Source organism: Leuresthes tenuis, unplaced genomic scaffold (genome assembly GCF_036924035.1).
Source record: "Leuresthes tenuis unplaced genomic scaffold, fLeuTen1.0.hap1 SCAF_19, whole genome shotgun sequence".
Taxonomy (NCBI): domain Eukaryota; kingdom Metazoa; phylum Chordata; class Actinopteri; order Atheriniformes; family Atherinopsidae; genus Leuresthes; species Leuresthes tenuis.
This window is the reverse complement of record NW_027325373.1, coordinates 27,925,055-28,209,267: the sequence shown is the minus strand read 5'-3', so window position 1 is coordinate 28,209,267 and position 284,213 is coordinate 27,925,055. Positions and strand designations below refer to the sequence as shown.

At 40.8% G+C, this 284,213-nt stretch overlaps 4 protein-coding genes and 1 long non-coding RNA gene across 7 annotated transcripts; 2 read left to right on the top strand and 3 right to left on the bottom strand.

Moving 5' to 3' along the window:
- Nucleotides 1–9,281: 9,281 nt before the first annotated feature.
- On the top strand, nucleotides 9,282–65,683 carry fbxw2 (F-box and WD repeat domain containing 2). Of its 3 annotated transcripts, none has more exons than XM_072371916.1 (8): nucleotides 9,282–9,357; nucleotides 27,591–27,883; nucleotides 36,972–37,194; nucleotides 37,893–38,087; nucleotides 54,831–54,964; nucleotides 55,051–55,137; nucleotides 55,295–55,464; nucleotides 63,263–65,683. In XM_072371916.1, the coding sequence occupies exons 2-8, from the start codon at nucleotides 27,617–27,619 to the stop codon at nucleotides 63,549–63,551; spliced, it is 1,365 nt and encodes a 454-aa protein (XP_072228017.1). In that variant the 5' UTR covers nucleotides 9,282–9,357; nucleotides 27,591–27,616; the 3' UTR covers nucleotides 63,552–65,683. The 3 variants fall into 3 exon arrangements, with proteins under 3 accessions (XP_072228017.1, XP_072228015.1, XP_072228016.1); XM_072371914.1 differs by lacking the exon at nucleotides 9,282–9,357 and adding an exon at nucleotides 9,595–9,682; XM_072371915.1 differs by lacking the exon at nucleotides 9,282–9,357 and adding an exon at nucleotides 9,598–9,665 and having other exon boundaries at nucleotides 27,573–27,883.
- Nucleotides 9,495–27,680, bottom strand: LOC140277040 (uncharacterized). Its single transcript, XR_011909065.1, has 2 exons — nucleotides 27,573–27,680; nucleotides 9,495–9,665 (listed from the first exon to the last, which is right to left on the bottom strand). It is a non-coding gene; the product is annotated as an uncharacterized lncRNA (long non-coding RNA).
- A 23,875-nt stretch (nucleotides 65,684–89,558) lies between the features above and the next one.
- On the top strand, nucleotides 89,559–175,516 carry crb2a (crumbs cell polarity complex component 2a). Its single transcript, XM_072371543.1, has 13 exons — nucleotides 89,559–89,625; nucleotides 117,768–118,460; nucleotides 119,332–119,527; nucleotides 123,729–123,868; nucleotides 133,938–134,108; nucleotides 134,195–134,308; nucleotides 138,019–138,972; nucleotides 146,431–147,002; nucleotides 151,890–152,055; nucleotides 153,645–154,515; nucleotides 159,852–159,968; nucleotides 174,142–174,268; nucleotides 174,905–175,516. Exons 1-13 carry the CDS (start codon nucleotides 89,559–89,561, stop codon nucleotides 175,124–175,126), a joined length of 4,410 nt encoding a protein of 1,469 aa, XP_072227644.1. The 3' UTR covers nucleotides 175,127–175,516.
- Nucleotides 175,517–182,768: 7,252 nt separating this feature from the next.
- LOC140276745 (endophilin-B2-like) lies at nucleotides 182,769–228,767 on the bottom strand. The gene is made up of 11 exons (XM_072371546.1): nucleotides 228,594–228,767; nucleotides 218,404–218,545; nucleotides 214,055–214,183; nucleotides 210,660–210,793; nucleotides 210,348–210,440; nucleotides 208,540–208,602; nucleotides 197,701–197,724; nucleotides 197,457–197,546; nucleotides 195,200–195,300; nucleotides 192,869–193,109; nucleotides 182,769–186,242 (listed from the first exon to the last, which is right to left on the bottom strand). The coding sequence occupies exons 1-11, from the start codon at nucleotides 228,654–228,656 to the stop codon at nucleotides 186,135–186,137; spliced, it is 1,188 nt and encodes a 395-aa protein (XP_072227647.1). The 5' UTR covers nucleotides 228,657–228,767; the 3' UTR covers nucleotides 182,769–186,134.
- A 15,151-nt stretch (nucleotides 228,768–243,918) lies between these two features.
- Nucleotides 243,919–271,032, bottom strand: zer1 (zyg-11 related, cell cycle regulator). Its single transcript, XM_072371551.1, has 16 exons — nucleotides 270,888–271,032; nucleotides 269,204–269,420; nucleotides 268,950–269,100; nucleotides 265,509–265,963; nucleotides 264,918–265,091; nucleotides 264,705–264,819; nucleotides 263,628–263,774; nucleotides 263,308–263,481; nucleotides 262,099–262,314; nucleotides 260,401–260,442; nucleotides 260,097–260,216; nucleotides 259,598–259,713; nucleotides 258,329–258,517; nucleotides 255,521–255,618; nucleotides 255,211–255,313; nucleotides 243,919–248,764 (listed from the first exon to the last, which is right to left on the bottom strand). The coding sequence occupies exons 2-16, from the start codon at nucleotides 269,368–269,370 to the stop codon at nucleotides 248,677–248,679; spliced, it is 2,355 nt and encodes a 784-aa protein (XP_072227652.1). The 5' UTR covers nucleotides 269,371–269,420; nucleotides 270,888–271,032; the 3' UTR covers nucleotides 243,919–248,676.
- Nucleotides 271,033–284,213: the final 13,181 nt, after the last annotated feature.

The window sequence follows — 284,213 nt, the reverse complement described above, 5'->3', positions numbered from 1 at the left end:
AGAATTTCTATTATTATTGTGAACTTGTTTTCTAAGTAACTACATGTAACTCTTAAGGTATAGGCCAATGATCAACCAGTACTCAGCATCTGTAGATAAATGTATTGTTTGCAGGGTTGACATAGCTTAATGCTAAGTCACTGTGACCCAAGCAGAGGAGCCTCAGCTTACCCATTCCTTGTGACTTGGGCGGCCACAGTTGCCTTCAATGGGATCAATGCACAACAGCCTTTCACTAATGTGATCAAAGCAACAACAATTACAGCTAGATGTTATTCAACTTTAATCGCCATCAGTGTGAACTGTGTTTCTATTATTTCATCAAATGTTATGGATTCATAGAAAAAGAGCTTCTGATGTTTATTTTCCTGTTCATTGAATCAAAGAATCTATTTAATTGAACATGACATACTAAGATCATCTTAGTAGAGGATTTATGACAAAGCTAAGAGAACAAATAAAAACTTAAAGTGGGAAAATGATGGAGTAGCATGATGGTTTGGAGGCTGTCTGTCATCAGAGGGTAAAAGTGTTTGGAGCTTTTAAGCTTTGTGATTCATTATTTACCTGCTGATCTTGAGATGGAGACTTTGCTCTCAGATGAAGTTTTTGACCCCCATCTCTCTGACTACTCATTAATCTGACTTTTCTAGGCCCATTGGCCCGACTGCCAAAGTAATCCCTGTATTCCAACTGGGGCTAAATCCGACCATCCAGAATTCCGACTTTGGGTCAGTTTGGAAAGGTTCGAGGAGAAGGAGACTCACAGTCACAGTTTATGTGTTTGCATCTTTCTTTTCTTTCTGTCACTGTTTGTGGAGCAGTGGTAAATGTCTGTGTTGCTCTGCTCTGCTCCTGCCACTCTCACAGCTCTCTCTCCCTCTGCCAGACAGATAGATCACTTTCAATAAAGGGACAATCCTAAAAGTTCAGCAGGAAAATATCATTATTTTACAGATTTTTCCTGAATAATTATGATCAATCACCATCAATAAAGGTACAATGCTAAATGTTGTGGGAAATGAATTACAAATACAGTACATACCAGTATTGATTCTAAAACCATTTTATTCAATGTATTCAGATGTAAATTTACAATATCAATTAATTATTCACAAACAGTTCTTTAGAGCCCCCAAGGAGGAACTGAAAAACTAAAAATGGTATTTCTCCATGTGTGTAACGTGTTTCTGTTATCTTTTCTATCAAAATATAGTCAAGATTTCACCTTTGAAATGGATAGAGAAAGCAACAAATAGTGCTGGGGGGGTGTGGTCTTGTGTTTTTTTAGCTTTTGTTTTTCACTTGAAGGTAAAGTTCCGTGTTTTTAAACCTGGACCTTATTTCGTATTACGTACATGCATTTGCTCACGATAACATTTTGGCGCATCTTGGAATCATTCGGACGCTTTTTAGATCATTCGAGATCTGCGTATATCCGTATAACAACGACACGGCAACTATGAACTCACAGGGCAACAGTACTCGTTCATTGGTCTTAAAATATTGGTGAAATGAAGGAGTTTCATGGCAAATAATGCCTTATTTAGAGGCTGCAGTCCTTGCCAGGTTCACTCCCGTTATATGGATATACGCAGATCTATGGATACAAACAATCTAAAGTCCAAAGGACTCTAAGTTACACCAAAATGTTATCGTGAGTAAATGCACACATGTTTTGCTAGAAATAAGGTCCAGGTTTTAAAAAACAGAACTTTCCCTTTAAGTTTTATATTGTTTCTACAATATTCTCCTAACCCTTGGGGGCTCTGTATAAGGTAGTTCTGATAACATTTGTGGACAATCATTACAGTGTTTTATTTAAGAATCCTAACTATGTCAAATCAAAACATACCACAAAAGGTCAATGAATCCGTAACAGACGTGCAACACAGCAGAAAAATCAGAATCCTCCACCAAATTGCCAGTAATCGTCTGGATCTTTGGTGATCCTGGAGGGGACACACACACAGAGAAACTATTACTGAAAGGTCTTTACTGTAAAAAGTAGGATTTCATTTATTGTTAATTTTAAATCTAGTTACTGTGTCGATGAAAGGTCAGGTGTGTCACAGCCACAGCTGCTACTCCAGGGCCACCAGCAGGAGGAGGGGATGCCACGCAGCCCTGACACACCAGTTTTCCATTGTCTCTTAATTATCTTCCATGTATAAATACTTGGGTGTTCTCCCCATTCTTTGCCAGATAGTCCGCATGGCGTTGTGTGTTTTGGGGAGTACGTCTTGAATTTATTCTTGCGTGTTTATTTGGATTACTTGTGCCTGAGCTCACCTGTGAGTTTGTTGCCGACTTGCTTCTGTCCACTCCACAGGTGATGTGTTTGTGTGCAAGTCCTCAATAAAGTTAACATTTTGGAATACAAGCTACTTCAGCAGTTTCTGTGTCTCCGCGCTGGGGTCCACACTTCAGCAGAACGTGACAGAACTATCTGGAAGACGGTGGACAACATGCTCAGGACCTCAGGGGCATAATGGGTACGCTGGAGACTCTGAGTTCCAACGTCGCTGCCCTTTCTCTGAGGCTGGAACAAGGTTTCGCTCCTCAACCTACTCCACCTCCAGTAGCTGGTCCGCCGGCGCCGCCACCTCCTGTCAGTGAGCCTCATCTACCGACGCCAGAGCGTTACGCCGGGGACGTCGGAGCCTGTGGACGTTTTCTTATCCAGTGCTTTCTGGTTTTTGAGCTGCAACCTCTGTACCAGGCCGACAGCGCCAAGGTGGAATATATCACCGGTCTCCTGACTGGTCGGGCCGCGCAGTAGGCGTTGGTAACGTGGGAGGACAACCCCCTCGTTTTGCGCTTCCGATAATCTGTTTGTGACGGAGATGCGAGGAATTTTGATCATCCCGTTCGGGGAAAGGAGGCGGACAACTGACTACTCTCACTGCGCCAAGGCTCCAGGTCAGTCGCCAAACACGCAATAGAATTCTCCACCCTTGCAACGGAGAGTGACTGGGATGAATCGGCGGTTATGGGAATTTTTCACCACTCCTTGAATGAGAGCATAAAGGATGAACTGGGGGCTCGGGATGAGTCTGAGTCCCTGGCCAAATTGATAGACTTTGCACGGCGGTGAGACAACCGAATGCGGGAGAGACGCCGGGAACGTGACCGGAGCCGTGTGTCACTTCCTCTTTTATCCCATTTTCAGTTGCAGGATCTGGTCAGCGGATGGCCATCCCCACCCTAGAGAGATCCATGCTCCTGAGGTCCAGGCAGCTCCAGAGCCTATGCAGTTGGGAGGGGGCAGGTTAACTCCTGAGCACCAACGTAGGTTTCAGGGGAGACTGTGGTTTTATTGTGGCCAGCCGGGGCACATGCGCAATAACTGCCCGAGCCTCCCAAAAGCCTAGGCTCACCTGAGGAAGGGGGCACCCAGATGGGCTGAAGCCAAATCGGTAATCTTTCCATTACCCCTCAAGCTCAATTGTCTGCAGTGTTGCTTTGTAACAATATAGAGGTGCCAATAAAACCTTTTGACTCTGGGGCAGATGAAAACTTCATGGCTGCAGATTTTGTTGAATTACATAAGATTCCTGTGTTTTCACTCACTGTCCCTTGTAATGTAAATGCTTTGGATGGTAGATTCGTCTGTAACCACTCATCAGCCTGTTCCTTGAAGTCTGCTTATTTCTGGAAACCACCATGAGCTTATTAGTTTTTTCATCACGCCAGCTGCTCATACTCCTGTTGTTTCAGGTCTTCCCTGGCTTAGACTGCATAATCCTTACACTGATTGGGCACGAAGCCCCATAATTAGCCGGAGTGTGGCATGCCACAGCAATTGTCTAAAATCGGCAGTTCCTCTTCTGTAGCTCCTCCTGACTCGCCTGATCTTTCTGAGGTCCCCACATGCTATCATCAGGTATTTAATAAGCAGCGAGCTCTGTCTCCCTGGATCTACATAATGCTTATCATTTTGTCCGTATTCGGGAGGGGGATGAGTGGAAGACAGCATTCAATACCCCGCTTGGCCGTTTTGAATACTTGGGTATAACTAACGCCCCTGCGATTTTTCAATCTTTATTTAAAGGATGTGCTCCATGATATGCCTAACCGTTTTGTTTTTGTTTATTTGGATGACTTTTTTTTATTTCCCCCAAATCAAGAGGAGCACTATATGTCAGGTTAGTCCTCCAAAGACTGCTGGAAAACAGACTCTTTGTAATGTCCTCGGTCATTTCGTCAATAGAAATGTTATTTTCAACACTGCCATCCACCTTTTAAAATGATTTCATAATTAGATTAAAGCACTAATATAGACATTGTTCATTGTTTCTTTAACATACAAAATGCAACTCGCCCTGTATTCTTCAGGGATCTACTACTTCAGGGAAATGCTGTTTATTTTATAACAAACAATATTTCAAAGCAATACTTATCACATGTTATAAAATGCATATCTCTGGATGGTCCCTTTCATCTTCTCCACCAGTCCATTCGTCTGGGGACGGTAGGGAGAGCAAAGGCTTCTGTGGATTCCTAGTGTCTTGCATACATTTTTGTTGATCTGTATTAGGAATGAATAAAGACAGCAAATTAAATGAGTTTCAAAAGATTTAAATAAATTATTACCAAAATTCTATTCATGATAAATGTTTGTTATATATTTATTTTATGTCAGTAGCACACATACTTCATTCACAAACTCCTGGCCTTGGTTAGTCAGGATCCTCTTGGGAGCGTTGAAATGATGAAAAAATTTGAGGATTCACTGACTGACTTTCTCAGTCTTTGACTTTATGGCGTATGCCTGGTGCCACTTTGTCAGGTAATCTATCGTCACACAAATACACTGATTTCCTGCTTTGGCTGTTTTTAATTTGCCAATCAGGTCCATCCCAATAAACTCAAATAGTTTGGCAACCTGTAACACATAAAATATCACTGCTAAAATGTATATTAGTATGTTTGGTTTTTTTTTAACTTTTATTGGTGTGTATTCCACCTGCTGCTTTATAATGACACTGCTGGCATGCAGTACACTGGTTCACCTGACAAAAAACAACAACCACAAAACAAAGTATGATAATTTCCCACATCTGTGTGACTTAGAGTCTCATAAAAACAAGTTTTCATTTAGTGAGTATATATATATGGTAGGATAGCATAGGGCTCATACTGACCCACTGTTTAATGTCCTCTGACATGCCAGGCCAGTAAAATATTTTAGAGTTTTAGTTCTATTTTTTTTCTGGCATCAGTGTGCACCAGCACTACTGTCATGGAAGTCCACAAACATTGAATCTGCGTTCTCTTTTCCACAGAGCACCTTTGCCTTGAGACAATGAGGCTGTCCTCTAGACCTCAGATAGTACAAATCTGTGAAAAGTAAAAAAAAAAAGCAACTAGAAATAAGATATGTATGTGTATTTACTATGAAAGCTATTTGATATTTCAATCATTTCTCACATAAGAAGTAGCCTATGTCAAGCTGACCATGTTCTGAAAAAGTCTTCGACCAACACGCACAGTTGTGCTCAGAGACACACAAGTTCACTGTGGCTCAGAGCGAGAATTACAACTGCGTCGTGCCAAATTGAGATTTTAGCTGTCAATTATAGACTGTCAAAACAGAGCCCAAAGAGCTGCAGCATTCAAAATGTTTTACCTTAAACTAAATAAAAGAAATAAAGTACATTAAACTGACAGCCTAATGAGATGGAAATGGCTAATTCCACTTAATTATGTTAGCTTGCCATATGAGGTAATAATGCCAGTGCCGTGGTTAGTTTCATGTAATAATATTATACATATACACATTTATATGTATTATTATACTTAATCTAATTTACTTACTTATACTTATAGGAGGGTCTAAGATGAAGAGAATGGAAATTCAGTTTGTTCAACAGGGGGAGAAAGTTAATAAGATAATAAGGAGGCAAGGCAGCTTAGAGGATGCTTGTGATTGGGAGATGCAGGTAGATATAGGAGGAAAGCTTGTTGTTCCCCAGGAAATAGCCTCTACAAATCTAAGGCCTGATATAGTCTTGTGGACTAGGAGTAGGACGAGAGTCTAATTTCATCGAACTGACTGTTCCTTGGGAGGAATTAGTGACAGAAGCATATGAAAGAAAAAAGCTTAGGTATGTGGAGTTGTGGGGCAGAAGCAGAGCAGCGAGGATGGAAAGTTAGGATCTGTCCAGTGGAAGTAGGATGTAGAGGATTTGTTATGTTTATGTTTATGTTTCTGTATTTATCAGACGCTTTTATCCAAAGCGACTTACAAATCAAGATATAACAGCTATATAAAAAGCTAACAATAAAACTAGATAGAAGAAACCCACTAGTCCGACTCTGTCAGAGGGGACAGAGTAGAGATAGGGTGCAGGCATAGAAGGAAGTGCAGAAAGATAAAGTGCAGAGATAGAGGGGGTAGGGAAGTACAAGGTAAGTGCTGGGATAGGAGATGCTCTCTGAAGAGCTGGGTTTTCAGGAGCTTCTTGAAGATAGACAGGGACGCCCCTGTTCTGGTAGCGCTCGGTAGCTCATTCCACCATCGTGGGACGACACATGAACAGAGTTTGGATTGTCTTAGGCGTGGTGTAGGAGCTGCTAGACGACAATCCTGGGACCAACGGAGGGACCCAGTTGGGACAGAAGCCTTTGCAAGAGCATTCAAGTAGATGGAGCCGTTCCATTAAGCTCTTTGTAGCTAACATCAGTGACTTGAATTTGTTGCAAAGTCTGTTGTCTCATTGTTGAGGGAGTTGGGTGTAAGTAAATAGTGAAGGAAGTTTCAGATGAGGCAGTAAAGTCCAGTCAGTGGATTTGGATTAGAAGAAGCAATAGTAGCTGGGGGCCCAGCAGGTGGAGCATTTAGGGTAAACAGACTCTTGGAAGAAGCAAGGAAGAAATCCAGGATATATTTTAGTGGAGGGTGTGGCCCATGTGAGCCTTGTGAAACCAGGCGGCCATTTTAGGGGAGTTGGCCCGTATGACCTTGTCTTTGCTGGCATTTTTGGTGATTGTAGGACTGTTTAAGTGAGTTTGTCTGCTGAATCTGCTAGTGTAACTTGTCCTGCCTCCACCTCTGGCACCCTCTTTACTTTCATTATTCCCTACCTGAATCAGGGTTAGAATTCCATTCCTACTTATCTTTACCTCTTCTATTTCTACCCCCTACCCGAACCAGGGTTTGTATCCCCACCCCGCTACGACTGGTGTGCACTTAGTGAGAGGCTGGTTTAGCTTGTGATTGTGGGAAAAAAAGATGGTTGTTGTGGTGTGAGGAGCAGTGATAGCTGGCATTACGGGAGTGACTCTGGATGATCACTGTCTAGCCTCCTGGAGGTGTTGTGGGCCCAACTTGATGAAACACTGTTGAAAGGAGGTTCCCACCTGATGACCCCGATGACATGTTGGTCAGCACTGCTCAGTGGTCTCTATAGGGATCATAGGGAATTATTCACTAAATCGGGCCCCTTTTTTTTTTCTTTAGCACAAGTTTCTTTTGTTTACCTTGAATATACATGATATATTTAATGTATACCACCTTTGTCTGTACGGAAAACTAATTTATACAAAAAAGTTTATACATCTGTATAACAAATGGCACAAATTCAGGCATTTCTTATAAAAAGAAAAATGAAAGATTAATATAATCTTATCTATCGATTATAATCTATCGATTCAGCTCGAGGACCCATCTCACCTTGCACTTCACAAGCCTTTGTCTTTCCACGACAATTACATAGCTGGACTGTAGAGAATCCTGGGGGGATAGTTCCATTTATTAAGAAAGACTTTATTTGGTCAAAGAGACAGGGATCCATGATGAACAATGTCTCACTCAAGTGCACCTAGCATCCAATACATGCACTGTCAATTAAGAGGGTCTGTTAACTGATGAAATGTGCTGTGTGCACAGTAGATGCATGTGCAGCCTTCATGCCTTAAAGAGGCCAATGCAATGCATAAATAGCATTTTTACACTGGCCAAATATTGTTTCAAGCTCCTGATGTTGAACTGAAAGGGATATTCTGCCTCAAAATCACTTCATATCGCTCATCAGTAATGTTTTGAACAATATATCTTATCTCTTTACTTTTCACTACTTGTAAACTGTGTAAAGGGCTTGTGTGAGGTGTAATGTGAGGTACTATCATATGATGTCACATATGATGCTTCAAGGTAAAGACCAGTCATTTGGAGGCAGAAAACATCTTTATGTTACAAGCTGCAATCAATTTTTGGCAGGTGAAAAAGCCAATTTTGTGTTGTTACCCTAATGGTCCTTTAAAAGAATTCCAAGCTGTCCTGTGAGCTTAGCTCTTTATAGTATGAAGCTCTAGAATGAAATCAAGTCATATTTAGGCAGAAATCACCTTTGAGTAACTGTATTTGGCCTTCAAACAATTTTTGGCAGGTCAAAAAGCACATTTTGTGTTGTAATGGTCCTTTAAAAGAATCCTAAGCTGTCCTGTGCTCAGATCTCTATTATGAAGTTTATGAATGAGATCAAGTCATAATTAAGCAGAAAACACCTTTCATTAACTGTATTTGGCTTTCAATCAATTTTTGGCAGGTGAAAACTGATTGAAAACTGCAAAACACATGCAAACATGGAAAGAAAATGCTATGTAGGGCCCAGATTAAATAAAAAATATGCAGAGTCACGAAGATCGTTGCAAAAGTTCTTTATTGAAAACCCACCAATAAATCAAATCAAATTTAATTTCCAAAGACTGCTACACAAAATTAACAGACATACCAAGCACATGGAAACATGTCTATCACGTAATTGTCGTTACGTGATAAACGTTAAACTTTCGAAGACACATACATTTGCTATAATTAGGCCTACATTATAATACAATTGTGTGTATCTGCATATTATGACCGTTTAATCCAAAGAAAAGGTTTTGCGCTGCCGCTCAACGTGCTCAAATTCTGGCAGACAATCACTTTTTGGCACGACACCTGTCCACAGGGATAACACAGATTTGACAACAACCCCCTCACAAGCATCGATTTCCGCCGCTGTAAAATACAGCTGAATCAGCGGGAAGGCCAAACATAAGCGAACCAGCCCGGGTAATCTATTTTACAGATATTTCACCCGTTCCACATTTTGTGCAACACCGGAAGTCTGTGAGAAACATTTTGCATTGTCCGCAGTATTGTCTTACAGGCAACGGGCAAGCAGAAGACAAGAAAGAGACGATAAACCAAACATAGTCTGTATTATTTTTTTTTTAAAAAGAAGCATGAATTAACTTGACATTCATATTAAGTCGAATGTAAGAAATGCAGCTATGATACTTTACTTAGTCATCTTTAGTTTCTTAGAAAAAAATCCCTATGATGGCTCCTGTAAGAAACCGCTGAAGGTAAGAAACTCCACTAACCTAAGATATGGGTTTCCATTATCGACGGGTCTTCATGCTGTTATAAGCTGATATCCTTCTCCTTCTTCTACCTGGCACATCCTTGCTTTCAAAATATAATAAGACTTTTTCATAAGAAACATTTTATTAAAATTCAAGTGAATTTAGGGCGTTCAACTTGGTGGATAGCTAACATAAGCTACGAGGCTACGTTACATGGACAATCCATTTCAATTTAGTTCATGGCAGATTAGTTTACCCCAGCTAATTTCACTATGTGAATTAACTAAACCAGGAAAGTACTAAAAAAACTCCCTGCACGTTACAGGTTTGTGGACCCTTTTCTTTCTTTTTACTGTAATGCCATTGACTAGTGGATACCAGTTAGCTACTACTCGTAGCTAACTTGCTATTACTATGTGTAGTTATACGTTTAAATGATCGTTATTTTTATTATATTTTTTTAACCCTAAATGTAAGGATGTTTAAACAAAGATACACATGCGACAACAAGCCGATTAAATATTTTCCAATAGGCAATAGTAGCGTGTTTCCCTCAGTGTGCCGAAGGCTACCATGTAAACAGAACTGGGGTCCCTGAGGATAAGCCTGTAGGCTACGACTACAAGATAGGAAAGCATGACACTGTATCCTGCAATGTATGCTGTTCCAAGTGATGGATCACGGTTTTTGAAAACGACTTTCTATGACAATAACATGAGATAGTCTCGAAGAACGAGCTTGCAGTTGTCTTGCAGACAGATAAAACAGATTCGTCTCTTTTTGTCCCCGAGCTGCTACAGTGATTTAAAAAAAATCTCCTTGCACTTGCGTGCACCCTGGTGCTGTGTTCCATCAATATGATCCCGGCGACAAAGAAACCACAGCTACTGCAGTCATTTCATGCGGGAGTGAGCGCCGATTAAACACTTTCCCACTGCATCAAGATGGGGCTGTTAATGTGTTTTTGAGAAGTGTGACACACACTTTTTTTTTTTTTTACAAAAGGAAAAAAAACCAACATGTTTTTTGAGTGCATTACAGGCAAGTGTTGATTCCCGCATCAAATAACTGCTATTGTGGTCGGTTTTTATCAGTTCTCACTCTGCAAATTGTTTGGACCTCAACACACGGTTGAGGCGTTGACAAGAGTACTGCTTCAAGGTGCGTTCAGGTCGGACCTGAAATGAAAATTTGCTTGTCATAAGTCAATCCATGGTGAATACAACCGCAGCTGAAATCCAGTAACCTCCACATTTTTCTAACTTACCTGGGTTTTACAGCCCCGTCCACTTTTCTCCATTTATGCTCATTTTCAGTTCTGTGATGGTAAATGTGGATCCGACATGTTAAGTTTGTCTTCTTTTTTTATTAGATTGCTGTCTTTCATTTATATATACATTTAGCGTTTTCTTGTGCTTTTCTTGTGCTTATCAGATACTGGTTCATCACAGGGTGCAGCATGAAGTGTAATACCATCTGTTCATTTTGTCCATGTACAGAGGTAAGGGTATATTGGGCAGAGATGGGGACTTGAGTCGCATGACTCAACTCGAGTTGCACTTAAGTTGCACAAACAAAGACTTGAGACTTGACTTGGACTCAAGGTTTGGGACTTGTAAACAATCTTTATTTCATGAAATTATTGTTTCTGATCTTTATTTAATTCATTCCGATGTATGACAAGGCTGATGGCAGACTGAGCACAACATAGCCACATGAATGCGTGCTACCACTGATATCAAAACTACTGTAACCATGGCAGCGTCAAGCTCCTTTGAAACTGTGCCATATGTTGTCAAATCTGGTCATAAAACATTCACGCAGACAGCAAACAAGCGAATGGCCACTTGCAAGGTGTGTTATCAGGATAAATGATGCCGGCTCAACTATATCCAACTTCATCAGGCACCCAAAAACACACAAGGATAGGTCAGTCTATTTGTAACATGAAAGGGAAACTTATTATTAAAATTATTATTAAACATGTACCGCTAGCAAACTAATCAAAGTAAACAGTGTTGTAAACTATTTGCAGATTATAGCTTCATTGTTCACGATCAGAAATACTTTATTAATCCCTGAGGGGAAATTATTTTGCAACAGGCAGCGGCTTCACACATATGCCCCCTTTTTAATTTATAGTCTTCCGTAGCGTCGACGTGACGTCGTCATTAAGCATTCGAAGTTCTGTGTCGAGGGAACACGTTGCTCTCAATTCACCATGCCGGTAGGGAGGTGTGGCTGTATGTTTGTGTAGTTTCAGGGGTTATAGCCGAATCCTTACTTTTTCTTCCGGTCACATTTAACAACAGTAAACAATGGCAACCGAAGTGGAGCAGCTGTATTTGCAGTTGGAGCTCATCAATATTGAAGAACAAATGCTTAAATTGCAAATTGTGAAGTGCAGGCGACAGAGAAGACGTTTGCGGGGGTGGTCTGTACAACCGGCCGAGGCTGGGAACGGATGAATTGACACCACTGGTTGTGAATTCACTGGTTTGAATTTACCACCTGGATGAACAAATGCACTTTCGATAATTTCGAATGTCAACGAGCTTCTTCGGCATATACAGCCATTAAGACCGGAAAAGGCAACTGCCGGAAATGACGTTCTGAGCGGACCAATCACAGCCCTTATGGCCCGCGTCTACGCAATGTGTAGTTATAATCTTTTGGAGGTTCACGTCAGGCTACGGTGGAGGGGGTCCACGTCGACGTAGCTACGTCGTCGAAATGATGGAGAAGCATAAACTACGACTAAAAGAGTTCTGGGGGGGACTATGCTTTGCTCCTTGGGGAATACAATGTGGGCCCGGGAAAAAACCTCTACAACATTAGCTCACCATCCAACATAGAACTGAAAACATAAGCAAACATTTGCTCGCTTCACACATAGAGACGTAAAAACAACTTGTAGGCGTGGGATGGGAGTAGGGGTGTGTGCTGCATTTCTGCATGTCAGTAGATGCGTGTGTTTCCATAAGCCCAGAGAGTCACTTCGTCTAGCACACAATCAGTGTCTCAGTTCACAGGATGTCATCGCGATAACACAGCAGGTTGCCACGGAGAAGTCCTTAATCAGGTCGGGGGGAGTTCAGAGTGTCTCACTACAGCAATCTCAGGGGGGGTTGTTTCAGCAGCGACCTTGGCCGCTGTCTCCGACTTCCGAATTTTCCGATACACCAGGGCAATGCCTAATCCAATCAGCAGGTAGCCCGTTCAGAATATGTAAGATCCTTGATGTGCTCAATGGAACGAATCGCCAGGCACACGAGTCCTTCATGTAACCAGCGGCGAGCGTTCCGTCAGGGCAGAGAGGTTTCCCCGAACCCAATCTTCTCGTCGAGAAAATTTTGTCAATTGAGTTTAACTTTGAGAGAAATGCTGAGAGAGGCACCAAAAGTTTGAGACAAGACAAGACAAGATGTGAAGAAAAAGCAGGGAAGATAAGGGAGAGGGAAGATAGGGGAGAGAAGAGAAATGTGACCGCCTTCGTTGAGAACAGGAAGAGAAACGACAAGGAGTTGCTGATTTATCTGCAGCAACAAAGTCATACAAACAAAAAAACCCCAAAAACATCTTGAGACTGGGTCTCATCTTTCACACAGATAGCACTGTAGAGGGTATAGCACATATCTTATCTAGTTCTGTACTCCAAAAGAAGGGGATATTTTAGATTAGGAAACAAGAAATAAAATAATAAAGTAATAATAATAAATGAATACATTATAAGTGTATAAGCATCCTAAGCGAGATGGACAGTAACTGGGGTCCACCTTCTCATAAAAGCAGGTACTTTTAGATGTAATGGGGCAGTCATATATTCCTTCACGGAGACATGTTTTACTTTCTGTAGCCACTGAGTGATCATGGGAGGGGCAGTCGCCATCCAACTGATAATAATTTTTCTTGCAATCATCAACAGAATATGTAATATATAACATTGTTCTGTGGTGAACAGGTGATCAGGTGAACAGAGAGTCCATAGGAAGGTCCACTGCCAAAAAGTTTTCCAGTTCTTCTTTGACATTTTTCCAAAATGGGCAGTCCCAGAATATACGAGTATGGTCACCGACCATACCACAGTTCCTCCAACATTTGTTGCTGGGATTGTTCTTGGAAACAAAAGTTGTTAGTGGTGTCCTGAAGAACCTTCCGGTCAAATTCTTTGTATAGTTGGCTTCCACCCCATATACATATACATATGGGACATTCCACATACATATGGGATATTAGTTTTTTTGTTCAAATGTATGAAATAGCTTTCTATATTTGTAGGTTCCTTTCGTATATATTTTCCCAATCTGAATTTTTTGTGACATAAAGTCTGATTTGTAAGTATCTACATAGATCACTTGAAGGTAAGTCAAATTTGTCTCTAAGTTGTGAAAAAAGATTTAAATACCTGTCCATCCAGGAGTTGATTTATTATTATCAGACCAGACTCTGCCCATCTTTTATAAGCCCTGTCATACACAGATGGTAAAAACTCTATTCCCTGCCATAGGCGTAGCCCGTGACAGGGTTACAGCTCCCTTAACTTTCTTTTTAACTAAAGTCCAGATCTTCAATGTGTGTACAATCCATAAATGATTGATTTACATTTTTTTCTGAGATTGCTGGTTTAGAAATGGAAGACTAGACAACGGTACCCCTGGCATAGAGTTTTGTTCAATAGAGACCCATCCACTCTTGGTAATGTATTTTTGTACTAAGTCCCCGACCACCCATGGCACGACTGCTCGCAGCTGAGCTGTCCAGTAGTAAAATTTTAGATTGGGTAGGTTCAAGCCTCTTTTGCTGACATCAGTACTTTCAGAAGTATTCTTGGTCTTTGGTTTTGCCAAATTAATTTTGATAGTAATTTTTCCAGTAACTTAAATACAGATTGTGTTACTAAGATAGGGAGGGAGTAGAAATAGTAGTCTTGGCAGGATATTCATTCTCACAGACTCTATTCTGCTAAAGAATGACAGGGGGAGTAAAAGTCTGAATCCCTGCTTGGATCTTCTGAAAGAGACCAGGTCATCTAACTGGGATGGCCAGTCCCCAACGATCATCATGGCTTCAGATTTGTTCGTATTAACTTCATAGCCCGACACTTCACTGTATCCATTAAGGTCATGTAGGAGAGCAGGGACAGAGGTAATAGGATTTTCCAAGAATAATAATATATCATCTGCGAAAAGTGCCAGTTTAAGCTTGTTATTTCCTTCATTAAGTATTCCCTGTATTAGAGGACCAGACCTTATCAGTTCAGCTAACGGTTCAATGGTTATAGCAAACAAAGAGGGTGACAAAGCATCTCCTTGACTTGTGCCACATCCCAGCGGGACCTCCGAGCAGTGCTCTAATTCTGGACTTTGGGTTTTTATAAAGTTTTGATCCACCTCACAAAGATATCATTGAAGCCCATTTTGCTGAGAGTCTGTTCTAAGAAGGTCCAGTCGACCCTGTTGAATGCCTTCTCAGCCCCTCTTGGCTGCAAGTGATTGCAAGTTTAAGGCTCTCCTTACATTGACTGCATTTCCCAGATTCGATTGTTCTTAAGGACTTAAGAAGGCTCTTAAGAAGGGTTCGGCTAAGAAGGAGCGCTAAGATAGGAGTGTTTCCCAGACGCGTTCTTAACTGCCTTCTTAAGATCCCGCCAAAGAAGCTTCTTAAGAAGCTCCTAGTGGGAGCTGTCCACCGCCGTGGTGCTGAAACTAAATCAATCGATGCCAGGCAAATCGATCACCCACTACTTTATCAGCGCATAAATCACACACAACGCCCTATGCTCCCCACACACAGGTGCAATTAGGCTATGCTCGTGAGAATGAAAAAAGCAGCCAGCAAACAGAACAAGAGGTCACCCTCGTATACCGCAGAGAAAATAGCTGTATTAGTGGACGAGGTCTGGCAGCACCATGATGTGTAATTTGGGGGAACAAAGGGCAAAAAAGATGTCGCATTAAAGAACCGAATTTGGCAGGCCATAGCCCAAAATATGTCCCCCTCGAGTCCCTGTGGCCTGCGACACTGGGGTGGTGTAAGAAAGAAGTGGCAGGAGTTCCAAAGCCAAACCAAAAAAACAAGCGCAAAGGTGAGGCGAGAGAGCATGGGCATGGGTGGTGGCGCACCTGGTGCTACAACCCTCACTCCCAACGAGGAAAAAGTCCTTTCCATAATTGGAAAGACGGCCTCTGAAGGCATTAGTAAGTGCATTGATATGCTGGGGGACGAGGGGCTCTCAAAAAACACAGAGGGGAGGAGGAGCCATCTGGGAGGAGAGTGGCAACGCTGTTGGTTAGCAGCAAGAATATGCTGTATTGCAGCCATGGTGTCTCACACGCGTGGACTTCAGCAATACCTTTATTTAGACTAGCAGGTGGAGCCTCTCTTGATGAGGTTCCAGCCGAGTTCAATTACACCTGTCAGTTTCCCTGATATCTGTGAAGTACCACAGGGTTGTTTATGTTTTTATAGCTACTGTAAACTCCTATGCAGATGCCGAATGTGTGTGAAAACGTAATGAGTGATAGTAATGATGATTAATTTTATTTATGTAGCCACAGGAACATATGGGCAATTCTTTATTTCTATATTGTTATTTTTCTTGTGCTATTTTTCTTGCGTCAGTGTTCTGCAGCTATGAACGCACATTCATCATTATGTATGGTTTTAGTATTCCTTTGAGTGTCAGATATAACTTTACCTGACGCGGCTGCAGTGAGCGTTTTGTCACTAAGAAGGCTATAAAGAGTGGGTCAGGGCGATCTTACATTTCCTTCTTGGTGGAAGATCTTCTTAAGCTAAGAACGACTCTGGGAAACACGTCCTTCTTTCACAGTGCTCTTAAGACCGCTCCTAAGAAGCTCTTAGCGCTTAAGAGTTTCTTAACGAATCTGGGAAAGGCGGCCATTATCAGTTCCCTGTCTAGGGTTAATAAAACCCATCTGGTCTTTGTAAGTTTCCTAATGTATTTTTGTATTCTATTTGCTATAATGGAGGTCAAGATTTTAAGATCTACACATAGGAGACTGATAGGGCGGTAAGATGTGCATAGAGTCGGGTCTTTATTGTCTTTTTGAATAACACTTATCTCTGCTTCTGACCATGACCCAGGGGAGTTTCCTTCATTTAGAGCGTAATTATACTCTACACAAAACTGGAGTTGACTCAATAATCAGGGTTTTATAATACTCTTCAGGACCCCTGGTGATTTGTTATTTTTAAGTTTGAGAATATTTTCCTTAATTTCTTCTTCTGTAATTGGACGTGTCTTTGTATCTGCCTCCTCTTCTGTTAATCTGGTTAAATTAATTGAATTAAGGGAGGATTCAATCTTTTATTTTTTTAGGTTGATCATCAGCTGTATACAGCTTTTGGTAATAAGTAGCAAATGCCTTTAGCTTGAGATTTACGTAGCTGGAAGGCCAGTAGGCGGCTTGCTCAGTTACCAAAATACCTATTTTTTTTATTGTTGATTCTGTGCCTCTTGCTTTTTAACTTCCGTCTTTAATTCAACCTGAGCTAGCTGAGCTAGTCTTTGTTTTTTGATCTGGATGAAATGGCAATTATGTTGCCCCTCATCACCACTTCAGCTGCCTCCCAGGGAGTAGAGGGGGAGACTGTGTCGTTATCATTAGATTTCAAATATTCTATTAAGTTTTCACGGATTTCTTGTTGAATTGCTTCATCCTTTGATAATGATTGAGTCTCCAGTATTTAAACTGTCTATTCGGTCGTATCCATATCTTTACAGTCACAGGAGCATGGTCTGATATCGTTATTGGTTCTATGTTACATCCACTAGTTCTGTGTATATCTGATATCAACAACATGTCTTGTCTAGAGTGGCTGCCATGTAAGTGTGACATGAAAGTATAGTCCTTTTCTCTAGGATGTAGGTGGCGCCAGACATCCACCAGGCCTAGTTCATCCATCATTGCATGAAGAGTTATTGATTTCTTGGACATGGGGCCTACTCTTGCTGGAAGCCCATCTACATTCTATCTCAAAATGCAGTTCAAATCTCCACCTATTAAAATAATTCCCTCTGCTTTGTCTGCTAATAGAGATGCTATCATCTTTTTAAAGTAACCTTTTTACTACCTGTGCCACAGACCAGTCAACTTTTTTTGGATAGTTAACGTGATACTAACGTTATCAAGTCTCGGCTGCCTACCAACCTGTTGCTTGGAGACACCCTAAATCTGTATGTTCGCCACTGTGGCCAGAGAACTTTTTGAGTCTCGTCGTGGACAGCCTGGAATCCTGCTCCTCCCTGCCATTGTGAAGTGCCCTTGGGAAAGCCCGATGCCATCCATTGCTATCACCACCGCATAGCTGGAAGTCCACGTAGCATCCTTGCTATCAGCTACGTGGCTAAAAACAATTCTTGCTATTGCCGTTACATGGAATGTTGAGTTACTCCACCAACCAGTTGATAAATCTCAACCATTTCTTCATTCCACCATGCACAATGGTGATGAAAGAACTTGGACTTTTCCGCCCTCCACGTTATATCCACAGAAGTTCCCGAAGAAAGTTCTTCTACTCCGGGACAAGTCCCACCATACTGACTCTCTGGTCAGCCACACGAGTTGTCACCTCTCACACGTCATCAGAGCAATGTCTCCTACGGTACAAATAGTTTGGGCGTCTCCATGGCAACATCTCTCCGAGGGCTTGATGGAAAACGTAGAGTGGATTTCAGTCTGCTATGGCCATTGAAAAGATCTATCCCTCCACTCAATAGCAAAATTGAGCTGTTTAATGCCCAGTCATTTGCAAACAAATCCTGCCTCATTCACGACCACATACTGGATAAACGTCTGGATTTTATGTGCATCACAGAGACCTGGCACCCGGCAGATACCTTTTCCTCCTTAAATGAGAGCTGTCCCCCAGGATATAGGTACCTCCAGAAAGCCCGCGGTACAGGTCGTGGTGGCGGTCTGGCAGTCATCCATCGCTGTGATCTGGAGTTATCTTTGCAGCCATTACCCAAACTCTCTTCGTTTGAATACCTTGCATTCAAGTCTAAGCCCCCGTCCAACGTGCTGTTCCTCCTACCACCAAAACCAAACTCATCCTTCATCCCTGAGATGTCAAACCTCCTCGAAACTCTCTGCACATTGTCTGCAGATGTTATCATACTAGGTGATATGAACATTCACGTTGACTCTAGCTCCTGCCGTTTTGCCGCTGACTTTCTTCAATTACTGGACTGTTTCAATTTCAAGCAACTTGTTGATGCCCCTACACACACCAGAGGGCACACCATGGACCTAGTAATCACAAACTCTGCCCCTCTCACCAACCTGCAGGTTTATGACCTAGGTGTTTCTGACCACAAGGCTGTTTCTGTGGAGTTGCTATCCTCACTCAACCTCTCCAAGCCCAAACGCAATATCTGTTTTAGAAACCTCAAAAGGATAAACCCAGAACACTTGACAGCAGACTTTCAGCACCTTTCCACACACTTCTCATCACCCGACGAAGCAGTGGAATATTACAACAGCCACCTCAGTAGCCTCCTGGACCACCATGCCCCTGCTAAATCCAGAGCAGTCACTTTCTGCCACTCAGCGGCCTGGTTTACAGATAAGCTTCGGAGGATGAAGACAGAAGGGGTTCCTTGAGCGGCGCTACAAAACCTCTGGCCTCATTGTTCATAAACAAATCTACCGGGAGCATCAACAACAATATTCAAAGTCCCTAAAAGAGGCAAGGTCACAGTTTTACTCCAATGCAATCAGAAACAGCCCAGGAAATTCCAAACAGCTTTTCTCCACCATCAACCATCTTCTCAAACCACAACCCCCTCCACTTACTGGCACTACAGCAGAACAGTGCAATCTTTTTATGGACTTTTTCACCTCCAAGATTGCACTCATTCACTCTTCTTTTTCTGGTCCCCTCACCCAAACCGTTTCCCCCAACGTCTGCATTCCCCCAACCCCTGAGGTCCTTTCCCCTGGTCTCTTCAGAAGAGGTACAAAATATCATCAAGAAGATGAAGACAGCCATTATCAGACCACTTCTCAAAAAACACATCCTTGACCCAGAGATCCTCTCAAACTACAGGCCCATCTCCAATCTCCCCTTCATATCTAAAATACTTGAGAAAGCAGTGTCTAGCAATCTTCAGAACCATCTAAAACTCAATCTCTCATCAACATCAAACTCAACATCTATGAAAAATTCAAATCTGGTTTCCGCCCCGCCCATAGCACAGAGACTGCTCTTGTAAAAGTCACAAATGACCTCCTGATGTCATCAGACTCCGGCTCCCCCTCCCTCCTCATTCTCCTGGACCTATATGCTGCATTTGACACTGTCGACCATGCCATATTATTAAACAGGCTCCACGCCACCACTGGACTCACTGACACTGCCCTCAGCTGGTTCCATTCATATCTCACAAACAGGACAGAATACATCTCCATGGGCAACTCCACTTCAAACCCCCACACAATCACCTGCGGTGTTCCCCAGGGCTCAGTTCTTGGTCACATCCTCTACCTCACTCCCCTTGGTCAGGTCATCAGGCATCATGGTCTTTCATTTCACTGCTACGCCGATGACACACAGCTCTATGTCAATGCCACTGCTGCAGCTCCCCCCTCATCATCGCCATCCTCCCTGTCTCAACTCACCATCTGTTTGGAAGAAATAAAGGCGTGGATGGGGTACAACTTCTTCCAACTAAACAGCTCTAAAACCGAAGCCATCCTGGCTGGCGCTCCTCACCAAACCAAATCATCACCAATAACCAGCATCACCTTTTCTGGCTCCAATATCCCTCTCTCATCATCAGTCACAAATCTTGGCGTAAAAATGGACCCCCAACTAACCTTTAATTCCCATAACAACCATCTCTGCAAGACCTCCTTTTATCACCTCCGAAACATCTCCAAACTCCGTCCCATTCTCTCCCTCTCAGATGCTGAAAAGCTCGTCCATGCCTTTATCTCCTCCAGACTGGACTATTGTAATGCACTTCTCATCGGGATCCCTAGTAAGAGCCTTCAGAGGCTCCAACACATCCAAAACTCTGCAGTTAGGATCCTGATGAGAGTTCACATGAGCACATCACCCCCATCTTCCACTTACTCCTCTGGCTTCCTGTCTCCACCAGGATTGATTACAAAGTTTCCCTCCTCACACACCAATGCCTCTATGGACATGCCCCCCCTACCTCAAAGAACTCCTCCATCTACAAAAATCAACCCGTTTCTCTCGCTCCACTCTCTTAAATTTCCTCCACCCACCCAGAACCAAGTTCAGGACCATGGGAGATAGAGCTTTCTGTGCTGCTGCCCCACACTTGTGGAATGCCCTCCCTGACACCCTGAGGACACCACAACCCACTGACTCTTTTAAAAGGGTCCTAAAGACACATCTTTTTAGAAAAACATATGGTCCCCCCCTCTTAGATGTCTGCCAAATTCTTTTAACTTTTATACTGAACTGCTTACTTGTTTTTATTTTCTTTTTTTAAACTGTATCCATTTGAGATCTTGCGATGTAAAGGGCACTACAAATAAAATGTATTATTATTATTATTATTATTATTATAACCAGTGTAACTTTAGAACCTCCAATAGTACCTATTACTATCACATATCTACCCTCTTTATCATCAATTGTTTTTTCATGGCTAAACTAAACTGATTTATTTAGCAAGATAGCAACTCCTCTTTTCCTCCCGGAGCTATATATCTGATCCACCCATTCTCTCTTTAATTTTAAGTGCTCTTTTTCTGTCAAATAAGTCTCTTGTATCATTGCTATAGAGCAGTGTAGTTTTTTAAGTTTGTTGAATATTTTATTTCTCTTAATTGGACTATTTATCCCCTTTACATCATAACTGATACAATTTAAACTATCCATGAATTATTAATTTGTGCTTTTTAGTCTACTCTCCTTTCAGTATTTTACGAATACACCTTAAATCAGGAAAAACTGAAATTATACATAATGGCAGTGACCCATGTTCATTCTCAAGGCAAAATAGAAAAAATAACATTAAAGAAACAACATATAGTGAACTTCCAAATACCCAGCTGGGTTTCTCAGTGTTATTTTGTTTATGTTTATGTTTATGTTTATGTATTTAGCAGACGCTTTTATCCAAAGCGACTTACAAATGAAGATTTAACAAGCTATATAAAGCTAACAATAAACTACATAGAAGGAACCCACTAGTCCGACTCTGTCAGAGGTGACAGAGTAGAGATAGGGTGCAGGCATAGAAGGAAGTGCAGAAAGATAAAGTGCAGAGATAGAGGGGGTAGGGAAGTACAAGGTAAGTGCTGGGATAGGAGATGCTCTCTGAAGAGCTGGGTTTTCAAGAGCTTCTTGAAGATAGACAGGGACGCCCCTGTTCTGGTAGCGCTCGGTAGGTCATTCCACCATCGTGGGACGACACATGAACAGAGTTTGGATTGTCTTAGGCATGGTGTAGGAGCTGCTAGACGACAATCCTGGGACCAACGGAGGGACCGAGTTGTGACATAAGCCTTTGCAAGAGCATTCAAGTAGATGGAGCCGTTCCATTAAGCCCTTTGTAGCTAACATCGGTGACTTGAATTTGATGCGGGCGGCTAAGGGTAGCCAGTGGAGTTCAATGAACAGAGGGGTGACGTGTGCTCTTTTAGGCTGGATCAGCGTTCTGGATCATCTGGCTGGGAGACCAGTTAGGAGAGCATTGCAGTAGTCAAGGCGGGAGATGACCATGGCCTGCACCAGGAGTTGGGTGGCATGTTGGGTCAGGTATGGTCTGATCTTTCTTATGTTTAGTAATGCAAAGCGGCACGAACGAGCAACCGAGGTAATGTGATCTTTGAAGGTTAGTTGGTCATCAATCATGACACCCAAGTTTCTAGCAACCTTTGATGGAGCAAGAGATAGGGATTCGGTTTGGATGCAGATGCTGTGTTGTATGGTTGGTTTGGCTGGGAAGACAAGCAGTTCAGTTTTTGGGAGGTTAAGTTGGAGATGATGGGCTTTCATCCATGCTGATATGTCAGAGAGACAGTCTGAGATTCGTGCTGAGACCGTGTGGTCATCAGGTGGGAATGACAGATAGAGCTGGGTATCATCAGCATAACATTGGTATGAGAAGCCATGTGATCGGATGATCTGTCCCAGTGAGTTGGTGTATATGGCAAAGAGAAGAGGTCCCAGTACTGAGCCTTGGGGGACCCCTGTGGCAAGGTGGTGCGCTGCAGAAGTGTGACCAAGCCAGGATACTTTGAAGGACCGACCAGTGAGGTACGATTCAAACCAGGAGTGTGCTCTCCCTGTGATGCCCATGCTAGAGAGTATGGACAAAAGGGTACTGTGGTTGACAGTGTCAAATGCAGCCGATAAGTCGAGCAGGATAAGTACAGAGGACTTAGCTGTCGCTCTGGCTTCTTTTAAGGCTTCTGTCACAGCTAACAGAGCCGTCTCGGTGGAGTGTCCACTTTTAAACCCAGATTGGTTTGGGTCAAGGAGGTTGTTATGAGAGAGGTAATCGTTGACCTGCTTAAAGACGCCCTTTCAATGATTTTAGACAGAAACGGGAGGAGAGAGACTGGCCGATAATTCTCCACATGAGTCGGAGGGAGGGAAGGTTTCTTGAGCAGCGGTGTAACCTGAGCTTGTTTGAAGGTGGTAGGAAATGTGCCCGATGTCAGTGAAGCATTAATCACATGTGTGACTGCTGCAGTTACAGTAGGAGCAATGGATTGGAGAAGATTAGTGGGAATGGAATTTTGTAGGAAAAGGAATTTTGTTGTTCAGCTACTTCAAACCTGAACATGAACCAGCCCCTGATGAAACCTGGGCTGAGGAAGGTGACTGCTCCTCTGTGGGGAACACACACACAGTGTCGGAGCTGCTGTCGTCCGGCTGGTGAAGCGGTCATTGCTGCTTGGTATGCGGGTAATGCTCATGGTTTACTGAGTTCCGTCCATTGTAGCAAAACTTAACTTCTTCCTAACGATGATTGTTTTAAACTCCATAGTGAAGCTTGACATCATTCATCTCCACTGAAGAAAGCTCTGACATCCGTAGCTGGCAGCACCGCTGGGTTTTTCCCTCGCCTCTCTCCCATGACGCTCCACCTGTAGTGGGACAGTTCGCTCTCCATCCATTCCATCTCATCCACCCGGGCCTGGATCCTGAGCTCCCGTAGCACCGGGAGAGCATGTGTCAGCATCGACTATCATCCTTGATGATTCTTAGCTGTGCTGGACAGATACATTTGGCCCTGATGTTTTTCTACTTTAACGGTTTGATTACATCACGCATCCAGGCTCTCTTTTTTTGCAGCTCCGGGGAGTAATCATGGTCGAAGAATATTGGCTCTGTTTTGTATAGGACCTGCCTTGTATATTCACATCGGGCATTGGCTGAAGGACTGATTGAATTAGCTCCTTCACAAAAGTCTTTGCATCGTTTCCTTCACTCCTTTTGGGCACTCTGTACATTTTCAAGCGGCCTCGTCTTGGCCTGTTCTGTAGGTCTTCACATCTGGCCGTCAGTTCCATCTCTCTGTGCAGCAAATGGCGTATTGCTCTCTGGTGTCTCATCCCGGTATCCTCTGAAGCGCCAATACATCTTTCCTGTTTCCTGTTTCCTGTCTCAAGCCTTTGCCTCTCACAGAGCTTGCAATGTTGAGTTTGTATAAGTTTGCTGAGTTTTAAGTAGATTTGTTAACCGACGGAGCTCTGTTTTAAGCTGCTGTCTTCAACATGGCGTCACCGGAAGTTTACCGTTACCAAATGATTTGCTAAGCCAAGTCCACGTCGACGTAGCTTAACGTTAATCTTGTTGTTGTTTTGAAATGGTCTACTTTTACAATTTCAGGAACACCTGATAAAATTCCAGGTTGACTAGTTCTCATCCTCATTTAGCTGTCAAAAAAATGAAAAATGCACTGAAATTACACTGAAAAATGTTATGCAAGAGAAGTTCAGGCTACACAGCCAGTTATTGATATGTCTGTTAATGTATCCTGTGGTGCAGAAATAGCGCTCTTAAGATATATATATATATACTTTTCAATAAAAAGGATTATTAATTGACATGCTTTGATATAATTATTTTATAACCTGCATATCAATTATCATTTTAAGCTCAATAAATTCAGATAATATTTGACCGCAATTTCAAACATTTGCTCTGTAAATTTAAAACCTGCTGGTCATGTGACCGGTGCCAATTTTTTTCTAGTGGAAAATGCTGCAGCATATCTGGACCAAATGGCAACGTTCATTTCGATCATTTGAGACTTGAGACTTGACTTGGGTCAAAAGACTTGAGACTTGACTTGTTATTGCCAATACATACGGCGCTGCACAAGCCTATTTTCAACCTGAAATTTGCTGCTGGGGCAATATTTTCAGCAGCCCAAGACCATAAAATTCTGCAACATTAATTGGCCATTACATTTCCCCTCCTCTTATCAGCGGGGGCGACACCCCTATGGGTCGACCGCCACTGGTGTCTACACTCCTTCACCTGTCTCGTCTTTCCTCTTCTCGCACTCGTTTTGTAAAAAATTCACTGATCTTAAGTTTCGCCATTCCTGCAAAACTGATATCGTTAACTAATACTGGTAATATGAATTTATTTAGCATGTAACATTAACTTTTTCAAAGGAACTGGACGTGTTTGGGTGCAAAAGAAACAACACTTACCCTTTTTTGTCGGTCTGTCATCATCCGTGTTTGTTGCAGTGAAAACTTCCTCTTCTTCGTCTCTTGGGATGTGGCGGTAAAAGATGCTTTGACATGTCGGCTGGTGCTAATTTCGACACACTGCCACCGCAGCTACTGGTGGTTGCGTTCAACTACAGTTATGTATGAATGAAATGAGAGATCCCGACAGGGAAACGCTTGGTGAATTTACCGATTGAAAACCAGCCGTGAGCTGGTGGCGGTAAGGAATTTGGTGGTGGCGGCCGCTACCAAATTCTCTATGCAGAAAAAACCCTGTACACTATATTGCCAAAAGTATTCACTCATCTGCCTTTCTACGCATATGAATTTAAGTGGCATCCCATTCTTAATCCATAAGGGTTAACATGACGTCGACCCACCCTTTGCAGCTATAACAGCTTCAACTCTTCTGGTCAAGCTTTCCACAAGGTTTAGGAGTGTGTTTATGGGAATTTTTGACCATTCTTCCAGAAGCGCATTTGTGAGGTCAGATACTGATTTTGAATGAGAAGGCCTGGCTCACAATCTCTGCTCTAATTCATCCCAAAGGCGTTCCATCGGGTTGAGGTCAGGACTCTCTTGGTAGAGAGAGTTCCTTTCACTGGAACTAAGGGACCAAGCCCAGCTCCTGAAAAACAACCCCACCCCCAATGCAGTCAGACAAGTACCGTTCTCCTGGCAACCGCCAAACCCAGACTCGTCCATCAGATTGCCAGATGGAGAAGCGTGATTCTGCTCTAGAGTCCAGTGGCGGTGTGCTTTACACCACTGCATCCGACGCTTTGCATTGCACTTGGTGATATACTTTTTGGATGCAGCTGCTCGGCCATGGAAACCCATTTCATGAAGCTCTATATGTACTGTGCTTGAGCTAATCTGAAGGCCATATGAAGTTTGGAAGTCTGTAGCGATTGACAGATTTTACGTGGCCAACCACTTTGCCTAGTTGCTGTCGTTCCAAATTTTTTCCACTTTGTTATAATACCACTGATAGTTGACTGTGGAATATTTAGTAGTGAGGAAATTTCATGACTGGACTTGTTGCACAGGTAGCATCCTGTCACGGTACCATCCTGGAATTCACTGAGCTCCTGAGAACGACCCATTCTTTCACAAATGTTTGTAGAAGCAGTCTGCATGCCAAGGTGCTTGAATTTATACATCTGTGGCCATGGAAGTGATTGGAACAGCTGGGTTTAATTATCTGGATGAGTGAGTGAACATATGTGTATATATGTTCAGTGTGTATATATAGTGTATATATATATTTACATCTCCACCTGTTCCAAAGGTTCAATGGAGGAACAAAACAGAGCATTTACAATCATTGGAAGATTCCACGAAGGAGCCAGTGGCCTGGAGGTGGGCAACTTACGACATGCATGAAACAACATACTAATGGAGGTTGGCCCCCTGCTTTCCCCTCAAAAGTAATATGGCTGGCTGAGATAGATTCTTTGGCTCTTTATCTGATGGTATCGCCCCTCTTTTGCTTGAGAACACACTATCTAGTTTAGTCACGCTGTCAGTGATACTGTCAGCTGCCCTGCTGTGGAGATGATGTGTTTGCTGACAAAGATTCATCCCACTTCATTTCCCTGTTACCGCTCCCTTTATATCCAAATAATGTTTTATCGTTTTTCCCTAAATTTTCCTTGTTCACTCAGGGTTTATCAGGGCTTTTGGCTGTTGTGACTTTTCTCCCTCTTTGTCTTGCTTTGTTTAATCGATTCAGTATCCTTAGGAAAAGATAAACAAAACCATTATTCTGAAGGTTCTTAAACAAAAAAAGTCAGTAGTAAGCCTTGAACTTATATGTGTGTGTGTGTGTGTGTCGTGTCTGTCTTTCTGGAGGCCACACACTGTACGTCAGTATACCCTGCGCATCCGGGACCCCAGGCTGGTTGGGTGATGGTAAGGAACAGGTGGCCTGGCCCTTAATTCAAGCCTATGGTTTATCACCAACCTGTCCATGTTTCTGATAGATTTTCTCCGGTTAGCGACACACCTGCTGAGGACACCCACTGAGGAAAACGTGCTAGTAGTAAGCAGCTGCATAGTCAGATACCTGGCATTAGAGACACCAGCGACCAAAGTCTACTTCATTCCAAGAACCAGAGTAGAATCCTATTTGAAACTGCTGGCTATGGATAAACGTAGATACATTAAAACTGTTATTAACATAGGCAGTAATTACACCTGGACACGCCAGTTGCAGACAGAGAAACGTGTAAGATTGCAATTCTGTGTCTATGCGTTGCTTTGATCCACATTCTTATGCTAATAGGCTCAGTTAAACAACACATCAATTACAGTCCAAAAGCTATTTACTGAACATTTCAATTTTAAACTCTCTATTTTATCAGTTACAATGTGATGGAAGTAAAGTCATCATCCATTTGTTATAGCCTCTGTAATATTTCCTTTTTTGGAATTCTTGCAATGTAAATGACTTTGCAATTTTCACGTTGTCAGACAAATTATTGGAAGATGTCCCCTTGAGATCCCAATGACCTTGTATTGCCTTTGCAGGTGTTGCAAGACGCTCTCATGTGCCCATGGACAAGATGGCCTTTGAGAAGTGGCTGGAGTCAGCCTCCGCCACTTTCCTTTCTCTTAATGACCAACAGCGCAACCAGTCTCTGGACCATCTTATATCTTTAAGTGGTGCTGTCCAGCTTCGTCACCTGTCTAATGGCCTGGAGACACTGCTAAAACGTGATTTTCTACGCCTCCTTCCTCTGGAGTTGGCCTTCTACCTGCTGCGGTGGCTGGATCCACAGACCCTACTCACCTGCTGTTTAGTCTGCAAACAATGGAACAAGGTAAATATTTTACCCCTTGTCATCACAAAGGGAAACTGTTGGGTGTTTGTCTATAGTTTCGTATGGGTCCTTGTTTCACCTCACCTAAAGGCTCCTTTGCTTTAGATACAAATAAACTTGTCTTTAGATTGTACTGATGAGTTCAAACATAGTTACTTTGGGAAATTAAGTGTACAAATACAGCATTCACATGACCTGCTTATCCTAACAGTAATGTGTCCTGATGAATCATTTGCATCTGTTCATGCAAATATTCATATGAAGTTTATTATGTAAAACTCTAGATCAGAGGCTCCCAGACGTTTTCTCTTGAAGCCTCTTACTTGTATCTACAAAAATAGCTGTATTGCATCCACAAGGTATGCTATTTCAATTGCAAAAGCATTAGTCAGCCATTCTCGCAACTGTAGATTGCAGTCTCTCAAGAACTATTTTATTACTTGCAATTCCAAAAATTGCATAAACACTTTTCCACACGTCACCCAAAGATCCTGTCTGTGTAACAGCAGTGTTTTATGTTAATCTATTTCATGCAGACTTCTGATAATCCAGTGAATGTGTTGATTTTGATTTTGTCTATGTGCAAGTCTTATTTTAATATCTTAAAATCTTTTTGGACCAAGGTTGGGAACCACTGGTCTAAAAGCAGATGTTTTTAGATATATATACATTGTAGTATACAATCACTGAAAATCTGAATAGTTGGAATCTGTTTTTTTTTTACTGAGGGGCTGCTGCCCAAAATGACAACGTTTAATGTATTATCATAATGAAAAATATAATATACATTTATAAAGAATGGTAGATCTGTGTTTAATTTGTTTATCTTTGCCTGTGTTTAAGACATTATAATTTTGAATTACTGAATTATAAAAAAAAGATTAACATTAGACATTGAGACTAATGTTACAGTTTGGTTGCTTTTGTCATTTATCCGCAATGTTATACAACATCATGTTGTGATTATTATTTCAAAGCAGTTGTGGCATTCACGCTGATCCAGTAAGAATTAGATAAAAAGTGAGCCCATTTGTCACTTCTGCAAGTAAGCCACCCTGTTTCTTGATCTTTCTCTTGCATGCAGAAATAAAGGTGGACGTATTCAGTTAAAGAAGACCAAATTCATTTTCAGTTAACAACAATAATAATAATAATAATAATACATTTTATCTATAGGCGCCTTTCTGGACACTCAAGGTCACTGTACATTGGTTAAAAACAAGGCAACACAAAGAATAATAACAATGGGGAGTAAACAAAGTTATCAGAAAAAAAAATTAGGTTAAAATTACACAACGAAAATGAAATCGTAAGGAAAGGGCAGTTTTGAACAGGTAGGTTTTGAGTTTGAATTTGAAGTGTGTGAGTGAAGTAGTGTTCCTGAGTTCCGGTGGTAGACTGTTCCAAAGACGAGGAGCAGAGCAGCTGAATGCTCTGCTCCCCATGGTGGTGAGATGGGCAGGTGGGTAGAGGAGGAGGATCGGAGAGTGCGGGAGAGCGTGGAACGTGGAGGAGGTCAGATAGATGGGGAGGGGCGAGGCTGTGAATGGACTTAAATGTTAAGAGGTTTTTAAATTGAATTTGAAATTTTATTGGGAGCCAGTGGAACTGTTGTAGGACGGGGGTGATGTGGTGGATGGAGGGGGTCCTTGTGATGATACGAGCAGCTGAATTCTGGACTAGCTGGAGTTTATGAAGGGATTTGTGAGTGACACCGGAGAGGAGAGAATTGCAGTAGTCCAGGCGAGAAGTGATGAGGCTATGAACAAGAATAGAAGTAGTATGGGGGGTGAAGGAGGGGTGGAGGTGGTTGATGTTGTGTAGGTGAAAATAGGCAGACCGGGTAATATTATAGAATAGAATAGAATAGAATAGAAAGATACTTTGTTCATCCCCCAGTGGAGGAAATTCAAATTTGTCAAGTAGCTCAAAAAATTAGATAAAAAAAATTGTAAATAATTACAATGATTGCATATTAGACAACAACAATAATAATAATGATAATAACAACAACAACAACAACAATAATAATAATAATAATCAATTACTAAATAAATGAAGAAATAACTTTGAGAAGAACATGTCAGAAGTCACTGTTAAAAAGCCTTATGGCTATGGGGACAAAGGACCTCCGAAACCTCTCAGTCCTGCAGCTGCCCCTCTGTCCTGCCAGGATGCTGTGGAGAGGATAATAATAATAATAATAATACATTTGATTTATAGGCGCCTTTCTGGACACTCAAGGCCATCGTACATAGGTTAAAAACATGGAAAAGAAAAGGAGCCAAAACGGTACCCTGCGAAGCCCCAATACTGCATTCCAGTGTTCCAGAAACACATCTCCCCATCCTGACATACTGTGGTCTGGCAGTCAGAAAGTCTGTAATCCATGATGTCAGGGAGGGGGCCACACCCATACCTTGAAGCTTGTCTTTCAGTATGGGCGGCCTTATGGTGTTGAAGGCACTGGAGAAGTGAAAGAACATGACTCTCACATATAAACCAGGCACATCCCGATAAGTATATGCCCAATGCACCATGTACAGAATCGCGTCTTCCACTCCTATGTGTTTCTGGTAGGTAAACTGGAGGGGCTCAAGATCCTCAGCAACCTGTAATCTCATGCGACGAACAAGGAGTCTCTCCAAGGTCTTCATGATATGAGATGTCAAAGCCACTGGTCTGTAGTCATTCAGCTCCACCGGTTGCCCTAATTTGGGCACCGATATGAGACAAGCAGTTTTCCACAGCACCAGGACTTTTTCCATCTGTCCTGCAGCCCTCCCTGACTGAGGTGTCCTGAGCTCAGCTCCAACCTCCTCTATGGTTAGACACAGATGTTGTAGCACAGGGATGGCAACAGGAGTGATGTTGCTATCAATTATAGAGATAGGGGTGGGGATGCAGCTGGACAGAGGAGGGCTAGTGTTGGGAGCTGCCACAGAGGTGGAGGTGCAGCTGGGCTCAGGATGCCTGGTGGTGGAAGCTGCCAAAGTCTGTGACATCAAAGCAGTCTCTCAATGCATCACTCGCTTCTGGTGACCACTTCCTGAAAGATCTGGTAGTAACAGGAAGTCTTTGTACATAAGGTCTGTATGTGGATTGTAGATAGACCATGCTGTGATCAGATCTACCCAGTGGTGGAAGAGACACTGCCCTGTAAGCCTCCTTCACGTTAGCATAGAACCTCCGTGTTGGACAGTCAACATACTGTACAAAGCCAGTCAGGCAGGAGGATAGAGAGACGTGATTGAAATCCCCTGTGATTGCCTCAGAATGCTGGGTGTGTAGCCTAGCAACGGTGTGATGGATGGCGTCACATGCCGTTGTAGGTGCTGCCCTCGGTGTAATGTAAACAACGATGACAATGTGTATATGGGAACTCTCTGAGCACATAGAACGCACGGAAACTGACAGTAGTTCAATGTCAAGACAGCATACCCTCTCCTTAACGGTCACATTGTGGTGGTTAACCCATCTCTGAATATATAACAGGATAATACCCCCGCCTTTCCACTTACCGCTCGTACTCCGGTCACGATCTGCTCGTATGGCTGTGAAGCCGGGTGTGTCCACACATGAGTCTGGTGTGTTGTCGTTCAGCCAGGACAGAGGGATCAAATTGCTGTCTTTATACAGCTGTTGGTTCTGCACAAGCGCCTCTAGCTCATCACACTTGTTTGGTAGCGAGTTAGTGTTTCCCATAATTGCAATAGTTGTAGGAGTAGGTTCAGGCAGTTGACATACAGTGGATTCGAAGGAGCTGTAGTCAGGGACAGACAGCGGCAAGTATCGTGGTAAATTATTGCGAGACCTCCTCCCCGGCCGGAACCACGGGGTTGACAGATGTAAACAAACTCCCGGAGGATGTCGGGTACCAGCAGGACACACGTGCAGGATCTTTTCAGAATAAGGTTTATTTTTCAACTTCTTAACAAGTGCTTCCAACAGAGAAACAAGAGCTATGAAAATTCTATGACACAGATCTCAATAACTAAGGCAGAGACAAGTGCCGATATAAAACGTTATCAAAATAAACATCCACTCCACTCCAGGAGGAAAACGAAAAAATATAAAAGATTATTATTTAAATTTCGCTGCTCGCTTCTAAAGAGGCGTAACAAGAAGATGGCGCCCGTGACTGGCAGTGTCAAGGCTCGTCTCTTGCTATACAGCTTTTTAAAGGTCATCTTTACAACATATGTGATCATATCAGCCCGTATTTTAAATGGGTGTGTCTCAGCTTTACGGACCTATGATCGGGACTCTCTGTTGCGTATCAGAGATTGGGTGGAGGGCCTGTCTGATACACGGAGCAGGTATAAACAGGCTTTCCCTCCACCCTTTATCATCAACCCCGACACACCTGAGTATTTGCTGCTTTGTCGGGTGCCAGGCAAAGGCTGCAGAAAATTGAGGAAAAAAAAGTCCAGGTCAAACGAAGACGCACTGCAGCACGCTGGGGCTCTGCCATCCTCGGCCATGGAGAACACACAAGATGTCTGCGCCGGATCCCTCTCCTCAATGTGTGTGACAGCACATTTACGCTGCTGTCTGCTTGGACCACAGTGACAGTCTTGGAACCTACACAGCGCTGGGGTAGTGGTCAGTGGCCTTCGTCACCTCCACCCTCTTCCGTATTTACAATGGTCTCTGTATGGTCCAGCTGGAGCTCATGTGACCGAGGGACATGCCTTCGACCAATCACGCTGCGCTCTGCGGTCACTGCCTCCGTGGCGTCATCAACTTTGCATATCGACCTGTTGAATGCCAGGTCTATTGCAAATAAATCCTTCTCTCCCCACCCCTGTCGTCGTGGGGTGGGGTGGGGTCTGGCCGTTGTATACAGGGTCAGCTGTGCATGCAAAGTGACTCAGACCCTGGAATTCCCTTCATTTGAGTCTCAGATGGTCAAGGTGGGTTCTTCAAATCCTTTCCATTGTGTGTCAATCTACAGTCTTCCTGGACCTGCTGCTGTGTTTTTGAAGGATTTTAGTGACTTTTTATCCTCCATAATAAATTTGGAACCTGTTTTAATACTTGGAGATTTTAACCTTCATGTTGATGACAGCTCATCTTGCTTCACAACGGAACTCTTAACACTGACTGAAGCTTTTTGAGCAACATGTTTCTGAGCCCACACACCAAAAAGGCCACATTTTAGACTTAGTTTTTACCCTTAGACTAGACATTTCAAATGTGTCTGTAAAGGACGTCCACCTGAGCGATCATTGTCTTGTTTGTTTGATCTGCATTTTAGCCCTGAGCCTAAACCCTTAGAAGTTAGGTCTCAGAGGCGTGTTATCTCTGCTAATACTGCATAAAGTTTTTCTGTTATGTTTGACCCTCTTTTGTTCATGGATTGCCTCGATGTGGACAATTTTATGCACTGTTTTTCCAGTCACTGTGTAAAAATTCTGGATCAGGTGGCGCCTGTTAAATCAAACTTATCAATACAGAAGAAATTGTGCCCTTGGGCAAATGAAGAAGAGTTTGAAGAGACTATGTCGAAAGACTGAATGTCTGTGGAAATCCACTAATCTTGAGGTGCACAGACTTTATCTCAAGGATTTTGTGTCCTCATACAATGAGATGATGGAAAATGCCAGATCTGATTATATTCGTCAACTGGTAACAGTAAATAAGAAAAACCCCAAAGTGTTGTTTGACATGATTAATTCTCTTGTATGTCCTGCTGCGCCAGTTACTCCTGTTTCTTGTAAAGCTGACAGCAATGCATTGTTGAGATTTTCTATTGACAAGATGATAAAGGAGAAAATCCCTCCCCCTTTGTGTGGAACCCCTGCTGTCATTGAGCCTGTCTCCAGCTTGTGGTCCTCATTTAAGTCTGTGACTCTTGCTGATATCTCGGCACTGGTGACCAAGATGAAACCCTCCATCTGCTCATCTGATGTCCTTCCCTGTGGGCTCTTTGTGAAAGTGTTTGATGTAATTGGCCCCTGGGTTACTGAAATGGTTAACCTCTCTCTTTCTTCAGGTGTGTTTCCCAATACATTTAAGCATGCCATAGTGGAGCCTTTACTTAAAAATACAGGCTTAGATCCGACTGTCCTCAGTAATTTCAGGCCTATTTCAAAGCTACCACACTTGTCCAAGATCCGAGAGAAGGTGGTCTTTGAACAGCTGTCATTATTCCTGGATCAAAATAACATCCATGAGACATGTCAGTCTGGTTTCCGCAAACATCACTCTACGGAGACAGCCTTGCTGAAAATGTCCAGTGACTTTATGATGTCTGCTGATTCAGGAAAATGCACTGTTCTAGTTCTCTTAGATCTGTCCTCAGCCTTTGACACCGCCGACCACCAAATCCTGCTGAAAAGACTGAGGGATGAAGTAGGACTGTCAGGTTCAGTTCTGCACTGGTTCTCCTTATACCTTTTTGGGCGGAGCTTTAGTGTTTCAGCTAACCAAATAAGGTCTGAGTCAACAGAATTGTTGTGTGGAGTTCCTCAAGGTTCTGTTTTGGGTCCGGTATTATTCCTGTTGTATTTGATTCCTTTGGGAAAAATCATCCAGAGATTTTCTCCAAACTCAGAAAAATGGTGTCACAAAATGATTTAGAGCTAATAATCCATGCCTTTGTGTCTTCACGTTTAGACTATTGTAATAGTTTGTTTTTATGTCTAAACAAGAAGGAGTTTTCTCGCCTGCAGTTAGAGCAACACTCTGCAGCGAGAATTCTGACCCTCTCTAATAGGAGGACTCACATAACCTCTATTCTTAAAGCCCTTCATTGGCTGCCAGTTTCCTGCAGGATAAATTTTAAAATTGTGGTTTTAACCTTCAGAGCATTACATGGTCAGGCTCCATCCTACATCGGTGATCTGATCCAGCGTTACACCCCAGCTCGGGATCTGAGATCTGCGGATCAAAATTTACTTATGGTGCCACGCACTCGCTTACGGACCAGAGGAGACTGATCCTTCCAAGCTGTTGCACCCAGGCTTTGGAACGACCTTCCGCTCTCTCTGCGTTCGATGGAGTCTGTTGACTCCTTTAAAAGACAACTTAAGACCTATTTATTTGTTTAGGGTTTGTTTAGTTGTTTTTGGGCTGATATGATTGTTACTAAGTTGTTCAATTCAATTTTATTTATATAGTGCCAAATTACAACAATTGTCATCTCAAGGCACTTAAGTAATAAAGTCCAATTCAAGCCAATTGGAATTCAATTCATTGTAATCATAATCCAATTAATTCATATAGAGCCAATTCAAAAAAATAATATCCTAGCTAAGGAAACCAACAGATTGCACCGAAACTTGTCTTCAGTCCAATCTCCCGTCCTGAGCGTGCCTGAGGGACTGTGGAAAGGAACGACTCCCTTTTAACAGGAAGAAACCTCTGGCAGAACCAGAACCAGGAAGAAACCTCTGGCAGCACCAGACTCAGGAAGGGTGGCCATCCGCCTCGACCAGCTGGGGTTTGAGAAGACAGAAAAGAGGGAAAAGAGGAGGGAAAAACACCATAACACCATTCAAAGGATATCTGTTGGGACAGGGAAACACAACTTAATAACCACAGTAATGGCACATGTACATAATATCATTTGAGAAATTAAACAGGGGGAAAAAGAGAGCAAAGTGAGGAAAGGTGTGACAGATGAGGTCCCCCAGCAGTCTAAGCCTATAGCAGCTTAACTATGGGAAGTTTCAGGATCACCTGAGCGATCCCTAACTATAAGCTTTATCAAAAAGGAAAGTTTTAAGGCTTTTTAAAATTGTATGTATTTCCTGTTTTATTGTTCTGCTGTAAAGCGCTCTGCGACCCTGGTCTGTGAAGGGTGCTGTACAAATAAAGCTTACTTACTTACTTACTTACTTACAAAGAAAAACTCTCCGTCTAATGGAGGATCTAGAGAATTTGAAAAAAGGAACGAGGTCACGCAACCACTCCTATAACGGAGGTGCTATTAAACTTACAAATCAAAAGTCTCTCCTAAATGGAGGAAACCAAATCGGGCTACACAAAGTAACAAAAAGCTAAACTGGAATACTAATCAAACGTTAACCAAAACAAAACTCTGAAGGAGATACGCTCGACTTCAGTGATGACGTCAGTGAAGACACAGTACAACAGGATTTGAATGTTAGAGGTTCGGAGGCTAGGGTGAAGACTGAGAGTATGACACACTGGCACAGGACAAGGGAAGACAAAGACTATTTAAACACATGAGGAACCAAGGGGAACAGGTGGAAACACTTAGGGAATCAGGGAAGATTATCAGACACTAGACACGGGAGGCAGGGCAAGTTATCTGAAACGAGAGGAGAAGTTAACCTTTCAAATAACAGATTTCAAAACTTGTGTTCGGGGATCATGACAGAGGAGTTGAGTCGTTGAGTTGGGAAAAGTTGTTGGGCTGTTGCCATGTCTCAGTTAAACAGATAAAATCAAACGTACGGTCACTGAGGAGATCCTGGATGAGATGCCCCTTGCTCGTGAGTGAGCGGATGTTTAGCAGACCGAACATAACTTGGCAGCTATGTTAGCCGACAGGGCTTGGCTGTTTAGCATGCTGTGGTTGGCAACACGGCCGGTGTTGGGTGAGGAGCGACTGGAGTTGGACTGCAGATGGACTTAATTGTGTTTGAAGAGTCCACTCAGAAGCTCCAGCGGGACCCCCCCATGGATGTATATCCTGCTTGAGCAGGTGGAAGCGCAGTCTCATGAGTTCCACAGCTGAGTACTGAAGCAGTCCTGTCACGGGCTGGCGAGCATGTTGCTGTATGGTGTTCTGGGACAAATATTTTCAGCTCTCAAGTTGGCATTAGAGACACCTAGTTAGAGTTTAGGCTGTGCAAGCCTAAAATCTAATTATTTCTTCTTTCCTATTACAGATGAATTTTTATAGCAATAATTAATGATTACTGTTTAAATTAAACAGGTTATAGAGTCACCTAGACTGTTTACATAAGAGTGTTAAATAAAATAAATAAAGATCACTACTTACTACTACTCTTACTACTCAGCTCACCTTTTCTAGTATTAACTACTTGTCATTTACTCACAAAATAAGTATTTAATGTGTTGAACATGCTGACACTCATCTGTATCCTTGTAGGTGATAAACTCGTGTACAGAAGTCTGGCAAGGTGTGTGTCGGGAGCTTGGTTGGAAGATTGATGAGTCCATTCAGGATGCATCACATTGGAAGGGGGTCTACTTGAAAGCTAAACTGCGCATGATGCAGCTGAAGGATCAGGAGGCCTTTGAGACATCATCACTCATTGGCCACAGTGCACGAGTATATGCCCTCTACTATAAGGATGGCCTTCTCTGTACAGGTACTGTGATAGAAGGCTGGATCAGGATCCCATTGATCTTACATAGATCTTGCATGAAGGGGCGTGTTTAACTTAGACACAGGTGGGAGCGGGTGGTCAAAAAATAAACTGTCTCTCACAAGAACACTAGCTCCTGTACTTAGTTAGCTTATTGAAGTGTTGGAAACATCTATAAAGTTAAGAGGAAAATAAAAGACAAAAGACTACAGTACAAATGCAAGTCCAGTTGAGTGTGTCAGGAAGACTAAGGGCGGAACAAAAGTTAAGGAGTTATTTCCACCTATGCAGTTTTGGGTTATGTGTTTTGAGACTTGACTACTTTTTTTCCTTGTGTTGATGTGTGTTTATGAAAGTAAGTAAGGTTGCTGGAATGGATGAAAATGAATGGATTTAAGATCTTTTCTCTGATTCTCTTTTGCATTGCATTTTTTTATCACATTAAATGACTGACAGAAGTAGACACATAATATAGAGAATTATTGGTACACAGAAAAAGTACCCACAAGCTGTGGGAGCTGGCAGTAATTGTCAGAAGTCCAGTGGGAGTGCGTGGAATTGGGAGTAAAAAAAAAAAAGGAAAGGACGGCCTGTGAAATTGTGGCACAGATTTATTCTTAGTATGGAAAACAGTGTGGTGTATGGTACAGTATATCTCCGTTTACAGCAGTAATGTAATGTAATGTTTTCTTGTTTTTCAGGATCTGATGACCTTTCAGCCAAATTATGGGATGTGCGCACTGGTCAGTGCATTTATGGAATTCAGACACACACCTGTGCAACAGTGAAATTTGATGAACAGAAGCTAGTGACTGGGTCTTTTGACAACACTATTGCATGCTGGGAGTGGAGCACAGGGACTAAAATTCAACAGTTCCGTGGCCACACAGGAGCAGGTCAGTTTATATACCAATTAAATATCCTGTTTTAGGACCATCTCATAGTTTCTGCATTTACACACTTTGGGTTTGAGAAATGTCTGAATCTTTACTGTTGGCGTATTACGTGCATTGGAATTTAAAAGGAAAATAGTAACTTAACATCGAGTAAGAGTAGCATAGAGTACTGTGATGAGCTTCGGCGCTGGCAGTAAAACAGTTAAAGACAAAGAAAAACAATGTACAAATATGAATGATAAAAAGTGACTGACACTTTTTGTGACTTTTTGGTCTAGAGGGGAAGCATACTGTCAAAGTGAATGCTTTCATTATTTCAGATCAATAAACATCTTCTGCAGGCACCTACAGGCAGAATTAGGAGAGATAGAATTAAACTAATGCTGCTCCTACTATATCAATTATCTCATAACTGGACATTATTTCTTAGTTAAAAGGAGGACAAGGAATAACAAGGTCTTCCCTTGGTGAAAACAGTGTCTTCCTTTTGGCTTTGTCAAGAGTTTACACGACACTAGAAAGAAATTGATATATGTGTCAATCCAACCAAAAACAAAATTGCTCAAAATCTGTTTTTTGAAAGCTTGACTAACGCAAACTAGACCAAAATGAGCCTTGGTGTTCAGCCCATGCTATGAAGTTCCATCTTTTAAATCTTTTAGTTACAATGATTAAGCAAAAGTGAATATTTATAGAGCTGAATTCCCAATAAAGCTGCTCTCAGTCACATTATTTTTCTGTTTCTTCTGACAAAATGCCAAATGCATCAGAAATTGTGTCTGAAAGCTCTTTAAGAATGTGAGTCAGCTCATGCTCACTTACAGGCTGTCATTCTGCTTCATTCAAATACTGACTTTTTAACCACAGCATTTTCTGACAAAATCACGATTTAAGCAACTTAAAACGTAACTTAAACTTACATACATGTAAGGTGATTTCCCACATAGAAAGTTACAGTGGACATGTTTTCTCAAATAGTCCACATGTTCCACAGGTTCTCCCAGCACATATACAGAGACGAGGACATTGGTCATTAAATGTAACTGTGCTGAATGATTTAATAAGTCACTGATGTCATTTACTTTATCGGCGTGCACTTTTTATCCTAATGTCTATGTTAAGAGTCGCTACAGCATTTTACTGCAATTTACCAGCAAAAGTCTCCTTTCTGTCCCCTACTCAGTAGGGAAAAATAAATTGATATTAGTTCATTTGCAAGTGGGAATTTTTTTAATAAACGTCTTTTAATCAATCAAGGCTCAGGGACTGTGAATAACTGCAATGAGAGAGCACCCAACATTGACATGTATTGACTTCAAAATCACACACAGATGCAACATAAAACACAAACTTTATCCAAAAAACTGTGCATGTACCACAAGTGCTGTTTGTACTTTTTTTTTTTTTTTTGAAAGAAAACATTTTGACAACAAGACCTCAAAAGGCTGCAGCTTAAAAGTGGTTAGCGATACTAGGATACTGAATAAAAAAAAAATGAATGTGACCCAGACTTTAAGAAGGTAGTACATTTAATCACCTAACTGGCATGTGATAACTCATGACTGTGGCACGACGTCTTGCAACTTCAACTGAACACTAGAATTTGAACACATTTACATAACTCTGAACAAAGCTATTCCAAGCTATGATCTTTTTGTGTATTTTATGTTGTTTATCCACATAAAAACAACGACATGTCTGTAAGAATCAGTAAAATGTCTCTCAATCAGACCTTGATTTTGGCTTTAGTGTTTGAGTGCCAAAAACTGATCCTCATATCTGTTAGTATCATTTAGGAAGAGGGACAATAACTCAGTTGTCTAAGTGTTTGTCTATAGCCAATAGGCTCATCAAATTGCCTAATCGAGGTAATCTCATCATCATCTGAGTGTGGCTTGAACTCTGTAACTCCTGGATCTCATTGAGGCAAATACATGCTGGCTTGAGGGGGTCCTCTCCTAGAGGGAGATTTATTTGCAAATGTTTGCTCAAATAAAGGAAATTAGGTTTTGCATATTTTGTGATATAGAAAAAGAAACTTTCCACCTTAATTATCAATTACTAAGCTACAACTCGACAAGATAATAAACAAATGGAAAACGGTGATGGGGAAACGCAATGTTATGAGCTATTTTTTTTCTGAGAGAGTGAGCATCAAAATGAATGACCGGACACTAAGAAACATGCTTCTGGTTGTTGGAATGGCCTCACTTCCAATAGTCTTGCTGATGCGGGATGTTGAGCTGATGTCACCTCCTGGATGTTAAGTCATTTGGCTGTATTCGTTGGATTTTGTCATCACTAGACCTGATGATCCTCACTCTGTTGGTGTAGGTCAAAGGTGTGTCTGGTACCACTTTTGGATAGCTGGTCGTGCCTTGCTGGGTGCATGAAGTGAATGTCTTCTAAGACGATGCACCTATTATCACCGAACGAATGGTGGAGTGAAGAGCCCATTTCCCCATCTCACAGCCATACTTGTTTTTTCTCACTCTGAGGTATCTTCTTCCCTGTATGCTGTTGCTGTAGCATGGGGATAGCATCAGCTGACCACACAGTGATGCTTTTCTGTGTGACACCTCTGCTTTTAAACACAGGGCAGTATGCAGGAATCGGCATAATGAAGATGTGACCTGGTGAGCTGAGGTGGATGCAATGCTTTCTATGTCCCAAGACTGTTTCTGTACATTTGTCATTGTCACCCCGAGTGGCGATAGTGATGTGCTAATGAAACACAGGTATTGTGTCTTGCAGACGAACATGATTAAAGTCCTCTGTGACCACATATAAAGCATCCGGATGTTATGTAGTGAGCTGATGCTGTTATATAGCTCCCTCAGAGCAGCGTTAGTGTTAGTTTGCAGGGGGACATGAACAGCAACAATAATCACAGCTGTAAACTACCATAGCAGATAGTGCTGGTGGCATTTAATAGTCAAGTAATCGATAGTTTCAGAGCAGTGCCCGTCAACCACAGTACAGTTGGTATACAATTCTATGCTGATGTAGATGTGGAGTCCCCCAACTCTTGTTTTACCCGAAAGCTGATTGCATGTTGCTGTTCAGTCATTCAGAATCCGAATCAGAATAGCCTTTATTGTTATTGCACTGGAGATACAACAAAATTGAAAGTGCAATGTACAACTAAACATAAAAAAGGTATGTGAAAGGTAGGTAAGTCAGTGTTATGTGTCAGAAGTTTGATGAGTGTCAAATTATATCAGCAGAATGCTGGAAAGTGTAAAACTCAAACTGATTGGGCCTATGCCAACCAAACAAAACATGATGCTTGTGGATGAGAGCAGAGGAAGGAAAAAACATAATTGAGGTCAAAATACCTTAGGTTACATGTCTTGTCTGATCTCAAAGACGCTGTAAATCCTCAGCCTTTAACTGAGTCAAAGCACCATATCCTCATCAATGTTTATATTCTATTCTATTCTATATTTTGCAGTATTTACAAGCCTGCTGATTTTTACACTGTGTACTTTGGCCAATGTTGCAACCTCTGAGCAATATGCACTCTTCAATACATCTCCTTCTAAACGGGCTTTCCTCCCTCTTGGAGAGGAATGTTCTCTGGTGCTTACCCGAGACCCCTCTCTCCTAGACAGTGGTATCACACAGGAACCCTAGCTGTTCACAGCATATGCCTGTACAAAACTTTTTTTCTTTTTTTTATCTTTTATTAGAGGCTCCCAACTCTCAGCTTAAGTGCTACAGCAACCAAGAGTGGTAACCACAAAGCTGTGTCAGATTGAACAACTTCTCATTAATGTCAGCATGGTCATATTAATAATAAAGTAATCTTTCTTAATAACTTCACAATATGCATCACAACCCTAAGCCACTCTCAATTAGCTCTCTCAAGTATAAAAATACACTCAGTACCTAATTTATACTTTAACCACTTCACTGCATTTGTTTCATTACACTTTAGTGTTCAGTTGTTATAGAGGCTTGTAGTGCTAACCATATCATTCCCTTGACAAACACTAGACAAAAGACGTGCCAACATATTTCGGCCACATACGATCGGTACCATGGCTCTCATTTTGCAATTTTCCACTAACTCAACCACGGTCACCAATTTTTCAATTGTTTGTGACCGTTATGGTCTAAGAAACTGGCTGTTCCCCTCAGCTATAATCCACTGCTGCATTTTTCTTACTATCGTCGGGTTGCCAATTATCTTGTTTAAAAAAATATCTTGGTCAGGGCCACTTTTGACACTACTTCTACACCAACATTTATGAAAACTGCCTCATTAAAGCAATACTGCCAGCAAAAATAAAGCTTCTTCTGCATGCTTGCTGGATTCTGAAAAATAGCCAAAAAAAAAGGCTCTGGTGAGAGTCAAAAATCCAATGCAATAGAGTTTACTCATGAAAAAAGAAATAAACCGAATCATCTCTAGGGCCCTATGAAATCTGTTTTATTTTTTCCCAAATTCCGTTTTATTTTTTTCAAAATTCAGTTTTAATTTGTGGGAATCCTGTTTTTTTTTACCTTTTACTCTTATTTTACGGCCAAAAACAGTGTGTTTTTAATGTAAATGACTGAAATGTACATACATTAAATAGAAATTAACCTAAATTTATTGAAGAAAAAATTTCCTCAATACATCTTGGTGTCAGCTTGGTGTCACTCTGAGTCATTCGGACACTATTTAGATAATTCGAGAGCCGCATATATATACACGTATATTATAACGGAAGTGAATGGGGCAAGGCCAAAGATAAAATACTTAATTTCACCAATACTTTCAAATGCTTAAAAGTACTTAATTTAACCAATACTTTAAAGCAGTGGTTCCCAACTGCTCTGGCTTCAGGACCCACCATCATTTGTTATAGACAAGCTGCGACCCAGGAAAATTTTCAACATCTCAAATATCTTGAATGAAAACATGTTGTAGTTTGAACCTGACATAAAATAAAATATCACAGTGTGTCAATAGACACGAAATTCAAGTTTAACGATAAACAAAAGCAAAAAAAAGTGTGACGGGAGAGAGGAAAAATTCCCTTTGACTCTCAAGTGTCTGCATTTTAATTCAAAATCAAAAAGTGCACTGAGGTCGTTTCCCCCCTTTTGTCCTCAATATAAGAAAATTCATATTTTATGTAGTCAATGTCGTACCTGCGTTTAGCCATGGTCACTCTCATATGAAAACAAACCGTAGCTTTTCTTCTATCTGTAAAATGGCGGGAGTCGATTAGCATTACAGGGTATCGTCACCACCTACTGTTTAGGAGTGTGAATAGAATGCATTCTGAGCCCTTCAAAATTAAAGCATGGTCATTTTTCTGAACTTTTTTCTTTTTCCACTCAGAGTCTGGCGACCCATTGAAAACGGGTCCGTGACCCAAATGTGGGTCACCAGTTGGGAACCACTGCTTTAAAGTACTTAATTTCATTATTTCATCAATACTTTAAAATAATTAATTTCACCAGTGAAATTAAGTATTTTTTTTCCCCTTGTCCTGTTCAGCATTATGGCAGCAGAATTGTAGTCTGAATACCTTTGATGCCAAACAGATTTGCTTTGCCAAGGGAAGTTTTATAAATGTAAAGCTCCCCTTGATGCCCATTTATTTATTTCTGTTGACAATATATGACATGTAATAGAACTGAACCGGATCGGGGGACAAGGAAAGAAGAAGAGGAAAGAAGAGGAAACAGAACAAAAATAGAAACAAAAACCAGACAACCAGCTGCTACACCTGTAAAAAACAAAACAGACAACAATCCATGGCCGCTGAGGGGAATCCAGCCTTAGCGCCACCAGGAGCACCTGAAAGCAGACAAGCAGAGAAAAAACAAACAAACAAAAACAAGCACAAGAAGCGGCAATCGCATACAACACAGCTGTGGATATAGATGACCTGAGCCACACAGTGGGTCAGCGCCTGCCCCAGCGCCCCTGGCCAAGTGCCCTGGGAGTCAAGACGTGCCTACAGGTGGGTGAAGTCGCGAGCAGCGGGGAGAGGCAACGCCGCCCCCCCATCGGGAGAAGCACAGGCAGGCCAGGCGACAGCAAGTCCCAGATACAGGCCCAATCATCACCACACACACTTTCACGTCCCATACATCCACACATCCACACGTCCTCCCTCCCTCAACTCCGCTGGGGTGTAGCGCAGCGGGCACACCAGGGGGCCAGCAGCCCCCCAGCCACCACAGACCCCGAACCAGCAGAACAATTAATTAATCCTCTTGGCCCCTCCCGCCCCGAGCAGCAACCAGGAAGCAGGGGTGTGGGAAGAAGAACCCTCCCCTCTCCCTTCTGGTTCTTCAATATTTTCTAATAGTGAGCGATTAAAATTGAGGGGCAGCCAAACTTGTAGAACTGGGAGCGCAGCCCTCTGGGCAGCCTCCATACCCAAAGAGCCCCGCCCACCAGATGCCACTCAGTGCAACCACCCCCCAAGACCTAATGTGTGTGTGTGAGTGTGTTTGATAAGTAGTAATGTCTAAGGTGTAATTAAAACAGGGGCGGGGAACTGCAGAGTGCAACCAAAGGGGACCACCTACACCCGCTGAGGACAAAGCCCTGGTAATTGGCAGCTCTATAGTCAGAAACGTGGCTTTAGCGACACCAGCGACCGCAGTCAAATGCATTCCAGGGGCCAGAGCGGGCGACATAGAATCCTATTTAAAACTGCTGGCTAAGGATAAGCGTAAATACGGTAAAATAGTTATTCAAGTTGGCGGTAATGACACCCGGTTACGCCAATCAGAGGTCACTAAAATTAATGTTACATCGGTGTGTAATTTTGCCAAAAAAATGTCGGACACCGTAGTTTTCTCTGGACCCCTGCCAAATCTGACCAGTGATGACATGTTCAGCCGCATGTCCTCCTTCAATCGCTGGTTGTCTAGATGGTGTCCAGCAAACAACGTGGGCTACATAGATAATTGGCAATCTTTCTGGAGAAAACCTGGTCTGATGAGGAGAGACGGCATCCATCCCACTTTGGAAAGAGCGGCTCTCACCCAAAAACATGACAACCCAGGGTTGAGTCTTACACACTTTTCTGCGGCGTCCTACCTGCTGCCAAATCAATAAATCAATAAACTTTAAACATCAATAAACACAAAAGGAGCAAATCCTCTTGTGCAAAAAAATTTAAAACAAAAACTTTAACTGAAAAAAAAATATCAAACTATTAAATGTGGTTTGCTGAATATTAGATCTCTCCTTTCGAAGTCTCTGTTAGTGCATGATTTGATTTGTGATCATCATATTGATATATTTTGTTTTACAGAAACCTGGTTGCAGCAGGAGGATCATGTTAGCATTAATGAATCAACTCCCTCTGACTATTTAAATGTTCACGTTCCTCCAACCACAGGCAGAGGAGGAGGAGTGGCAGCTATCTTCAGATCAGGGTTACTAATCAGTCCTAGACCCAAGATTAGTTTTAGCTCTTTTGAATCTCTGATTCTCAGTTTTTCCCACCCAAAGTGGAAATCACAAAAACCTCTTGTGTTTGTTGTTGTGTATCGTCCACCTGGCCCTTATTCTGAGTTTCTGTCTGAATTCTCAGAGTTTTTATCCCAGTTAGTGCTGAGTACAGATAAAGTCATTGTAGTGGGTGACTTTAATATTCATGTAGATGTTGAAAATGACAGCCTAAATATTAACTCTAATTCTATATTAGACTCTATTGGATTTTCTCAAAGTGTTCACAGACCTACTCACTGCCTTAATCATACCCTTGACCTTGTGCTGACTTATGGCATTGAGAGTGAACAGTTAACAGTGTTCCCTCATAACTCTGTCTTGTCTGACCATTTTTTAATAACTTTTGAATTTACATTACTTGACTACACGGTTTCTGAGAAGAATTCTACATATTAGAAGGTGTCTGTCAGAGAATGCTGTAACCAGATTTAAAGAGTTGATTTCATCATCCTTTTCTTCACTGCCATGTGCAGATATGACAGAGGACGGCTACCTAAATTTTACTCCAGTAGAACTTGACTCTTTTGTTGACAGCACTATAGTTTCAATGCGTACAACACTGGACAACGTTGCCCCTCTGAAAAGGAAGGTAATCAGTCAGAAGAGGTTGGCTCCTTGGTATAATTCACAGCTGCGTGCGTTAAAGCAGACTGCAGGAAAGCTGGAGAGACAGTGGCGTTCCTCTAATTTAGAAGAGTCTCAATTAGTCTGGAAAGATAGTTTAATAACGTATAAGAAAGCCCTTCGTAAAGCTAGAACTGCTTATTATTCATCATTGATAGAAGAGAATAAGAATAATCCCAGGTTTCTTTTCAGCACTGTTGCCAGGCTGACAAAGAGTCTGAGCTCTGTTGAGCCATGTATTCCTTTAACTCTCAGCAGTGATGATTTCATGAGATTCTTCATCAATAAAATTGTTTCTATCAGAGAGGAGATTAATGGAATCCTTCCCATTATTATCACTGATGTATCATCAAGTGCAGCAGCTTTAGAAGTATCTTTCGAACCTGAATTGTATTTAGACAGCTTCTGCCCAGTTGATCTCTCTGAGCTAACAGCAGCAGTTATCTCTTCTAAACCATCAACTTGTATTTTAGACCCAATCCCAACCAGACTGTTCAAGGAGGTTTTCCCCTTAATTGACACTTCCATATTGGATTTGATCAATCGGTCTTTGTTGATAGGATATGTACCTCAGACTTTTAAGGTTGCTGTAATTAAACCTTTACTTAAAAAACCTACTCTTGATTCAGAAGTGTTGGCTAATTATCGACCTATATCCAATCTCCCTTTTTTGTCTTTTGCAGTTCAACTTTGTGATCATTTACATAGAAATAATCTGTTTGAAGAGTTTCAGTCAGGATTCAGTGTTATTGGGATTAAAGGAACTGCATTAGGCTGGTTTAAGTCATATTTATCTGATAGATTCCAGTTTGTTCTTGTAAATGAAGAATCTTCCTCACACATTGGAGTAAGTCATGGAGTTCCTCAGGGTTCTGTGCTTGGACCGATTCTTTTTACTTTATACATGCTTCCATTAGGTAACATTATCAGACAGCATGGCATAAATGTCCATTGTTATGCTGATGATACTCAGCTGTACTTATCTATGAAACCAACAGGTTGGTCAGACTACAAGCCTGTCTTAAAGACATAAAGACCTGGATGACTCAGAACTGTCTGCTTTTAAATTCAGACAAAACTGAAGTTGTTCTCTTTGGACCTGAGCGCTTCAGGGAGAAATTGTCTAGTTATATAGTTACTCTAGATGGTATTTCCTTGGCTTCTAGTTCTACAGTGAGGAACCTTGGAGTTATTTTTTACCAGAATTTATCATTTGACGCACATATAAAACTGGTTTCTAGGACTGCCTTCTTTCACCTTCGTAATATTGCTAAAATCAGGAACATCCTGTCTCAGGGTGATGCAGAGAAACTAGTTCATGCATTTGTTACTTCAAGATTGGACTACTGTAATTCCTTATTATTGGGCTGTCCCACATATTCTCTGAAAGCCTCCAGCTGATCCAAAATGCTGCAGCCAGAGTTCTGATGAGAACTAACAGGAGAGATCATGTTTCTCCAGTTTTAGCTTCTCTTCATTGGCTCCCTGTTAAATTCAGAATAGAATTTAAGATTCTTCTTCTCACATATAAAGCTCTTAATGACCGAGCTCCATCATATCTTAAAGATCTCATTGTAAGATATTTTCCTAACAGAGCATTTCGCTCCCAAACTGCAGGTTTACTTGTTGTTCCCAGAGTTTCTAAAAGTAGAATGGGAGGCAGAGCCTTCAGTTATCAGGCCCCTCTCTTGTGGAATAAGCTGCCAGTAAATGTCCGGGGAGCAGACACCCTTTCCACTTTTAAGATTAGGCTTAAAACTTTCCTTTTTGATAAAGCTTATAGTTAGGGATGGCTCAGGTAATCCTGAAACATCCCATAGTTAAGCTGCTATAGGCTTAGACTGCTGGGGGACCTCATCTGTCACACCTTTCCTCACTTTGCTCTCTTTTTCCCCCTGTTTAATTTCTCAAATGATTTTATGTACATGTGACATTATTGTGGTTATTAACTTGTGTTTCCCTGTTCCAACAGATATCCTTTGAATGGTTTTATGGTGTTTATCCCCCTCTTTTCTGTCTTCTCAAACCCCAGCTGGTCGAGACGGATGGCCACCCTTCCTGAGTCTGGTTCTGCCAGAGGTTTCTTCCTGTTAAAGGGAGTCGTTCCTTTCCACAGTCCCTCAGGCTCAGGACGGGAGATTGGACTGAAGACAAGTTTCGGTGCAATCTGTTAGTTTCCTCAGCTTGGATATTATTTTTTTAATTGGATTATTTTGAAATTAATTAATTGGACTTCATTGGATTATGATTACAATGAACTGAATTTCAATTTGCTTGAATTGGACTATATTATTTAAGTGCCTTGAGATGAAAATTGTTGTAATTTGGCGCTATATGAGTAAAACTGAATTGGAATTGAATTGAATTGAATAGTTAGGTTGAAAAAAGGAGAAAGACTTGAAATTTGCATAAAATGTTAAATATTTTAAAAAGTATAAAAGTAATAGCCGGAATCTCCTGAAGGAGCTGAACATTTTGATATCAAAATAGTGGAAATCGGCTAGACAACATTCTCTCAAGTAGAAACAGCAGTGAGAATGCTAAAAAGTTGAATGGGGATAGCTGAATATGCTAGAAAAAGCTGAACAACTTTTAATTTTAGCAGAAAAACAGTTGCTGTTGTCTTGCTTGATGGAATTTCAAGTTGATATGTCAATAATGTAATTATTTAAACCTATTGGAATATCCTGCAGAAGTCTTAGTTGAAGAATTTGAAAGGTTAAAAACAACAGAAGGATTTAAAGGAGAATTAAAATAAGTGAAAAGTCTTAAAATTTTGCTGAGTTAATCTAAAAGAGTTAAATGGAATGTATATGCCAGCTTAATTGGAACCTTAAATTGAATTTGAAAAATGTATAAGTGACAGCTGAAGATGATTTTAACACAGAGATGAACAGTTCTTATGAAAAAGGTCAAAGGTTAAATGGATCACCAGAACACTGATGTTAAATGGGAAACAGAGAAAGACAGAGAAGAAAGAAAGAAATGGTTTAATTGAAAGCACATGAACAATGGGCTGGAATGAAATGGGCTCACATTTTACTTCAAGGTTGAAGTAATGAAGACACCTGAAGATGCCAAAGTAGCAAAAGAAAAGTTAAATTTTACTAGAAAAGCATTTGCTGAATAAATAAAATCAAAGGTCAAGCAAGTAATTGTAAAATGGCTGCTAAGTTAAACTGTATGAAAGTTAGACGAATTTATTTGAAAAAATGTAGTTGAATATCAGAAAACACTGAAGGTTTTCAGTGGCTCTGCTGGCTCCCCATTCATAAAAACCAAGAATGAGCAAAAATAAAAGTTAAATATTTTAAAAGTATAAAAGTTAGAAACACCAAAAGATATTACATAAATCTTAATGCTTAACAGCATTCTCACAATAATAATTTACCAAAATCAACATTCTATGTTGTATGCAGACAGGATTGTGTTAACATCTTTTTTTTTTTCCAACTTTTTTTCCAACTTTTAGCATGTCTACAATTCTAGTACAGAATCAATCCACTGGGAAGCCCATATTATATTTGAACACAGTTGTGACAGTAAAAATGTTTTGGGGCACACCTTTTGCTCGTTTTTCCCCTTTTAATTTTCTAACACTGACAAAACATTTTTACAAGGATTAAAAAGGCAGCTTACAAGTCAGACTTAATTCATTTCAATTTGATTTATTTAAAATATTCAAAAGCGCCAAATCACAACAAATCTCATCTCAAGGCACTTCAAAGATTCATTCCAATCCAAGCCAATTAGAATCCAATTCATTGTAATCCAATTTTAATCCAATCAATTCCAAATAATCAAATTCCAAATCAGTCAAATTCAAATAAAGCCAATTTAAAAAAAAAAAAAAAAAAAGTTGCCTTGGTAAGGAAACCAACAAATTTCACCGAAACTTTTCTTCGATTCAATTTCTTGTCCTGAGCATACATGAGGTGACTGTGGAAAGAAAAAAAATCCTCCTTTTTAACAGGAAGAAACTTCTGGCAGAATCATACTAGGAAAGGGCAGCCATTTGTCCTGACTGCTGGGGGTTACAACTACCATAACACTAAGCCAGGGGCACCTGCTGAGAAAGAGAAATACAAGTTTATAAGTTATTAAGCTTTCTAAGCTAAATAAGTATTCTGTTTTAAGAAACTCTGGGAACCACAAGTAAACCTGTAGTCTGAGAGCAAAGTGCACTGTTTGTAAAATATCGCATTATGAGATCTTTGAGGTATGACGGAGATCGTTTGGGTCATTAAAAGCTTTATATGTGATAAGAAGAATTTTATATTCTATTCAGATTTTAAAGCTAAACTGTTTTTACATGCAAGCCAAAGGATAGATTCTGATTTAAAAATAAATAAAAAATACTAACTCTGTTTAACTAGAAGCCAAGGAAATGCTATCCAGTTTAAGTCAGTAAGACAGTTTCATCCTGTAGCACTCAGGTAAAGCGACAACAACTTCAGTTTGAATTTAGAAGCAGAAAATGTAGTCGTCCAGGTCTTTATGTCTTTGAGATATGCTTGTAGTCTGACCAACTGATTGGTTTAATCTGGTTTCATAGATAAGTATAACTAAATATCAACAGCATGGCAATGGAAAGAAGATTCCTTGTTTATATGAACAAATATATAAAATACTTTTAAAGCTGCTGTACATGATGATACATCAGTGATAATAGTGGGAAGGATTCCATGAATTTTCTCTCTGATAGAATTCTTTTTTTTTAGTGAAGAAGCTCATGAAGTCATCACTGCTGAGAGTTAAATGAATACATGGTTCAACAGAGCTCGGACTCTTTGTCAGCCTGGCAACAGTGCTGAAAAGAAACCTGGGGTTGTTCTTATTGTCTTCTATCAGTGATGAATAGTAAGCTGTTCTAACTTTGGGAAGAGCTTTCTTACATGTTATTAAACTACTATTAAACGACTTTCTTAGTCTGCTTTGAAGCACATAGCTGTCAATTATACCAAGGAGCGTCTTCTGACTGATTACCTTCCTTTTCAGAGGGGCAACATTGTCCAGTGTTATACGCACTGAAATTGTAGTGCTGTTAACAAGACAGTAGAGTTGTGCTGGAGTAAAGTTTAGATAGTTGCCCTTTGTTGTTTTTGCACATGGCATTGAAGAAAATTATAATGGAATTTATTCTTTAAATTTGGTTACAGAATTCTCTGATAGATCCATTAATCCATTTCCTATAGCCGCTTAATCCAATTTAGGTTGCAGCAGGGCTGGAGCCTATCCCAGCTGTCACTGGGCGAGAGGCAGGGTACTCCAGTCCATCACAGGGCCACACCTAGACAAACGAGACACAACCATGCACGCTCACACTCACTAAGTACTAGGGACAATTTAGTCAATTTAGTGAGTATTTTTGGATGGTGGAAGGAAGCCGGAGTACCTAGAGAGAACCTAAGCATACACAGGATCTATTCACCAGCCGGGATTCGAACTTGGAACCCTCTTGCTATGATGCGACGGTGTTAACCACCACTGTGCAGCCCTCTATTAGATGTCTCCTGTATATAAATTACTTCCCAGATGTTGTGTGTCAAGTGATGTAAATTTCAAAGTTATCAAAAAATGGTCAGATGAGACAGGTTTATGAGGAAATACAGTTCATTCAAGACCAAGGGTTATAAAGGTCTGTGAACACTTTGAGAAAATCCAATTGAATCTGATATAGATCTAAAGTCAATATAGTTAAGCTGTTGTTTTGAACATCTGCATAAATGTTAGCGTCACCCACTACAATGACTTTATCTATATTCAGCACTAACGGAGCTTAAGAATTTGAGAATCGGACAGAAACTTAGAATAAAGGCCAGGTGGACGATACACAACAAGAAATAAGAGGTCTTTATGATTTCCGCTTTGAGTGAGAAAAACTGAGTCAGATTTAAAAGAGCTAAAACTAATCTTGGGTCTAGGACTGATTAGTAACCCTGATCTGAAGATAGCTGCCACTCCTCCTCCTCTGCCTGTGGTTCGAGGAACGTGAACATTTAAATAGTCAGAGGGAGTTGATTCACTAATGCTAACATGATCCTCCTGCTGCAGCCAGGTTTCTGTAAGACAAAATATATCAATATGATGATCACAAATCAAATCATTCACTAACAGAGACTTCGAAGGGAGAGATCTAATATTCAGCAAACCACATTTAATAGTTTGATGATTTTCTTCGTTTACATTTTTTGTCTTAATTTTTTTTTAGGTTTTCAAGATTTGCTCCTCTTGTGTTGGTTGATTTATTGAATTTGAGTGGTTTGAGAGCAGACTGTCATTATGAGGTTGTTGGAGGCTAGCAGCAATAAAATTCAATTCAGTTTTATTTATATAGCGCGAAATTAAAACAAATTTCATCTCAAGGCACTTCAAAGATACAATCCAATTCAAACCATCCATCCATCCATCCATTTCCTATACCGTCAATCCGTCAGTCGGTTAGTGGGGGGGCTGGAGCCTATCTCAGCAGTCATTGGGCGAAAGGCGGGGTACACCCTGGACAGGTCGCCAGTCCATCACAGCAATTCAAACCAGTGAAATCCAATTAATTAAATTCCAGATTAGTCTAATTCATACACACAAAGCATCCATCCATCCATCCATCCATCCATCATCTGCAGCTTATCCGGGGGTCGGGTCGCGGGGGCAGCAGCTTGAGCAGAGAAACCCAGACGTCTCTGTCCCCGGCCACTTCCTCCAGCTCCTCCGGGGGGACCCAGAGGCATTCCCAGGCCAGCCAAGAGACATAGTCTCTCCAACGTGTCCTGGGTCTTCCCCGGGTCTCCTCCCAGTGGGACGGGCCCGGAACACCTCCCCAGGGAGGCGTCCAGGGGGCATCCTAACCAGATGCCACCTCATCTGACTCCTCTCAATGCGGAGGAGCAGCGGTTCTACTCCGAGCCCCTCCCGGATGACTGAGCTTCTCACCCTATCTCTAAGGGAGGCCCAGACACCCTGCGGAGGAAACCCATTTCGGCCGCTTGTATTCGCGATCTCGTTCTTTCGGTCTCTACCCACAACTCGTGACCATAGGTGAGGATGGGAACGTAGACTGACCAGTAAATAGAGAGCTTCACCTTCTGGCTCAGCTCCTTCTTCACAACGACGGGTCGGTGCAGCAACACTGCAGACGCTGCACCGATCCGCCGTCAATCTCACGCTCCATTCGTCCCTCACTCGTGAACAAGACCCCGAGATACTTGAACTCCTCCACTTGGGGAAGGATCTCATTCCCGACCCGGAGAGAGCATTCCACCCTTTTCCGGCTGAGAACCATAGTCTCGGATTTGGAGGTGCTGATTCTCATACAAACATACAAAGCAAATTTTTAAAAAAAGTAACCGAGCAAAGGAAACCAACGGAAACTAAAACTTCTATTTGAGCTAATCTCACATCCTGGGCATGCATGAGGTGACTGTGCAAAGAAAAAGCTTCCTTTTAACAGGAAGAAACCTCTGGTAGCACCAGACTCAGGAAGGGTGGCCATCCACCTCAACCAGCTGGGGTTTGAGAAGACAGAAAAGAGGGGACAACAAACACCATAACACCAGGCTAGGGATACCTGCTGAGAAAGAGAAACACAAGTTAATGTCCATAGAGAGAACAGAGAACAGAGTGAAGAAAGGTGTATCATGTCCCCCAGCAATTCAGGCCTATAGCAGCATAACTATCAGTCACCCCTAAATAAAAGCTTTGTCAAAAAGGAATTTTTTAAGCCTAATCTTAAAGTTAGAGAGGGTGTCTGCTTAGGTTATTACAGTTTTTAAGATGTAAGGCAGAACAATTATGTTTTTTTAAAGATGATCCTTTTTCATTGTTGTTTAATGCAAGCAAAATTGAAATTCAGTTAATCACTGATGACTAATCTACATATGCAAAAACAAATTGCCTCCAACTTTAAGATGTGATTGAAATTGGTAGCTTTGCCATACTAGCTATTTGCAACATCTAAAACCTGCCGGACAGCGGCCCTCAAGGACCGGAATTTGACATCTCTGTTTTAATGTGTTACTGAACAATATTTAGTGACCTAAATAATAGCACCACCTGCAGGCAGACTTATGTCGTTTTTTTGTGCCAAATTAGACCTATTTCCACTAAGATCTGGCTCTTGAGTGTAATGGGATAGAGGGAATGTTTCAAATCGGGACTCAGACTTCGGCAGTAGATGTTTTTATTCGGCTCCAGCTCAGCTTCAATTTCACTAAGGATGCTATGGTCTTGTCGGGGCAACAAAAATGGGCATAGTTCACCTTTACTTCTCAGAAATGAATGGTCGTCTCACGTGGAGGCTCTGAACCCGACTGCAACAACCTGCAGACAAAAATAAATTAGAACTTATTTTCTTTTACCCGTAGGCAAGACAACTTGTAGCTTATTCTCTGCCCTTCTGTGTGATGTTGATGTCGGCGTTCCAGTCAAAAGTTGTAAACCAGCCAGATTATCTCAAAGTCATGATTACCAGAAATACAGCCTTCAGCATACAGAGTAATGCAATCCCCTCATTTTGTTTTGGGACAACTCTAGAATTGCAAGATGTGTGACATCTGAACATGTTATTACTTTTCCTTTTTTCAGGCTAAATTTGATGATATAGATACTGGGTACACTAATATAGTTGTGTGTGGGTGTGTGTATTTGTTCAGTCTTCAGTGTGGACTACAATGATGGACTGGATGTGCTGGTCAGTGGCTCCGCAGACTTCTCAGTAAAGATCTGGTCTTTGTCTGCTGGTGCCTGTCTCAACACTCTGACCGGACACACTGAGTGGGTCACAAAGGTCAGCTCAATTCAACAGAATGAATCTTTTTGACTGTCTCTCTGGCACTCTCCGAATTTGCTACCCCTTGTGTTGTTTCTCATTAGGTGATACTACAGAAGAGTGAAGTAGAATCGATGGTACACAGTCCTGGTGATCATATTCTCCTAAGTGCTGATAAGTATGAAATAAAGGTAACCTTTCTCTCCCCACTGTATGTTAAGTGTTGGATTGGAAGATAAGAAGATCTGTTCAATCACCGTTAAAGTTTAACTTGTTGGTGTTTTCATGTGTGACCTGCTATGTCTGAATGGTCTGAAAGATGGAACAAATATTGTGCTCTCTTTGCAGATATGGCCTTTAGGCAGAGAAATCAACTGTAGGTGTTTGAAGACACTGTCAGTATCAGAGAACCGCAGCATCAGCCTTCAGCCTCGCCTGCAGTTTGATGGACGGTACATTGTGTGCAGCTCTGACCTTGGGGTGTATCAGTGGGACTTTGCCAGTTTTGAGATTCTCAGGTAAAGCAGTATACTTATCTGTTTTTTTTTTTGTTTTTTTACATGGAAAGCAGTAAAAAATTACTAATCATAATTCCCAGTACAAAAACATTTATTAAACACCTGCTGTTTTAAGGTGTCCTTAAATGATGATGATGATAATGATGAATAACAACACTATATTTTGTTTATATTTAGCTTTCTGAGTACTTAAGATAGCTTACATATGCTGATAAGCCATAACATTATGATCACCTACCTAATATAGAGTGAGCTCTCCTCATCCTACCAGAAGAGCCCTGACCAGTCAAGGCGTGGTTAAAGAACATTTGAAGGTGTCCTAGAGTGTCTTGAACCTTAGCAAAGAATCCTTTGGGACCTGTGGGTTGTGGGGAGGGTCTTTGTGTATTGGGCTTGCTTTCCACAGATGCTATTGGATGATATTGGGCGGCCGTGGTTAGAGTGGGTCGTCCAGAAAATTGGTGTCAAAGTGAAATCAATGTCAGAGGATCCAGGCTTTCCCAGCAGAACACTGCATTGGATCAAGATGAGAAATGTTGCTCACTTTACACAAAGTGTTTTACACAAACAGTTTCAGTAACATGTTATTACACACAAGGGGTCAATTGTTAGGAAAGTTTTAAATCGTAATATATGAATAGCATAAGTAATTTATTCAATTTCTACTTATGGAAGTAATTCGTATTTAATGTGAATGTTAACCCCTTAAGCACCACTGTTGCAGAACTGGAACAAGCCACCACACTGAATAAAACGGGTTGAAAGTTGCACATAACACATAAGACTTTGTTTCCCCTCACTACCACTAGATGGCAGACATGTATTAGTTGAATCATACCCCCAAATTTGTTAATGAATGTAGTAAATGAATGAGGTTGTGAAAGTAATAAAACACAGTCTCAATGATGCCAGCGTGGATGTAGATTGGGTGGTCTGAATTGTGCCGCAAGAGTATCAATAGTCATGACAACTGGGTTTTTGTAAACACTGATTAAGTGTACATTGATGTATTAGACTCTCTGATGAGCCTGTTGGCTATTGAGGGGACGGACATTTGACATATGCTGAGCCCTCAAATTTTCGTTCCTCTTACTAACTGATGACCTCTGGGCACTGAGAACAAATGAAACTAACTGATATAAACACCAGTTATTGACCACTTAATACTGAAGCCAAAATCAAGATCTGATTGAAAGACTTTTTACTAATTCCTACTGACATTCCTTTTACTGATATTTTTTTTGTTGTTGTTGTTGTTTTTATGTGGATAAAATGATGAAGATTATAACTTTTAAATGTGTACATGAATTGAGAAAAGAATCACAAAAAGACACTAAATGTGTTAAAAATCAAGTGTTCACTTGAAGTTGTGTAGTCAAAGGTGCTTCTACTCAGTGATGTCATCACCTGCAACTTAGGTCATTCAATTTATTAACTTCATAAACTTTGGGGTACACTCACTATTTTTCTCATTTACAGTATCCTTTTATGTCTAACCACTATTAAGCTATAGCCTCTTAAAATCTTGTTGTCAAAATGTAAGTATTTCTTCAAAAAGACTCCAAAGTGTAGTAAGATAGATTGTTATTTGTTACAGGTGTAAGGGGATTAAGAAAAAGTTTTGATTGGAAGACAAAAAATTATACAATTGGAAAAAGTACTGAAGAAGAATCTAAACGATTGTCATAGACAGTGTAACTAAATTTCATATTTAAGAACACCATAATGACCTGCAAATATTAGAGGTGTTTGGCCAGGAATATTTTTGCTTTTATTTATGCATATGCATGCTTATCATGGCTGTCGCAAAGTACTCTGCAAAGGGTGCTCGTTCTCTGACATTAATCATTGGATTATGATTGTATTGCAGTGAACTGGCTTGAATTGGACCGTATCTTTGTGCCTTGAGGAGACATTTGTTGTGATTTGGTAATGTAAATAAAACTAAATTTAACTGAATTGAATTAACGCTATGCGTTTCCAAGCTTAAATATGTAGAGGAACATAGGAATTCCCTTATTATTTATTGGTTTCAAATAACATACAGCCATCTTAAATATACAAAGTACAATGTGTGATTGACTAACCTTACGATTATACGTACTCTATTATGTTTCCACGCAAGTCCACAAATTGCATTAGAAGCGAGGCAAGAACAGAATGTAAATGGTTAACTTAGCATGTCACACACAACCTCTTCTTATTTGACAAATCTTGATTCTCCAAAACAAATAACAGTAACACTCTTTACAACAACATGGCAATGTGGAGTAGAATAGAAGTCTTTCATGTCATTGCACATGTCTATACAACAAAATTCTCTTTGACAGCAGTCCTATACTTACCAGCATATCTAATCAATATTACCATAAATATTGCATTTGTAAACACCACGGAATAAAAAGTATAAAGGATAAAAAGTAAGGAATTAAAAAAGAGGACAAAAGTGCTAAATAAAAAAAGGTCCAGCTCAGGCTTTCAGTAGCGCTTTCCCTGCCCTGGGGAAGAAATGGTTTTCAGTCTTCCTGTGTCCATACCCTCGTGACCTTGAGCACGCCAGAGTGGAGGGTGTCATAAGGACCTTGTCCAGAGTGTGTGCAGTCATACCTAATCTTTTCAGCTCTGGATGTGTTCCAGGGGTGGAAGTGGCACAGATGATCTTTTGTGTTGACTTGCTGACCCGCTGCTGGTCCTTCCTCTCCTGAGGTGCAGCTGAAGAACCACACTGTGCATCCATAGGTCTGGACACTTTCTATGGTGCACTGGTAGAAGTTGGTAAGGAGTTTCTGTGGGAGCCCAGTTTTTCTGAGGGTCTGCAGGAAGAAGAGTCTCTCCTGGGCTTTCTTTACCAGCTCCTTGGTGTTCAGTCCCCACGTCAGTTCCTCTGAGAGATGAACACCAAGGTACTCGAAACTCTCCACCTGTTCCACTTCTTCTCCAGTGACTACCAAAGTGGCCTGTGTTGTGCCCTTGTGTTTTCTGAAGTCATTGACAAGCTCCTTTGTCTTGTTGGTGTTGAGGAGCAAGTCGTTGTTCTGACACCAGGATTTGAGGGCTTGGATCTCCTCTCTGTAGGCTGCCTCATCGTTATCATCCCCACAACGGCTGTGTCACCTGTAAACTTGTACATGTAATTTGCGTTATGAATAGGAGTGCAGTTGTGTGAAAAGTGAATGTAAGAGTGTACTGAGTTCACAGCCTTGGAGGGTGCCAGTGTTCAAGATGGTGTTTGTGGAGATGAGGTGTCCAAGTCTCACATGTTGTGATCTGTTACAGAGGAAGGCCATAATCCAACCACAGAGATGGTGGTCGAGGCTCAGTAACAGCAGCTTGTTTACCAGCTTACCTGGGTTGAGGCAGAGCTGAAGTCAACAAACAGCATCCTCACGTAGGTGGCCTCCTTCAGTGACCTGTTGAATATGTCAGTGAAGAGAGTCGGAAGTTGGTGTCACATGCCTTTAGGGCACCCCTGGGACCCCATCCGGACCAGTAGCTGTTCTTGTAGTTGATCTTAAGCAGAGCCTGCTCAACCTGGTATTGGGCCAATGCCATCAGTTGCCTCTGTTCCTGGGGGGAGTTGGTGATGTGTGAAGGGTGTTGACTGTGGGTGAGGGGTGTGGGAGTTGGCACTCTCACACTGCTGTTGTTGCTATCAAACCGAGAGGAGAACGTGTTCAGCTGATCAGGGAGGAAAGGGTCGACTATGGTGGGTAGACAGGGGTTTGGTTTGTAATTGTTCTGATCCCCTGCCACTTGTTATTGTCCTTTTAAATGCTGTTCAATTTGCATTTTCTATTTCTGAATGGCAGCTGTAATCCCTCTTTTCAGATCCGCTCTGGATCTGCTGTAGGCCTCCCTGTCATCTGACCACAGTCCTGTGCTTTATATGTTAAGTGTGTTTTTATCATTATTATTTTATTACGACTGGTATTTATTGATGACTCTTTGTCAAAAAATTATTTTAGCCACTTTGGGGCAGACAAATCAAATTTTCTATCTCATCTAACTTGATGAGCATAATCTTTAAATCAGGTTGGTTATAATCCCCTACTACAACATGAACAGTTTTTACTTATGCTAGCTTAAGCAAGCCCAGGTTTTTACTTATGGTAAAAAACCACAAGTTATCACATTTGTCTTTGAAACCTCTTCATTTTATTGACACCTTCAGCAGCACGTCACACAGCAGCATACAAGGACTCTCAAAGACAATAGATTGTTGAACCCTTGTGCAAATAACATTTGTATGGCAGCAGTATGTGGACAAAAACACCCTTGACTTGGTCCCTTCATGGCTGCGCCTTGCACAAACATCTTCTGTTGTTTGCTTTACCAGAGAACCTCCTGACCTCAGTCTCGATAGACAGTATATGGTGTGGATATAATATGGATTCACTCCCACATATCTCCCCTGAAATCACTAATCACTATTTAAAAGTAAATTCATAAATAATTAATATTAACTACTACCATACATACTATATACATGAGACATCACTATAAAGAAAATACCAAACAAATAAAACGTCACTAAAAACCTAATAAATAAAAACTGCTAAAACTTAATAAATAAAATATTGATAAAAATTTAATCAATTAACCATTACCATCATATTTGTCCACATTTCACAGCATATAGGAGCAAAAAATCCATACGGCTGCTTCTGTTTGTAACTATTAACTATATTGACGGGAAAATTCTCCTGTGGTCCCCTCCCCCAGGGTGGCAACCTCTAAACAAAAAGCTCAATTTTTGCTAATTGCTATATAAAGTACAAACATATGTGAACTAACACATCAAATTAAAAAGCAGATGAAACAAAAAATTAAAACAAACTATTAAGAATAACAGTAAACAACCATACAATACATTTAACCATTACATGTGTATGTCAGTCCATGTTTATATGAATATATGAGCTCACTGAGATATGATAATGAGTGACAAAATGAAGTGTCATGAACTGAAGTAAATTCATCAAATTAGCTTTTCATTCAGTTGGGGTGAAGTGCGTAGATTCTCCATCCACCCCTTTGGGGCCTCATCGTGCACATATGGATTAAGATCGTTTGGTGAGTCCACCATTATCTTGATGTGACAAGACCCACCTTCCAGAACTTCAAATGTATACCTGACCATCCCCTGGTTTTGAGTCATGTTCTCAGGTTTGTTTTTTAATTGTTAATTTCCCCCCACGGGGGATGAATACAGTATTTTCTATTCTATTCTATCCTATCCTATGTTGCGACTCTGCTGCTCATTCACTCTGGTAAGGACGTCCATCATACTCAAAGTTGTGGTCCACGTCGTCAAAATCTGATAAATATCCTGCCATGTTGCACAAAACTATCAGCAGCAAACTCTGTGAAGTTAGCCGACTGTCACAGAGCACGGAGTGAATAAGCTGTGCTGCAGCGGCGGGCGTCGATGATGTCATCCCTGTAGACGAGTGTGTAGAAAGCCCTCTATATGCCCCCGACAGTCGCCAATAACAACAACGAGTGATTTAAGAGAATTTGTGCTTTCACCAATATTTAAATTTGAAGTTTTCTTTCGGGTACAAACAGAATTTTCGAGTGAACCAAACCTGTCGTAGGAGTTTCGTAAAATAGTCCACTGTTATTCGAATCAAGTTTGCTTGACAAATGGATTGTAATTGAATTATTTTGAAGCGATCATAGATAAATATATACATTATACCCCATAATTAAGTTGAAGTTATTCTGTTTGACTTAAATTATGCACTAATTGAAGGTTAATTTGACTCTGTATATAACAAAGTCAATGGGAAGTGTAACCAGTGGCTGACTTGCTACTTTTGGATGCCTTCTCATGCAGCACCAGCTCTCTCATAGCTCCTTACCATGTCACTTGAGCTTTCCCTGCTCTTTGGGGGCTCTGCTGACTCTTGAGCGCTGTATTGGCTTCTCTTTTTCACTTTAACTATTGTCTTGATGTCTGTCACCACCTGCATGTCAGCAATGGTACTGGCATCCTTCCTGCCATTTCCACATTTGGTGTTGGAAGTAACAATAGCAGCAAAATAATATTTAGTGAGTTTAGGACATTTTGGTGAACCTGCCTGACTGCTTTTTTTTATTTTTTATCCATTACTTTTTCCCACTCTGGTCTTGAGTATCTGAGTGATTGACAGGCACGGGAAAAGGCCATGGACAAATTCAACTGGACCATATTAAATTGGCGATTTGCTAGACACGCATGAGACTTTGCAGTCATGAAAAACACCCCCTTCCCAAAACCCACCCACCTACCTAACCTTGTGCAGTAATCACACAGCTTGATCAGGTCACAAACCAACAGATTTTAAACTGAATATTTTTTTCTTCCTTGTTAACCCTAGTTACTTTACTGGCCTAATAGTCTATGAGCCCACCGGGAAAACGTCCGATACTATTCAATTCAATTCAATTCAATTTTATTTATATAGCGCCAGATTACAACAATTGTCATCTCAAGGTACTTAAGTAATATAGTCCAATTCAATTCATTGTAATCATAATCCAATTAATTCATATAGAGCCAATTCAAAAAATAATATCCTAGCTAAGGAAACCAACAGATTGCACCGAAACTTGTCTTCAGTCCAATCTCCTGTCCTGAGCCTGAGGGACTGTGGAAAGGAACGACTCCCTTTAACAGGAAGAAACCTCTGGCAGAACCAGAACCAGGAAGAAACCTCTGGCAGAACCAGAACCAGGAAGAAACCTCTGGCAGAACCAGACTCAGGAAGGGTGGCCATCCACCTCGACCAGCTGGGGTTTGAGAAGACAGAAAAGAGGGAAAAGAGGGGGGAAAAACACCATAACGCCATTCAAAGGATACCTGCTGGAACAGGGAAACACAAGTTAATAACCACAATAATGTCACATGTACATAAAATCAATTGTGAAATTAAACAGGGGAAAAAGAGAGCAAAGTGAGGAAAGGTGTGACAGATGAGGTCCCCCAGCAGTCTAAGCCTATAGCAGCTTAACTATGGGATGTTTCAGGATTACCTGAGCCATCCCTAACTATAAGCTTTATCAAAAAGGAAAGTTTTAAGCCTAATCTTAAAAGTGGAAAGGGTGTCTGCTTCCCAGACATTTACTGGCAGCTTATTCCACAAGAGAGGGGCCTGATAACTGAAGGCTCTACCTCCCATTCTACTTTTAGAAACTCTGGGAACAACAAGTAAACCTGCAGTTTGGGAGCGAAGTGCTCTGTTAGGAAAATATCTTACAATTAAATCTTTAAGATATGATGGAGCTCGGTCATTAAGAGCTTTATATGTGAGAAGAAGAATCTTAAATTCTATTCTGAATTTAACAGGGAGCCAATGAAGAGAAGCTAAAACTGGAGAAACATGATCTCTCCTGTTAGTTCTCATCAGAACTCTGGCTGCAGCATTTTGGATCAGCTGGAGGCTTTTCAGAGAATATGTGGGACAGCCCAATAATAAGGAATTACAGTAGTCCAATCTTGAAGTAACAAATGCATGAACTAGTTTCTCTGCATCACCCTGAGACAGGATGTTCCTGATTTTAGCAATATTACGAAGGTGAAAGAAGGCAGTCCTAGAAACCAGTTTTATATGTGCGTCAAATGATAAATTCTGGTCAAAAATAACTCCAAGGTTCCTCACTGTAGAACTAGAAGCCAAGGAAATACCATCTAGAGTAACTATATAACTAGACAAGTACTACTGATGGCCAGTTCGCCTTCGCATGTGGCTATGGACAAGAGAACAGAAGTAAAACTTTGAGCACACTAAAATTCAGTCTGTTTTTCTGTTTCCAGGGTAATAAAACTGCAGGACCCAGCCAACCTGTCCCTTCTAAGCTTTGGTGAGGTTTTTGCACTCCTTCTTGACAACAACTTCCTGTATGTGATGGACCTGAGGACAGAGGCTATTTCTGGCCGTTGGCCTCTACCAGCCTACAGAAAGTCCAAACGAGGATCCAGCTTCCTGGCAGGCGTGACTTCCTGGCTCAATGGCCTGGATGGAGGCAATGACTCCGGACTAGTGTTTGCCACCAGCATGCCTGACCATAGCATTCACTTAGTATTGTGGAAGGAGAATGGGTGAGTAGAAAGGGCTCCAGAAAGCAGACAGTTGGAATATGAACTGCCACCGCATGTGCTCTGGAATATATAACTGCCAGGATAGTACATACATGGACCAAAGCATTTGTTTCCATCAGTTTTTCCCTCGGCATGCAGTCCTCTCCTAAACACAAATATGTTAACATTAAAAATTGTATATGGAAGGCTGACTAAGAACTGGAATGAAATTATTACTGCTCACTCAGTCCTGGGTCGCGTCACCTTCGAAAAACTTCCATGAAGACTAAATAGTGTGACTGACCAAAAAAAAGATTTTTTTTTTCTCCGAAGTTTTCCAAGTTTCCAAAATAACATAACCATCTCTTGTATTAGACTGAAATGTGGAAGACCGAATACTTTGGGCAGTTTTGCTCTTTGGTCAGTTTGGCATTTTGTAGAGATGTTTGTCATTGACCTTAATCAATAGTCTAGCAGTCAAGTACTATCTATGGTGGACCTTTTCTTGTGACAATAAGATTATGTCACATCTAATGCCATGCTGGTCACTGAGCAAACTCACAGAAACAATTGTTTCTTTGAGGAAAAGCAAGGTTGCCTTAAACAGTCGCTGTTGATGAAGGAGAATCTTTTAAGTCTTTTTGATTTAAGATGGTTATGTCGGAGAAGATCTTTCCGAGGGTTTTCACAGCTTTTTTTTTTTTTTTTGCAGTTTTCACCAAGGAAGAAAGCTATATGCTGTATTTTCAGTTGAGAAATTTTGTACATTGTTGTTTACCATGTAAAACATTGGTAGGTTTCTGAAAATGCTTTTCTCATGGATGTCTGGTTAAAATGTCAGCTTGAGAAATGTGATGTGCCTTTTAATTTAATATGACTAGAATACATGACTAAGTATGCCACACTGCAGTAAGGCAATGAGTGCATTGTAAATCACTTTAAACTGTTTTTTAACATAAATTTACTGTGCTCTAAAATTTTAAGATGTCTAAAATGTTATAGCCGTATTCCTGACACAACTTGCTCAGTGTACTGCTTTTATTAATCTTGACTAATTAAACGTCAGGTTTATTTTTAAAGGCCACAATATGTTGCACAGTTAAGGAAGTGATTGAGAATTAATTTGGTTGTATGCAAAATTACAATTTTAGATTTAAATAAAACTTTGAACTGATAGTTTTCTTGCCATAAAAAAATAATCTATGTGAAATGTGCCTCACTCTGTGCAAAATGTCAGTTTAACATCTGATGAAAGATTATCCAGGATTTTCATTGATGTTTCTTTGTACATTGATCACCACTCATCACTATGTATTCATATTATTTAGTCCTCATTTATAACACACAACTTGATCGTGTACAGACCAACATGCTCCTGACTTGGATAAGCAGATGTATGAATTGTTCTTAATTTAGGATTTTCAAATCTAATTAAAACACCACCAATATATTGCATTCTAGCCATGGTCTGACCATTGTCTCTAATAATATCCTCCTCACTGCAGTACTCAGTTCAGTTAAAAATACAATACAACTTGTATATAAAATTATATAAAACATAAATTGAAATAGCAAGGAATGGGACAAAGATTTTAATAATGTATAAGGCTGAAACTGATTGTATTAAAGAACTGCAAAATGTTTATTTTCTTTTCAAATACTTCGGCTGCACCATGTCAGCTTTAGTCATCTGTATGGAAGTAAATCTGTGTCATCGGATTTTGAAAAAAAATAGTGATTGAATTTCTAGCACTGAATATTATATATATCGGAATGTTTTTCAACATTAAAATATTCGACTGCAAAAATTTCAACCTCAAAAAATTCAACTGCAAATAATTCAACTGCAACATCCAGGGAACCCAAGGAATTACTGAATCTTACAGACAAAAACCACACTGATGGCATAAAGAAGAGTTAAAACAGTCTGTTAATGTACAAATGTCAGCTGTCTATTACTGAATCTTACAGACACAAACCACACTGATGGCATAAAGAAGAGTTAAAACAGTCTGTTAATGTACAAATGTCAGCTGTCTCTTACTGAATCTTACAGACAAAAACCACACTGATGGCATAAAGAAGAGTTAAAACAGTCTGTTAATGTACAAATGTCAGCTGTCTGTTACTGAATCTTACAGACACAAACCACACTGATGGCATAAAGAAGAGTTAAAACAGTCTGTTAATGTACAAATGTCAGCTGTCTCTTACTGAATCTTACAGACAAAAACCACACTGATGACATAAAGAAGAGTTAAAACAGTCTGTTAATGTACAAATGTCAGCTGTCTCTTACTGAATCTTACAGACAAAAACCACACTGATGGCATAAAGAGGAGTTAAAACAGTCTGTTAATGTACAAATGACAGTTGTCTATTACTGAATCTTACAGACACAAACCACACTGATGGCATAAAGAAGAGTTAAAACAGTCTGTTAATGTACAAATGTCAGCTGTCTATTACTGAATCTTACAGACACAAACCACACTGATGGCATAAAGAAGAGTTAAAACAGTCTGTTAATGTACAAATGTCAGCTGTCTATTACTGAATCTTACAGACAAAAACCACACTGATGGCATAAAGAAGAGTTAAAACAGTCTGTTAATGTACAAATGTCAGCTGTCTATTACTGAATCTTACAGACACAAACCACACTGATGGCATAAAGAAGAGTTAAAACAGTCTGTTAATGTACAAATGTCAGCTGTCTATTACTGAATCTTACAGACACAAACCACACTGATGGCATAAAGAAGAGTTAAAACAGTCTGTTAATGTACAAATGTCAGCTGTCTATTACTGAATCTTACAGACAAAAACCACACTGATGGCATAAAGAAGAGTTAAAACAGTCTGTTAATGTACAAATGTCAGCTGTCTATTACTGAATCTTACAGACAAAAACCACACTGATGGCATAAAGAAGAGTTAAAACAGTCTGTTAATGTACAAATGTCAGCTGTCTATTACTGAATCTTACAGACACAAACCACACTGATGGCATAAAGAAGAGTTAAAACAGTCTATTAATGTACAAATGTCAGCTGTCTATTACTGAATCTTACAGACACAAACCACACTGATGGCATAAAGAAGAGTTAAAACAGTCTGTTAATGTACAAATGTCAGCTGTCTATTACTGAATCTTACAGACAAAAACCACACTGATGGCATAAAGAAGAGTTAAAACAGTCTGTTAATGTACAAATGTCAGCTGTCTATTACTGAATCTTACAGACAAAAACCACACTGATGGCATAAAGAAGAGTTAAAACAGTCTGTTAATGTACAAATGTCAGCTGTCTATTACTGAATCTTACAGACAAAAACCACACTGATGGCATAAAGAAGAGTTAAAACAGTCTGTTAATGTACAAATGTCAGCTGTCTATTACTGAATCTTACAGACAAAAACCACACTGATGGCATAAAGAAGAGTTAAAACAGTCTGTTAATGTACAAATGTCAGCTGTCTGTTACTGAATCTTACAGACAAAAACCACACTGATGGCATAAAGAAGAGTTAAAACAGTCTGTTAATGTACAAATGTCAGCTGTCTATTACTGAATCTTACAGACAAAAACCACACTGATGGCATAAAGAAGAGTTAAAACAGTCTGTTAATGTACAAATGTCAGCTGTCTATTACTGAATCTTACAGACACAAACCACACTGATGGCATAAAGAAGAGTTAAAACAGTCTATTAATGTACAAATGTCAGCTGTCTATTACTGAATCTTACAGACAAAAACCACACTGATGGCATAAAGAAGAGTTAAAACAGTCTGTTAATGTACAAATGTCAGCTGTCTATTACTGAATCTTACAGACACAAACCACACTGATGGCATAAAGAAGAGTTAAAACAGTCTGTTAATGTACAAATGTCAGCTGTCTATTACTGAATCTTACAGACAAAAACCACACTGATGGCATAAAGAAGAGTTAAAACAGTCTGTTAATGTACAAATGTCAGCTGTCTATTACTGAATCTTACAGACAAAAACCACACTGATGGCATAAAGAAGAGTTAAAACAGTCTGTTAATGTACAAATGTCAGCTGTCTATTACTGAATCTTACAGACAAAAACCACACTGATGGCATAAAGAAGAGTTAAAACAGTCTGTTAATGTACAAATGTCAGCTGTCTGTTACTGAATCTTACAGACAAAAACCACACTGATGGCATAAAGAAGAGTTAAAACAGTCTGTTAATGTACAAATGTCAGCTGTCTATTACTGAATCTTACAGACAAAAACCACACTGATGGCATAAAGAAGAGTTAAAACAGTCTGTTAATGTACAAATGTCAGCTGTCTATTACTGAATCTTACAGACAAAAACCACACTGATGGCATAAAGAAGAGTTAAAACAGTCTGTTAATGTACAAATGTCAGCTGTCTGTTACTGAATCTTACAGACAAAAACCACACTGATGGCATAAAGAAGAGTTAAAACAGTCTGTTAATGTACAAATGACAGTTGTCTATTACTGAATCTTACAGACAAAAACCACACTGATGGCATAAAGAAGAGTTAAAACAGTCTGTTAATGTACAAATGTCAGCTGTCTATTACTGAATCTTACAGACACAAACCACACTGATGGCATAAAGAAGAGTTAAAACAGTCTGTTAATGTACAAATGTCAGCTGTCTATTACTGAATCTTACAGACACAAACCACACTGATGGCATAAAGAAGAGTTAAAACAGTCTGTTAATGTACAAATGTCAGCTGTCTATTACTGAATCTTACAGACACAAACCACTTAAAACACTCACTGAAGCCCTATTACTGGACATGGCTAAAATCCGGTCACCATGCCAGCCGACAAGCCGAAGTTTGGGGTGACTCGTGCTCGCTCCTTGATGCACGCTCCCGATCTTGAATCTAGAATTGATTGCTCTTCCTTGTGTTCCCCAGACGTTGCAGTTGAATTTTTGCGGTTGAAATTTTTGCGGTTGAATTTTTTGAGGTTGAATTTTTTTTGCGATTGAATTTTTCTTGCGGTTGAATTTTTTGAAGTTGAAATTTTTGCAGTTGAATATTTTAACATTGAAAAACATTCAGATACATAAATTCAATGCATAAATATTCAGTGCTAGAAATTGAATCACTTTTTTCTTTCAAAATCCGATGACACAGATTTACTTTCATACATCTGCATATTTTTACAATGTGCTTCAATGCTACATTCTTTCAAATAAATAACCGTTGAAAATGCAGCTACGGTATATAGTTGTGTTTGTTGTTTGGATCACACTCTGTTAGCTGAACTGTGCTGATGCTAAAAACTAACTTCCCTCTCAGCGGGTTGTGTGTAGGTATGTCATCTTAAAACTTTTTTCCATATCCATGTACATAGTAGTGTTGTTTTTGACAACCATCTTAAATTTAGTCTTAGTTTTTTGGACTAAAATGCTTATTAGTTTTAGTCAAATTTTAGTCACTTTTATATTTGATAGTTTTAGTCCAGTTTTAGTAGACAAAGACTCAAAAAGGTTTTAGTCGATGAAAAGTCAAAAATGTTTCAGTCTAGTTTTAGTCAGTTTTAGTCAAAATCTTTTTTTAAAATTATAGTCTGATAACAAATTAATTTAGGTCAATAAGTATTGGAGATTGCTGTTGGACCGTGTCACACATAAGTTGTGAAAATAGTAGATCTATGAATTCAACACATTGTAACACATTGTGATCTTGCAGATCAGCTATTTTCACCAATAATATCCCAACGGCAAATACTTTCTGATTTCTGATAAAGTGGAAACATTGGAATCAATGTTCATTACTCCAAAAAAGCCAAAAACAAAAACATTCTACTTTGGCAATTGTGGCTTTATTTCTCAGAAAAAAGTACAATGAACATACATGAACATGCCCCAAATATGAGTGATGGATGAGGAACACATGCTCAACTTGGCCTTGTCTGCTAGATGCATATATTTTGTAAAAACAGAATGAATTGACGTAAGCATAACAAAGCTAATTTTAGCCTTAAGTTAGCAGCCCATTTGCGCCAGGGGTATGTGGAAAACTTATAAATTTATAAGCTTACTATGAAATTTATCACGAGCCGATTGTCGACTAACATTGTATGTATACGATATGTTAACAGCACTTCTTCGAAAAAATATCCTTGTGGCACCTTCAGGTGCCGCTTAAGGTTGATCATATTTTTTCATTTGCTACCGTCTCCTGTCACAATACACTCTGTTTTATTATCTGCTGGGTTATATTTAAAATACACCCATATGTCATCTCTACGTTTGCGACCACCAAGCCCCTGTGTTGAAACTAACGCCATCATGGTCCAGTGTCTGTGATGAGTGACAACAGTGTGACGTGTTGAGCACATTGTGCGCTGCCTGCTAGGTGGCGGGCGTGACCAAACAAGGAAAGGATGCAGCAGCAGATACAATTTAGGTTTTAATTGACAGATTACATGCACAATAGGCAGAAATGTCATTCATTTTAAACGTCTGACAAACCACCCACTAACATTTGCGTCCATTCTCGTCTTGTCAATGAAAACTCACACGTTTCGTCATTTTTTAGTTATCAAAGAGCCATGTTTATCTCGTCACCGTCTCATTATCGTCATGAGAAAAAGTGGCGTTGATTTTGTCATCGTCATTGTTGACGAAAACAACACTAGTACAGAGGCTGAAATAATCAGCTAAGAAAAATAACCAAAGATATTTTACTGTTTTAAACAGTCAAAGCCATATGAATATGGATTTATCAAAACTGTGAATCAAAAACCGTGGAGCATGTTGCAGTGCTGACAAATTACATTCCAAAAAGATAAAATAACAGGCATTCTGCACTAAAAGCAAGTAAGGTATACAGATGCAAGACTTCAGCATGTGAAAATACTTTAAGTTGATATGTTTTTATCAGTTTATGTGAATTAAGACAATGAGCTGTGGAACTGCAATTGTGGAAATGCTTTTTGAGTGAGTAGGGTGTGGTCAGTAGTCAGAGGACGTAAAGCATCCACTCATGGTGATGTCTTCGCACCAAAGGACAACCGTTAGTGCACAGAAGGGCGATAACCCACAGACCAAGGCACACACTAGTTATTAATTATATGTGGAAATCATTTTCAATTGTCAAGGAGCAGACGGATACTAATAATTGACTTGTCCTGAGTGTGAAAAAGCCTGAAGGTGGACTCAATAAAGTATCTCAATAAAACTCCAGTTGTTATTATTCCAGTTCTACCTTAGATGATCTTACAGCATTCTCACAACTAGAAAAAGCTGTTCCTGCTAAACAGCAGTGAGAATGCTGATGAGCTGAATGGGGATATCTGACCATGCTAAAAAAGCTGAAAATAATGAAAATTTTGCAGAAACTTATTTGCTCGAGTTTCAAAAGGTCTGAAAAGTAATTTTGTACCTGGAGCTGGATGAAGGCAAATAATTGCAGAAAAGAAGGGAAAAAAAAATCAGAAAGAAGCGGTAAATCTTTAAATTTTAGCAGAAAAAACAGTTGCTGAAGTATGGGTTGAAGGAATTTGAAGTTGAAATGACAACTTGAAGAATGGGGATAGTTGACCATGCTAAAAAAGCTGAAAATAGTTCAATTTTAGCAGGACAAATAGTTGCAGAAGTCTTGGTTGAAGACTTGATTAAAAACAACAGAAGGAGAAGATGTTGCTGGAACCCAATTCAGTTGGGGATCAGAGTCCTGTGAGCATAAGTGGTAACTCCATCAACCAGGTCACATCATTTAAATATCTTGGTGTGCACATTGATAGCGACTTCAGTTGGCACACACAGGTGGAAAAGACCTGTACCAGGGTTCATCAGCGCCTCCATTTTCTGAGACTACTCCAGCTGTTTGGCTCCGTAGAAATATTATGGCTATTTTCTACAGAGCAACAATAGAGTCCATAATCGGGTATGGCATCGCCTGCTGGTTTGGTAACCTCACAGTCAAATGCAGATCTCAGATCAACTCCCTGGTGAAGACAGCATCTAAGATCATGGGCCCACCTGCCCTTTCCTCTCCACAAGACCTTTTTGAGCAGGCTGCTATCAAGCAGGCCAAAAACAGCTCATCATGAAGCTCTGCAGTGGCCTGATAAGGAGCCATTCATTTGAATCAGGTGTGGTGGAGGAGGGAAACATCGAAAACGTGCAGGGCAGTGGGTCATGAGGACCGGAATTGAGAAACACTGGTGTAGGGTATCAGTTGGTATGTTGCTATCAGAAAGGTTTCCCACATTGTGCAGTTAGACCAGGCTAGTATTAACAATATATATAATAAGATAATAACATATATAAATATATAGCTAATATAAATATAAAGACAGTCATATATACAGACCTGAAAACTGAACCTCTTGATGTTCAGATGTTTTCAATTCAATTCAATTCAGTTTTATTTTTATAGCGCCAAATTACAACAATTGTCATCTCAAGGCACTTAAATAATATAGTTCAATTCAAGCCAATTGAAATTCAATTAATTGAAATCATAATCTGTGGAAATTTAAGCCATGCTGTCTTAATAATGTTACCTAATGGAAGCATGTATAAAGTAAAAAATAATTGGTCCAAGCACAGAACCCTGAGGAACTGCATGACTTACTCTGATGTGTGAGGAAGATTGACAAAAAGAAACTGGACTCTATCAGATAAATATGACTTAAACCAGCCTAATGCAGTTCCTTTAATCCCAATAACATGTTCAAGTCTCTGTAACAGAATGCTGTGATCGATCGTATCAAATGCAGCACTGAGATCCAACAGGACAAGCACAGAAACAAGTCCGCTATCAGAAGCTAAAAGGAGATCATTGGTAACTTTCACCAGTGCTGTTTCTGTGCTATGATGCACTCTGAATCCTGACTGAAACTCTTCAAACAGATTATTTCTATGTAAATGATCACTAAATTGAGCTGCAACTAACTTTAGACAAAAAAGGGAGATTGAATATAGGTTGATAATTAGCCAACACTTCTGAATCAAGAGTAGGTTTTTTAAGTAAAGGTTTAATTACAGCAACCTTAAAAGTCTGAGGTACATATCCTGTCAACAAAGACCGATTGATCAAATCCAATATGAAAGTGTCAATTAAGGGGAAAACCTCCTTGAACAGTCTGGTTGGGATTGGGTCTAACATACAAGTTGATGGTTTAGAAGAGACTATTGCTGTTGTTAGCTCGGAGAGATAAACTGGGCAGAAGCTGTCTAAATACAAATCAGGTTCGAAAGATAATTCTAAAGCTGCTCTACTTGATGATACATCAGTGATAATAGTGGGAAGGATTCCATTAATCTCCTCTCTGATAGAAACAATTTTATTGATGAAGAATCTCATGAAATCATCGCTGCTGAGAGTTAAAGGAATACATGGCTCAACAGAGCTCGGACTCTTTGTCAGCCTGGCAACAGTGCTGAAAAGAAACCTGGGATTATTCTTATTCTCTTCTATCAATGATGAATAATCAGCAGTTCTAGCTTTACGAAGGGCTTTCTTATACGTTATTAAACTATCTTTCCAGACTAATTGAGACCCTTCTAAATTAGAGGAACGCCACTGTCTCTCCAGCTTTCTTGCAGTCTGCTTTAAAGCAGCTGTGAATTATACCAAGGAGCCAACCTCTTCTGACTGATAACCTTCCTTTTCAGAGGGGCAACATTGTCCAGTGTTGTACGCATTGAAGCTATAGTGCTGTCAACAAGAGAGTCAAGTTCTACTGGAGTAAAATTTAGGTAGCCGTACTCTGTCATATCAGCACATGGCAGTGAAGAAAAGGATGATGAAATCAACTCTTTAAATCTGGTTACAACATTCTCTGATAGACACCTTCTATATGTAAAATTCTTCTCAGAAGCCATATAGTCAAGTAATGTAAATTCAAAAGTTATTAAAAAATGGTCAGACAAGACAGAGTTATGAGGGAACACTGTTAACTGTTCACTCTCAATGCCATAAGTCAGCACAAGGTCAAGGGTATGATTAAGGCAGTGAGTAGGTCTGTGAACACTTTGAGAAAATCCAATAGTTTTTTTTTTTTTTCAACATCTACATGAATATTAAAGTCACCCACTACAATGACTTTATCTGTACTCAGCACTAACTGTGATAAAAACTCTGAGAATTCAGACAGAAACTCAGAATAAGGGCCAGGTGGACGATACACAACAACAAACACAAGAGGTTTTTGTGATTTCCACTTTGGGAAAAACTGAGAATCAGAGATTCAAAAGAGCTAAAACTAATATTGGGTCTTGGACTGATTAGTAACCCTGATCTGAAGATAGCTGCCACTCCTCCTCCTCTGCCTGTGGTTGGAGGAACGTGAACATTTAAATAGTCAGAGGGAGTTGATTCATTAATGCTAACATGATCGTCCTGCTCCATTACCTTGCAATTTAGGTGTTTTTGAGGTTTTGTAATCATCTAAGTATTAACCTATCGATAAACAAATCTGTTGTAATTTTAGTATTCTATTAAAATATTTGTAATGCTTTGAAAAATAAGTATTGTGTCGCCTTCATAAAAACAGAACAATCATTCATTTTGGACTTGTCCAGTTTAAACTTTCATTTATTCCTTTCCTTCTAATATCAGAGCATATACCAATGATCATATTAGCTTCTTTAAATGTATATCTGTTTCACAGCTGAATTTCCTTACACTGTACTGTTCAGCACTTTTCTGTTTTACATGTTCAAGTAGCTGTTTGTTTTTCAAATGCTCTCAGCTTTCATTCAGCTTCAGGTCCTTCCACAAATACTTTTCAGCCCTTTTCTGCTATTTTTTCCATTTTCTAAATTTTTTCTTCTTCTCAACAACTTTAGGTGCCATCATTCCATTATGATTGAAACAGAATTGAAAATATCAACAGAATTCTTCTCCTTCTGTTGTTTTTAACCAAGTCTTCAACTAAGACATCTGCAACTGTTTTTTCTGTAAAATTTTTTTTAGCATGGTCAGCTATCCCCATTCAGCTCATGAGCATTCTCACTGCTGTTTCACAGGAACAGCTTTTTCTAGTTGTGAGAATGTTGTAAAGCTCATTATTGTTTTCCTGTTTCTCTATGTTATCATTATGCCAACATCTTAGTTCTTCCGTACATTTTTTGTCCTTTAACTACTTCTGCATACTTTCACAGATTTTCAACTATTTTCATCTCAAAATGTTCAGCCCTTTCAGGAGATTCGATTAACTTTTGGTGCTTCTAACTTTTATACTTAAAATATTTAACATTTTATTCAAATTTTAGGGAAATTTATGGTACATTTCAACTCTTACTCCTCTTATCAACCTAACTACATCTACATACTTTCAGCTAGAGACAGCATTCAAAGTTTAAATGGGTCACAAGACATTCAGCTATTACCAAATCGTTCAGCTTTTTCAAATATTAAGCCAATTTTGAAATATGTTTAGAAATAGTTTAAAAAAAAAATATGAACATTTTTGATTCTTCTTGATTTTTATGAATGAACAGCAGTGGCACACAACGAGCCCCAAACTACCCTATTTTTGGAGGCCTCATAACTCAGCCATAACGCATCACAGAGACATCGTTCAAAGTTTATATGTGACAGGAAAGTCTCAACTTTAACTGGCTTTAAAAAGGCTTTTTTTTTTTTTTTTTTTAAAAAGGCTTTGTTGATATATTATACAGCCTTGACACAACAGCAGTTTACGTTTTAGGAAGCCGGAGAATCTCCTCTCATGCCTCTCACCCTCTAACTCCCACTCTAGAAAAAAATTCCTCAAACAAATGCATCTCATGTCCAAAATATCTGCCTGACCTCGAAAAATTTTACTTCAAAACGTAGGTATTTTTGTCCTCTTTCACCCAAAGTCACCCTCATTGAGCTTGGCCTCACAGATTTCTCACAAATCACCTCTTAGCACAGAGAGGAGCATTCCAACTCCTATACCTGGCCATTATAAACAGGCCGACTCATGAAATTAATGTGAAGGACTAATTTTAAAACTGCCATAAAAACCAAACACTACATAGGAGCAGAATAAAAATTGCACTGCTGGCTTCTGCCATCTCTTCTCGTGCTCACGGTTCAAGAATTTTTGAGCTATGACTTCTACTTTTCGAACAGTGACCGTTTGTTCGAGACATACGAATCATTATTAATACCCAAGGTTTTAACTATGACTATGGCTACGTTGCCGTTGCAAGTAACCTGAATCAGATTTTTTCGCTCTTATGTGACCCATATCCGATTTGCTTTTGGTCATACTGCAGGTCTTAATGCACAATTCCGATTTACTGCTCAAATCCTATGTTTTGTTTGGCTGTTCACATTACCTCTTTAAATGTGGCCTGTCTACGGATTGCTGTGTGAACAGCTCACGCTCCTGAAGTGACCCGCATACGCAGTTGATCATTGATGACATCACGCCCATAGACCACGCCACGATGGTGTTTACAGAAGCGACCATGGCAACGGCAACCGGTACTGCAGGACTGGATGGCTAAATGCTAAAAATCAGGGCTCTCAAGTCTGACTACACGCACATATTTCAACAAGTTCTCACGCTCCAGGGCCTTTTGAAACTTCAGCAAATGACTTTCTACTAAATTTTCAATTTTTTTTTCTGCATTTCAAATTTTTCCCAACCCTATCTAGCACCAGCTCCTTTCAAAAATACAAGGTAAAGATCAAGGTTTCTTCATTCGTCTCCATTGGAGAAATTTGTCTTGGATAAAAGAGCACTGTTGCAGTGCAATACAAAAAAGAAAATACTAAAAACATATGTATAGACACACACTAAAAAAAATAAATAAATAAATACACTCAAAACAATCTGACACGATGTGCAAAATGCATTCAGAAAAATACACCCATATGCCATTACCTCGGCCTCATTTGCCTCTTCCTTTCCTTTTCTTTCTCCCCTAGCTGCTCATTAATGAGCTTAATTGATAGGGGGATAAATGAGTATTTGAGGCGATTATGTTTACAGAGTGGAACCCTGTACCTTCTTCCTGACTTTAATAATGTGTATTCTGGACTGAGCACATGTGATGTGTCAGTGAGGATGTTTTTGGCCTGCTTGATAACAGCCTGCTCAAAAAGGTCTTGTGGAGAGAAAAGGGTCCTGAACCCTGGTACAGACCTTTTCCACCTGTGTGTGCCAGCTGAAGTCACTATCAATGTACACACCAACATATTTCAATGATGTGACCTGGTTGATGGTGCTACCATGTATGCTCACAGGACTCTGATCCCCAACTGAATTGGGTTCCAGTAACATCTTTTCTCCTTCTGTTGTTTTTAACCAAGTCTTCAACCAAGACTTCTGCAACTATTTGTCCTGTGTAGCGAACTCAAGTGTGGAATTTAATACAAACTTAAGATTTTAAATGACTGCAACATTCTTTTGTGGGGATGGTCAGTGTGGAAATACCAGATGGGGGATTCTACATCAAAGAAGAGAAATTTACAACAACCTTTGCCCACAAAAGCATTTTGGGGGGGTTTTCTCAGCCCCTCTTTCCACACACCTGTGCTATAAATTTAGATAAATGCATTAATAGCTTAGTGCTAACTAAGCTGAACAAAATACGGACCCTCTCAGGACAGTATTGGGGCAAACCAGAACAGGACCCCTCCAACCCTATATGGTTCAAAGTAAATAATGGTGACAGTTTGCCCTGATTCTGATTCAAGCCAGAGACAGTCGCTGCATGGACCTCTCAAAGGATCTCACCCTGAATCACTTTTTAGCTGAATCTTGAAACTGTATTAAATGTGCTTTATATCTTTGTACAAGTTCTTTCATGTTCTCAGTGATATCACAAGCTGCATTTTAATGCCTTTTTCATGATCGTACGTGGAACGATACGGAAGATATTATTATTTTGGAAAATTACTAATCAGCGTATGGAGCCACATTGCCCCCCCGAGTGGTTCATAGTACTGAATAGTTAAACCCAAACTAATCAACAACTTGCATGTGACATTTATATGAAATAATGCAACTATTAACCAATAATCAGCTGTTTCTTATTGTATTCTGTGTTTAACACAGGAAAATAACATTGTTTGGTTCGTTATTCATACTTCATAACTCTACAGATATCCATCTGAATTTTGAGACTCATAACCATCATGTTATGTTGTTTTTGATGTCTTTATATCCTAAGTTTATGCTATATCTTTCCCTTTATATCTTAACAAGTTATGGTGTTTTAGAATCCTCTGAACAAATGTTTATGAGACGGAGGAATGCAGGAGTCGAATTGCTTTGAGGCAAACCTCCTTGCAGGTCGCCTTACAAAATACGCCCAGGCAGACGTCACAACAGTTTCAGGCATACCATTGGCTGAAAGTGTAGCGTAGGCCTACGTCATGCCCCGCCTCCGCGAATCAAACTCCGGAACCCGCGAGGAAAAGTCAGAGTTATTGCCCAGTTCGCATAGGTTCTTGAATAGAACATGGACGGAATATTGAAAGAGAATATTGAAGGTCCAGATCAGTAGAGAAGATGAAGAGCAGAGAGCTCTAATTAATGGAATGAGAGTCTGGCTGAGAGTCTTTGGAAATGGCAGGAGAGGAAGAAGGTCCGAACAAAGACAGAAAGAGAAGAATGTAGTAGAAAGATACATTTTGCGTTTGTTCGTCCGTCATCCTGTCTCCTCTCTATAGCACGTTTTAAACTCTGCTGCTGCAGCATCCTCACCTATTTTTTTTATCAGAAAAAGGAGCCAGCTTTCAGCTTGTCAACCTTTTTGTCAATCTTTTGTGAATTTAAGTTCACCTCATCAGAGTTGGTCAATAACCAAAACCAACTCGACCCTTGGACAGTTTTATCATTATTTGCGGTGAATTCAGACACACCACCCGCTCGTCTTCAAGCTACCAGAAGGAAGGCTTATTCTCCGGCGAAGGAAAGCGACCGGTCCAGTCCCTGAAAGTCAACCACAACGAAGGCCGCGAGACGCGGAACAGAGAGAGACCCAGTGGGATCCGTTGGCGATGACCTGTGGTTCGGAGCTGACCTAACCGTAAGATCTGCCCTGTTCTTACATTTCAGACGGTATGCGGTGGGTGTCGAGAGAATTTGCTGTTAAAATGATAATTAACCCAAGTTGATAGCCTTTGAATTTAAATAGTAACAAAGCTAAAAAAGTGTTTCTTATATAATCATCCATATTCAAAGCATTTCTCCTGTTGTCTTAAGGTTCATGTCTTTGGTCATATCATTGTAATAAATGGTTCATATATACACACATATAAAATCAACCGGCTTTTGTGTATGTGTTCTTTACGTATGTGTGAGTCCAACAAAACGAGAATTCACGAGTAGCGACTATATGAGACTGAAAATTATTAGTTATTAATTTAACATACCTTTTCCTTTTCATTCTTTTTCCTTCGATTGAAGGTGGTGCCCTAAAACGAGGTTAAATAAGGCTTATTCAGATAGTGAGAACTTTCGGATAAATCCTTATATCTTATCACATCACGCTACGTGTGTCTGCTATAAATATATATATACTGTTGGTGCCTTATGTGCCAGCGATATATAATTTCGCTACACCTGCTAAAATTGAACTATTTTCAGCTTTTTTTTTTCTTCAAGTTGTTATTTCAACTTCAAATTCCTTCAACCCATACTACAGCAACAATGTTTTTCCCTTTTTGTGTTGCATTTTTCTTCTCATTTCTGCAGTTTTCTGCCTTCATCCAGGTCCTTTCAAAAATACCTTTTACAGTAGTACCTTCCAACTGCCACTCTGTTTTGCATTTTTCTTCTTTTCTGTACTTTTCAGACTTCATCCAGCTCCAGGTCCTTCCCGAAATACCTTTCTGCTAAATTTTCAATTTTTCTGAATTATTTCTCTTCTTTATGATTTTTTTCCACTTTCTGTTTAGCATTTTGCTTCTCGTTTCTGCCTTCATCCAGCTCCAGGTACTTTCAAAATTAGTTTTCAGACCTTTTGAAACTTGAGCAAATAACTTTCTGCTGAATTTTCACTATTTTCAACTTTTTCAGTATGGTCAGCTATCCCCATTCAGCTCGTCAGCATTCTCACTGCTGTTTCCCAGGAACAGCTTTTTCTAGTTATTCAATACATTTTCAAATTCCAGGTTTTTAACATTGAAAGTAATTAGGGCCCGAGCAGTGAACTGCGAAGACCCTATTGTTCCTGAAGGCATTATTATTGTTTACGAAACCTCCTCCAAACAATTTTGCCAGGGACGCCAGTCGTGGGGGGAAACGGCAAAATTTGGCATTCGCAAACATATGTGGCGCAAAATGGCTCTGTAGCGCCACCTACAACATTGCAATTACGCCAAACGAATGGGGTCATTTTTTCATACCCTGACGAAACTCGGTACACGCCTTCGTCATGCCCAGACGGACAAAAATGACTATGGACACCATGACGCCAGGTCCACAGGAAGTCGGCCATTTTGAGTGGAACATGCGTTTTGGCGCCATTTTTGCCCATTTCCACACTCGCATTTGATTGAACTCCTCCTACATATTTCATGCTACAGGCTTCAAACTTGACTCTTAACCATGGGGGACTAAAAGTAATGGAAATCTTTCTTAAACCTTAAAGGGTGTGGCCGTGGCAAAACCTCAAAGTTCGACGACTGGCCATTGCTTGCCATGAAAAACAAAGAAGCCTATAACTATAAATTATAAATATACCCCAGACTTCATGTGTTGCACTTAGGATCCACCCAGAACGCATACATATGACGAAATTTACACATGCTTATAGCGCGACCTACTGGTGGCCAAATAAGTCACTTATAACTTCTCCAGACATTGTCCGATTTTCACCAAACTTCATAGGCTGCACTTGGGCTCCACCCAGAATGCATACATGTCTAAACTTACACATACTTATAGCGCCACTTGCTAGTGGCCATAAACGTTACTTTTTACGTCCGGCAGTACTACGCCTGACTGGGATTCTCACATCCTGCTCTACACTTGATGGACAGCTGTGCTGTGCGGTGCGCATCAGACGGAGTCCAGCGCATACCCCGACGTACGCACGTGCTCGGGCCCAATCAACGCTGCTTGCAGCTTTAATTATTATTATTATTATTATTGTTTTTTTTTTAATTGTTTCAGAATATGGTGGAGAGTTCAGAAAACATCAACTTTTAATTATCAACATGATCAACAATCTAAACACATGACCAAGTATTACACATTCCTAAATGTCAGGAAAGCTCTTCATAATGACTCAACACAACCTGTGTGTGAGTCCTGTCCTATTCCTGCTATAAGTACGACTAAACCAGTTCTCTCTAGTGTGGTCATTAGTGCATTTGTACGTGACATCTGAAGTATAGATATGAGGAAACATGATGGAGAAAAACACTAATACATTGTTCTGAAACATGAAATTAATACATTAAATTAATATTTACATTTACACAGTTAGACAGGATAAAATGAGTGTTGTTACTCAGAGTCCTTAATTTTGTCCACAGTTCAGTTTTATGTGGTTGCTGTTTGTTGAATGTGATGGTGCAAAGAGTCAAAGGATCACAGAGTCCATGTGAAGATTTAAAGTGTTCTCATCATGTGACCTTTTTCATTTTCACTGGCTGCTGAACTGCTGCCTCCATGTACCTGCTCAGTGTTCGCTGCAACACTGGAAAGATGGGTACAGACCTTCAAGAGGAAACAAGGAGTATTTTTGCATCATTATGAAGGCCTGATGCTGCACAGGGGACCTGCTGCAGCTTTAGCTGACACAGTGGGACCTCCTCTCTCCTGATACAAATCATCTTCATAGATGACAGCTAAATAACACAGTAAAGCACTTATTAATGTAGTTAGAATGAAACATGTCAGCAATAATGCCTATTGCAGCCAGTCCCTGTCTGCCCTCTCCTGGGGAGAGTAGCTCCCCCGGTGTATATCCCCATACCCCTCTCCCTTCTGGCTCCTGTACACAGCACACACTCACACATGAAGGGTTTTGGGGGCGTGTGTTCGGTGGGGTGTAGTGGATGGGGCCACGTAGGTGGTCCCCTTTGGTTGCACTCTGCAGTTCCCCGCCTCTGTTTTAATCTCACCTTAGACATTACTACTTATCAAACACACTCACACACACACATTAGGTCTTGGGGGGTGGTTACACTGAGTGGCATCTGGTGGGCGGGGCTCTTTGGGTATGTAGGCTGCCCAGAGGGCCGCGCTCCCAGTTCTACAAGTTTGGTTGCCCCTCAATTTTAATCGCTCACTATTAGAAAATATTGAAGAGTCAGAAGGGAGAGGGGAGGGGTCTTCTTCCCACACCCCTGCTTCCTGGTTGCTGCTCGGGGCAGGAGGGGCCAAGAGGATTAATTAATTGTTCTGCTGGTTCGGGGTCTGTGGTGGCTGGGGGGCTGCTGGCCCCCTGGTGTGCCCGCTGCGCTACACCCCAGCGGAGTCGAGGGAGGGAGGATGTGTGGATGTATGGGACGTGAAAGTGTGTGTGGTAATGATTGGGCCTGGATCTGGGACTTGCTGTCGCCTGGCCTGCTTGTGCTTCTCCCGATGGGGGGGCGGCGTTGCCTCTCCCCGCTGCTCGCGACTTCACCCACCTGTGGGCACGTCTTGACTCCCAGGGCACTTGGCCAGGGGCGCTGGGGCAGGCGCTGACCCACTGTGTGGCTGTCTGGGGCGCTTGGCCCTCCTGGGTATTGGGTGGGGCCTCTGCCGGGGGGTTTGGGGGCGCTCGGGCTCCTGGGGCCCGGGTCCAGTGCACGGCCCATGTCTGGGCGGCTGGGGCCTGGCGGGGTCGGTGGGCTGTTGCCCCTGGCTCCCGGAGGGCCTCTGCCCTATGCTTATGGGGGCTCTGTCCGGGGGCTTCCTCTGCAGTCTTCTGGGTGGATGCGTGGTTGTCCCTGCGGTGGGCTTCCTGGGTTCTGTGCTCTGTGGGGGCTGCTGGTGGCCTGGGTCTTGTGGCCCTCTCTGCCTGCTTCTGATTGCTGGGGGGGGGGGGCTGTGGATTGTGGCTCTGTACACTTATACACTCATAACTAAGCACGGTTACCATGTAGGTCCTGTGCCATGGGTGTTGCATGTTCTCACACACACACACACACACATTTATTAGCCCAGTAGCAGTTGATGTATTATCATGTCGTCTCAGGTCATCTATATCCACAGCTGTGTTGTATGTGATTGCCGCTTCTTGTGCTTGTTTTTGTTTGTTTGTGTGTTTGTTTTTTCTCTGCTTGTCTGCTTTCAGGTGCTCCTGGTGGCGCTAAGGCTGGATTCCCCTCAGAGGCCGTGGATTGTTGTCTGTTTTGTTTTTTACAGGTGTAGCAGCTGGTTGTCTGGTTTTTGTTTCTATTTTTGTTCTGTTTCCTCTTCTTTCCTCTTCTTCTTTCCTTGTCCCCCGGTCCGGTTCAGTTCTATTACATGTCATTTATTGTCAACAGAAATAAATAAATGGGCATCAAGGGGAGCTTTACATTTATAAAACTTCCCTTGGCAAAGCAAATCTGTTTGGCATCAAAGGTATTCAGACTACAATTCTGCTGCCATAATGCTGAACAGGACAAGTGAAAAAAAAAAAAAAGAATGAAACATGTCATTGTGACAGCTTTTATTTAATAAAACTTTTATAATACTGGTTTGATTAAAAAGCAAAACTTAAGAAGATTAAAGTTAGTGTATCAATGTATTATTGTGATCAACATACTTGCACAATTTTCCTCTTCATCATGAGAAGGCCCTTGGTCCCCTTCACATCCTTTTTGAATGTGTGTGAAGATGGGAGTGTCACGATGCTTGTTGTTTTTGTATTTTTCTGGTTTAGTTTTGTTATGTTGTGTTTATGTTTATGCGTTTATCAGACGCTTTTATCCAAAGCGACTTACAATGAAGATATAACAAGCTATATATAAAAAGCTAACAATAAACTACATAAAAGAAACCCAATAGTCCGACTCTGTCAGAGGTGACAGAGTAGAGATAGGGTGCAGGCATAGAAGGAAGTACAGAAAGATAAAGTGCAAAGATAGAGGGGGTAGGGAAGTACAAGGTAAGTGCTAGGATAGGAAATGCTCTTTGAAGAGCTGGGTTTTCAAGAGTTTCTTGAAGATAGACAGGGACGCCCCTGTTCTGGTAGCGCTCGGTAGGTCATTCCACCATCGTGGAACGACACATGAACAGAGTTTGGATTGTCTTAGGCGTGGTGTAGGAGCTGCTAGACGACAATCCTGGGACCAACGGAGGGACCGAGTTGTGACATAAGCCTTTGCAAGAGCATTCAAGTAGATGGGAGCCGTTCCATTAAGCACTTTGTAGGCTAACATCAGTGACTTGAATTTGATGCGGGCGGCTAAGGGCAGCCAGAGGAGTTCAATGAACAGAGGGGGGACGTGTTCTTTTAGGCTGATCGAAGACCAGACGCGCCGCCGTGTTCTGGACCATCTGCAGAGGTTTCACAGCACAGGCTGGGAGACCAGTTAGGAGAGCATTGCAGTAGTCAAGGTGGGAGATGACCAAGGCCTGCACCAGGAGCTGGGTGGCATTTTGGGTTAGGTATGGTCTGATCTTTCTTATGTTTAGCAATGCAAAGCGCCATGAACGAGAAACCGAGGTAACGAGATCATTGAAGGTTAGTTGGTCATCAATCATGACACCCAAGTTTCTAGCAACCTTTGATGGAGCAAGAGAGAGGGACTCAGTTTGGATGCAGATGCTGTGTTGTATGGTAGGTTTGGCTGGGAAGACAAGCAGTTCAGTTTTTGGGAGGTTAAGTTGGAGGTGATGGGCTTTCATCCATGTTACAGTTTGAGATTCGTGCTGAGACCGTGTGGTCGTCAGGTGGGAATGACAGATAGAGCTGGGTATCATCAGCATAACATTGGTATGAGATACCATGTGATCGGATGATCTGTCCCAGTGAGGTGGTGTATATGGCAAAGAGAAGAGGTCCCAGTACTGAACCTTGGGGGACCCCTGTGGCGAGGTGGTGTGCTGCAGAAGTGTAACCAAGCCAGGATACTTTGAATGACTGACCAGTTAGGTACGTGACAGGGGGACAGACATCTGACCACCAACCAAAGAGTCAGCAGCAGTTTGTCTCTACTGGAGAGGAAGATGATGACATGCAGGCATGAAGGTGAAAATGATCCTCAGGAAACAAGAGAAGAGAAATATATTGTCATGAGCTTTAGTTGAAACAAGTTGAACAAGTTGAAAGGTCAAATGATGCATAAGTATATAACTCAAACAGTGCTGCAGAGCACAAACCAACTCTTGTCAGTGAGGTTTAACATGTGGATGTTTTAGTGTTGATGATAACTTTCTGTTCATCTGTGAGGGTCTCAGCTATGAAGGATTCACAGGAGAGGAAGGCCTACAGAAAGACAATGGAACTGTGAATTAGATACTGTGTAATATGAATGAACAGATTCATAATATTGATATCAACAGATGAATGAACACAGCATACTCAGAGTAATGAAGTGAATGTTTGTATTTCCAAAGAGAAGATCTCCACTCTTCTGTCTGCTGAGAGGAACCCGGGTCAGTGACAGGAGGAGAACATGTCTCTGTATGATGCAGCAGTGCTGAGTTCACTGTTTCTGGTGGTCTGAGGCAGCATGATGTGTGGTTTTTCTCAGAGTCAGACAGGTGGTCAGGTGAGGGTTAACAGGGGCCATTTTATCCTCTGCTTTGAAGAAAGGCTGGGATGGCAGGATGTAGAAGATTTCTCTGTGATGGGTCTGGTTTGGACTGACAGTTTATGAAGATGATGTTGCTGTGTACAGACCTCCTGACTACAGTCTGAGACCGTTCCTGGAAAACCTGGTAAGCCTTTTGGATGCACTTGAGGTGTTGGACTGTCACCCTGTTATTGTGTGTGGAGACTTCAATGAGAATCATCTACTCAGGTCAACAAAGCCAATTCTAGAGCTGTTTCAGTTGAGGGGATATGTACAATCTCCCTTTTTTGTCTAAAGTTCTTGAAAAAATAGTTGCAGTTCAACTTTGTGATCATTTACATAGAAATAATCTATTTGAAGAGTTTCAGTCAGGATTCAGAGTGCATCATAGCACAGAAACAGCACTGGTGAAAGTTACCAATGATCTCCTGTTAGCTTCTGATAGCGGACTTGTTTCTGTGCTTGTCCTGTTGGATCTCAGTGCTGCATTTGATACGATCGATCACAGCATTCTGTTACAGAGACTTGAACATGTTATTGGGATTAAAGGAACTGCATTAGGCTGGTTTAAGTCATATTTATCTAATAGATTCCAGTTTGTTCTTGTAAATGAAGAATCTTCCTCACATGTTGGAGTAAGTCATGGAGTTCCTCAGGGTTCTGTGCTTGGACCGATTCTTTTTACTTTATACATGCTTCCATTAGGTAACATTATCAGACAGCATGGCATAAATTTCCATTGTTATGCTGATGATACTCAGCTGTACTTATCTATGAAACCAGATGAAACCAACAGGTTGGTCAGACTACAAGCCTGTCTTAAAGACATAAAGACCTGGATGACTCAGAACTGTCTGCTTTTAAATTCAGACAAAACTGAAGTTGTTCTCTTTGGACCTGAGTACTTCAGGGAGAAATTGTCTAGTTATATAGTTACTCTAGATGGTATTTCCTTGGCTTCTAGTTCTACAGTGAGGAACCTTGGAGTTATTTTTGACCAGAATTTATCATTTGACGCACATATAAAACTGGTTTCTAGGACTGCCTTCTTTCACCTTCATAATATTGCTAAAATCAGGAAAATCCTGTCTCAGGGTGATGCAGAGAAACTAGTTCATGCATTTGTTACTTCAAGATTGGACTACTGTAATTTATTATTGGGCTGTCCCACATATTCTCTGAAAAGCCTCCAGCTGATCCAAAATGCTGCAGCCAGAGTTCTGATGAGAACTAACAGGAGAGATCATGTTTCTCCAGTTTTAGCTTCTCTTCATTGGCTCCCTGTTAAATTCAGAATAGAATTTAAGATTCTTCTCCTCACATATAAAGCTCTTAATGACTGAGCTCCATCATATCTTAAAGATCTCATTGTAAGATATTTTCCTAACAGAGCACTTCGCTCCCAAACTGCAGGTTTACTTGTTGTTCCCAGAGTTTCTAAAAGTAGAATGGGAGGTAGAGCCTTCAGTTATCAGGCCCCTCTCTTGTGGAATAAGCTGCCAGTAAATGTCCGGGAAGCAGACACCCTTTCCACTTTTAAGATTAGGCTTAAAACTTTCCTTTTCGATAAAGCTTTTAGTTAGGGATGGCTCAGGTGATTCTGAAACATCCCATAGTTAAGCTGCTATAGGCTTAGACTGCTGGGGGACCTCATCTGTCACACCTTTCCTCACTTTGCTCTCTTTTTCCCCCTGTTTAATTTCTCAAATTATTTTATGTACATGTGACATTATTGTGGTTATTAACTTGTGTTTCCCTGTTCCAACAGATATCCTTTGAATGGTGTTATGGTGTTTTCCCCCCCTCTTTTCCCTCTTTTCTGTCTTCTCAAACCCCAGCTGGTCGAGGCGGATGGCCACCCTTCCTGAGTCTGGTTCTGCCAGAGGTTTCTTCCTGGTTCTGGTTCTGCCAGAGGTTTCTTCCTGTTAAAGGGAGTCGTTCCTTTCCACAGTCGCCACAGGCTCAGGACGGGAGATTGGACTGAAGACAAGTTTCGGTGCAATCTGTTGGTTTCCTTAGCTAGGATATTATTTTTTGAATTGGCTCTATATGAATTAATTGGATTATTATTACAATGAATTGAATTCCAATTGGCTTGAATTGGACTATATTACTTAAGTGCCTTGAGATGACAATTGTTGTAATCTGGCGCTATATAAATAAATTGAATTGAATTGAATTGAATTGATATTAACCTGTCAGTATTAAAATGTAAAGAGGACCCCAGGTTTGCATTTCTCATATTTGTTGTCCTAGAGCACAATACCATTTTATCTTGATCTATTTCAGATTACAACTCTCAAGCACAGATTTGACACAGTGGCCTTTTCCCTCTTTGTTGAACAGAATATTATACAGTACAGTACTTATTATAAAGGAACACATTCTGAGAACACAGCAATCTTGTTGTTACTTAGTTTGAGTTTGTGTGTTGTGTATGAATTTGCAGTGTGCAATGTAACATCTTCAATTATGAATTTTGCAGGTATGGATGTGTCTTATTGTATTCTAGCTGTAGTTGTCTTTATGTTTGGTCTGGATGAATCATGTCAGGGTGAGGCTTAACCTTGATATTGGTTCCATTTCACTGGTATCTAGTGGGAGGTAAACCATTACCAGTTCATGCCTTACAGTAACCTTAACCTCAATTTATACTTTAGACTTAATCCAAATCAGTCCTCATTAGGAGCTGTCCTTGGTAAATACAGTGACTGACTATAGCAGAAAATATCCTCATGGGGTAACAAAAATAAACCTAAAAATATATACATGCTTTTTTATGTTCTAAGCACATTACTTTTCTATGAGCTGCCATTTATTATCTCCATAACTTTTTCACTCAAAATTTAAAATTAATTTGTCACATCTTTGGTGCATTCAAGGATTATTAACCCTTTTGCTCCTGAAACTATTTTATTTTCTGTGGCGCCACAACTATCAAACCTTTTTCTTGGCTTAAAATAAAGAAATCACCTGTATTTCTGTAATTAATTCTGATATATAGGAGTTGAGGTGAACATCTCTGGCTGACTGATATATCTGCTAAGCTCCACAAAAGAAAGACTACTAAAGCTGCTGACGGCACTAATGAGCCAGTAATGAAACTCTGGCCTGGATTCACTGGAGTGAACAAAGCTAACAGGCTGACTAGCTCACACGAGGACTTCCAATCGATTTCAGGAATATGTGTGTATACAACAGCAGTTTTTCCAGAAAATAAAAAGAATCATTTTGTTTGGATAAATTGTAACTTATAAGACGCTTCAGCTATATTTTTCAGAAAGAAGAAAGTAGAGAAGTTTTAACGAAAGTTGGACTTAATCAATTTTTACAAAACTGTTACTAGTGTTTTCAATTATTGAAGCTTTACAAACACAATAGAGGACTATTTTGTGGAGCTGCTTATTGTGCCTGGAGCTTTCTTTTTATTATTGTATGATCTGAAATTTGCTGATCATTGAAACCTGCTTGAACAGTTTACATTATAATTTATCTTATTTTATGCATATAGAAAATGGGTGGATGGACTGGATTACACTGACTTTCAAGGAGTTTCCAAGTATACAGATTATAAAAAATTAAAATGAAATGGAACTAAATGAAAAAAGAACATTACCCAAAGAGATTTTGTGCTGCTGCCTTTAAAACACAAAGAAGCCACTGAAATATAAATTATTATCTTTCTTATATATTTCAGGGGTTCAACATGTTGCATTTATCCAAATAAAGAAAGGGAATTGACCCCATTCAGACTTTATTCCATGTGGTTTTTTTGTTAGCTGTTATGTCCGATGCAAATGCTGCATTAATATTTTCAAGACAGATGAACAGTTTAAGAAAAAAAATTGCTAAACATAAGGACAAGGTCAATAGATTGCAAAAATATGAAAATGAAGGAAAGCTGGGTTTTTTTTTTATTTCAAATAGATACTTTTTTAGAGGCTGAAAAATCTATTTTTTGTTGGAAAGTTTTAAATTTGCCTGGAAATGCTCAGGTTTTATGATGCTCTCCTTCAACAAAGACTCGGTTTGTAATGGGTTAAAAAGTTTCTTTTATTTCACTTGAATGGAGATACATAATTTTTACTTATTAAAGCTATAAGAAATTTAAAAGGAGCTTGCCTCAAAATGAGAATTTCTATTTGCAGGTGTAAGTCCACCTCATGTTTTCCTGTTGTCTCTCTCATGGCTGATTACACTCTGTGAAAGCAGAGAAGACTGTATTTAGTGAAGCTTAGGCGGCCAAAACAGGTCAGTCTCTAAACAGAGGGCAATAACAAAACGCAGTATAATGTCTGAACTTTAGGACTTATTTTTGTTTGTTTTGCACTCGAAATTGCTGGTATTACATTAAGCCAGATCAGTGGCTTTACCATGGAGTTGGGAAAAGTTCATGTGAATCTAAAAACAGTACTGCTGACAATGATGATGTTCAAGTGGGGTGAGTAGAGATGACACTGAAAGCAATAGGTTACATGAGACAGTAGGACATCAATAAAATGGACTCAAATTATTTTCTTACCTTTTCTTAATATTTACCTCCTGTAAATCCTATTGACTAATACAAACAGAGTTTGAAAATGTATTTGACTGTACAGAGGAATCCTGTGATTTACTCACCTCTTATTAGGAGGAATAGAATTATGAACGTAAGCAGGGCTCTTAATGAATGCTGCTCCCAGAATAAGTTGGTGGTGGCATGTCCTAATTGGACTCCTCTTAACTCAAACAATTTACAAAGAGATTCAAACAGATGTAGACATATAAATGTGCTCTGCCCTTTTCACACATATTAATGATAATTGGCTCATTCCATTCAAACTTCACAATATTTTAAAAACAATAAGCACTTTAGGATTTTAATTACTGAGGCTGTTACTGTAGACTTTGTCAGACAGATATCTTGAACTGCATTCCTGAAGATTAGTATCTGATATGTAATTTAATGTTTCAAAAGTTGGGTGTCTGGTGTTTATTGGGTTCAGCCCTTTCTGTCAGATTTGACACATGACTGATTCAGAATGAAGCAGAGCACCTAAGTCATGCATACTCAATCAGAGCAAACAGATGAGAAGAAAAGCTCTTTCATAGCCAAATGAGTATGAATGGATATGTAGAATGAGGTCATGTAATGTCCAGAAAGTTTAGATATGTCTCAAAGTAATGTAGGTTTTTCTGATCTCAACTGTCCAAAAAGGGTAATTATTTATAAGAAGTCCTTAATGTCATATGGGTGCATAATTACTCTAAACAACATCAAAGTATTTAATTCAGAAAATGTTTAAGCATAGAACTGTTATTGAACATCTTGTAAAATACTGATCTTGTAAAATATGCAATAAGCAATATACAAATCTGAAATAATATATATTACAAGTGCTAATATGCTGCCTTTTAGTGCTAAATATAAAGAGTAAACAAAACCAAAAACATGTATTTTGGTATTTCTGATATGAATTAAGTTTATGTTGACTCTATATAAATACAAAAGTAACCTATTTACCTGTTTCACAGAAGATAATCCATTTATTTATTTTAGAATTTAGATTAAATTTTAGACTGAGTAGATGCAATGGACCTAACTATAGCAACAGCCACTTTGTCTCTTGAACAGGACCGATACTTTTATGTCATGTAAAAGCAATTGCATTGTTATTAAGGGATGATTCACTTATGTTTGCACATTTTAACAGTTCTACCATTAGTTCTGTTTTTGGTACTGTATAATTGCAGGTTGCTGGAGGAATATATGTTTCTCAGTGCTCTCAGACTATGGATTTGGCTGTGCATGGGGAGTGTAAAAGAAGTGCACGCTTGTGACTGGAAGAAAATTGCGGAGCAGAATTCCACATATTTCTCTGCAAGTCAGTGTATCTCCATTGGGAGTAGTCACATTCTAATTACGTTCAGTTCAATTCAGTTTGATCTATATAGTGCCAATTTACAACAAATCTTATCTCAAGATGCAATGAAATTCAATCCAATTAGAATCTAATTAATTGTAATAGAATCATAATACAATCAAATTCAATTCATTAAAATTCCAAATGAGTTCCATTCATACATACAAAGCCCACCCATCCATCCATTATCTGCCGCCTCTCCGGGGGTCGGGTGGTGGGGGCAGCAGCTTACACCCCTGACACCGGCCACTTCCTCCAGCTCTTTCTCAGGTCAGCCGAGAGACAAAGTCTCTCTAACATGTCCTGGGTCTTACCTGGGGTCTTCCCTGGGGTCTCCTCCCAGTGGGACGTGTCCGGAACACTTCATCAGGGAGACGTCCAGGAGGCCTCTTAGCCAGATGCCCGAGCCACCTCATCTGGCTCCTCTCGATGCGGAGGAGCAGCGGCTCTACACCGAGCCCCTCCCAGATAACCGAGCTTCTAACCCTATCTCTAAGGGAGACCCCAGACAAACTGTGGAGGAAGCCCATTTCAGCCGCTTGTATTCACAATCTCGTTCTTTCGGTCAATACTCACAGCTCGTGACCATAGGTGAGTGTAGGAACGTAGATTGACCGGTAAATCGAGAGCTTCGCCTTCTGGCTTAGCTCCTTCTTCACCACGACAGGCCAATGTAGAGCCCGCATCACTGTTAACGCCTCACCGATCCGCTGGTCAATCTCCCGGTCCATTCTTCCCTCACTCATGAACAAGACCCCAAGATACTTGAACTCCTCCACTTGGGGAAGGATCTCCTTCCCAACCCAGAGAGGGCATTCCACCCTTTTTCAGCTGAGGACCATCGTCTCGGATTTGGAGGTGCTGACTCTCATCCCAGCTGCTTCAAACTCGGCTGAGGTCGCCAAACCGGTCCCCCTCAATGCCCTGGCTGCACCTAGAAATTCTGTCCATAAAAATTATGTACAGAATAGGTGATAAAGGGCAGCCCTGACAGAGTCCAACCCTCACCGGAAACACATCCAGCTTGCGAACCAAACAATGCGAACCAAACTCTGACACTGGTCATGCAGAGATCGAACAGCCCCTATAAAGGTGTCCGGCACTCCATACTCCTGGAGCACCCCCCACAGGAGGGAGTCTGCATAACTGTGATAATTGATGTTAAAGTTGTGCAGTATCTGACCCAAAAGGAGGATATACAAGTTAAACAGAAGACATCCAAGAATTGACCCCTGGGGGACTCCACGAGTCATGGCCACTCGCTCAGATTCATAGCTGCCAATTGTAACAAAATAACTCTGGCCTTGTAAACAGGACCTGAACCAGTTAAAGACCGTTCCAGAAAGTCCAACCCAGTTTTCCAGCCTCTACAACAAGATTCTGTGATCCACAGTATCAAACGCAGCACTGAGATCCAGTATTCAACCTAATGTCATTTAACACTTTGACCAGAGCTTTTTCAGTGCTGTGATAATGGTGGAAGCCTGATTGAAAGTTATCGAGACTTACATTTTCATTCAGAAAGTCGTTGAGCTGGTTAAATACAACTTTCTCAATAATCTTGGATATGAAAGAGGAATTAGAGACGGGTCTGTAGTTGTTCATAATAGAGGCATCTAGAGTTCTCTTCTTTAGGAGTGGCTTAATGACAGCATTCTTTAGGGACTTGGGAAAATGCCTGATGCCAGTGAGCTGTTAACTATTTGTAGGAGATCACTTTCTACTGAGGTGAAAACTGTTTTTAAAAAGTCAGATGGTATTATGTCCAGAGTGCAAGTTGTTGATTTCAGATGCCGAACTGTTTCCTCCAGGATTTTTAAATCAACAATATTAAATTGTGACACAACATCAGTTATTTCTAGGTTTTAGACACAGATTAGTTTTCTTGTTTGTCTGTGTGGTTGTTTTGTCTAATTGTTCTGATTTTTTGGCTAAAAAAGTTGCCACATTTGTTGCATTTCTCAGTGGAGAGGAGGTCTGAGTTTGACTGTTTAGGAGGATTTGTGAGTTTTTCAACCATAGCAAACAGAGTTGGAGAATTGTTGGCATTTTTATTAATCAGTTAAGATAAATGCAGCTGTCTGGCCTTGCACAGCTCATTGTTCTAACTACGCAGACTTCATTTATACAGCTCATAGTGAATCTGAAGCTTTGTTTTCCTCCACTTACGTTCAGCTTTCATGAATGTTTGAGTTGTGGTGTTTCTCCATGGTGTTTTCTGTTTGCTCAAGGTGCTCTTGATTCTCATCAGTGCAACAGCTTCCATTACATTCAAAATTCTTAAGTTGAAATGATCCAGCAGTCCGTCAACTGACTGTGCGCTCATTGTTGGTAACAAAGCTATGGCCTCCCTAAAGTGAGCACTTGTTCTCTCATTAATGTACCTCTTCTTAACTGAGAAGCTGGCTGTTTGAACATTCTGAGTAATCAATAAATCAAATAAAATACAAAAATGGGCAGACAAGGCCGAATCAATAACCACAACAGAAGAAATATCAACACCTTTAGAAATTACTAAGTCCAGAATGTGACCTCGAAGGTGGGTAGGTTCTGTTACATGTTGCCACAAACCAAACATGCCCAGCACAGAATTTGCATTCCCATCCGTCATATGATTTATGTGAAAGTTAAAATCCTTGGTCAATATAAAATGGTTAAAATCAGTCGAGATAACAGACAATAATTCAGAAAATTCATCAATAAAACTTGCACAGTATCCTGGAGATCTGTAAGTGATTAAGAATAGAACTTTAGAAACACCCATTAAAATAAAACTAAGACATTCAAAACTAGTGAAATCACAGAATGAGTTCTCTTTACACTGGAATGTATCTTTAAATAAGGCAGCTTCTCCCCCACCTTTCCTCCCATTTCGGCATTTATCTATAAAACTTAAAATTGGGGGTGCAGTTTCATTAAGAACAGTAGCACTTGTGCTCTCTGTTAACCATGTTTCTGTCAGGAAAAGAAAATCTAAATTGTGTGAAATTATGAAGTCATTAACTAACAGGGACTTATTGGACAGAGATCTAATATTAAGCAGAGCGAGCTTTGTGGAGTTTACATTGGTCTGTTGTATTCTGAGTTATACGTGGTACCGTTCACAAATTAGATAGATTCACCCAGCAAGACTGTTTTCGATTCCTTCTTTTACTAACTAATACAGGAATCCTACTGGGTCGCAGCTTGTTCTCAGAACAGCTGTCAGTAGTAGGACTACTATAGCAGGAACCCTGAATGCATCATGGCATGTTATCTTTATTTTGAACTCTGCTGGTGCTGCTCCTTGAACAGCCTGCACATCCCATTGTGCCCTGCTCTGCCAGGACAGATGATGTAAGAGGAGGAGGAGGGTGTGCCCTGCGTCTCTTAGTAGATGGTGGTTGCTAGAGTCCTGGCTGGGATAGAGACATCCTTTGAAGACCTTGGGTGACGTGGAGTAAAGCAGTGGTTCCCAACTGGTGGGTCGTGACCCAAAAGTATGTCGCAGACCCGTTTTCAATGGGTCACCAGACTCTGACTGGGAAAAAAAAAAAAAGTTCAGAAATATGACTATGCTTTAATTTTGAAGGGCTCAGAATGCATGCTATTCACACTCCTAAACAGTAAGTGGCGACGATACCTTGCTAATGCTAATCGAGTCTCGCCATTTCACAGATAGAAGAAAAGCTACGGTTTGTTTTCATATGAGTGTGACCATGGCTAAACGCAGGTAAGACACTGATTACATAAAATATGGATTTTCTTATATTGAGGACAAGGGGGGGGGGGGGGGGGGGGCGACGACCTCAGTGCACTTTTTGATTTTGAATTAAAATGCAGCCACTTGAGTGTTAAAAGGAATTTTTCCTCTCTAACGTCACACTATTTTGTTTGCTTTTGTTTATTGTTAAACTTGAATTTTGTGCCTATTGACACAGTGATATTTTATTTCATGTCAGGTTCAAACTGCAACATGTTTTAATTAAAGAAATTTGAGATTTAAAAAAAAATTCCTGGGTTGCAGCTTGTCTATAACAAAAGATGGTGGGTCCTGAAGCCAGACCAGTTGGGAACCAGTGGAGTAAAGAGTCTCGTAATCTGTACAGTCATGTTTGGGTTTGCCGTCCCAACAGCATGACACAAGTATGCACCAAGTAATCTGCATCCAGTTCCATTCGGATGTACGCCATCAGGTCTGAAACGCTCCTTACAGTTCCAAAAGATATTAAAGTTATCAATGAACTTAATCCCATGGGCGATGCATGCATTTGACAATCATGTGTTCAGGCCAAGCAGTCTGCAGAAAAGTTCAATTTGTTTACCCACAGTAGGAATGGGGCCTGAAATGGAAACAGGGTGTGCTCCATAGTGACACGGTCTCTCCAACAGCAGAGAAAAGTCTTCCTTCTCAGAATATCAAAAGACCCCATGAGGACGATGATCATCATGCCATCTGGATGTGTAGACATAATGGTGGGCAAGATCTATCAGTTCCCTGACTGTTGTATCGGAAAAAGCTATATTTTCCATCTTTGCCATTCTGATATGCTGTGTTATAGAGTCCCCAATCAGAATGGTATCTATTCAATTTTGTGTGAAGGTCTCGATTGCTTCCGTAGACCTCACCTTGGTTGTGGGATTTGGGCTTCTCCTAATATTCTGGTTAGCCCTGGCTGAGTTTTGGGGCCATTTCTCGTTGTTATTAATTTTTGCATTACATTCATTGTGACATATTCTATTTTGAGTCAGCGGATCATATCTATTATGCAATGGGACTTCAGGTGGTGGAGTGAGTGCTGGAGGTTTAGGTTTCATGCTGGGTTTACCTCTGCGACAGACAACATGAGACCAGGTCCTGGCTGGAGTTGATGACTTTGGTTTGACGCCAACACTGTTCCTGTAGGAGATGTCAGTCGGACCGTCCGCTTTGGGAGCTTCAACAGAAATTCCAGTGTCATTTGGACACATCCAGGGAAATGTGTCAGCCAGGTCTGCAGCGTAAGGCTCCACATCAGCTGTTATCCCGTGTAGAAAGATCTGAGTTAGTCCTTTGACACATGAAGGGGTTCACAGCCTGCACAGGAGCTATAATAGAGTCAATAAACTCCGCATTCGCACAAATGTCCTGCAGCGTTTCAATCTTCTTCTCGAGCTGTGTTATCTTCACAGAGAGTTGCTCACACTCTGTGAAGCTCACTCATACTGCAGGGTTAGGAGACATTGTTCTGTCTGATTCTCTTTGCAAACAGGAGGGCTAATACCGTTTACAAATACACACTTAAAAGAAAAGGAATAAAAAATGAAATTATATCCAAGGCTTGTGGAAAGAAGTAGAATGATTTAAAAGCAAATAAAGCAGTAAGCAGCAGGAGGAAGCAGAGACACGTCTGCACTCTTCAAAAGCAGAAGTCCAACAGAAGTTCAGAAACAGAATCCCACTCAGATCAAGGGGGCCGTTCCTTCCAATCACGCCCTTCCAGGTCTCACTGTCATTGCCCACATGAGCACTGAAGTCCCCCAGCATAACGAGGGAGTCTCCCGCAGTAGCACTCTCAAGTGCCTCCTCCAGGGACTCCAAAAAGCGTAGGTACTCTATACTGCTGTTTGGTGTGTAAGCACAAACAACAGTTAGGACCCGTCCCCCCACCCAAAGGTGGAGGAGGCTACCCTCTCGCCCACCGGGGTAAACCCCAATGACTATGTCCACATCTGCTCTGCGTCTCTCACCACGGTCAAATCCAGAGAAAGAGAGTCCAACGCCTCTCAAGGAGACTGGTTCCAGAGCCCAAACCGTGCATCGAGGTGAGACCGACTACATCTAGCCGGAACCTCTCAGCCTCGCGCACCAGCTCAGGCTCCTTCCCCAACAGAGAGGTGACATTCCACATCCCAAGAGCCAGCTTCAGTAGCCGAGGATCAGACCACCAAGGTCTCCGTCTTCGGCTGCGACCCAGCTCACACAGCACCTGACCCCCTTGGCCCCTCCGACGGGTGGTGAGCCCCGAGCCTGGCTCCAGGGGGAGGCCCCGGTGATCTGTGTGTGGGCAAAGGAAAACGTGATCCAAATATTTTCTTCTTCATAGGGGGTCTTATGAGCTGTTCTTTGTCTGGTCCCTCATCTAGGATCTGTTTGCCTTGGGTGACCCTACCGAGGACATAAAGCCCCGGGCAACATAGCTCCCAGACTCAGTGGGACGCAAACCCCTCCAACACAGTAAGGTGACAGATCATGGCGGGGACATCCAAATAGAATAGAAAAATACTTTATTCATCCCCCAGTGGGGGAAATTAAAAAATAATACAAAACAATATAATACAAAAAGAAAAACGAAAAAAAAAAAAGAAATAAAAAGCCAATCTTAAAAAAGTAGCTTAGCTAAAGAAACCAACAGATTGCAGTGAAACCTCTCTTCAATTGCTGTCCTGGTAATCCTGAGGGAAATTCAGTTTTCTGCAGCTGCATAGATGCCTGAAGGCAGGTTAGCATCAAAAGCAAACGAAAACAAAAAATCAGTTTGTAACAACGTAGAGTAGGATGTAAGTGTATGAAAAAAATATATATAAAATTGATGAACAAAAAATGTGAACAGGACAAGAGAGCACTGTCCCATGCGGCACCCCTGTGCTGCTGAACACGGTGTCCGAAGCGCAGCTGCCCAGCCTCACAAACTGTAGTCTCTCGGTGAGGCAATCCACAATCCAGGAGACCAAGTGCGCGTCCGCTCAGCTTGTTTCTCAGTAGGATGGGCTGGCTAGTGATTGTGTTGCTGGAGTAAAAACATATGATCCACACAGCGCCGCTCCCCCTGTCCAGGTGAGAGTGAGCCTTGTGAAGCAGGTACAGGGAGCAGGGTGGTTTGGAGACACATTAGCAATACAGTCAAACGAGTGGTTAAACTGGTTTGCTCTGTCTGTGTCCCTCTCTGCGGTGCTGCACCTCCTCTTGCAACAACAGGAAGAAACCTCTGGAAAAATCAGACTCGGGAAGGATGGCCATCTGCCTCGACCAGCTGGGGTTTGAGAGGACAGGAAAGAGGGGACAACAGACACCATAATTCCAGACTAGGGATACCTGCAACAATAATGCAAAATGTACAGTACATAAAGAAAAAGGAGACAGAGTGAAGAAATGGGAGGTCCCCCAGCAATCTAGACCTATGGCAGCATAACGATGGGATATTTCAGGGTGACATGAGGCACCCATAACTATAAGTTTGTCAAAAAGGAAACTTTCAAGCCTAATCTTAAAAGGTAGAGAGGGTGTCTGTTCCCAAATGTATAGTGGGAGCTGGTTACATAAGATAATCCACACCTGCATGCTCTAAAGCAGACTGCAAGAAAGTTGGAAAGAAAATGGCATTCCTCTAATTTAAAAGAGTCTTAATTAGTCTGGAAATATACCGTACTTTCTGGACTATTAGCCGCACCTGAATATAAGCCGCAGAAGCTAAATTGCATGATTTGTACATATACAAGCCGCACCTGACTATAAGCCGCAGGTTTTTTATGTTTAATTACCATATGGTTCGTGCACAGAGGGGATTGTTGGGAAAGAGGCAACTGTTTGGGGAAGCTCCCATTTATTAACATTTCAAAACAAGTTGCATATTTGCATAACGTTTTCAACCATTTAGTGCAATAGTAGCTACAGAAGCTACAGAACATATAAAGCTACAACAACAAATAAAGTACCTGTAACACGACAGTAAGTCTAAATTGCAGTAACACGGCTGCTTAAAATATACGGTTATCAGCCTACCAGATAAGTTATTACCGTAATCCTCCTCTTCATCTTCATCAACATCATCAACAAATAAAGTGCCTGTAACACGACAGTAAACCTAAAATTGCAGTAACACGGCTACTTAAAATATACGGTTATCAGCCTACCAGAAAAGTTATTACCGTAACCCTCCTCTTCATCTTTGGTGAAGTACACGGCTGTAACCAGAAAAGTCAAGTCATTAATCCTCATCTTCGTCTTCTTCCTCCGTACTAAAACCACAAAATTCCTCATCTTCGGTGTCGGAAACAAATAGGTTCAGGGCTTCGTCAGCCACTCTCCCCTCTCTTTCGATGTCGCTCTCAAAACCAACGAACTCCTCTTCGTCACTGTCGGAATCGAACAGCCTCTGAAAGGCCTCAGGTGTGGCGGCGTCCTCCTCTCCATCACGCAGCAGTCCAGCCTTTCTGAACCCGTTGGTGATTGTGGATTTTTTTACACTCCTCCACGCCATCAGGATCCACTCGCAAACTTGTGCGAAGGTGGCTTTTCTCATGCGACCCGTTTTGGTGAACGATTTATCATCCACGCCTCCCACTGAACGCGTAGTGCCACTTTGAACGCACGATTGACACTGATGTTGAGTGGCTGCAGATGCTTCGTTGTGCCCCCAGGAATCAAAGCTGGAACAGAGTTTGTGCTCTTGATGGCTGCTTTAACCGAATCTGTTATATGCGCCCTCATACTGTCCAAAACTAGCAAAGCTTTTTTTTGCCGAAAGTATCCTCCAGGGCGTTTGACGTAGCACTCATTCAGCCACTCCTTCATTACGCTTTCCATCATCCACCCTTTCTTGTTGACTTTAAAGGAGATGCCGTTTGGGATCTTTTCTTTTGGCATTGTAGTCCTCTTAAAAATCACCACTGGCGGAAGCTTCACTCCAGATGCTGTGCAGCCAAGAACACAAGTGAAATTTGTTCGCTCGTGTCCAGTGGTTCTCAACGTGACGGACGATTCACCTTTCTTGTTAACAGTCCTAGTGAGAGGCAGGTCAAATGTTAATGGCACTTCATCCATATTTATGATCTGGTCCGGTCCGATGGAGTATTCCTCTATCTTTCTTTGTGTGAATTTGCCAAAGTTTGTTATTTTTTCCTGGTAGTCGGGAGGGAGTTGCTGGCACACAGTCGTCCACGCCCTGATGGACAGTCCCTTTCGCTTCATAAATCGGAAACACCAGGATGGTCCTCTAAACTGTTCAATTTTCATTTCGGTGGCGACTGCTTTGGCCTTCAGTCGGATCTGCACGGTGGAAACGCCTCGGCCGTCTATTCTTTGTGTGTTCACCCAATCTTCGAGAACGTCTTCAAGTTCGGGCCATTTGCTTTTGTGACCTCTGAAAGCTTTTTTTGACTTTTTGCATTGAGACAATTCTTCCTGCTGGCGTCTCCAACGTCTCACCATTGACTCGTTGATTCCAAGGTTACGTGCAGCGGTTCTATTTCCTTCGTTTACTGCCAAATTGACTGCCTTTAACTTAAAAGCTGCATCATATGCATTTCTACGTTTGTTTTCCATAATGAGGGTGTCTCACAAACTGTCTTGCGCTCGCAATGTCCGTCTTTCTCGCTGTCGTTCTGTCTCGTACCACTCGCGGTAGAAGTCTGCTTCCAGAGGACCTCCGCGTTCCCGTGCGCGCGGCTACTTGTGTGTTGAAGCAAATGTGACGTCAACATGGTGGATGATAAAATCCATAGATTTAGGTATCCCCCTAGTGGCCGTTAGCTGTAAAAATCCATAGATAAGCCGCACTGTTAAATAAGCCGCAGGGTCGAAAAATTGGGAAAAAGTCGCGGCTTATAGTCCGAAAATTACGGTAGTCTAATAACATATAAGAAAGCCCTTCATAAAGCTAGAACTGTGTACCATTCATCAGTAATAGAAGAGAATAAGAACAATCCCAGGTTTCTTTTCAACACTGTACCCAGGGTGACAAAGACTCCGAGCTCTGTTGAGCTATGCATTCATTTAACTCTTAGTAGTAATGATTTCATTAACTTTTTAACCAATAAAATTGTTTCTATTAGAGAGAAGATTCATGGAATACTTCCCATCAACATCACTGATGTATCATCAAGTAGAGCAGCTTTAGAAGTATCCTTAAAACATGACTTGTACTCAGACTACTTTTGTCCAGCCGATCTCTCTGAGCTAACAACAACAGTCTCTTCTAAACCATCAACTTGTATTTTAGACCCAATCCCAATTAGATAGATCTTTGCCAGCCTAGCCTTAGTAAAGTGAGCTGTATGTATCACCTTCAGTTTGATTAAACCGTGCTTAGCAGACGTAGATGAAGTGTGTATCAGATTTAAGATAGAGTCCCACTGATCGTCTCTAAGAACTACTCCGAGATCAGAATCCCAGGCATTCCTCAAGTTTTCAGTGGAGTGTGGGTTAATGCTCTGAATGAGATTATAGATCTGGGCTACCAGTCCTCTATGGTCTGAATGCAGTTATATAATATATTCGATATGTGATTTTATGGGCTTAACCGGAAATGAATTAAATGTATTTTGTATGAAGCTCCTAACCTGTAAGTAACGGAAGAAATGGTTCTTAGGTAAGAAATAAGTTTGGGATAATTGAGAGAAAGACATAAATATGTCATCTAAATATAAATTACACATTTACTTTATCCCTTTGTTAAATCACAGATTGAATGCGGGATCAGTGCAAGAGGGAATGAACATGTGGTTTGACTTAACAGTTTATAGGATAGAGGGCCTCTGTAGCCCAAAATTTCTTCTAAATTGAGTCCAAATTCTTATGGATTGATTAACCATTATATCTGAGCTCAAATTATTGCTAATAAGGGGCAAGGCTGCACAAATCACTGAGCCGAAGTGATGTCGGCATTATGAAAGTTCCAATTGTCGTCCCATTAGAGTGCCTGTGTAGAAATCCCTCCGTTAGCTCTCCTATAGTCGCAAGTAGCCACATAACAGCACCTACAGTATGAGCTAACAGAGCAATAGTATGCGTTCGTTCATTCATTCGTCTTAAAGTATTGGTGAAATAAAGACAGGTAATGCCTTATTTAGAGGCTGCATTGTCCCTGCCCCGTTCACTCCGTTATATGGATATACGCCTATTGCGAGTTATCGAAATAGCTTCTGAAGGACGCCGACTTTCGCCAAACTGTAGATAAACGTATTTCATGCCAGAATAAGGTCTAGGTTTAAAAATACCGGAGTTCCCCTTTAAGGGGGAAAAGATTAGAAGGAATTTCATCTGTCTTAGAGTTTAGGGGGAGAGTTGCAGTGCAATCGCTAAGGGCTCAATGGCCAATGCTGTCTTGTCCCCCGACTGAGAGGGAAGTAACCAGACTGAGTATTATTAGAGATCACAGATGCCAGGGGAGAAGAGTAAAGCAACCTGATCCATGCTATGAAGCCCTCTTTAAAGCCAAACTTTTGAAGAGTGAAAAATAAGTGTTCCCACTCGACCCAGTCAAAGGCCTTTTCAGCATTAAGTGAAATTGACCGGGCAGAGTGGATTATTTTGCATAGATGTAACATTTTCAGAAGCTGAAATGTCAGGGTCAGGATCTCGGAAAGATAGGTGAGCACAATGTAGTATTTTGGTCCTCTGACACACTAGGAATTGTCAGGTTTTTGAATTGTCAGGTTTTTGAAAATTGCGTGGGAGGTTAGAATCCCCACTGCATTCCGATGTATAAAGGTCAAAGTAGAATTGAGAAAAAGCATTATTTATATCATCATGATCTGTCAATATCTCTCCTGTATGTGACTGGATCTTTGTAATCGATCTGGCAGCTACTGCCTGACGAGTCTGCCGAGCTAATAGTCTGTTCGATTTGTCTCCAAATTCATAGACATTATGCCTAATAAAAATGAAATCTCAGGGGAGGCATTTGTCTCTAGGAAAAATTCAATTTGGGATGAGATATACTAATAAAACAAATTTCTTGTTTGATAGAAGGGGGTTGAGTCTCCAAAAGAATTTGGAGAATTTAGGGGGAAGGCAATTTGGGAGATCGAGTTTAAATTGGAAGGCGCTGTGATCTGATATAACATTACTGGTATACGAGCAAGTCTTGACCTTGGGTGGAAGCCTGTTATCAAGTAGGAAACTGAATCCTCCAAATATCCAAAAGGCCACCTTGACACATGAAATCCTTCACAACTCCTGCTGACCTATGAGGGTTTGATGTCGACCTGTCTAAGGTGACATCTAGTACAAGATTGAAATCCACTCCTATTATGACTGATTATCCAACAACATGACATATCGCCATCCCTGGGCTGCACGGTGGTGTGCAGCCCAGGTGCTAACCACCACTGTCGCCTCACAGTGAGAGGGTTCCAGGTTAGATCCCCACCTGGGTTTGCGTGGGTTCTCTCCGGGTACTAGGTTAATTGGTGACTCTAAATTGTCCTTAGGAGTGAGTGTGAGCGTGTGTGGTTGTTTGTCTCATATGTCTCTCTATGTGGCCCTGTGATGGACTGGCAACTTGTCCAGGGTGTACCCCGCCTTTCGCCCGATGACTGCTGGGATAGGCTCCAGCCGCGACCCGATTGACAGTATAGAAAATGGATGGATTTTCTCGCCTTTACATTAAATCTGGAATGGTACACTTGACCAACCCAGCTTCGTTTGAGGCCTGCAACATCGCCATAGAGCCAGCCTGTATATTTCATTTATAAGTCGCTTTGGATAAAAGCGTCTGCTAAATACATAAACATAAACATCTATATCCACGGTCAGAGGGCGGGGGAAGGCATCGGGACTGAAGATCTCTCCCAGGCAGAATTCAATGAAAGAGGTCGGTTGGTTGGCTTCAGCTCCTTCAGGTTTGCCAGTTATATGAATATTGCACCTCCTGGATCTGTTCTTGTGGTCATCCACTTTAAGTTGCAGCTGCTCGTTTTCCTTCTTAAATTTTCCGACTGCCGATTCCAGTGTAGTTATCCTCCCGTTGAAGTTGTTTATTGAAGTTTCAATGGCCTGGATTGTCTGGTCATGTTTGGCGATGGCGGCGTGGTTGGCTGTAATTTGAGCAGTCAGGCTCGTAATGATCCGCTCCTCCATGCCAGCGAGTAGCTTCTTGATGTTGGTCAGAGATTGTCCGAATTGTCACCGTCGCCATGCTCGGAGTCATTGCTAGCTAGCATCCCAGAGGCTAAGTCGGCACCTTGTCTGCTCTCGTCCTCGGTCTCAGCTTTTTTCGCCTTGGTCTTGCCCATGTTTAATCGGGTTCACCACGCTTTAAGTATGTGAATAACGCAACGGATATCAAATATTTGTGGAATGATGATAGAGCTCTTCAGACCTGCTACCTACTCCATTGCTTGTCAAACCGGAAGTCCCTAAATGAGACTCTTCTAAATTAGAGGAATGCCACAGTCTCTCCAGCTTTCTTGCAGTATATATATTTAAGACACTATTCTGCCCCAGTTTGAAAGCTGTGCTGCTTGAGTGAATTATTCTTATATTTATAACACATTTCAACATCTGTTATGATGAGCAACTATTACAACAGAAGAGTTTCTTTCAAACAGGTGCAGCTGATTGAACTTGCCAAATTCCAACCAAAGTCCTAAAAAAAAAAAAGAAAGAAAAAAAAAAAAGTCCACATTCACAACAATTTTAGGAGGAAATACAGTGGATGTCAGGCAGGAGTAAGACGGGGGAAGAGGTGGAGGAGGTTTAAATCATGTCTTCCCGCAACACGAAGGAGGAGTGTCAGATCACAAGCAAACAAAAGGGACAAGTTTGGAGTGGTCACGGGGACACCGTCAGAATATCACGAATGCAATATTATATGTTTCAGTCAGTAAGACTTTGCTGCATGAGCATATACCAAACTCAACTCAACTCTACCCAGGTTTGAGATAATTTGATCAGAGACACAACGGCAAAATAGGAGGCTGATGTATCATAGTGCTCGTTAACAACAGATGATGTAATCCTGGACATCACTGTGAGGGAGAGGATCTGTACCCAGAATATTCAACTATTAGCTGAGTTTACATCCATATTATTTAGAGAGCGAATTCACCTGTGTTTTTCTAGCAATGGTGTATACTTTATATTAAGTGGTGCCACTACAGACACTGTCTGTGATGTCATAAGTTCAGTTGTTGCCAGGCCACAAATACAACATCCCAATACATCCATTGCAATTTCTGGAGATTTCAACCACATCTCCTTCTTTGCCATAATTCCAACCTTTCAATATTGTGTCGATTGCTCCACCAGTTGAAACAGCTTAACTGCCCATCACCCATTAAGAAAATCAGACCACAATCAGGTTCTTCTTACCTCCAACTAAACAACCCTTAATTAACCTCTCACTGTGTGGACTTTGAGACTCTGAAGATGTTATCTCAGGAAGGTGAAGAAGATCTGCAGGGAAGCTTTAAGGCCATAGACTAGAACGCACTCTGAACCAATAGAGATGACATCAGTGCTATAACTGAGTGTTTGACAGACTACATTAGCATCTGTGTGGAGTGTATTATTCTCACAAGGACAGTGAGGTGCTTTGCCAGTAATAATTGAACACTGAATGAGCTGAAAAATAAGGTAATAAAATAGAATAGAAAAATGCAACAACCTGAGAGATGTGTCGTCAGGGATGACATAGATCACAGGGTTTCAGGTGAAGGGGGATCAGACTGATAAAAGTCTAGATATAGCCAATGAGCTGAACAGTTTTAATAGATTCAGTTTAAACAATACTTACACTCTCCACCTACTTCCAGTTACACAGAACTCATACACTACCTGTACCTTCCTCGTTCGGGTCAGACAGGAGGAACCGCAAGACTGAGAATGTGTTGACAGATTGGGTGACAGAATGTACACATTTCTGAGACTAAAGCTTGGAGCTGTAATCTGTGCAAGTATCCTGCCACTGACAGATTAAAGGAGCAAGAGGATTGGTCACAAGAGGCCAGAGGGATTACAGGATTACAACATAGAAAGGATTTGGAAGACAGGGCTGCTGTCGTACCTGTTTGGGTAACATGGGGAGAGGAAAAGGGTAATGACTCAACCTGTTTTCACACCCCAACTCATTACAATGTTCTACTTTGTCAGTTTTGAACAAATAGAATGCCCTCAAAAAAGGGGTCAACAGTGAAAATGCCACTAAGCTTTCCTTCCTTTTAAATCAAACATTTTATCATGTTTAATTTTTGTTCTATACTGTTATAATGTTTTAATTTCAGTCCTCGTTAGACTGTGTTTGGCTTTCTAAGATAGTAAAGCTAGTTTATTGGTTTTTGTTATACCATGGAGAGTAGGCCCACGCAGCAGAATTTTTTTGCACACTCCCTGCAGACAGGTTAGTTTGATCATTCACCTATTGCTTTTGTTTTTATGACAAGTTGAGAATATCAGCTTTACAGAGTCAGTGTAACATGTCATGTTGTGGTCAGTTTCTTTAAAGAAAATGTGATCTGTATCCACTCTTTGCACCCACAAGTGCTGAGTCTTCTATGAAAAATACAGAGAGCAACAATTCTTGTGTTTACATTCATTTTACAACTATGAAAAACATGGGAACAAACCTGACGTTGAGCATGGGTAGCTATAGTATAGCATGGATGACAGTGAGGATCTGGCACTGAACATGAAAAAAAAAAACCCTGGAGACTAAATACTGAAGGGAGGTGATTGGTGAGTGAAGGCAGCTGAGGGGAAAACACAGGTGATGTGAAGCTGATGGCAGAGCAGAAGAAATTGAGGAAAACGTGGCAAAAATTAAAAACTAACCAGGAACATAATACATGAAAAAACTACAGACATGACAGTTACAGTAGAATAGAAAATACTTTATTCATCCCCGTGGGGGAAATTCAAATAGTCATATACCTCAATTGAAATATTTACAATAATTGTAAATTAGAACAAAAATAATAATAATTATTATAATAATAATAATAATAATAATAATAATATGCTCCTTTGTCCTACCAGGATGCTGTGGAGGGTTTGTTTATTGTTCACCATCATAGAATATAACTTCCTCCTTATCTGCTGCTCCACCACAGTTCTGAGAGGGTCCAGCTCCCTGCCTATCACAGAAATAGCCATTTTCACCAGTTTATCCAGGGACCTATACGTTTTGTCTGTAGTGCCACTTTCCCAGCAGACAATAGCATAGAACAGTGCACACTCAATGACAGTGTGATAAAACATCCACAGCATATCACTGCAGACATTGAAGGACCTGAGCCTTCTCAGGAAGATCAGACGGCTCTGTCCCTTCCTGTCCACTGCTTCTATGTTGGCAGACCACTCCAGCTTATTGTCCAGTACCACCCCCAGGTATTTGTAGGTCCGCATCGTCCATCTTCTCTTCCTCAATGCAGACTGACTGCTATGGAGTTTTAGATCTCCTGAAGTCCACCACCAGCTCTTTGGTCTTGGTGGTGTTCAGGAGAGGACAGTTATTTTTGGTCCAGTCAGTAAAGGCCTCCACAAGGTCCCTGTACTCCTGTCCACCACGAGCACATGCGACAACACCTGTATCATCAGAATACTTCTGAATGAATTGAATTCCAATTGGCTTGAATTGGACTATATTATTTAAGTGCCTTGAGATGACAATTGTCGTAATTTGGCGCAATATAAACAAAACTGAATTGAATTCTGTATGTGGCAGGACTCTGAATTGTATCTGAAGTCCGATGTATAGAGGGTGAAAAGAATAGGAGCTAAAAGGGTGCCCTGTGGTGTGTCGCTGAGTGGGGAAAATCTGTTTGAAACGTAGACAAGTTGATTGTGAACTTGACTTTAGGGCTACAACTCCTATTTCTGACAGTCACCCAGCCAACCTGGGATCCTGGCTGCTCGGGTTCTGCTCGGGGGCAGCTAATGGAGCTAGCTATACTAGGTGGCGCTGTACTGGCTAAAGGGACCTGGCTTGCTATAGGGTGGTTTTCAACGGTGCAGATCCGAGCTTCCAAATTCAGATAACCTCGCCTCCAAAACTACAAAAAGACTAAAATACCATTATAGCTAAAGGAGGCAGCTATAATAAGCTATAAATTTATTTATTTATTTATTTTTTTTCTTTCTTTTCTTTCTTCCCCTTGTCCTGTTCAGCATTATGGCAGCAGAATTGTAGTCTGAATACCTTTGATGCCAAACAGATTTGCTTTGCCAAGGGAAGTTTTATAAATGTAAAGCTCCCCTTGATGCCCATTTATTTATTTCTGTTGACAATATATGACATGTAATAGAACTGAACCGGACCGGGGGACAAGGAAAGAAGAAGAGGAAAGAAGAGGAAACAGGACAAAAATAGAAACAAAAACCAGACAACCAGCTGCTACACCTGTAAAAAACAAAACAGACAACAATCCATGGCCGCTGAGGGGAATCCAGCCTTAGAGCCACCAGGAGCACCTGAAAGCAGACAAGCAGAGAAAAAACAAACACACAAACAAACAGAAACAAGCACAAGAAGCGGTAATCGCATACAACACAGCTGTGGATATAGATGACCTGAGACAACATGATAATACATCAACTGCTTATGCTACTGGACTAATGAATGAGTGTGTGTGTGTGTGTGTGTGTGTGTGTGTGAGAACATGCAACACCCATGGCACAGGATCTACATGGTAACCGTGCTTAGTTATGAGTGTATAAGTGTACAGAGCCACAATCCACAGCTCCCCCAAGCAATCAGAAGCAGGCAGAGAGGACCACAAGACCCAGGCCACCAGCAGCCCCCACGGAGCACAGAACCCAGGCAGCCCACCCCAGGGACAACCACGCATCCACCCAGAAGACTGCAGAGGAAGCCCCCGGATAGAGCCCCCATAAGCATAGGGCAGAGATCCCCCGGGAGCCAGGGGCAACAGCCCACCGACCCCGCCAGGCCCCAGCCGTCCAGACATGGGCCGTGCACCGGACCCGGGCCCCAGGAGCCCGAGCGCCCCCAAACCCCCCGGCAGAGGCCCCACCCAATACCCAGGAGGGCCAAGCGCCCCAGACAGCCACACAGTGGGTCAGCGCCTGCCCCAGCGCCCCTGGCCAAGTGCCCTGGGAGTCAAGACGTGCCCACAGGTGGGTGAAGTCGCGAGCAGCGGGGAGAGGCAACCTCTGGGCAGCCTACATACCCAAAGAGCCCCGCCCACCAGATGCCACTCAGTGCAACCACCCCCCAAGACCTAATGTGTGTGTGTGAGTGTGTTTGAGTAGTAATGTCTAAGGTGTAATTAAAACAGGGGCGGGGAACTGCAGAGTGCAACCAAAGGGGACCACCTACGTGGCCCCATCCACTACACCCCACCGAACACACACACGCCCCCAAAACCCTTCATGTGTGTGTGTGTGCTGTGTACAAGAGCCAAAAGGGAGAGGAGTAACTAAATTTCTGACACACAGGAAGTGAAAGCAGGAGATGGAGGGAGAAAACTGGTAGCTATGCTAAGCTAGAGAACCAGACACACTGCTAGAAAAGAGGATCTGTAGGATCTGTAGAATAGAACAAGTAAGCAATAGAGTTAACTACGCAAAAACTTATAAGAAGAAATTGACAGTGATAGTTAATAGTCCAAGAGGAGGAAGAAGTCCCACAGAACACAAACAAAGGAACAGTCCTTCATGTGGGTGACCAGAGTTTGAATCCTGACCTCCAGTAGGGTTCCTTAGGCAAGACCCCTTACGCTACCTGCTGACCTGGGATATGAGTGTAAGTTGCTTTGGATAAAAGAGTCTAACAAACACATAAACATAACAATGATTGGCATGTTGCTAACAAGTAATGTAAAACATGTAAATACCAATTATAAATAGTGTGCAGTGTTGTTGCTATGTAATTCTTTTTAGTACAAAATAACTGGACTCTGACACTTTGTGGTAAGATTTATTGCATAACTAACTGCATATCTTGCAGATTTATTTTTTAACATAAAATAATTGGACTCTCTGATGCTTTGCGATAAGACATTAAATAACTTCCTGTACCCTTGTTTGTGTTGTGTGGAACTTCTTCCTCCTCCTCTGGCATTAGAGACACCAGCAACCATAGCCAAATCAATTCCAGGGGCCAGAGCATGCAACATTCAATCCTATTTGAAACTGCTGGCTAAGGATAACCGTAAATACGGTACAATAGTTATTCACGTCAGTTCATACAGTTAATGACACCCGGTTACGCCAATCGGAGGTCAATAAGATTAAGGTTGCATCGGTATGTGATTTTGCCAAAACAATGTCGGACACCTGCCAAATATGACCATTGATGACATTTTTAGCCTCTTGTCATCCTTCAACTGCTGATTGTCTAATTTGTGTCCAGCAAACAACATAGATAATTGGCAATCTTTTCTGGGGAAAACCAGGTCTGATTAGGAGAAATGGCATCTATCCCACTTTGGAAGGGACAGCTTTCATTTCTAGAAATATGGCCAATTTTTTTTGTCATCCTAAAACGTGACAACCCAGGATTGAGACCAGGAGTTGTAGTAGAGGTCGTTGTAGCTTCCCACCTGCAGCTATAAGAACAATGCCAGGCAGGACCGCTGGGCGGCTGTAGCTCAGGAGGAAGAGCAGTTGCCCACCAATCGGAAGGTCGGTGGCTCGACTCTGGCTTCCCCGGGCTATATGTCAAAGCATCCTTGGGCAAGATACTGAACACCACGTTGCCTCATCACTGGGGTATGAATGATTAGAAATAGCACGTAGTTAAGTATCTTAAGACGTGCTGTATGAGTGTGTGTGAGTGGGGTGAATGCGGCATGTAGTGAAGTGCTTTGAGTGGTCAGTTAGACTAGAAAAGCGCTATTTAGTCCATTTACCATTTTGAGCAGGGGGTACTGAAAAAAATTGAGCCGGTCGTTATGGAAAATTACGCTTCGCTAAGCCCCGCCCCCCGTGGTTACTGTTGCTACACCAGTCAAGCTTTCCCCTATAGCTCTCCCCAGAGCTATCAAGTATATACAGAGTTATGACACACTTTCATGTCGCCGCTAGGGCTATCACGTGGTTCATGTAAGCCTCAATAGTTCCAACAGTTCCAACCAAACCGCAAGCTGTCATAGTTTCATATGGTACAGTGTGAGCTATTGCATGGTAAATATCAAAATAAACGTACGTTGTATGGGATGTATTTTTGTGTCAATAATGCTTTTGAGCTGTGGGGTTGACAATTGAAAGTGCTTTGATTACTTTTGAATAATAATAATACATTTTTGGAGAGAAAAGTTTGCGTTAGCTTCGCTAGGTTACTTATGTGATTGATGCTAACTTTACAAGGTTGGTTCTTCTGCATTTGCAAATAGATCAACAAGATACAATTTCATTTTTACCATTATTGGACTCTAAGCATTGTCAGCACTTGCTAGTTTTGTGAAATGTCAGCTTTTCAAAAGTACTTTTTTATCTTTATTACCGAGTTTAGTTATTTTGAAAGGATATGTATCAGAACCATGGAGATTTTAAGATTGAGCCATGTACCAGATCTATTAAACAACCACTAATTATGCTTGAATATGATCAGTCAATAGTAACAAATCTATCTCTACAAGAAACTATTCCAACTTGCAATTTATGTTAGAACCGGTGGACAGGAATAAGTATGACTGGTATAAACATTGTTAAATAAACAAAGTTTTATTAAAAAATTATTGAAACAAGAACGTGTGTGTGTGTGTACAAGAAAAATAAAAAGAATAGGAATAATAAATAATGGACATTGTTTTTATTACTATAAATAATACATATTATATTAATGATAAATGATGATGATAATAAAAAGTAATGGTAACAGTAATAGCAGTAGCATCTTAGTATTAGCAGTAGTATTTTGGTAATGTTTTAAAGCCCATCAATCAAAACAACTTTACATAATGTCACCTGACAACAAAAAATTAACGGGACTTTAGTGAAATTATCACGTTAATGTCACGTTAGCATGTGTTAACACGTTAGCTTCCGTTACCAAGCTTTTCTGTTAGGTCCCCAAATCATTTTTAACATCGACATTTCATGCAAACCAAATGTAAAAATAACGATGTCTAACAGTGTACTTCTAATGTAAAAATGAATTAATAAAAAAAAATAAAAAAAAAACCTTCTAAAACGCTGTTATTTCATTAACTTACCAGGAATTGTTGTTGACGAGCAAATGAGTTCAACGGAGCTCCGTGCCTAGAGTGGAACTTTTGGCGTCTCTATAACCTGAAAGTGTCGTCCGCCAATATTTTACAACGAGAGTCAATGGGAGTGTATATACTCTATAGCTCTGGCTCTCCCTGGAGCGAGAAACATGGGATTTTTACCGGTACCGTTAAATCTAATTTCTCAGGAGTTGTCTGAAATTTTCTGTCAAAATTCTTCAAAGGTGTCACAGAGAAGCGGACAAAGGTCTCCAATATGCGTTTAAAAGATACATTCACCAGACTAAATGTTGGCGAAGTTCAAATGAAGAGGAACTCAAAATAGAGGGAAAAGTACACCGTTCTTAATATAAGCGCCAGGCACCACATTTGTTGACACTTCGAATAAAAAACCAGCACATACAAGAACAACAATTTTCTTGTACAGTAGGGTAACTCAATATATATTTTTCAAATTTAAATGAAATGTTATGTTAGCTTTCACTGTCGTCCTGTTTGCCAATTTCTTGCTAAAATAAACGATCTTGCATTTGTTTACAGCGTTCCAGGATATTGCTCACATATAGTGGGGCTGATATAGATATCAATATGTCAGAACTAGTCTCTGTTAGTATTTATTTTGCTTAAATATTACACAGTGGCTCAAGGTTTCACCGTTATCACACAAAGCTGTGGTTAGCTAATGTTAGCTAGCACTTTACCTTAGAACAAACGTAGGTGCTCTTATTGATTTTGGAGCTGCTTTATCCACACTCGGCATCTTTCATGTTGCGTTTTGGGCTTGGGGGAGGCAAAGAATTCAACACCACCCTCCAAACTTCTTGGATATCGGACTATCAAGTCCCGTCTGCATACCACTTCGGCATATTTTGTCTTTTGTGCATAGTTACGGTTACTAACGTAGGATTGGACAGAAACCGGTTGGAGGAGTTTAGTGAAGGAATAATAATGTTGCTCAGCCCTATAGAGTACTGTAGTAAAAGTCCAGTCAGCCTGAATCGCTACCGTTCAATTGTTATTCATTGTGTTTCATCTGTTCATATGTGTGCAGTTGAGTAAGTGATACTATATGCATGTTGATAATACCCCAGCCTAAATGTAAAATGAATCAATCTGAATAACGAAGCCACTTCCATCTAGAAAACCAAGCTGGTGTCACAGAAATTGAGAAAGTTTAATTACCACAACGCCGTGCAGGGAATTTGAGATTGGATGTGGGCTGGAAAGGCTTCTCTAATCCAGTCACACCAGGTTGGGCTGCCGCCGCTGGAGCTGTCTCTGCCGGTGCTGTGGCTATGGCTGCCGGTAAAGTTGATTTATTTTTTTTTTTTTTTGCCTGGTGGTGGTTTTCCAAAAGAATCTAAAATCCGTTTCTGCACCATAGAAGCCTTTACTATCTGTTTCGTCCTATCTGGACCAGGCAGAAAGCCGTTAGGTTACTAGGCGACCTCTGTTGCCTCATAACCTAACAGTGTTCCGACAGATGCATAACTTCACGTCAGTTCATACAGACTCAAATGAATTAAATTAAAATCAAAATAATAGTTAGTCCGTCACCGTGTGTGTCAGTTATGGAATTGTTCGCTAAAACATTCAACATAAATTGATAATATGTATTTATAATTACTTGAAATATATATATTTATATATATTTCAAGTAATTATAAACAGGTACCAATAGAATTTTTTGATTGGAGAATAGATTCATGGTATTATCACTAATATATCATCAAGAACAGCAGCGTCCAGTTGATCTCTCTGAGCTAACAACAGCAATAGTCTCTTCTAAACCATCAACTTGTATTTTAGATCCAATCCCAATCCGACTGTTCAAGGAGGTTTTCCCCTTAATCGACACTTCCATATTGGATTTGATCAATCTGTCTTTGTTGACAGGATATGTACCTCAGACTTTTAAGGTTTATGGTTAATTATTTATATTATATTATATTAAAATATTGTCTTCATTCACCCCTCTTGCTCAGAGCTGTGTATCTAAACATCTGAGAGTGGACACACTTGAAACATCTCACGTCACCGTCCTACTACATGCCCGCTGGACCCTGTTCCTACTAATCTATTCCAGTCCATTGCTCCTACTGTAATTGAATTGTTTACGCCGAGAGAGCCAAGAATCTTTTCCAATTTGAGTCTTGTTCACTTGAACAATAGTTTAACAGACAACACAGTCAGTCACCCAAACACTGTGTTCCCGCACATGGTGTTTTTTTTTTTTTATTATTCTTATTGCGGATATAAAAAGCTGGAAGCTCGGTCTGCTGGACATGAAAAATAAAACTTATTGGAAGTTCTCCATGTTATTCCTGTAAACCACATTTCTAATGTAAAATGTAACATTATTTAAAAGGTAATCAAAGAGATTTCTAGTAGCTACCGTGACTTTTAGTCATTCATTTCAGTTAATGTGCTTTGTGTCTGAAAATCATCTGCTCTAGCAGACGTAGTGTTGAAATAACTTACTTATTCCTCTCCTCAAACACACTGTCCCTATGACATATTTGGACATAATAGGTCTTTCTTTAAAATAAATAAAAGCAAATCCGTGTTTAAAAACGGTAAAGGGGGAACAGATTATTTCAGCCAGCCTGCTTTTCCTCACTCAAATATTCTGTTCCCCTCTATATCTCAGACGAAGAGTAACCAATCATCTAAAGTTTTGGGTCATTTATTCCACTCATAATACTCAACTATTCCTGTGAACACAGTAGCTCTTTTCTTACCAAAGATACTTGGGGGAACAGAATATTTCAGCCAGCCTGTTTTTCTCACTCTGAAATATTCTGTCCTTTTCCTATATTATGAGAAATATATAGAGTATTATGAGTGGAATAAATATTCTGTAAATATGTTCCCCCTGGATTCAAGGTAAACACAAGGAACTTGTGCTAAAGGAAAAAGATAAAAAAAGACATGACTGAATAATTTTCTATAATCCCTATACAGACCAACTGCTGGTCAACATGTCATTGGGGTCATCGGGTGGGAACCTCCTTTCATCTGTGTTTCATCTAGTTGGGCCCATGACATCTCCAGAAGGCTAGACAGTGATCACTAGCGTCCCAGAGTCACTCCCCTAATGCCATCACTGCTCCTCACACCACAACAACCATCTTTATTTTATTTTTTTTTCACAACCACAAGCTAAACCAGCCTCTCACCAAGTGCACACCAGTCGTAGCGGGGTGGGGATTCAAACTCTGGTTCGGGTAGGGGATAGAAATAGAAGAGGCAAAGATAAGTAGGAATGGGATTCAAACTCTGGTTCGGGTAGGGGGTAATGAAAGTAAAGAGGGTGCCAGAGGTGGAGGCAGGACAAGACACACTAACAGGTTCAGCAGACAAACTCAGTCGAACAGTCCTACAATCACTAAAAATGACAGTAAAAACAAGGCCATACAGACCAACTTACCTAAAATGGCCACCTGGTTTAAAAAACTCACATGGGCCACACCCTCCACTTAAATACACCCTGGATTTCTTCCTTGCTTTTTCCAAGAGTCTGTTTACCCTAAGTGCTCCCCCTGCTGGTCCCCCAGCTGCTATTGCTTCTTCTAATCCAAATACACCGACTGGACTTTCCTGCCTCATCTGACACTTCCTTCACTATTTTCCTAACACTCTGTCCACTTACACCCAACTCCCTCAACAACGAGAGAACAGACTTTGCAACAAATCCTCTACATCATACTTCCACTGACCAGATCCTAACTTTCCTAAGATTTTTCCTTTCATATGCTTCTGCCACTAATTCCTCCCAAGGAACAGTCAGCTCTATGAGATAGACTCTTACTCTACTCCTAGTCCACAAGACTATATCAGGCCTTAGATTTGTAGAGACTATTTCCTGGAGAACAACAAACTTTCCTCCTATATCTACCTGCATCTCCCAATCAAAAGCATCCTCTAAGCTGCCTTGCTTCCTTATTGTCTTATTAACTTTCTCCCACTCTTGAACAAACTGAATTGCCATTCTCTTCACATTAGACCCTCCTAAATTCACCTGCCTTTGTTAATCTTCAATACCTGCAGCTAAGCTTCTTAATACTTGGTTATGTCACCATGTATACCGGCCTTGTGACAGACTTACCTTACAACCTGACAAAATGTGCCTTAAAGTTGCTGTACCTGAACTTAATGAACATAACAGGTTTCCATTTACCCAGAGTTTTAGGTTCTGGGGAGTTGGCAATACATCATATGTTGTCCCTATCAAAAATCTAATAGTCCTTTCCTCCATACTCCACAGCTCTTTCCAACTAAGCTTTTTCTTCTCTACACCTTCCCAATTCAGCCACTGTCCCTGCTTAGCCTGAGCCAATGCCTTTGTACCCCTTAACATTCCCTCCTGTCTATGAGCTTGTTCAACAACTAGCTTTCTCTTTTCCCTGGGACCTGCTCTACTCCATATTGGTTTGCCTTGGCCAAGCCCCAAGCCTCCCCAGCCTATTTGAACATTACCCACAATCTCTGTATGTCTAAGAGTTGCTTCTGCCTCCTGATCTGCCATTCTTGGATTCCATTTCCTCCCCAAGATTGGGTTTGGAACCACCTTACTAACTACCGCATCTTTACTTCCAGCTAACAGGAGCTCTGTCCTAACTGTAGTACATTTAAACTCCTCTACGAGACTAGATACTGGGAGCTGGAGTATGCATTTCCCATATAGTGCCACAGTACTTACCCAAGTGCCAAGTAACTTTGGTTAGAAAAGAGGTCGAGAGTACAGCCAGGGTAGCATTGTTTTTAGGCTCTATCCAGGTCTCAGTAAGAGGCAGGATATCAAGTGACAGGTGGTTAAGCCATCATGAAGTCTGTTTTGTTTACTACCGATTGGCAATTCCAGAGCCCCAAAGACAAGGGAGTGTCACAGAGTAAAGTGTGTTTTAGTGGAAAATATAGGCATCTGACAGAAATTTCGAAAGTTGCAGCAGTGGGCTATGTGTCTTTATGGATGTAAGACTTGTTGTGGACTAATTATTTTACTGGAGTACATTAACTGCACCCTTGCCAACGCCCATTTTTTTGGACCTGTATATGTTGCACATTTTTTATATTACCCATCCTCAAGCTACTCCTTACACGTGACCAAAATCTATTCAATAAAACATTTACACTGAGTAAATGAACATTACAATTTCTTATGAATGTTATATAGGGACATGTCAATTACAAAATATTTTATTTCATCAACAGTGCCGACAATTGTGACATGTAACTGAAAGAATGGTGCATAGTTATGAAGTACTGCTGCATTCAAGTTGTGTCTGAATGAGTGAGTGAGTAAGTAAGTAAGTGACAGGCGAGCGAATGAGTGGATGATTCTTACACAGCACAGGACTTGCACACAGATTTGCTCTCACAATGCAGAAATCAAATTAAATGAAACAGTAGTTATGGCTTTTATATGCTCTCACTTGCTCACCCATGTGTGAAATTAAAGCAGAAAACCAAAAAAAAACAACAGTGAAACAATTATGTTAAATTGACCAAAAAAAGAAAATAAATTCTAATCGATTATGCTGGACTTTATTAATTCTCTTTGAACTACCTAGTTCAAAATCCCTTATCTATTATTTCGATCGAATGTTCTTTTAAAATTGATTTTCCAAGCTCATAAAATATTAATGTACCCACTATTCCAGTATCAGCCTAAATAATAGTATTGATTATGTAAACAATATATTCAGTGATTCAAGAGTCATCCAAACTTCTTCCTGTTTCATGGTATATATTGTTTTGATATGCCTTAAATTACCTTAAAGAACATTTTCTTTGTTTTTCTTTGCAGGAACCCTCTGCACAGCCACATCAGAGAAGTGTTTGTCTGCACCTTGCCAAAATGGAGCTACTTGTGTGGAAACCATGTATGATTATGCGTGTATCTGTACCACAAAAGGGGTGCGATATATGGGCAAAAATTGTGATGAACTCTATGATGCCTGCTCGTTTGCTCAATGTGATAATTGCACCAGTATCCCTGGTACCACAGAATACGACTGCATCTGCCCTAATGGGCTTATGGGTGACAATTGTACAGAGGAGGTGGATGAGTGTCAGAGCAACCCTTGCTCTGAGCCTCATTCCTTGTGTGTAGACCAGCTATATGGATATTTCTGCAGGTGCCCTGCTGGGTATGGAGGTCAGGACTGCAAGACACATGTTACTGACTGCATCAATGAGCCCTGCAGGAACAGTGGGACTTGTGTAATGCAACCAAATGGCTTTGAATGCCATTGTGCAGCAGGGTTCGAGGGGAAGACCTGTGAGGAAGATGTTAATGAATGTTTATCACAGCCCTGTCAGAATGGCGCTATCTGTATAGATGGAGTGGCAGAGTTCCACTGTTTCTGTGTGCCTGGTTTTCAAGGGTACACCTGTGAAATTGACATCAATGAGTGTGCTTCAAAACCCTGTGAGAACAATGCCACTTGCATCAATGATAAGGACCACTATAAGTGTGAGTGCCTTGTGGGCTTTGCAGGTAAGGACTGAAGTCAAGTATACTCACACACATGTGCACCCACACCCTCACATACTGTTTTTTATGAATTACAAGGACACTCTCTTCCAAACCAGCTTGGTGGTGTATTATGGGGACACCACTTTCTGCTTACTCTACAAAGGTGTTAAATGTTTTTTTAAAAATCTATTTTGAGCCACACAAAACAGACCTGTATATTTTTAGAACTTTTCTAAAAAAAAAAAAAAACTGGAAAACTACTGAAATCAATTGCTATTTTTTCTCTACATATCATTAAGAAAATTCTGTGTAGGTTTTTGCAGTTTTTGAAGTCAAATCAGACGATGATGAAATACAAGAATACTACAGACAGATCCTCATCTGTTTGCATTTCTCCTCAGCTCAGTTAACTTGTTTAATAATATCATCGTTATCATTTTAAAAAGATACTGAGCAATGGCAGCATTTTTTTCTCTTGGGCCTTGTGTACTACTCCTCAACACTACTTGGTCATTCAAAAGTGTAAAGTCTTACAGACTGAGAGAAAACATTCACAACTTTCTTTTCTCACCTCAATTATTTCTCCATGAGTTTGAGTCATTGCAGCTTTATATTATCTGTGAGTTCTTGGGTTAGAGCTGTCCCATTTAATTCACTTTAATTTATATCAGTTTGTTTGGAGGATGTAAAGAAAAGATTTTATCAGATTGGATACCTAAAAAAAAAAACATTCATACCAACGCATTATTGTGCTGGTGCTGGTTTACAGAAACAGTACCAAACATTTTATTACAAACAAGGGACCAATTATGAAAACTAGTTTCTTACTGTTGTTTTTTTTTTTCTCAGTGACTTCTAATCAAATGCTGGATATCCCTTCCTTGTCCTCCAGGAGTCAACTGTGAATCTGAAATAGATGAGTGTGAGTCCAACCCATGCCACAATGGAGCCACTTGCCATGATTTGTTTGGCATCTACTTATGTGAGTGTCCACTTGGGTTTGACGGCATCAACTGTGAGGTGGACGTCGATGAATGTGCCAGTAAGCCCTGTCAGAATGGAGCAATCTGCCATGACATGGTGAATAGGTAGGCAAATCAGCTATTTCAGCAGGGTAGGGTCAATACTGTATATAATCTTCTAATCTTGTGGATGGTAAGCCAAAAAGGACGAAGAAAGGGTTTTTAAATGGAAAATTCATCTTTAAATCCCTGCCAGATGGTTTTCTTGAGAAAACCAAAGTAAGAGGGCGACTGTAGCTCAGGAGTAGGTGCAGTTGCCTACCAACCAGAAGGTTGGGTGTCCGGGCTTCCCTGGGCCACAGTTCAAGTGTCTTTTGTTTGAACAGTGAGTCCACAAAGCACTCTCTCTCAGGGGTGGTGGGAGCACATGTGGGTGACTTTGATTACCCCCAAGGTAAATATCCATGTTTTTGTGTAACTAATAACAAACATGTTCATACAGCAACCTAGTGCAGAAGTGCACCAGGGAAAAGGTGAGACTGATAAAGACATTTCACATTTTATGCATGGGGTTATTAACATTTGCACACAGAGACAATCAAGGGCTTGTTAGAAAGATCTTAAGCTGTAGTTTAACCAGCAAAAAACAGCAAGTTACTACCTTTAACCACCAACTAGAAATTATGTTGTGAAGACGGGATTGAAATTGGGGGTGCACATGCTCAATGCACGTCACTGGGAATTATATTAGTACAATTACATGAATAAAGTTACTCACCAAGAAGCCACCCATCGCGCACAGTGCCACCTTGTAATCTGTACCTAACAATGGATGGTAAATGGTAAATGGACTTGTACTTGTATAGCGCTTTTCTAGTCTAACTGACCACTCAAAGCGCTTCACTACATGCCGCATTCACCCCACTTACCCACATTCATACAGCACGTCTTAAGATACTTAACTACGTGCTTTTTCTAATCATTCATACACATTCATACCCCAGTGATACACTGGGAGGCAACGTGGGGTTCAGTGTCTTGCCCAAGGACTCTTCGAACCACCGACCTTCCGATTGGTGGGCAACTGCTCTTCCTCCTGAGCTACAGCCGCCATTCTGTTACTCAGAATGTATGAATCGTGTGTTGAAGCAGACCACTTCACCACAATGTTGGTTAATTGCATTTGTGCATCACATGTGATCTGTGCATTGATCGAATGAAAATGTTACCTGTTGACATATTCAAATTCATCATGTGATGGCGCTTTTATAGCAATGAGTGTGCAGTCGATAACTCCGATTACATTAGGAAAACCGGCTTTCGCTTCAAATTGTGCTTTAATGTTGGGCTGTATAGGCTGTCCTATACAACTGCATTGTATAGGAATTTGATATACTTGCCTGAAATGCTGATAATTCCGTCCCACTCGGCTGGCATGGCTTGGCTCAGGGTCGACTGGCACAGTCCCAATCGGTTGGCCAGCTCCCTCTGGAATGCCCCGGTTACTAGGAATCCCAGTGTGTACATCACCTGTGGACACAAACAGCGCGTGGCTCCTAGCTGTTGCGCTTCAACGCTGGCCGCAGCTCTGCGCACAGTTCCAGGAGGATTGCCCTCAAAACGACTGATGGGCCAGTTGTCATCATGTGCCAGTAAATCCTCTCAGTCTCTGAACACACGCTTTTTACGAATTGCACCATTTGCAATATCCTCCAATACCGTTAAAGCAGCCATTGTTTTTAATGGTATGCATTGCACCGCTTTGTGCATGCTTTTATATCCACTTGTGTAATTGCAGACACATGGGTGTGTTAATTGTTCATCAGTGTTAATTGTTCATGTGTGTCAAATGTGCACATCACTCAGTCTAAGGACAAATTGTGTTCATGATATGCAGTGCATCATACATATGTTCTAGCAGGCTTTGAGGAGGTACTTGGTCTTGGAAAATTGTCACAGGCTCTTTCATTATCCTCCATTTCAGGTAAGCTGCCCTTGTGTGAACGTTATTTGGGCTTTGTAATAGGGCTTAGCACCCATTCTCAGATGTTGGGGACAATGATGATGCATTCCCCCAAACCTGTCATCCTGGCTCTTCTTTGTTTTATTCCACCAATCTATAGTTGTGATGGCAGATTCCATTTTTTGAGGATTAGAAAACTCAACTATTGCAATCCTAATCATATTGCAATCCTCAAGCTGCCAGGCCTCTGGTAGAGGAACTGAGTTTAAAAAGGCAAATGCCCACAAGGGAATGAATGTTGAGTTTCGAGTTTTCGTGTATGTATGTATGTATGTATACCTACCTACCTCACTCAAGACTGCACCACCTGGATTGCCTACAAGAAAGCCTCAATGTTCATATGGATCCTGTAATGCTTGGAACTTGACAACATCAACACGAAACAAAGAGCCCTCATTAAGAACTCAATGGGACTGTTGAACACAACCCTGGTGGCCAATTCCAGGCCAATTGCACATATTAACATGAAGTGTGATATCTATCCACTGCAGCTCTGCATAGGCCTGAACCCCCTCAGCCACATAATCACAAAGAGTGGCTATGGCTACAAAGTGGAGCGACCATCATCCACCTTCTCTACAAGGATGACATTAAGCTGTGTGCCAGGATGTGGCAAGACATCGACTCTCTAATACACGTCACAAGGATATACAGCAAGGACATTGGGATGTCATTCAGTCTAGATAAATGTGTCTGAATAATATCAAAGACAGACAAGGTGAGAAGGACTAAAGGGGTTGAACTACCACCATAGCACATGTTCAGGACAGCAACAAAAACCTAGGGATCACATATGGCAACTATGAGGGAGCCACAAGGAAATAAGCCACAACCAAGTACCTACAAAGAGTAAGGCAGGGCTTGAAGAGTCAGATCAATGAGAAGAACAAGAAGCCATCAATGCCTTTGCCAGTCATCAGATACCCTGCTGGCATGATAATCTGGCCAAAGGAGTAGATAGAAGCCACAAGACAAGAAAGCTCAATGTTTCACCCCAATGCCAGTACCCTGATAGTACACTAAGTGGAAGGAGGGAGGCTGAAGGCAAGTGAGCATCAGAACCGCTATCCAAGATGAAATAACACATATCCAGGTAAACATCAGGAAGATGGCACCCAGTGATGAACTACTAAGTGAGTCTCTCGGGCTGCTGAAACCCAGGGGAGGCAAGGAGGAAGAGGTGGAACTATCATGGAAGGATAAGCCTCTGTACAGTAAAAGTGTCTAAAATCCAGTTCTATCAGCGGCTAGAAAAGGATGGTCTGAGAGACCGTACAGAGGCATTAATCATGGCAGCTCAAGAACAGGCCCTGAACTCAAGAGTATTCGAGGCCGAGGTCTATCACAGCAGACAGGACCCCAGGTGCAGGATGTGCAAACAGGCCTCTGAGACAGTCCAGCACATAGTAGTGGGGTGTAACAAGCAAGCAGGTGCTGAATAAATGGAACACCATAACCCAGTGGCGAGTATAGTGTACAGGAATATCTGTGCCAAGTATGGTTTGAAAGTCCCAAAGTGAAAGTGGAAGATACCTCCAAAGGTTGTGGAGAATGACAAAGGTAAGATTCTGTGGGATTTCAAGATCCAAGTTAAACAGGTCATGGCTAACCAACCGGGCACTGTCGGGGTCGACAAACTGCAGAAGAGGGCAGGAGTAAATAAAGTGACTGTATATGCACATATATATCCTGTATATATATCCTGGACCGTGTCCCTCGGGGAGTCCTGTGGGGGTGCTCCGGGAGTATGGAGTGCCGAACATCTTTATAGGGGCTGTTTGGTGTCTGTATGACAGAGTCAGAGTTTGGTCCGCATTGCCGGCACTAAGTTGGACGTGTTTCCGGTGAGGGTTGGACTCCGTCAGGGCTGCCCTTTATAACAGATTCTGTTCATAATTTTTATGGCCTGTGAATGCCTCGGAGTCCTCCCGGAAAAGCTGGAAGAAGTGGTCGGGGACAGGGACGTTTGGGTTTCTCTGCTCAAGCTGCCGGAGAAGCGGCAGATAATGGATGGATGTGTGTGTGTGTCATTGTTAATGCTGTCCAAAATAAGCACAAAATGATTGCTACTGTCTCTTATATTTATTAGACAAAGTGCTAGAATTGCAATTACTGTAGAAAAGGTCAAATTGAAAATATGAGAAATTTCATCTGTTACTTGTTGTCACTTAATTTACAATGATCTTTGATTATTGTTAGGCTTTGATTATTGAAATAAAACTTCTTAAAACATTTTTTTACTACATCTGAAACATTTAGAACTTTCATAACCTGCTGCATTGACACTCATTTTGCCATTTTCAGCTATGAATGTGACTGCAGAGATACAGGATATGAGGGCAACCATTGTGAAATGGATATCCCAGAGTGTGCCTCTCATCCCTGCCAGCATGGTTCCACGTGTCTGGAGGAAGTCAAAGGATACACCTGCCTGTGCTGGCTAGGTAATGAGCAACATGCTGCACTCTGGGTCACTGTTCATCTGAGTCCATAGCATCTCTGTCTTTTGGTTGTAACACAACCATTATTTTCAGACTGAAAAGGCCACAGAAAATTAATAATTTTACCTGCACGGTGGTGATTATTTCTATTTCCTTCTAAAGCCATATTTTGAATATGGGACTTTTATCACATGCTACTTGACAACATACCAATACAACAAGTTTGGAGCTCCCCATCGCACAATGCTCTCAGCTAAATCTTGGAGAGTATTTTGTTACTAATTTTAGATGGTAACAATAACATAAGTAGGATAAACAGTATGTTACTACGGCTTTAGCTAGTTTCCATGCACGAGGCAGCCAAGATAGAAGGCAGAATATGAGAGGGTTTTGTAGTCTATTCCTGATTATACTGCCTGTTGTCAACTCAGAAATTCCAACTTTCCTGTGCAAACAGAGCTCCCCAGAAGCCATGCCAATAGAAAATGTAAATATGACATTACTCTCAGTAAAGTTACATGTACAGTTTAGCTGTGGTTACAGCATAACTTGGGCAGGTATTTGGACCACTGTCCTTGTCCCAGTAAACATGCACAGGAGTGGAATCAAGTTATCAAAATAAAGTAAGTCTTGTGTCACAATACTGGGAACTGCTTGAAAAAAGATCAGAAATGATCTGCCACTTCTAACTTTTCCTGTGGAAGATCAATGTACATGTAAGGATAGGTTAATTCACTGCACAGATATTGTCTTTAAAGGGGACATATTATGCAAAAATAAGTTTTGCAGCTCTTCTACACAAATATATTTGAATTCAGGGTGCATACAAAAAAAATGTTTATCAGATATATGAGGTATGATGTTAGACTCTATGTTCCTCTGCCGCTGAGGTGCTTCAAATGTCAGAAATATGAGCATGTAGCGGCAGTATGTAAGGGCAAACAAAGGTATGGGAGATGTGCAGGGAGCATGAATATGGGAAATGTGAAAGAGGAGCTAAACTGAAGTGCTGAAACTGCGGAGGGGAGCATACTTCTGCATATAGAGGGTGTGAAGTCAGTAAAAGAGAAGAAGTGGTGCAGCGAGTGAAAACATATGGGTTACATATGCGGAAGCGGCCAGAAAGGTAGGCATACAGTCAAACAACAGTAATGTTAAAATGGCAGACAAGCATGAAAAAAGAGCATGTGAGGGATGTAGAGGAATCAAAGAGGCTGCTGATTGTGGAGAAAAGGCAGTTTATATTGTTCATGGTTGAGGTGATTAATTGTACTGCGCAAATAGACAAGAAAACAGAAAAAATCTAAATAATAGTGAAAGCAGCAGAGAAGTGTCTGTGAGTTGAGGCCATTGGGTAGGAGGAAGTGGAAGACGTGTTGAACGGAGGCTCACCCAGTTCACAGACACCATCACAGTCATCTTTATGGGGTGGTGGAGCATCATAATCATAAGTATATTGCAGTGGAATGCAAGAAGTCTAGTAGCTAATGGGCAAGGTCTTAAAAGGTTTGTCTCAGATATGCAGGATAAACCAAGTATAATTTGTATTCAAGAAACATGATTGAGAGTGCAATGGGATTTCATAATACAAGGATACACGGCTATAGGGAAAGACAGAAAGATGGGGATAGGTGGTGGGGTGGCCATTTTTGTTAGAAATGGAACATGGTTAAGTGATGTTCAATTAGGGAAAGAATGTGAGTCCATAACAATAAAAATTTGGACAGGGAAATATGAGCTAGCGATAATTAATTAATATAATCCATGCAAAAAAGATAAGTGTAGATGTATTGAATATGGTGTTGGGGGAAGTGCAGGGGAAAGTAGTGTAGTGTGGAGATTTCAATGCATATAGAACTCTATGGGGGAGTGAAAGAACTGATGCAAATGGTTCAATAATAGAAGAATTTATAGAAGATAAAGGATTAGTATGTATGAATGACAGGAGGGGAACGAGGTATGACAAAATAAGGAGAGTGTGATTGATTTAATGATGACATGAAATTAAATAGCAGGTATCACTAAATGGGAGGTGCTAAATGAAACATTAGTGGGTAGTGACCGCTATCCAATTATTATTAAGATTGGAGTAGAGTTGCAACAGGACGAAGACCAGAGATTACCAAGATGGAAGATTCATAAAGCTAATTGGGGACTCTTTCAAGGAGTAGAAACAGATTTGAACAATTATTCAAAGAGGAATGGGAAGATGTAGATAATTTGAATAAGGCAATAGTCACAGCTGTAAAAAAAAATCAGCAAATGAGTTGATACCAAAAGTATCAGGATTCAGAAACAAAAAGAATATACCATGGTGGGATGAAAATTGCCGACAAGCAATTAAAGCACGGAATAGGGCATTTAGGCTGTTAAAGAAACAACATTCAATGGAGTCATTAGTTCAGTGTAAAAGGTCACAAGTGGGGTCAGAAGGACGATTAGAGCAGCTAAGCATGCATGCTGGAGGAAATATTGTAGTGAGATAGGCCAGGAGGTAAAGTGGTCAGATGTGTGGGGAATGATCAGGAAAATGAGTGGAATAAGAAGGAATATCACAATCCCAATACTAACAAGTAACAGTTGAACAGCAGTTAGTGGTGTAGAAAAGGCGATGCTATTGGTTGAAACACTAATTAAAGTTCATTGTTCAGAAAATCTATCAGCAGAGGCCAAGCAGCAAAGGAGTATTATGCTGGCACAAAATACATGGGTTAACAAGAAAAAACTAACTACGGAAGAGAATCTGGATCTTCCATTCAGTATATATGAATTAAGGGGTTCCATCTCCAGCACCCGACAGTCAGCGCCAGGGAAAGATGACATTTGCTACTGTATGTTAGATAACATGGATGATAGGTCACTTGAGGTAATACTGAAGTTAATTAACAGAATATGGGATTTAAGGGAGATTCCAGCTGCATGGAAGCAGTCGGTTATAATGCCAATTTTAAAACCAGGTAAAGCTGCATCAGATCCATCAAGCTACAGACCAATTGCTCTAACATCTCAATTAGGGAAAACTATGAAAAGATGGTAATAGAGAGGTTGAAGTATTTCATAGAAAGTAGAGATTTATTTTCTTCATATCAGAGTGGGTTTCGTAAAGGGAGAAATGCAATGGATTCAATACTGTGCTTAGAATCAGAAATTAGGAAAGCACAGACAAATAAAGAGATAGTAGTTGCTGTGTTTTTTTAAATAGAGAAAGTGTATGACATGTTGTGGAAAGAAGGCCCGCAAATCAAACTGGATAAGTTGGGTGTTGGGCTTCCTGTTTGGGAGGACGATAGAGGTCAGAGTAGGGAAAGAGTACTCACCAGTATATATGGTTGAAAATGGAATGCCAACGGGGAGTGTATGCAGCCCAATATTCTTTAATTGTATGATTAATGACATATTTGAGGAGGTGGGGGGAGGAATAAGTAAATCATTATTTGCTGATGATGGGGCATTATGGGTGAGGTGAAGGAATCAGAAATATCTGCAGAAGAAGCTGCAGGCTGCAGTTGATACAGTGGAGCAGTGGTCAAATAGGTGGGGATTTAAGCTAGCAGTGACAAAAACACAAGTGATGTGTTTTGCAAAACTGTATAAAGAAATATCAATAAAGTTATATGGTGAAACACTGGAGCAAGTTAAAGTCATTAGTTTTTTGGGAATGCTGTTTGATGAAAAGCTTACCTGGAGGCAGCACATTGAGAGGACAAAAGATAAGTGTAAAAATGTTAATAACCTCTTGAGATGCTTATCAGGTTGTGATTGGGGTGCAACCAGGAAGTCTCTATTAAATATATATATATATATATATATATATATATATATATATATATAAATATATAAATATATATAAAACCACGATGAGCGTTAGATTATATTATGGGAGTGTTGCATATATGTCAGCAGCAGAAAGTCACTTTAAGAAGCTGGATGTGGCGCAAGCTAAAGGACTCAGGATATGTAGTGGGGCGTTTAAGACCTCTCCAGTTGCAGCTCTGCAAGTTGAGATGGGGGAAGAACCTCTAAGAATAAGAAGGACCAAGCTCATGTTGGCATACTGGGTGTATCTGCAGGGCCATAAAAGATCTCATCCAGTAAAGAATATACTAGAGAACTGTTCAAACTTGGCAGGATTGGTAATGTATAGGGAGAAAGTATTGGGTTATGTGACCAGGCCCACATTAAAGCACCATGGGCCCCGGGGCTAACCACTTTCTCAAGGCCCTCCACGCCACCGCCACTGTGAATACATACTTATAATACATAAAATAATGCTTCAAGAATCACTGCAGTATAACTTTGACTGTAACAAAACATTTAATGTCAAAGAATTTTACATAGCTCTACATATCTCTCTACAGAAATTGAATTAACATACTCATACGACACTATGAGCGCTTTGTGTATATCCACTCCCGCCCGCACCCACAAAACTTTGAGAATTTATGCCCGCACAATAATAGAAATGCATTGAATTTGTGTCTTCTCCTGTCCCGCCGGAGAAAACATGTCATTTTATTGGCTATTAATAAAGAGATTCATGGACAAATGAGAAACTTCTCCAAATGTCAGACTTGCCTTGCTTTGTCTTTGTGCTGTAAAGACCTTTGAGTTTCCTTTCCACATCATTTGTTGACATCCTGTCGCTAGGATACATCCCGATTCCGCAGTGTTTTTTTTAGCCCCCCACTTTACTGGCATTTATTTATTTTTTCTCTAGCCTTGCGTTGGGCCCCCTACGTCGCTTGAGCACCGTTAACCCCGTGCATTAATACTGACCTGTATGTGACGTGCAGTATATATCAAATGTTCCTCTACCAGAAATTCATCCCTGGCTGTTCCAGATGCCGTCAGTATATTTCAATATTCAGTAAAAGCTCAAAAAGAAGACAAGACAGGGAGTTACTGGAGTCATGGTGCAAAAGTATATTGAACAGAATTATGCAAATAGTGTAGTCATATTCACATATGGATCAAAAGAGCTGGAGCTGCGATTTACATCCCAGAGTTCAAAGTGGCAATTAAGAAAAGAACATGTATCAGTTATACAGTTGAACTTCTGGCTATCACACTTGCAATAAAATGGTTAGGGGACAACAGAGACAACAAGGCTAATGCACTCATGGCATCAGATAGCTGGGCAGCACTCAGCAGTATTAAGACCATGAAGTCATGCAGGCAAGATCTAATCATTGAAATCCATCAAATGCTGTACGGCCTTCATAACAGGGGTAGGACGGTCTGTTTTCTGTGGGTTCCTGCTCATGCAATGAGGATGCAGATATACTCAACAAAGATAACAACTTCAGTTTTGTCTGAATTTAGAAGCAGACAGTTCTGAAAATCTATCTGATATCTATCAGATAAATATGACTTAAACAAACCTAATGCAGTTCCTTTAATCCCAATAACTAGTTCAAGTCTCTGTAACAGAATGCTGTGATCGATCGTATCAAATGCAGCACTGAGATCCAACAGGACAAGCACAGAAACAAGTCCGCTATCAGTAGCTAAGAGGAGATCATTGGTAACTTTAACCAGTGCTGTTTCTGTGCTATGATGCACTGTGAATCCTGACTGAAACTCTTCAAACAGATTATTTCTATATAAATGATCACAAAGTTGAGCTGCAACCATTTTTTCAAAAACTTTAGAAAAAAAAGGGAGATTGGATATAGGTCGATAATTAGCAAACACTTCTGAATCAAGAGTAGGTTTTTTAAGTAAAGGTTTAATTACAGCCAATACAATACTTCCAATAAGGAAGTGTCAATTAAGGGGAAAACCTCCTTAAACAGTCTGGTTGGGATTGGGTCTAAAATACAAGTTGATGGTTTAGAAAAGACTATTGCTGTTGTTAGCTCAGAGAGATCAACTGGGATCAAACTCCTAAAAATAATGGGTGTGTCAGTCTTAAATTTAGGACTCCTAATTTTTTTCACTAAGAGCAATTCACAAAGGATTTTAGGCCTAAAAGTAGCACCTAACTCTCGGAGCGCTTAAAATTCTTCGAGAGGATTTCTAACTCAGTAAGACCTGTTCACAAATAATCAGAAAATGGCTGCAGTGAGGCAAAATGTATTGGAGACAATGGAGGACTGCGAATTGATGAAGCGATATAGGCTAGATTGTGAGGGTATTAAACTTGTGGTAGAATTAGTGCGGGATGCAATAATGTCCCCGACTAATAGAAATAACCTGACCAGTCTGGAGACTAAATGTTTGGCAACACTACGATATTCAGCAACAGGAAAAATGCAACTTTGCAATGCCGACGATTTAGGAATATCGCAACCATCAGTCAGCCGTGCCATAAACCAAACCATCAACGCGCTCTTTAGACCACATATCATACAACAGTTTATCCTTTGGACAATCAGCAACTACACAGGCTCACAGCCAACTTTATGGCAATTGCAGGCAATCCCTGTGTGGTCGGTGCTATTGACGGGACGCTAATCAAAATAATTGCGCCATCAGTAGACGAGGATGTGTCTGTCAATCGAAAGAAAGTCCACTCCATCACCACGCAGGTTGTTTTTGATGCAATTTTTTACATTCTTCATGTTGTTACAAAGTGATCGACCCATGATTCACGTATTTTAATGGAGAGCGGTCTGAGGCAGCTTTTTGAGAGGCACCATGTACCAGTTGGCTGTCACTTGCTGGGTGACAGTGGCTATCCCTGTAAAACGTGGCTCTTGACACCCTATCTCAATCCACAACCGGGACTGCAGTTATAACATGTAAATGATTACACAGATTACGCTCAGCCCTATGCGTAAAAACATTGTATTGGCTCATTGTCGCCTTTTATTTTATTTGAATCCATATTTAGTATTGTTTACTGTTTACCCAGAGCCAAATTTCCCCTAAATAATCCCTCTCCTGTCAAGCACAAACTGGGCCAGCAGTAACAATTAGTCCTGGCATGGGAGCAATTAGGCTTTCTCTTGCGTTTGACGGTGTCTTCACTTGTTTCACTCATCATGACTTGAACGACTATTTAAAAGGTTTAAATGCTGGAAATATGCTCATTGATAATTGATCATTTGCAGGGTGCAAATTAATTACCTCGATGATTTAACGCAATTGACATATTTGTATTCTTGGCTTTCTCTCTGTCTTTAACGTGCATAATGTCATTATCATAGGGATTATTCTTATTCTCTTTTATCAGTGATGAATAATAAGCAGTTCTAGCTTTACAAAGGGCTTTCTTATACGTTATTAAACTATCTTTCCAGACTAATTGAGACTCTTCTAAATTAGAGGAACTCTACAGCTTTCTTGCAGTCTGCTTTAAAGCAGGCAGCTGTGAATTATACCAAGTAGCCAACCTATTCTGACTGATTAACTTCCTTTTCAGAGGGGCAACATTGTCCAGTGTTGTACGCATTGAAACTATAGTGCTGTCAACAAGAGAGTCAAGTTCTACTGGAGTAAAATTTAGGTAGCCGTCCTCTGTCATATCTGCACATGGCAGTGAAGAAAAGGATGATGGAATTAACTCTTTAAATCTGGTTACAGCATTCTCTGATAGACACCTTCTATATGTAAAATTATTCTCAGAAGCTGTAAAGTCAAGTAATGTAAATTCAAAAGTTATTAAAAAATGGTCAGACAAGACAGGGTTATGAGGGAACACTGTTAACTGTTCACTCTCAATGCCATAAGTCAGCACAAGGTCAAGGGTGTGATTAAGGCAGTGAGTAGGTCTGTGAGAAAATCCAATAGTCTAATACAGAATTAAAGTTAATATTTAGGCTGTCATTTTCAACATCTACATGAATATTAAAGTCACCCACTACAACGACTTTATCTGTACTCAGCACTAACTGTGATAAAAACTCTGAGAATTCAGACAGAAACTCAGAATAAAGGCCAGGTGAACAAACACAAGAGGTTTTTGTGATTTCCACTTTGGGAAAAACTGAGAATCAGAGATTCAAAAGAGCTAAAACTAATCTTGGGTCTAGGACTGATTAGTAACCCTGATCTGAAGATAGCTGCCACTCCTCCTCCTCTGCCTGTGGTTGGAGGAACGTGAACATTTAAATAGTCAGAGGGAGTTGATTCATTAATGCTAACATGATCCTCCTGCTGCAGCCAGGTTTCTGTAAGACAAAATATATCAATATGATGATCACAGATCAAATCATTCACTAACAGAGACTTGGAATGGAGAGATCTAATATTCAGCAAACCACATTTAATAGTTTAATGTTCTTGTTCAGTTAAATTTTTTGTTTAAATTTTTTTAGTTTTTCTGAATTCACTCGTATTGTGTTTATTGATTTATTTAATTTGGGTGGTGTGGGAGCAGACACAGTCATTATGGGGTTTTGGGGGGTACACCACGTGGGAAGCCCCAGAGAAGTGTGTAAGACTAAAATTCTGCATCTTGGTCTCTTTTGGATGATTAATAAATTCATCCATATTTCTAGAAAAGAGAGCTGGCCCTTCCAAAGTGGGATGGATGCCGTCTCTCCTCATCAGACCAGGTTTTCTCCAGAAAGATTATTATCTATGTAGCCCACCTTGTTTGCTGGACACCATCTAGACACCCAGCGGTCGAAAGATGACATGCAGTTAAACATGTCATCACTGGTCAGATTTGGCAGGGGTCCAGAGAAAACTATGGAGTCCGACATTGTTTTGAATGAAATTAATGAAATTTTTATTGTCATTATACATGAGTACAATGAAAATTAGCCCGACAGCATATGCATGCGCCAACTTTAAAGAGTTGCACAGAGTGGGGGGAGAGGGAGAAAGGGGAGGATAAACAAAGGGAGAGGGGAGGGGGTAAACCACAGCGTCCAGACTATGCTCCTTAGGGAGTACAATGTGGGGCTGGGAAAAAACCTCAGCAATATCAAAAACTCACCATCCAACATAGACTCAAAAACATAAGCCAACATTTACTCGCTTCACACATAAAAACGCAAAAACAACTTCAAGGCGTGGGATGGGGATAAAGCCAGAGAGTTGCTATGTCTGGCTCTCAACCAATGTCTCAGTTCACAGGATGTCATCGTAATACCACAGCAGGTTGCCATGGAGAAGTCCTTGATTTAGTCCCAGACGGAGTCAACAATCACCAGGTGTCCGTGAAGAAAGGGAGGAGGGAAAAGAGTTAAGAGCATCTCGCAGCAGCGATCTCAGAAGGGGGTTATTACAGCCTTGGCCAAGGCCGATGCCAGGAGAGCAGGAATACAGATTAGATTATGATTGTTGGGTTAGGGCGAGTAGTCGTATTTCAATGGACATGACTTACTCTGTTTGTCCATTCTGGTCACAAAAATGATCCATACGCCTTTGCAAAGCCAAAAGCTTCTCCAAGATGTTTTCCATATTGCAGTTAATGACCAAAGTCTGAGCGCCAACAGCTCTGCCCACTGCTTCAAACATGTCGGGCAGCTTGGGGCCTTTGACCGCTGTCTTCAACTTCTGAATTTTTTTATACACCAGGGCAATGCCTAATCCCATCAGCAGATAGCCCGTTATCATGGTTCCAAATATGTAAAGATCCTCGATGTCCTCAACGGAAATAATCGCCAGACACACGACCCTCCAATGCTCCCAGGAGTCCATCATGTAACCAGTGGCGAACGTTCCATCAGGACAGACAGGTTCCCCCGGACCCGAATTTCTAATTCTGTCAATTGCCCTTGGTAATTGGTAAATTGGTAAAATTACACACAGATGCAACATTAATTTTAGTGACCTCCGATCGGTGTAACCGGGTGTCATTACCTGGTTCACCGACGTGAATAACTATTTTACCGTATGTACCCTTACCCTTGCCAGTAGTTTCTAATAGGATTCTATGTCGCCCGCTCTGGCCCCTGGAATACATTTGACTATGGTCGCTGGTGTCGCTAATGCCACGTTTCTGACTATAGAGCTGCCAATTACCAGGGTTTTGTCTTCAGTGGGTGTGTTGCTGAGTGGGGAAAATCTATTTGAAACGTGGACAGGTTGATGGTGAACCACGGAAATATATAAGTACATATGTGTGTTTAGTATGAGTATGGCAGACATGGTGAAATATTTTTTTTTCTATCTCTAGGTTATAAAGGACCCAACTGTGAAGTTGATATTAATGAGTGTGCTGAGCAACCCTGTGAAAATAATGGGGAGTGTTTTGAGCGCTCAGATCCTTCTCATTGGGAGCTGGACTGGGAGCTTAGTTTTGCAGATGCAGCTGGTTATATTTGCCAGTGCCAGCCAGGTTTTGCAGGTCAGTAAAGGCAAATTAATCTATCAGTAAATAATCTCACTTATTGTCAATAGTCTCATTAACCTCTGCTTTGTTTTGCATCACAGGAGAGAACTGCTCTGTAAACATTGATGAGTGTGAGTCTGAACCCTGTAAGAATGGAGGCACTTGTGAGGATGAGATCAATGGTTACACCTGTATATGCTCTGATGGATTTTTAGGTAAGTTTCCTGACCTGTAACGCTCAGACAGAATCATCAGGTGGATGATAACCTATGGGGTATGTCCTCTGCTCAAGGCTGGTTAAGTTTGTGGTTACGGCTTCTTTATTCCCAGATAGCATCTGAAGTTATGACAAGAAAGCATATTATATGTCACTTGTAGACAAACAGCACATTCTCTGTCTGAAAATACAGCTATACATTCGCGGATCTCAAGGAATCTAAATATCTTCCGAAGGACACTGACTTTCACCAAACTGTTGAGTTGAGTAGATAAACATATTTCATGCCAGAAAGAAGGTCTAGGTTTAAAAATACTGAAGTTCCCCTTTAAAATGGGGAGGAAGGAGAAATGCAGCAGAGCTAGCCCCACTGCTCGCAGACAGCAGAGACTCTCCAAAAATTAAGAGCCAAGCAACCATGCAGCACTGGGAATTAGCCGGAACGCCCACCCCCCAAAGCCCTGAGTACTTGTGTGTGAGGTGACCACGGAGTGTGAAGGACCCTGTACATCCATTTAAAGACAGATAGAGAGAGTCATCTGTTTTTGACAATTATCTGTATATTTTTGATAGTAATTTTGGAGTATTGAGGGAACTAGGGACTAGGGAAGTTGTAGGGGTAGTTGGCTGATTTTATATTTGTCACTTATTGTGGATTATTTTCCCTTGTCCTGTCCAGCATTATGGCAGCAGAATTGTAATCTGAATACCTTTTATGCCAAACAGATTTGCTTTGCCAAGGGAAGCTTTACAAATGTAAAGCTCCCCTTGATGCCCATCAACCGCCCATTTATTTATTTTTGTTTACATTATATAACATGTAATAGAGCCGAACCGGACGTGCTTAGTTATGAGTGTATAAGTGTACAGAGCCACAATCCACAGCACCCCCCCCCCCCCCCCCCCCTCCCCCCAGCAATCAGAAGCAGGCACAGAGGGCCACAAGACCCAGGTCACCAGCAGCCTCCACAGAGCACAGAACCCAGGAAGCCCACTGCAGGGACAAACAAGCATCCACCCAGAAGACTGCAGAGGAAGCCCCCGGACAGAGCCCCCATAAGCATAGGGCAGAGGCCCCCCGGGAACCAGGGGCAACAGCCCACCGACCCCGCCAGGCCCAAGCCGCTCAGACATGGGCCGTGCTCCGGACCCGGGCCCCAGGAGCCCGAGCGCCCCCAAACCCCCCGGCAGAGGCCCCACCCAATACCCAGGAGGGCCAAGCGCCCCAGACAGCCACACAGTGGGTCAGCGCCTGCCCCAGCGCCCCTGGCCAAGTGCTCTGGGAGTCAAGGCGTGCCCACAGGTGGGTGAAGTCGCGAGCAGCGGGGAGAGGCAACGCCGCCCCCCCATCGGGAGAAGCACAGGCAGGCCAAGCGACAGCAAGTCCCAGACCCAGGCCCAATCATCACCACACACACTTTCACATCCCATACATCCACACGTCCTCCCTCCCTCGACTCCGCTAGGGTGTGGCGCAGCGGGCACACCAGGGGGCCAGCAGCCCCCCAGCCACCACAGACCCCAAACCAGCAGAATAATTCATCCTCTTGGCCCCTCCCACCCCGAGCAGCAACCAGGAGACAGGGAAGATCCCTCCCCTCACCCTTCTCCCCTCAATATTTTCTAATAGTGAGCAATTAAAATTGAGGGGCAGCCAAACCTGTAGAACTGGGAGCGCGGCCCTCTGGGCAGCCTACATATCCAAAGAGCCCCGCCCACCAGATGCCACTCAGTGCAACCACCCCCCAAGACCTAATGTGTGTGTGTGTGTGTGTTTGATAAGTAGTAATGTCTAAGGTGTGATTAAAACAGAGGCGGGGAACTGCAGAGTGCAACCAAAGGGGACCACCTACGTGGGCCCATCCACTACACCCCACCGAACACACACACGCCCCCAAAACCCTTCATGTGTGAGTGTGTGCTGTGTACAGGAGCCAGAAGGGAGAGGGGTATGGGGATATAGACCGAGGGAGAGAAGCTCCCCCAGAGAGGGCAGCCAGAGCCAGAGACTTATTATGGATTTGAGCTGTTGATATTCTAAAAAATAAAATGCTGCAGCTGATACCATACTGTAAAATTAGTTAGACTTTTGATTATATGTTCTAAACACTTTATTTTGTGGTTGTTCCACCGAGTAAAATTCACCCTTGTTTTATTTTGAAGGATGTCTTGATTGTTTCAGATGGGTGTATGATTACATGGGAGGAGTGAAGGCTTGGATTTTTTTTTTAAATTCCCACTAGGCTGTCAGAGAGGAACTGAAGTTACTGAAATTGAAAGACTTATTATGCTTGATATTTGGGCTAATAAATGGAAAGTTTCAGACTAAATCATCACAAAATGCTTCTTCAAGATTTATATAATTTGGAGATAAATTGTAACCTAATGGCTAAAAAATAATGATGGAAATTGGGTAAATCTAATCTATCACAATCTCTTGTTTTCTGTAAAGTTTTTAAGCCAGTATGTGGTGACTTATTTTTCCAATCTATGTATGAATCTAGAGACTTAAACCAATCAGGAGAATGTTTGATAGGTATCACTGAAAAAAGGTAATTGATTTTTGGTAGGCTCATCATTTTAATGGTGGCAACTCTCCCCATGATTGATATGGTGAAGGAAATTGATTAAATCGTCTTCTATTGTCGTTAGAAGCTGAACATAATTGAGTTTTGTTTGCTCTGAAAACCTTGGGGGAAATGTTTACACTTAAATATCTTACATATCCTGACTGTAGTTGTCACAACCGGGTGAGGTTGTGCGTGGCATGGTGGGAGTTAGGACCCGGATGCAGATATTATAAAAGTAAAACTTAATTATTCAAACACAAAACAACACAAAGCGCAGCTGAGCCCTGTTATGTTAGAGGGCTTCATGGAGTTCTCCTATTGTGAAAGGTGAATCCAAAGCCATAACCTGTTCATGATGTAAGTTTGGAAGGCTGATGTTCCTGAGAAACTGGTCAATGTTATTGTCTAGTATAGTATGTTTGATGAGTATAATTTTTGTAGAAGTCCCTGAAAATTATATTTATTGCATCAGGATCATCTTTAATAAAGGCTATAGTTGTTATTTCTTTCTTTGTTTTTAATTGGACAGACATATTGCTGTTTATACCTAATCCAATCAGCAGATAGCTCGTTATCATGGTTCTGGATATGTAAAGATCCTTGATGTACTCAACGGAAAGAATCGCCAGGCACACGACCCTCCACTTCTCCCAGGAGTCCCTCATGTAACCAGTGGCGAACGTTCCATTAGGGCAGAAAGGTTCCCCCAAACCCGAGCTTCTCGTTGAGAAAATTCTGTCAATTTCGTTGAGAGACCAGTTGACCAAGAAGAAAAGAAGATATTTATTACCTTGGCATAGGGTGCTTTGAATTAGACTTGATTATGTGTGAAAATCTGGCATATGGTTCAAAAGTAACAGTACATGTATGAACACATGTCCAACTTTGACCTAAAGTACTTCTCCTTACTTAAATGAAAATTGTTATGGTGGTTTTCATGTAATGCTGCGTGCACAAATATATATGTACAAACTGACAGACACAAATGTTACTAAGCTAATTATTTTTGTACTTGGCAGAGGTAAAAAATAATTTCACATTTGTTATTATTATGCAACCCTCACTATTCTAGTACATCTCTACAATTATAAAGTGTCAGCTTCTATCATATCTAACAGTAAGTGTCATTTCTCTCCAGGTGAACTGTGTGAATTAAACATTAATGAATGTGAGAGCCAGCCCTGCCAGAATGGTGGCTGGTGTGAAGACAGGAGAGCGTCCTACACGTGTCACTGTCCTGAAGCTGAGCCAGGTGAACTTCCTTGGGGAGGTGATCACTGTGATGTTAAACTCTATGGGTGCCTTAATCACAAATGTCAGAATGGAGCAACCTGCCTTCCGTGGCTAGAGAAAGGAGAACATAGTCACTCATGCTTATGTCCTCATGGCTTCTATGATGAGCAGTGCTCCACAAGAACAACATTCTCCTTGTCTATTCCTGGATTTATTCACATTGAGGTTGTTCTAGAAGAGCCAACTCGCAGAGATGTTGAACACCATGTTCACCGAGGTTTTGGGGTAGAGCTGCGCTTCCGGACAACTGTACCCAATATGTTGCTCTTTTACAGAGGGGATATGGATAACCACCTCCTCCTGGAAATTTTAAATGGTGGTCTTCATGCAAAAGCCTTTTCTGAGGACTCTGAACTGGATGTAACATTTCCTGGCTCGATTAGTGATGGAGACTGGAGGGATGTTAATGTATTTCTGGGTAATGAAGGTCTAGTCTTGATTCTGAAAGGCCCGGACTGTGACGGAGATGGGTGCACAGTTACAGATGGTGATGCAGATGAACCACATTTTAAGCCCTCTGAGGCTTTTACCAATATTTATGTAGGTGGAGCACCAGAGGAGCTTTTGGAGCACTCTTTAAGTGGTGCAGGATTCATTGGCTGTATAGAAGACCTGATTATTGACTTTAAACCTATTCTGCCCGAAACACTTCCAGAAGTCCAAGGCTTTAAACTAGGATGTAGTAAGACTGAATGGTGTAAGCCTGACCCTTGCAATGGGTATGGACGTTGTGTGGACCTGTGGACTAGCTACCAGTGTGACTGCTACCGCCCCTACCACGGTGAAAGCTGTTCTGAAGGTAAGCATTTTTACATTCGTTGTGTTTGGTCAAACTCGTCAAAAGTCTTTTTGATTTAGTCCTAAAAAGTATTCTCTGAAACTTCTCTGAAACCTTATCCAGAATTTTTATTCTAGACTTTTTCATTTTTATCAACCAACACCAGCAGTGAAATATTGCATCGTTGCAAATAGCATTGCAATCGTGACAGAAAAAGAAAGTCGCAAGTAAAACATGTATTGCCCAACAAAATGTGTATAGCTTTTCACAATAAGTGCCGAGTACATGAAATAAAAGAAATACAGTCAAATGTGTATTCAATTCAATTCAATTTTCATTTATATAGCGCCAAATGACAAATGTCATCTCAAAGCACTTCAAAGATACAATCCAATTCAAGCCAATTAGAATTCAATTAATTTTTTTTCAATCAGAATACAATCAAATCCAATCAATTAAATCCCAAATCAGTCCAATTCATACATACAAAGCCCATTTTTTTAAAAAGTAGCCTTGATAAGGAGACCAACAGATTGCACAGAAGCCTCTCTTTGATCCAATCCCCCTTCCCTTCCTGAGCATGTAAGAGACAACTATGGAATGAAAAACCTCACTTTTAACAGAAAGAAACCTCCATCAGAACCAGAGTCAGGAAGGGTAGCCATCAACCAGCTGGGGTTTGAGAGGACAGGAAAGAGGGGACAACAAACACCATAACACCAGGCCAGGAATGCTGAGATAAAGAAACACAATTTAATGACAACAATAATGTTCTATTTACATAGATAAAACAGAGAGTAGAGTGAGGAAAGGTGTATCATGGGAGGTCCCCCAGCAATCTAGGCCTATAGCAGTATAACTATGGGATTGTAGCCAAATTATATATAGCGGACACACGTAGCGTGATGTGATAAGATATAAGGATTTATTCGAAAGTTCTTACTGTCTGAATAAGGCTTATTTTACCTCGTTTTTGGGCACCACCTTTAATCGAAGTAAAAAGACAGAATCTTATGATTCTGGTATGTTAAACTAATAATCAATTATTAATTAATAATTAATACATTCCAGTCTCATAGTCGCTACTCGTGAATTCTCGTTTTGTTGGACTCACACATACGTAAAGAACACATACACAAAAGCCGGTTGATTTTATAGATGTATGTATATATGAACCATTTATTAAAAAGACATGACCAAAGACATGAACCTTAAGACAACAGTAGACATACTTTGAATATGGATGATTATATAAGAAACACTTAGTGAATTGAAAATAACTAAGGGGAGGGGATGGATGGATACCGGAATAATTCAAATAGTCTAGGTTTGTTACTATTTGAATTTAAAGGCTAACAGCTTGGGTTAATTTATCATTTTAACAGTGAATTCTTTCGACACCCACCGCATACCGTCTGAAATGTAAGAACAGGGCAGATCTTAGGTCAGTTCCGAACCACAGGTAATCGCCAGTCCAACTCTCTCGGTTCCGCGTCTTCATTGTGGTTGGCTTTTGGGGACTGGACTGGTCACTCTCCTGCGCCAGAGGACCTCTGGTGGTTTCTGGTGGCTCGGAAGACGAACGGGGTGGTGTGTCAGAATTCACCACAAATAATGACAAAATTGTCCCAGGGTCGAGTTGGTTTTGGTTGCTGACCAACTCTGATGAGGTGAACTTAAATTCAGAAAAGATTGACAAAAAGGTTGAAGCTTTCAAGCTTAACGCTGGCTCTTTGATTGGTCTTGGTGAGCCAAATAGGTGAGGAGGCATGCAGCAGAGTTTAAAATGTGCTATAAAAAGGAGACAGGATGAGAGACGAACAAAAACGCAAAAGATATCTTTGTACTACATTCTTCTCTTTCTGTCTTTGTTCGGACCTTTTTCTTCCGTCTCATCTTCCTCTCCTGCCATTTTCAAAGACTCTTCGCCAGACTCTCATTCCATCAATCTTAAAACTCTCTGCTCTTCATGATTCAATCTCTCTACTCTCTCCAATCTTCTTCTCCGAATTTCTTCAGTTTAATCTTCTCCCTTCTTCTGACTTTTCCTCGCGGTTTCCAGAGTTTGATTTGCGGAGGTGGGGCATGATGTAGGCTTACGCTACACTTCCAGCCAATGGTATGCCTGAAACTGTTGTGACGTCTGCCTGCCTGTTTTGGGTTTGACTATTCAGTACTACGGACCACTAGGGGGCAATGTGGCTCCATAAGCTGATTAGTCATTTTCCAAAATAATGACTTTTTCCGTATCCTTCAACGTACAATCGTGAAAAGGGTATTAAAATACAGCTTGTGATATCACTGAGAACATGAAAGAACATGTACAAAGATATAAAGCACATTAAATACAGTTTCAAGATTCAGCTAAAGCGTGATTCTGGGTGAAAATCCTTTTGAGAGGTCCATGCAGCTGACTCACTGGCTTGGATCAGAGTTAGGGCAAACTGTCACCATTGTTTACTTTGACCCAGATAGGGTCAGAAGTGTCCTGTTCTGGTTTTCTTCAATACTCTCCTGAGAGGGTCTGTTGTTTGTTCAGCTTAGTTAGCACTAAGTCATAAATGCATTCACATAAATTTATGGCATAGGTCTGTGGAAAGGGGCTGAGAAACTCTCCAAAATGCTTTCATAGGCAAAGGGTGTAAATTTCTCTTCTTTGATGTAGAAATCCCCCATCTGGTATTTCCACACTGACCATCCCCACAAAAGAATGTTGCAGTCATATAAAGTCTTGTCAAGTAAACACTTGAGTTCTCTACAGGATGTTTCATAGTCACCTGAGCCACCCCTAACTACAAACTTTGTCAAAAAGGAAAGTTTTAAGCCTAATTTTAAGGTAGAGAGGGTGTCTGCTTCCTGGACATATACTGGCAACTGGTTCCATAAGAGAGGGGCCTGATAACTGAAGGCTCCGCGTCCCATTCTACTCTAGGAAGCATAAATAAAACTGCAGTTTGAGAGCAAAGTGCTCTGTTGAGAAAATATTGCACAATGAGCTCTTTAATGTCTGATGGTATGATGGTCCAAAAGAATCAGCAAATGCTAACTGCAGCTTATTCACAAAATCAACATTCAGCAACTGAATCTGAATTGGGTGGCAAAGCCATGTTACAGGCTCTCTCTGATGATTGAGGTGTGATTATGGCAGACACTCTTTATCTGTTTTTGTACTTTTTTCTTAGATGACCAGTACACTGTACAATATAATGTAATTTAGCAGAAGAAAAAGCGAGTAGGTGAGGTGCTTTCTCTTAAGCACAGGATTTACCCATCTCAGCCAACAGGTTCAAGTTCAAGTCCAATTTTTACCTTGACACTACCTTATACCACAGTTCACCTACAGTACTACAGGTCGCTGTTGGGAAAAAATGCCAGGCCCTTAGTCCTGAGTGAGGCCCAGTGAAACTGTGCTTAAACCCATTAGTGGTTGTGGAAGGAAATGGCTTGCACTTGTGGCTATTGTAATCACAAGTGGAATACTACAGACGTTAATCAGATGGGAGGCCAGTTAGGGCTTCCAGCAGAGAAGTATATACATTGAATTCACAGAAATAATTTTTACTGACACACCCTTTCAAGTCACAATCAAACAAGTTCAGGTTTCACAAAAATTTCTGGCTTCTCAACTCCATATTTGTAGTGTTTTCAGGCAACACTGAACCTTACATCTTCTTCCTGTTCCAGAGTGTGCATGTTTGTTTTTACATCATTATGATGAATGATAATGATATTTCAGGCTCACCTGAGCCACCCCTAACTATAAACTTTATCGAAAAGGAAAGTTTTAAGCCTAGTCTTAAAGGTAGAGAGGGTGTCTGCTTCCCAGACATATACTGACAGTTTGTACCACAAGAGAGGGGCCTGATAACTGAAGACTCTGCCTCCCGTTCTACTTTTAGAAACTCTGGGAACCACAAGTAAACCTGCAGTTTGGGAGTGAAGTGCTCTGTTAGGAAAAATATCTTAGAATGGGATCTTTAAGATATGATGGATCTTGGTCATTAAGAGCTTTATATGTGAGGAGAAGAACCTTAAATTCTATTCTGAATTTAACAGGGAGCCAATGAAAAGAAGCTAAAACTGGAGAAACATGATCTCTCCTGTTAGTTCTCATCAGAACTTGGCTGCAGCATTTTGGATCAGCTGGAGGCTTTTCAGAGAATATGTGGGACAGCCCAATAATAAAAAAATGACAGTAGTCCAATCTTGAAGTAACAAATGCATGGATTAGTTTTTTCTGCATCACCTTGAGACAGGATGTTCCTGATTTTGGCAATATTACGTAGGTGAAAGAAGGCAGTCCTAGAAACCTGATTTATATGTGTCAAATGATAAATTCTGGATCCAAAATAACCCCAATACAAGGTTCTTTACTGTAGTACTAGAAGCCAAGGAAATACCATTATTTCTAGAGTATATAATCTAGAGTAATCATATAGCCAGACAATTTCTCCCTGAAGCACTTAGGACCAAAGATAACAACTTCAGTTTTGTCTGAATTTAGAAGCAGACAGTTCTGAGTCATCCAAGTCTTTAATACAGGCTTGTAGTCTATTGGTTTCATCTGATTTAAATAAATAAATAAATGTTAAATCATTAACATATATTTATCTATTAAATATTTTCTTGCCGGGCTGCACAGTGGTGTGGTGGTTAGCACCGTCACCTCACAGCAAAAGAGTTCCAGGTTCAATCCCTGCCTGGGACTTTTCTGTGTAGAGTTTGCATGTTCTCCCTGTGTATGCGTGGGTTCTCTCCAGGTACTCCGGCTTCCTCCCACCATCCAAAAACATGCATGTCAGGTTAATTGGTGACTCCAAATTGTCCGTAGGAGTGAGCGTGTGCGTTCATTGTTGTTTGTCTCATTTGTCTCTATGCGGCCCTGTGATGGACTGGCGACCTGTCCAGGGTGTACCCCGCCTTTCGCCCGATGACTGCTGGGATAGGCTCCAGCCCACCCGCTACCCGATTAACGGACTGTCGGTATAGAAAATGGATGGATATTTTCTTGCTATACTACTCAGTGGCATTACATTCTCTCACCTGCACTTGGCTGTTTTCTTTTTAAAAAATAACGTATGTCTATAAATGGAAAAGCAGACATTTGCAAAGGGTTTAATGTTCCAGTGTTTAAGATACAAGACGAATAAGAAAATTAAACGTTTTTTATTAAACTGTTATTAATGTCTCTATGTGACTACTTTTCAATGTGTTATCTGGTAAGAGATTATGCAAAAATTGCACCAGCGTCATCGCTACTCTCCCGTTGCCATGGAAATTCAAAACACAGCAGGCAAGCAGTCACAAAAATAATAAAATAAAAATCCAGTGAACAGCGACATCGACTCTTGACATTAGAGTGTCCAGATGCATCAACTGCCGTAGGTGCGACAGCTGTCGTATCACTCACACACTAGCTGAAGGTAGTTGGAGTGTCTGTTCTGAGTTTAGGGCAGTGATGTCAAACTCCAGTCCTGGAGGATTGCTGTCCTGCAGGTTTTACACACCTGATTCAGATCAATGCCTCATTTGCTGGTTTGTGCAGAATTTAACAATCTCTCGAAGAGATCCATTTAATCTGAATCAGGTGTGTTGCAGCAGGGAAACATCTAAAACCTGCAGTACAGCGGCCCTCGAGGACTGGAGTTTGACATACCTGGTTTAGGGGTATCAGGGTATCGGGGGCATTTACAGAAACCAAAATCGGACCTTATTTGAATCTGGTTTTCTCAGTTTTTTTTTTGTTGTTGATTCAAACAACAAAAAAAATTGAAAAAACGGTCTGTTTATTGTTTTTTTCTTCAAAATGTAAAAAAGGCAAGGGTGAAAGTGATAACTAACATAATTTCAGCTACTTAAAAATAAAAATATCCTGACAGCTCTGATGAGCTTGGGGTTCATCTATATGATATACCTCAACATCCCGCTTTTAGGGCCGTTTATGCTTCTCCATCATTTCGACAATATAGCTACAGCCTGACATGCACCTCCAAAAAATTCTAACTACACGTCGCATAGACCGCTCAGAACGTAATTTCCGGCAGTTGCTTTTTCTGGTCTTAATGGCTGTATACAGTGAAGAAGCGTGTTGATTTGTTCATCCAGGTTGTAAATTCACAACCAGTAAATTCACCCCAGCCTCGACAGGTCGTACAGACCACCTCCACAAACGTCTTCGCTGTCGCCTGCGCTTCAACATTTGCAATATGAGCATTTGTTCTTCAAAATTGATGAGCTCCAACTGCAAATACAGCTGCTCCACCTCGGTTGCCATTGTTTACTGTTGTTAACTCTGACCTAGGATATAGGCGATAACACGTGTGTCACTGTTGAACTAAAGCCAACGCTTCAGACGCCTTAACGTGTGTACTGTGGATAGCCTACAGCAGCAGCACCAGGAAAAGAGTCAGCTGTTACACATAGTCCACATGAGAGCTGTCAGGATATTTTTATTTTTAAGTAGCTGAAATTATTCAGCTACCGTCACCCTAATTTTTTGGTGTACACTCAATACTGGTGTCTGTATGCACACATTTTTCAGTCTTTATGTAGGCGTAGGCGACACGGTTAAGACGTATTAGTATAGTTCGCTGGCATAAAATGCCGCTGATGTTAGGGGGCACATCAGCCAGAGCTGTAGTGGGTGTGTGAGTGAGACTGCTGCCTGCTGAGTTGCAGGAAGAAGGATCCGAAGTGCCCGAGTTTTGGCAACAAAAACCCACTGGGCAACAACTTATCTTGCCGCTGGGCAACAACTTAACTCTTTGCAATTGAATAGCTAGCACTATCTCCTAGCGCCGTAGCTTATCATGCTACGCATCATTACAAGCCTATTCTGCGAACTGAAACGTAAGCAGAGGCATTGATCAAATCGTCTTGTGGTCAATTACTGTTTAACAGATATGACAGATTATGTCAAGGTCCTAAAATAAAGCATTACCTGGGCATTAGTGTTACCACACATTGCTGTATGTGTGTGGTTCTAACAGCTGCACCGTAGGTTATCAGCTCTGCTTCTAGGAACAATGTTAAGTACTCTCGGGCTGCATTTTTTTATTTATAAAACAGGAGGCACCCACCCACCAATCAGAGACAAGAGATGCATGCAGGGAGGTTGTGCTGGATTTTACTGGCCCATTTGAGCGTGTTACCATTTTCCCCATCTCCAAACAAAACAGGTTTGCGAAAAAAAAACTTATGTACGATTTGAGGACTAACTGACTAGAATGGGCTAAGGCAAGTTTTGGATGGGTTTAAGCCCGCCCAAAAAAGGGCTATCCTCACCACTGGAATACTGTTAACTGTTTAGTTTCAATGCCATAAGTCATTAAGATATAATAACATTCTCCTCATGATAGGATCTGAAAATATATGGAAGATCATTTCTTCTCGCACTAACTCTGTGCATCTAAAAGTAATTAAACTGCCATAGCCTTGTTTTTATTTAATAACTCTAATCTTCTGATTGTTCCTTGACAGAATTCCTATCCTTGACCTACAGCCATGAGGACACAATGAGTTTCAGTGCCTTTGATATAAGTAGGAGCCACGGGAGCAACTTCAGTGTGTCTTTCTTCTTGAAATCATTAAAACTAGATGGGCTGCTTTTCCAGCTAAGGAGACCCTCGGTGGAAAGTGAGGGAGAGGTCTACTTCTCAGTCTACCTGGGAATGGGAAGAGTTTTTGTTAGCTCTCTGCCTAACAGCAGTCCATTGACAGCTCCGATATTTATAACCACTGGTGAGAAGCAGTTTTTATATGTGGAAGTCAAACACAGACAGGTGATTTTTTATCATGCAGACCTTCTCTATAGAATAGGAGAGATTCCTGAGGTGACTGTTAACAGTGGAGATCAGGTCTATGTTGGAGGACTTCCCAGCGACTTGGACTCTGATAAATGGGGGGGACATTTTAAAGGCTGTCTCCAAGATCTTCGTTTAGACTCAGTACATTTGGATCTGGATGGCTTGAAAACCTCAAATGAAGAAGTTTATTCACCAAGTGATGCTGAAAATGTGATGAAGGGCTGCATCAGCGATGATACATGCAAGGTAAGAAATACTTCCCTTGTCTGCTTTGTCTTTCAGTACTGTATGAGTAAGTTAAAATGTGTTTATTTTCAGGGGCACTTCCTTCAATAATGTTTATGTTTCTGTATTTAGCAGACGCTTTTATCCAAAGCGACTTACAAATGAAGATATAACAAGCTATGTAAAAAGCTAACAATAAACTACATAGAAGGAACCCAGGAGTCCGACTCTGTCAGAGGTGACAGAGTAGAGATAGGGTGCAGGCATAGAAGGAAGTGCAGAAAGAGATAATCATATATTCATGCAGAACACTATTGCAATTTAATGATATTCTGTAATATTTCCTAGTTGTTATACCATGTGGAAATACTGTGAATTACTAACAAAGGATCTTTCATAGCCACTAAAATTGAGGAAAAACCTTCAAATAACAGTAGCACACATTCCTCCACATTGTGAGGAAGAAAGGCTCTGGATGTCACCAAAAAATTGGGATTTTTCTGTTCATGATTGTGGTAATGCACTTCAGGCACTTTCACATCAGCTTTGCATCTTTATATCTCATTTCAAACAGTCTTTGGCATTATTTAAAAAATTTTTCAGCAGCTCAAAATAAAAGCAAGTAATATTTATCACAGAGACTGGTAACACAATTTACCATATTTCCTAAGCATAAAAAGAGGCCTTTATTTACTACATCTTTAACTTTAGGATGCTAGGCCTTTTTGACAGGTAAGCTTTTACTTCTAATTCTCTTTGTTTTAAGTATGACTTTTCATATTTTTCTACAGTTCCCAATTTGTTTCCTCTGGGAGTGCATGCTGGTGGGCCATGCCGGTTGACATAGTGTACTATTTGTGTGTTCATATTCAAGTCACTCGCTGTCCACTCTGTGACGGTCAGCTATCTTGACACGGAGTAGAAAGCCCCCACCTTCTTTTTCAGTTTCAGATTTATTTTTCACCTTCAGATCCTTTTATTTTTACACTTTCAGATTACCTTTTTTTCAGTTTGAAACTTTTGGCCCTGATCTAGTGTGAGGAGCAGGGCTTCAGATTACAAGGGTGTGGAATCATGAATGAAAGCTAACTAAAGGGGATCCCTCTTTCATGTTGCCTTCAGGAAATGTGGGAACTGTAACGACTTATTTGACACCTCTTATACACCATATTAATGTGATTTCTAGTAAACATAACATGTGCCACTGACAAAGTTTGGTTGTTTGATAGAGATGTCCCGATCCAGATTTTTTTGCCTCCGATTAATTGCGATACTGATCCGATACCGATACAGAACGGAATTATGGTAACAAACAGTAAGTTTCATTGTGTGGAAAAGACTGGGATCATTCTTTTGTGCAAGGCAACATCAGACTTGACATTTCTTTCCTATTTTTTTAAAACAAACAAACAGATATAAATATATTGATTTACTTATTTATTTAATAACTGTGCAAACAATATTAACCATATAAATATAACAAGTGTAACTGGTTCAGTCAGTGCAATTAGGGATTCAAAATCCAATGTCAAAGAAAATATTAAATAATAAAGGAGCTGAAATTGAGAAAAAAACAATAGCTTCATTAGCTTGGTTGGTAACTTTCAAAATAAATAGCAATCAGCTCTTTATATAGTTTTGTGCAAATGGGGATTAAACATCCATTGCAAAAGCATCTGAACAAAACAATAGTTTCTCTGGCTTGGTCAAAACTAAGAAAAAAATCAGAGGTAGTCCCAACTTATTGTTTTCACTACTAGAGGGAGCACAAGACTCTTGAATGAATGTCAATTCTGGACAGGACAAGGGGAAAAAATAAATAAATCGCGATATGGATCGGCCCATTGTAACTGATACCCGATCTCGGATTTTCTTTGATATCAGTACCGATATCTGATCCAAATATCGGATCGGTGCATCCCTATTATTTAAGCCATTTGGGTTGACACTACACAAACAGCAGTGTAAGAGTGATAAAATAGGCTTAATTGATCAGTAGTCTCAGCCATGCTTCAGAAATTAACATTTCCCTACCCCACAAAGTATTACGTACAGTAGCTCACTTCAAAATTATGTTCTCCCAGTCATCCTGCCAGTGTTTAATAAGGGGGGCACTCAGTATGCGTGCTTATCTCAATACTTGTACTTGTACTTGTGTACTTGTGAAATGGCCTTAGTAGCAGCCAAAGCACAGTTCCAGTTTAAAGTACACATTGAGACACAGCTAATTACTCTGCACAAATGAAGGAAGCTCACTGGCTGTGTTGACTACCAACTGCCTGATCAGTGCAAATCTACCCCGGCAACTTCATGGTGGCACAAGCTTTGTCTTGGTGAGTGGTTATCTCATTTGCCGCTGCCTGTTATGCATTTGTCGTGGGTAAACATGAAGTATAAAAGGTTTTAAATAAAATTTTTCAACTCCCACGTTTCCTGAAGGCAACATGACAGAAGGCCCCCCTTCAACTTGGTGTCACTGATGATTCCACACCCTTGTAAGCTGAAGCCCCACCCCTCATGCTAGATCTTGGCCAAAAGTTTGAAACTGAAAAAAAAAGAAACTATAGAGAGGATCTGAAGGTAAAAAATAAATCTGGAGTTAAAGCTGCTGCCCCTGCAACCCCTGGATAAGCGGTAGATGATGGATGGATGAATAGATAAAATCTGAAACTGAAGAAAAAGTTTTAAATTTGAAAAAATATATAAGTGAAAATTTGAATGAAAAAGTATTTTGAAAAAAGAAATTTTAACTTTTTTTTTACTTTTTAAAAAAATGAATTACAATTCAAAAGACTCTTTTTTTAAATTAGTAAAATAAGGTTAAACTATTTGAAATCAGGCTACATTCACACTGCTGGTCTTAGATGTCATAGAAGGAGGATAATAGAAAAATATTTTGCAAGCCACTGTATATTTTTAATTGGACTGAGATCTAGACTGGAGAGTACCTAGAGAACCTAGAGAAAACCCACGTGTACACAGGGAGAACATGCAAACTCAACACAAAAAGGCCCCAGCTAGGAGTTGAACCTGGAACCTTCTTGCTGTGAGGCAACGGTGCTAACCACCACACCACCATGCAGACTATCCTATTTCCCAACTTTAGAAATAATACTTCCAATCTGAACCCTCTTTTAAGACCCCCACCACCTGTCTGACTTGAGGCCCATGGTCCTGCTTTCACTGTTAGCTGTCTTCTGGATGTCATGGACAGGGAGTCAAATTTTTAGTGGACCTGAAGAGAGGTCATGGGTTTTGTTCTGGACCCCACTAAGGGATTTACCACTCCCATTCAGAGAAGTCTGGGGCCCCTGGGGGCTCCCGTACCTTCCATGGGCATGGCTTCCCTGGGTGGCTTGATGACTCATCTGACTTACCCGTGACTGCCTCAATTGCCTCCTGCTTATCAGCCTGTTTCTGCTCTCTCATCTGTACCGGTTCGTCTGCTTTCATGCAGTATTTCACGGCCAACCGAGTTGTTTCTAAATGAGCTTTGACCTCTTTCGGGATCATCCTTATTCACATATGGTTTCTTCTTTGCATGACAGAGCTTTCACCTATATTTGTGAATGGCATGGCAGATGCTTCTTACTTCTGAGGGATTCTGCCTTTCTAGTTTACTCATTTTATGCCTAGTTATGTTATTGACCTACTCATTTTTGCAACATGTTCCTCTAGCTGTTTCTTTTAAGTATTACAAATTTTTTAAAACCTTTGTATTTTGCCCGATTACAACTTTTTTTTTAAGAATGTGTTGCTGACATTGAATTCAAGAATAGCTTTTGTGTTTCATTAAATGATAAAATGTCTCACTTTTAAAACTATTACGATTATGAGTAGAATATTGGTTTATTAGATTTGCAAGTCATTGCATTCTGTTTTAAATTTATATTTTACACAGTGTTTTTTGGAATTGTTTTTTTTACCTGAAAATGCATCAGGAGTTTTAGCCCAACCACAGAGCTGTCACAAAGTGTGGCGTGGAGGTGATGAAGGACCCGAATGCAGATATATAAATGAAAACTTGATTTACTCCAATGACTGTAACAAAAAACGCAGCTGAGCCAGAATACCAAAAATCTAAACTGACAAAACAAAACTTAAGGAACAAACAAAAAACTGACTATGACTATACCCGGCATGAACAAGGACAAACCTGATACGACATGAATGACGGTGATAATGACAACTTGCAGTGAAGCTGATCGCAGGGCAGGAGAGACTGAGGAAAAAAGTGGCATAACATTGCAAAACTAAAGACTAGATAGAAACCTAATACTTAACCAAAATATCCCAAATATAAGACTCCAAACATAAAGGAAACATGACAAGAGGGTGCGAGAAAATTTGCACCTTACAAACTATTGGCTTTGTCTTACAATCACACTCCAACCAAGTAGATGACAAAATGTTAGATGTCATTTGTCTCCCATAGAGGAAGACGAATAAGAAAAAAATTACGAAGAATAAGAAGATCAGACCAGCCCTTATGAAATAGAGGGGTTGATTTCATCCAACAATTTCTTCTGGCAACCACTCTCATATGGACGCTCAAATATTTTCATCCAATTGAACTGATTGCGATTCGTGTGCATATAGGACAAGAGGGTGTATTTGAGGTGCATGGGCACCAATATATTTCATTTTTTAAAATATTCTTTCCATTTATACTTATGAACCTTTATGATTATGTTATGTTCAACATTATCTCTAATGTGTCATATATGATTTGACTTGTAAAAATGTGATAACAATATATTAGATGAAGTATGTATGAAAAATTAATTTAATTGTCTTCTTTATAGTCTTCCTCAGTTGTGTTAAAACTCCTCTAAAAATAATGTAATGATACAGTATCTCAGTTCCTTTCTCCCAGATTAATTAACACATTCATGCTTCCCACTGCAGATCAAGCCTTGTCAAAATGGAGGAGAATGCTTTATCATTTTCAACGATTTTGCTTGCTCTTGTTTGGCAAAATACACGGGGAAGACCTGCGAAACACATGTCTGGTGTGTTAGTGATCCTTGTGTCAATGGCGGCCATTGTGTGGACCTTCCTGATGGATATGAATGTAAGAAATTTGCATAATCCTACAAACTTTGACTGATCAGAAATTAGAAAACACATTAAATAGTTTTGGGCAATGCCACTCATTACACTGCAATTAAATTGCACCTTTGTAGTTTCCAGATTAAACTTTTTCATGAGGATGAAACTTAACAATGGTCATATGGCTTTAGATAAAGAACACATTTTCCTTTAACAATAACAAATGGTAAGCATGGCTGGATTACAGTCCTAAAAGGCCAACTGGGGAAAAAAATATGTTGGGTCCCTAATGACCCCTGAAAGCTTTGTTATACACCCATACAGTATTTTTTCTTTCAATGGCTGATTGACACAAAATTTTGCTGGCAGCAGTGTAATTGATTAGCCATTTTCAAGCACAAAAGCCAAAACTTTACTTTATTTAACATGCAGCTATGTAATGTAAATATTTTCTTGGTTTCTGTGAAAGTATGTCAAGCTTTTTTCATTCAATTTGTTTGTCAATTTATTTGTCTAGCTAGAAATAAGAGAAGAGAAGAAGAAGTTAAGAGAATTGGACCGGCATTGTGAGCGGCGCGTTGTGAGCGGCGCGTTGTGAGCGGCGCGTTGTGAGCGGCGCGTTGTGAGCGGCGCGTTGTGAGCGGCGCGTTGTGAGCGGCGCGTTGTGAGCGGCGCGTTGTGAGCGGCGCGTTGTGAGCGGCGCGTTGTGAGCTTCGTGAGCGTCGTGAGCTTCAAGGGTTGAGAAAGGCTCAATTTTATGCAAATGAGCAGTGACGCGACGCAACGACAGCCAATTAGGGCCGATCTGGATTTCGAAGGCGGAAAAAAGGCGAAAAAAAGGTGGAAAAAAGCGGAAAAGGGCGGAAAACGGCATAGCGCAAACACAAAGAAAGACAAAGAATGCCAAGAGTACGATCCATGGTGAAAGAGGGAACCGATGTATGGATGGATAATTATATATATCTGCTAGTTGCTATACATATAAGCCCCGTCCCTTTGGCCGCTTCCGGCTTCTCTGGCCGCTTCCGGCGGCAGAAGAAGTACAAGCGGCGGGTTGTGAGCGTCATGAGCGGCTGTGGTCGCTCACAACGCTTTTGGTGTGAGCCCCCGGTTAAACTCAGACACCGTCGCTAGACACGTCATAACTATAGACATTTAAAGGATAAAACTTTATCAAGTCCATTGTACTTGTATTTTTACAAACGTTATAATGTCTATGGTCATAACAGCAACAACAATGGCGGACTACAGGCTTGTACTACCTTTATCCATAGACATTATAAAGATTCTTTATATGCTTATGTGGTGTCCCTTTGTATATCAATGCTTTTTTTTTTAAATGCAGTTATTGTAACAACCCTAGACTTTGTGCTAAAGCAGCCATTGTCTTTCTATAAAATAAATTCTGCCAATGAGTCTCAGACAGAGATGAACATAGGTTGTTATCTGACTTGTGCCCTATGCCAGCAGAGATTAAGGAAATAGCAAAGAAAATGCTGGTGTGTAACTGGCTGTCTAACAATCAGATGTAAATACAATGTATGACTGATCCTTTTATAAGTTACATTTAAACACTACAGTAATAGAAAATATCTTTATGTTTGCTCTTAGGTTTATACAATGCCACGTTTGAGAATAATTCTCTGCAGTACAGTGCTGGAGGGACCCTGGCTGAACCAATTTCTAATATTTACATGGAGCTACGGACAAGATCAGAGAATGCTGTGCTCCTGAGGGCCACCTGGGGCTCTGACCTGGTGATAGTGGGTGTGCTGGACTTCTCAATCTGGGTGAAGATCCAGACTGCCAGCAACAATGAGTTGCTGACCTTAAAAGGAACCCGTCAAGTGGCTGATGGACTCTGGCATCGCGTGAACGTCTCTATGGTTGAGAGGGACCACAAAGTTTCCCCTTGGATCATCACTGTTGATGGAATCACAGATGCTAGCAGTGCACCAGAGTACATGAGTAGTGTTTACTTTCTCAACAAGGAAGGGGCTATGCTAGCTGTCGCTGAGAGCTTCATTGGCTGCTTGGGTACATTGAGGTTAGGAGGAATCTATCTCCCTTTCGGGGATGAAAAAGACCGCCCGCAGCTCTCTAAATTTAATTTAGTTGGAAAACCAAAAATTAATTTGGGCTGTACCAGTGCCCCAGTTTGTGATTCAGATCCTTGTCTAAATGGAGCCAAATGTGAAGACCTCTTCAATGAATTTGCCTGTTTGTGTGACTTTGGTTGGGAGGGACAACAGTGTGAGACAGACAGTGATGATTGCGCATCTCAGCCCTGTGTTTATGGCAGCTGTAAGGATTACTTAGCTGGTTTTGAGTGTCACTGCGACCCTGGGTATGGTGGTACAATGTGTGATGAGGATTTTGACGACTGTGAACATCATGCTTGTGAACATGGAGGGACATGTCAAGATGGAATCAACATGTACACCTGTGTATGCCCCAAGGATTACAGTGGTCCTCGCTGCCAGTGAGTGCTCACTCATATATCATTTCTTTGTGTAGTCTGCATATGCTGTCAAGGAAAAAAAAAAAACTCTCCCAAATCTTAGATTTTCCGTATCAGTGCATAATAAGAAAAAACATCTGGTCATTAACAGGTCTTAATCCTTTCAGGTCCTGCTTCACCACTGGATTTTTAAGCGACTATCTTATTGAAAATTTGCAGAAGAAAACCTGCAAGAGCCAAATCTACCACTCAGTTTAGCTATATAATACTAAAAATAGTATATGTTTAGCCATACCATAACTTTTTAAAATTTTGATACGTTTGCTTTAGGTACCGTCTCCATCATTGGTTTAAAACAGTTATCCTTATTATTAGTGACTCAAGGAAATTAATAAGTGGAAGTTGCATCTGAATAAACCACAAGCCTTATGGAACATTGTCCTTTGAAGTAACTTTGCCATAATGGACAGCACAACTTTTGACAACAGTCACAGACTGTATGACTCTTGCCAAACATGGTGCTGTCCATCAGCACAAACTCATCATATTAACTGTGAAGCACAGTATTTGAGGGAGTGACCATTTGGGTTTGCGGTACAGCCTATGGATCGGCAGTCATGTTTTTGGTTGGCGAACAAGTTAATCTTTTGCCACCACATGTGAATTGTGTTAAAGACTAATGTAAGTACTCCATATAACATTTTTTTTCTATTTTAATCTTTAACAGGAATTAAAAGTTGGGGCAAATCCACGTGGTTTTTGTAAGCATAATTTTTCATTGTTATGTTTGCACCACTAAACATAAGCAAGACCCTATGTAAAACTAGCTAAGCCAGGGTTTATATCACAGGTGGCCACGTTAACTTGATAAAAGACAGAAAACTTCCACCAAACTTTTCCGAGAGGTGACCTTTTGAGATAAGAGAACCAATGAAAGGAGAGGGATGGAAGGGTTGTAAACTGATAAAAAGCCTATTAGAGACCTTGTGTGCAGAGAATGATTGCTGTGTAAAAAATTAACAGGTTCATGATGGCAAGGACCAAAGCTAAACGCAAACACAAAGAAGAAAAAATAGTGTATGAGAAACCTACTGATCCATCATGTACTTCTCAGTCTCTTATTCGTGAGACTCCCGTAACAATAAGTCAAGATTCAACAGCGAAGTGTCTCTTCAGAAAGAGTGTGTGGAAGGTGAGGCTATGTGTTCAAGTACAAAAGGGATTGTCTTTTTTTCAAGATTCAAGAAGCTTTATTTATCCTGAGGGAAATTGCTGTGCAACAGTTATGACACAAGAGGGAAAGTAATCAAATGAACTAAAATAAAAATAAAATAAAGCTAACATAAAATAACATAAGTAACTGAATACAATCTGTGCAGTGTGCAATTTAGCAGCCTCAATAAAAAACAATATATACAAACATACAAACATGATTTGGAGAAAGTGACACAGGGATCCTCTCCAGACCCAGGCTCAGGTTGAAGATGGGCGGTAGGACTCCACTCAGCTGGGCTGCATAGGTTTTGAGGACCCTCAGGCTGACACCATTGGCACCTGCTGCCTTGCCTGGGTGGAGTCTGCACAGCTCTTTCCTCACCTGCTCTGCTGTGAGGGTTTGTGTGTTGATGAGGGAGGGGGGATGTGATGATGGCGGGAGAGAAAGAACAGGTCAGGCATAGTCAGGGAGGAACGATGGGGGAGGGGTGACAGCAGGGCTGGAGGTTTGAAGGTGGATGGTTGTGGAGGGTGGGGTAGTCCAGAGCCCTCAAATCAAATCTATTGAAAAACAGATTCAGTTCATTGGCTCATTCAGGAAGCTTTGTATGTTAATGTTAAGGAAGATGAAGATAAGGAAGATGAAAAGTTGGGGTCTCTAACCATTGTAGGTACCATGATATCCAATTACTGTGTTGAAACTCACAATCCTTCATCATCTTTGGGGAGAGAGAGTTGGACTCAACTGGAAAAGGCAAAGCAGAAGAAGAGGGAATCCAGCCACCACCTGCTAAATGTCAGTGGCTGGAATCTCCCCTTTCTGGCACATAGCTAGCCCAAAGAAAGCAAGCCTTATCTCTTTATTGTAATCGATAACAGGTGCTTCTGGTTATTGGTTCTTCAGCATCAGTAAGTACATGGCGTCTCGGTTGGTTTCTTGTACAGTATTACTTATTCTTTTGTTTGTATTTAAATTTGGTCTTTGCCATCATGAACCTGGTTTCTTTTACATAGCCACCATTCTCTGTGTATGAGCTCTCTGACAGGCTTTTTATCAGTTTACCAAAAAAACATCTCCTTTCATTGGTTTTCCTATCTGAAATTTATTGGTGCATAAAAAAACTTAAACTTAAACTAAAATAAATGACAACAAGACAAGGAGACTAAATAATGGAGATCCCAGGGATCCCAGTGTCATAAAACTTGTAAACAAACTCAGTAAGCGTTCCCAATCTTGATGTTTGTAAGTAAAAAATGGGGTGTTAGAGTCAGATGACAAATCACAATCATGGATCTTGAGTCATTTATCTATCACCAAAATAGAAAAGTACAGTCATTAACTAATGTAAGAATTTAAATATTTATAGCAGACAAAAATACAATGCTTTTGCAGTCAAAGCAGCAGGGAAATCTGACATATATCTACATGTCCCCGGCATATGTCTGGGTTGTCTAATGTGTTAAACACACACAAACACCCATCTATATATACATATAAATACATATCAAACTACAGAGTAGAAAATCTGCATACAAAAACAGGTTTGAGGTGAAGAAGGACATATTTGACTTTCTGAGTGTGAGGGTAGGGTTTTAAAGGAAAGCAGTATGATATTTGAGGATAAAAACAAGGAAGCCAGCTCATAAATAGAACAAAATAAGTTCTTGGTTAAATATAGTAAAACACCCCCATACAGAGTATTTAGAGTAAAATATAAGGCCATCTCTCAGACAGCTAATTCAACAAACCTACAAGAAAATGACTGAAAAAAAAGAATCAAGGTGGTGCAATTCCTCAAAGCACAGACCTCAACCTGGCTGAAATGATGTGGTGGTACCTCAAAAGGGCTGTGCATAATGGAATGCCTGGAAATCTCAATTAACTAAAGCAATAAATTAAAGAAGTGTGGGCCAAATTTCCTCCATAAAAATGATGAGAAACTAATCAATTCAAACAGAAAACTATGATGTCTAGTTTTTCTGCTGAAGGTGGTTTTACAGGTCATGGAATCATGGGATGTACTTTTAGTTTTTCACATACTGCTTTTGCAGTTTGTTTTATTCTATTAAATATGTAATGATGTGGTGCAACATGCCCTGTTTTGTTTTTCTGCTTGACCTGGTAACGACCAGATGAAATTATATCCTTATATTTAAAATCTTAGATTTATATGGGGGACTGCTCTTGCCACTGGAATGACTTACACAAATGAAAATGCTACACAAGGTACTAAACAAATAGAACAAACAGGCACTGATCAAACAACATGCATCTTGTTTGATCTGTAGACTAAAGTGGGCCTCTTGATGTCCACTGCAAAATAACTCTCTATTTTAGTATTCATGAAGTATTTTTTAATTCAGTTCATTCACTTCAATTAAATTTGAGACAGGGTGCCCTTACTATGACAACTTGCTAGAAGTGAATCTAAAATGGATGTTGCCATCTTGCACTTGTAACACGTGACATGCTCCCATGTAACTTGGTAATTAGTTACGGTTCATCTCAAGGAGCGAGGGATGGTTGGTACAAGGTAGGTAACCAAAATTTATTTACACAACAGAAAATAACAAACCTCATTAGATTCTATCCCCTTCAAGCAATAAAGAGAATGACAAACCAAAAATAAAGTCTCTCAAAATTTAGGGATCAAGGTGGCAAAGTTTTAAGTTCAAGGTCCACAGTTCAAAGTTCACAGTTCAATTAAGTCAGACCAATAACCGTTTGATTAAAGTCCAGGTCTATATATGTACAGTCTACCCGGGAAGTGTGTGTGTGTTATTCTTTCGAAGCTTATCTGAACCAGATTAAGCATTCCACGCCGAGGGTGGAGGTGAAGACTGAGAATCCCTTTCCAATCCCTGGTTGGTGTCAATCCCGCAATAAAAACCGATATGCATAACAGAGTATAAAATCACAATCAACTTCTGTACAGAACTCTTTTTCTCTTAAAGAAATGCAACACGAAACACTGACCACAAAAAATTAATAATTTTACCATGAGACAGAAATAGGTCAAATTAAAGTGGATCAATGTGGATTACAGTATAACATAAAACCATGTTGCACAAATTATCATAATTTATCAGTATTATCATCGTGGCATACATTTCAAAGCAAACTAAATGCTTTGTTCACACAGAAAAAACAGGAGAAAACCTACGAATGTACATAACTCTTGGCAGACAATTTCCATTCACCATGGACATAGCGTCAAGAAATGGCGCATAAAAGTTACGGTTACCATGAAAACAAATAGGCTTTTGACCAAAACTCGGAGTACAAACTCAATCAAACGACTTAAGATAATTACATCAGTCTCCAATTGTTTTTTTCTTTACCATTACATCAAATATCAGCATCTAAAACAACAGAAATTAACATTTTAATTAGCGAGTTAGCATGTAGCTCACAAACAGAAACTCATTGGAGTCCTCTGGAACAGAAAACAAAACACGGCAAGTCCTCCGGTCCCAGCCGTCCTGGAGCTTCCGTAATACATGAACACACTAATTGTGGCATCGATCTCAGAGTTCTGCCATAGCGTCTCCCTCCCAGTATGCAATACCCACATTGACTGGACAGGAAACGCCCCTTGTGGCTACTTAAAGGAACTGCAGTTACAAACCAGCCCTTTCAGTGTGTTTACATAGGCTCACACAAACCAACAATATAACATATGTTTCGTAACCCTACAGTAATTTTCATGAGGTTACACACTCATGTCCTGCATGGTCCTTGTTAACATGGTAAGAAGCCCACAAATTTGTGAGGAAATATCATCGGTCATTCTTGGCAACACAAGTAGCTGTTATTATTTTATTGTACCTGTTTTTTTATTGGATGCTTCTTATTCATATTATGTATGTTGTGTTTGTCTATGAAAGATCATAGTACTACGTTTCCGTCCCTGGTATTACTACTCTGATTGCATAAAGTGATTGCAGTGCAAGATGGTAATTTCTGTTGTATCTTGACTTCATTTTTTGTATAGTTGTTGTATTGCAGTCTTAATGCATTGTCCCTCTTTACATACAGATCATGGTTTCTCGATATACATTTTTTTTTCCTGATTAAGGACACAGGGAACTGGCTAAGCTACACAATATGTTGCATTTCATGTTTGATATGTTTCTATCAGGTGGGAGTATCCTCCAATACAGTGCAGTAAAGATGTCCAGTGTTTAAATGATGGAGTCTGCAATGATGGGCTGTGGGGAGCTAATTGTACATGCATCCCAGGTTTCACAGGCAGCAGGTAAGACAACTTTTTACGCGTTTTATCCTACTTAAACCAAGTAATTATTTGTAACAATCATATCACTGTATCATTATAAATTACCTTTGACATGTAGATTGTTTTGGTTTTATCTACTCATAATTTGACAAATCCCTCTGTGAGATTTTTCCCACTGCTCCACTTGTCGAAGCAGATGGCCAGCATTCTTGAGCCTTGATCGACTGATGTTTTCCTGTTAGAATGTCTTTCTTCTCCACTATTGCCTGTCACCTCTTGCACACTTATTGAATTGAGCTTTCCGTAGACTTTGGAAAGACTGTATCTGGATGACAATTAATTTAAACGAATTGGTCTTTTCTTGAACTTAGGCATGCACAGATGTTTACTAATGATAAAGATGATAGACGATAGCTAATAGCCTCTACCAATTATTGTTACCATTTTTGTTTTCTTTTTCTTCATGAATGAATGAATGAATAGCCTTTATTTTCACTATACTGTGGAGGTACAACAAAATTGAAGGTGCTCCGGCAGAGCCATTCTGCACCACAATGATTCAAAACAAAGCAAAAGACAACATTAAAGACATTATAAACATAAAAACATTTGGATTAAAATTTAAAAAGAGAAAATAGAGAAAAAGGAAGTAAGAATAGGGTTAAAAGATTTAAAGTTGCTGCAGATATTGCAAAAGGTACAGACATGGCAGGGGTAGCCAGTGCTGTTAAGGCGCTGAGAGGCAGGAGGCGGTAGATTTGTTATACTGTTCTTCAGGGCTGTTTGGTTATGGGAGCATGTGAGCGAGCAAAAGCATGTGTGTGCATGGATGTTTGCAGTTTGTTTGGCCCAGGGGAAGAAACTGTCTGTTAGCCTGCTGGTGCGGGACTTTGTGAACCTGTAGTGTCTCCCAGAGGGCAAAAGTTCAAACAGGGGATAGGCTGGGTGTGAGGGGTCTCCTGTGATGGCCTTAGTTTTCCTGAGGCAGCAGGATGTGGAGAGCTGTTCCAGGTTGGGCAGAGGGCAGCCGATTATCTTTTGGGCTTTACGACCCTCTGCACCGCCTTCCTGTCCTCAGCTGTGGAGCCTGCGAACCACACACCCAGGCAGTATGTTAGTACGCTTTCCACAGAGGAATGATAGAAGGCCAGCAGCAGCTTTGTGTTCAGGTTGTTCTTCCTGAGGATGTGCAGGAAGTGAAGCCGCTGCTGAGCCTTCTTCACTATGGCCCTGATGTTAAACGTCCAGGAGTGGTCAGCAGGGAGTGGGTGCACATCTGTAGCTGAAGCAGTTTGTTAAAAAGAATGTCCGGGTTTATTGTGTTATACGCTCAGCTGTAATCCACAAAGAGGTTCACAGTTGTTAGATTTAAGAAAGAGAGAGGAACTGGAGCCGAGGAGAGGCGATGACTGCAGGTGGTGGTCTCAACTTCACATTCGCCTCCTTGGCCCCATTTATACGGGCTGTTGACAGTTCCATATACGCAACATCAAGAAAAGTTAGAACCCATCGTCTGATGGTCAAAGTGTGAGGGGGCTTGCAGCGTACTGCAATAATTTTCTTAGCAGCTGTTAGACCTGCCAACAACACCCGTTTCTGATATTCAGGGATTCGAAGTGCTGAAAGATTTAATATTTAATAATAACACTGGTATGGTCACAGGCACTGTCTCGGAGATGAGCGTCGTCATCTCAGCAGCCACACCCTGCCAAAATCGCACATCAGGAGGGCACTCCCACATCATGTGGAGGAAAATGCCAGTCGTTTTCAATGTACACAGGGTGCATGAGGGATCATCGATAACTTTCATAAAATGCAGCTTACGAGGGGTCAGGTAGGTCCTGTGTATAAAATTATGATGGATTTGCTGGTGGTCAGGTTTTCGTGAGGCGAGTTTGATATTGGCCCATACCTTGTCCTAATCAAAATCCTGGTCCAATCCAGGGACATCACCCCTCCATAACCTGTCTACCGGGAGCGTTCTGTAGGTGGCCTCAAGCAGGTGTGAGTATATAGTGGATACCATTCCTCTTGCAGCTCTCTTAGTAAGAATCAGCTCGTGAAGTGGATGTATGGGCAGTGGGTGTTGCCACGGCACCCTATGTGCTTTAAGGGCTGCTTTCAGCTGTAGATAGAAAAAAAGGACGTGCCTGGCAGATTAAAGCTATTCTTGATGTCTTGGAAGTAGCGTAAACCATCTAAATAAAAATGATCACCCAAGAACTGTATCCCTCTCTTTTCCCACTGCGGGTAGGTGACTGGTGTCCCCCGATCAGTAAACCTTTGTTATTGAATATTGGAGACTGTATGTGCCATCTGCAAGAAATATTACAAATTCTTTCCACTGAGCGCCAAACCTGAATCAGATAGGTCACTATTGGGCAGAGGCGTAATTGGCTCTGCCTCAAAGAAATGTTGGTGAATAAAACATCTGCCAAAGACCACGGGTGTACCATTCTGTCTTCCATTGTACGCCAAGCAACTGCCATCTGAGGGTCAAACCATACAACAAGGGGTCTAAGAGTGAAGGACCAGTGATAAAGTTTAAAACTGGGTACCGCTAATCCCCCATCAAATCTCCTGCGCTGGACAGTGGCAGATCTAAGACGGGGTCTCTTCCCAATCCATATGAATTTTGAGACAGCTGCATGAAGCTTACTCCAGTATCCAACAGGGGCACAGAGCGGGACCATGGAGCTGACAGAATTTATTCTGGGCACTACATTCATTTTGATAATGTAAATACGTGCCTGGAGAGTGTTGGGTAGGCTGCCCATCTTTCTAAATCACCCTAGACTTTGTTCAGTGTCTCAGTATAATTGTGCTTCACAATATGATGTAAAGAGGAGAATACGTCAATGCCCAGATATTTAAAGTGTGTAACTGAGGGAATATTGGCAGGCAAAGCAGAGGTCCTGGCTGCTTCATTCAAAGGCATCAAAGCTGATTTTGATCAACTGATTCTGAAACTTGACAGCACGCCAAACTCATCCAACAATATTAGGAGGTTGGGGGCAGACTGCAATGGGTCTCCAAGAAAAGGTGATGACTAATATGTCGTCAGCATAGAGCGTCAGGTGATGGTGTGTGTTGTGAACAGTTATGGGCTTAATATCATCATCTGGGCCAAAGGTTGAAGCGACAGAACGAACAGCGTCGGGCTAAAGGGGCAGCCCTGGTGAGATGATCTAGATAGAGAAAACAGAGTGGAACAATTGTTACCTGTAAGAACCATTGCAGAGGGGTTTGAATATAACAACTGTATCATTTTTATAAAACCTTCCCCGAAGCCCATAACACCCAAAACCGACCACAAAAAAGACCACTCAAGGCGGTTGAATGCCTTCATGGTGTCCAGGGATAAAATACCTGCCGGAGCAGGTGGCTGCATCAATTATATGTAGTAATCAGCGGACATTGTCCGAAGCCAAATGGGACTTCATAAAGGCGGCCTGGTCACAGTGAACAAGTGATGACATATGAGGTTGTAGGCGGCGGGAGATTGTCTGGGCGTATATTTCAACATCGGCGTTCAACAAACTCAGGGTCCAATAGTTACCACATCCTGTTGGGTTTTTACCTTTCTTTAATAGTAATGTTATTACAGCTATATTGACGTCCCTAGAGAAAGCCCCTTTCTGTATTGAAAAGTTGATCATACTGATAAGCAACGGGCCAAGGAGATCCCAAAATGTTGCATAAAATTCTGGTGGTATGCCGTCGAGTCTGGGTGAGTCATGGCCTTGATCCATGAAAATAATACCCTTGTCTGGTCCTGTGAATTAGAAACTCTGGGTGCCGTATGAGGATGATGTTAATATCTCTTTTGACCACTTCACGCTGTGAGACTATATGTTCTGAGAAATTGGTAGACAGTGCAGATTCTAGTTTTGCTGGTCTGCATTCCAGTTCATGCAACGTACAAATCCGGGCCTTTCGCTGGTTAGAGGCAAACAATGTGGCATTACGTCTGATAAAACCTTTGATTGAGTCCCAAAGTATCCTAGGATCATCGACCGAGTCAATGTTGAACTCCAAGAATTCCTTAAGCTTTTCCATAACTTGTGTCCTAAATTTTAATAGGGTTGTGTTGAGGCCCCATTTTGGAGCACGAAGGAAAGTGCTGGTGAGTATCGCAGAGCAGAGCACACCTTTATGATAAGAGAGGGCTATGGGAAGCAGAGAAACATTATGAATATTTTGAAATAGTTAAGGGGATGCAAATATTTAGTCGATTCTTGAGCAAGATTTGTGTTGAGCAGAGAAAAAGGAATAGTCACTGATTGATGGATTTGTCAAACGCCACAAATCTGTGAGCCCCAGCCCAAGCCTGCAAAGCGGCTGATGCCAGTTTCTGATTCCCCGTCTCAGATTTACCAGTTCTATCACTAGCCGCCTACAAACCGCGTTGAAGTCTCCCCCACAATGAATAAATAATCACCTAGTTCCAGCATAGTACTTGATGAATTATCATAAAAACTATGTCAAAACAATTTGGTGCATACACCGACATGAAGGCTATTTTCCTGTGACTAATTTCTGTTTTAACAATTGTCAGCCTGCCCTCTGGATCAGACCACGTGTCTTGGATTTTCATACCAAAGCTATGTCTGGTTACAACAGCCACACCCTTGGTCTTCGTTCCAGAGTGGGAGGAGTTGGTAATGTTTATCCGCAAGGCGTCTAATATCTATTTAAACCGCCTCAAACTCAAAAAATTAAGTTCAGGCATAGTTATGGTGTTGGCCTCTGCATTTGACAACGACAAAGAGATGAAGACAGCATCTGTGACCAACTGCAAACATGAACCCAAACAGACATTAACGACTCAATCCAGTCAAGGCTCTCTCTTTCTGCACACAAATAAAGTAAACACATAAGCCACAATGTGAGCTGCTCCACATTAAAACAAATAGAATTAAAGGAAAAAAACAAACAAAAAAAAAAATTTTAAGCCCACCCCCCAATCCGAGTAACCCCCAAAGAGCACAAGAACATGCCCTATCTATGAACCCACCCCTATTACTTGGCTCCGTGACCGGACATAGAAGAGTAGTTGCAAGCTCGGGCTGATCATGAAAAGAACACAACACAAAAATCCCAATTAAGATTGTATCACAACAAAATATTAAATCAGCCTCTGGGAAAATACCTAGAACTGAAGCTGATCATTCACTTTAAGTTGAACAAAAAAGGCAGTTAAGTGTAATGTTACCTTGTTTCAGCATTCTCTCTAACAGCCACAACTCGAACAGGTGCTTAAGGTCGGGAGCAATAATTGCATGTCGAAGAAAAGGGAAAGATTTTTCACTGTAAGCCTTATGTGAGCCGTGGCATTATCACGTCAAAAAGGAAAAGTGGTTGAATGCCAGATGTGAGGATGTGCAGATAGTCCATGACGACTTCAGGGATGAAGGAGAGAATGGCAACTTAATCAGTCCACATACTAACATGTTCCAGGAAGCTAATGCGTGATGAGACTTGTATAAGTCCATAAACTGCGGTTTGCATCAGGGCGACGATCCGGGGCTGTTTATGGGGCCTCCGCTGCCGCCTGTGAAGTGTTGGCCCGGATGTGCAGGCTGACAGCCTCCGTATCCAAAGCCAGCTGGGACCTCTCCTGCGTCATCGTCAATCGGGAGTTGAGGAAATCCTCCGCATCTCTGGGGTTATTGAAGACATGATAACCCGCCCCGTTTTTGACTTTCAAGGTTGCCGGATAAAGGAGAAAGAATTCAATTCTCGCACGATGTCGCGATACTCGGTTTAGATATTGCACACTGTTCAACCCCTCAACTCCCTCTTTCAAGCCGATGAGCCATTTTAAGTTCAAGTGTATGTAGCACCGTCTCATCATTAGCCAATGCCTTTGAGTTTTCTTTGACAGTTCTATAGCACCGAAATATCTGCTTTCACCACGCCAATACTCGACGAGACTAGATCAGACTGTATCATCTTCAGTTTGTCCGCTGTGCCTTTACCCATTTCGTGAAGTTGAGCAAACCGAGGTTCAAGGTATTCACATTGCCTCTCCATTAATGTGTCTGCAATAGCATCCAGTTCAGTAGCACGAGTTCCTTTGTTCAGCTTCGCGGAGGCTCCACCTGCACTGTTCTGTATCCCTTTCCCCAGGCTGACAGGATGGTCCTAGATGACCAAGACTTCAGTATATTGTAGTACCAATACGTACCTGGATATACAGTTTTAACTTTTGCATACACAGCTTTACAAATATTGTTTATTAGAGATGATGTGAAGATGATGGAGGAATCTCTGCTGACACCATCTTCCTTGCATAAAACGGTTTATGAAACAGAAGACCAGCATGAAATCAAGCGCAATGGATTGCCTGTGAGAGGATTCGTAGCAATGTGAATCTGTCTACCTGTTTATATAGGATGTCTATTTTCCCTTGATACCTAGGACTAAACATATGGCCCTCCTAATTCGACCATTAGATAAAAATAACCTCATCTTTCCAGAAAGAAAGAGGGGTCCATCCCCTATTGGCCCCAGACCTTTTTTACCTACAGCCCCAATCCAAACATGCTGCAGGAAGACAGGCACCACATGGAACTTAAGATACATACACATCCATGACTATAAAAAGGTCAGTTGGATGGAGGAGAGGCCTATAGGTCAATGGTCCCCCTCCACAAAAATGTATTTCTAAATTTTAACTCCACATTGACTTAACATTGCAGTTTGGAGTAGCTTTTGTCCCTCCCCCAATGGCACGTCACAATCTTATAATCAAATGTGTACTGTGAGTTCAATGGGATACCCACTTCCTCTTCTCCAAATATTTTGCAACCCAGAAATAACAACTTATTCTATGTATATTTTACCAGGCTGGAATAAAATGTTACTGTATAATGGCTTACAAGTTAGATTCTGGCTGCTTACCTTTTCTTCAGGGTGGGAATAATTGCTGTTTTGTTTGAGCACAAAGCTCTATCTTATCCAAAAACCTTTGTTCTTGTCTATTCATGTCAATTCAATTCAGTTTATTTATGTAGCGTCAAATTACAACAATTGTCATCTCAAGGCACTTAAATAATATAGTTCAATTCAAGCCAATTGGAATTCAATTATTGTAATCATAATCCAATGAAATCCAATTAATTAATTTTAAAATAATCCAATTAATTAATGTAGAGCCAATTCAAAAACAATATCCTAGCTAAGGAAACCAACAAATTGCACCGAAACTTGTCTTCAGTCCAATCTCCCGTCCTGAGCGTGCCTGTGGCGACTGTGGAAAGGAACGACTCCCTTTTAACAGGAAGAAACCTCTGGCAGAACCAGACTCAGGAAGGGTGGCCATCGACCAGCTGGGGTTTGAGCAGACAGAAAAGAGGGGGAAAAAACACCATTCAAAGGATACCTGTTGGAACAGGGAAACACAAGTTAATAACCACAATAATGTCACATGTACATAATATCATTTGAGAAATTAAACAGGGGGAAAAAGAGAGCAAAGTGAGGAAAGGTGTGACAGATGAGGTCCGCAAGCAGTCTAAGCCGATAGCAGCTTAACTATGGGATGTTTCAGGATTACCTGAGCCATCCCTAACTATAAGCTTTATCAAAAAGGAAAGTTTTAAGCCTAATCTTAAAAGTGGAAAGGGTGTCTGATTCCTGGACATTTACTGGCAGCTTCCACAAGAGAGGGGCCTGATAACTGAAGGCTCTACCTCCCATTCTACTTTTAGAAACTCTGGGAAGAACAAGTAAACCTGCAGTTTGGGAACGAAGTGCTCTGTTAGGAAAATACAATGAGATCTTTAAGATATGATGGCACTCAGTCATTAAACACTTTCTATTCTGTATTTATCAGGAAGCCAATGAAAAGAAGCTAAAACTGGAGAAACGTGATGGTAAATGGACTTGTACTTGTATAGCGCTTTTCTAGTCTAACTGACCACTCAAAGCGCTTCACTACATGCCGCATTCACCCCACTCACACACACTCATATAGCACGTCTTAAGATACTTAACTATGTGCTTTTTCTAATCATTCATACACATTCATACCCCAGTGATACACTGGGAGGCAACGTGGGGTTCAGTGTCTTGCCCAAGGACTCTTCGACATGTAGCCTGGGGAAGCCAGAGTCCAACCACCTTTACCAGATTGATGGGCAACTGCTCTTCCTCCTGAGCTACAGCCGCCATCTCTCCTGTTAGTTCTCCTGCAGCATTTTGGATCAGCTGGAGGCTTTTCAGAGAATATGTGAGACAGTTCAATAATAAAGAACTACAGAAGTCCAATCTTGAAGTAACAAATACATGAACTAGTTTCTCTGCATCACCCTGAGACAGGATGTTCCTGATTTTGGCAATATTACGAAGGTGAAAGACGGCAGTCGGTAGTTTTTTTTCAGTTTATGTTTTGATTTATTTATCCATGTTTACTTATTTAGTCTTGAAATTAACTGCACGGATCTCCAAACGGTGGATGCGTGAAACACAATTTTGTTTTTATGTGACCTATGAGAATGACAAATCTTTATTTTATTTGTTTATATATTAGCTGTCCGTGAATACATCCTCCTGTAAATATAATTATTCTGGTTTTCTCCATTCGTCTCGGTGTTCTGATTCAATGCAGAAGATGTCAGTAGGCAGTGATCTTTCAGGGTGCGCTGTTGTTCATCCAAAACAAACTTATTTCTCCATTGCTTATATAGCATGTTTCCGCAGCGAAACCAGAACAAAAGCAAATTCAAACAAAAAAGTAGTCTATGGTGATTAATGTGACGTTTGCGGAATCTACAATGATAGTAGTGTCCTTAGTACGTTTGGAGTAGCTTTAGTCCCTCCCCCAATGACACTTGATGGTCACAATCTTAGCGTTTGTATCAAAAATAAACATTACAGGTTAATAACTAACAAACTAAAGCTTGCATACATTCCCTGAAGGAAGATTGTCAAAGTAAAAAGTATATTTTTCGCTTTCAACAATCTATTATAATGTTGAAACTATTTTAAAATGTTTATTTTCCTCTGTGAATAAAAGGCACATCAGCTCTGACTTCAGGCTTTGAGCAGGGGCACTGGTCGCTCGAGTTCATGGATATTCGTAGGATTATGCATGAAAATCCATTATCATTTGAAAGTTGTGTTTAGTAACTGTTGACTTGAAAGAAAAGTGTTATATTATTCAGTACACCAGTGATACTGGTATGTTTACAGTTTTTGCTGAGAAGCAAGATAAAGAGAGAATTTTGGGAGAAAAACTTTTCTTTTTACACACAGAACACGTACTGAAAGTGAACCGAAACCATGGTCCAAAAACCGAGGTACATGCCGTACCCGTTGGGTTACCTGTTTTTTTCATACGAACTGTGGGTGAGAGCAGCCTGTTCAGTTTTAAGCTGCAGCTTTTGAACTCAATTGCTCTCCCCCCCCACGTTGTTTGCAGTCGTGTACCGTCTTCCGAAATATAATAAGGAGTTCATACAGGATTTAGAAAATTTCCTCTCTGGTGTTATGGTTGACTATGAACATGTTTTAATTTAAGGTGATCTGAACATCCATGTGTGTTGTGAGACCAGAACTCTGGTAAAGGACTTTCTATCTCTGATTTACTATTTTTAACCTGACCCAGTGGGTTTCTGGCCCAACACATAAATAAGGTCACACGTTAGACCTGGTGCTGTCTCTTGGGGTGCCTGTCTGTGTAGATGAGATATGTAGCAGCGCTTGCATATCTGATCACCTGCCTGTGTTGTTCTTTGTTACTATCCCCTGCTCTGTTGTTGAAACTCGTCCTGCTCCTCGTCGTTACTGTGTTATAAGCTCAGACACCACGCTGATGTTTTCCATGGCTTTCGATGAGTTTGCAAATTCATCTATGGATGAGCTTGGTTCTCTGTGCCCTGAAGAGTTAGTCGCTCTCTTAGATTCAAAATGTACTAGCATTCTGGACTCTATCGCCTCTATTAGGACCAAATCCTCCAAGGCCCCTTCTGAACTGTGGATAAATGACACAATCCGAGCTCTAAGCCGCTCCTGTAGGTGTGCTGAAAGGAGGTGGAAGAAGGACAAGCTACATGTATCTTTTGGAATAATGTGAGACGGTCTATTGGAGTAACAGAAAGCTGTAAAAGTTGCCAAAGTTGACTACCTAGCAAACCTTGTCTCAAACAACATCAACAGGCCAAAGGTTTTGTTCAATGTTCTGGACTCTCTTTTAAACCCATGCACCACTGATCCCATTGCACCATCACTTGCTCTTTGTAACGATTTTCTGGACTTCTTTGTCTATAAAATTTCTGCTCTGCAGTCAGTACCACCTCTTGTTGCTTCTGACCCCTTTGGCCCCCCGATGTGCCCTGCTGTCTTTGACCAGTTTAACCTCAGATTGTTGTTGTCTCAGCTGTTGGATTTAGTGCAGAAACTACGCCCCACAATTTCCCCTTCAGATAGCATTCCCCCGCGTCTTTTTAAAAAGGTTTTTAATTCAATGGGCTCATTCATTTTATTATTGTTTCATGCTTGTTTTAGCTCAGCCTGTTTTCCAGCTCCTTTTAGGTATGGCATAGTGCAGCCACGAATCAAAAAGCCTAGCCTTAACCCATCTATCCTCGCTAACTTTCGGCCTATCTCTAAACTTCCCTTTCTGTCAAAGGTGTTAGAGAAAGTAATGGCCACCTTGGCGCAAACATCGAAGCAACAACAACAACACAGAGAAAAAGAAGAAGAAGCAGCAACAACAACAACAATGGATGACTTCGCTTTTGTACAGATGGTGCTTCAGGCTTTACGGTGCTTCATTGGGATCAGAAAACGGCAGATCCAATGTGTTTGTGTTGATCGACAGGTTTTGAGTTGACAGCGATTATGTTCTAGGGGACAGGTAATAACCTAATAGCGTTTTGACTCTTACTTACACTGAATGTCAGATGGTTATGATAGCCTTTGTTTTGAGCTAACATTAGCCCGCGTTGTGTCCTTGCTGGAATCACCACAAATTCACAAGCATATTAGGCTACTGGTGATTTTTAAGTCGCCCCTCATATCTAGCAAAGAGCTGGTGCTACCCTGGAACTGTTTTTTTCTGGCCCAGAGCCAGTTCTTTGTCAGTAGAAACAGAAAACCCGGTTCCAAACTAAGCACTGAACCAGCCCTGGAACCGATTTGGTGGAAAAGGGGCAGTGACCTGGAGTAGGTGATTCATGCCTTTACTTTTCCGAGACTGGATTATTGCAACTCGTTGTACGTAGGTTTAAACCAGCGCTCTCTGCAACGCCTACAGCTTGTGCAAAATGCTGCTCCTTGGCCTTTAAAAGGTACAAAGAAACGGGAATATATAACCCCAGTTCCGAGTATTTAGCTGAACTCATACATGTTCATAGACCAATCAGAGCTCTGAGGTCTTCTAATGAACTATACCTGGATGTGACTAAATGCAAGCTCAAAAGGCCATCAAGCTTTTGCAGTGGTTGCCGTTAAACTGTGGAATAGTTTACCGCTGCATATACGGTCATCAGAAACTCTGAATATTTTTAAATCCTCTCTTAAAACTCACATTTTCTGCCAGGCTTTTGGACCTGGACGAGATGAAAGTTGTCTTTGTGTGTTGATTGTATATATCTTTTGCTGAAATTGTCTGTGAAATTTATCTTTGGAATTTATTGTTATTCATTTCTGTAAAGCACTTTGGTCAACCTAAGTTGTTATAAGGTGCTATATAAAAAAACGTGACCTTAACCTTGACCTCTAGGCCCAGTGATCTATTACTCTGCTGTCTGAGCACCAGTCCTCAAGGACATAAACAGAGTTCCCCTCCTATGCTCTTACTGGAGGCTTTGGTGAGGTCGTAGCAGTGAAGCGTGTGCCCTGCTAGCTCCACTGTAGCATCAGGTATATGTGGTTGTTTCCTTCGCTGAACTAGCAGACCTACCCCGCATCCGCGTTTCTGCTTCCTCTCCCTGTGCCTGCTGGGCCCGGCAACAATCCACAGGGTGCCTGGCAGTCTCGCTATATCTGGTGGGATGTAATGTGTCTGTGAAAAGGCACCTGTAATTTCCGTTTTAGCCTGAAATGCAATGCCTATTATATAGTGCACTATATAGTAGTTAGGGAGTGATTTCGGACACAGCCACAGAAAACACAAAATGGTGCAAAGTAGCGGGGAATCTTGTGAAAAATTATTTGCTCGCTATGGAATTAGATGGCCACCTATTGATATTTGTTGAATCTGTTGCTGCAGGCTAATCCTCTCAGTTTCAGGGCAAAGTCAATGCAACATCAGGTAAACAACAGCTGCTGGCATCAGTTTAGGTCAGGGGTGACAAACTCAAAAACAGAGTATACCAAAATTAAAAACTTGCACAAAGTCGTGGGCCAGCCTTGATATTTATTGAAAAAAATCCATCTACAATTGGGGAAGTTTTTCCTTCTCTTCAGATGTAACGATGAACCTTTTCATATGGAAACAAACTTAAGTTTTGCTTAAACATTGAATCTGGAACAAGCAAAGCTTAATAATATAAACACATGAAATCAAATGTAAAAAAAAAAGACACATTTGATCTAAATAGATTTTTTTTTAAATGTTATGCCTATCTTTGTAGCCTTCTGAGTTAAATTTCAATGGTAACCTCTTTTCACAGGCTCATAATAATAACAATATTTTTTCTGTGAACAGATATTCTGCTTCCCACTTGTCTAGAAAGCTCCTTTTTCCACCTTTCGTTTGGCCATTTTTGGGAGGGGTGGCCCAATGCAACTGGTAGCATGAGGTCTTTTTTTTCCTCTTCTTGTGGGGCCATAGACATGATGGAGAGACTCCTTGAAAGGATACACTTTCAAAGAGTCAGAAAAAAGGAAGTTGCTGTGATGTAAATAATTTGATTTTGTGACAAGACTTTGATGACTTTCATGAGCCAATCACTAAGTTCCCTGTTATTTAAATGTCTTTCTTGCTCTGTAATTCTCCCTCCAGATAGACTCACATGCATGTTGGGATGAAGCCATGATTATTATATTTAACACATTGTCTGAAAGAAATTTTCCTAGTCGAATCTAGGCTGTGGATGCTTGCTCACTGTTTTTGCAGACCTACTCACTGTCTTAATCATATCCTTGATCTTGTGCTTACTTACAGCATTGAGAATGCTGAAAAGTTAACAGTATTCCCTCATAACCCTGTCTTATCTGACCATTTTTTGATAACCTTTGAGTTCACATTACTTGACTCTTCAGCGTCCGAGAAGAATTTCAAATATAGAAGGTTAGACACCTTCTATATTTGAAATTCTTCTCGGACGCTGAAGAGAATGATGTGTTTTCTTTACTGCCTAGTGCACGTATTACAGAGAACAGCTACCTAAATTTTACTCCTGCAAAACTTGACTCTCTTGTTAACAGCACTACAATTTCAATGCTTACAATATTGGACAATGTTGCTGCTCTGAAAAGGAAGGTAATCAGTCGGAAGAGGTTGGCTCCTTGGTATAATTCACAGCTGTGTGTTTTAAAGAACACTGCAAGAAAGCTGGAGAGAAATGGCGTTCTTCTAATTTAGAAGAATCTCAATTAGTCTGGAAAGATAGTTTAATAACGTATAGCATAGCAATGTAAATTCATGCCATGCTGTCTAATAGTGTTACCAAATGGAAGCATAAAGTGAAAAGAATTGGTCCAAGCACAGAACCCTGCGGAACTTCATGACTTACTCTGGTGTGCGAGTAGGATTCTTCGTTTACAAGAACAAACTGTGTTGTGTGGACTACACAGAGTAATAGAGAGACAGATTACTGCAGAATATTTGTATTTGATATCTTTTTGTACTTGTCATCATTTCTTGTTTTAGACATACTGTACGTATGCCTGAAAAAAACTGTATACCTGCTAAAGATGATATATATATATATTTTTTTTTCATTTTCAGTTTATTTATCTTTGCAATAAAGATCAACTGCTACATGAATGCTGTTAGCAAGGTTTTGTATATATGTGTACTTAACACAGCCTGTGGCATCATTGTTAGTGATTTCAAAAGGCAAGTAATAGATTCTTGTCTGGTTCTGAATATACACTGTGGTCACCAGAGCAAAGAGGATAAACATGCTACCGTTAGCATTGGAAAAGAGTTTAATTGACTTGTTTAAAAAGCCTGTTTGAACATGCTACTTTTGGCATTGAAACATTATATTTGACTTGATTTAATTCTCCCTTGCAGGTGTGAAATGGAAATTGATGAATGCGAGTCTAACCCCTGTCGGAATGGTGGTTCCTGTTTGGATCGATTCAGTATGTTTGTGTGTGAATGCCCGCCTGGCTACAGTGGTCCAATCTGTGACACTAATGTATGTTTCTTACATTTGTCTTTTTAAAAATATTTTGAAGGGTATTAACACTATGTCAAAAACCCCATTTCCAGAAAATGTGGGAAGTTTTCAAAGACAAAACAACATCTTAAATCTTTTAGAGTTAAATTTATTTGAAACTTTGTTGAAAAGTTTGTTTCTAAGTGTACTGGAGTTGAATTAATGTTGCTTTTACTTGTCTCTTTACATGAAGGTTTGAATGAGTTAAAATTATACAGATTTAAGTTGTTGTGGAAATTCAGAAAACATTCCAACTTTTCAACAAATAGGGTTTGTAAACAAATAGTTATGACATTTTTCAAGGCAACATATACAACTTCCAGGACTATATTTTTTTGTATAAAACTCTGGAATAGAAATAAAAAATATTTAAAAAAAAAAAACTTTCTTTGAAAATAACAATCTTACATCTTTTTGATGATATTAATTTGACAGTAGTTCTATGAATGTAATCTACAAACTGCACTTTCAAGTGATTTAGATATTCAGGATGTGCTTTTATTTAGCTGAAGTGTTACAGTTTCAAGCAAAGTGAAACTGTAAATAGTAAAACAAGATACATTTGTGAATACCCATCATTAAGACACACTAATGACGCTGTCTGTTCATTTGCAGAAACAAGCCCAGAAACAGGGAACCCCCTGGCTGATTATAGCCATTCTGCTGCTCTGCATCAGCGTGCTGATAGTAATCATCGGCTTGACCTTTATGGTGCAGACGGCAAGGAAGAAGCGCCAATCAGAAGGTGCATACAGTCCTAGTGCTCAGGAGCTGGCTGGAGCTCGTCTGGAGATGGACACCGTGCTCAAAGTCCCACCAGAGGAAAGACTCATCTGACACTAGCACTGATAGATTAAAGAAGCTGGATATGATTCGAGCAGTGTGGGAAGGTGCACAGTATTCCTTGTGTATAAGAAGAATATGTTGTTAAATACAGCCACCTTGTGGTAATGATCAGATATTTTGTATATGGCAGAGCCTTATGCCAGCTTCACTTCACTGCATGAGTTTTGTGTGTGCAAAATGCTTGTCGAGCATTTCAGGTGCAACTCGTCCTCATCACTCCAAAACAATCAGAATATTCTTAGTCATTTAATGTCCACAGCTTCATGCTAGAGTATGCTGGCCTTGACTGTGCTACATGCTGTTTGAACCATTTTGAATCAACTAATTTGTTGATAATCTTATAAACCAATATTTCATTTTCAATGGAACATACTGTATATAACATACAAAATATTAGAAAATTAAGCATTTTACTATTTCATGAAAAAAAAGCTCATCTTAAATTTTAAGGCAGCAAGACATCTCAAAAATGGAGGGACAGGGCCATATTTACCACTGTGTAACATCTCTTCTGTAGTCTGTAGGTGTCTTGGAAGTTGCTGGCCTTTTAAAAGAAATGGTGTCCCATTCTTGTGTGATATAGAACTCCAGCTCCTTAACAGTACTTGGTTTCCTTTAACTTATTTTGCATTATATTAAAATAAGATAAAAGTTTTCAAATGGCCCACAGAACCGTTTTTTCATGTTGCCTCATTTCTTTTTAAATGAGCTTATGCCCTGAGAAGACAGCAGCATAAATCCTGATCTTTTGTTCAGTTATGTTAGTTTACTGCTTCCCTGTCACACCTGGTTTCCTTTGCTGATTGTCTCACCTGCTGTGCATTTGTAATTATTTCCCACAGTATAACTTCTCCTAGTTTTCAGTTGATCCTTTTTACATAATTTTTTGTTATTCCTTTTCATGTTGCTTCTACTCATGTTACCTGTATTTTATCCATGGATTCTCAGTTTGTTTTCTTAGTATTTTCAGTATTTCTACTGTGACTCCACATTGGATTAAGTAGGTAAAGAATATAAATGAATGGGTGGATGGATGGATTGTTGCTTCTGTCCCAGCCCATTTTGTGAAGTGTTTGTGCCATCAAATTCTCAAAGAGCTAATATTTTTCATGAAATAGTAAAATTCTTACTTTTTACAGTTGATGTGGTTCCTGTGATCTGCATTTTGTTTTTATTGATATATTACATATGTAGTGTAATCACTATTTAATTAAAGAAACCTTGATAACAGAGGCTCCAAATATATAATTAATCTTAATGAATCTCACAGGGTTATTCGCAGTTCTTCTTTGAATTGACCAAAGTTGCATAAAGAAACATTTTATTACTTACCTAGATATCAACTATTTATTGAAAACTTGAAACAAAACATGAACCTTGACATACAAACAGGTAAAGTGTGTGTTATAGGAAACATCTCATGGCTTTGTGTAATGGCAAGAGAATAGAGAAATATACCAGAAAACACATACCTATATATATCTAGATGTGTGTGTATATGTAAATGTATATATACACATTTGTAGAAGTTAATGGCTAGCAACTTTTGATCGAACTGATCATTCAAACACTGCATCTCTTGACACCAACCACACGCACATCACCGACAAGGCCCGACAAAGATTGGATCTCACTTTAAGCTGAAGTGACTCCGAGACCCATCCTCTTCTTTGCAACAGCAGTTTACCACCAGTCTCTGAAGAGTGATGTCCCAAGTAGGGTGTTTAGATATCTGTTTGTTGATTCTGTGGGCCTCCAGTGAATCTGGAAAGTCGTTGAACTCTTTTTCCTCTCTGGTTGGGCATGTGATGAGACGACATCTGGTTGATGCTGTGGAGAAAAGACCAGAGTAGTCGTACTTGTCTGGACAGCCTCTTAGGGGAATTTATTATCAGGCATACAGTACATGTCACATGGTAGCATACAAGTAATTCCCAAAGATAGTAGATTAGGGTATTGGCTTATACCTTCTGATAACATTCTGTGCGTGCGTGGTCAAAACCCAATCTCTATGTGATGCCATCGTGTCTTAGATTTCCACAAACATCTTCTGTTGCTGACTTTACCAGAGAACACCGTGACCCTAAACAATATGTGGCGTGAGCATTGGTAAGGCACTGCTCCCTCCCACAATGTCAGAAGATGTCACATCAAAAATAAAAAAAACGAAAATTGTAGGTGAGTTCACCTGTGTGTTTGAGTTATACAAGTCAATTAAGCCAACTCTGATGAAGTGAACTTTACTTAAATTGACAAAGTTTAATTAAAGCTAGGACTCCCCTCAATGCATGGCTTGGACTCCAGAACCAGTCTCCTTGAGAGGGGTTGGACTCTCTTCCACTCTGGAGATGACTCATGAGTGGTGAGAGGCACAGAACGGGTGTGGGCATATTCATTGCCCTCCGGCTGTGTGCCTGTACATTGGGGTTTGTACGCAGGGTGTCTGGGCTCGGTTATCCAGGAGGGACTTGGAGTAGAGCTACTGCTCCTCCGCATTGAGAGGAGTCAGATGAGGTGGCTCAGGCATCTGGTAAGGATGCCTCCTGGGAGCCTCCCTGGGGAGGTGTTCCGGGCCCGTCCCACTGGGAGGAGACTCTGGGAAAGACCCAGGACATGTTGGAGAGAGTATGTCTCTCGGCTGGCCTGGGAACGCCTCGGGGACCCCCTGGAAGAGCTGGAAGAAGTGGACAGGGACGTCTGGGTTTCTCTACTCAAGCTGCTGCCCCCGCGACCCGACCCCCGGATAAGCGGCAGATAATGGATGAATAGTAAAGCTAACAAAAAATTATTTTAACAAATTGTGCCTGTTGTTTACAGGAAAAAGTACTTTGTGTGAAGCAAGCTTACTCCGTCTTCTTGCTAACATCAATTGCAGCAGTGTAGGTTAAATGTGTAACAAAACACAAAGAACATGGAACAAAAGATGGGATAAAGATAAAGATTAGATAAATCTTTATTTCTCTTTCTTTTCTGTCTTCCACTACCAACTGACCTCTGGTGGTTCCTGAGTTTGATTTGCGGGGCCATGAGGCATTTCAGCCAATAATATGCCTAAAAACATTATGTTTTTTTTTCTGGGCTTAGAAAATAGAGGTTTTACTTCTAATGTTAAGAATTTTGATGAAACAAAGAAAACTACATTTTTCCATTATTTTGTCTTATCACACTTTTGTTCCGAAGGTTCTGAAAAAATAATATTCACAAGATGTAGAACAACACTAGCAACAATGGTTACAGTACAAAACAAACTATAGACACAGAACTTAATAACTTATGTTCATAGATAAACTGTAAATCAAGGTATAAAATTAAGACATGAAATAAAGGTATCAAATAAAAAGGTGTCAAATAAACAACATACTCTGAACTGAAATAATATGGATCACTGGTGGGAATCTTGAAAATCCAGATGGGTGTCTGTCATGTTACACACATATGAATGAAGAACTAACAAATGTCTTCCTGTGTTAACACAATGGAGCACACACAACAACAGATTTCTTTTAAGCTTAACTACTCTGTACCACTGACCACTGGATGGCAATGTGTCTCCATGGAGAAATTGATTTTTTTTTTTATTTATACTTTGTACAATCATGTATTTGGTATTTAAAATAAAGCTTTTGATCTTGATTAGAACCTTAAAGAACCTGTACAAAGATAATAAGCATGTTTAACCTAGTTTCAATAGTTCAGATGAAGATCAACCTGAGCAAATGGTCCTTTATCAGAGATAAAGAACGGGTGGTATGGTAGTCTGTTTCTTGTCTTGTTAGATGAGAACGTGGAGATAGGTGTCAAGGAATTCCTTAATTTATATGTCTAGGAAGGGAAAGAAACATTTGGCCTGTCTTCCCCGATTCTACCTTCACATGAAAGGGTTCTTTTGTTTATTCACTGATAGCTTTACTAGCTGGTACCAGGGTGTTAATATCTTCCAGACAAGTTATGGGAAATAGGAGAAAGGTCTGGTGTGGAGAGCACCTTCAAAATAATCTCTAAAGAACTTTTTTTTTAAATAGAAATGTTAACAGGCCTCATAACAATTAAGCATCACTGAGTATGCTACACATAGTTCTAAATGTTTCTGGAATAGGGATTGGAATATTTTTGCTTTTCATCACTTTCAACATATAGAAACATAACAAAAATTAATCATATGCACCTTTGCGCCCAAAAACATGCATGTCAGGTTAATTGGTGTCTTTAAATTGACTCTAGGAGTGTGAGCGTGGATGGTTGTGTGTCTCCGTGTGGCCCTGTGATGGACTGGTGACCTGTCCAGGGTGTACCCTGCCTCTCACCCAATGACAGCTGGGATAGGCTCCAGCCCCCCGTGACCCTGATTTGGATTAAAGGGGTATAGAAAACGAATGGATGGATGGATGCACCTTTGCACTGACAACATTATCAGCTGGTAATGTGATGCTGAAGTTAGCTAACATTATGTTCAGCTCTAAGACATTTGATAGCTCATATCACAAAGACCAAATAGCTAAATATAATAACCAAGACTGCTAACTGGCAAAAATCATATAATTTTCCATTTGAGAAGTGGCACTCACTTGTGCTTAATTTATTTTCAGGGAGATAGAGGAAGGCATGTTGAGTGGGCTCGGTGGCTTTGTAGCACCAACATGCATGATCGCTGTAGCAGTGTTTTTCTTCTTAATTGGTTGGAACAATTTCAGACCATATAATTAGTTTTCTTAGAGAACAGAAGATTTGTTAATCAGCTGCAATCTGGAGAGTGTTTCAAGGCCTTTCAAAGAAAGAGCTAGAAACTGAACCCAGCTGTTACGGCCTCACAAAATAGAAATAATTCATAGGCTCAATAAGACCATAACATACTAGGACGCCACACAATATTTGCAAAAAGGGACAATATTTATTAAAAGTTGCCACTGAAAAGGAAAAGAAAAGTTAATGGTTAACCCATAAAGTTATGAACCAAAAAGAGATGGAGACCCCAGCCAAAAGGAACAAAAGGGGGAAACACAGGGCCAGCCACGCAATGGGCCGTCGCACCCGGCGTTTTCCCCACTTACTGAAAAAAAACCCAAATATAACCTGAAACAAAAACGACAAAACAGGACTACCGGCAGTCTCCAACTCAAACTAACATAACAAACTAAAATAGGAAAAACAAACACTCTGTCCTCTAAGACAGATGAATAATAAGAAGAAAGAAAATAAGGGTTAACAATTAAATCAAAAGAAAGCAAACCATCCATGTGGCTGCTGCCCCCAGAGTGAGAGAGCGCGGCCTTCCTCCTCTCCCTCTTTATCCTCGACCTGATTACCAATTGGCCACTGGCCTGTGGAGGACGACAAAGAGGAAGGAGAGGGCAGGGAGACAGCAGCACACCAAGACACCCCAGGTGTGCCATTACCTGGCCACACATAACACCAGCCAAATACAGTGGTTATTTATGGGGAAGAAAAAATCCAAACCTACAAGGCCCAGTGTGAAGGTGATTGCCACCTAAACCTAATAACTGGATGGGTCACCCTTAGCAGCAACAACTGCAACGTTTTCACACAGGCCATGTGGGTTTGGATTTCTTTTCCCCTTAATAATATACACCTTCATTTAGAAAGTGAATTTTTTGTTTACTTGTGCTATCTTTGTCTAATATTTAAATGTGTTGGATGATCTGAATGATTTAAGTGTGACAAAAAAACAGGAAATCAGGAAGGGTGCAAACACTTTTTCACACCACTGTCCAACGCACAGAGAATAAAGGAAATGGAAAAACAAAAGGATCCTGCACAATTTGGTTAACTTTCCAAAATTGTTCAGAGCAGAGAAAATTATTATAAACCAATGAAAAGAAGAAAAGTAAGAGTATCAAAGCTGGGCCCTTACGTCAAAGCAGGTGTGCAAGGTAACAGTGACCAAAGATGTGACAACACAAGCACAATACTGTGACACTGCTAAGGAATACATTTAGTGACCCTAACCCTAGCCACAAGGCTGGCCTCAGAAATAGATTAATCAGTTGACTAATATATATAAATAAATGATAAATAAATACAACAAAAAGCAAAGGTTTTGAGCTGTACAAAAAAGCATTGTTGCATTATGTGATGTTGTAAGCAACTCTGATGTCACACTGTTGGTACCACATGAGGTATTTATGATTCAGCTGGAGCAGAAAAACATAATAAATGCTGATCCTGAACCGTCTGTGCATAGCTCAGCCTCACCAAACACAGCCACTAGTAAGAATTAAGTTAAGTTAAGTACTAAGCAACTTGTGAGAATTAAGCAGATTACATTGAAATCTTAAGAGAGGGCAGACAATAATTAGTCTAAACAGGTTAATCAGTTACTCATCGAGAAGAAATGGCTGCTTTCTTGATGCTGCTCCCAAAATAAAATCTAATCACAAACATTTCTGTCCTGCAGCAGACAGCAACACAGGAGCAGAAACTGTGAGAGTTTGACAGAATTAACATATATGTTTTATGCATTTAGCAGATGCTTTTATCCAAAGTGACAGGTAGGGTAAGGAGATCTTGCCTAAGGACCCCTACTGGAGGTAGTACCTTTCATACCACTACACTATCCAGTCCCTATAGTCACTATGGGCAAGACCAAGTCTCTTCAGGGGCATGGATCACCCAACAATGGTTCACTAAAACTTATTTTCCCCAAAAATTCTGTGTGGAAGTCTATTGACTTATATTGTCTTGTTTTGCCTTTGTCTAGTGTTTTGTCTCTGTGTTGATATCATATTCCTCCACCAAACTTTACACTTGGCACAATGCAGTCAGACAAGTTAACCTGGCAACCACCAAACCCAGACTCCTCCATCAGATTGCCAGATGGAGAAGTGTGATTCGTCACTCCAGAGAACACATCTCCACTGCTCTAGAGTCCAGTGGCGGCGAGCTTTACACCACTGCATCTGATGCTTTGCATTGCACCTGGTAATGTATGGCTTGGATGCAGATGCTTGGCCATGGAAACCCATTCCATGTATAAACATATTAGAATATCAATATTCATTCAGAGAACAGTCTTCCAAAGTACCAAAGCTTCACCTGACTCAGACTAAGGTTGAAGAGGTGCTGTAGAGTCAAACAAAACTGGTGCACACAGGCCTTCAGGATCCAGGGGTTGACGACCTCCAGACCTGCAGCCTTGCATTGGTTAAATCTCTCCAGCAACCTCTTCACCCGACTACTTGAAGCAGACTGTCAGGTGAGTGTCAGAAAAATTCTATCAAAAGTCGCTGAATACAATTGAGAACATTGAGTTCAAAAAACAAATTTCACTAGCTACATAATGTTATGAGAACCAAAAGGTAAGAGGAAGCCTCCCCCATCACATAAACCTTTATTCTTGTAGCTTTTCTCTTAGTAGAACTCCATGATTTTTCTAACAGTGAGTAAGGCAGAGCAGTCAGTTTCCTAATGGGAAGACGTTCGTGCAGTTAAGGTAGAATACAAAAGAATTATTATATTTATGTCAAATTCATGTATAAAATATTTGCTGTAATTTAAATTTCTGTCCTTATACAACGTGACCAGCTATTATTCACCTGGTGAGTCAAGATAAACTTGCAACTGATGAAAGGTAAACTCTTTTTGCTTTTTGTGAATATTCACGACACAGACAATCATATTACTGTAACACACATGCATGTTTATTGCACATCACACCAGAAATCATAATTTAGAAGATGATGAGAATCAGAGATGTCAGTCAGACATCTGGATATTTCAGAAAATAAAAACAGTTGAAAGATGCAACAAATGAATTTATAACATGTATGCAACTAAAAACAACACTGAAAAACAAACTGAGGCCCCAAATTAATTTACACAAATATACACACGTATAGTACATGGGGTACTTTATCCTGTAGAAGCAGACACGATTGTTCAATTTTCATACTAAAGACTCAAGAAATTTAAAGTGTTAAACAGTTTGACAAAATAAAGTCTCTTTATGGAATGCACCACATGATCTACAAAGGTGAACTAAATTTGTTAAGTCATCATCCATGTTTTGAAAATCCATCAAATGGTGAAAATAATTTAATTAAGGGGATAGGAAATAAACATTTGAATACAATTATTAAATCAAACCATTATTTACCATGATCAAGACAGCCTTCAAATCTCATGGATCCAGCTAAACTAAACATCTTGCAAACAGTCTCTGTATGTATGTAGAGGTAATCACATTCAAAAACACAAACTAGACAAAAACGTTGCTGTTCCTAACTTTGAACCTAACTTTTTTTGTGTTGAGGCTTGGCAAATTAATTTCCTTATCTACTGAAAGATAGGCTAGATAGTGGTGTTAGAGGAAAGTTTAGAGGAGTGAGAAACAGTGAGCATGTTCTTGAACAAAAACAATGGCAGGTAAGTTATTTATACTGAACTGATGGTTGTTACTGAGTTTACTACTCTATTGTACAATCTAGATCCATCATACTGTAGCCACATTGAATCATACTGGGAATTCCCTAATAACATTAAAGATATGTATGATAGTAAGATAGTAAGATAGTATGACTCACACTTCTTGCACTTGCTGTAATCCAACAAATCCAAATAAGAACGTATATCATATGTCCTGACATAGAAATAAAGGTCAGATAAGAGAACTATTCCTTACAATTTTATGAGTCATCTCTTACAAGATAACCTTTAATTAAGGCTGTCTGTTGCCTCATATGACAAGTAGGAATGTACTTGTGGAAACAACGCGAAAGATTTGTAAGAAATGATTGAGGGTAATCATAACCACAAGTTTGAACAAATGGATTTTCTTACAGTTTGGTCTTTTCGAAAAGACTGAAAGTTAACGTGTGTAATGCAAAGGCCACACCATGCCATTAGTCACACATGCTTAGCCTTCAGTGGATTGTGTGTTGGGGTGTGTGGATGTATTTGTACTTATAACACTTCATCTTAAATTAATTACACAGACCAGGATAAGATTCACCCAAACTGCCAAAAGAAAATTAGAAATAAAAAACAAATGAAAATGGGGTGGGTAGCATTGTAGTTTGTTTTGTCTTGTTTGTTTACATTAGAGAAAAGTCACCTAAAATATCAAAAGGTTATATTGTTGCAACATTCCTTTAAGCTAAAACTTTTAGTTTAAACGTTAGTTATTTCTTCACATTTCCAAAGATTCTATGTACACACATTTTAGAAACCAGCTAAAACATCAGACTTGTCTCTCCAGCTTCATGATCAAGAATGATGATGTAATCACAGTAAATTCAGATTACTTCTATTGGAATACATGTCATTCATTGATCGCCAAAGGATAGTTTGGTACTAGTAAAATGCTAAAGCTGTCAGTCAAGCTCTGCCTTTTAACATGGAAACTTAAACTTAGAAGCTGTGTTGCTATCATACCAGTCTTTCAGAAACTCTAACATCACAGTTGGAGATTTTGAAGCAGAACATTGATTGAGTCTAAAGCCTGCAAGTGATTACAATTTATCAGTGCTAACCCACCATCAGTAAAATAATATAATAAAATCCCGTTTCTGATTCTGAGTTTACAAATGAACAGTTACAAATGATTACAAAAGTACGACAATGACTCAAAGTTGAAGTGGAACTCTGGGACAGATTTATCCTTTAAATGTAAAGGAATTGTAAGGAATTGTCTATGTCATTTGAGATGTTCAGTCAAGTCTGGATTGTCATATAAGCAAAGTGGAAAGCTGACAGGAGACTTATGGGGGTGAGGTTTCCTTTTTTCTTTGTTATTTGACTGATTTCACAGTCAGTCTCTATCAATAATGTTTACTGTGCACATGCTTGTTTTTCACATGCACAGGGTTTAATAATGTTTAAATGCCATAAAAACACCCCATTGACAGCTAGTAAGGAGGTCAGTGTAAGTGCTTACACACTCAGTTACAGCAGAACTAAAGAGTACTTTTTTCTTTAAAGGGGATTGAAGTAAAGTACTGAAAACCTTTCTTTTTGGAAAAGGACATTTTGCTCAGCAAAAGGTTGATCTCCACTCAATTGATTGCTGATAGATTTTTTTTTTTTTGAGGGAACCCGACTTTTTCAAAACATTTCTCTACAACAGCTTTTTGGATGGTTCTAATAAATCATCTGTCATGTCAGGTTAATGTTCCACTTAGCTAATTTTATAAAGTTGTATTTTACGGAATGACTCGTCTTTGTCAAATGACATAGACCTCTTTACATTTCAAGGATAAATCTGTCCCAGAGTTCCACTTCAAAACTTTGAGTCATTGTAGTACTTTTGTAATTGCCTGATTAGTATTTTGTCTGTCTGTGTAACTTATTGTGAATGTACCACTGTGTTCCAGATCTCACCATTTCCTCTGCAGAGTACATTGTTAACAGAATCGGTACAAATGATGATCCCAACTACAAATTAAGACCCATGTTAAGGATATTGATAGGAATCATCTCTAATGCAATACACCAGGACTATTTGTGAACTTAAATACTTAATCTTCACACAAAAACAGTCAAATTGCACTACCAACAAACCGAGACAGCACATTTATTCTTATAATACTCAGGATACACAGAGATAGAATAGGAGGAAGTTTGTAATGAATAGCCACTTTATTTTAAACTAAGGCTATCATAGTCACAAGAGTTTGCTGCAATTTCCTCCCATTATACATCAGTGTTTATAGAAATGTTTCCTGCTTCCCCCCAACAAGCAGAAAGACTGCTTGTTGGTGTTTTAGATAGCCACAAATCAGAAATGAAAGTAAGCCCCAGGTTTGGCCTATTGCGTATTAATATCACAAAAGTAACCATTGCCATTATTTGCCTACAGGATGATAAACTAGTAATCCTTATAAACGTGCGATGGTTACTGCTGTGACGGGAACTGATGCTGATAGTTGAGAGGCACAAAGTGAAGCTCACAAAAAGTGTACCCACTTGCACATGTGTGACAAAAAAAAAAAAAAAAAATGGAAAGAAAATAGGTTTTTGTAAGTGTGTTTGTATGTTGCTTGGTCATTTAGCTCAGCAGTTCAAGGTAGGTGACAGGTACTCTCCCCTTTTGATTTCCTCTTTCTCCAATTAACCAGTCAGGGTCCATTCCTGGTACAGTGTATACTGTTATAACCTGGAGAGGAAACACAAAAGAAGATGTTCTAAGACAACTTTAAAAAAAAAAAAAAAAAAGACATCATGCAAAGACATTTACATATTTTTGCACCCTCTGAAGTTCACCTTTAGGTTCTTAATTCTTGTCCTCTTTATATCATTATTCAGCCTGTTTCATTCTTTTCTGTTTCAACTTCCTCCAAAGGTTGTTTGTACAGTGATTTTAAACATAAGGTCAAACAAGTCCAAAGGGAAATAAAAAGAGAATATGAAAAAAACAGAATTTAGGATGGCACTGTAACTGATGACATTGTGCGTTGTGTCAGGAAATAATACCCACAAAGTATGACAAGAACTGTAAGTGTCTCATCATGGTAAAATAAGGTAAAACTGTATCAACAACACCCATAAAGGGGATGTTTACATATCAGTCACAACCAGTGTTGGTCAAGTTACTTGGAAAAGCTTTTTTTTTTCCCACTATCTAGAATTGCCTATAAACAGCCTTAACTATACATCACCAAGATTACCATGATTTTTTGTTTACCTTTTTTTTTTTGTTAACCATTTTGTTTTAGCATATTATAACTAAACAATTGATCCTCCTTTTAATCAGCCAATTAATAAATGTCTTACATATATCAAATGACATTGAAAATAGGATACATTCCATAATTCAACATATGGATACAGTCAATTCACCCCAGATGTACAGAGTAGACAAAGTAACGATACTTGTCTGCTGCTGCAACTCTGTAAGTTTCACTTTTCTGCTGTCAATGTAGAAGAGTACTCCACTGCTTTAGTGCTTTAAAACAATACTGCAGTGTTCTTTTCTCTACATTTAGCAAATACTGAACCTAAAGTTTGGTCTGGGATACAAATGCTAGTGTTCTTCTCAACACACGTATTGTTTTTATTGTTGTAGCCTTTAGTCCAAACCAACCAAGACTGACTCACCTCCCCAAATCAAAGCAGTATTTTCTTTCATTCATTTTTTGTATTCATTCATTCATTCATTCATTTTCCAGACTCACAGGGTCATAGGCAGCTGGAGTCTATCCCAGCTACCCCTGGGCAAGAGGCAGGGTACACACTGGATAGGTCCCCAGTCCATAACGGGGCCACACAGAGACAAACGGGACAAATAACCATGCATGCTAGTATGCATGTAAATTTAACCTAGAATGTGTAATTGTAGGGAAAGGCTGGAGTACCAGTAGAGAAGTTACACAGACACAAAGAGAATGCAAACTTCCCACAGAGAGACCCTAATGCCCTAAGACCCAAAGGCTACAACCCAATCTTAGTTTCACTTGAAAAATAAAAAACTAACCTGTGTGGATGATAAAGAAAAATCATGTTACCCTGCACTGAATTTTTTAGATTCATTATATTGATCTGTCTAGCAACAGTTTAAACACTTGAAACCTGCTCATAAAACTGTTAAATGCCAATAATGTTTCCTTATCTTATTTAACTACAAAGCCTCTCTTTTAAAAATAAATACATTTTAAAATGTATTTCACTTTTATTGCAGTACCCCCCAGAAGAGGTGAGTTTGAACAGGGGAAAATATTACAGCTATCAATTTTTTTCAAGGTAGAATTGAGCATGTACGTTGAGTTTTAGGACTATTATAATAACTACTGTTATTTTGTACTTCATCTGCACAAACACCAGTGTTTGGATTTTTTTTGGACTCAACAATTAGCTTTGCAAACTGAAAATATTTAAACCCTAAGTTGGACACACTTGAAGTCTGCCGCAAGGATGACTTGTGCATTGCAGCACATCTTGATGTCCATGTGTCCAAAAATGCTACAAAGGGTGAGATTAAGGCAATCCTGGTGGAAAAAAACGGAACTGCAGGTGTTTGTGGATCCTGGTTCTTGTGCTTTGGGTTCTGCCATTAGTATTTCTGCCAACAAAAACGTTGCTCCTGTTGAAATGAAACCCCGTCTGCTTCTTCTTCTGGGGATGTGACAGAGAGTGGGGCTCCTGTCGTAACTCCACGGCACAGCGCACCTTCATCTCCGGATCCCCAGAGTTCTAGCAAGGATGCCAGGCTCAAGGTTCGTCTTGCACAGCTACAGATTGAGGCAGATGAGAGGGAGCGTAGAGCAGAAAAAGAGTTCCGGCTGCAGATTCGCAAGCTGGAAATAGAGGCAGATAAAAGAGGTAAGACTGAAACAGCTAGATGTGGAGGCCATGAAACTTTCCTTCAGGAAACACACAAAATCTAGTGGCCACACCTTTGAGTTTGCCAGAGAAAAAAGCATCCTCTTTGATAAGTGGTGTACTGCTAGTGAGGTCAAGGGTGAGTACGAGTCTCTTTGACAGTTGATCTTACTGGAGGACTTTAAGAGTGTACTGCCAGAGAAGGTGGTCATTTTTCTGAATGAACAAAAGGTCAAGTCTTTATCAAAAGCAGCTGTGATGGCTGATGAGTTTATATTGACCCGTAGAAATGTGTTCATGTCACCCTCTGATAAACTGTCTGCACCACGTCCTCTGAGATATTCCATCGTCTCCTTTAGAAAAGTCAAAGGACCCGTCAACTTCTCTTTGTGAGGCACATGTCTGTTTCTATTGCCATAAGAAAGGCCATGTCGTCGCAGATTGTCTTGTTTTGAAATGCAAACAGTTTTCTTCTGCATCTGCTCAGCCTAAAGGAATGGGTTTGGTTAAAACTTCACCTCAATCGGGCCCCAGACAGACCCAAGGTTCAGATTCCTGCTTTAAACCTTTTACATCGCAAGGTTTTGTATCAGAAACGGGGGATATAGAAGGCCAACAACCGGTGACTATACTGAGAGATACGGGGGGCTTGCAATCCATTATTCGGGGAGGTATTCTTCCCTTGTCTGCAAGGACTTCTTGTAACTCCAGTGTGATTGTTCAGGGTATTGGAATGACATGTTTCAGCTGCATTGCGTTTCCTTCATGTACGTTCATCTCTTGTTAATGGACTGTTCAAGGTTGCTGGCCTTACTTTCTTACCAATCAAGGGTGTTGACTTCTTCCTAGGGAATGACATTGCAGGTGGAAAAGTTGTACCTGCTCCTGAAGTGTTGGACAGCCCAATGTTGGAGTCTGGGAATGATCTTAAAATTTCTCCTGAAATTTTCTCTGCTTGCGCAGTCACAAGGGCACAAAAAGGGCAGGCTTATCAGCCAGCCTAAGGTTCCATGTGAACTTACAAGTTCTTCTTGTCCGGCTTCAGTGGACATTTCCTTACCTGCATCACGAGAAGAGTTTATATCTGCCCAACAACAGGATGAGTTCATCTCCAAGTGTTATACCTCTGTTCTTTCTCAGGCAGAGGCTAAGGAGAAAAAGATGGCCTATTTTCTTATAGATGGTTTGTTGATGCGTCGTTGGTCGAGTGAAAATCCAGAAGAGGATTGGTCTGTGATTCATCAAGTGGTTGTACCAAATGACTTTCGGTCCCAAGTACTCATGTTGGCTCATGATCATTCTTGGTCAGGACACATGGGAGTCACAAAAACGTACAACCGTATTCTGAGACATTTTGGCCAGGACTTAAGTCTGATGTGGTTAAGTACTGTCACACTTGCCACATCTGTCAGGTAGCTGGCAAACCAAATCAAACAATTCCCCCTGCACCCCTCTGTCCTATTCCTGTGTGTACTGAACCATTTGAGAAAATGATTATTGATTGTGTAGGACCACTCCCGAAAGCCAAATCTGGTAATCAGTTTATACTTACTTTGATGTGTACGTCGACCAGGTTTCCTGAGGCTATTCCTCTGAGAACGATTAAAGCTTCTGTTATCACTAAGGCTTTAGTGAAGTTTTTCTCAGTGTTTGGGATACCTAAGCTTATTCAAACAGACCAAGGGACTAACTTTAAATCCTCAGTCTTTGCCCAGGTACTGAAAGAACTTGGTGTTCAGCACGTCACCTCTAGTCCATATCACCCAGAAAGTCAAGGCGCATTAGAAAGATTTCATCAGATACTGAAATATATGATGCGTAAACATTATCATGCTTCTATTAGGGATTGGGACAAAAGTCTCCTGTTCCTCATGTTTGCTGCTCGCGAAGCAGTACAAGAGTCTATAGGCTTTAGTCCAGCCAAACTGGTCTTTGGACGTGATGTTAGAGGACCGTTAAAAGTCCTCAAAGAGACATTAGTGGAATCTAAGAAGCCAGTTAGACATCTCCCAGAGTATGTAGCAAAACTACGTGAGCGGCTTCAGAAAGCTTGCTCCCTAGCCTGTGATGATCTAACTACTTCTCAGGTAAAGATGAAGCAACGCTATGACAAAAAGGCAGTTGCCCTGTCATTTCAACCAGGTGATCAAGTCTTGCTCCTTTCACCCATACTTCGTTCTGCAATGGCCACTAAATTCTCGGGTCCATATACAGTCGATAGGCAAATTAATGAGACCAACTATGTTATTCATAAGCCTGAGAGAAGAGGAAAAACTAGAGTCTGTCATGTGAATGTGATGAAACGTTATTGTCCCAGGGAATACAATGATGTGACATCTGCGGCTCCCCCTGTGGTACCATTGGTAACGGTAGTCACTCATGATGATGATGAGGCTTTGTGCAAAATACCACCCCCAAGCAGTTCGGCTCAAAAATACTGAGATCCTATCAAATCTATCCAAGTATTTGTTCCATCTTTCTGCTGGTGATAGAGAAGACATTCAGATGCTTCTTTCTGCCTTCCCGGAACTATTTGGTGACATTCCGTTACAGACTACTGTCATGTCCCATGACATCTCTTTGACTAAAGCACAGCCAATGAAAAAGAGTGCATATCGTGTCAATCCAACAAAGCGAGAGATGATGAAAAAGGAGGCGGAATATCTCCTTCAAAAAAGGGTTTTCAGTTCCAAGTGAGAGTCCTTGGAGTTTGCCTCGTTTATTGGAAATGAAGCCAGAGGGCAGTCCAAGGTTCTGCACTGACTTCAGGAAAGTGAATGCTGTGACTGTCCCAGATGCATACCCATTACCATTAATGGAGGACTGCATTGATGACATAGGCCCCGCAACCTATGTCACACAACCTTGACATGTTGAAGGGTTATTGGCAGGTTCCGTTAACTGCAAAGGCTTCAGAGATTTCAGCTTTTGTGACACCTGACCATTTTCTGCAGTACACGGTGATGCCATTTGGGATGTGTAGCGCTCCTGCAACTTTCCAAAGGCTTATAAACAAAGTCCTTGGTGATGTTTCGAACTGCAGAGCTTACTTGGATGATATTGTTGTGTATTCGGATACGTGGACCAACCATCTGGACACTCTGAAAGAGGTGTTTGCTCGTTTGTCCTATGCGTCCCTGACCCTTAACCTTGCCAAGTGCGAATTTGATAAGGGCACTCTTCTATATCTTGGTCAGCAGGTGGGCGGCGGACATGTGTGTCCTGCTGACGCTAAGGTCTCCGCCATTTCTGCATTTCCTGTCCCTACGGGTCATAGAGCGCTTAAACGGTTTCTTGGGATGGTTGGGTTCTATCGTCGTTTTTGTAAGAACTTTTCTTCAGTGGCCTCCCCTTTGTCAGCTTTAACTAGCCCGTCAAAGCCATTTGTGTGGACCGATGAATGCCAACAGTCTTTTGATGGCTTGAAAGCCATGCTTTGTTGTTCGCCTGTTCTGTCGGCCCCAGTGTTTTCGTCCCCATTTAAATTGGAGATAGACGCTAGTAGAGATGGGGCTGGAGCAGTCCTATTGCAGGAGGATGACTTAGGAATAGATCATCCTGTGAGCTACTTCTCCAAGAAATTCAATGTTCACCAGAGGAACTACTCGACCATTGAGAAAGAAGCACTCGCCTTAGTGCTTGCTTTACAGCACTTTGAGGTTTATGTGGGATCGAGTGTTGTCAAGGTCTTCACCGACCATAACCCCCTCGTGTTTCTTAGGAGGATGTTTAATCATAACCAGCCCCTCGTGAGATGGGCTTTGTTCGTCCAGCATTATAACCTGGAGATCCTTCATAAGAAGGGCTCTGAAAATATTATTGCGGATGCCCTGTCTCGTGCTGGGTAATATGGTGTTTGTTTTTGTCCAAATGGGGTTTGGACTTGTAAGGGTGGGGGTGTTACGTGCAAGCACTTCTCCTCAGGTGTCACTGGTCTAAGAGCTGATTCAGGAGAGGCTCAGCTCTTGATTGCTCTGATTACCTGGATGACTTGCACCTTGGAGCCCCTCCTTTAAAAGAAGCTTGCAGAGATCACTTAGAGGCTGCCCTCCTCACTCACACATCTCTCTTCCCTGCTCTGCGTTATATCTGTGAAACTGGATGCTGCTATGTCAGGTATGTGGTGAGAGGAATGTGGACTTGGTAAGCTGGGGTACCCTATACATTCTTGCCCACAGGTTACCCTATGTCTAAATCATTAGTTGTAGTGATTGGTGCCACCCTCACTATTTGTTTTGATAAACCCCTTGGGGGTTGTAACAGTCAAAGTTAGGTTTTGCTTTTCAGCCTTTAGGGAATAGAAACCTAAAATGCTCAAGGTGTACAGTGGCTTTTAGTACCGTATATCATAATCATAAAATCTTGAAGACCTTTAATAGCTTCCTGTGTATGAGTATACAGTCAGGTATGATTCCTTGTGTAAGAGAGATGTTAAAATGAGTAAATGTCAATATTCGACTGTACCTCATCAGCCAAAAGGGAAAGCTCACTTGCATCATGGGCATCATAGTCATACAGGACCTTTGCCTTTCGAGTGCCTGTGACAGGAAGCTGTGTCTCCTCCATAGCAAGTGTGGTGGATCTTTGACTGGATAAGGAGGACACTGTAGCCCCAGGAGATGACAGTGCAGACGGCAAAGCAGAGGACACAGGGTCGGGGCAGCCAGCAGCAGATGAGTGGGAAGCACCAACAGGATTAGCATATCTGCGTGAGGTTTGTAAAACAAAAAAAAAAAACACGTAAATAGTTGGGGTATATTTTCAGATTGTTTATTTAAAACTCTGTAGATACTACACTGCCCCTACCCAGCCTTTACTGGAACTGGGCTCTCTCTTATCACAATTTTTTTTTTTAGTTGGTATAACTGGAAAGTGTCTTCTCTTTCACAATATGAAATTACATTTTCTGCAAACTTTAATAAAGTTGTCCTTTTCATATTTGCTTAAACCACTCCTGAAACTAATGGTTCCTTTACTTCAAAAACACAAACTTTTTGCAAGAAGTTTAATGGTATACCTTTGAGTAATAGAGGATCATATTTATCACACAATACAAGAACAGGTAAAGACACATGAATTGGCTTCAACGGTGAAGTGGTTTAATGTATGTGGCAAAAAAGAAAACAGCGTATGGAAAACCTCTTTCTCGTCTTGTGTGAAGTGTGTTGTTTTTCTGTTAACTGTGACGACTGCCTTTGGAGAGTTATATAGTTTTTGACAAAGCTAATAAGTTGTTTATAGTGACATAAGAATTTCTTTTAATTTTGATAATAAGCTTTCTCTACATCAAATTAGGCTTTTATTGTCTACTATTCTGAAACCTGAAGTAAAACCTGTTTGTGTTATTACATTAATTTTTTTTCCTTTATAAATCTGTATAGATTATAAATGGAGAATACTATAGTAAAATGTTGATGATTTTTAATGTCTGTCAAAAAACGTGTCAATAAGTATCAGTTTATTAGCTGCAGGAAACCAAATCAAAGTTTCCGCTGAGGTCTGGAACGAAGTAGGAAAACGGATCATATGCACTGCCAGTATGAGAGCTCCATTTGTAAGCACAAAACCAATGTACATCTGTGTGAGAATGAACTAGCATACATGCTGTAATTCCAGCTGTGTAAACCATAGGATGCTTGATCTGTGGTTTATTCCTAATACAAGCATACACAATGTTATCGACAACTAGGAGACCGGTGGACACAAATGCAGGCAGACAGTAATCAGTTCTTAGGGTCATGGCTGCCCACACACCGTTGCAACCATATAGGCCTATGTTTGAGCCATCGTTTGTACCTGCATGAACTAGCGGTTAGCATTAGCTTGTGGTAATCGGACAAAAGAAACACAAAGCAATCTTACATCGTCTGTCCTTTCCCCACGGATAGGTTTTTAGGTAAAGTTTTGCTGCCAGTCCTGCATTGTACTGACCCAAATTGTGGAAGCAGTCCTTGTCAAAATGGTTGGCACACACAGGTTTTTGCCAACCGGAACTTCGCCGTCAAAAATAAACTTTATCCACTCCCGTCGTAGGTCCTCTGAGACTGGGGTCTTATGTAGGGTCTTGTACTGGTCACTACAGCCAACAACAGAGCAACTTACATGCTTACTTCTCAAATTCGTCATACTGCCAACAGTTTTTCTTCGCTGCGATGAATGAAATATGGGCGCCTCATTTTAGCTTTACTCTTTTATAACCTCTCGGGTATAGTGGGTTGAGACTGGGTGTTGGCTGGAGAGTTCAGATTCCATTCCCCTTTCTACGTTGGAAGGGGAGCAGAATCTGAATGGTTCGCCCAGACTAGAGGGACAAGAGAGTGAGCGGCTGCAGCAGCTCAAGCGAAATGGACGCGGTTGTTGTTTTTAAAACTGGGGGGGGGGGATTGTACGCACCCCGAATTCAAATATATTAGTGTAGAAGAGCTGCAAAAGGGATCTTTGCATAATATGTCCCCTTTAATCAGTCCAAGGGTCAAATTCCAGAAAGGCAGAGGTACAAAATCAGGGGACTAGACTCAAAAACTGGGAACAAAACGGTCAGACATGGGGGAAAAACTCTTACACGAAAATACTGGAAAGCTGCTCTATGAGACAAGACAATCTGGCACTGCCACACAGGGGAGCACTGGTTATATACACAGGAGGGAGGGGATAACGAGACACAGGTGAAACACATAAGTGCGGGGACAGGTAATCACACTGGGAACAGGGAGTGAACACAGAGACAAGACGGACATATGACACAGACCCTGACAAATGTTACCTCTGCAGCTGCCAAGAGTAGTAAATCCTCACCTGTTTAGCTCCCTCTGTAGGTCTTGCATATAGTGATGACACTGAGCATAGTAAGTCGCCTGAGCCTCTGCAAAATCCTGTAAACAACGCAGGTGGTTGAGCTGGAAGGAGAAAGGAGAGGATGAGCTCAATCTTAGGGCAATGCAATTAACAGTGTACAGTTTTACCACTGCAGCCAAACATTAGCAGAAAACCCTATTGTCCAAACTTCAGCTTTGACTGAAATTGCTACTTTATAATAGCTCTCATTACTATTCATCGCTTGTTTAAATGTTCCTCCAAATTTATGTATCTACTAAATATTGTAATGATGTTCCAGCTTTCATGTTTTAAAGCGTGTGGTAATTGGTGGTTGACAGTTGGTATTGAAAAAAATCCTATTCAGTTTGAACAAAAGGATATCTAGATTACAGTAATCTACATCCGTCCTAGGGTTTACTCATTCTGTAACCAGTTTCTTTTTTTTTTTTGCTAAAAATATGCTTGTAAATATTCTAGAGGAAACAACAAAATACATTTTCATATATGAACTGTCCTCAGATTGAGTTATGAATTCCATCATAGCTTTGGATTTATATATTTATTGTACTGAAAATACACCTGTTGTGACCCTTAAACTTATTCTTTCAAGGATTTCAAAGTTATATTGCTTTAATTTATTGTCTTGGAAAAACACATTCTATTGCTCTGTAAATTACTGTAATGAGACAGTCATGGCCAATATTTGGATACTTCATATCATCAACTACTCTATGAAATGTTATATATATTAGACATTTAACCTGGAGAGTTTGAAAGCATATGAATTATTGAGGGTTTTCATTAATGACATATACACATATTGCCAAAAGTATTCACTCACCCATCCAAATAATTAAATTCAGGTGTGTTCCAATCACTTCCATGGCCAGAGGTGTATAAATTAAAACACAAACATTTGTGAAAGAATGGGTCGCTCTCAGGAGCTCAGTGAATTCCAGCGTGGTACTGTGATAGGATGCCACCTGTGCAACAAGTCCAGTTGTGAAATTTCCTCACTCCTAAATATTCCACAGTCAGCTGTCTGTGGTATTGTAACGAAGTGGAAGTGATTGGGAACAACAGCAACTCAGCCACGAAGTGGGAGGCCACATAAAATGACGGAGGGGGTCAGCGGATGCGCGGATGTGCAGAGGTCGCCAATTTTCTGCAGAACCAATCGCTACAGACCTCCAAACGTCATGTGGCCTTGAGATTAGCTCAAGAACCGTGCGTGGAGAACTTCATGGAATGGGTTTCCATGGCCGAGCAGCTGCATCCAAGTCATCCATCACCAAGTGGAATGCAAAGTGTTACCACAAAGTGGTGTAAAGCACGCCGCCACTGGACTCTAGAGCAGTGGAGACGCGTTCTCTGGAGTGACGAATCACGCTTCTGCATTTGACAATCTAATGCACAAGTTTGGGTTTGGCGGTTCCCAGGAGAACGGTACTTGTCTGACTGCACTGTGCCAAGTGTAAGGTTTGGTGGAGGGGGGATTGTAGTGTGGGGTTGTTTTTCAGGAGTTGGGCTTGGCCCCTTAGTTCCAGTGAAAGGAACTCTGAATGCTTCAGCATACCAAGAGATTTTGGACAATTTCATGCTCCCAACTTTGTGGAAACAGTTTGGGGATGGTCTCTTCCTGTACCAACATGACTGCGCACCAGAGCACAAAGCAAAGTCCATGAAGACACGGATGAGAGAGTTCGGTGTGGAAGAACTTGACTGGCCTGCACAGAGTCCTGACCTCAACCCGATAGAACACCTTTGAGATGAATCAGAGTGAAGACTGCGAGCCAGGCCTGATATTCTGTCCAATATCAGTGTCTGACCTCACAAATGCTCTTCTGGAAGAATGGTCAAAAATTCCCATAAACACACTCCTAAAACCTTGTGGAAGAAGAGTTGAGGCTGTTATAGCTGCAAAGGGCGGGCCGATGTCATATTAAACTCCGTGGATTAAGAATGGGATGTCACTTAAGTCCATATGCATGTAAAGGCAAGTGAATGAATACTTTTAGCAATATAATGTATATAACCTGATGTTTGTACATTTCTCCCAGGTTTTGAAGGTTTCTAGATGAATGATATTTAACATTAATTTAAAGCTCACATACAGTATGTGTGTATAGAGGGTTGGTAATGCAAAAAAAAACAACGTGCTGTTGTAATCAAGCTTTCCAAAGCTTAAAGCTGACTTATGATCTTGTCTAATGGCCTGGCCTGGCCTATGACTCACATGTGTGCTACCAATGCCTTCCAGCAGAAGTCTGGTGACCTCAGCTTGTCGATCAAATTCCGTCTTAGCAACACGGAGCTCATGTTCTGCCTGTCAGAGAAAAAAAGGAGGGAAAGGAAATATTCAAGAAGATATGTCAGTAAATTAAATTAATTTAAAATGAAAAGGAAGTTCAATGTAATGAAATGGAAAAAATACTTCATCTATGCAACCACACACACTGTGCACTGGTAAAGGTACTCACTTTGTCCACTTCCTCACTCAGCAGCTGAGAAAAACAACATAAAAAATAAAAAAAAGAACCCTTATTAGACTCAAACACGAAATTAAAAATATATTTACATTCTAAATAGCTGCATTTTGACTTATGTCTCTGCTTTTGTGTCACAAATTTGAAACTCTCCTTCACACTTCTGTTATTTCAATAATAAGGTAAAAATCACAAGAATCAGAATTTTACTGACTGATGCGCTGAACATGTAATTGCTCTTATTGTACGACTAACAGGACGCACAGAGCTGGGAAGATGATATATTAAAGTATGTAAAAATGGTAAAGATATAGTAGGATCTGAAGGTACTAGGACATCATTTTTTTTGTTTAAAATTGAATGCTCTATATCTAATTGTAAGTGATACTAGCTAAAGAGTTAAAGTTGAATCTCTTAAAAATGTTTCTGATTTTAATCAAATTTAGGGTATGATTTCAGCTGAAGGAAAAGCCTTCAAGAATAAATTAATTCAGTTTAATATGGCCAATTCCACCAAATTGCCTCTGTTTACTTACCAACCTAGAACATAGAAACATAAGATGTTTCTAAAATATTAATGCAGCCTGCTGTTTGAAAAATTGAGTCAATTGGGTAGTGTAGCGTTAGATATTTCTGCAGCAGTCTATCGTAAACAGTCACCGAAGTGGTTAGCTAGCACTTATACCAACGGGAGAAAAAGCACAGACTCCATCGTCTCTTTGGTCTGGGAACTCACAAGACCATTTATTCTGCACATGCTCAAAACAACAACCAAGTGCACGCAGGCACGCATGTTCTCACATGACTTTGCTACTCACTCATATTATTAAATATGCTTAACACTCCCACTCAAAGACATGTTCAGAACTCTCAATAGTGGTAATCAAAAAACAAAAAAAAAAATCCAAAACATTTTGTATATTGGCAGTTTTGTTTTAGTTTTTTTCGTTTACATCTACAAATACCCCTTGAAACTGTGAAATTTAGCCTTTGTCACTGGTTTGGTAAGGACTGGTTTGGTCAGGACATCAGCCACCATCTTTGCCGTAGGGCAGTATTCTATAGATATATTCCCTTCTGCGTGCGCAGACCGTACAAAGTGATATTTTATATGGTAAATGGACTTGTACTTGTATAGCGCTTTTCTAGTCTAACTGACCACTCAAAGCGCTTCACTACATGCCGCATTCACCCCACTCACACACACTCATACAGCACGTCTTAAGATACAAATAACTACGTGCTTTCTAATCATTCACACACACATTCATACCCCCAATGATACACTGGGGGGGGCAACAGGGGCAACAAGGACGCTTCGACATGTATCCTGGGGAAGCCAGAGTCGAACCACCGACCCTTCCGATTGGTGGACAACTGCTCTTCCTCCTGAGCTACAGCCGCCCCAAAATATATATATATATATATATCCACATGTTTGCTTCTCTGTCTGCACGCTGGGTTCTTAGATAAGGCTATCGCCCCCTGGTTGTCCTCATATATCTTGACTGGTACATGCTGGTTACTACCATCTATTCCTTTTAGTAGTTGTACAAGGTATATACTCTCTAGGCTAGTAGCAGCTAATGCCATATACTCAGCTTCGCATGTTGATAGTGCCACTGTTGGCTGTTTCCTACTCTTCCATGATATAACTGGACCATTTTCAGTTAAGCTGAAACAGTATCCAGTTGTGCTCCTCCTGTCATTTTTATCTGCCGCCCAATCAGAATCACTATATGCCTCAAGCTGTAGTCTTTTCTAACATTTCTGGTAGTATAGTTCTTGATCTATTAGTACCCTTTAAGTACCTCAGTGGGTGTTTTGCTGCAGCCCAGTGCTGCTGCTTTGGTTCAGCCCAGCTCAGGTCAGGCCTGGTACATGTCATAATGTATATCAAGCTACCCATTTTCTCTCTATATCCTGTTGAGTCAATGACTTCACCTTCACTGTCAAAGTTTAACTTTTGCTAACATGGGGTGGATCTTGATTTGCATTCAGACTTTCCTAATTTAACTAACATCTTCTCTATGTGTCTGCTTTGAGTTATTTTGATCCCTCTCTCACTCTGTTTAAAGTCGATACCCAGGAAGTGTTTAAGTGGACCCATATATTTAATCTTAAACCTTCTCTTCAACATTTCTTTTGCATCACTGAGTAAGGTGTTGTTACTCGCCGCTATGATTAAGTCATACTAACAGAATCACTTTCTGGTTCTCAGAGTCTCTGCTGTAGACACAATGATCAGCATCATTTTGTACAAAACCCAGTCTCTGTAAGGTGATCATGCAGAAACATGTTCCAGTTACGCCCAGACTGTTTTAAGCCATACAATGACTTATTGAGCTTACACACTAAGTGTTCTCCCGTTTTTGATTTGGTCTCAAATCCCTCCGGTTGCTCCATATATACCTCACAGTCCATCGGAGCATGAAGGTAAGCAGTTTTCACATCCATTTGGTGTAGGATAAGATCCTCTTGTACAGCCACCTGCAGCAATGCTTGGACAGATGTCATGTTGGCTGTCGGTGAAAAAGTCTCTTTATAGTCAATCCCTTCCACTTGACCATACCCCTTTGCAACATATCTGACTTTACAAGTCTCAGATCCATCAAGACTCTCTTTTACTGCATATGCCCAGTGACCTCCCACTGCTTGTTTACCTCTTGGTAGTGGGGTCAGAGTGAAAGTCTCCTTCTCTGTCAAAGAATTCATCTCTTCTCTCATCGCATCGGCCCACAGTTTTGAATTCTTAGATTCCATAGCCTCTCTAAATGTTTTAGGTACACCATAAGTCACGCTGTAGAAATGATCTACGTTTTCACTTTCATCATCATTACACTCAGCTTTACACTGGTACTCTGGTAAGTATTCTATTCTATTCCGATTTAAGTAAAGGGTCCACCTTTCTCTCTCTTTTAGGATACCTCCTTTCTTCCTGTTCTCTCTGAGTACTATCTGTCTGGGTCGAACCTGCCTCAACAGTCCTGCCTCAAGAGACTCTTTAATCTCCGTAGGCTGGCCCTAACCCTGGTTGACTATTTTTGGTGGTGTATCTCAAGAACTCTCAATATCATCCCACATGTCACAACCTGTCTGAGTCTGGCTATCTGTGCTACTTTTGGAGATGAATTTCTCAAGCCTATGTTTTAGGAATTTTCCTGTCTCAGGATAATACACATTATGCTGGACTATATTTATCATAGCCGACAAAGATCCTTTTTTAGACCTAGAATCCAGCTTTTTCTTATCCTGCTCAAATGCGTAGCATTCTGAGCCAAATATCTTCATATTAGAAAGGTTGGGTATTTTTCCTGTAAAAGTACAGTAAGGTGTCTGCTCTAGTCGCCTGCTGTAGCACCTGTTGCGGATTTGAGCTGCTGTCTGTACGGCATATGTCCATAATTGCTTTGGAGGTTTACTCTCCAATAGCATGCATCGTGACATCTCGAATAAGGTTCTCAAACCTCTTTCGGCAGTTCCATTCTGATGGGGTGAGTAGGGTGCACTCGTGCTTTATCCCGTTACTCCTGAGTAGAGCCTGGAACTCCTGCCCAGTAAACTCTGTGCCGTTATCAGCTCTAATGCACTTTATCTTTCCATATGGGGCTGTGTCTGCTATAATTTTTTCAGTTGCTTTTGTCGTGTCACCCTTCACTTTGATAAAGTATGGAAAAAAAATCATCCCACTGTAATCATCAGTAAATTCTATCGCATACCTGTGTCCATCTTTATCTGCTGGTTCTATAGGACTGCATGGGTCTGTGTGCACTAGTTCCAGTACGGTTGTAGCTTTAGCATCTGCCTGTCTGTTTCTGCTTTGTGTAAACTTGCCCTGTGTGCATATTTCAAGTCTTGATTGGACTTATCAAGCTTCCCCTTTATCGACATCCCTTCAACCACTTTTTCTAATTTTGCAATATCATCGAAATTACAATGACCAAGTACCCTATGCCACGTTTGGATGTCATGACAACCATACACATCTGTATTTTCATTTTCCACTGTGCTTAAGTAATACAGCTTACCGTATACATCCATTTTTAACTTGGCACCATCCTTGTGGACCAGCCAGTCATTACTGTCCTTGAAGTGACTCTCGGCTCCGTTGGCTGCTTTGACTGAAAGTATGTTTTGTGGAAACGATGGGATGTAGAGTGCTTGCTTGAGCCCTGTTTTCACTTGCCATCCCTCGCTGTCCAGCAAATAGATTTCAGCGTCCCCCCTCATCTTCGCCATCCCGCTCACCTTGGTTTCATCGGCAAGCTCGAACATGTGGTCCTCAGGTCTGAAGCTCTTGTCCACTATTTTGAACTTTGTGGCGTCATTGATCATGTGTGATGTGGCGCTGCAATCGACCATTAGCCCGTTCTTGTTTCATCTATGTGTAGGACAGACATTCATCTTGAAGAAACAGAAAGATGTAGGCTATGCCACCTTCTCTTCAGCTTTCTTCACATGGTCACGGGGCTCATGCTCGACCGCGCCCTCTTCCTCGCTGTGGTGTGTCCCATTTTCGCTCTTCTCTTTTCGCCAGGGATGTATCAGGGCATGTTCTGGCCATGTGTCCCTTTTTACCACACGAGTAACATTCAACATCACCCAGGTCCATTTTCTTTCGTCTTCCTCTAGAACTCATTCTCCCGCTGATGTGAACAACAAATGGCTTGTATGAATCAGGTAGCCCCTTTACTACCATGGCTATCTGAAGCCTATCACTAATATGCTCGTCTGCTCTTCCCAATGACGTGAATATCGTCTCTGCTCGAATAACATAGTTTTGTTTCGTTGCTCGCCTTATGGAGTGAGAAAAGTTCACAATACAAACTCACAACGCGAGGTTTGTCCTTTCTCGCATAGTGCTCGTGCAGAATCTCCAGTGCTCTTCTTCCATCAAGTTTTGTGTCCCTCATTATCAATGACAAACTCTTGTTGTCCAGACATTGCACTAGTTCTGCATATGCTTCACCATTCTTTGCCTCATCTTCCGTGAGAGCTGCTTCGTCTTCATCGGCTATCTCCGGGTCCTCCAAGATGACTTCTGAGGCCGCACAACTCCATGTGAACGAGGAACATCGTTTCCCAAAGTTCGTAATTTTTCTCATTACCATCAAATAAAAGTCTGAACCACTTTTGGCCTGCATGACAAATATTAGACATTTCTGCAGCAGTCTATCGTTAACAGTCATTGAAGTGGTTAGCTAGCACTTATACCAACGGGAGAAAAAGCACAGACTCCATCGTCTCTTTGGTCTGGGAACTCACAAGACCATTTATTCTGCGCAGGCTCACAACAAAAACCAAGTGCATCGTCATTGGGCTTGATAAACTAAATCTAGGCCTTATTTATCAAAGACGGCTGAAATATAAGCCAGTAAATCATCTGAGAACATCCTTAACCTAGTTTCCTTATGCATGGAATGGATTAGTACTGCAGTTGTGATTAGACTACAGATAAATAAACAGTGTTTATTGTTACTGGGTACCTTCAGTGACAACAATAAGCACACTCTCACTTTGGAGAATCAGGGACGATTTACGATGAGCGAGTCAAGCAAAACTGTTGCTCAGAAGGGGCCAATGAGAAGTTGATGCTGTGTAAAAATCGTTTGAGTTGTTTTATATGGTGAGAATTTCACTTTTCTTCTGTCCCCTTCCTGAGCACCTGTAAGATTGGCTCCAGACAACCAATCATTGCACTTTTATTGTTCAAAACTTTATGACACTAAAGCTTCAAGAGTCACAGCTGTTCCACATTATTTCTCTCTTTCATTCCCAATTTTTTCTACTATCTCCTTGATATCCTGCATGTGAACTTCCATAAGATATTATCCTATAATATCAAAGTTGTGTCCTGGCTATGACATTAAACTGCATCCAGTGGTGAGGCTCCTAGGGGGAGTGGGAATGTGGAGCTGCCCCTTAATCGCCACTGCTCCCAAGTCCACTCCAGCCTGGAGTGGTAGCATCTGTAAGGGCTAAGGGAGGAAACCCCTCAAAGAAAATCCTGAGTGGTGCCGTGTCGGCAACTAGCCGACATAATTGTCATCTTCTGGCAGCTCCTGTATCCCGGTCCATCGCCACCTGTCTTGATGCTACATTGGGGTTTACCCCAGTGGACGAGAGGGTAGCCTACCTTCGCCATCGGGTGGGGGGGGGCGGGTCCTGACTGTTGTTTGTGCTTATGCGCCAAACAGCAGTTCAGAGTACCCACCCTTTTTGGAGTCCCTGGGGGAGGCACTGGAGAATACTCCCTCGTTCTGCTGGGGGACTTCAATGCTCACGTGGGAAATGACAGTGAGACCTGGAAGGGTGTGATTGAGAGGAACGGCCCCTCCGTCTGAATCAGAGTGGTGTTATGTTGTTGGACTTCTGTGCCAGTCATGGACTGTCCATAACGAACACCATGTTCAGGCATAAGGGTGTCCATATGTGCACTTGGCACCAGGACACTCTTGGCCGCAGTTCGATGATCGATTTTGTGGTTGTATCGTCGGACTTGAGGCCGTATGTCCTGGACACTCAGGTGAAGAGAGGGGCGGAGCTGTCAACTGATCACCACCTGGTGGTGAGTTTGCTCCGCTGGTGGGGGAAGATGCCGATCATACCTGGCAGGCCCAAACATATTGTGAGGGTCTGCTGGGAATGTTTGTCAGAATCCCCCGTCAGAAGGAGCTTTAACTCTCACCTCTGGCAGAGCTTCAACCATATCCATCGGCAGATCCATCCATAGGTGGGGGACATCGAGTCCGAATGGGCCATGTTCCACGCCTTCATTGTCGAGGCGGCTGACCGGAACTGTGGCCGTAAGGTGGTTGGTGCCTGTTGTGGCGGCAACCCCTGAACCCGCTGGTGGACACCAGTGGTGAGGGAAGCCGTCAAGCTGAAGAAGGAGTCCTATCGGGCCCTCTTGGCCAGTGAGACTCTGGAAGCAGCTGATGGGTACCGACAGGCCAAGCGGGTCGCGGCCTCTGCGGTTGCTGAGGTGAAGGAGGCTTACAAGGCAGTGTCTCTTCCACCACTGGTCTATCTAAAACACACATACAGACCTTATGTACAAAGACTTCCTGTTACTACCAGATCTTTCAGGTAGTGGTCACCAGAAGCGAGTGATGCATTGAGAGACTGCTTTGGTGTCACAGACTGGGCTGTTCTGCTGGAGGAAGAAGAAATGGACATTGACATGGACAGGAGGGTCAGCACCATCACTGACTACATTAACTTCTGTAGGGACACTGTGATTCCAGTGAGGACTGTAAGGTGCTATCCAAATAATTAACCATGGATCACCAGTGACATCAAAGACCTCCTGAACCAGAAAAAGAAGGTGGAATGGGGATGGAGAAAGGTAGAGGAATGTACAACGGGAGTACAAGAAAAAGGTAGAGAGACAGCTGGAGAACAATAACACCAAGGAGGTGTGGAGGGGCATGAGGACCATCACTGGATACAGACTGAAAAACTCTCAGTCTGTGGAAGGATCTTGACCCCCTCCAGTTTACCAACCAGAAACACACAGAAGTGGAAGACGCGATTCTGTACATGCTGCATCGGGCATATGCTTATCTGGATGTGCTTGGTTCATATGTGAGAATCATGTTCTTTTACTTCTCCAGTGCCTTCAACACCATACAGCCTCCCAAAGTTCTGATGCTGGTCTATAAAGCTCGGAATGGTCTAACACCAAAATACATCAGTGACCTCCTGACCCAGTATGAACCTTCCAGACCCCTCAGGTCATCTGGATCAGTTTTGTTTTTTTGTTGTTGTTTTTTTTTTGTTTTGTTTTTCAAAATCAGTTCCCAGAGTCAGAACCAGACAAGGAGAAGCTGCATTCAGCTTCTATGCTAAACATGTCTGGAACAAACTCCCAGAAAGCCTCAGAACAGCTGAAACACTCAGTGTATTTAAGTCCAGGCTGAAGACACATCTATTTTCAGCTGCATTTGAATAAAGCTCCAAATAAGCTTGAGTTTCAAAATGTAAACATATTTTAACTACTGATTTTATCATCATTTACATTTGTATAATTTTTATTACAGTTTATTTTATCTTTAATACATATAATTTTATTACATTTTTATTCTATCTTATCTTTATTGTTCTGATTTTATCTATTGTTCTCATTTCTTTCTTGTTTCAGTTTCAAATCATGCTTTTTATTTCTACCGATTTAATGTCTTTAAAGCACTTTGAATCACCTTGTTGTTGAATTGTGCTGTACAAATAAACTTGCCTTCCCTTGCCTAAATGTATGCATAAGAATCCAATTTCTAAAACTATGTAGAGTCGTTTAAAGTTACAAAATGTCTAAACAGCAGTATAAAATATCTGATCAACTTAGCCTCATTGTTCCTTTTCCTGCTGAACACATAAAGCCATTTAGAACAATTCAATCTGACCCTCACATAGCTGGACATTTTTGGAAATATTAAGACAAACAACAAAATGTCCAAAATAATGTTAAGCAAAGCCTTAACAGCTTAAAAAAAAAAGGGATGGGACTCCTTTCCACAAAACACACTAAAAGTGGAAACTGGCTAAAAAACTGCTATTCTATCACCACTACTAAAAAGACACAAAAAACAACATTATTGTCCGAATAGTTGTACAACCTTCCTCTGCGCAGACACACTGGGTTCAGTTGCCACATCCCAGCTCTCCCAGCCACTCTCAAGCTGGTTCAATTACAGTAAAACACAAACTGAAAGTCAAGATCCCTGATGGATAACTTAAGTGACCACATTAAAATCTCCTTCAAAGCATAAACACAGCTCCCATTTTGTTTACCTAATGACCATTAGTTACAGATAAACTAAGTTAAGAGTTTACTTCAAACTCTTTAATCACTGTTAAGGGAAAATCTGAATCATTCATCATGCAAGGACAGTGCAACTTTACATGAGTAAAATATGTAAAATGTTTATGTGCTTCTCACTACATTTGGATTTAAAAATGACTAAAAAAAAATTAAAAATAAAAAAGGTTCAGAGGCTAAGCAGACTCCAAGACACTTGTGTAGAAGGTATGGTAGCATGCTTATGTTGTAGATCATGGTATCGCAATGTTTTCACAATACAAACTTGGCTTTCCTTTCTGATATTTGCATCTTAATTTGTGACTGACTCATTAATGTTGTTAATTTGTTATACTGTAATTCATGTTCATATCTTCTAGCAACAAAAACACCTTAAACCTTTTTTTGCCAAATATGAATGATCTCATTAATGGTTAATTTAGTGTTTTTGATGCTATAGCTTTATTTATGCTGTGATGGCTACAGTTACTGAAACAGCTAATATTGATATAGAGTTGCCTACATTATATTTGTATTTCAGGACTAGTATGCTAATACTTCACCTATAGCTTGAAAATAAGAGCACAACGACTCCAAAAAAAAAAAAAGTATCTAATTTTTTACAGATAAGTAATAACTCAGTGAGCCTAAGACAGTGTTAAATTTTTTTGCTATTTTTCCATTTGGGTTACCTACCAAAGGATGCTAGGATGTGTGTAATTTCATTCATGTCCATGACAGCTGCCATGAGATCAAACAAATATGCTACTCCTCTGTCCCTCACTTAACAGAGCAGAGAAAAAGTTGTCCCTGCACTGGAAAAGCAACAACTTGTGATTAAGGGGGTTGCCAAAAGTTGCTTGAAGCATCACAAAGTACTTTCTAGAAAAAAGTTGACGAGGGTTTTGAAAAGTCACTAATATTATATCATAATGCCACCTAGAGTTTAGGTGTGGTAAATACTGCACTGATACTGACACTGAATACTGCACCATCTCAGAATATAAAGAATACCATAAATTCCGGACTATAGAGCGCACCTGAATATAAGCCGCATCCTCTAATTTCAAAAAGAAAATCCATTTTGTACATGTATAGGCCGCACTGGATTACATGCCACCGATGTCCACATTGTAATATGAGATGTTTACACAGAAAGATGTTACACTGAGGATTCTTAAAATTTGAATTAAATGCGTATGTAACAAACTAATACATCCTGCAAATACTTTTTTTTTTTCCCTGAACAGTGCCTGTAACACCGATGGTTTAAAAAAAAAAAAAGACAGTAGCCTACCAGGAAAAGTCTTCTTCATCTTCCTCCTGTGCACTAAAACCATCAGTCATCTTATTCAGTGTCCGAATTGAACAGCCTCAGAACTTCGTCACTCACTTCAGTCTCTTCATTGTCGCTCTCACAATCTCATCTCAGATTGATCGCCTTTAATTTAAAAGCTGCATCATTTGCATTTCTTTGTTTGTTTTCATTGTTGAGGGTGAGTACAAATGACTGATTTACAAAAATGTTGTTGTGTATGTGTGTTTGAGCTATCGTACAATTTCATTGGACCACTGTGAACCATTTGTTAATTTTATTGGTCGAATGTTATGAGGCAAAATGTTTTTGGCGGCATGAAAAAAAAAAAAACACATTAGCCGCACCGTATTATAAGCTGCGGTGCTCAAAGCCTGGGAAAAAATTTGCAGTTTATAGTCCGGACTTTACGGTACTTATTGTCCTACTGTGATGTGAATCAACCTCACTGAGCATCATTCATCTGCACAGAGGTTATTACACATGTTAAGACATAAAGTTAAACAAGTAAGACATAATGTTGGCAAAGTTACTGATTATCAACAACGACAGTCACACTTCCATTAGAAGACATAGCTTTTGACTAGTATATAAGTATATATATATATATATCTATAGATCGATAGTTAATGTTTAGACTGAACTATATCATTTTTTCATATGATTTCTGAACTAATTTTACTAATTATTTCTGAAGTCCTGGGGGTTGGAGGATTCTTACCGCTGATGCACTGGCAGAGAGAACATAATTCCGAGGTCTTGTCTCCTGAAAATCTGGTGCAGCCTGCAAATAGAAGCAGGCAGGAGAAACACAAGTTGGCAAAATCATGCAGTTACAATTCCTAAAACTGACTAAACAAGTTATGCAAAATCCAACCAATCAAACTAATACTGAAAATAAAAGAAATAAATTGGTCTGCACTTATATAGAGCCTTTTCAACCTTCTCTAGATTCTATTAAGTGCTGTGCATCTTGTTTCTCTTCACATACTCAAAGTGCTTTTTACAGATGTTGTCTGGCCCAAATAACTGAAAAAAGTTTTTTCTTGGACCACTTTTAGCTTTGATTATGGTACACATTCACCATGGCATCTTCTCTATTAACCTATGCTGTGTCACAACATTATTTTTTTGTTCAGAGTTGTGTTAATTTTTTTAAATCAAGATCATTGATGATGAGAGATTTGAACTGCTGTGTAAAGGCTTCTCCAGCACATCACAAAGATCAGCAGGACCTGTTGGGTTCACACTTCAGAAACACTAACATCGCATCCACATCCACAGGATGCATCTTCAAACATGGTTGTTCAAGGAATGAACAGCAATTCACTGCATCAGTTAGGTTTAATAACTTGTCGCCAGCTAAAACATATCACTGAAGTACTTTTCCCATTGGGAAATTTGCTTAGTTAAACCCAGATGGTGACTTAAAATTTGGTCGGGTATTGAATATGCAAACTATTTATAGTACGCTGTACTTTTTTTCCCTACAATCACACACAGATTAACATATCAGGGGCAATCTGGAGTCTGGAGTGTCTTTCCCAAGGATACTTTCCCAAGGATGTATATATGAGCGGTGGCTCAAACCACTGACTTTCCATTCAGAGGATTGCTACTCTAACCCTTGAGTCACAGTTACTCCAGTAAATGGTTGGAGTCAGTTTACTTTCTTATGCTGATGGATCAGTTATTTTGTTTTGGCATGCTACCATTGCCATTAATTAGATTTTTCTTTGCTAGAAATTTAAGATTTAGGAAAAGTGGAAAGTACCTGCCACAACAATTATATGCCAAGTTGGAAGAAAAAAAAACCAAGATGTGATTGTCATATCCTAGTGACGTGGTCACTCATAAAACTGGCATAAGCTTCAGCAACCAATTTATTTTGTACAAAGAATATTGGGGAAGTATTTTTTTTTTTTTTACAACCTATTAGATTATAAAAATGACTCTACAAACTTAAACAAAGTACTCTGCAATGTAAAAGGGATTTACCATAGCTGAGGAATGTATTATTCACTCTGCAGTTCCCCTAAATATCCCCCTAGTATTAAGTTATTTCAGTCAAAACAGTAATGACATGGTTCACAATAAGAAAACACACTGCTCTCCACATCCACATGTCCAGCAGCAGCATGCAACTGTTTTCAACTCTGTTTTGTTAAATTCACAATACACTGTGTCCTGCAATGAACAGACAAACAACATAGTTGACAACTAGCTGGTAAACACAAGTTTATGCCCATAACACAGCTCACAATTTTCTCATATTGGAGGGCACCACTATAAAGTTAAAAGGAGGGTGAATATTGGAAATACGTCAGCTAAATATAATCACAATTCTAAATGAATATTTGCTGCATGTATACCTACTTATTAATATTCACTTTAAAAAGTTAAAAGTGAACTTTGGTCCCAGTTATAGTAACAGTTCTTATGGTTCTTATACTTTGTTACAGAGGACATGAGTTGGAAGAGAAACTGCACCGGCAAAATCAAGAATCAAGATGTGCACTTTCATCTCACCGCTGCTTTTGCTTCTGCCTGCTTGGCTTTTTTCAGGCGAGCCTTGCAGATGTCAAGATCCAATCGTCGATTCTCGAGAAGCCGTCTCTCTTTCTATAAACACAATGAGACAATAGATGCTGCTGCAAGCTTTCAACACAGATTAGCATCCATTTAAAGGCACAGTTAAGAAGATCTGTATAAGATGTAAACTTATACAAAACCAGTTTTATGACTGCTTTGTGAAGGCATTTCTCTGAACCTAGGTGGTATTACTGTCAACATGATTTTGACTTATATTAGCAAGTGAGTGAATCAGTCTGTCAGACTTACTGATATAGTCCTCCAGTCACCTTCAAGGAAGTTGCGAAGAGGTGAGAGGAAAGAGGCAGCTGAGGTTTGGAGGAATTCCCGCTCAGCTCCTCCCAGTCTCTTCTGGTACTCTCCTACTGTGATCAGGGTACTGCCTACAATTGGTACAACAAAGACTCACGTCCATGAAATGTGATAAATACATATACAACTGTGTACAACAATAGGATGATTTTTTTTTTTGTGGGATTTAATTAAATTTTTTATTTGTGAAAAAAGTCTGTACACTCTGAATAACAGTTTTGGAGTGATCATCATGCAAATGACCAACATAAAAAAGACCAAGACATATACAACAATAGAATTAGTAGTCACACTGACACTATTTTCTGTGCAGGCCATGGCAAAACTCACGTTACACTACTGCAGGAGATATGTTATCATATAGTTACTCACTAAAAACATTCTGAGTACAAAGCTCAAAACAACATACTGTATAAAGGCATGGAATATATGACTAGAGGATGAATAGTCAGTTGTCATAATCAATCAAGTCAATGTGTGTGCGGAAAAATAGTAAATTCAAAGATGTCATTGAATTTAACAAGGGCCAGGGTCATTATAAGCAGACTACTTGGTTGGAGTATATCTACAAAATAACTACAATGTTTTTAGGGTGCTCCTGGTCAGAGGTGTTATATACAAACAGGGGCCAAACCAAGAAGTGGCTACGAGGTGCTTGTTTAGGAATGTGGAGAGTTTAAATAGCAACTTTGCAGCATGATTCAAAAGATTTATCTCTAACATTTTGGTGTATCATCTTTCTATCATGTGCGTGGGCCATCCAAATATGAAAGGCCTTTCATATTACAGCTTACAAGAAACAGACTGTTCTATGCACCGAATAACAGCAGCTGCACACAAAGAGCAGAATCATTAACCTAAAATAACAGTAAGTACATCCTGGGAGAGTATTGTTAGCACACGGCTTAACCCACAAAAAAATATTAAAAAATAAATACATTTAAAAATGTTTTTTTTTTTTTTTTTTTAAATCACTGGCCTTTGATTCATCAACACATCTCAAATAAATATCTATGAATGATAATAATGCTACTCTTCATTAGATAAATGTTTTAAAGGGGACATATTATGCAAAAAACACTTTTCCATCTCTGCACTTATATATTTGAGTTCGGGGTGCGTACAACCCCCCAGTGTTAAAAACAACGACCGCGTCCATTTCACATGCGCTGCTGCGGCCGCTCACTCTCTTGTCCCTCTACTCTGGGCGACACGTTCAGATTCCGCTCTCCATCCTACGTAGAAAGGGGAGCAGAATCTGAACTCCAGCAGTGGCCAACACCCAGTCTCCACCCACCATGCCTTACAGGTTATAAAAGAGCAAAGCTCAGGTGAGACGCCCATATTTCATTCATCGCAGTGAAGAAAAACGGTTGGCAGTACGACGAATTTGAGAGCTAAGTGTGTAAGTTGCTGTTGTTGGCTGCAGTGACCAGCACAAGAGGACCTATGACGCGAGTGGATCAAGTTTATATTTGATGGCAAAGTTCCGGCCACAGTTGGCATAAACCCATCTGTGTGTGCCAAACATTTTGACATGGACTGCTTTCACAATTTGGGTCAGTACAATGCAGGACTGGCAGCAAAAAAATTTTCTAAAAGAGGGATCGATACCGATCATCCGTGGGGAAAGGACATGATATAAGTGTGCTTTGTGTTTCTTTTGTCTGATTACCACGAGCTAATGCTAACCGCTAGTTCATGCAGGTACAAATTATGCTGAAATAAATTATTTATACAGGTTGTGTTATATTAGAGTATATACATTCTCAGGGTCCGACTCTGGCTCAAACCTATATGGTTGCAATGGTGTGTGGGCAGCCATGACCAGTGTTCGTGCTCAACTGTTGTTATAGCAACCTGACGGCGAACGTTGGGCGGATGAGGAAAATCGACCGCCTCAGATGGGTCAGATGGTGATGTGACAATGACACAATAAGCAATACAGATAAGAAACGCAGTCAAACAATCAAATTCAGTTTACAACAACTTTCACGATATCAACCTATGTAAAATCAAGCACCATATTTTCCGCATCATAAGGCGCACCTAAAAGCCTTACATTTTCACAAAAAACGTCCGTGCGCCATACAATCTGGTGCGCTTTATGTGTACACCGGATTCCAAAATCTGTCACGGATACCGCCATTTTGAATTTACCGCAGGGAGCGCCGAGCATTCATCAGGGCATTAAACCCCCTCCGCATCACTCACCGCTCTCCCGCAACGCTCACCGCCACATCCACTTTTGCCGCGCCTCTTCGCTCTCGTACATTGGCAACTGGCCACTTCCGTCGCTCGCTTTGCGTTCGGTGTGAATCCAGGGTTAGGTAGATCCCTGCCATTAACTCTGAATGGGGCGAAGATTGTGTCGAGCTCATACTTTACAATTGAATCGTGTCATCATTAATGCTTTTGCCCATGTCCCAGTGAGAGCCTGTTCTTCAGTCTGAGATGTGTTATGCAGACCAATGTGTAAAACTGTAAAAACAACAGACATGTTGTCCTTGACCGCCGGAATATTTTCCGTTGACAAAGGCACGTAATGCATGCACTACGTGTGCTGGCAGCGATAAACCAATCAGAGAACATTAGGTAATAAACACCTTATAATCAGGTGCGCCTTATGTATGGGTTAAGCACAGAAATGGATCCCATAATTGAGGGTGCGCTTTATAATCAGGTGAGCCTTATAGTGCGCAAAATACGGTAATAATAAGTCAAAATTGTGTTTTTCTGTTGTCCCAAGTGGCCACAAAGACAATTTATTGCAGCTTTTAGCATCATAGACCTGTTTGATTTAATGACAGAAGTAGTTATTGGTTGCAAGTGCGCTTAAATAACACAGGTATGTTTGAAAGTTCTGTTTTAAATCTCAACCAGCTACAACAGTGGAGGAGCAGCTGCTTTTTTTTCCCCCCATCAGGATTAATCAAGAAAGAGAGAAGAAAACAGTCAACTGTCAAACTGTCAAGATGCAAGACTGAAGGAAACAGGGATTTCCAAACCAAGCACATTGATACATTGTTTTATGTTCCCTCAGTTTCATGCCGATGATGCAAACTATGACAAAAATGTGGTGTGAAGTAACAAACCTTTGTCATACTAATGTATGGTCCCATAAAAGATGAAAGTTATCCAAAATAATCTTCACATGCAGAGGGTCCATTTCTGTGATCTTGTTTATTGAATACAAACAGATGCTCTTCAGCAGCAGAGAATATTATTCATACATTACTATTTAAAATACTCCACTATTTAACTACTATTGATGTCCGGATTGTTCCCAAATAGAATTCACAGATATATAGTTCTTCAACAGCTCTACTCACCATATGGTGTCTCTGGACCAAATTCATTGGCAGCATCCAACATGTACTGGCCAAGCAGCTCTGCATTTGTCATCTTGGAGGGAAGCTTCTTGTCCAGCTTGTCATAGATGAACTCCTCTATTCGAGCACCTTGATAACAGGTGATAAGAGCAATACTATGAAATTGGACAAGTTAAAAGAAGTTTCAAATCAAAATTTAAAATTTTATGAGCCTGGTTTTGGCAAGATGGCTATTACTTAAAAACAGTTGAACATATACTTATCCCCAGTACCAACATATTTGGCCCAAGTAGAAGAGAACCACTTTCATTTGGAGTGAAAAAAAATTAAAGAAAAAAAAATTGTGAAATCCCAAAAAGAAAAGAGGCTAGTATATGTACTATATTAATGTGAAGATACGATTTTTTAAAGAGTGTATTTAAAGTCAACAATCTTTAAAAGAAAGTAGAAAAGAATAAGAACACGAATAAATACAGTAGCAACAAGTGAATTTAAAGAAACAAAATAATATAGCTGCAAGCAGTGATGGGGGGCCTAGCAGCATAGTAGGCAAGCCTATGGCTGCTCAGGAAGGCATCTTGAGTCCATACTCCAAGTTTGGCATCAATACATCAATGCATCGTAGAGATATAGCTTCACTTCCCGTTTGGCGTGTCGTGCCAAGTTAGATTGACTGCTACTGTCAAATGGAAGCAAAATTTTTTAAAAATCCACATGAAAACTTTTGTGCAGCTTGGTCTTAAGATTCTGTGTCAAGTCCCGTGGAAATCAGACAATCTGCGTGACCTGAAATGCTTTTTGAAGGTTTTTGATAAAATTCAAAATGGTAGAAAACCCAATATGGCGCCAATTACGTCATAGGATGTGGTGACCTCATCTACATCCAGGGATTCTAACGGTACCTAATTTGTGAAATTTGGACCAACAGGTCCAAAGATATGAACAAAAATGCATTTTTGCTACATATAGCGCCACCTAAAGGTCAAAGGTCACCAAAATTCTTGGGCCTCTCAAATAAGTGGTCCTGAGTCTGTGTTAGAAGTTTCAAGTGAAAACATCAAACGGTTGCCGAGATATGGCCTCACTTCCTGTTTGACGACGTCGCTGCCCAGTTTCTTTGGCTGGTTATGGGCAAACGGAAGCAAAATTAAAATATCCAAATGATAACTTTTGTGCGGCTTGGTGTGAAGATTCTATGTGTCAAGTTCCATGGAAATCAGACAATCTGCGTGAACTAAAATGCTTTTTGAAGGTTTTTGATAAAATTCAAAATGGTGGAAAATCTAATTCTAATACGTCGTAGGGTACGTTGGACTCATGATCCAAGGATTCCAACGGAACCTCATTTGTGAAATTTGGACCTACGAGTCCAAAGTTATACAGTTGAATGCACTTCGAAATTTGACGTGTTGGTGGCGCTAGAGAGTTCATTGTTCTTGCATGATAATTCTTGATGTTGACCATGGGACTGTCCTTAATACGTGGGCCAAGTTTCAAAACTTTTCACCATAGCGTTCTAGGAGCTGCCATAGACTGCCATAGGAAAGTAGATCAATAATAATAACAATAATAATAGGAAAAGCTACAATAACAATGGGTGATTTCGTAGCTTCACTGCTATTCCCCCAAAAAGCAGCTTGTGCACTCGCACCTGTTTTCCATCTGCATTCGTCAAGACCCCTTCATAAGCATCTGCAGGAGCAACCAGTCTTTGCCAGATTGTTCTCACTGCTACAGTGGTAGTCTGGTTGACCTCTATACTTCTTTCTGACTGAAACCTTCTGTGTACTTACCTTGTTCTCTTATGTTCCTAGTATCTGTTCCTCCGTTGCACTCTGCATTTCCAAGCTAAAGAATTTAGCTCTCCCCTGTGGAGTCCGAGACACTTGCCTGCTCGCCCCACCATTATCTCAGTGCCTTCTTCACCACAGCCAACACCCTCCCCTCCACTCTAGAAAACCTCTTCAATTCAGTAAGGAAAAACCCTCATCTTCTCTTGAATAAATGACTCTCTCACACCAACCATCTCCTCTTCTCTCCCTCTTCTCCTGGATCCACTCATTGAGGCACCAACCTTTAAATAAACCTCGTCTTTACTCAGATCTCTGAATCTGCTCGAGTACAATTTGTGAGTCAGCCTAGCTTTCGCCATGGCAAAAGCCCAAAATGAAGGTATGCAGAAGCATTGTGTGAAATTTTGAAAAACTAATCCATTACTGCTTTCATCTAAACCAAGAGGATATGTAGCAGCCAGGCGCTACTAATCAAATGCACTTAATCAATAGATTAAGTGTAATTACCTCTGTACTTACAGTAGTTTGCTGATCAGGAGCATTTAGGTGTTTGTTTAAAACAATCCCAATGAAGGAAGGACATCAGCAATCTCAGAAAAGATTGTTGTCTTCTATAAATCTTGGAAGGGTTATTCCCAAAGAGTTTGGAGAAACATTATCAACATGTAAAAACATTCAAGACATCTGCCATCTTCCCAAGAGTGGATGTTCCAGCAAGTTCACCCCAAAGTCAGACTGTATTGCTCTAAGAAACTGCAAAAAACCTCATGAGCTTCACCTCAGACTCTATAGACAGTACAATTAGAAAATGAACATGTATGACTTCTTTGAAGAGTTACTAGAGGAAAACCTTTTTTCTCTAAAAAGAACATGGTAGCATGGCTGTGGTTTTACAAAGTTCCATCTGAACAAACCAAAATAATTGGAGCAATATTTAGACAGCCAAGACCAAAGTTGAGATGTTTGACCATGATGCATAGCACCGTACTATGGTTAGAGAAATCCAAACACATTGTTATTATTAGGTTATTATCACAATAACCTCATAACAACTTCCAAGCACTGTGGTGCAGAGATGTTGATTTGGCTTTGTTTTGCAGCCACAGAAACCTGGCATCTTGCAGTCATTGACCATGAAAACCTCTGTATACCAAAGTATTCTAGAGTCAAATGTGAGGCCATCTGTCTGACAGCTAAAGCTTGGCTGAAACTGGGTCATATAACAGGATAATAATTCCAAGCACAGCAGCTAACTTGTAACAGGATGGCTCAAAAAGTAGAGTCAAGGTGTTGCAAATGCCCAGCTCTCAACCAGATTAAAATGATGTGATGAGATCTTAAGAGAACTGTGCATAAAAGCAAATGCATTCAATCCTAAACTAATTGAATTAATTAAGACAATGTTGTAAAGAAGAGGGAGCCAAAGTCCTCAAGAACTATGTTTGGGACTTATAACGTCATAAAGAAATTATTACTTTAGATTACTGATGCTACTGATGGCTCAATGAGCTATTGAAACATGGAGTGTACTTACTCAATAAATAATGACACTGTGAAATATGCGTGTTGTTGTTTAAGCAAGGTTGTAAATATCTAAGTAAAGCCTGGTAAAGACAAGACGATTGTGTATTATAATCAACAGAGTATTAGTTTAAGGGTGTGCACTTATTTAACCAGCTTATTATATGTTTTCAATTTATTTATTCAAGTTATTGATCATATTAAAGGTGGGAAATGTTTTGAAATGATTTATTGTGGTCTCTTTTTTTAACGTCACAAAAACCAGGGGTGTGTACATTTTTATGTCCACTGTATGTCCTGATATGGAAAACCTTATCATTAAATAACTCGTGTAATTTCTCTTTAAGATGGCAGTAGTATTTGACATAGCTCCCAAGGTTAAAACTGCTGCGAACACTCCTACAAGTGCTGGTGGACTTTTTCTTTTCATATAGGATCACTAATACTTACTAATACAGCACTCAAAACCAACAGCACTCTGGGAAATGAAGGAAAGACTTACCTGTGTGGTCAACTGAAGCATGTGGGGTTAGAGAATAGACAGGTCAAAGATGTAAACAATTCATTTAAGTTAATGAAAGTTTCTAAAGGTGCATTTCCACAAAAAGTTCCACAAACTTTCAGTAACTTATTAACAGCAACTTTACCTGAGGTAAAGAGTTTAGCAAACATGTATACTGAAATTCAAAGTGCATTTCTTTAAAATTCGACCTGGACACCAATTACAATCCTGGGTCCTTCTATGGAAACGCAGATAAAGTTCTTCAAAAGGTTCTCATTTCCAGAGAAGGCAAATATAGTGGAAACACACCTGAAGTTTTAAACTCGATGTAATATGTTAGAAGTTATTTGATGTTTCACTAAGTAAATATTGCAAGTTGAGAGCAGACTTGATGTCTATCATAAGTTTTTGCCTCTTTCTGCCAAACTAACACAATTCATTCCAACACTCTCTGTGGGGTCCAAAAGGTTATTGCACAGCAAACATGCTGATTATCATTTGAGGCAGAAGGGACTCTAACTTGAGGAACTTACTTGGGTTGGGTTGCAGGAGAACCTCAGTTTGTCTCAAGATCTTTTCAGTCCAGTTTTTGGTGCCATCTGCCCTTGTTATCAGGTTTTCTAAGTGGGGGTCCAGCTCAGTCTTCTCAGCCTGGCCTAGCTTCTCCTCTGTGAACTAAGAGACAGGATCATGAATGTACATCACATTAATTTAAACAACTAAAAGAACATAGCAATAACTCTTCATTGGACTGCATTAAGGTCCACAGGACCTAATGACTTCAGACCCGTCGTCCTGACCTCTGTGGTTATGAAGTCCTTTGAGTGCCTTGTGCTTTCACACCTCAAAGAGATTACTGACCCCCTCCTGGACCCCTTACAGTTTGCCAACAGATCCAACAGGTCTGTAGACGATGCAGTCAACTTGGTCCTCCACCACATACTCAAGCACCTGGACTCCGCAAGGAACCTACGCCAGGATCCTGTTTGTGGATTTCAGCTCGGCTTTTAACACAGTGTGGAGTGTGGAGTTACCACCTGCAGGTGGATTAAAGACTTCCTGTCTGGCAGGAAGCAGCATGTGAAGCTGGGAAAACCTGTCTAAGACTCACAGCCCATCAGCACTGGTTCCCCGCAGGGCTGTGTTCTTTCTCCTCTGCTCTTCTCCCTGTACACCAACAGCTGCACCTTCAGTCACCAGTCCGTCAAGCTCCTGAAGTTCGCGGACGACACCACTCTCATCGGACTTATCTTTCATGGTGACAAGTCCACCTACAGGTGGGAGGCGGACCATCTGGCGACCTGGTGCAACCAAAAAAACTTGGCGCTCAACACTCTAAAGACAGTGGAGATGGTTGTGGACTTCAGGAAGAACTCAGCCTCACCTACCCCCATCATCCTCTGTGACTCTACAATTGACACTGTGGAGTCTTTCCACTTCCTGGGAACTATCATCTCCCAGGACCTCAAGTGGGAGCTGAACATCAGCAGACTGTGTGACAGTGTGTCATTCGGTGTGCAGAGAAGGTGATTGGCTGTAATCTTCTATCTCTCGCACCCCGGTCACAAACTCTTTGAAACACTCTGCTCTGGCAGGAGGCCGCAGTCCATCAGGGCCAAAACCTCACGCCACAAGAACAGTTTCCTCCCATTTGCTATTAGCCTTCAACAAGGCCCGGAGCCCCCCATGACACTGACTCACTCCCTCTCCCCTTCCAAATCTTCTGTGTTACATTAACGCATGTGTGTGTGTATATATATATATATATATATATATATATATATATATATATATATATATATATAGTCTACACCAAGTCAAATTCGTTTTATGTGCAAACCTGCTTGGCAATAAACTTGATTCTGATTCAATTGTAAACAGACTTTCATAGTTCCCTGAGGCTGAATCTTGTTAAACCACTATATGCTTAATAATGGCTTAGCTGTATTTTATCTTAAGCTTTAAATGACAGATGTACTGAAAGTAAGCTAAACACCAAACTGGTGTGGTGAACACAATAAACATTTCACTGATGAGCCAAAACATGTTGAATACATAAAGTTACTGATCATTTTATACAAAATAATGTTGTGCTGGGAAATCTTCTCCTTCCTCTCCTGGCATATCACATGTATAGAATGCCATTTCATTCAAAATTACATAGATTAATACTTACTTAATAAATAAGGTTAAAGGGTGAAATTGCACAGGATGATATTCATTACACTGCTGTCTTTGATCGAGTGTTATACAGCCATTGAAGTCTAAGATGAACAAAAATTAAGAAACTGTAACTGGAAGCCTACTCTTGCTCAAGTCACATGAGGATGATGAGAAGTGAGGTCTACAGTTGGATATATTGTGCTGGGCGTAAATATTATCCCACCCCCTTCTGAACTAGATAATTGTGTTTATTTGCGCAAGTGTAGATTGTACATCTTTAATTAGCGTTGAATTTAGTCTTTGCAGTATGTTCACATGCTGCTTTTTCACCCAGACAGTGATAAATTGATGAGAGGGCTATTTCTGTCAGTGCTAGCTCTTAACACGGTGTGGAGTCATAGTGACCAACTTTAGCAATTCTTCCAAAAGCTATTTACAGGTTAACAGTCTGCAAATTCAATAGGTTTTGACTTTACTAATTTCTTTTCAAATAATAGTTCAACCCTGTTTCTGTTCATTAACTCTGAGTTGACGTGAAGTACCTAAATGAATGGACACAATGACACAAGGAGATTGAGACCAACTCTATGTCAAACAAGATCGACAAGCTGGCCGCCCTGGTAAGAAAGGATCACAACCTGGTGTTCACAGTACAAGCCAAAGATCATGAGCCAACCCACAACGACCCGCTTCTTCAGGAAGTGATCTCCTGAGACAGAGGAGGCTCTAAGGGATTGTTTGAGTCAACTGATTGGAGGGTACTACAGCAGCCACACGGTGAGGACATCGAAGGGGTCACACACTGCATTATGGACATGGTGCTCCCTATTAACACCGCGCGCTCCTTCCCAAATAACAAGCTCTGGATCACGAGTGACATCAAGGATGTCCTCAACAGAAAAAAAAAAGAGGGCATTCAGAGATGGAGACACAGAGGGGCTGAAGCAGGCACAGAAGGAATTAAAGGTCCATTTGCAGGAGCCCAAGAAGTCCTACAGCAGAAAGGCGGTGCAGAAACTTCAACAAAACAACATAAGAGAGGTCTGAGAGGGGATGAAGACTATCACAGGCTGCAAGAAGAGCCACAGCACTGCAGAGGGGGACAGAGAGAGCAGGTCAACCACTCCTTCAACAGGTTTGACAGTAATGCTAATGTTTCTCCGAACCATCCTGCTCCCCTACCAACCTCCTCAACACCCATCCCCAGCGGTCAGGGGGAGGAAAGGGAAAACAACAGCACCCCCTGCCCCCCCCCCTTCACTGGGTGGCCAGGGAGGATCATGATTAAACCCATATTCACATGCATATCAGAACTGTTTGCACATGAGCACATTTTTATTTATATATATATATATTTCTTTTTTTTTCTACTTATATCCTATTGTAGGTTGTTACTAATGAGTTTTTTGTTTGCTGTTGATACTAACCTGTCTTCGGGCATCTATGTCGCTGCTGAATACCTTGAATTTCCCTCTGGATTAAGAAAGCATCTATCTAGCTATAAGATTGAACATACTTTGAATATTTCATCATCTACAGTACATAATATCAAAGACAGAGAACATCGAGACGTTACAAATCAGCATTGGATGCCCCTGATCTTCAGGCCCTCAAGAGGCATTGCATTAAAAACATGCATGAATCTGTCATGGAAATTACTGCATGAGCTCAAGAATACTTGTCTGTGAACACACTTTACCGTTCCATCCACAAACAGAAACTCAAACGCTGCTATTTTCTTAGGGCTGAAATGTTAAATTATTTTCAGAAACCATGGATGCCCCATCCTCCAGGCTATTACGTCGGGTGGTATGCGGTGTGTGGTGAAGGGAGGACCTGGACTCCTGGAGAAACTGTGGCTCTGGAGACTCTGGAGGGTTAGGGAGACAAGGGAGGAGGCGCCCACAGCAACCACCCGTGCAGACCCCAGCCCAAAGATCTCCACCAGGGCTGCACGGTGAACCCTCCTAACCTCCTCCCAGATGTGTGTAGTAGCAGTCGCCATCGCGTGAACAGGCTTCTGCTAGAAAAAGTCCAAAAGGCTATTTGTTAACTCCAGTCTCCTTAGTGCGGTGGTTTCTTGCCCCTCACAGACACAGAGGGCACCGACCAGCTCCAAAAAAGCCTTCATATCTGCCGCGTCCATTCTGCCCAGATCCTTCTTTCACGCTGGGTGGAGTGCGTGGTGTGATGAAAGTAGGACCCGGATGCAGATATTTCCAAACAAACACTTGATTTATTTCAAAAGTAAAACAACACATAGCACAGCTGAGCTGGAATTCCAAAAACCTAACTATGACAAAAAAAAAAAACTTTGCAAAACAAACTGTGCCGGAAAAACTCCGGGAACAAACCCGACGGGACATGAGTAGCTGTGGAATTGACGGTAAGGATCTGGCACTGAACATGAAAAAACATGGAAACTAAATACTGATGGGAGGTGATTGGTGAGTGAGTGCAGCTGAGGGGAGAAACACAGGTGACGTGGATGAAGCTGATGGCAGGGCAGAAGAAAACTAAGAAAAACATGGATTTCTTATGGTATGAGTGTGCCTGTGAAACTGGCAGTAGAAAAACTAAGATATTCTTTTTATTACATTTTTTACTTCTTCTTCTCCAAGAGGAAACAACTTTGAGAAACTTTTGACTTGAGGCATTTCAGTGGAGGGTGGTGGTGGGGACTCTTCGGAAGTCGACAACAACCTCTTTTGTTTTCTCCACATTAAGAAAGAGATTGTTGTCTCTGCACCACGCGGCCAGTTGGCTCACCTCATTCCTGTAGTTTGACTCATCATTGTTGTTGATGAGCCCCACCACAGTAATGTCATCCGAAAACTTGATGAAGAGGTTGCTGCTGTGTGTTGGTGTGCAGTCGTGGATCAGCAGGGTGAAGAGTAGGGGGCTGAGCACGCATCCTTGCGTGTTCAGTGTGATGGCGCAGGATGCGTTGCTGCCGACCCGGACTGCCTGTGGTCAGGTCCGGTCAGGAAGTCCAGCAACCAGTTGCACAGTGAGGTGTTCAGTCGTAGACAGTCCAGTTTCTGTATCAGCTGCTGGGGGATGATTGTGTTGAAAGGTGAACTAAAGTCTAAGAACAGCATCCTCGCATATACGTCCTTAGTGTCCAGGTGAGTGAGAGCTGAGTGGAGGGTGGTGGAAATTGCATCATCAGTGGACCGGTTGGCTCGATATGCAAATTGGTAGGGTTCCAGGGGAGGTGGGAGGATAGATTTTATGCGCTGCATGACTAACCACTCGAAGCACTTCATGATGATGGGGGTCAGTGCCACAGGGCAGGATGGAGAGGCCTTCTTTGGAACAAGGACGGTGGTGGTACTCTTGAAGCAGGTGGGAACAACAGCTTGGCTCAGGGAGGTGTTGAAGATGTCTGTGAGGACATCTGCGAGCTCCTCTGCACAGTCCTTAAGCACCCAGCCAGGAATCCTTACAGGTAAGGATTGGAAAAGAAACAGTATTCTTGGCAGAAGATTCATCCTCACAGTCTCGATTTTCCAACCAGCTAAAGGGGAAGAACTCCCATCTTATTAAACCACTTTATTTGTCTAATTAGTTTAACATAATTAGCATCAAATAATTGCCTGGGGTTTGTAGTGAGAATAATTCCCAGATATTTAAATCCCTGTCTGGACCAGCAAAAGGAGACTTTTTCATTGAACTCTATATGCCAGTTCCCTGATATCATCATTGCCTTTGATTTGTTTTCATTAATTTTGTATCCTGAGATTGAGCCACATTTATGCAGGCATTGCATAAGTGTAGGAATAGAAAGAAGTCGCTTTTTGATGCAAAGCAAAATACCATCAGCAAAAAGGGCTATCTTATGGTTTGTTCCTCCTTCATCGTCCACTCCTTGGATCCGTGTGCTTCTACCAAGGCCTCTATACTCAGTGCGAAGAGAATGGGTGATAGTGAGTCTCCCTGAATCACCCCCCTTTCCACATTAAACAACTCAGAGCAACAACCATTAACCCTTACTTTTGACCAAGGATTTTTATAAAGTGTACTAATCCAAATAGCAAATGTTTCTCCAAATCCCATTTCTTGTTCAAGGAACAACCTATCCACCTGATCAAATGCTTTCTCAGCATCTAAGCTGAGTAACATTGAGGTTGTTCCGTCTCCTGCTGCTATTGACTGAAGGTTTCATACTCTCCTTATAATATTTTTACCACGACGGCCTATTATGAATCCTGTTTGATCTGGTTTTATCAGTTTCTTTGTGTGATTCTTAATTCTAGTGGCTAAAACAGACGTTAAAATTTTATAGTCCACACATATGAGGGTTATAACTAGTACACTGTATGAGGTTCTTTTTCTTTCTTTTTGTAGGACTGCAATAATTGCGTCTGACCATGACTTTGGGGGATCTCCTGAATTTAATGTATAATTATATACTTTACAAAGTGTGGGTGTAAGGCTCAATTACAAAAGTTTTACAATATTCCCCACTAAATCCATCCGTTCCCAGTGATTTGTTATTTTTTAAATTTGCAATAATTCCTTTTATTTCAGCTTCTGTGATAGGCTCTACTAATTTAGTTGCCTCTACATTCAACAATTTAGTCAATTTGAGGGGCTTCAAGAACTCATTAATATATTATTTCTGTGATTCTTGTATTTCAGCCTTGTATAGCCATTTGGAATATTTTGCAAATGCATTTCAAATTTCCTTAGTCTCAACGTGGTTAGTTTCTGGATTCCTAGCAACTATACAGCTGGATTGGGCCTTTCCTGGAGCTGAAAAGCCAAAAGCCTGCTTGCTGCTGATTTCCTATTTTGTAGTATTTGCTACTAATATACAGCTGAAATTTCCTTCTGCCTTGTGTGTTAGTACCTCTTCTACTTGTTGCTTAGCATCTCAAAGCTTTTTAAGTACATCTTCGTTTTTGTTTATGTTCCCTCTCTAATCTTTTTATTTTATTTTCCAGTTCTTGTTGTTTCATGAGCCTCTGTTTCTTTATTCTCGAGCTGATAGAAATTATCCTCCCTCTTATTGTGGCCTTACTTGTGTCTCTTTTTGACATGCATAAAAAGTCTATCCTTGTGTAACTTCGATGCATTTGAGACATAAATGCAAATTCCCTGACGTTTTGGATGAAAATGTTTCCAAACATCCACCAACCCCCAACTCTGTCATCATACCTGATAGGCCTTTAGACATTGTGGATTGGGGTCTTGTTATAACTGGTAGTCTGTCCAATTTTGTGTTAATTTAAATTAAAGTCTCCCCCACTAATATAATTCCTTCTCCCTTGTCAGCCACGAGACCTGCAATCTTTTTAAAAAAGTATGGGGAGTTGTCATTTGGGGCATATAGGGTTAAAATGATTATCTTTGTGCCACCAATTGTTCCAATTACCATGACAAATCGGCCTTTGTCTTGATAGATTTTTTTCATTGTTGTAATAAGCTGATTTGTTAACCAGGATAGCAACTCCTCCTTTCCTTCCCCCTCGGCATGATGCACTATAAACCTGCTCAACCCACTCTCTTTTTAATTTAAGGTGCTCTATCTCGGTTAAATGCATTTCTTGGCGTAGGGCTATGGAGCAATGTAATTTCACTGACCAAGTATCTTTTTCCTCTTAACTGGGTTACTGATTCCTCTTACATTGTAACTACTAAAATTTACGTATGTCACAGTCTCTGTTTGATTTTATTGTGTTTTCTCCTTTTTGTTTTAAACAAGAAATGCTTTACTTATACGTCCTTAATTGAACTTTGCTCTATAACATGTCAAAGAAAATGAAAACCTAACATTAATAACACAGAACAGAACTTCCATTTTTTCCCCATCAGCAATAGTTCAACTGTGGTCGACCCCCATTGGTACTGGGACAAAGAGGTGTGACCCACCCTCTCTGTGGGAAACATGATCAGTACGAGCGTAACCAGTATTATAACATTGTGTAAGAAAGGTCTATAGGAGTGTCGTCCACTCATGCTAAGCCTAAATATAGCATCCACCAGAACCTTATAACACCTACATAGATTTGTGACTATCAAAAATAACTCATGTGTAACATAACAGTGTTTATGACCTATTCATGAGGTCAATGTCCCTTTTTCCTTTCAGTACAGTCAATAAGCTTCTACAAGGCTATCTTAATGTGTGGAGTTGGTCCAGGAGTCTCCTTGCAAAAGGGCCTTGTAATCCGATGCCTACAGCACCATGTCCCTCTTTTTTTTTTGCGTTGCTCCTCCATCCTTCCTTCAGCTCATCTTCAATATGCTCTCTTTTTCTCAGCAGTGGCGCAGCACTCGTTAATGTGGCAAATATCTTCAGAATTATTTTCAGTTGTGACAAGCATTTTGCAAGTATTTCCTTGTTTTTAAGTTGTTTAATGACCTCTCGAACTTCCACTCTTTGCTTTTGTAGGTCAGGCGAGCAGTCTTGGTCGAAGAAAATCCTCTTATCTCTGAAGAAGACTTGTCTCCAACTCCATGCTCATCTATGATCTCGTCTTTTACCGCTGCGTCGAGGAGTCTCACTATTATAGATCTTGGGGGGTGCTGCTGAATCCTTAGGTTTAGGTCCGGGTGACCGGTGTGCCCTCTCGATCTTAATGTCCATTACTGGTGATAGTTTCAATGTCACTCGGAGCATCCCTTTCACAAATCCAGCCGTATCATTACCCTCACTTCCTTCTGAGATTTGGAAAGTCCTCTTGTTGTTCCGTCTCAATCTATTTTGGAGATTAACTCTCTCCTCTATTTGTCCAATACGTTCTTCCTGTGCAGCCATTTGCTCTTTTATAACTGTAACCGTTTGTTCCAGTCGCTCAAGTGACCTTTTAGTTTGGCTATGCCTTTCTTGATGTTCTTGGCATAATTTTTTTTTTACTTCCCCATTAGCATTAACTCTGGTTGAGTCTGGCAGCTAGCTGGGGTGTTCAAGCTAGTTGGACTCTGTGGTACCCGAACCTTGTCCTTTTCTTTCCATCTACTTTTGTTGAGAGTTCTTTGTCTCGCACTTGTAGACATTTTGTGCCCGTTCACTGAAGTTTCAACATCTATTGCCGATAGTTGTCAATAAATCAACATTAAAATAAGCATACAATTACAAAAGACATTAATATAAACAGAAAAATGCTAAATAAATGGAAATCATGGAAAAATCCCTTCTAATAGATTGAAAATAACTACACAAAGATGGAGCCTGAGATACAAAACAACATAACGAGACAAAAATCCAATCATACAAAAATTCAAACAACGATGAAAAACGCAAAAAGGTTAAAAAAAAAAAAAAAAAACTCGACAGATAAGGAGGTGCAAAACAATTACAGGTATTTGACCAAAAAGAAATGGATGTAGCAGAAATACAAGATGGACAGAATTGATGAAAAACAATAAAAGAGAAATGGAAAATGAGCACAAATGCAAACAAACCACAAAATACTGAATACACAGAAATACCATTACAACATGTAATATATTGACTTAACCCATTATTTGTTCTCCTTTTGTGTTGCCATTTAAAATCTATTAAGTGATATTGACACTCTTTTAGTCAGCATTCAGAGACCTTTAATTTCATATTCCATCGTTGTATATAAATAATACAAAAACACTTAGATGAAACAGTAACTGATTGGGCCCCTTTGGGTGTTATTACACTACTGAGTTATGCACACACATTGTACTGTAAAAAGATTGATAATAAACCGTATGTGGTTATTAGCATTAGTTGCAAGCCCTGATGAGTGCATTCCATGGTACAGTTTGTGCTGTTTTGTCTACATGTCTTGCCTGCTTCCTCTGTTTCCCATATTTCCTTTGGAGAGCCTCCAAGGACGCAGTATGAATTTATTGTTGTCATGGACCCATTAGATCCAACAGGGGAGGAATGTGGGCATAAAATATATGCCACAGTAGCAGCGCATTAGCTAATGCTTGTGATTGCAAACATTTAAAGATGTTTGTGGGTCAAAACAAATACAAATGTTCTCCACGATACACAATTTGAGAGGAACATAATCATAACATTTTCATTCAGTGCTTGTAATTCAGATTCCAATTTTTTATGGCTAACCTTACCTAACCTTACCTAACCTAACCTAAGACATAGTCAAATTTCCTTTTAAGTTTATTTTATATTTAAGGGAGGGGAGGTGGAGGACACAGAATTGGAAGCTATGTGGGATTGGTAGTTTTAGGTGACTTGAATGAATTAATGAGTTTGCCTCTACATTTCCACCAAAAAGCCTATCTCCTGACGATTTCAGAGGGATCAGTCAGCTAGTGTCACGTGGGTGATGTACTCGATCACAGCCATCAATAATGGATCAAGGTTTGCCAAACCTTTATCGGCTTACAGCGCTGAGTGCTCTTCAAAACACGCCACAACAACATACAAATATCCATATAATCAATTCTAAACACCATCAGCTGCTCAAAATGTATACCGTGAACAACGGCCCGAAGCTGTTTTTCATCTATGCAGGAGACAATCCCTGTTTGACGGTTTGTCAATCCGCATATTACCGGAGAGTGTGCGGTCTGCTGCAGGAATGTGCGCCAATAGATGGAGGCTTACCTGCACGGCTCGGGTAAAGAAGATTCCTGCATCACAGGCGATTTTTTTTACGTTGAAATCCATGGTGCTTTGGCAAAGTGATCCAAGCAGGGTTGGTTTGTTTTCCCGTTCAGGGAATCCTCCGGTCAGCTGAGCTGATGATGTAGCAGCAGAAGACGCAAAACTGGAGGCGCGATCCGCCCTGCGGACGATCGGAATTCTGCTCTCCGCCCTGCATTTAAAGGGATCACAGCACACAAAAGCATGTATGAACAGGTTTACACAACTGCAAACAAGGTCATCATTTGCTTTTTTTATCTGAGTAGAAATGGATACTAAGAAGAAATCAATTATTACTTGATAAAATTATGTATTAATTAATATTACCCGTTTGACTGGTTGTAAATCATGTAGCAAAACATTATCACCCAATTCTGTGTTTCACCTTGTTAGTCAACTTCACTCCAACTCAGTACCACCAATTTTACACTTATTTTTTGGACTATATGGTAAACAGACCTCATTTACATAGCACCACCCGGTGGTGAGCTGGTCAAACTGTCACAGGTGTGAAAAATGTAATAAAATGTCCACGATTCATCAAGAAAAAAAAAATGAGGCAGTCATATGGAAGAAAATCCTATTTTGATGTAAATGAAAAGTGAACACAGAAGGGTCAACATAATCAACTCATCCAAAGTTTCCAAGCACATGTTGTCTTCGATCATTGGTAGAGATAAATTCCTGGCAGAGTTTCTTCCTGTCCAAGGCATCAACCCTTTCTTGGTGTGTGTGAGAAACTGCCTCATTGTTCAGGCATTTATGCTTCATACAGTTGTGAAGCCAGGTCTTTCCCCTCCTCGTTGCACTGAAACTCCTCTCAGCTTCAGCAGACGATGTTGGAACAACCAACAACAGCCTAACAATAAGGTGACCAGATTTCTGAAATGATTATCGTGGACATTTTCAATGTGCCGGCGAAAAATCACTAAATATTATCATTATGAAATAAAAAACAGGAACTTTTTCATGTATTTTAACCAGCTTTTATAACACAAAAGGTTGCAATCAAACAAATGGGTGACATCACATACCGTACATCCACTGAGGAAGACAAAAATATCAATATAAGTTAAGATGGATCGGTCAGAAGTTTGAACTGATATGACACAAAAGGTGGCAATAAAAAAAAAGGGGTGACATTCCAGTTCCTCATCTCCTCATCCATCCACCTCCACCTCAGGAGCCTGGGTAGAATAAGAGCAGAGGAGAACATGAGAAAAACGTGTCATCACCTGCTAATCTCATGCTAATGTTAACGTGTAAACAGCTTCACTAATGACAGATAAGAGTTGGTGATTACCTGAAGTAATCAACAGAAGCTGCTGGGGCATGTGCTGCAGCCTCACCAGCTAGGCCTGCGATACGAGGCATTTCAGTTGGGCTGATATTTAGTGAGGTGATCAGCTCTGTTGCACTGTCAAAGATCTGTTGGAATGTTCCCTCTGTTCTTTTCTCTTGCAGAGCTGTCTTGACATAATGTACTGCATCCTGCATGCCTGCAATTGGGATGGTTCGCTTTTGTAAGGATTTGTTGAGGCATTTAATTTCCTCAAGAACTTCCATAGCGAGATGGTCCCTTTCTGGAATCTGCCAAGGAGACCATTTGCCTTCATAGCTGTTTCCAAGCCACCGGTTGAAGGCATCTCCTCCAAACTGAGCAACACTGCCTCATACTGTTTGAGGACTGAATGGACTGCTGCCACTTGCAGTCCACCGTGTAGGACACAGTGGCTTCAGAGTGGTAAATGATCCATGTTCAGATGTGGCAATGTTGCAGAAGATGGTCTTGAACTTTCCTGAAAGTCCAAACAGATGCCCCATTTCATGGAGCCACTGCAGTGCATCAGATGAGGCTGCACAAGTTGCCTGTGTTATCAAATGAACACAGTGGTTGTGCTTGTGTAAGATAGGCCTGTGCACCAGCATATTTTCAGGACATATTTGTTGCTCCATCATTGAGAGACAGATTTAGATGAAGCAGTACATCTTTGGCGACCCTTCATATAAACCAACAAATACTTCATGAGGAATTAGGTTGTGGTCAACGTAGCGAAGACGGACTGATTGCTGTTTGGTCCCAGTTAGGCCCCGTGTTCCATCAGTGATGATGGAGTATTGAAAGCGTGGTTGTGATTTGATTTCAGTGGCTATATCTCTGACACTGTAGTTTGCCACTATGCTCAACATCTCATTTTGGAGCATGTGTAATTCTGAGAACGTGAATTAAGCCACTCGAACAGCATGAAGTCATCATCTGATGTCAACCAGATGATGACAGAAAGATTTTCTTCCTCAGATTCATAGGCCTTGCCTGCCTAAGAACTGCACACAGCTCATGATCTTCATCAAGCATGCCTTTGCCTTTTGCTGTGATGCTGGCGATACACTAGGAAACTGACAATTAACTGGATTTGCTTTTTGACAAGCTAATGAGACTTGCTTTTTGTATGATCTGTACATTTCTCCACAGCCTTTTTCCAAATTCTGAACCTAGCAGAGACAAATGCTGACTCAGTGAGAGGTTTTCGCCATTGAAGACTTGCCAGGTTGAAATGCTTTTACACACTATAATGTAATGAATCCAAGGAAATTCTTTAAATCATTTCTCTGGAAAATGTAGGGTTCTGTTTGCAAGTTTTCAAACTGCTATGGCTCAGTTATCTGATCTGGCCGTGCTCTTCCATCTTGTTCTCCTTTACTGCCTGAGCATCCACTGACCCCTGGCTGCTGCTGATCCAGCTAAGATGAAAACATAACAAAAAATGGAATATCTATGAGCAACTTCCAATTTAACTCATTACAATAATGACAAACATATTGCCAAATAAACTCCTTTATGTCACTCCCTCCTTGCTGTGAGATCCTGACCCAGCTCATGATCTCACTGCTTAGTCGCTACTATTTCTTACACTGGCCTTAATCTAAAAGTGTACCTGGCCAGTTTGCTTCTTACATCTGACAAACTGCACCATCATAATATGAACGGTGTTTGAACTCTGATACAGATTATCACCTCCCTAACATTTGTCTCAATGTTTAATCTCATGACCAACATGGGATAATTCTTTCAACCTCACCTGTGAGCCTCCAGCTTCTCCTCCTGTGCCTCTTCTCCTCTTTCTCCTCCAGCTTCTACTCCTGTACCTCCTCCAGCTTCTCCTCTTTCTCCTCCAGCTTCTCCTCCTCTGCCTCCTCCAGCTTCTCCTCCTCTGTCTCCTCCAGCTTCTCCTCCTCTGTCTCCTCCAGCTTCTCCTCCTCTGTCTCCTCCAGCTTCTTCTCCTCTACTGCCTCCAGCCTCTTCTCCTCCTGTACCTCCTCCAGCTTTTCCTCCTCTACTGCCTCCAGCCTCTTCTCCTCCCGTACCTCCTCCAGCTTCTCCTCCTGTACCTCCTCCAGCCTCTTCTCCTCTGTCTCCTCCAGCTTCTCCTCCTGTACCTCCTCCAGCTTCTTCTCCTCTGTCTCCTCCAGCCTCTTCTCCTCTGTCTCCTCCAGCCTCTTCTCCTCTGTCTCCTCCAGCCTCTTCTCCTCTGTCTCCTCCAGCCTCTTCTCCTCTGTCTCCTCCAGCCTCTTCTCCTCTGTCTCCTCCAGCTTCTCCTCCTGTACCTCCTCCAGCCTCTTCTCCTCTGTCTCCTCCGTCTCCTCCAGCCTCTTCTCCTCTGTCTCCTCCGTCTCCTCCAGCCTCTTCTCCTCCTGTACCTCCTCCAGCCTCTTCTCCTCTGTCTCCTCCAGCTTCTCCTCTGTCTCCTCCAGCTTCTCCTCTGTCTCCTCCAGCCTCTTCTCCTCCAGCTTCTCCTCTGTCTCCTCCAGCTTCTCCTCCTGTCTCCTCCAGCTTCTCCTCCTGTCTCCTCCAGCTTCTCCTCCTCTACTGCCTCCAGCCTCTTCTCCTCTGTCTCCTCCAGCTTATCCTCCTCTGTCTCCTCCAGCCTCTTCTCCTCTGTCTCCTCCAGCTTCTCCTCCTGTCTCCAGCTTCTCCTCCTCTACTGCCTCCAGCCTCTTCTCCTCTACTGCCTCCAGCCTCTTCTCCTCTGTCTCCTCCAGCTTCTCCTCCTGTACCTCCTCCAGCCTCTTCTCCTCTGTCTCCTCCGTCTCCTCCAGCCTCTTCTCCTCCTGTACCTCCTCCAGCCTCTTCTCCTCTGTCTCCTCCGTCTCCTCCAGCCTCTTCTCCTCCTGTACCTCCTCCAGCTTCTCCTCCTGTACCTCCTCCAGCCTCTTCTCCTGTGTCTCCTCCAGCTTCTCCTCTGTCTCCTCCAGCTTCTCCTCTGTCTCCTCCAGCCTCTTCTCCTCTGTCTCCTCCAGCTTCTCCTCCAGCTTCTCCTCCAGCTTCTCCTCTGTCTCCTCCAGCTTCTCCTCCTGTCTCCTCCAGCTTCTCCTCCTCTACTGCCTCCAGCCTCTTCTCCTCCTGTACCTCCTCCAGCCTCTTCTCCTCTGTCTCCTCCAGCTTCTCCTCCTCTACTGCCTCCAGCTTCTCCTCCTGTACCTCCTCCAGCTTCTCCTCCTCTACTGCCTCCAGCCTCTTCTCCTCTGTCTCCTCCAGCTTCTCCTCCTGTACCTCCTCCAGCCTCTTCTCCTCTGTCTCCTCCAGCTTCTCCTCCTGTACCTCCTCCAGCCTCTTCTCCTCTGTCTCCTCCAGCTTCTCCTCCTCTGTCTCCTCCAGCCTCTTCTCCTCTGTCTCCTCCAGCTTCTCCTCCTGTACCTCCTCCAGCCTCTTCTCCTCTGTCTCCTCCAGCTTCTCCTCCTGTCTCCTCCAGCTTCTCCTCCTCTACTGCCTCCAGCCTCTTCTCCTCCTGTACCTCCTCCAGCCTCTTCTCCTCCTGTACCTCCTCCAGCCTCTTCTCCTCCTGTACCTCCTCCAGCCTCTTCTCCTCCTGTACCTCCTCCAGCTTCTCCTCCTGTACCTCCTCCTGTACCTCCTCCAGCCTCTTCTCCTCCTGTACCTCCTCCAGCTTCTCCTCCTGTACCTCCTCCTGTACCTCCTCCAGCCTCTTCTCCTCCTGTACCTCCTCCATCTTCTCCTCCAGCTTCTCCTCCCGTACCTCCTCCATCTTCTCCTCCTGTACCTCCTGTAAAAAAGAGGGCGACTACATCATTTAAGTTTTGATAAATGAACAGATTAAAACTCTTTGGGTTGAAGCATGCATTTCCAATCTGTACCAAAGGTCCGTAACTGTTCAGCAGTAGCCTCAGCATGCTCACATTTGATTCCAGATGTTGGGGAAGACCCAATCTTCAGCAGTTCTCCCGGGTCAGACAGACGTTCTAACCCTTCAACAGGATCTGTGCTCCAGGTCTGTTGTTGTCGGGCTCGTAGTGGAGCTACATAAGAGATGGCAAAACATACCTAAAACCAATTTAAAAGATACAAATCAAAACGATGCACATTCATATTTGTGTAGATATATTTAGATCTACCAGCATGTCTTGAATTGGATGCATTGCCTTCAGACAACTGGCACCAAACAGACAGGGACTCCTGTTCAGCTGTTAATGGATCAAAATAAATGAGCTTTACAAACATAGCACTAAAGACTTTGCCAATGACAATCTATTAGACTTTAAGGACATGTGCATCTGGAGTGCTAATTCATCTTATATTCCTTATGACCACAGCCACACTAGCTGACTAAAGTGCATTTAAACAAGTACCTTAGAAGCTTACCTTACCTTAGTACCTTTAGAGACCGAATTATAATCTTCTTTCTTGATTGAGCCACCTGGCTCTTTGGACTCTGATGAGAAGAATACAGTATTATGCAACCATCATATATTTAGTCCACTTACAGTGTGTTCTTGTAGCCACAATTATAATACCTCTGAAATCAGGCTTAATGAAAGGCTTCAGCTGTGAAACATTAACACTCGGTTTGAGCTGAGCCCCGGTTGTGCTTGATAATGTTGCTATACCCTGCTCTGAAATGGCGGCTATGGCGTAAGGTCCAGACCAGTTGCTTTCTAATCGTCCTCCTTTTCAGCCTGTTGGCTTCTAGGACCTCGTTGCCAATTTAGAAGTGGAAGGACTTCACATTCCTCCCTTTGTGGGTCTCATAATCCTTTTTTGCCTGTCCTGGGCAATCTTTATTTTTTGGTAAATCTGAGAAAAATATGAGATGCTTACAATTTAATTGTCCTTTAAAACATTAACATATTTTAAGGAGTTCTTAAGATGCATATATTGCTATTTCACCCTCACCTCTGCAACTTCTCTGGTCTTAACCTCCTGGTGCTCTTCGGTCACGTCAGACACAACAGTGGAGTTGTCATCTTCTTCTTTTCTGCCGATGTTAAGTATTCCAGGGGAGCGAGGGTGTCTGCCAAAAAGTGCATAATATGGCGTGTACTTTGTTGACCTCTGGAAAAAAGACATTTTTTTTACCCTTTTTGTGTCTCAGCTGAATGTTGAATGAAAACATCTGCAGCTGTAATAAAATATTACCTGTTTAGATGTGTTGACACTTGTCACAATGCCCTTTAAATGGCATCCCTGTCATTTTGCCCCCCCCCCCACAGTACTTTGCAAGTGCCTCCTTAATATTGCGGTTTGTCCGCTCATCCTGTCCGTTGGCCTAGGGATGGTATGCTGATGTGATGCAGTGTTTCACCCCCAGAGCCTCAAAAACACCACAGTTGACCTGCAGAAATATCAGTGTATGCAAATTATCTTCAAAGATACGGTATGATTCAATTACATATATCACATGTTTTATATATACATATAAAAAACACACGACATAACGCTATCCTTTGCCCTTTGCGGTGGTACAAAGTGGACCTATTAAGTCTACCCAGAGGACACTCCATGCTTCCTTGACATGGATGGGATGGAGGACAGGTGCCACTGTTTTAATCTTTTCATGGCGCTGACAGCGAGGACACTCATCAACCTGTAAAACAGGCTATTAAAGTCATTTCTTACTTCTTTCTTAGTATGCTGTATATTTGGAAGTGAAATGCATCACAGTTTATGTGGAACTTAAAGGCATCAGATTTAAGGGGCAGTATATAAATTAGAATGAACGCAGCCAATACATTTCCTTAAGAAGTTTAAACACTCACCCATTTTTTTTACATCCTCCCTCAGTGTTTTTGGCGTTCGGTTGTAGTTCGGCGTCTCCCTGAATGACCCCCACTGCCAAGATTGTCGTGGCACCCCTTTAAAACGTTCCAGACCTGTTCCTGGTTACACACCACCAAACGAAGCTTGCCCTGGAAGCTGTAATACAAGTGCTCGTCTGATGCAGCAGGAAAATACAAAGTTAAAGGTTACATTATGACTAAAGACAGCACAAGGAAGTCCAAAGGCCTTGAAATGTTTCAAATATGGATTGAACATAACAGCTAATATTACTGGGAAGGAAAAAGTAAAGGAAGAGGGGTAAGATGAGACACCTCATGATAAACAGACAACTTAATATTGTCTATGACGTTAGCTTCCAATTCTGCAGTGGTGGGCAGTGAAAAAAAGTTAAACATTTTTAAATTCACACCAAGTACAGTTAAAAAATATTAGGAAATAATAACTGAAATAAAAAATAGACTTTACCAAAAAGATAATTAACTGTAACTGTATTGTGCATTTCCAAAACTAACTAACAAGCTATTATTATTCTAATGTAATGTTTAATGCCATTGCCACGGCCAGGACTAAAAACTGCCCCATCCACGTCTCCTGGTATCTCCTCCATGCTCTGGAAACTGTGCTGAGAGACACAGCCAACCTTCTTGCCACATCTCACATTGATGTGCCATCCTGGATGAGCTGCACTACCTGAGCAACTTCTGTGGGTTGTAGACACCGCCTCATGCTACCTCTAGGGGTGAGAGCTCTGACAAAATGCAAAAGAGACCAAAACATCAGCCAGAAAGGATGAGAACAGAGACTCCTTTATAGGGGTTGTCTTGCTAATAGCCTCTTACAACAGCAGGTGAAACTGATTCACAGTCAGTGCTGCTTCCTAACTGGACAGGTTGATTTCACAGAAGTGTGACTGACTTGGAGTTACACTGTGCTGTTTAGGTGTTCCCTTTATCTTTTTGAGCAGCGTATATCAGACAATAACAAAGAAACAGTGCCACAGGACCAAATATTTACACCACTTTAAAATAAATGTCTGTATATCCTTTGTTATCAATAACAACCCCCAAATGTCATAACCTCTTAAAAATATTTGCTGTCATCTAGAAACTTCTTGTAGATGTTAGTGAGAGGCAAAAACTAGATGTAGTTTCTCCCTCTCCTCTGCTGCAGTGTGTTCAAATGTTCCTCTGAAATGGTAGATTTTGGCTCTCCAAATGGGATTTAGGACAGGATTTATTGTCTTTTTTAAAGTCAAATATTTACTTCATAACTAGATATTCTCATCAAATCTATACCTTACTGACTCTCTAAAACATCTCCTTATTCCATTATTCCCTTGATACATTTATTGTTTCCACCACTACATCGAGCATTAGGCTGGTTTAAGTCATATTTATCTGATAGATTCCAGTTTGTTCTTGTAAATGAAGAATCTTCCTCACACGTTGGAGTAAGTCATGGAGTTCCTCAGGGTTCTGTGCTTGGACCGATTCTTTTTACTTTATACATGCTTCCATTAGGTAACATTATCAGACAGCATGGCATAAATTTCCATTGTTATGCTGATGATACTCAGCTGTACTTATCTATGAAACCAGATGAAACCTACAGGTTGGTCAGACTACAAGCCTGTCTTAAAGACATAAAGACCTGGATGACTCAGAACTGTCTGCTTTTAAATTCAGACAAAACTGAAGTTGTTCTCTTTGGACCTGAGCGCTTCAGGGAGAAATTGTCTAGTTATATAGTTACTCTAGATGGTATTTCATTGGCTTCTAGTTCTACAGTGAGGAACCTTGGAGTTATTTTTGACCAGAATTTATCATTTGACGCACATATAAAACTGGTTTCTAGGACTGCCTTCTTTCGCCTTCGTAATATTGCTAAAATCAGGAACATCCTGTCTCAGGGTGATGCAGAGAAACTAGTTCATGCATTTGTTACTTCAAGATTGGACTACTGTAATTTATTATTATTGGGCTGTCCCACATATTCTCTGAAAAGCCTCCAGCTGATCCAAAATGCTGCAGCCAGAGTTCTGATGAGAACTAACAGGAGAGATCATGTTTCTCCAGTTTTAGCTTCTCTTAATTGGCTCCCTGTTAAATTCAGAATAGAATTTAAGATTCTTCTTCTCACATATAAAGTTCTTAATGACCGAGCTCCATCATATCTTAAAGATTTAATTGTAAGATATTTTCCTAACAGAGCACTTCGCTCCCAAACTGCAGGTTTACTTGTTGTTCCCAGAGTTTCTAAAAGTAGAATGGGAGGTAGAGCCTTCAGTTATCAGGCCCCTCTCTTGTGGAATAAGCTGCCAGTAAATGTCCGGGAAGCAGACACCCTTTCCACTTTTAAGATTAGGCTTAAAACTTTCCTTTTCAACAAAGCTTTTAGTTAGGGATGGCTCAGGTAATCCTGAAACATCCCATAGTTAAGCTGCTATAGGCTTAGACTGCTGGGGGACCTCATCTGTCACACCTTTCCTCACTTTGCTCTCTTTTCCCCCTGTTTAATTTCAAAATTGATTTTGTGTACATGTGACATTATTGTGGTTATTAACTTGTGTTTCCCTGTTCCAGCAGGTATCCTTTGAATGGCGTTATGGTGTTTTTCCCCCCTCTTTTCCCTCTTTTCTGTCTTCTCAAACCCCAGCTGGTCGAGGCGGATGGCCACCCTTCCTGAGTCTGGTTCTGCCAGAGGTTTCTTCCTGTTAAAAGGGAGTCGTTCCTTTCCACAGTTGCCTCATGCACGCTCAGGACGGGAGATTGGACTGAAGACAAGTTTCGGTGCAATCTGTTGGTTTCCTTAGCTAGGATATTATTTTTTGAATTGGCTCTATATGAATTAGTTGGATTATGATTACAATGAATTGAATTCCAATTGGCTTGAATTGGACTATATTACTTAAGTGCCTTGAGATGACAATTGTTGTAATCTGGCGCTATATAAATAAAATTGAATTGAATTGAATTGAATCAGTCCCACAGCATGATAGAACCACCGTCATGTTTTACTGTACATGAAGTGCTCTTTTCCTCATGGGTGTCACCTACAAAGTGATGCATTAGATTAAAGCAGCTCTGCTTTGGGTTCCTCTGTCTATAAGGCATTATGCCAGTAAGACTGACTTTGATGATGGTTTTTACGAACAGATTTTTGTCAAAATTGGTTTCTCCCTGGCCTTCACCCATAAAGCTCTATTTGGTTCAGTCTGTAGGGTATGGTACATCATTATAGATAGTAAGCCTGATGCTGAAGTTGGTGTGTGTGTGTTTTTAGCTCACTTCCTTTTCTTTTTTCCTCATTTTGCACCAGCCTTAACTGGCATCTCTTATTGTGTTTCTTCTTAGTGCCACGTCCTCTAGCAGTTCCAGGTTATGTACACAGGTAGCAATCCTTACATTGAAGGACACTGTCAGATAACAATACTGAAACAGATTTCAAGATGTTTGGTGATTGATTGATAAATGATTTGGCACATGAATGCTGACAGAGTCAGGAAGAAGAAGAAGACTTTATTTTTAACAGCACTTTATTTACAGTTGGTATCAAACAAAACACACAATTTACTTAATAAAAGGATCAATCAATTAAAAAAGGATACGAATTGCAGTTCTACACCAGCCACCTGGCACAAAAGCCCCTCATGAGCCCACTGATGTGCAAAGACATCTATGTTTCCAGTGACTCTGTGGAAGAAAAACTCCAGCCTCAGACTGGCCTTAACGTTCCACAGTCACAGCATCAAGGGTCGACCCTCCCTGCAGTCTGTCTCTGCGGGTCAGCTTAATCGACACCTTTGCCTCTCCTACTAAAAAATTTAGGAGTTGACACTATTGTTTTTCCGTCTTTTTATATCTGACTTCACAAATAATACGAGAGACAGTAAAAATAGCACCAAATAGGTTGAAAATACGAGTTAAAACATTAAAAAAAACCTGTTTTTGCTCTCAGTAAAAACATCAACCAGACCTCAGAAAGAGCACTCGTTTAAAACACTGATTAAAAACAGATAAATAGGCGTTTGTGGCACCATGTAAAATCCTCCACTGGAGATCTGCAGTTCTCTTTTTTATAGGTTTATATAGAGTCCTCCACTGTGGGCTCAGTCCACTTAGCTTCTCGGTCCACACACTCTTCGCTCTGTTGCACAGTTTGGCTTTGTGGATCGTTTTCACACAGTTCCTGTACAACGTCTTTTTATCGGCCTTGTGCAGGCTTAGTTTGTACCCTTCGCAGACTCTTAGTAGAGGACTGAGCTGTGTGAATCCAGGGCGCAGGTGTATCTTCGGATAAGGGTCCTTGGTGTCAGGTTCGGCCTCTCCTCTGCTGTACCTGAGGAGGAGGTCTCTCTCCTTCTGGGTCAGCCTCTTCCTCCAGAGCTCCAGGCTCCTCTCCATCAGCTGGACAGAGTGCACCCCCAGAGCAGAGCCCAGAGCTTGGCTGTCGGTCAGTGCGGGTCCTGTTGCATCTACCAGTTGGTTCAGGCAGACGACCTTTGACCTGCACAGCGCCCCCGTCAGCCCAGGCACGGTGCTGCAACACACAAATTAGAGGCTCCTTTAACACACAGAGAGTCACGCTTCTCACTCATTTCATGTTTAAACAGCGCCCCGCACTCTGATAAAAAAGAGGGAACCCACTTACTTTTAGAGAATTAAAACCAGTTAAAGCAGCATCCAGCCCCAGGTTGTTGACACGCCTGAGTATGCAGCTGGCCTGGTCCCGCCACACCAGATCTTCAGGTCCAGTCAGATACCTCTGAATGAACTGGAGCCTGAAGGTGGCGGTCCTGCCAGCCAGGTGGACCAGGCCCTGGCCCCCCTCATCTCTGGATAAAAACAACTGTGGTACCCAATGAAATTTATCCTAAAAGAATTTAACCATCTTTGCCTGGATCTCTGTAATGAGACCTGATGGAGGGTCCAGCCAGGCTAACCTGTGCCTCAATAAAGAGGCCACCAGGTTATTTATGACCAACACTCTGCCTCTCAAGGACATTTGAGAGTGGAGCCACCTCCACTTAGCTTGCTGTCTACTTTTGCACTGATATTGTTCCAGTTTTTCTTCCTGATGTCGTTGTTCCCTAGATAAATACCAAGATACTTTAAACCTTCTCTCTTCCAGGTTAGGCTGCGAGGGAGAACAGGGAGGCCTTCGCACCGCTCACCAACAGCCAGGGCCTCGCTCTTCCTCCAGTTCACCCTCGCAGCCAAAGAAGTAGCTCGATGGAGCACCCATCTCCTTGATGTTTTGGACCCGGGACCGGACCAGTGCACCCTGTACTTTAGTGTCCAGCAGGTCGGCTAAAGCCATCTTTTTAGTCTTGAGGATTTCAATATATCCTCGATTTCCTGTGGACTCGCTCTCACACTCGAGATCCACAATATCAGTCTCCATATCTTTGATAGATCTGTGAATGTCACGTGTGCTGTTGACATAAAAGTTTAATCTGAACCTTTCCATGGTCCCACCACTGCCTCAGACTGACAAACTCGCTTTTTTCTGTTTAAAATCATTCCAGAGGAAGTTTAAAGCCTCCCTGAAAGATTTATCAGTTAAAATGCCAATAGGCGCTTTTGGGTAAAATATTCCTAATAAAAGCGCTACATAAAACCAGAGAGTGATCAGTAAAACCGACCGGTAAAATCTTACACGTTCTGACGACACTGACTCTGTGTTTAAAAGCATAAAAGCGATCAAGTCTGGCCGAGGAGATTCTGTTTTCGCTAACGTGGGACCATGTGTACTGTCTGCAGCTTGCGTGCATCCTTCTCCACACATCCACCAGGCCAAGGGAGGAGACCAGCTGCCTCAAGGCATGCTGGGATGCTGGATGAGGCTCGATCTAAAATCTCATTATCAGTACAATTAAAATCCCTGCCCACGAATCAATAATCCTCCGAGCTGCAGCTGTTTAAAAGATCATTTAAGTTCTCAAAGAAGCGTTTCCTCTCTGTACCGTTGTTTGGAGCATAAATGTTGATAAGAACCACGTTAAAATGTTCAAAATGGGCCTTGACTAAGAGGCACCTCCCCTCCACAACGTGCCGGACCTCCACAGGTTGGAGTAAATCCTCTGGAGAACAGGAAGCCCACTCTTCCACTGAGGGTGGTGTTATGACTTAAAATCAGTTCTCCTTCCCATTCTCTGCTCCAATCTGCCTCATTTCCATCATCACTGTGTGTTTCTTGTAAAATTAGAACATCGAGGTGTTTCATCTTTGCCGTGTCAAACACTAATGTTCTCTTTCTCTCTTCTCTGGCACCATTGACATTCAGACTGCCTGCTTTAAAAGCATCCATATGTTAAGAAACGCAGTGAACACAAACAGTGAAACAAATAGAAATAAGATCCATGCTTTCATCATCATTAAAAAACGACTTTCATCATCTGTTTTTTTAGTCTGAATACTTCTTGATCTATAAGGTCTGATTCAGCTTTATAATGTTCCTGGCAGAACTATAGAAACCCTGCAAATCAGGGAACATTAAACCCTTTGGTCTTTTGCAGAACATTGGCAGGATACACCTGAGCAGCAGCCTGCTGGGTGTGAGACAGGGTGCTGCTGTCAGACAGACAGGCAGGTGTGCCTGCCAGCCATCCGGTCTTACCACTGCCACCACAATCACCACGTTTTTTCTCTTGCTGTACCATTTAAGAGGAGCAGAACTCCCTCCAGCTTCACAGGCCTTCGTGTCTCAGCAGCGGAGACTTGCAGATCGGTGACCCCACCTTTCCGTGTCTGGACAACTCTTTCATTAGGAACTCATCACTAATGAATGGGGGGACGTTAGATAGGGTGATTTTTGTGGCCAACTGCGTCGGCGGCAGCACCGTCTCTACCTATCTGTTCACCTGCTCCACCTTCTCCACAAACAACACCACAGCTTTGTTCATGCGGGCAGCAGACCTCACTGAGCCGTGCCCGATCACCTGCCCCACGGCCGGCGCCACCTCCTCCACGCTGCACGGAGAACCGGCACCAGCCCTGATGCCGTGCTTCCGGGACAGCATGGAGAAGCCACCGACGCCATTGTGGCCTCCCAGCAAGGCTGGGAAGTGTCACGGTTTATGTTCTGTTTCATGTCTCGTCATTTCCTGTTTTATTTAGGAGAATCACTGACCTTCCCCTCTTGTTCCAGGTATCTTGCCCTTCCTCCCGTGTTTCCACCTGTTCCCCTTGGTCCCTCATGTGTTCAAATAGTCTGCGTTTCCCTGCTCTTGTGCCAGTTTGTTGTCTCCATTTGAGCATCTTTACCAGCCTTTGTCTCAAGCCTCGATCCATAGTTACATGAGTCTGTAACTTTTCATAGTCGCCTCCGTTAAAGGAGAGCTTTAAGTTTATAGTTAAAGTTCATAGAGCCTCTGTTTTTAAGAGTGCGTCTTTTGTTAATCCGCCTCGTTAGGAGAGCGTGTCTTTGTTTAGTTGAGTGTTCATAGCTTTTCTGTTTTCCTCCCAGTTTGGAGAGATTTATGTTGGATAACTTTCAGAGCTGCGCTCCTCCTCCACGCCATAGTTACTGAGGAGAGCGCTCAGGTTTTTCAGCCTTTTTCTTTGCTCTGCTGGGAGATCGCCCTGCCTAGCTGTGCTCTGTGTGCTGTATTTAATAATTAAACCCTCTTGGAATCCAAAAGACCCTGAGTCTGTGTCTTGAGTCCCCTGGTAACTGACAGGAAGCACACCCAACAAAACAAACCAAAAAAAACCTAAATTAAGCCTTCAACACACTACACAAAGTACTCAAAACCAACACAACAAATGAAACAAAGGTAGAGGGGAAAAGGTAAGAAAATCGCTTTCACTCTCAATCCTTCTCTCAGCTCTTCCACTTCCACACCTCTCACACAGAAGAACTCACAAAAAGAGTTTTGTTTCATGGATAATGATGTTCTATCTTTGTATAAAGACAAATGTGGAATGTAGCATAATTTAACAAGCAAAATGTGCAAGATGCATTTCTTTCACATTGAAAATGTTTTTCACTTTGTGAAATATGCTCAATGTTTGATTTTTGAAATCCAGATATTCACAATTACATATTTTTGTAATCTTAATATGTTACTAACTACAGAAAATGATCATTTTAGCAGGTGATGACAATGTAAGTAACTTTCAAATCAATCTATCCAAACTCGGCTTATGCTATGTTTCTATCATACACATTAGTAAGCTGTGGTGAAGATGAAAAATGTAGGATACCAGCTCATTTTACCACTCCATGTTTATTGCTTATTCATAATTTTTGACATGAATCTTAAGGAAATACTGAGATCAAGAAAAAGTGGAATTCCAAACTTTTTGGATCCAATGCTTTTTACTCCATTTTAGATTCAAACTTTTTTGGAATAACTAAAAAAAATAAACAATGACACACTGTCGAAAAATGAAATTAGCAGATAAAATCTGAAACCTTTTGTGATACACCAGATTTCTTTAAGCAGTTTTTCCCACTTCTTTATTTTCAGTACATACATAATCATAAATAATCAACAACTGTCAACTGGCAAGAGTAATGTTCTTTCATGTCTAGACATATTTTCTGCTTTTCAAGCAAAACCAAAACGTTAAATGACTTCAAAGTTGACAGAAAAAGTGATTGAAAATGTGAATGGTAATCATCTATCTTTCTGGAAAGGATATTACCCAAACACTGCAATCCTTGAGATATTGTATCATGTGTGGATTCCTGCTAAAATCTCTTGAAAATTACATATCTACATATTTGAATTCCAAGCAGATAAATCAAATGAGAATTAGATAAAGTTTGTGATGTCACAGCAATGTCTTGTGGAAACATTTTCATCATGACAGTGAAAAGCAAAAAAACCAGGCCTGTACCAATCAGATTTGCATAAATCACACAATGAAAAACTGTACATGAGAACTAGGAAATCCAGTCAGAGAGTAATCCTAACTCAGCAGATATGAAGTAGCTTAAAAATATCAGTTAGGCATCACTTATAAACTAATTCACATATAATGTACACTGTTCAACGGCTGATCATAGGAACCAGCTTAAGCTTCGCATAGCAGTGTGTCAAATTAGAAACCATCAAGCAATCCATCTGACCTGATTCATCCAAAAAAAACACACTTTACAGGAGAGAAAAAAACAGGAATTGTACAAGGAATGTTAGTTCCTTCACTGGCATGGTTTATGAGGAAATCCTGCATCTGAAGCACAACAGATGAAACTGAATGCGACTTTCTGTGTCAATTTACCACCTAAATCCTGTTATAATCAGTATTGTGTTCATTACAAATGGAGAAGACAGGCTTTTGTCTTTGCTACTGTTAATTCAACCTAATAAAGGTAAAGTAAGATTGATTAACATTGCCAACAAAGTTATGTTCTAAGCATTAAACCAAGGTGGGGACATCTCACTGAATTAAAGACAGAAAATTAAATCCTTAACAGTTATGATCACTTTTAGGACACTTTTCTCTGCTTTATCAGATTGTGTATAAAATACATACTCTGTTAGTTAGAAAAGGCCAAAAAAAAAACTACTTAAAACATTATCTTGGGCTCAAAACTAGACAATAAATGAACTAAATAAAAGAATCATAGATGTATTGCCCGTCACCAGATGCACAATAGTGATTAATAATACAGACAAACGATGATAATCATTGTTCCTGTCAATTGTGTCAAGAATCTATGGTTCATCACCGTTCTCTGTGTCTGACACATTTTAAAGAGATGGGGAAAGAGCTGTTAAAGGTACATTCTGGTGATTAGGTCATACGCTGAGGTGATCCAGACTGAGATCCCTGATGCCAGTTACACATTAAGGCAACTCCAATCACTGCATACAGTAACATCACAGAATTTGCTGGCCTTAATTACATGGTACTACCAATTTTGACCAATGGAAATTTTATCAAATGTGTCAAATGCACATCTGAACTTTACCATAGTGAAAAAAGCTGCTAAGTTTCCAATAACAATAAAATAAACTTAAAAATATTGGTGTGTTTCCTGCAGTATTCACTGAGCTACTGAAAATATTTGTATTGCTCTGCTCTCAAATTTAAGACACTGTCTTAATAACCCAGCATATACTTTTTAAAGTGGGGCAGTTATCTGGTATATTCTTGATGGAATTATTTTTAAAGCTGCGTGATGAAAAATGCCAGTGAAGACAACTTATCAGTCATTTTATGACTTATCCACATGTTAGCTATCAGTATACCACAGCATGTAGTTAACAAAGTTAAACTTTGGTTGCTGGTTTAGGTCAGGGTGAGAGCTGTGATGGCTCAAGTATATATCAAGCACATAGAGTTTGGGATCAAATAGATTATTTTGTGCTTTTAGTAAAATCAATGAATGGGTCAACCACTTCACCTTCCCTTCTTTTGACTGAATCTTATTTTCCAAACCCACAATTGACCGTGTCAACACTTCATCCCAGTTTTAATGTTAACTGTTCGTGCTTATGCACCATTTGAATGACCTCCCATCACTTTTCAAAAGAAAATGGTTGATTTCAGTGAGGCAGTAGCTTTAGCAGCAAGTTGCCCGACCAGTAAACATGGTGGGCCAATGGGGTGTAGTCAAAGGACAACGAAGAATAACTTTTTTTCAACCTTGTCTTTGTTTCTATCTGACATCATTCCTGACCACCAGAAATTATATTAAAGGGCTAAATTAATTGAGATCCTGCTTTCTCCCTCATTAAAGCCCCTGAAAGGGAAAGCAAAAGCATGACTCTTAATAACTATTGATATTACCAGTAATACCACTGCTGACCACTATTTAGTATCAATGCTATACTTACTGACTCACTTTCCCAAAATTCCCAAATTCCCAAAACTCTTTTGCCAGCTGCTCAGCTCTGAAAATTTTATTTGGCAGGCATTGAAATTCTCCCTTAATCTGATGGGAGAATTTAATCCACTTCACTAGTTTCATACTTCAATGGACATTTTACCTAGTTTTGTTCACATTTAGCCACAAGTTTTTGAGGGCCAACACAGGTCTTAGATTTTAAGGTCAAATGTACAGCTGGCAATCTATCCCTAGAGTATTGGTTGTTGAAATAAATTCTGCAGTCAGTGAAGTGGGTCCAAAGCAAACTGGAAAGACGAGGGGCCAGATACATAAAACGTTGTTTCATGACAAAAACTGTCAACACAAAACGAGAAATACCCATACGCACAGTTGTACAAAGATCCACTTATATAAATCTCAATAACTGTGAAACCTACATGCATGAACCCACTTCCATTTTTTGACAATGAAAGCAGCAGCAAGGAAGAAGCAGGTTTACTAAATGTAAAACTAACACTCATTAGTGGAAATAGAGAAAATGACTTGTGTTTTATTTGGTTGTCTAAGCTCAAGAATCATAAACAGAACAAAAACTGCTGCATTAAAAAAAGTGACAGAAGCAATCATCTCTTTAAGTTCAGAACAAAGAACCCTGTAGTGGTAAAAAAGAAAAGGGCCAAAATGCACAAAAGAACAGCATCCCCCGTTTTATCGGCAACAGAAGAACTTATGACCTGTACAGCTTTAAGATGATCAGGAGGGAGACACAGATGTACACGGGGCACATATGTTGAATGTGTTCTTAAACAGCTCTTGGAAGCCTAAAGCAGGGTATGAGACAATATTCTGTCAAAAAAATCTGAAAGATCTAGAAATATTTGTTCTCTTTTTAAAGTCTTATTAACAAGGTCTTCCACATCCATTAAACACAACTCTGACAAGTGGCTGCAGATATTTATAGCACCCATAATTAAACAAGTATTTTAGAAAGACTAACAATAAGAACAAGAGGTCAGACAAAAAAATATCACTATCATACTGAAAATTGTGTCGAGTTTTATGGCAAATTGTTTCACCTTTCTTAACTTTTAAACATCAAATGAGGCTTTAATTGCTCCAAAAACATACATATACATGGACTAGAGAATGCGTAAGAAGCATATATTCTCACCACGCATTCTTTCTTTTAAAATACCAGTTTGTGTGTATGCATCCTCTTTGCAACTGGCCCCTGGTCTTCACTGACCTCACTTTACTTGACAAACATGTAATGCTGACAAATCTTTTTTATCTATTTTTTAATGTTCTTTTTGGTGGCGGTGGTGGGGTGGGGAGTGGGGTTAGATCTCTCTCAAAGTTCAAGTTCACCGCCATGGGTAGAATTAGCTGGTGCTACATCATTAAAAACAGAGGCAAGGTTGAACGTCTAAATAAACTTTTAAAGAACAGTGTCCAGAACTGCTGGACTACATCTTAATGATTGGGTATTGTGTGTATAGTTTTCTAGCACTGACAGTACATCAATCAAAAAAATTAAATACAACGTAAAGTCATGAGTGTTTACAGTTATTTTGTAAAACATTCACACAGTAAAATTATGAGACATGGACAGAGTATTTACATATATAACAAACAGCTCCATCATTGTCCCACAAGAGCTGAGAGGACATCCCTCCAGTCAAAATCTGTGCGATGCTACTCTGCAGCCTGCACACAGTGACTCATATTCACTGTACACATGTTCAAATCCCAGGCTCCACAAGCATCAGTGAGTGTGACCATGCAGAGTCAGTGTTCTGGGCTCTATGTGATTAGCTTCTAACACAGCTAACGGTAGCGAGCTGGGAAGAGCTTTTGTACCCCATCTAAGAACCAAGCATCACTTCAACTCTTTTGCTCTGTTGTTAAATCTTTGACAGACCCACACACACACACTCAAGAACACACAATGAGAAATAACAGTCCACCCAACCCCATAAACTTCAACACCATGCACCTCATTAAACTCCTATATGTCACATATTAAGGTTTAGTCCAAACTGCTGTGAAGAGGGTCAGAGACACTTTACTGCTCTACAAAATAAGGAGAAGAGTAAGAATAATGCACACAGTTGACCCTTATGATGATGACAGTAGAATGGGGCCTCAAGTTGCTTTGCTTGAAGTTTACTGGCTCCAGTGACGTCAACCTCTTTGTCCATAGTTTACCTCTTGTCCGTTATTCGTTTCCATGGGGTCCTCTTTGAAGTTTTCACACTGCTCCATTACTTTCCTGAAAAATGACAACATTTACAGTTTGGCATTTGTCCCAAAACTTTTGAAACAGCAAATTCCATTTTCGATACTGAAATTACAGGACTGGCAAATGATGCAGTTCACATAAGAATGTTTAGGCACAAATGTCAACCACATTGACTAAGGATAGGTACCAAAACCCAGTGTAAGACCAGGATAAATGATCACAGACCAGAGCATCGAGACACTCAGATATTCTTTAGAAGAGCCAGTGGGTGTTTTCCATAATGCTAACTTGCCTTTTGCATAACTCTTAAAAGTAAATGGAGAGAACAACTAAGCAAGCGGAGAGGGACTTTGTGAAGGAGTCAACAACATCCAAACATATCTATAATCAAATCTTTCTCACATCCTCACATGACAAGCATTGTGTGTGAAGGCTCTCTTTCTTGCATGTGGCTAAAAGTGAATATCAGAAAGCAGATATATGCTTCATTTTCAAATGCCCAACTCAAAGTTTGTTCCCATTGATCCAGTTATGTAGTGTATGTTGGGAGATTAAGAGTTCATATACAGACAGATTGAATCAGAGCTCAGAGGGAATTTCATAAAAAAAGTTGCAGCTACAATAAACATGCCCATTTATCCTTCCCACGGACGAGCTAAAGCTTCTCATCACAATAGCAGCAAGAAGAAGGAAAAAGAAAAGAAAAGGTTCATTTCTAATACTTGGTTAAAAACCCTTTGCTGGCAATGACACTCATGGACATCACCAGATGCTGGATTTCCTCCATTTTAAGGCTCTGCCAACTCTACGTTGGCCTTTACTGCAGCGGCTTTCAGTTGCTGTTTGTTTGTGGGCCTTTCTGTCTGAAGTTTAGTCTTCAACAAGTGAAACGCATGCTTAATTGGGTTAAGATCAGGTAACTTCTTTGATTTAATAAATGGGTTGCTTTGGCTGTATGTTTTGGGTCATTGTACATCCATATTATGAAACGCCGCCCAACCAGTCTGACCGCATTTAGCTGGATCTGAGCAGACAGTACATCAATGAATTCATTCATCTGCTTCTGTCCTGTGTCTCAGTGCCACTGGCAGCCGTCACACTGCCTCTGCTGTGTTTTACAGATGATGTGGTGTGCTTTGGATCGTGTTCCAAGTCTTCTCCATACTTTTTTCTTGCCATTATTCTGGTAGAGGTTGATCTTGGTTCCATCTGTCCAAAGAATGTTTTTCCAGAACTGCACTGGCTTTTTTTAGATGTTTTTTTTTTTTATATATAGCCAAGTCCAATCTAACCTTTCAATTCTTGAGGCTTATGAGTGGCTACACCTTGCAGTGAACCCTATTTACTTTCATGCCGTCTTCTCTTTATGGTAGACTTGAATATGCCTACCTCCTGGAGAGTGTTGTTCATTTGTTTTGAAGGGCTTTGTCTTCACCATGCAAATGATTCTGCAATCATCCACCACTGTTGTCTTCCGTGGATATCCAGGTCTTTTTGCCTTGCTGAGTTCACCAGTACTTTCTTTCTTTCTCAAGATATACCAAACTTTAGATTTGGCCACTCCTAATATTGCATTAATTTCTCAGATGGGTTTTTTCTGTTTTCGCAGCTTAAGGATGGCTTGTTCCACCTGCATGGAGAGCTCCTTTGACCACATGTTGTTTGTTCACAGCAAAATCTTCCAAATGCAAGAACTCAAATCAACTCCAGGCCTTTTATCTGCTTATTTAACAATGACATAATGAAGGAATTGCCCACTTGCCCATGAAATAGCTTTTGAGTCAATTGTCCAATTACTTTTGGTCCCTTTAAAAAGAGGGTGGCACATGTTAAGGAGCTGAAACTCCTAAACCCTTTATCAAATTTGAATCTGGATACCCTCAAATGAAAGCTGAGAGTCTACTAATTTTATCCACGAATAGGTTTCAGTAAACAGGTAAAAGAAACAAATGTCCATGTGTCAGGGTCCGTTGTGTCAGTGTCCAAATATATACGGACCTAACTGTGTGTGTATATATATATATATATATATATATATATATATATATATATATATATATATATATGTGTGTGTGTGTTTATTGGCCATATATGTGGGCGCATCAATCAGTACTTTTTAAGAAGTCAATCGTGTAAGTCGGATGAAGTCCAGCGGCACCACAGGCTGAAGGATATCAATAACAAAGCTACGGAGGTGGAGGAGGAGGTCCTAAGAAGAGATGCAGCTGATACTGAGGTGAATAGGCCAGTTAGGGAGAGAAATATGGAGCAGAAAGCTAGAGTTAAGTGGTCTAGAACAAATGGCAATAAAGAATGGGAGACAGTCAAAGATTTGTCGATAATATTAGGTAGGTTAGGAGGAAATGTTTATACATTTAGCAGACGCTTTTATCCAAAGTGATAGTGATATCCGAATGCAAGTGATAGGCTAGAGAAGATGGGACATATAATTTACTCCTATAGTGTAGAAAGATTTGGGGTGCAAGATAGAAAGAGGGTTGAAAGAGTACATTTAGTTAAGTCTAGACGGCAAAGAGAGATGGAGAAATTGGTTAACCCTTTAGGCACCAAAGGTTTTTTTCTAAAATCCTTGATTTTGACAAATACATTTCAAAAGGCTGTATCTTAAAACTGATAAGAGATAGAGACTTTCTGTAAATTAGGGAGATGTTAAGGATGACCCAAAGTATATGTAGGAAGCAAATTTACACACCTAATTTGCATATTATGACGTCATGGGGTGGCAGTCATCTTGGATCATAGAATTTTTATGAAGTTTTCATGTTTCAATGATGAAATGCAGCCTTTTTCCCCAAATATGCCCCAATGAATGTCTGTGCTATACTCAATATTCTATATTCAATGTGCTATACAATGCAAAATGTTCAGGGAAATAGCAAAGAGGAACCAGAGGTCAACATAGGCCTATGCCTATCCATCCACAGGTGGCAGTGTTTGTAGTTTTTTATGGTGTGATACCTTTCATTGCATGGTACCACACAAAGACCCACCCCACACTGCCTACAACTGAATTTTGTCTGACGGCGCCCTTAGGGCGGGTTCCATCAGAACATACGACACAATCTGGGCGGTCATCAGCCTTATACAGAAAGTGACGTTCTGTGAGTCTCTGTGGCATTTCTCCCGATGACTTCTTCCTCCCTTTATGGCTCCCTTTCCTGGAGTAGCCTTCCAGTAAACCAGTTTTACCACGTCTTGCACAAAGACCTTCAGAGACTTGTGAGGAGCCGGAGTACAGCTGCAGTAAATTATGTGAGCATTCACCATACTTATGCTAAGAATAGCATTGAACATTCTGTTATATCACTTTCTTGATCTGTGGGGACAGAGGTTGGTCTTCATTCTTTGATCTGCAGACAATAAGGTGTGTAGCACCAAACTCTGCGTTCACACTATATTGTCCAGTGTACATGGACCACTGCAGCTCATAGCCTGATTTAGCTTCACTCAAAACAAATACCTTATAGCCATATCTATCTGGTTTGTTTGGATTGTCCTGTTTGAGTGTTGACTTTCCCTTGAATGCAATGGTCATTTCATCCAGTGACAGCTGCTTAGATGGAACATACACTGCCGAAAACTGTGGGATGACCAAATCAATTATTGGGCGAAACTTGAATAGCCTGTCCTCTCTCGATATAATTGTCATTATTGGCAAAATGAAGGAAAGACAGTATAATTTCAAATCTATTTCTGGTCATCACCTTGCCAAATCCAGGTGTTGCTGTTGGACAATAATCTGCCCAATAATCTTCTAACTCTGCCTTTTCTACCAAACCCATACTCAAATGGCTTTGATTTCACTGACAGTTACATCAGGCTACTGCTGAAATCTTGAATGTGGCTTGATTTCATGGGAGGCTAAAAACTGATGGACATAACGATTTGTTTCTACAGTCAATAAATTACAGAAATCATCATTGAGAAAAAGTGACAAAAAATCTTGGGCCGAATCAGCATTGGAGAGTTCTCTGTCCCCCTGATATCCAACTGTTTCATCAAATGGCTTTCTCCAATATTCCAGCTGAAAATCGTTATTCATTACATAGTGGAATGCATTGAGAACAAAATACCATAAAATGATTAATGTAAATCTAAATTATTATCCCATGGAGGTCTGGATTTGGAATCCTACTCAAAATAAAAGTGAAAATCACATTACAGGCTGATCCAACTCATGTAGTAGTGTGTGTGTGTGTGGCCTCCACGTCCCTGTTTGACCTCCCTACAACGCCTGGACATGCTCCTGATGAGGCGGTGGATGTTCTCCTGAGGGATCTCCTCCCAGACCTGGATTAAAGCATCAGTCAACTCCTGTCTGTGGTGCAGCATGATGTCTGAGATGTGCTCCATTGGATTCAGGTCTGGGGACTGGACAGGCCAGTCCATAGCAGCAATGCCTTCATCATGTAGGAACTGCTGACACATTCAGCCACATGAGGCCTAGCATTGTCATGCATCAGAAGGAACCCAGGGCCCACTGCACCAGCATATGGTCTCACAATGGCTCTGAGGATCTCATTCAGTCCCTAATGGCAGTCATATTACCTCCAGCTAGCACATGGAGGGCTGTGTGGCCCTCCAAAGAAATGCCTCCTCACGCCATTACTGACCCACCGCCAAACTGGTCGTGCTGGAGGATGCTGCAGGCAGCAGAACGTTCTCCACAGCGTCTCTGTCCCATGTGCTCAGTGTGAACCTGCTCTCATCTGTGAAGTGGTGAATCTGCCAACCTTGGTGTTCTCTGGCAAATGCCAATGGCCCTGCACGTGTTGGACTATAAGCACAAGCTCCACTTGTGGATGTCAGGCCCTCACACCCCCCTCATGGAGTCTGTTTCTGACAGTTTGAGCAGAAACATGCATATTTGTGGTCTGCTGGAGGTCATTTTGCAGGGCTCTGGCAGTGCTCCTCCTGTTCATCCTTGCACAAAGGAGGAGGTAGCGGTCCTGCTGCTGGGTTGCTGCCCTCCTACGGCCCCCTCCACGTCTCCTGGTATCTCCTCCATGCTCTGGAAACTGTGCTGAGAGACACAGCAAACCTTCTTGCCACATCTCACATTGATATGCCATCCTGTATGAGCTGCACTACCTGAGCAACTTCTGTGGGTTGTAGACACCGCCTCATGCTACCTCTAGGGGTGAGAGCTCTGACAAAATGCAAAAGAGACCAAAACATCAGCCAGAAAGGATGAGAACAGAAATGGTTTGTGGTCACCACCTGCAGAACCACTCCTTTATAGGGTTGTCTTGCTAATAGCTTCTCATTTCCACCCGTTGTCTGCTCTCTTTGCACAACAGCAGGTGAAACTGATTCACAGTCAGTGCTGCTTCCTAACTGGACAGGTTGATTTCACAGAAGTGTGACTGACTTGGAGTTACACTGTGCTGTTTAGGTGTTCCCTTTATCTTTTTGAGCAATGTATATATACATATATAGAAAACAAGCACTGCTGCACAACAAAGGATAAGCAAGGTAACTTACATAAAACTTGAGTTTATAAAATATAATTATAAGAATACTGTCAATGAGTGACTGATTGATTAATGAATTTGGTCAGCTTGTCATAGGTCCAGTCCATCAGTCCAGTTGAGTGTGTGCATGCTGGAGTGATTCAGTCCCCAACCACATTAGTGTGTTAGTTTGGCTTTGAGAGCTTCAATTTTGGTCAGACTAAAATGTTTACATGAATTCTAAAAATCCGGTTTTGGTCGGGCCAACACAATAAGTAGTTCTTGTTGTAGTTTTGTTTGACCAGCATCGTGCTCGTGTAACGTAAATGTGCTTACTGAAAACATTGCAGGCACTATTATGTACAATACTTGCTGATATGTGTTGGCAATTATGAAAATGTGCGTCTCGATTCTAAAATCTTGCAGGGGCACAGCAAACCTTATCATTAATCTAATTCATATGTTAAGAAGTGCTGTATGTGTGTGTGCGTGTGAGTAGGTGAATGAGAACCCCACGTAGACCACTTAGGGGTTAGGACCTAGACAGGATTAAAAATGTGCTTTGTAAGTGTGAAACATTTAGAATGAGGCAACAATGAGCACCAACAGTGAAATTACAAAGAGGAGAAAATAATACTAGAATGACAGTAAATAGTAAAGCATTAGAAAAGTCAGCAAATGGAAAAGGGTATTTTCTCCAAACTCTCAACATGATCATTATTCAAAATACATGACATCCAGAAACAGGATGCAATGGAATGGAAAATGTGAAACTCTGTAGCTGCCTCATCATCGAGTGTCATCCTGTGTGATTTCAAGCTGCCAAGAGCTGCTGTTGTCTATCGATTCTAATGAAAAAGATTTTCAATGTTGTGTTTTTAGTTTACAATAATTATAATCAGTATTGAAATTATAATTCCTGCTGTCGTTGTTATTATACAGTTCATTTTCCATAACACTAAAAAAGGACAAAAAAATTCGACATTCAGGTGTCAGTCTTACCTTGCCATGTCCTTTGTCTCTGGATGTGAACTCTCCAGCTCCAGAACCTTCTCCAAAAGACTTATTCCACCTTCCTTGATTAGCAATGGACAATACTTGCTTGCTGCAGATTAAAGAAAAAATTATTATAATTTATTCTGTTCAAGGCTATGCACCATTACATTATTTTACTTTATTAGCTGGAACATGTTTGAAATAGGGTACCTCTAATTAACTGACAAGTAACGGAAATAGTACTGACTCTTTATAACGTCTTAGAGGGAATTAAAGATAAGTGTGGTGCCTGGCTTGAAAATCTGTAGATACTCACGATAAACTGACACCAAGTTGTAAAGAGCCCATGTGGCCCAGTGCTGACTGACAGGGGAGATGCTCTGGGGCAGTAGTCGCAGGATGGGCTCAAATGACCTGTTAGAAAAAAAACTCTATTTCAAATTTGACTTAAAACAGGAAATGCTAACAAAAACTGTGGTACACTACAACTGAACACCATGTCTGTGGGGAGCTGTCAATTCATCTTCATATAACATTTCCACATTTACTCTCTGTAACTTCATTGCTCAACAGTTTCAAACTGGGCAGTGCTTTTATTTCTTAAGTATGACAAGTTACAATATGTTTGAACATGAAACAGCTAATGAAGAAATAATAGCTGGAGAACATAATACAAATCCTCAATTAGTATCTTTTATGTTTCACTGTTATAGTCTCAGAGCAAAGTATCCAATTACTTAATGTTTTTTTTCTTTTAGAAAGCTGAACGTAAGTGGAGGAAAACAAAGCTTCAGATTCACTATGAGCTGTATAAAACTCACAAATCCTCCTAAACAGTCAAAGCCAGACCTCCTCTCCACTGAGAAATGCAACAAACTTTTTTAGCCAAAAAATCAAAACAATTAGATCAAACATTCACGCCACACAGACCAACAAGAAAACGAATCTGTGTCTAAAACCTAGAACTAACTCTGACGTTATGTCACAATTTAATATTGCTGATTTAAAAATCCTGGAGGAAACAGTTCAGCATTCAAATCAACAACTTGCACTCTGGACATAATACCATCTGACTTTTTTAAAACTGTTTTTACCTCAGTAGAAAGTGATCTCCTACAAATAGTAAACAGCTCACTGGCATCAGGCATTTTCCCAAGTCCCTAAAGACAGCTGCCATTAAGCCGCTCCTAAAGAAGAGAACTCTAGACGCCTCTGTGATGAACAACTACAGACCTGTCTCTAACCTCTCTTTTATATCCAAGATTATTGAGAAAGTTGTATTTAACCAGCTCAATGACTCTCTGAATGAAAGTGGAAGTCTCGATAACTTTCAATCAGGCTTCCACCATCATCACAGCACTGAAACAGCTCTGGTCAAAGTGTTAAACAACATTAGGTTGAATATTAATTCTGGTAATGTTTCAGTCCTGGTTCTGTTGGATCTCAGTGCTGCGTTTGATACTGTAGATCACAGAATGCTGTTGCACAGGCTGGAAAACTGGGTTGGACTTTCTGGAGCGGTCCTTAACTGGTTCAGGTCCCATTTAGAAGGCCAGAGTTATTTTGTTACAATTGGCAGCTATGAATCTGAGCAAGTGGCCATGACTTGTGGAGTCCCCCAGGGATCAATTCTTGGACCTCTTCTGTTTAACTTGTGCTCCCTTTGGGTCAGATATTGCAGAACTTTAACATCAATTATCACAGTTATGCAGACAATACACAACTTTATGAGTCTCTGTCACCAGATGACTGCAGCCCAGCAGACAGTCAGTGTCTGGAGGAAATAAACTCCTGGATGAGAGAGAATTTTCTACAATTAAATTAAGACAAAACTGAGATCATTCTGTTTGGTAGCAAAGAGAAGAGTGTCAGCATTGGTAAATATCTTGAGACTCAGGCCCTCACAATCACTGACCAAGTTGGTAACCTTGGAGTGTTGACAGACTCAGATCTGATTTCAGCAGCCACATCAAAGCTGTCACCAAGGCAGCTTTTTACCAACTCAGAAACATCAACAGAATTAAAGGTTTTCTCTCCCAAAAAGACCAGGAGAAACTCATCCATGCATTCATAAATTCTCCAGTAGACTCGATTACTGTAATGGTATTTTAACTGGACTTCACAAAAAGAGCATTAAACATCTACAAATCCCAGAACGGGAAATCTGTGATATGTTCAGAGAATTTAAACCCAGCAGAGCTCTTAGATCCAAGGACTCAGGTCAGCTGGTCCAGTCCAGAGTCCAGACTAAACATGGAGAAGCAGCATTTAGCTGTTATGCTGCAAACAAGTGGAACAAACTGCCAGAGGAGATTAAACCGTCACCAAATGTAGACATTTTTAAATCCAGATTAAAAACATTTCTTTTCTCATATGTCTATTCATGAAATCTGCACGGTATCTTTTAATTTATCTAAACTTTTTAAATAATTTTTATTTAATTTCACTTATTTTATTTCTTTCTTTTTATATTCTTTTATGTATTTCTAATGCTTCTTCCACTCCCCGCTGCAATGCTTTTATCTAATGTAAAGCACTTTGAATTGTTTAGTATATGAAATGTGCTGTACAAATAAATTTGACTTTGATTTGACTAGAAAAAAAATATACCAAGGTTCTTTCATTTGTCTCCAAGGTTAAAAAATAAAAAAATAAAAAATTATGATTTGTAAATTATGATCATCTAACGCCAATCTCAGCTGCACTTCGCTGGCACATTGACAGTTTAAATGGAAAGCTTTGAGATGTGTAGCTCATTTGCAAAATGAAAAAACTGCTCTCTGTTTGGGCCCCCATGTTGTGGCGATAACAGGCAGGCCACATCATGATCTTTTTCTAAATAAGTTCGTGAAACTATTTTTTCTTAATTGTTTGTATTTGATATATCACTGTGATTTCAACATATGTCTATGAGCCAACAACATGTTGGTATAATATTGTAGATTTTCAATCCATTCACAGTCATGACATTCGATAAGCTATTAATATTCATCAGCATTAGCTAATATCACACTCATAAACTCTGAACTGAACGTACACATGACAAAATACCTTTGTATTTCTTAAAATATGCCACATAATTCCAAATGCTCTTGTGGCAATAACGAAACATTTTTTAATATACCTGTAGTTGATGTTGCGGCGTGAAGTCACGTCCCAGCTCTGTATGGCAACCCACATTCTGTTCATCACCGTGTCTCTCCGTGGCTCTTCCATTAACCAAACTTCTGACCCGTCAAACATGATGTGTGAAAGCACGCCACATGCGTTATATGACACTTCAATTCCATCTGCCTTACTGTCCAGCAGGTTACTGTATCAGACAGGAAGAGAAAAAATAAATCAAGTAACTGATGAGATTTCCTACTTACCGTAAATTCCGGACTATAGCGCGCACCTGAATAAGCCTCTCATTTTAAAAAGAAAATCCATTTTGTGCTTGTATAAGCCGCACCGGATTATAAGCCGCGGGTGTCCACATTTTAATAGATACTTACACAGAAAGATGTTATATGTGAGGATTTTTAAACTTTTAATTTAATGCGTATGGTAACATAAACAAATTCATGCTGCAAATGCTTTTTTTACCGAACAGTGCCAGTAACATCAATGGTTTTAGCTTAAATACCTATTGGTAACGCACAAATATGACTTAAATGCTTTTTCCCCAAACAGTGCCTGTAACACCAATGGTTTTAGCTTAAATGCCAATTGGTAACGCACAAATACGTGGTGTATATGCTATAACAATAATTTAGTAGTGCAAGTGTGTTTGATTTATCGTACAATTTAATTGGACCACTGTGAACTATTCGTTCATTTTATTGGTTTAATTTTACAAGGCAAAATGTTATTGGCGGCATGAAAAAAAAAAAAAAAAAAGAAGCATACATTAGCCGCGCCATATTATAAGTCGTGGTGCTCAAAGCCTGGGAAAAAAGTAGCGCCTTATCGTCCAGAATTTAGGGCAATCCCAGAGTTGAGACTGTTCAGTATGTAGGAAAAAAATTCCCCCAAAGTTTTTACACCCTTGTGTGAAAGCAAAGCTGGGATCTTTATGCTGCTCATAGATGTATTGGTCTAATACTAGATGTATCAAACTCACATATTTGTTTAAGTATGACACTTGTTTTATTTTGACTTATTTATTGAATATGATTCTTTTAATCTACTTTTAGAATTAGTGTGAAATCTGATGATGTTTCAAATGATTTCTGTGTAAGTCTAAGGGACTATCATTTATATGGCTCATAATACACACACAATAGGGTGGTTTGCAACCATGTAAAATCTGTTTGCTATTATTCCCTACATTAATGGCAGTTCCTTTGAGGAGTTCACCTAGGATTATTCAAGAATCTTTCTGGTCTTCACTGGTATCATGTACTCTTACCTGAATACAGTTATGAACTGTGGGGTGAGCAGCTGGGGCCTCAAAGCTTTGACCTCAGCTACATTTCCCAAAAGACCCAACATGTTGCGGTGAAGCTCCTGCTTATCTGGAAATTCCTAGAGTAAGAATAGAAAGAACTTAATAATCTAATGAAAGCAAAAGTATGAAGAAATTGTGGACAAAAAAGTCCAATGACAGAATATTCAATCTGGTACACACAACAACATTTTTTCAAATGTGCTTATGAGGCTCTAATAGATGCAAAAATGTAACACTGCACTGATGTGATGACAAATCACTTTACAATTTACATACACGCACACACCCTGCATCTGATTTTCTACCCACTGTGTGTTATGACATTTAGAAAGTTAGAAAAGCTCTGAATTCTAGGTCCAAATCTACTTAGGAACTTACTATACCATAAAACAAATCCTAGAGGCAATAAAGTGAATTCTAATGGGTTCAGACAAGATGCTGTGTGGCATTGTGGACTCACCTGTAGACATTCCAGAAAGAGACTCATGCCCCGACAGTTGAGGAACATCTGACAGTTGTCAGGTGTCTCATCAGTGATGTTCCAAAGAGCACTCCAGGAAAACTCCATAACTTGGTCACACTAAATTGAAACAGAAACACGGGGTTATAGCAACAAAATGCATTACAATTGATTTACAAAAATAAGAAAACAATTACATGTGTTATTTTGCAGTGAAACAATGATGATCTTATCATTCAGGGTTGCCATTCTTGGGAATATGTCATAATACTCAACAATTTTGGAACACAAGATTCAGACTCACCATTCTGTCCTGTAGCTTCTTCTGAATTAAGTTCAGCATTGTCTAAAAAATAGGGGTAAAAGGGACTAAATGAATTGAGATCAATGATTTGTTCACTCAATAATCAAAAATAAATTAACAACAAAACAAGTCACTGGCATGTGCTATAAGGGCTGTGCAGAATATTGTTTCCATTTTTGCTAACATTTACCCCTCCAGAAGCCACCAAACAAGAGACAAAGACGGGAAATGTTACAGGACCTAACAAGAATAAGACAGCATATTTTTATATACTACGATATACCCCTGTTACACAAACATGCTCACTACAAGACAAAGCAAAAATATACAAATAAATGAGGGAAGATGTTCTAATTAGCTTTTTCTAATTGATTTATATCTTTTAAGGATCTGGACGTAGCATATCTGTGAAATAAATAGATGTGGAAGGTAATGCGCAATGTATACAATACAGTGTTATGTATTGTAAGATAGCAGAGACCATTATTAGAAACAGAATTACAGTGGCTAACAGAGGCTTTACCTACGAGACAGAGATGATGATGATGATGATGATGAACACGCTCCTGTTGTAATATTGTGCTTTTCACTAATCCTGATACTGAGCACTAAAGTAAATATAGAACCATATTTATTTAGTTTTATTCCCCACAACTTCAATCTCCTCTGATTTACATCCTAGACAGAGCTGAGGAAGAAATATTCATGATGGCATTCTTGTCATGATTATTCACCCTGCACATCTGCAACTTCATCAACAGAGCCTGGAAAAGCAAATCATTCATTTCTTACCGATAGCAACAATAAGGAGATGTTGCATTTGTCGGTCATTGTTGTTTCTCTAAGCTATCTCTAGCAGTAACATCCAATCTGATGTTTTTCCTTATGCCCTGTTTTGCCCTTCTACACAAGGCAAGCGTAGAAGACAAATTGGCTTTTACTTAGCACGCAGCTGAGAGCTTAGAAAAAGTTTAGAACAATGAAAAAATATCAATACAAAAAACAGAATGCAACAAGGATGCAGAGTTAGCTCTGTTACTGCTATTGGTAGGTAATAACTTATTAGCTCTCTTGTTGTGCGGCAGCTGGGTAGTGTAGTGGTAAGACTGCCAACTGACATGTTGGTGATCGGGGTTTGAATCCTGACCCCAACACATGAAAGGTTCTACCTCCAGTAGGGGTCCTTAGGCAAGACCCCCTTACACTACCTGCCTACCTGGGATATGAGTGTAAGTCGCTTTGGATAAAAGCGTCTAACAAACACATAAACATAAACATTTGCATTGCTTGGTCCTGTCGGTAAAGTTATAGATGTGCAGGTTTATAATCACAAAAAGAATACCATAAATTATTTCTTTGCTTAGTGCATGTTATAAATTAGAGACAGATGAAGTTACGCTGATTTATAAACCAAGGCTCTGTATCAAGACCAATGGGAGACATCATTACAACAGCAGCGTGTTCATCTGCATTATGTTTTTATCTTGTCATTATAATAACTGCCTTGCCAACTCACTTTCGTTTCAGTATAATTTGGAAATAAGTTCTTCTTACATTAAAATGTATTGTCAATTTCACATTGGTGCCAACCCAATTCAATATAAAGACAATCCTGTCAGATAATCTGAGAAAATAAATGAAGAAAACAAAATCAAATCAAATAAAACTAAATCTCTGTGATACTCATATTGATGTTACCTTGACAAATCCCATTTTTCCTACAGCTTCTTTGTGATGATTGTCCACCTGGCAGACCAAAGCGTTGCACAGGTGAACAGCGATTCTCTGGATTGACTCATCCTGCCGTGCAGGCTCCAGGATTTTCAGCAGCAGCTGGTTGACCCGACTGTATTGGAACTCCAGCTCCTCTGGAATACTAAAGTTACACAGGGTTAAGCAGCAGTTCCTCTGGACCTGGTGTGGGACAGAGAACACAGAATCCCCAATTGACCACAAGCTTAAAAGATAAATTAGCTTAAAAGATGATCACTGTAAATGTAAGATGACCCAATATCAACCTGTGCAGTAAAACTTAATCCCTATGCTTCATTGGTCTATATTTTAGCATTTAAAAAAAAGCTGTACTCTCCAGAACACTTTTTGATTTTGATTGAGACCCCTGCTTCTGGAGTTCAGTTGCTGTTCAAGTGTCAATAATGTTGACACTGATCCAACTGAAGTTTAACCCATTGGAAAAAGAGAAAGAGAAAGAAAAAAAAAAAACCCTGAAAATTCAGGATGCCAGGATGGTGTCAGCCAGAAAGGTGAAATGTGGGACAGATGACACCTCCATCAAACCAGTGCATTTAAGCAGTATTTTGATCATGACGATAGAAAATATTCTTTATGGATAAGAGAATGAAAAAAAAAAAAAAAAAGGGTATATAACCAGCAATGTATCACTGTGATTCATACGCAGGTGGAAGCAGGTGGAAGCAGGTGGAAATTAAACCCTGTAAGGGTTAGACTAGTTAATAAGTCTAAATCTAAGTTCATTTTTAATTGACACAAAAATGAGTTTTTATGAGCAACTGCAGTGTAGAACATTTTGGATAAATGTTCCCTTTTAAATGTTTAACCAACAGATTTATTACATAATGTATTAATATTCAACTCTGGGGCTCCATGACATTTAGAATTGGGATTAAATCAGTCTGAAAACCAGACACAAGGTAAGTCATGCAATTTGCTGGTGCCTGAACTGGTTAAACTTTTCTTAGATTTTCCAAAACAAAAAATATATGTGTAATTCTTACATTACTGTCATGCAATATTTTCCATTAAATCATTTTTTATACAGAAAAATAGTCCTCTGACGCTGGAAATAAAGACGTAAATTTGACATATCTTTATATAGCAGAGCATCCTTTCTCAAATATGGTTGCAAAAAAACACATGGTAACTTACAGTGACCTCCTGGTACTGCTCCATTCCATTTAAAACCACTTGAATAACCTCTCGTCGCAACCGCACACTTTGGTCACTACGGTACTCTGTGTTGGTCAGGTAGAAAAGTGCAGCGCTGCCTGTTACCTGGATGCTCTTGTCGTACTTGTGGCACTTCAAAGCTGCTATTACAAGCTGAAACAAAAGACAGAAAGGTTACAAGAAAGGGAAAATAAGTGAAGAAGACGTGAAATGTAGAGTCAAGGCACAATGACGTAAAAATAAGTAATTAGTGTCTTCTTTTTTTTTTCTTAAATAACAGCTTTCATCCAACTTCATACTTGCAAAGCTCGGAGAAGCTGACTGCAGTGTTGTATCCTAGCAATGTCAAACAGCTGATTGATGGCTCGGTGGGCCAGCTCAGGCCGAAACTCTGTGTAAGCCTCAATGGCATTCAGAACCTGGTCTTCATTTTTTGACCCAGTGACCTGAAAATCCACCAAACATAGCTCAAATTCAATCAACATTACATTTAACCTACATTTAAAAAAAAAAACTACATGAAAAGTCATTTTTCACAATTAAAAAAAAAAACAGTCCTTCAAAGGGCAACAAAACAAATTGTGTTCAGGTAGGGGAGGGCGATATGGCAAAAATATCATATAATAAAAATCCCGATTTTGATTTTATCACAATCTTAAATTGAAAAGTGAAAAACAGACAGTGTTGCAGAAGTATTTTCGGTTGGGCAGCTCGTACCGCGGCTCAACTACTTGAAGCAGACATTCAAACCCCTCCTTTTCTTGAACGGTACCAATACTTTGCAAGATAAAAGGTGGCTGCTTCTGTTACCTCTTTCTATCACTTGCTTGACTTATCATACGGCGTGCCTTTGTCAAACGCCTGTGTTAAAGTTGTCTGTTTTGGTCTTAGCCAGCTGCTGCCAGCCGCTGCCTCCCCTGCGGTGCCGGTGCCGCCGGGCCCCTCGCTGTTTGACTCTCTGCATACTGTTTGGATGCTTCCTCTTCAAGTGATTGAACAGGTTCATCGTGTTGCCACCCGATGTGCGAACTGTTTCTGTGCAAACTTTGCAAATACATTTGATTTAGCAACCAACTCCTCTGTTTGGAGGCGGGTAAGAAAGCGCGTCACTGCCCATAATTCGCTGTGATTGGTCGGTCAGGTTGACGACGAAATACGTCTGGTGCGTCGGTGCATCAGCATAGAACTGCAGTTTATAGATTGTGTCCCAGACGATCCCACGATCTCTGCAGTTTGACAGATCGTTACGGAGCGTCTTCACGTTGCAATCCTTCACAATTTAATATCGTCATATCGCCCACCCCTATGTTCAGGCAAGTGGTGCGGTCAGCTGTAAAAGCAAATCAACTAAGAAAGTAATAACAGGTAACCAATACCTTATAAGCAGGGATGTGTGTCACATTACACAGGGTGGTGTCATACAAGCCCAGAAACTGCAGGGGCCTCTTCAGCTCCTGGAAAGGGGAGATGCTACTCTTGCATGGTTCAATACTGAAAGAGAATGATAAAACAAAAGGATTTTGTTAAAAAGGTACTTAATTTTAGGAAAGAAAATTAAATCATTACACACTATAAAAATGGATATTTACCTTGGACGCCCCATAGCTTCTTCAAAGTGTGGCACTGTGCAGTTATCCAGCATAATGTGACCCGAGATGTCCAGTGAAACCAGATTGACGAGACGTTGTACAATGGCGGTGAAGATTTTCCTGGTCATCTTGAACTTTGTGGTCCGTCTACTCTCCCGTGAGATGTCCAGATGCCTGAAAAAGATGTAGAGGATGAACATAAAGAGAAATTAGATAAATATTTAGACATAATAATTCAGACATAATCATGCTATGAATGAGATTCTATTTTGTCAATTGAAAATATATTCAATACCGATTATATTTTTTGTGATTTGCAAATAATCTGAACTACTATCTAATTGAAAATAGCACAGATAATCAAATGCCAAAACTGAGAAATTTTTGCTTTTTGAATTTTATTTAATTAAATTCAATTTAAATAGTGTCAAATCACATAAAATGTCATCTCAAGGCACTTTTTACAAATTTAACACCAGCAACATTTAAATCAACTATCACCAATCTGGACCACAGAGAAAAAGCAACATACCATGGTATGTCAAAAGCATAATGGCAGCTCATAATCAAAAGTGTCTTCTCCCTCCTTACCTGAGATTAACTAGCTCCACCACTGTATTGACCAATTCCTCTGTCAGGTCCACATTGTAGAGCACGAGAGATGCTAGTCTGTCTTTCCATTGAGTGAGAAAAGCTGTTCCCAGCAAGTGTACATTAGACAAATCTAGAGAGGTGATAGATTTCAGGGGCTTGAGCAGGGTCTCAGCATCCACCTCATCAGGTAGCCCCCCCAGGTTGAGCAACCTAAGGCGGTTGAATCCCTGGAAGCTAAAGTCCGTCTCTATTGCTTGTCTAGAAGCAGGGCTCTCCTCCTCCTCGTCATCTGTGTCTTCATTGCAAGCAAGTGGAGCTCCACCCTTCTTGTAGAAAATGTGGCTGCAGCCGAAGAGACAAAGGGAAAGCAAGGTCTCACGGAAGCAGGTCAGTGTTTTCAAGCTGCGAGATGACAGGCTGTTGCAGTAGGTGAGGTGGAGCTCAATCAGGTCCTAAAACAACACAAAAAGTCATTTATCACTGAGGGTCAGTGAAGAAACTAATGGCATTAACTATAGAGTTTGGGAGTCCAAGTTTAACTTGACCTCACAAAATCTATTATTACAATTCATCACCCATAGTAACAAGGCATAGATACCAAAACCTGGTATCTAACTAAGAAAATATTTGCTATACATTATTGCCACCCCAGTTTTCTTCCATTTGTAAGACATAAGTATATGATGTATATAACCTATTTTCCACAGCTGGTATGCAAGGACAGTGAACATCTCATAACCACTGAATATTATATTGTTACCATGACATTACTTTATGGCTTTATATACCAAAGTACTGAGTTAAAGAATGCTTTTGATGAGAATTAAGTTGGAATGTTAAGTGGCAAACTTAGTAGCTTCTACATACCGTACAATGGTCCTAAAAAGAATCTGATATTTCAAATTCTCAGAAAATTTCCATTATGGTATTTTGTTATGTAGAAACATAGGAAGAGCAATTGTCTGCCAGCTGGAAGGTTGGCGGTTCGATTCCTGGCTTCCACATGTCAAAGTAACAAGACAATGTGTGCATGTGTGTGATAGATAAACTGAAAAAATTCCATCTTCTATCATCAAAATGTTCACATTCTCAAAAGTAAATGAATGGAGGACAGCAAAAGGTGGACAGACATATCTAAAGTTAAAGCAGCATAAGTGTATTACAGGCTGGGTGGACCATCCTTCAGAGATCTACAAGCTTTACCAAATAAAACTCAGTTATTTATTAAATGTTATTTAGTAAATTATATAATTTCACTTTGGGATGAAAAAAGTATTTATATTTTGATTTAATTTAATGTAATTTCTATTACAGAAAAGCACACAGAGAACAGTGAATCCATTTATTTGCAATATATACACTATATCTACTTTAAAGGCAAAATATGTTTCACCATTCATTAACATGCTAAATAAACTCAATGATGGACGAACGTTTCTGGATCAGACCAAACCAGACTTTTTATAATCTCAGTAGACACTTTTGCCACTTGAAACAATTTCTTAGAGTGATAAAAAAATGCTAAGATAAAGCTAAAAAATATATATTTACCTATAAATGCTATGGTCAAAGGAAGTCAATATACAAAAGGAACAAATTGCACCATTGTCCAGTGTGTAGGATGTGATCACATCTAGCAACTCAAATAGCAAATCTTTCTTTCTACAGTTTCTGCAGTTACATATATCATATACAACTATTTCTGACATCATTAATACAGTAAAAATGAGGATGTGTAGCATGTTATGTCAGTTTCAGTTAAGGGAGCTTCAATAAAGACTTTTGAGACTGTTCACAATCACCAATTGCTGGAAACACGGTTGGCTTACAGCAAGCACCAATTATACGGTGCATTGAAACCTTTGATCAATCATGTAACATTATTTAATAATCTTTTATTTTTAAAAACACACTATGATAAGTTTTAAATAAAAAAAGGAGACAGTATCTTGATTTGACAGTAGCTGATTTCTCATTAGGCAACTTGTGAATCATATTACTAAACGACAGCAGCTTGTTCTTGGTTATCAGGAAGAGGTTAGAGCTTAAAATAACACTTTTCTGGTGGTATAAAATAAGTCACATTTTATGAAAGTAACAGCACACAAAACCTATCATTACTACTGGTTTTTCACAGTGCCTAAGTAATATGAGTAAATACATTCAAGGTCACTGAAACCTATTCACAACAAGTATGGACGATGTGAGTACAAGATCCTCACAATCTTTTGAGGTAGAGTCATTATCAATTATCCAAAAAGATATTATTGTGAGAATGCTGTTCCCACTGTGCCCTTTATTATTATTATTCTGTATGTTTTTTGGCGCTTAACTACTGCTGCGATCTTTAACCGATTTCAACAATTTTGGTATGAAAACGCTCAAGTTGTTCAGAAGATAACTGCTATAACTTTTGGTGTTTATATCTTTTACACTTTTTTTAACGATTCAATTTTTTTCCTCTTCAAAAACTTCTTCCTCTTTCCAACCCAACTGTTTCTGCAGATTTTCAGCTAGACACCATTCAAACTTTAAACGGGTCACAAGACATCTATTTTGGTCTCAAAACATTCAGCTCGTTCAGGAGATTACGGCTGTCACTTTTGGTGTTTCTAACTTTTACACTTTTTAAAATATTTAACATTTAATTCATATTTTAGAAAAATTGAAGGCAAATTTCAAATCTTTCTCCTCTTATCTTATGGGGCGGCTGTAGCTCAGGAGGAAGAGCAGTCACCCACCAATCGGAAGGTCGGTGGTTCGACTCTGGCTTCCCCAGGATACATGTCGAAGACACTGAACCCCACGTTGCCCCCCAGTGTATCATTGGGGGTATGAATGATTAGAAAAAGCACGTAGTTATGAATCTTAAGACGTGTATGAGCTGTATGCTGTATGTCTGTGAGTGGTCAGTTAGACTAGAAAAGCGTTTATCAACCTAACTACTGCAACATACTTTCTGCTAGAGACACCATTCAAAGTTTAAACAGCTCATAAGATGGGTCAGCTTTTTCAAATATTAAACCAATATTTTAAATATGACTGTTTCAAAAACATGACAAAAAAATAAATTTTTCGGCCCTTTCATAAAAACTTCTGTTTTTCCAATAGGTTTAAATCATTCCACTATTGTTATTTCAACTTCAAATTCCTTCAAACAAGACGTCAGCAACTGGTTTTCAACAATTGAAAGTTTTTCCGCTTTTTTAACATTGTCAGCTATCCCTATTCAGCTCATCAACATTCTCACTGCTGCTTCGTAGGAACAGTTCTTCTAGTTAAGTAATTTTCACAATAAGACTGTTAGTTCAACCAATTACAATAGACACGTTCATGTCTACGTTTTCTAGTTGAACTGTTAGGCAGAGGTGAATGCAAAAAATTTAAATATCTCATTAACTATCTATAACCAAATTCTGAAAAATTGCAGCATCCCACCTGTTTTCGTATGGCCTCCAGGTCTCTGTCCCGGACAAAATCCTCTCGTAACTGCACTCTGGTTAGTCTGGTGCTTCGAGGGTCTGAGAATAGTTGGAAGAAGCTCTCCTCTGGTTCAAAGTTGCTGTCTGTGTGGACTAACTCCATATATCTGTTTAAAAAAAAAGAAAAAAAAAAGGGGGGGGGGGCTTCTGAGAAACTGAAAATTCTGAAATTTACAATTTACTATCATTTGAATCTTTTCTGTTACATACGTGTTGACCAATTTGTCGCAGATTTCACTCGGAAGAAAGATGTCTGAGCGGAGACAAAGCTTGTTTCTGATTCCTTGGTAACACATAGTCTTTCTTAGATTCCTGAGGCAAAAGACAGTTGCCAGAGTCATGAGGCTGTCAGGGTTGTCTCCTGCTTTGGATGCCATGATAGCCTCTTCTTCCCTGGCTCAGATTAAAGACTGGCAGTGCCGGGGACCTTAAGGGACATATCATTTAGTGAAAAGTTAGAAAAATGCAGCACAATACATTGTTTCAGGAATGTCAACATGTCATGCTACAACATTTTTCTCTGTGTCACTAAAGAAACAAACTCAAATCAAACAAACTGCAAACTGGTAGCACTGGTGCACACACAGTCCTATATATATATATATATATATATATATATATATATATATATGTATAGCTCCTGTGTAACAATGACAGAGAAAGTGAGCTTATCCTCTCTTTGTGCACCAGTCTTGCCTCTTATCCACGGACAGATGACTGCCCCGAGTGGCTGTGACTCTACAGTGTGTCACATAGGATGATGAGATAAGGCTTTGCATTAGAATTCTGTTATGAGCTTCTACTTTCCAGAGGCATTCTTGGTAGGAACCAGAGTAGCAATAAGTTAGAGCAATACTTCTCTCAAGGGTGTCTTCTCATAGGAAAGAGAATAAAAGTTCCTTTTTTATGTCCTCAGTTGAATGTTCAGATCTACTGAATAGAATTGATGATTAAAATGACTAAAATAAATCAAACCTGTTGATATAAATTCACAGCATTTTTACTCTAATTGTTACTAATACTAACTATAAACACAACAATAATAATAATGATAAATAAACTAATAAAACATAATACTTTATTTTCAACAATCTGCAAAAGTTTCAGGTATTCTTTTACATGTAAAATGCTCAGTGGCTTTTGGCTGAGAGTCACAGGACATTAACTGAATACACTATGAATTACACACAGGGTGTGTAGAAACCTAATTAGTTGTCATCAGTCCAAATAAAGTGATACATCAAAGACGCTAACTGAGCATTTGATCAAATTTGATCACTAACATGTTCACGTATTTTCCCTATTAACTCGAGCACATTTAAACTTTAGAGCACCTTTTTACACATCTCTGCATACCTGTTAACTGTGCTACCTTTGGGACCCTACTGTTAGCAAGCAGTGTTGGCTACTTTGCAAAAACTTGATTAAATGTAAATAACTCATTCAAGTGTCGTAGCATTATGTCTAATTCGCAGTCCATGGCTAGTTTAGTGATCAAACTTGCTCAGTCGTCTGGTAACTAGTTTGTTGGCGAATCAGAGGAAGAAAATAAATTCAGAGGAAGACAGAGCAAAACATTACCAGGTTAGCAGTCTAGCTAGCTAACTGCAATGTATAATAGTTTACGCTGACGCTAGATAGCAGTTGGCAAACAAAAACTAGTAACCTGCATAATTATTACACACCAAAATAAGAACAAAGAAAACTCGTTATCGTAAGCAAAGCCTAAACTTGAGTGTCTAAATTAGCTATTTGCTAACGATGACTTTCTCTGCTATGTTACTAGCCAACTTAGCTGGAAGGGCTAGCGCTACCGAGGACCTCTGTGTGTGATTCAAGCTGTAGACAGTGGTCAGCTGTCTTTGTGTGCCTGGCTTATTAGCCGGTACAATACCTTAGCTGTCGCCAAAGCTATTTGTCTTGATGACGGCGACAAAATTGGGTTATTGCCAGTCTTCGCTCATCTGATTTTCGTTTTCGTCCGATGTCAACAAACAGACTCCTCCTCCTCTTACTTCTACTTCTCCTTCTGTTCCTTTTCCCCTCACTTACTCCAGCTCCTGTGCTCCCTCCTCTTCCTCTATTGCCACCCCTCGTTCTCTCCCACTTCCCACAGTTACTAATCTGATCTGTTCGCTTCTCTTATTTTGAAAACCAAAGCATAATAATAACAATAATAATAATAATAATAATAATAATAATAATAGTGATAATAATAATAATAATAATAATAATAATAATAATAATAATAATAATAATAATAATAATAATAATAATAATAATAATAATAATAATAGATAACGAATTCATTTATAATGTGTTCGTCTTGATTTCAACTTCAAGAGCTGCCGCGAACGGCTTCCGTAGCCACTGGCTGTAGCTGTAGCCTCATCAAGTTAGTCCCATGGAGGTGAAAATGGTAGATCACATTATTGATCAACGGATCATGATGTCCTCCAATCAAGGTCTAACACAGGCAGAAATTGGATAGTTCTTTTTTCTTTTCAAGATGGCATTCAGATTAGTACTCGTCATTTAAGGAAAAGACTAGTCCGGTTACAACTTTACAGGCGAAGTAACCGAATGGTTACCGAATTACCGAATGGTGCACGAGAGGTGCAGACTGGTTGGACTGTGTGTTACTCGAGACATGGTTCAGGAGAGTCAGTCACATCTTGAACCAGAGAGCCTACAGAAATGGAGAGGAACAAGACTTTGGAGAAGATTTTATATATGTCTTAGGGCCCAATTATTTATGGCATATGGACTCCTAGGCAAGCTGATCCCTTTCGGCATAGGAATAAATGGATTATAAATTATCTTTTGGATGCTGGCATACATGGTCTGGCCTTAGTCTTCTGTCAGAAAAACTGCAGCGACTCCAGAGGTTTCTTTTATCCTTCTTTATTGCTTTCACGTTGAAATCACACACAACGGACACAAGGTGACGACATGGATGGTTATAGCAGTATGCTGCTTAAAGCTGTCATAACCGTAGAGGTGTGCAGTGACCCATTGGTGTGCTATTACCTAGCTGCTGCCGTTCTCATGTTCCCTCGGGACTACTCAGGTCCTTCCGGTGACATTTGGCTTCTCCTGAGCACGGCAGAACAAGGAAGTTTGCACAGCCGCCCCCAAATACACCCGGGTATTTGTACAAAGGGTGCGTACGCACAAAAAAGTGGCGTACACACTTTTTCACGTAAACGATCAGATGTATCAAGAGCAAAATGACCGTGGAAATGTGTGGTGCCTCACGCCAACTTCAGGGCTGGTGTACACACGTTTCTACAGCTGTTGATTCTTTGGCGACACTTAGAGGTGATGTTGGCAAACTGTTATAATAAATAAATGTGAACACAATTTATCCTCGACTGAGTGATGTGTACATCTGAGACACATGAACAATTAACACTGATGAACAATTAACACACCCATGTGTCTGCAATTACACGAGTGGATATAAAAGCATGCGAAAACTGGTGCAATGCATACCATTAAAAGCAATGGCTGCTTTAGTGGAATTGGAAGACATTGCAAATGGTGCAATTGGAAGAGGGTGTGTTAAGAGACAGAGAGGATTTGCTGGCACATGATGACAGCTGGCTCATCAGCCGTTTTGAGGGCAAACCCTGGAACTGTGCGCAGAGCTGCGGCCGGTGTTGGAGCGCAACACAGCGAGGAACCATGTGCTGCTTGTGATACAGGTGCTGTGCACACTGGGGTTTAAGCAACCGGGGCATTCCAGAGGGAGCTGGCCAACCGATTGGGACTGTGCCAGTCGACCCTGAGCTGAGCCATGCCAGAAGGGCCTGTTCATCAAAACACAACGCAGACAACATTAGAAACTAACCGGTTACATGTATGTAGACCCTTTAATGTTTACCTCAGTTGTGCGTATCCGGACGTCTTCGCTGGGGATCATTTTAGTGGCTCAGGCCACAGTGCTCTTGGCAGCTGCGGGTCAATGATCATGACCACCTGATCTGGAGTGAGGTCCACAGTAGAACTATGCCACTTCCGACGGTGTTGAAGGTTGGGGAGATAATTCTTGGTGAACTGGAGCCAGAAGTAATCTGCCAGAACCTGGCCGTGTTTCCAGCGGCAATGTCCAAGCAGGTCACTGTTGTAATACACAGCTTGTGGTAGTGATGAATACTCATTGCCCAGTGAGCAGGAAATTCAGTGTTATGGGGTTGGGATTTGCAATGTCTGATGTGGATATATATGAATGAAAGGCTCGCTACACCATTACTGGCACTCTGTGCAGCTATACTGATGTTTCCTAACAGCTTGACATATACGAATGATCCAGTATGTCCTTATTTCGTAAAATACACGGTCAGGACCTGCATGAAGCAATCGGTTGTCATAGTCCTGTGAGAGCAACTGCGTGACATAGCGGTTTGGTGCCAGGATGGATGGATGGTGTCCTCTTCTAGATTCTCTGCCTTTTGAAGGTGACGTCTGACCCTTATTCAATTCAATTTCAATTCAATTTATATATATAGCGCCAGATTACAACAATTGTCATCTCAAGGCACTTAAGTAATATAGTCCAATTCAAGCCAATTGGAATTCAATTCATTGTAATCATAATCCAATTAATTCATATAGAGCCAATTCAAAAATTAATATCCTAGCTAAGGAAACCAACAGATTGCACCGAAACTTGTCTTCAGTCCAATCTCCCGTCCTGAGCGTGCATGAGGCAACTGTGGAAAGGAACGACTCCCTTTAACAGGAAGAAATCTCTGGCAGAACCAGAACCAGGAAGAAACTTCTGGCAGAACCAGACTCTGGAAGGGTGGCCATCCGCCTCGACCAGCTGGGGTTTGAGAAGACAGTAAAGAGGGAAAAGAGGGGGGAAAAACACCATAACACCATTCAAAGGATATCTGTTGGAACAGGGAAACACAAGTTAATAACCACAATAATGTCACATGTACATAAAATCAATTGTGAAATTAAACAGGGGGAAAAAGAGAGCAAAGTGAGGAAAGGTGTGACAGATGAGGTCCCCCAGCAGTCTAAGCCTATAGCAGCTTAACTATGGGATGTTTCAGGATTACCTGAGCCATCCCTAACTATAAGCTTTATCGAAAAGGAAAGTTTTAAGCCTAATCTTTTTTTTTTTTTTTTTTTTCTTTTTTTTTTTCTTTTTTTTTCCCCCTTGTCCTGTTCAGCATTATGGCAGCAGAATTGTAGTCTGAATACCTTTGATGCCAAACAGATTTGCTTTGCCAAGGGAAGTTTTATAAATGTAAAGCTCCCCTTGATGCCCATTTATTTATTTTTGTTTACAATATATAACATGTAATAGAACTGAACCGGACCGGGGGACAAGGAAAGAAGAAGAGGAAAGAAGAGGAAACAGAACAAAAATAGAAACAAAAACCAGGGCAAATCTTAAAAGTGGAAAGGGTGTCTGCTTCCCAGACATTTACTGGCAGCTTATTCCACAAGAGAGGGGCCTGATAACTGAAGGCTCTGCCTCCCATTCTACTTTTAGAAACTCTGGGAACAACAAGTAAACCTGCAGTTTGGGAGCGAAGTGCTCTGTTAGGAAAATATATATATATATGATGGAGCTCAGTCATTAAGAGCTTTATATGTGAGAAGAAGAATCTTAAATTCTATTCTGAATTTAACAGGGAGCCAATGAAGAGAAGCTAAAACTGGAGAAACATGATCTCTCCTGTTAGTTCTCATCAGAACTCTGGCTGCAGCATTTTGGATCAGCTGGAGGCTTTTCAGAGAATATGTGGGACAGCCCAATAATAAGGAATTACAGTAGTCCAATCTTGAAGTAACAAATGCATGAACTAGTTTCTCTGCATCACCCTGAGACAGGATGTTCCTGATTTTAGCAATATTACGAAGGTGAAGGAAGGCAGTCCTAGAAACCTGCTTTATATGTGCCTCACATGATAAATTCTGGTCAAAAATAACTCCAAGGTTCCTCACTGTAGAACTAGAAGCCAAGGAAATACCATCTAGAGTAACTATATAACTAGACAATTTCTCCCTGAAGCGCTCAGGTCCAAAGAGAACAACTTCAGTTTTGTCTGAATTTAAAAGCAGACAGTTCTGAGTCATCCAGGTCTTTATGTCTTTAAGACAGGCTTGTAGTCTGACCAACCTGTAGGTTTCATCTGGTTTCATAGATAAGTACAGCTGAGTATCATCAGCATAACAATGGAAATTTATGCCATGCTGTCTGATAATGTTACCTAATGGAACCATGTATAAAGTAAAAAGAATCGGTCCAAGCACAGAACCCTGAGGAACTCCATGACTTACTCCAACATGTGAGGAAGATTCTTCATTTACAAGAACAAACTGGAATCTATCAGATAAATATGACTTAAACCAGCCTAATGCAGTTCCTTTAATCCCAATAACATGTTCAAGTCTCTGTAACAGAATGCTGTGATCGATCGTATCAAATGCAGCACTGAGATCCAACAGGACAAGCACAGAAACAAGTCCGCTATCAGAGGCTAACAGGAGATCATTGGTAACTTTCACCAGTGCTGTTTCTGTGCTATGATGCACTCTGAATCCTGACTGAAACTCTTCAAACAGATTATTTCTATGTAAATGATCACAAAGTTGAACTGCAAAAGACAAAAAAGGGAGATTGGATATAGGTCGATAATTAGCCAACACTTCTGAATCAAGAGTAGGTTTTTTAAGTAAAGGTTTAATTACAGCAACCTTAAAAGTCTGAGGTACATATCCTATCAACAAAGACAGATTGATCAAATCCAATATGGAAGTGTCAATTAAGGGGAAAACCTCCTTGAACAGTCTGGTTGGGATTGGGTCTAACATACAAGTTGAAGGTTTAGAAGAGACTATTGCTGTTGTTAGCTCAGAGAGATCAACTGGGCAGAAGCTGTCTAAATACAAATCAGGTTCTAAAGATACTTCTAAAGCTGCTCTACTTGATGATACATCAGTGATAATAGTGGGAAGGATTCCATTAATCTTCTCTCTGATAGAAACAATTTTATTGATAAAGAATCTCATGAAATCATCACTGCTGAGAGTTAAAGGAATACATGGCTCAACAGAGCTCAGACTCTTTGTCAGCCTGGCTACAGCGCTGAAGAGAAACCTGGGATTATTCTTATTCTCTTCTATCAATGATGAATGATAAGCAGTTCTAGCTTTACAAAGTGCTTTCTTATACGTTATTAAACTATCTTTCCAGACTAATTGAGACTCTTCTAAATTAGAGGAACGCCACTGTCTCTACAGCTTTCCTGCAGTCTGCTTTAACGCACGCAGCTGTGAATTATACCAAGGAGCCAACCTCTTCTGACTGATTACCTTCCTTTTCAGAGGGGCAACATTGTCCAGTGTTGTACGCATTGAAGCTGTAGTGCTGTCAACAAGAGAGTCAAGTTCTACTGGAGTAAAATTTAGGTAGCCGTACTCTGTCATATCAGCACATGGCAGTGAAGAAAAGGATGATGAAATCAACTCTTTAAATCTGGTTACAGCATTCTCTGACAGACACCTTCTATATGTAAAATTCTTCTCAGAAACCATGTAGTTAAGTAATGTAAATTCAAAAGTTATTAAAAAATGGTCAGACAAGACAGAGTTATGAGGGAACACTGTTAACTGTTCACTCTCAATGCCATAAGTCAGCACAAGGTCAAGGGTATGATTAAGGCAGTCTGTGAACACTTTGAGAAAATCCAATAGAGTCTAATATAGAATTAAAGTTAATATTTAGGCTGTCATTTTCAACATCTACATGAATATTAAAGTCACCCACTACAACGACTTTATCTGTACTCAGCACTAACTGGGATAAAAACTCTGAGAATTCAGACAGAAACTCAGAATAAGGGCCAGGTGGACGATACACAACAACAAACACAAGAGGTTTTTGTGATTTCCACTTTGGGTGGGAAAAACTGAGAATCAGAGATTGAAAAGAGCTAAAACTAATCTTGCGTCTAGGACTGATTAGTAACCCTGATCTGAAGATAGCTGCCACTCCTCCTCCTCTGCCTGTGGTTCGAGGAACGTGAACATTTAAATAGTCAGAGGGAGTTGATTCATTAATGCTAACATGATCCTCCTGCTGCAGCCAGGTTTCTGTAAGACAAAATATATCAATATGATGATCACAAATCAAATCATTCACTAAAAGAGACTTCCAAAGGAGAGATCTAATATTCAGCAAAACACATTTAATAGTTTGATGTTTTTGTTCAGTTAAAGTTTTTGTTTTAAAATTTTTTTGCACAAGAGGATTTGCTCCTTTTGTGTTTTTTTGATTGGGGGGGCAGCATCAGGTGGGAAGCCGCAGAGAAGTGTGTAAGACTACAACTCTGCATCCTGGTCTCAACCCTGGGTTGTCATGTTTTTGGATGACTAATAAATTCGTCCATATTTCTAGAAATGAGAGCCGCTCTTTCCAAAGTGGGATGGATGCCGTCTCTCCTCATCAGACCAGGTTTTCTCCAGAAAGATTGCCAATTATCCATGTAGCCCACGTTGTTTGCTGGACACCATCTAGACAACCAGCGATTGAATGAGGACATGCGGCTAAACATGTCGTCACTGGTCAGATTTGGCAGGGGTCCAGAGAAAACTACGGAGTCCGACATTGTTTTGGCAAAATTACACACCGATGCAACATTAATTTTAGTGACCTCCGATTGGCGTAACCGGGTGTCATTACCGCCGACGTGAATAACTATTTTACCGTATTTACGTTTATCCTTAGCCAGCAGTTTTAAATAGGATTCAGCTTATCAGCTCAGGATCTTTGTTGTAGACTGGGGATAGAGACAGCAAGCTGTTATTAGAGCTGGGACGTTTCCCTGCTTGCAGTCCAGTAAATTCCACCAGGAAACTCTCCTGTTGTGCTCTTTTCAAGATGACAACTTCTGTATTGATTCTGTCGGCTACAGTCATGGGAGGAGCAGCCGCCCCCTGTAGGGACTGTAATGTGGCATCTATCAGTTCTGACCATGATTTGACCTAGGTTGCATCTGGGACTGGAAGGCTGCTCACTGTGATGTTTCCGCAGAAAAAGGTATCACAGGTTTCTTCAGCTGGTTAGGTGTGGACCTTACCACAGGATTCGTTGGCCACTCTGCTGCATGCTGGTGGAGGACAGTCGGACCGCATGTCCAGCGATTGGGCTCCACCAGATACGCCAGAGATCTTCAGTAGGCTGCACTGTGGTGTGGTGGTTGGCACCGTTGCCTCACAGCGAGAGGGTTCCAGGTTCAATCTCCACCTGTGGCTTTTCTGTGTGGAGTTTGCATGTTCTGCCCATGTATGCATGGGTTCTCTCCAGGTACTCTGGCTTCCTCCCACTGTCCAAAAACATGAATGATAAGTTAATTGGTGACTCTAAAAAAATTTCCTTAGGAGTGAGTGTGCATGGTTGTTTGTCTCTGTGTGGACCTGTGATGGACTGGCAATGTGTCCACCTGTCCAGGGTGTACCCCGCCTCTCGCCCGATGACCCCTCAACCTGACCAACAGATTAAGCGGGTATAGAAAATGGTTGGATATCTTCAGCAGGATTCTCTTCGGAAGGAAAGTATCTTCAGTTGTCTGCTCTAACTAGCTCTTGAACCTCTGCTTCCCTTGTCACCACAAATACTGCTGAGATTCAAACTGGATCCAGTGCAAAACAGTTGTGGAATCTGTCCACAGTGTTGTTTTCTTTACCAGCAGGGTCAGCTCTGCGTGTAGGACCTTGGCTAATTGTGCACAATTGCTGCACACAGCTCCAGGCAAGGTATTGAAAGTTGTTTCTTCTGTGCTACACAAGACCTTGCCATCACAAATGCCATATGTACTTTTTCTTCTCTGTCTTCTACCCTCATGTATGCTACAGCACCATAGGCTCTCTCTGAGGCATCACAGAAGATGTGTAGGTAAACAGGAGTGTCAGTAGGAACAACATGGCAGTGTGATGTGTTGCAGCTGTGAGAGCTCACTCCCTACGCTTGCCATACAGGGAGGAGGCTGTCCACAATAGGCTCATTCCATCCTCTCTCTTTCCTCCACAGGGCTTGAACCAGGACCTTGGCACATGTGGTATACGGTATGATGTAGCCAAGAGGGTCGTATTGACTGGCTAAGACCCGATATACATATCTCATGGTCAGTTCAGTCACTGGGATGGTTCTAGTTTTGTATCCAAGAGTGTCAGGTCTGCTGCGCTACAGGAGACTGAGTGTTGACTCCTGTGGGTCACATCCTGCTGATTTGGCTTCGGTAGATAGATGGGCAATAACCTCTGTCTCATATCAAAGCCTCCATTGGCAAGGAGAGCCAGTTGTCTTGTCAGTGAGCAGTCTAGCTTGATCGTGGAAATGCAGAGACTGGAGACAATTGCCTACGTAAAACGCTTGCAGCACAGATTGAACAACATCTTCATTGCCCTCACTAAGTTCTTGCACGTGACACTGCAAAGCATAGGTTGCACAGCAATGGCACACTCCACTCGTAGACATCTGGGCTGCGCTCTCACTCACCATCATGCCACAAGAATCGGAGGAGTGGCTGGTCTTCAGGGAGGATGTGCACCTGATGAAACATGCCGGGGATATCTCCACTGATGGCTGCAGCATGTTCCCTGTACCTCTGTAGCACACCAAGCAGTGTACTCAAGGAAGGGCCAGGAAGCAGGTTGTTATCAAGGCTGGCTTATTGATAGTTTAATGAGCAGTTGAAGACAACCCTTTACTATTATAACAGACAAGATGGTGAGGGAGGAACCATGACTCCTTTGACTGTCTCACCTCATCAGCGTTGATCTTTACAGTATATCCGGCTTTCTCCAATTTGTGTATCTCCTCGTTGTACACTGCAGATAGTTCAGAATTAGTAGCAAGGCGGGCACTCTGTTGTTCTGAGGAGAGCCATCACGGCCGTGGATAGAGCATAAAGAGTGGGTGTGTTTGGTTTATGCAACAATGGAGTAGCACCATTAACTGTGACTCTGATGGTCTTCTGCTCCAGTTGTTCCATAGCTGCTTTTTCCTCACCAGAGCGGATCACCTCCTTACTGTTTCTGAATGGCAACCTGTCTAGCTTCCAGAATCTTTAAACATTTTGGTGTAGATCTTCATAAGGGGAGAGGAATGAAGAATGAAGACAGCTGTTCTCACCTGATGGATGCTGCAGGAAGGTGGTAGGCCCCTGCACAGCCCATCCCAGAGCTGTGCACGCAGCTACAGGTCCACCGATTGGGCCAGACTGGACTGGGAATACTGGTGTTATCAGGTGAGGGTTGGACTCTACTGTAGGAGTGCAATGGAATAGCTTTCAAGTGTTGGTAGCTTCGTTTCAGGGTTTCAGCGCCTCATGATTGTTCAGCCAGATCCAGCTCTGCTGTAGTGAAGGCATGTTTTCTGTCATGTTTCATCCCTTTCTTCATCAGGGGTGACACTTTGAGTGAGACTGTTGCTCCCTTTACCTACGCCTTGTCCTGTCTCCTTTCCTTTGAGACCGAGGTGATGCACAGCGGCTGGTAGTATGATTGTTCTTTCAGATCCATTACTGAGTGTTTTCTTCCCATTGTGCAGGCATACTGGGACAATGTTCAGCATCACTTGACCTGAATGGCTAACTTGGTCCATGTAGATCACGGTAGGGGATGTAGTCACAGTCAGCACAGTCTCTGTTTGTGCCACATCGTGGAGCACAGATAGTTGTTGCTCTCCACAAGTTGGACAAGGCTTCTTTAAAGTGCAGTTGTCAGATGCGTGTCCTCTCCCACACCTCCAGCATATTTTCTTCTCCTTTATCCAGTCAGCCTTTGCATTACTTGTGAGTTTAGCAAAGTCACCACAGGCACTGAGGTAGTGTTCTAGGTTGTTACTTTGAGGGCAATAGGGCTTAAACCTGTCACACTTCTTCGACTGAAGAGGGGTGCTTGATGCAAGAGCTGGATTAGATAGCCAAGCCCCCTGGTGGTTACCCAGCAGAATAGTTGCAGACTTCACTCTTGGCTGCTTTGATCTGCGCTCCCAGCCGTCAGCGTTTGTGGGTTCTGGTGGACATGCACTTATTCGACTGGATACCTGCAGTGTCTGGACTTTCCTCTCAAGCCACTCTGCCAGATCTGGAAGAGTATATGTTCTGTCATTGCCGCTCTGGATGATTCAGCTAGTGAAGCAGTATTCGGTGAAGGAATCGCTGAAGTTAAAAGGCAGCGTAGTGAGCAATGTGTTTATGTGAGAACCACACAGTAGCTCTGGAGATGAGGGGCCTTGCATTGTATTGTGCTTAACATGCTCACTAGTGTTCCAACTGATGCTGCAAAATCTTCAATACCTTGATAGTCTCCGGCCTTCACTGGTGGAGCGTTCAGGATGGCATTGAGTTCTCCCTGCACAAGCTGTCTGGGCTGACCATATCTTTGCCTGAGAGCTTACATGGCAGTAGTGTATGGCGTTGCACTGTTGATGAACTGTTTGGCTATTTAGAGTGCAGCAGGAAATCTGAGGTGGTCAAGGAGGATTTGCTACTTGTAATCTTTGCTTAAGTTTCTGTGGGGCCCAAGAACACCGTCCAGGGTGATGGAAGAGCGGCTACAGAATCCACATGTCTTATCTGTGAAATGGGACAAGATTGTGTTGATTCAGCATCTGAAGCTTGGTCCACATTATTAGCCAGCAGTGCAGAAGAAGCTTGGTCCACAGCCTCTGTCAGTATAGTAAGAGGGCAATGTTCCCTCTAAGCTGTGCGCCTGCACAATCGCACACTGCTCGCAAATTCTCAGCGCACAAGAAAATCTATGCAGCGCATAAAATAAAATTCACCATAAATGTATTAATTAATATCTAATATTAGACCGAATCTAATCTATCTAATTAGACCAATAATGTGTTTTTCTGTACCATTTTTCAATGTAACGCAGTGAGTGTTCAGCCAATGATACGATACGGTTTAATTACACTATGCAGCCAATCATAGCATTGATAGTTCTATGTGCCCTGCCCATACGCGCCTTGCAGGTTAGCTTGCTAACAACAGTGCGGCGTTAAGGAGTTCAGAAACGCAACCCATCATGGCGAAACGAACGGGCAGCACCAGCGACACATCCAATCACCAAGCCAACGTAAAAAAGAATGCGGTTCTTTTAGGATGGAATGGCTGTCTGAGTATGTGCAAATAGAAGAACAAGCGGTGAAACTGGGTGAGATTTTTTCTTTTTCGACTGAGAAAGGTCTACTCTGCAAAACATGCAGCGAAGCCAAAATACCAAGTGAGCTTTCAGCAGGAAAAATGTGGACTAAATGGAAGTGGGATTACCTCAAGTGTCACATTCAGCAGAAAAGTAATTTGAAAGCTGTTGGAATTGTACGAAGACTCAAGATGGGACAGGGGATTGGTACATTATTGTGGGAGAGCGCAAAAGACCGAGAGCAAAGAAACGAACTGTCCCACAAAACAAAATCTGGCGAAGGAAAAACTATGCCTTTGTATTTGTGAACTCAATCAATGAGATAGTACAGAATGAGACTATGTTAAAAATGCACCCTGGCATACCCTGATAGTAGATGAGAGCACAGACATATCAATACACAAAATGCTAGTCATATATATCAAATACAGGGAGGAAAATTATGTTAACTATAAAACTGTGTTTGGTGGCATCATCCAGCTGACAGCATGCACTGCTCAGGATATTGTGTAGGCAATAACTCAGTCCGAACATGGACTGGACATGCAGAGAATGGTGATGCTGACCTCCGATGGTGCCTCAGTCATGCTAGGAAAACACAACGGAGTTGCGGCTTTGTTAAAGCGCCAAATACCACACCTAACTGAACAACATTGCGTGGCCGATGGAGAGGACTTGGGCATTGATGATGCCTGGAAAAATGTACCTTTGATGCGAGATGTGAAAACTCTTCTTAGAACTGTGTTTTCCACTTTCTCTCGGTCCACTATGAAGAGGGGCCGCGGCCCACCACCTTCTTTGCAGAGCTGCTCATGGAGAATTTTGGTGACGGCTTCCTAGAATCACCACTTGAATGTGACAGAGCTCATCATACACTATCCGAGAAACCGAAGCAGGGGCAGAGAGCATGGCCCGTCATCATCAGGCTACACAGGTACCAGGTGAAGGAGAAGATCATACACGAGGCCCGAGCCAGGAGAGGCAAGCTACAGTACCGTGGCTCCCCCATCTCCATCTACGAGGACTACGTTCCGGAGGTGGTAAAACAACGCCAGAAATACCGGGAGGTGATGTCGGAGCTCTCCAACCTGGGCTTCAAGCCTGCACTGCTATTATCTGCCAGGCTTTTCATTGTGATGAAGGATGGAGGTAGGAAGAGAGTCTCTTCGGTCCCAGAGGCTAAAGGCTTCATAACATCCATCCACATGGAAGAGACCTGATGGCCACGGGCAGCTATTAATCACACCGCAGATGAGCCGTTATTGTGAGAACTTGTTGTGAGGTAATGTGATGCTAACTGTATAACTGTGTATTCTTCAAGCCCTAGACGGGCTCGGAGTTAATTGGCAGACCGCGTCATCTGCAATAGTGGCCCTGTCTGTTCAGTTTGAGAGTTGGCATTTTGACCGTGAAGACTTTTGAACATAACTTACCGGCCGGATATACCTTTGTTCACCTTTATTGATTTGCACACCTGGTCTGGAATATAGTACTTGATTTTTTTTTTGCCTACCTAAGTATTTCTCTGTGACTTAAAGGGTCAACTATAGTTACTGCAGGGGAAAAGGCCCCGGAAGCCGTGCTTAGTCGTGAGCTGTAGAGCTCAGAGGATGTTCCTTGTTTTGGGTGTAACCCTCAGGGTGGTCACGAATGTTGTCATTGTTATTGTTGTGGGTTTTTTTGGTGGGTTTTTTTTTGGTTTTCTTTATTTTCCTCCTTTTCTTCCTCTCCCCTCTCTCTTTTCCCTGCCATTACACTACAGAATACACTGGGGTATGCAGTGTCAATCTAGCCTGTTATTGTTCCTATAGATGGCTAATGCTGTGAAGACAGGTAATGGAGTGCGTCTAATTTCCTGGGATACTAAGGGCATAAACAATGTGATTAAAATGGGTAAGGTCTTGACACAGTTACAGCACCTTAAAGGGGACGTGGTGTTTCTGCAAGAAACATCTCAAAACATCTGACATCCTACGTATTAAGAGGGCGTGGATGAGCCATTTATTCCATTCAAACTTTGCAGATAAAGTTAGAAGGGCAG

Excerpts from the sequence above, each read along its gene's own strand:
- fbxw2 (XM_072371916.1), top strand. The coding sequence starts at position 27,617 with ATGGACAAGATGGCCTTTGAGAAGTGGCTGGAGTCAGCCTCCGCCACT. Across the intron at positions 37,195-37,892 it reads GGATGGCCTTCTCTGTACAG|GATCTGATGACCTTTCAGCC; the intron begins GTACTGTGATAG and ends CTTGTTTTTCAG. Across the intron at positions 38,088-54,830 it reads CCGTGGCCACACAGGAGCAG|TCTTCAGTGTGGACTACAAT; the intron begins GTCAGTTTATAT and ends GTATTTGTTCAG.
- crb2a (XM_072371543.1), top strand. The coding sequence starts at position 89,559 with ATGGAGTTGGGAAAAGTTCATGTGAATCTAAAAACAGTACTGCTGACA. Across the intron at positions 147,003-151,889 it reads TCAGCGATGATACATGCAAG|ATCAAGCCTTGTCAAAATGG; the intron begins GTAAGAAATACT and ends TTCCCACTGCAG. Across the intron at positions 159,969-174,141 it reads CCAGGTTTCACAGGCAGCAG|GTGTGAAATGGAAATTGATG; the intron begins GTAAGACAACTT and ends TCTCCCTTGCAG.
- LOC140276745 (XM_072371546.1), bottom strand. The coding sequence starts at position 228,656 with ATGGATTTCAACGTAAAAAAAATCGCCTGTGATGCAGGAATCTTCTTT. Across the intron at positions 218,546-228,593 it reads TCTTTACCCGAGCCGTGCAG|TTCACAGAGGAGAAGCTAGG; the intron begins GTAAGCCTCCAT and ends CCTGTCTCTTAG. Across the intron at positions 210,441-210,659 it reads GTGACTGGAGGACTATATCA|AAAGAGAGACGGCTTCTCGA; the intron begins GTAAGTCTGACA and ends TTGTGTTTATAG.
- zer1 (XM_072371551.1), bottom strand. The coding sequence starts at position 269,370 with ATGGCATCCAAAGCAGGAGACAACCCTGACAGCCTCATGACTCTGGCA. Across the intron at positions 263,775-264,704 it reads CACACATCCCTGCTTATAAG|GTCACTGGGTCAAAAAATGA; the intron begins GTATTGGTTACC and ends GTGGATTTTCAG. Across the intron at positions 259,714-260,096 it reads TCTTTCTGGAATGTCTACAG|GAATTTCCAGATAAGCAGGA; the intron begins GTGAGTCCACAA and ends TTCTTACTCTAG.